Source organism: Channa argus, chromosome 13 (genome assembly GCF_033026475.1).
Source record: "Channa argus isolate prfri chromosome 13, Channa argus male v1.0, whole genome shotgun sequence".
In the NCBI taxonomy this organism is placed as follows: Eukaryota; Metazoa; Chordata; class Actinopteri; order Anabantiformes; family Channidae; genus Channa; species Channa argus.
The window spans coordinates 14,417,309-14,700,679 of record NC_090209.1 but is presented as its reverse complement, the minus strand read 5'-3'; the positions used below and the strand labels follow the sequence as shown (position 1 = coordinate 14,700,679).

At 39.0% G+C, this 283,371-nt stretch overlaps 21 protein-coding genes, 2 long non-coding RNA genes and 1 other non-coding gene across 60 annotated transcripts; 13 read left to right on the top strand and 11 right to left on the bottom strand.

The window, feature by feature from the left end:
- The first annotated feature begins 4,501 nt into the window (after positions 1 to 4,501).
- lhfpl5b (LHFPL tetraspan subfamily member 5b) lies at positions 4,502 to 7,385 on the top strand. Its single transcript, XM_067527762.1, has 2 exons — positions 4,502 to 5,016; positions 7,138 to 7,385. The coding sequence occupies exons 1-2, from the start codon at positions 4,608 to 4,610 to the stop codon at positions 7,383 to 7,385; spliced, it is 657 nt and encodes a 218-aa protein (XP_067383863.1). The 5' UTR covers positions 4,502 to 4,607.
- Positions 7,386 to 9,236: 1,851 nt separating this feature from the next.
- srpk1a (SRSF protein kinase 1a) lies at positions 9,237 to 23,274 on the bottom strand. 8 transcript variants are annotated; one of them, XM_067527519.1, is made up of 17 exons: positions 23,157 to 23,274; positions 22,438 to 22,492; positions 17,178 to 17,305; positions 16,839 to 16,947; positions 16,611 to 16,698; positions 16,141 to 16,228; positions 15,728 to 15,834; positions 15,198 to 15,363; positions 15,087 to 15,112; positions 14,731 to 14,956; positions 14,214 to 14,603; positions 13,951 to 14,051; positions 13,555 to 13,662; positions 13,325 to 13,394; positions 12,182 to 12,274; positions 11,152 to 11,244; positions 9,237 to 10,618 (listed from the first exon to the last, which is right to left on the bottom strand). In XM_067527519.1, exons 1-17 carry the CDS (start codon positions 23,167 to 23,169, stop codon positions 10,434 to 10,436), a joined length of 2,046 nt encoding a protein of 681 aa, XP_067383620.1. In that variant the 5' UTR covers positions 23,170 to 23,274; the 3' UTR covers positions 9,237 to 10,433. The 8 variants fall into 8 exon arrangements, with proteins under 8 accessions (XP_067383620.1, XP_067383619.1, XP_067383626.1 ...); XM_067527518.1 differs by lacking the exon at positions 23,157 to 23,274 and adding an exon at positions 21,677 to 21,849 and having other exon boundaries at positions 22,438 to 22,475; XM_067527525.1 differs by lacking the exon at positions 11,152 to 11,244 and having other exon boundaries at positions 23,157 to 23,272.
- Positions 23,275 to 26,035: 2,761 nt separating this feature from the next.
- Positions 26,036 to 39,091, bottom strand: mapk14a (mitogen-activated protein kinase 14a). 2 transcript variants are annotated; one of them, XM_067526703.1, is made up of 12 exons: positions 38,759 to 39,091; positions 35,237 to 35,366; positions 35,065 to 35,123; positions 32,059 to 32,170; positions 31,906 to 31,935; positions 31,523 to 31,570; positions 31,301 to 31,415; positions 31,125 to 31,196; positions 30,366 to 30,445; positions 28,005 to 28,083; positions 27,674 to 27,847; positions 26,036 to 27,550 (listed from the first exon to the last, which is right to left on the bottom strand). In XM_067526703.1, exons 1-12 carry the CDS (start codon positions 38,875 to 38,877, stop codon positions 27,486 to 27,488), a joined length of 1,083 nt encoding a protein of 360 aa, XP_067382804.1. In that variant the 5' UTR covers positions 38,878 to 39,091; the 3' UTR covers positions 26,036 to 27,485. The 2 variants fall into 2 exon arrangements, with proteins under 2 accessions (XP_067382804.1, XP_067382803.1); XM_067526702.1 differs by lacking the exon at positions 30,366 to 30,445 and adding an exon at positions 29,878 to 29,957 and having other exon boundaries at positions 38,759 to 39,089.
- Positions 39,092 to 39,176: 85 nt separating this feature from the next.
- LOC137139451 (uncharacterized) lies at positions 39,177 to 42,624 on the top strand. Its single transcript, XR_010916326.1, has 3 exons — positions 39,177 to 39,454; positions 40,775 to 40,880; positions 42,499 to 42,624. It is a non-coding gene; the product is annotated as an uncharacterized lncRNA (long non-coding RNA).
- On the bottom strand, positions 39,765 to 51,658 carry elapor1 (endosome-lysosome associated apoptosis and autophagy regulator 1). Of its 2 annotated transcripts, none has more exons than XM_067526700.1 (22): positions 51,522 to 51,658; positions 49,537 to 49,657; positions 49,214 to 49,394; positions 48,941 to 49,088; positions 48,773 to 48,853; positions 48,560 to 48,665; positions 48,296 to 48,445; positions 47,970 to 48,058; positions 47,599 to 47,776; positions 46,742 to 46,870; positions 46,373 to 46,463; positions 46,190 to 46,295; positions 45,971 to 46,108; positions 45,035 to 45,298; positions 44,173 to 44,349; positions 43,937 to 44,087; positions 41,905 to 41,998; positions 41,637 to 41,738; positions 41,326 to 41,452; positions 40,757 to 40,935; positions 40,469 to 40,634; positions 39,765 to 40,383 (listed from the first exon to the last, which is right to left on the bottom strand). In XM_067526700.1, exons 1-22 carry the CDS (start codon positions 51,606 to 51,608, stop codon positions 40,294 to 40,296), a joined length of 2,955 nt encoding a protein of 984 aa, XP_067382801.1. In that variant the 5' UTR covers positions 51,609 to 51,658; the 3' UTR covers positions 39,765 to 40,293. The 2 variants fall into 2 exon arrangements, with proteins under 2 accessions (XP_067382801.1, XP_067382802.1); XM_067526701.1 differs by lacking the exon at positions 51,522 to 51,658 and adding an exon at positions 50,283 to 50,314.
- An 813-nt stretch (positions 51,659 to 52,471) lies between these two features.
- On the top strand, positions 52,472 to 54,409 carry cfap276 (cilia and flagella associated protein 276). The gene is made up of 4 exons (XM_067527959.1): positions 52,472 to 52,647; positions 53,334 to 53,450; positions 53,533 to 53,648; positions 53,742 to 54,409. The coding sequence occupies exons 1-4, from the start codon at positions 52,573 to 52,575 to the stop codon at positions 53,842 to 53,844; spliced, it is 411 nt and encodes a 136-aa protein (XP_067384060.1). The 5' UTR covers positions 52,472 to 52,572; the 3' UTR covers positions 53,845 to 54,409.
- A 1,009-nt stretch (positions 54,410 to 55,418) lies between these two features.
- Positions 55,419 to 68,965, bottom strand: smc5 (structural maintenance of chromosomes 5). The gene is made up of 24 exons (XM_067527958.1): positions 68,284 to 68,965; positions 67,353 to 67,494; positions 66,882 to 66,934; positions 66,486 to 66,648; positions 66,236 to 66,370; positions 65,827 to 65,967; positions 65,552 to 65,713; positions 63,089 to 63,160; positions 61,366 to 61,621; positions 61,018 to 61,172; positions 60,467 to 60,580; positions 60,230 to 60,324; positions 59,979 to 60,111; positions 59,452 to 59,625; positions 59,089 to 59,258; positions 58,831 to 58,954; positions 58,531 to 58,653; positions 58,122 to 58,253; positions 57,868 to 57,963; positions 57,384 to 57,488; positions 56,731 to 56,850; positions 56,455 to 56,634; positions 55,887 to 55,982; positions 55,419 to 55,652 (listed from the first exon to the last, which is right to left on the bottom strand). Exons 1-24 carry the CDS (start codon positions 68,436 to 68,438, stop codon positions 55,518 to 55,520), a joined length of 3,231 nt encoding a protein of 1,076 aa, XP_067384059.1. The 5' UTR covers positions 68,439 to 68,965; the 3' UTR covers positions 55,419 to 55,517.
- A 915-nt stretch (positions 68,966 to 69,880) lies between these two features.
- On the bottom strand, positions 69,881 to 70,284 carry LOC137140347 (small Cajal body-specific RNA 2). Its single transcript, XR_010916446.1, has one exon. It is a non-coding gene; the product is annotated as a small Cajal body-specific RNA 2 (non-coding RNA).
- Positions 70,285 to 71,784: 1,500 nt separating this feature from the next.
- zgc:195245 (uncharacterized protein LOC565483 homolog) lies at positions 71,785 to 75,983 on the top strand. Its single transcript, XM_067527849.1, is given in 5 exon segments — positions 71,785 to 71,864; positions 71,866 to 71,912; positions 74,286 to 74,394; positions 74,493 to 74,637; positions 75,565 to 75,983. Coding segments are annotated over 5 exon segments (483 nt in total). The 3' UTR covers positions 75,667 to 75,983.
- A 1,427-nt stretch (positions 75,984 to 77,410) lies between these two features.
- Positions 77,411 to 86,146, top strand: inavaa (innate immunity activator a; the record flags this gene model as incomplete). The annotated part of the gene is made up of 10 exons (XM_067526286.1): positions 77,411 to 77,519; positions 81,389 to 81,475; positions 82,250 to 82,377; positions 82,544 to 82,666; positions 82,773 to 83,007; positions 83,114 to 83,167; positions 83,504 to 83,729; positions 84,159 to 84,308; positions 84,420 to 85,104; positions 85,446 to 86,146. Coding segments are annotated over 10 exons (1,890 nt in total), but the record flags the coding sequence as incomplete, so codon positions are not given.
- Positions 86,147 to 91,594: 5,448 nt separating this feature from the next.
- rpl10a (ribosomal protein L10a) lies at positions 91,595 to 94,312 on the bottom strand. The gene is made up of 6 exons (XM_067528101.1): positions 94,227 to 94,312; positions 93,711 to 93,782; positions 93,541 to 93,621; positions 92,398 to 92,546; positions 92,145 to 92,317; positions 91,595 to 91,807 (listed from the first exon to the last, which is right to left on the bottom strand). The coding sequence occupies exons 1-6, from the start codon at positions 94,229 to 94,231 to the stop codon at positions 91,637 to 91,639; spliced, it is 651 nt and encodes a 216-aa protein (XP_067384202.1). The 5' UTR covers positions 94,232 to 94,312; the 3' UTR covers positions 91,595 to 91,636.
- A 1,205-nt stretch (positions 94,313 to 95,517) lies between these two features.
- On the bottom strand, positions 95,518 to 100,121 carry fance (FA complementation group E). Its single transcript, XM_067526307.1, has 10 exons — positions 99,838 to 100,121; positions 99,080 to 99,650; positions 98,939 to 98,983; positions 98,774 to 98,830; positions 97,202 to 97,345; positions 96,997 to 97,120; positions 96,673 to 96,748; positions 96,518 to 96,584; positions 96,297 to 96,422; positions 95,518 to 96,206 (listed from the first exon to the last, which is right to left on the bottom strand). The coding sequence occupies exons 1-10, from the start codon at positions 100,035 to 100,037 to the stop codon at positions 96,099 to 96,101; spliced, it is 1,518 nt and encodes a 505-aa protein (XP_067382408.1). The 5' UTR covers positions 100,038 to 100,121; the 3' UTR covers positions 95,518 to 96,098.
- Positions 100,122 to 101,145: 1,024 nt separating this feature from the next.
- Positions 101,146 to 106,693, bottom strand: mkrn4 (makorin, ring finger protein, 4). Its single transcript, XM_067526306.1, has 8 exons — positions 105,999 to 106,693; positions 104,279 to 104,407; positions 103,942 to 104,186; positions 103,758 to 103,843; positions 103,204 to 103,457; positions 103,009 to 103,116; positions 102,052 to 102,151; positions 101,146 to 101,961 (listed from the first exon to the last, which is right to left on the bottom strand). The coding sequence occupies exons 1-8, from the start codon at positions 106,067 to 106,069 to the stop codon at positions 101,806 to 101,808; spliced, it is 1,149 nt and encodes a 382-aa protein (XP_067382407.1). The 5' UTR covers positions 106,070 to 106,693; the 3' UTR covers positions 101,146 to 101,805.
- A 389-nt stretch (positions 106,694 to 107,082) lies between these two features.
- Positions 107,083 to 117,872, bottom strand: ppardb (peroxisome proliferator-activated receptor delta b). Of its 2 annotated transcripts, XM_067526305.1 has the most exons (9): positions 117,498 to 117,872; positions 116,194 to 116,287; positions 115,208 to 115,591; positions 114,935 to 115,086; positions 114,683 to 114,821; positions 114,274 to 114,476; positions 113,478 to 113,684; positions 113,138 to 113,381; positions 107,083 to 108,778 (listed from the first exon to the last, which is right to left on the bottom strand). In XM_067526305.1, the coding sequence occupies exons 3-9, from the start codon at positions 115,530 to 115,532 to the stop codon at positions 108,531 to 108,533; spliced, it is 1,518 nt and encodes a 505-aa protein (XP_067382406.1). In that variant the 5' UTR covers positions 115,533 to 115,591; positions 116,194 to 116,287; positions 117,498 to 117,872; the 3' UTR covers positions 107,083 to 108,530. The 2 variants fall into 2 exon arrangements, with proteins under 2 accessions (XP_067382406.1, XP_067382405.1); XM_067526304.1 differs by lacking the exon at positions 116,194 to 116,287 and having other exon boundaries at positions 117,498 to 117,871.
- A 2,371-nt stretch (positions 117,873 to 120,243) lies between these two features.
- Positions 120,244 to 128,181, bottom strand: LOC137139279 (differentially expressed in FDCP 6 homolog). Of its 3 annotated transcripts, none has more exons than XM_067526300.1 (12): positions 127,998 to 128,179; positions 126,414 to 126,554; positions 126,120 to 126,305; positions 125,117 to 125,344; positions 124,862 to 125,008; positions 123,949 to 124,011; positions 123,717 to 123,825; positions 123,320 to 123,618; positions 123,064 to 123,230; positions 122,379 to 122,577; positions 121,543 to 121,633; positions 120,244 to 121,042 (listed from the first exon to the last, which is right to left on the bottom strand). In XM_067526300.1, exons 1-12 carry the CDS (start codon positions 128,091 to 128,093, stop codon positions 120,852 to 120,854), a joined length of 1,917 nt encoding a protein of 638 aa, XP_067382401.1. In that variant the 5' UTR covers positions 128,094 to 128,179; the 3' UTR covers positions 120,244 to 120,851. The 3 variants fall into 3 exon arrangements, with proteins under 3 accessions (XP_067382401.1, XP_067382402.1, XP_067382404.1); XM_067526303.1 differs by lacking the exon at positions 120,244 to 121,042 and adding an exon at positions 121,087 to 121,148 and having other exon boundaries at positions 127,998 to 128,181; XM_067526301.1 differs by lacking the exon at positions 123,949 to 124,011 and having other exon boundaries at positions 127,998 to 128,178.
- Positions 128,182 to 129,314: 1,133 nt separating this feature from the next.
- Positions 129,315 to 137,774, top strand: troap (trophinin associated protein). 2 transcript variants are annotated; one of them, XM_067528150.1, is made up of 14 exons: positions 129,315 to 129,474; positions 129,930 to 129,992; positions 130,404 to 130,641; positions 130,742 to 131,273; positions 131,636 to 131,748; positions 131,880 to 131,931; positions 132,271 to 132,416; positions 132,519 to 132,573; positions 132,680 to 132,756; positions 134,133 to 134,219; positions 134,538 to 134,648; positions 134,784 to 135,099; positions 136,280 to 136,482; positions 136,949 to 137,774. In XM_067528150.1, the coding sequence occupies exons 2-14, from the start codon at positions 129,931 to 129,933 to the stop codon at positions 137,021 to 137,023; spliced, it is 2,067 nt and encodes a 688-aa protein (XP_067384251.1). In that variant the 5' UTR covers positions 129,315 to 129,474; position 129,930; the 3' UTR covers positions 137,024 to 137,774. The 2 variants fall into 2 exon arrangements, with proteins under 2 accessions (XP_067384251.1, XP_067384250.1); XM_067528149.1 differs by having other exon boundaries at positions 129,885 to 129,992; positions 136,949 to 137,772.
- A 758-nt stretch (positions 137,775 to 138,532) lies between these two features.
- Positions 138,533 to 147,669, top strand: LOC137140067 (ATP-dependent 6-phosphofructokinase, muscle type-like). The gene is given in 23 exon segments (XM_067528148.1): positions 138,533 to 138,783; positions 139,766 to 139,839; positions 140,352 to 140,429; positions 141,848 to 142,037; positions 142,201 to 142,366; positions 142,724 to 142,768; positions 142,941 to 143,049; positions 143,132 to 143,227; positions 143,539 to 143,631; positions 143,720 to 143,845; positions 143,961 to 144,025; positions 144,244 to 144,307; positions 144,417 to 144,563; positions 144,764 to 144,834; positions 144,952 to 145,039; positions 145,147 to 145,158; positions 145,160 to 145,300; positions 145,486 to 145,650; positions 145,818 to 145,879; positions 146,272 to 146,383; positions 146,515 to 146,614; positions 147,048 to 147,153; positions 147,240 to 147,669. Coding segments are annotated over 23 exon segments (2,343 nt in total). The 5' UTR covers positions 138,533 to 138,692; the 3' UTR covers positions 147,382 to 147,669.
- Positions 147,670 to 149,207: 1,538 nt separating this feature from the next.
- larp4aa (La ribonucleoprotein 4Aa) lies at positions 149,208 to 161,029 on the top strand. 4 transcript variants are annotated; one of them, XM_067528144.1, is made up of 17 exons: positions 149,211 to 149,744; positions 152,271 to 152,382; positions 152,718 to 152,876; positions 153,211 to 153,292; positions 153,403 to 153,539; positions 153,626 to 153,729; positions 153,818 to 153,928; positions 154,019 to 154,072; positions 154,161 to 154,370; positions 155,031 to 155,134; positions 155,331 to 155,372; positions 156,785 to 157,012; positions 157,128 to 157,182; positions 157,613 to 157,771; positions 157,884 to 158,020; positions 158,118 to 158,325; positions 158,630 to 161,029. In XM_067528144.1, the coding sequence occupies exons 1-17, from the start codon at positions 149,628 to 149,630 to the stop codon at positions 159,017 to 159,019; spliced, it is 2,409 nt and encodes an 802-aa protein (XP_067384245.1). In that variant the 5' UTR covers positions 149,211 to 149,627; the 3' UTR covers positions 159,020 to 161,029. The 4 variants fall into 4 exon arrangements, with proteins under 4 accessions (XP_067384247.1, XP_067384245.1, XP_067384244.1 ...); XM_067528143.1 differs by having other exon boundaries at positions 153,208 to 153,292; XM_067528146.1 differs by lacking the exon at positions 158,118 to 158,325 and having other exon boundaries at positions 149,208 to 149,744; positions 153,208 to 153,292.
- A 3,417-nt stretch (positions 161,030 to 164,446) lies between these two features.
- asb8 (ankyrin repeat and SOCS box containing 8) lies at positions 164,447 to 169,725 on the top strand. Its single transcript, XM_067528147.1, has 4 exons — positions 164,447 to 164,567; positions 166,157 to 166,333; positions 166,423 to 166,527; positions 167,765 to 169,725. The coding sequence occupies exons 2-4, from the start codon at positions 166,205 to 166,207 to the stop codon at positions 168,398 to 168,400; spliced, it is 870 nt and encodes a 289-aa protein (XP_067384248.1). The 5' UTR covers positions 164,447 to 164,567; positions 166,157 to 166,204; the 3' UTR covers positions 168,401 to 169,725.
- Positions 169,726 to 171,499: 1,774 nt separating this feature from the next.
- On the top strand, positions 171,500 to 187,721 carry atf7a (activating transcription factor 7a). 4 transcript variants are annotated; one of them, XM_067528140.1, is made up of 12 exons: positions 171,500 to 171,566; positions 177,285 to 177,356; positions 179,903 to 179,999; positions 180,239 to 180,351; positions 180,727 to 180,891; positions 181,128 to 181,276; positions 181,661 to 181,754; positions 181,861 to 181,980; positions 183,333 to 183,482; positions 183,766 to 183,954; positions 184,341 to 184,446; positions 184,622 to 187,721. In XM_067528140.1, exons 2-12 carry the CDS (start codon positions 177,309 to 177,311, stop codon positions 184,852 to 184,854), a joined length of 1,464 nt encoding a protein of 487 aa, XP_067384241.1. In that variant the 5' UTR covers positions 171,500 to 171,566; positions 177,285 to 177,308; the 3' UTR covers positions 184,855 to 187,721. The 4 variants fall into 4 exon arrangements, with proteins under 4 accessions (XP_067384241.1, XP_067384242.1, XP_067384240.1 ...); XM_067528141.1 differs by lacking the exons at positions 171,500 to 171,566; positions 179,903 to 179,999 and adding an exon at positions 172,564 to 172,600; XM_067528139.1 differs by lacking the exon at positions 171,500 to 171,566 and having other exon boundaries at positions 177,243 to 177,356.
- Positions 187,722 to 189,167: 1,446 nt separating this feature from the next.
- dip2ba (disco-interacting protein 2 homolog Ba) lies at positions 189,168 to 222,374 on the top strand. Of its 4 annotated transcripts, XM_067526756.1 has the most exons (40): positions 189,168 to 189,439; positions 202,799 to 202,828; positions 203,652 to 203,723; positions 204,515 to 204,670; positions 204,814 to 204,939; positions 205,178 to 205,414; positions 205,503 to 205,631; positions 206,425 to 206,544; positions 206,803 to 207,000; positions 207,313 to 207,404; positions 207,486 to 207,596; positions 208,019 to 208,142; positions 208,399 to 208,508; positions 208,821 to 208,923; positions 209,013 to 209,077; positions 209,585 to 209,678; positions 209,842 to 209,961; positions 210,105 to 210,219; positions 210,946 to 211,085; positions 211,232 to 211,368; positions 211,978 to 212,058; positions 212,158 to 212,285; positions 212,641 to 212,755; positions 212,944 to 213,145; positions 213,350 to 213,462; positions 214,144 to 214,167; positions 215,553 to 215,633; positions 215,783 to 215,906; positions 216,050 to 216,171; positions 216,953 to 217,064; positions 217,346 to 217,455; positions 218,396 to 218,526; positions 218,610 to 218,778; positions 219,177 to 219,347; positions 219,638 to 219,699; positions 219,850 to 219,907; positions 220,038 to 220,112; positions 220,352 to 220,526; positions 220,971 to 221,094; positions 221,193 to 222,374. In XM_067526756.1, exons 1-40 carry the CDS (start codon positions 189,355 to 189,357, stop codon positions 221,443 to 221,445), a joined length of 4,794 nt encoding a protein of 1,597 aa, XP_067382857.1. In that variant the 5' UTR covers positions 189,168 to 189,354; the 3' UTR covers positions 221,446 to 222,374. The 4 variants fall into 4 exon arrangements, with proteins under 4 accessions (XP_067382857.1, XP_067382860.1, XP_067382858.1 ...); XM_067526759.1 differs by lacking the exon at positions 202,799 to 202,828; XM_067526757.1 differs by lacking the exon at positions 214,144 to 214,167.
- Positions 222,375 to 225,363: 2,989 nt separating this feature from the next.
- Positions 225,364 to 229,541, bottom strand: LOC137139271 (transmembrane protease serine 12). The gene is given in 5 exon segments (XM_067526284.1): positions 225,364 to 226,574; positions 226,655 to 226,715; positions 226,717 to 226,789; positions 227,952 to 228,105; positions 228,996 to 229,541. Coding segments are annotated over 5 exon segments (642 nt in total). The 5' UTR covers positions 229,203 to 229,541; the 3' UTR covers positions 225,364 to 226,427.
- Positions 229,542 to 229,840: 299 nt separating this feature from the next.
- Positions 229,841 to 271,789, top strand: scn8aa (sodium channel, voltage gated, type VIII, alpha subunit a). 15 transcript variants are annotated; one of them, XM_067526636.1, is made up of 27 exons: positions 229,841 to 230,005; positions 233,422 to 233,755; positions 238,738 to 238,856; positions 239,846 to 239,935; positions 240,741 to 240,869; positions 241,754 to 241,845; positions 244,727 to 244,948; positions 245,224 to 245,287; positions 245,458 to 245,599; positions 248,103 to 248,309; positions 248,393 to 248,674; positions 249,686 to 249,967; positions 251,477 to 251,612; positions 251,848 to 252,086; positions 252,678 to 252,851; positions 253,071 to 253,427; positions 253,557 to 254,030; positions 254,750 to 254,867; positions 255,188 to 255,342; positions 255,918 to 256,091; positions 260,383 to 260,505; positions 264,642 to 264,926; positions 265,311 to 265,364; positions 265,947 to 266,084; positions 266,185 to 266,289; positions 266,405 to 266,675; positions 266,773 to 271,789. In XM_067526636.1, exons 2-27 carry the CDS (start codon positions 233,477 to 233,479, stop codon positions 267,930 to 267,932), a joined length of 5,871 nt encoding a protein of 1,956 aa, XP_067382737.1. In that variant the 5' UTR covers positions 229,841 to 230,005; positions 233,422 to 233,476; the 3' UTR covers positions 267,933 to 271,789. The 15 variants fall into 15 exon arrangements, with proteins under 15 accessions (XP_067382737.1, XP_067382733.1, XP_067382735.1 ...); XM_067526632.1 differs by having other exon boundaries at positions 249,686 to 250,000; XM_067526634.1 differs by having other exon boundaries at positions 248,390 to 248,674.
- LOC137139426 (uncharacterized) lies at positions 258,424 to 260,376 on the top strand. Its single transcript, XR_010916324.1, has 3 exons — positions 258,424 to 258,796; positions 259,798 to 259,885; positions 260,095 to 260,376. It is a non-coding gene; the product is annotated as an uncharacterized lncRNA (long non-coding RNA).
- Positions 271,790 to 283,371: the final 11,582 nt, after the last annotated feature.

Sequence of the window (283,371 nt, the reverse complement as noted above, 5' to 3'; positions counted from 1 at the left end):
ATATGCCTGTGATGTTCGCATGTTCTGGGAGTTCATGAGGTAACAATTGGTGTCTCCTTCTGAACTCAATTAATTATTTCTTCTTCACACTCCTTTCTCCTTGACACATTAGAATGAAGACAAACAATGACCATATTTAAGTCCAGTTGGTGACCTTTGACACATCTCTCAGGCCACACTCAGTTCATCCATCTCAATTCCTTTAGTTCCAAGCCTTCCCCTGTCACTACCGGTGTGCCCCAGGGCTCTGTCCTGAGGCCCCTTCTCTTCATCACCTACCTCCTTCCCCTTGGCAATATTTTCTGAAAATTCAGTATTCATTCCCACTGCTTCGCTGATGACACCCTGCTCTACCTGTCTACCAAACCAAATTCCACACTCCCACCCTGCTCCCTTACCAACTGTTTATCTGAAATAAAATCCTGGTCCTCACAATCGACAGCTCTTCTTTTTCCTCCTCCTCTCAGGGGGGATCACTGAGCTGAAGAGTTTGGCTTGATTCTGGGTGTCACCCTGAAGAGCTCATTATCATTTAATCCCACATCATGATCACTAGGTCTGCATATTTCCATTCCATTCCATTCCATATCCATTCACAATCTCGCCCCCTCATATCTGTCTGATCTCCTCTACATTGCCACCTCCTCCCGCTCTCTCAGATCTTCCTCTTCCATCCATCTCACTGTGCCCCGCTCACCTTAGCACCATGGTGAGCAGAGCTTACAGCCACTCACTCCAAACTCTGGAACTCCCTCCCACCGGACATTAGAATCATTGACTCTCTTTCGGTCCTCAAATCCAGACTAAAAACTTACCTGTTCAAGATCCACTACTCACTATAATCTGTAAATGCATTGATCTGTCATTATCTTCTGTTTTATTTGTTTGTTGATTGTTTGTACAGTGTCCTTGAGTGACTTAAAAGGCCCTTATAAATAAAATGTATAATTATTATTACATACCATCCATTCTTTCTCCCCTCTCATTTAATTTCACATCTCATGTATCTGCTATTTAGTAAATGCAAATGAATGCACTCACATTATAGAAAACAGTGGACACAGCTGAATGGGCATTTTGATGACAGGAGCTCCGCTTGATTTTCTGCCATCTCATTAGTCACAAGATCCAAGTTTAGACAATAGGGTAGAGGCCCAAATAAGGTGATGGGTAGGACTGGACTGGATTTCAAGCCAGGTAAGGCAGGCAAATGCACAAAGCCTGATAGTCCCCCATAGTGCTGAGAGGCTCAGATGTACTGTCTGTGTTATCTGGGAGTCTATTTTGTAAAACCATATATTATTGTGTATATTTCTTAATAAATTAACATTCAGCAAACTTACTGATATCACAGAAAACCTGAGGCCAGTAGTGTAGGAGTACTGTTTGGTTTCGGGAGCTTCAGACACATTATAAATACAGTGTTTTGGCTCTGTCGGTCCTTATCTTCAGTGAAGACATAACTTTTGGATGAATTGTTGTGAAGTATTCTATAGACATGGGTTCTGCACACATTTACAGTGCCCAGAGGAAGAAATGTACTTTGGCAATCCACTGACTTACCTCAGCATCACAAAACCACCGTAGAACCACAGACTCTAAATCTTGTTCTACTATGTGCATTGAATTTCACTAATTTAATACTTTAAGGAGAGAGATCCATCCCACATCATTTTGTACAAATATTCCATTGCATTTACCGTACTGTTAACATAGATTAAGGAGAATTAATATTCTGTTTCTATTAAGAATGAGGCATAATGTCCATTTTCAGTCTTGGCTGAAATGTCCTGCATTGCTTTGAAGCACAAAGAGAAACAAAGAGAAGGTCCTGCTCTGTTCTCTTTCGGCATTAAAAGGAGCTAAAAACGTTTTCGAGTGACAGATGATAGATTGACGAAGCAGCCAGTGCAAACATTCATTCTTCTCAAGACAAAGGCAGCTTTAGATTGAGGAGACTGTGTGCCACCTCTAAAATAAAATCTGTTACTGCTTCTCAGTTTGTAAGAAGGTGAGAAAATAGTAAGACAGTTAAACACCTTTATCCTTCTGCTAATGTGAACTCCTGTCTGTGTTTTTAAAAGAAAGTTGTAAAAGTAGAAAGTCTTTTATTACCTTATAATAACATAAATCCAGTATATGAACCTTTAAGACATTTTGTTTTTTCTGCATTGGAGAGCTTTAACACAGCAGTATTGCTCTAGGTTAAAGACACATGGATTTATCTTTTTTAATTCATAACCAGGGAGAGTGAATGAAACTGAGGTGGATTTTGGATTTGGCCCATTCTCTCATATCATTGGATGCTTTCATTGTTTTGACTTTCACACAAACACGGCACAAGATTTTACGCCAGAAAACTAATGAAGAGCTTAATTGTTTCTGAAAGTGTAAAATATGTATCTGCGTTTGTGGATGCACAAAGCACTAATAAAGTCCATCTTAAAATCAATCTTTCCACACATCTCCTCTCCTCCTCGGTAGAAATGGGGACCTTGACGAAATCTTGTCAGACACTTCAGAATCTGTCACGTGTATCAGAAATTACGCCTCATTAGAGCAGCACTCAAAAGCAGCTCCCCCACATTTTTCTTCCACACATTGGTTTTGATTCATCTGCTCCCTCGCCCTCCCCATCTGAGCTGGTGATGCTTCCTTCTCTGCTACCCCCTGCCGGCAGCTGATTGTCCCTCCTGAGCCACAGGGAGCCGTCAGGAATCCCCTCGGGGAAGCAGGACATTCTCCACACATGGCATAGTGTCATGTAGGAGGCCCTCAAGCTCCTTGTTACTAACACTGACTGGAGGGTGACGGTCACAGATGGTGGCATGCTCTGTCCGGCTGCCCCTGTCTGCCTCAAGCAATACTTGTCATCTTGAACTGAATATGTCACTAAAAGAAAACAAACAAAACAAAACAATGTGCGTGAGGAGTGAAAGCATATGCAGCAAATAAGACTATGTTCTTGCCCAAAATTTAACTATGGAGTTGATTGCAGTGATTTATCAGCTTAGAGAGAGAGAGAGACAGAGAGCTGGAAATGTTGGACTCACCAGCATTAGATAGATCTTTGCTTTGTTATCGAGCATAACAGACCAGCTGCTTTTGGCAAACATAAGTGGGCTGTGTGATTTGAAGCTGCTCACATGTGTGTAGTGTTAGGTTTTTCACATATGTGCCATTTCTGGGCTAAAACAAGGTTCACTGTTGATGCAGCTGAACTCCCAACACCCAACAGCAACAGCAATCAAAAGCCACAATCTCTCATTGTTTTAAATGTATTTATCAACATACAGTCTTTATTGTGTTCCTGTCACTGGCAGCGCATTTGCAGATAAGCATCGCTCCACTAAGAAGCTTCAGCTGGAACAATATTGAATTTGATATCAGGATACTTTGGTTTTCAGAGCATTGTGCATCAGCCAAAAACTTCACCAAACTCCAGGCAGAATCCACATCTATGGATTTTTGAAGTTTACTAAATATCACATCATGACATTTTCAAAATATTGGAACAAATAAAGTTTGTACCAAATTAAATTAGGTGTTAAAATGCAACGCAGCTACAAAACTAATCATCTGAGTAATGGTTACTAACTTTAATAAGCTACCACCAAGGATATAAACTTAATGCTTTGTTGTCTAAGAAACTAAATACCTATTTTTATCAATAACATTATTTTTACATTCACGTTACATTAATCTTTGTTTTTCTTTTTTTTGTGTGTATCATTATATCATCATTATATTATTTAACTATTACATGTTTTGTATCCTTTCTATTATTGCTAATGTTATTATCAAGCCTATTGGTTAATATTAGTTTCATATTTCACAAGCAAACATAGACTGTACATAGGTTCGCCATATCTCACAATGTTGTTATGATGTTATGTTTTGTATTGTGTGATTCTTACTGTTTTGTTGTTGCTGTTGTTGTTGTTTTGTTGTCTGTTTGTTTGTTTTTGGTGAATTAAAAAAAGATTACAATTTAAAAAAAGACTGACATTAATACCTATAGACATGATGACTTGGAAGACTTATTAACATGTCTATAAGGATTTGTCAATGATTAGTTAACCATATTTATTAGGGCAAAGTTTATAAATGTCATTAAGTGGTAGAAGGACGTGTGTTTCCCCTTGAGGAAACCCAAGGGTTTCTTTGACTGTACAAGAGTAAAGGTGTTCTTTTCAAAACAGTTACAGTTACAGTTTGTTTTATAATACAACATATTTGTGTACTGATCCAATTCTAAGTTAATACTATATTCATGTAGGCCTATAGAGTGTCTTATTAATTTAAAAGACCACACCGTAAATTATAGGATCATTTGCCAAATGCAAAGAGAGCATTTAGTTACTTTCTCCCTTCCAATGTTACTTATGTTTTTAGTTCCTAACTTTATGTCGTTGGTCACCTGGCAGTGTCTGACGTCAGAACAGCGTCATTATTTAGAGAGCTGAGGTGCTGTCCAGGGTGCTGAAAGGAGCCAGTCAAGCAACAGGTGTTCCCGCTGTGGTGTGTAGAAACTCTTGGTGCATTAGTACAGCAACAAAACAATTTACAGAGCACAAAGTGAAAAGTCTTTGTTTTTGCTCGCTAACATGGATCTTCTCCCAGCAAAAGAAGCTGCTAAAATTTATCACACCAACTATGTGAGAAACTCCCGGGCCATCGGTGTGATGTGGGCAGTGTTCACCATCTGCTTCGCCATCATCACCGTGGTGGTCTTCATCCAGCCCTACTGGATCGGGGACAGCGTCAACACCCCGCAGGCAGGCTACTTTGGTCTCTTCTACTACTGCATCGGCAACGCGCTGACTTTAGAGCTCAGCTGTAAGGGCAGTGTGCTAGACTTCGGCTCCATCCCTTCACCGGCCTTCAGGACCGCCATGTTTTTCGTCGGGACCTCCATGCTGCTGATTGTTGGCACTATGGTCTGTTTCAGCTTATTCTTCTTCTGCAACGCCGGGAACGTCTACAGGATCTGTGCATGGATGCAGCTGGCCTCAGGTGAGGAGCACTGTGTAATTTGCTCGAGCATTTCCCATTTAGTTTAAACTCCATTACATTTCAGATGCTAATATTGTTTGTTGTTTAAATTAAGATTTAAAACAAACACGTGTAAAACACTATGAATGGAGTCCTTTGTGCATAATGAATACTTTTTATTCAGAGACAAAGTACACTTAGTAGACTTTTTGGATGTAAAACCCTTTTGGTAAATCAAATGATTCTTCAACCTCATCAAAATGAGCATGAATGTGTTGTGTTTAAAACAACCCACAGTAAATAAGAGCATCATTTTGGGGTTATTTTGTAGGTTTTGGTTACACTTTATTTCATATCCCATTACTGATATTCTGAAATTAAAAGCAAATGTTGTACTTTACTGGAGTATTTTTCTATTTTAGGTCATGTTTATTTTTTTCTCCACTATAATTCAAAGGAAACATTTATTTTGAAGCTTTAGTTGCCAGCTACTTTTTTCAGATGAAGATTTTTAATCTGGCTGCTAAGGTTGCCCTTGGTGGCTGGGTGGGGTGGGGTTTGAGCCTTCTGCATCTACCACTACCACTGAGCCAGCAGTCCCCCCCCAGTAACTTACTTAGGAACAAGGAGTGCAAATTACTTTACATTATTAATATTAAAGTATTCAGTTTTATTCTATTCTGTAAATAGTTTTAAGCAGCACCACAGAGGCAAAGTTAAAAGTCTGACTTTCAAGAGGAGTCTGTTGATGTTTATTTTATTAGTTAGGTCTTAATTAAAATCTTGGTGAGGGTCAAAGGTCACTATCTGCAGAGAGCACTATACAGACCAATGGCTCTATTACTTATTATGTTTAAAAATAATAATATTGGAGCTGTTATATTAACTTGTAACTACTGGATTTAAAAGACTCATGAAACGTTTAACAAAGTTCAGTCTCTGAATGTAAAAACTCGAGTGAGCAAGACTCTATTTAACTCTCCTCTACAATGAGTTTAAGGTGTTAAACGTGCACTGTCATGAGTCCCCTTCTCACCTCTCTAGTTTTAGGCATGACGTGTTTGTTCTGGATGTGTTGTTTTTCACTGTGGTAGCCAATAAAGGATCCAGTTTCAGTCCAGAGTCTGACACATTTGATGGTGGATTGGTTACATGTAACAAGATCAGGTGTTGCTGTGTTGTTAACTAATCTAAACACGCGCCTGAGAAATACCACGGCCTTAGAAACTAGACTTATGATAGACCTACTTAACCAGGGGTGGAAGTATTTAGATCATTTAATTAAATAAAAGCAACAGGAGAACAATATAAAATTATTGCATTAGCAGACTTACTTTAGTAAAAGTAGTGTTGAAGTAGTGTTGGCAACATATTAAATATTATAAAATTATTCTGTGACTGATGAATCATTATGTTTAACATTATTATATGTATCACTGATGCAACAATGTGAAAGCAGTGTTGTACTGATGTAGCTGGTTCTGATGATTCTGATGGGTTATGACATTAGTGTTAAGGTAGGAATTATTAACAATTATTAAAGTGAAGCTTTATGAAATGTCCAGAGGAGAACTTTCCCTCTGACTGAACAGCTGACAGCTCATAGGTACCTGAAACATTTGTAGAATGAGCAAGAGATGCAGGTCTCAAGCCAAAGTTTTTAGAACAACCAGTGTCATCTTAACATTGTGTGGCATTTTTTTAAGCGTATGTTTTTGAATGTACAACTTCAGAGTTAAGTGAGTGGTTCATCCTTCAATTAAATATAAATAAAACAAATAAAATAAAAAGTGTTTTACCAAAGTGCAGCTCATGAGTAAATCTGTTAGTTATTTTAAACCATTATATAAACTGTTTGTAGATTGATTTTGCAAAAACCCAAAGGAAACTTTACCAGATGAAGTGTATTTAACATTTAAGAACTTTCATAACCGTACATCATACAAACAGCACCACTGTGCATCCGTGCCCTGCTGCACCATAAATAAAATAAACCTCTAGCACTTTATAGGGGTACGTCATCCCGTGTATGCTGCATTTGGGGCTTTAAAAAACTCCCTCATAATTATTCATCAAAGTAAGAGCACACAAGAGGCAATTATTGCAAGGCTTTGCCATTTCTGTTCCCTCCACTCTCTGCAGCTGTGTTGATGGTGATGGGCTGCATGATCTACCCAGATGGCTGGGATTCTCCAGAGGTGAAGAGGATGTGTGGTCAGAGGACCGATAAGTACAACCTGGGGAACTGCACTGTGCGCTGGGCCTACATCCTGGCTATCATCAGCATCCTGGACGCCCTCCTGCTGGCATTTCTATCCTTCACCCTTGGAAACCGCCAGGACAAACTGCTGCCAGATGACTTTGAGGTGGAGGGAGCAGGTGAGAGTTAAGGTAAGTAACTCTATCTGGTTTTGAGCCTGACACTGGGAGTCTTAATGCCTTTTTTCAGACATTTTAACTTGTCACAGTAAGAAAAGCATAGTTGTTAATTATATCATTAAATATAATTCTGTAATTTTAACTGGCAAATGCTCTGCAATTATTTAGCCTTATCTACACTCAAAGCACTTTATATGTTCTTCTTGTCTAATCCTTCATATACTCACATTCACACATCAAGCTACCAAGGCATTCTCCTGACCCACAGGGAGCAGCCTGGGCTTCTAAGTGTTGTCCAAATGAGGAGTAAGCCAGTTCACACTACACCATGATCCTAAAACTGAGGCACCTAAATGCAATTCAGTCATCATTTATTCATGTGAATCTTTACCGGCATCTTTTTAAAATAATTAAACAATTGTATTTACTAAATATAATATAATAGATTAATCTACTATCTACCTATAATCAGTTGCCAGTTCTTCAGCTACACCTGACAAAAAGTAGATTATTACAAGATCATGGCACCACATTGATAATGTTTGACATTTGGTCAAACAGGTATAGACAGATGCTGACTTAAATGTGGAGATGGTGTCATTTAGTCTTGTGTCACTGATATAAATAAAGTGGATCATACAGACATATCAAAACTTGTCTAGAACAGGTTGAACAAAAACTCAGTATAATCACATTCAGGAGGGTAGAATTTTTTTGCAGCACAGTTTTACTACAGTGGCTTCAGATAGGTGTACCTAATAAACTTGTAGCTGATATTTGCACTGTACACTCTCATAGCTCACGTGAACATGTTAATGTTGAGATCTTCATACTGATGATGATTTCACAGTAAACTGAATTTCTTTGGTTTTGTTAGCATCCACAAACAGTTTATGGTAAATGTTTTTCGAGAAAGAATAATGCTCCTGTTTGCCCTTTCCTGGTTTTCTGCATAAATTGGTCAAGAAAGGATTTACTGTAGTTGATTAATATTAGTGGTAAATGGATTGAATCAGTCAGCCAATTAATCTGGCGGATCTTTAACATTTTTGAGTGATTTTCTCACACCGGCTGATTAAAAAAAACATTTGCAGACATATCTGCACCCTACACTGGCACCATTTCACTTAAATTTGTGATTGACAATTAGATCATGCTGATGTGACTCAACCTGATGCATTTTATTGGCAATTGAAGAAAGCAGTGAGTGAGATTAGTGGACCTGAAAATATAATTGTTATGTTCATGCAGCAGTCTCTCCTCTCTGTCCAGTCTCTGTGATTATGACAGATTTCAATCTTATTCTTTTCAAACTTAATCCTAAATCTAACATAATGATGCACCCTCCAGCTAGTTCAAAGTTTGGGGGTTTTTTTTTTGGCATTTCAAATTAAAGCAACTGTTTGATGTTATGCAATTTCTTTTCCGATTGAATATTGTTGCCAAAACATAGTCTATTATTCTAAGTGCTCCTGCTTTCTTTGGAAGTTGCTTAACTAGTTTCTTAGTTTGGGTGTCTGCAAATCAATACAGCAGCGCTGGTTATTAGCCAGCACAGGCCCAGTTTCCTCAATCCATTAAAGTATCTCTCCTCTTTTACAGAAAGCACCTGATGAACTCACAGACCTTCATAGTGTGATGCAGATGCTGTTCACAAGACAAGGCAGCCATCTCACAACCTTTTTGTGCGTGTTTTGTTTTCTGCAGTTTATATTAAGTTGTGGTGACACACATCTCTTGGCAACTTAACAATCCTGTCGTTTGTTACTGCTATATAAACCAGAGACTCCTTTCTACTGCAACTTTCTGTAAATTATACCAAAAACCTAAAATATTCAACAGAAACAAACCTGGTACAATCATTTTGTATTGTATGAACATGTTTTATTGTATGGTGTGTTGTACAGTTTTGTAGATTGACACAAAGTTCTTGAATCTGACACGAATGTAAACTTCTTTTTTACCTAGGCCTCAACTGATACATAGGTTACTTTGATATGATGAATTTGGGACACCATTACGCAATATCAAATTTCGCCATCTCTATAGTAAAAACAGTGACATTATTAACAGGTGGCCATACATAAAACTGAGCACATCTTTCATACTCTTTTATTAAAACACAGCTACCCAGCTAAATAATTTTAGCTAAGATATAAGATTTGTTAAAAACTGTACATAACTGTAATATACATAAAGGCAAACTCTTTGGTACAGATATATACAGTTTATTTTCACTTTTTTTCCATTAAATCGGGCTTCCTAACATTTGTTGTTGAAACCTTTATAACATTATATTCCTGAATTGAAATAGATGTATGAGAATACCAGCCTCCCATGAAAGATCTGAATTGACTAACAACACTTAATACCAGGTGACAACAGCTTTGTTATGGATAAATTATATGACCTACTTTATGAGACAGTATATGTCTCAGTAAAAAAACTGAGTCTGTCTGAATAAATGCTGTGAACTTTCCGCCAGTGTAAAGGTCACCAAGTGCAACTTCCTAAGCCTACTTTACAAATACAAATGTATACCTTACATGTGTAAAGAAAAAAAGAACACAGTACAAATGAAAATGGATGACGGGGAAAAAGACAAACAAGTCCTTTCTAAGGGAGTCAAAAATGACCAATAAAGGCTACATATCCTTGATTTGTTTGGGTTTTAGTGCAGGAGTGTAACAAACAAGGATGAGTCACTAGCAGTACAATAACAGGTTTGCTTAGTCAGGTGGGTGAATGAAGCACAGCAGTTGGAGCCAACATGACCACAAAATAAGATAATCCACTGGATTCCTGACGTCATCACACCAAGAGAAGAACCAGTAAATACAATGCATACATACACAGAAGCATCAGCTTAATAACAAGAACATAAGAAATCTAAAACAAAAAAAAATAAATATTCATCTGATAGGCCCAAACTGGAAAGTGATCTGTTGCAGTCTCTGGAGAAAGTGTGTGTGTGTGTGTGTGTGTGTGTGTGTGTGTGTGTGTGTGTGTGTGTGTGTGTGTGTGTGTGTGTGTAGGGGTAGGCGGGCTGGAGATCTCCACTAGAGGGCGAGCCAGGGGTGGCGCAAGCACTCTGCAGCTGTGGCTCTTTTCTCAGGGATCAGCTCCAGCATTGGAAGCAGGAAGTCAGTGAAGCACTCTGCTTCTTCACGGGGCCACTCGTACTTGTCAATCAGCACCTCCAGCAGGCCCCATGGCTTAAGCTTGGTGATGTGTTTCAAATCTCCTGCAGACAACCACACACACAGCGCTGCATCAGAGATCCATGAAGTAATATAACACTTTACAATATGTGCAAAACATTTACATTCTCATCCTATGCACTTAAATCTATTAAATAAAAATAAAAAAAAACACCTTCCTTTCTGCTCTTTCTTGCATCTCGTGAAACGTAAATACTTTTCTGATAGGACTTTGCTTTGATGTTTTTCTCCTTGACTTAGATTTTTGTTGCCTTGTACCTCACGTCTAAGTCGCTTTGGATAAAAGCATCTGCTAAATGACTAAATGTAAATGTAAATAAGGTAGTACAGTCTATTAATACATCAGCAACATTCATTTTCATTATGTGAATACTAAAAACAACAATTCTTGTTAACTGTAAATGTGTTTTTCAAACTATTTGAATGGCTTTATTTAATACTAGCAAAAGGTTTTACTTACAGTTACGTAAGAAAAGACTCAATCATAACTGACATTAAGGCATGATTCAAAGGACGAAAAGAAAACTGCCACTTTAATTTTGACTTCATATTTTACCTTTCTTGGTGAAAAAATCCTTCGAATATTTGCCGCTCATTATGAGTTTGCGTGGGACACTCCCCAGCAGCTCAATGATCAGCGCTATATGGTCTACACAGCAGACAGACGCAAGAGGAAAAGGACAGACAGACAAGACAAATAACAGATTGGTAAGACGGTGTCCCAGTCACAGGCCCACTCTGGGTGTGTGTGGAGGGCTGAGGAAAAAGGGAGGATCAGGCTGACAGCACACTCACAGGCCAGATGGCACCCAGACCAACAGCCAGATATTAAATTTCAAATATGGCCACTAGACATCACAATCTAAAGTATTTCTAAAGTATTAGTTTGTATACCCATGTCACATTTGTCTCCTAATCATAACGTTGTAACCAAGTCACTGTTTCAAAGAAAAAGGAAAAAAATAAATAAATAAAAATAAAACTAGAATTAGAATTTGTGCATTAAAACAACTCTAGGGCACTGCAGCTAATAATCAATTTAAATAATCATAATATCTCAAACGTTTTATGCAATTGTTTTAAACACTAGCACATGCACTTTTGATGTCAATTTAAACATTTTACGTTTAAACTGCATTAAGATAATTAAAGTATCTTAATGTTAGAGCTCTAACAGAAGCTGTTAAAAAACATCTACAATCTCTCTTATTGTTGATGCATTTATTCATAATAAATAAAAGAAAATGCATTTGATCAAATGTGTTCAATCAAGCCACTACTGTGGCTCACCTTACACTGGCTCCCCAACTGAGGGGAAAGTCAAGATGGGAGTCAAAGTATCCAGCCAAGTCCTCTGGCTGCAGCTGAGGAGGTACTGAATGTACCTCTGCCAGACGACTGACACTTAAATCAATGTCCGATGGCACTGTTCAAAGCAAAATGTATTGGTCTGTATTCATTATTATGCACAGTGGAAAACGCACACCGTCAGCTTTGGAAGATCTGAATGTGCTGCCAGTGACCTTTACTCTTCACTAGCCATCCATCACTTTCCAGAGCGGGCCACAGACAAAGGGTTTGCATACCTCTCCTGGTGAAGTATTCCTGTGAGTATTTCCCACTCAGAGCATAGTGACGAGGTATTTTACCAAGCAGTTCAATCACGAGAGCAAGATGGTCTGGATATGAGGCACATTCGGGGAGGAGATGGAAGACAGCAAGTTTTAAAGAGGATGAAATGGCAAATGGGAGAGGGGATAAGAGAAGGACGGCAGTCATGTGGAACAATTTATTAGGAACAATGGATGATGACAGCCTAGTATAAAAACAAGCAGGAATGGGGAGACTGGGAAAAGCTATTACACAGATTTAAACACAAGTAGGTCATTCACTTCTATATATGAAAACAAACTATGAAGATTAAATCATACAAATAATAAGAATAATATATATGGCTTAGAGTACTGCTATCAAACCCATACACAATAAAACAGCAGATAAGGGTGTTTGATTAGTAAAATAAATCCCAATTAATACACTTAAATTCATATATGTGAACAAGCAGATTAGCAGCTGCAGCACGTGCCAGTAAACTAAAGGTTGACTCTTAGCACATACCTGACATGTCTCAGCAGAATCAAATAAGTGAGGTAAACTTCAAGCTAAGCAGCACGCCAACATTAACATAAAAAGAGCATGAGAAGAAACAAGGAAAGGTGGAGCAGAAGTGACGAGGAGGTGAAGAAAGATGAGAAATGAAAGGAAGGCCTCATCTCCAAAAGTGCTTGCACAAATGTGGTTTGAGGTGTTAGATAGGAAATAAACACAGGATTGTTGATACTCTTCACATGATTCACATGACTCACATCATCGTTGTCTCTAAGTCTGAGAGTATTTGAGATAACTTATGTATTTCATCACAGTGAAGTGTTAAGCAAAGTGCACTGCAACTTACTGTGCAATCAGCACAATGACTTGAAGTGAAGGTCACAAATTGCCAAGCTTGCTCTGAAACCCTTATTAAATATGTGGATATTAAAAAAATGCAAGGTGGTAAAGCCCCAGTGAGAGTAAATCTAACAAGAAAAATAAGGCCGTTCACAGTAGCAATAACTGCTAAAAGTTCAATAATGCTATTACCTCCTTCCAGTAAGCATACTTATGAGCAAAGATTTATGCTTAAGTGACAACTGGATAAACCAAGAAAAAACAGGAAGTCCAAACAATACCTTCATCCCTGGAGTAATCTTCGCCAGAATGCGGTTCAAACAAGTAGTCCCCTGTGGCAAGCTCAAAGGCCTGAGGAGACAACACACTCATTAAAAAAGCAAAAGAAATATTTACTCCCACCACTGTATACACTCCCATCATACAAGTTAGGGCTTTTCTAAATACAAGGGACTATGGGACTATGTTTTTTATTTAGGTTGTGTGACTTAGTGTAAAAGCAATCTCTCACCATGCAGGCTGTGCTCCATATATCGGCTGGTGTGCTGTACCCAGCACCAATGAGCACTTCTAAGGACCTGTACTGCCGTGTCTGGATGTCTTCTGTGAAGTGCTTGTGCTAAGAGGAGATGATAAAGGAGAAAGAACAAATCAGACGCTTACGTAGGTAGCAGTGCCCTGATGTACTTGGGGAAATAATTATTCAGAACTTATAAATGGGTGGGGACCCTAGCAAACTGACAAACTGCACCTGCTATTCCACATCTGAACCTCAATAATGGCACAGTGTACAAACAAGGAGCTGGAAGATTTCTATTTTGGTAAGTATATGACACTGCATGTGTCTCTAGCTCCAAAGCCTCATCGCTAATCAGGAAATCCCTGAGGTCATTAGCAGAGTACTCACCACCCAGCAGGCATTTCCTAAGTCTGCAATCTTGACCTTGATATTGTCTGCATTGAGTGGCTCAAGAGGGTTAACTAGCAGGGATCCAGCTGTTAGTTTGCCTACATGAGAGCAAAGAGAGAAAGATAATGATGGTTTAAACATCTAGAGTCAAATTCAATACTTCAAAGATCACATGGCTGAGCCTTTACTAAACTTCCAGAGCCAGAAGAAACAGCAACCACAAAACCTTTTGGCAGATTTACTAAATTTTGCTGACTGACCATTTCCCAGGCTTTCCTGGGTTCTGTATCCGCAATCAGGTTCATCCTCCTCTTCCTCCTGCAATACGCTTTGTTCCAGCTCTCCCTCCTCTAACCCAGCGGGAAGGTTCCTCTCAGTTACTCCACTGCTGTGAGCACACCTGCCTTTAGTTTCAGTGTCCAGATCATTAAGATGTGGAGAGTCTAAACCATTGCACATGGCCTGCACAGGGGGTTGCTTGTATTGCTCCTCCTTACTGGCACATTGCTCTGTGGGGTCTGTGTTGCCATTGTGTTGGTCTTCGTCCCTCCACTGAGACTGCTGTTGCTCAACCTCTACGTGGCCATTATAGCTTAGTTCTGACAAGTCCTGTGGTCCCATCCTCATGATATCTGCATGCACACTGCTCTCTAACAGTAGCAGGAAAGAACAGATAAAATGGTTCCTAACAACAGAACTTTACCAACAGAAGTGGAAAATTGGGAAACAATGGATGTCATCAGTGAGGCAATTACTATTGTGATATTAGCTGCTTACCCCCTGTTTCTTCAGTTCCTAGCTCTTGAAGAGACACCTGTCTGAGAGGAGCACAGACTCGTCCCTTTGGAGATTGTGGATCCTCATCTTCATAATCTTCCTCCTCTCGTGTCTCTGTAGTCTTTTCCATTTCCTCCAGGTCCATTATGCACTTTTCCAGTAGCTCAGCTTGTCGCTTTTGCTTCTTTTTTAACTTCTTCTTCTTGTTCTTGGACATTTTTACTGTCTGTCAAAGATGAATGTAGGGGGGGAAAAAAAGGTGGTTCTCACTAATATCTCATATTTCGGGGACTGCTTTACACGAAAAATGTAGAATGCCCAATGTTCTATACTAAAATTAAATAAAAGGATTGTACCTGTTTTGGAGCAGGTGCTGTGCTTACTGAAAAGAAATTAAAATAAATTAAATAAGAACAAACTGATGGCGTACTGAATGTACACATTAAAAATGTGTGTGTGTGTCATACTTGCTGAACCGGAGGGAGGAGGCGCCCCGGCCCTTTGCCACTCTGTGGCCTCTGCTGCGAGCTTCCGGACATAAGGCTCATCAACACTCATCAGGATATTCTCCGGTTTAATGTCTGTGTGGATGATCTCACACTTTGTGTGCAGGTAGTCCAGGCCTTGGAGTACCTGGAAAATTATTAAATGTCAGACTTAAAGGAACAGAAATGCTGTTGCTTAAAACAAATTTAAACCAAATCCTTGATGCAAATCCTTGTAATAGGTCTTTTTTTATATTGATTTACAATGTAAAATCAATTAACCAAGAGTAAATAAAGACCGATACTTAGTGCTGATGTACATGATACATCAGTACTAAAAAAATCAGTTACTGATTCCCAAAATTCACACACTTCACGTGTTCAGTTATCACAACATGCCCTGCCCTTCCAACCCTCACATGACCTAGAGGATACGTGACGCTTGTCAACTTTAGAAAAGCTATGGCTGATCCTTCAGCACACAAACAATGTGACACTGAGTCTCATGTTACCTGATGTATGATGCTCTTCACACACGGCAGGGGCAGCCCCTGGTAGTTGGACTTTATTATCCACTTTAATAAGTGATGCCCCAACACCTCAAACACCATGCAGACATCTAAAGATCACAGCAGTCAAGGTAGTAACGATGCAACTCAAGAAAATTACCATGTACTAAAGGTGGAGTCCCTGTGCTCTTTCATTAACATGAATAGGAGCATTGTTTAAACTGAAAAGTGCAGATATGTGCATTATTGCAGATGGAGGTACAGCTGTCAGCTGTTGTTTACTGTGTTACTTGAATACTGTTTTCCAGCTAAATGTGACACCAAAGGACAGAATGATATTTTTTCAAAAGAGGGTTTTGTTTTTCTGAAGAATTAAACACAAGAAAGCATTTGCAATATTCTGATCTGAAGGATTCGAGTTCCATTGACGCCAGAGATCTTGAAGTCATCTAGCAGCTGGACTACCATTTCCCGGTTAGGATCATTGGGGTCCGAGTTTCTCACCTGAGGACAAAGAAAGGGTACAACATTATATAAACTATCAGGATATGATTGAGTCAAAACAAAAGCAAATGCCCCCCAGCTATCTGAGCTATTCTCTAAAGCTAACAGCAGAGGAAAAATACATTTGGATCAACTGATCACTCAGTCATATCCTTCCATCAATGCAGAGCATTTTCAGAGGATAAGCAATCTGCTATCCTCTGCTATCTGCTACATCTGTTATTTAATGCTACATCTTGTTTCCCCAAAGATAAAAGTAAAATTAGCACTAGCTATAGAGTCACCAATTTTAAGGAACTAAGTAAATTAAAAAAAACCTAGCATTAAAGTTATCCCTTAATTCTACAGGTGCTACCACCCTGCAATTACCTCAGCTACTTACAGATTTGAGGAGTTTGATCTCATCCACTGCGGTCTCTGTGTAGTGCTCCGCACTCTTCACCACCTTCATTGCAACAAATCTTTTCACTCTGCAACCACAGGGCAAGTAACAATCTCTAACAGGAAGCACAGTACATGATCCTATCACAACAGTCAGCTGCTGCTACTGAATTCGGGGCTCAAAAACAACCCAGTGCAGTGAAAATATGCAGTAAAAATTTTCCCCTACTTGATGTCCCAGGCAAGCCACACAGTGGAGAAGTGTCCCCAGCCAAGTTTTCGGATTACATGGTATTTTTTGTTATACAGGTCTCCCACTTTCACATGGTGATAGCCACCTAGAAAATAATAAAACACACGTTAACTGGACAGTTCCAAAACTAAAGTGCAACCATGTTATAACTAGTTACCAACTAATCAAGGCAGCACTTTTTTTATTGTAAGTGCAAAAGCTAAATGTAGGCATTATATTGGCATAACTTTTTTGTGAAAGTTTGTTTACTCAAGCTTATTTTTGGTTATTTACAATAATCTGATTACAAGTGTGCATCCAAATTGTAAGACTAACCTTTGCAGTAGTCATTAGGGTCCTCCTGCTCTTCATCATCCGAGCCAAGAATCTCCTCAGGTTCCTCAGGTTCTTGGGGCGAGGTTTCTAGGTGGGGCTGCTGTCGAGCTCTGGGATTGGCTGGCTGCCTGATGGACAAACACACCAACCACCAGAGATTTTATTGGGACACTGAACCACAATTTCATTCACTGCTGATCGCAGAGGTCCTATGAGCACTGACCTTCCCAACACTGCTTTCCATTTACCAGTCATTTAATTAGAGAAATAATTTCTATTTAATAAATGGTTCAGGGTAAACTATAAATCTATAGAAAATATGTAAACTTTCATTAGACTCCACCCTATAGATTGTTCCGTTTTAAAGCATACTTGCTTTAAAATGCCCTGGTTTGGTCTTGATGGCCATGCTTCTTCTATCTTAATCAAACTAACTGAATTTAAATTACAATCAATCAGCCTAGCAGATCAATGGTTAGAGCATTGTGTTGGAATGCAGAAAGCTGCGGGATCAAATCTCACCCCACCAGGTGTGGCTCTACCCAGCCATCAAGGGCTATGTTGGTGCCGGTCCTGATCCCGGATAAGCAGGGGCAATCAAATCAATGTGCGCAACACGTTTCGCTCTGGCCTGAAGGGACAAGCCAAAATTGAACTTTTGGTAAAATAATGTTAGTCATCATTCAAGTTTTCCATAGTTCAAAAGACAAACAGTGAAGGATGTCTTACGCTAATCAACAAGACTGGTGCCAAGGAAATTTTATGGATCTATGTCTGCACTAAACAAATAAGCACAAACAGATGGGCATCAGTTTGCAAACTGGCAGTCTATAAACTTGCAAAGCAAGTAAGTACACATTGTGATATGAAAACATTTTTCAGGTGAATCCTGCATGTAACCCTGCCAATTGAAAGAGCATCTGAACTTCTACACTTTGTTAATGCGGGGCACAAAGAGAGCTTACACTGGCAGCACTCACTCCACAGATAACACTACACCTCGGGAGGAGAATCCAAACACAGAAAATATTACATGCAATCTGTACAGCCGGTTATTTTATATAATGCACTGCTAATCAGGCGATAACATATGTCAGAGTAAAAAGACTTCTACTGAGCTCTATATGATCCCTGCAGAATTAGGATATCGGTATTTGATAGCGGTAGAAACTAAAGAAATCACAAGGATCAGAGAGAAGTTGCATTAATGGAGAGAAATGATGTCATTATCAAAAATAACATTACTTACTACAATGATGTGAACTCATTCTAAAAAGAAAACATTAAGAGAACAGTAGAGGAACAAGGTCCAGGGCTTTATTAACTACAATGAGAAAAAGCCACTTCATCTTCAGCATGTAATACAGGAGAACCTTAAAAAAAACGGACAGCTCGGCCTGAAATGCATGTTAAATATCTCGATTATTACTTACAGTTGCCAACTTTTCTGAGGGTTTAATGGCAGTTTAACCTTAACAGCAGCTAAATGAATCAAAACCAGCAGAGTATGGCCTAGGGTTTTACAGCAATCAGGCTTAACATTATAACCACCGGTGCATTTTAATGCAATTCAATACAGTGGCTCTGCGATGAATTCTACTTTTACAAAATTATAATTTCTCAGTTTTTAGGTTTAAACTGTCAGGAGGGCGATAATTCTAGTATTCTAGTGTTTTGCGTATGCGTCTGAATCCACTGTAATGTGTCTTCTTCAGATGTCTCCTTTTCGTCCATGTCCTTTGATCATTTTATTCCTGCTTCTTTTAATATTTTAACTGATATTGTAAAACCTCTGAATCCTACTAATAGCCCTTTGGAACTTAATCTGAGCAGGTTACTGAAAGATGTCTTTAGTGGTGTTGGTCCTCCTTTACAATTTTTTCAAGGAGTGACTTAAACTGGGATTAGTCCCGGATGCTTTTAAATATGCTTTGGTTACCCCTTTGCTTAAAAAAACTCCACCTTGATGCTTCAGTTTAGCTTATTTTATAAAGACCAGTGTCACATTTACCTTTTTTTAACCAATCTTTTAGAGAACATAGTTTTTAATCCATTACAGTTTTTTTTACATTTTAATAGTATTTTTGGGAAACTTCTTTCTAGATTTAGATCTCATGCGAGTACTGAAACTGATTTGGTGAGGGTGCTCAATGACATTTTGCTGGCACAAATTGTGTTGTCTGGCCCAAAAATGTTTTTACTGAACTAGCAAATTATGGCCCATAAAAATATATTAATCATAAGGTTACCTTAGTTCAATGTTGTTTCGTGTTATGTATATACACATTTTGTAAAAAAAAATCCGATCAAATCACTAGTATCAGTTAAGCCAGCATTGCTCCACTAAAAGCAGTGCAGGCAGGGTAGAAAAACTACAGCTAATGTTAGTATATTGTGATTGCAAACAGTAACAGAACTGGAAATTTTAACGATGTTACAGAGGTGCCCCTGTATTTTTACCGTCGATGGTTTACTAGGAACCCAGAAAACCAGACTACCCTTTTGGGGTCTTGAAGGGTTCTCTCATTTCAGAGGGAGAAATTTCTACCACTTCCCCTTATGAATCTGTTTTTGAAGAAGAATAAAAATCAGAGAGAACTTAAAAATGATGAGTAGGGGTATAAACTATGAATTGAAATTGGACTCTTCCAAGAACCTGAAGCACAAAAAAAATAACAGGCACTGGAGCTCTGCATAAGTGATAGGGGGAATCCACCCCAATATAAGAAAAGTTTCTACCATCAGTCAAAATGTAAAAATTAGGAAGCAGTAAATCCTTCAACAAGTCAATGATCCAAAACACAAAGCAAAGTCAGCCCAGGAATGATTTAAAAGAAAGAATGAGGTGAATAGTTTACCATGGCATTCCCAGTCTCCAGACTTAAATATCATTGAAAACCCATGGATAGAAGGCTGTCCATGGCAGACAACCAAGCAAGCTGGTAGATTTGGGACAATTAGGGTATGAAGAATAGGCTATAATTACACCTAAAAAAATAAAACTGCTGCTCAGAGGGTGCCTAAAGATTCAAGATAGATTCAAATACAAACTGTAATTTTATAAAGGAGGATGCAAACTTCTGCTAATGTACAAATTTCATTATTACAATAACTCTTCTAATACACTATTCTTATTGACCAGTTTTGTTACTACTGTGAATGAAACTGAACGTGCATTCAATATTATGCTGATGCAAAGTTTTGCACCTGATAGTATGCAGAAAACGTGAAGTTGACATAAGGTCCCGAAAAGCATTGCCACAGTAGGTCAGTGCTACGGCTATAGTAGGTGCGCAGGAGTGTCGTCTTACCTCTGCATGTATGCAAAACTGCAGTTTGCTTGCTTTTGAATTACCAGAACTTAAAGTGAATCCCTGGATTTAATATCTCCATCTAGGGTTTCTCCCTCTTCAGCTTTTCTTTTACTCATTAAATTTGAGCATTTTAAATAAATTTTTAGCCAAACAAAAGCTATGCAGTTAACCCATTCTAAATGCATGCTCACATGATGGCAGAACCTACTGTATGTCCCCTAAAAGTTCACTTGTTTTGAGCGACGTAATTTCAAATTCTCTAATAAACCTTTTATTAAAGAATTATCTCTCATTGAGCTTTCAGTGATATACACACAACAGTGAAATTAAAATATAGCATATTTGCACTTCAACCATGCACAACAAGGTATTTTTGAGAACTAAAATAGGATGGATCAGGTGTTTAGAGTTCAGGACATCCCTAATCAAAGCACAAGGCGTTTAATAAATTTATGCAGTAATTAAAATACATTTAATGTAATAAGATGTAATAAAAGCACATCATCATTATTTTACTTTGTATTTATCAGTATATATCTGTGTTTGCCAATACTTCAGCTGCTGATATTAACTTGAAAACCTTATGTTACTTCCTCCACAAAGAAGATTAAGGTTGCATCACTATGGGAGCTAAGATAGCTAAGATCGCATTAAAATTAATTCCTCAACTGTAATCTGTAATGTCTCAAAAATGGGCTGGCTTCTACACAAACTGCAAATTCAGGCCTGACATTATTGTTTGAAACACTTAACATAACAAGATTCATTTTATGTTTGTGTTTCTATAACAGAAATATAACAAGAGCATACAGCTGGAATTACTAAATTATTTCAACAGAATTTGGATATTGTAACGATGTTTCCTAATTTTAAATACATTTTCTAGCTCTTTCATTACTAGATTTGTTTATTTTAAGACATTTATAGTAAGAAATCAGACTTAATAGCAATTAACAATCTTGTCAGTTCTTATACTGAGTCACAGCTCTTCGTGACTATGGAATGCTGATCAAATAAGTAATTGTGAGGAAAGGCATTACTTTAATTAGTCATCTTTTTATGAAGAAAACTGTTCTCTCACTGATTGGATCCTCATATTTTTGCTTATTATATTGAGTATTAAGGCTGCAATACTGAAACCAGTGTGCACTGTCTCTGAGAAACGCATATTAAATTGATATTTACCTGACAACTGAGTCCAAATTAGAACCAGATCGAGTCGCTGTCCTTAAGATGACTGACAGTGTTACTGCTCTTCTATACAAAGGGTGCTCAGTATGCGACGATGACGAAGGCATTTAATAGTACTGCTTCAGGCTGTATTGAGCTTCTCAGTATTTAGCAGATGATTTGTAAGCCTAATGCAAGACAACAATGTCAGGAGTAGAGTATATGCAATGCAGTAGTGCTGTTTTCAGTAAAACACCATGCTTCGGTGAGTTGATGTGGGCTTCTTCATTCTCTTGCTTTAAATATAGCACGGGCTGTTATGCAACACTCTGGAGGATGCCACCGATAGCATGATTAGTAGATTGTTAGGTACACCAGAACTATCAGTATGAGAAATCAACGTCCATTTCCAGCATTATTGTAATGGTATCATTTAACAAGTACTTTTACTGTAGCACTTGGCCATTAGGTTTATTTTTTGGCACTACATCTTATTAAAATAAAGTCCAAAGTTTTATGGACAATGCTACTTCTCTTACTTGAACGTCTGTACTGTCCAAAACAGTATTATTATTCTAAGATCTGTCAGTATTTCACCTCTTTATCTGAAGATCATGCAAAGATTAAAAAATGGGAAGCAGGAAGTCAAGGACCTTAAGGTGGTTTTACATTTAAACGTCCAGACCATGTAAAGACAGCATTTCTGTCAATCTACAGCAAATAACCAAAAATGGCTTCAAGTGGTGTAAAAAATAAATAAATAAATAAAAACTTACTTTTTGCTTGTCTTTTTCGCTTTCACCCTCTTCTTCCTCGCCTGAAGCGCCAGAACTGTCGAAAGAAACCAGTGACAAATTATTTTTTCCATTGTTTGGTTGCCGTTTCATCTCCAGCTGACGTTCAAGACAAAAAGGATGATACTGTCTGAGGTAAAGGATGCACCTACCTCGCCTTACAAATCCTTAACTCTATCACAATGCACTGGATTATAAACTTTTACATCTAAATCACAACGAGATCTAGATCACAACTTTACTGCATCTGTCGGTCAGTCACTCAGTTTGACACTGGAAACCATCTAACGTGAAATTACATCATTAATCTATGAACCGATGTAACGTAACGTATGTCTTCTGTAACGTTTGTGTGGCATAAAGTAGTTTTATACCGACTGGCCAGTTAATGCATAAACAGCCGGTAAATGCTGTCGGTGTTTCACCGTGTGTATACAATGGAAACAACTAGAAAGCTAACGGTTGCTAGCTAATCCTGACATGTCCCATTGAAGCTAAAGCTAATGTCTAGAAGGCTAATATAGCTGAACAGTGCGTGACAGACGCGTTCACTTAAACCACCATCTGAATGTATGCAGCTCAGCGGCTAAACTTTACATTCATGCACGCGAAGGAGCATCCATTGCAGTCTCGACACACACAAACACACACGAGATAACAGTACCGTTACAGTACGCCGGAGTGTCGGTGTAAAGATTTACCTTTCCTCTCCATGTTGGCTGCTGCACTCGTAGCTTAGCCGTTAGCCACACCACCAGTGAACGAATGTTCCACGCATACGCATGCGCACTGCCTCGTTTTGCTCTAGAGGCGCTTCCCCGCTGATGGTGTCTCCACCTGAGCATGAACACATTTTTATGGATTTTACTACAGTGAAGCTGCAGGAAACACACTACGTGGCCGGATACTACTATTAGGAGAGGAAATATCTGCAATAATGCATCTATAAACATACCACTTTTTCTGGAAATATGTACATTAAGCATTTCGCTTCTCTGCAAAAAAGAGCTTTGCTTATGTTGCACTTAAGTTCAAATTCCTTTAAATGAGTTAAGGACAAAAATCTGTGTGCTTGCTTTTTTCAGGTACATTAATATTTTTTTAAATGAAATTAAGCATCAGATTTACTCATTAAATAACAGTGATTACAGTCAGTGGCAGACTAAGGCTGTCTAAGGGGCAGGGGCAAAAAATATTTAAAGTGCACCTGTTATCACCAGAAAGCAAAGATGCACAGTTGGATGCACGAAGGGCTGCTTTGCTATATAATGTTTGCTGTATTGTGGGGTCATCTTTATAGCTTTTGCTTAACTGTGGGGATGACATGGGGGGCACCTTATTGTGTTTGCCCTACCGTTAGAGCAACTTAAAGAGCACCTTTTTATTTTTGCTGTAATATGGGGAGACTACACAGGGCACTTATTGTATTTTCTACTATACTATGAAAAGTAACTATAACAATCAAACAAATGCATTGGACAATATACTTCAAGTACACATACTTCAAAAATTTACTCATGTACAGTGCTTAAGTAAAATGTATGTAGTTACTCTCCCCCACTGAATAATATTAATAACAAAGGTGTGAACACACAGTGACAGAGTTAGAAAGTGGACATTGGATTAGATTCAAAACATGGTAGTATACATACACATTACAGAACATACAAGACTAGGTTAGGTTTGGTTAATATTTCTTCTGACCATTTATGGATCATTCTCAAACAAAAGACTACAAGTCAATTTACTTGTACATAAAAACTCTAAACCAAATTTTGAGAATCACTATACTTTAGTAATCCAGTGAACTGCCATATGAAGACATATTTATGTAGGAGGGTACTAATTTAAACTGTGTCCTACTAATTACTGTTAGTTGTACGTGTCAAATAACCGATGAAAGCTGAAGTGATTAAATTGTTTGTTCTCAATCAACACAGCTGAACAACTATATGAATATTAGCTTTACACTGCCTGTATAGAATTTGAATACTGACAATATTAAAGTGATTAGCGCTGCCACCTCACAGCTAGAAGGTTGCGGGTTCGCACTCCTGGACGACCGTGCATTTTCTGTGTGGAGTTTGCATGTTCTCCGTGTTTTTACCTGGGTTTCCTTCGAGTACTTGGCCTTCGACCCACAATCCAAAGATATGCCTGTTCGGTTAATTGGTGATTCTAAATTGCCCCTTTGTGTGAGTGTGAATGGTTGTCAGTATGTGTATGGCTCTCTCTAAGTTGGCCCTGGGATTCAGGGACCTTTCATAGACTGACGAAATGGTCAAGGTGGACCCAGCATCTTGCCCTATGTAAGCTGTTACAGACAATGAATGATGGATGATAGGTCATATCCACATGTGGAAGAAAGGTGGTGTAGAAGTATAAAAGCATTAACATAAACATATTGTTAAAATATCAAAACTAAAAAAACTATTAGAATTATGTAATATTTTACTACGAGATTTTAATATGATTATTATTAGAATTGTATTCATCAATCAATCATCAATCAATTCGTCAATCCTGCAGCTGTTTAAGATGGAGCCAAGTTTAATTTATATACTGCCTTATCTTGTGGAAATGGTTCTTTAATCAAGTCTTAACCAAATAATTTGTTAGTTATATTTCAAATTTGATTATGCAAGGTAGTAACTGAAGAAAATACAGTAAATGCAAGTATTTGCCGCTAACTAGTAAAGGAGAAGAATTTTTAAAGCAGAAAATAGAAATACTCAACTACAGTCGACCGCTTGGGTAAAGTTACTTTACACAACAGCCACTTGAGAGACCGAATCTGTCTCTACAGATGTCCAATGTCCTGTTGGTGGTGAAAGTGTTGTGCACCTGGGAGTTAACACTATGTACTATTTAAATAATGATTTGTCAATTCCTCTATCATAACAAGTGAATGTGAATTTCTCCAAAGTTTCCACCGAAACGGTATCTGCACATCTATCAACAGATCCATCCAACCAGTTTGTAAAAGCACTGAAAGTAGAAGCAACAAGAACCAACTTGCATCTGCACCTGTTGATATTGTATCTAAATACATAATTTAATTACTTGTTTCTTCTGTGCCTGGTGTGCATTGTGTGTCAACAGTGTGTGTTTAGTGGTTGAGTACAGTATGTCTAATATGTACAGTAGAATTGGCAGCAATGTAAGCAACTGTATGACATCAGTTGTCAATGAGTGTGACAGTCTGTGTTACTGCTGAAGACTAAGATGATTTAGGATTCAGCATAAAAATTATTATATAATTGATTATAATTGTATTCAAAGAAAAATGAAAAAAAAAAAGTATGCTCCAGAGATCAATCAGTATTTGTTCCAATAAGAAACTGTTGTGATGTACTAATTATTGTATCATCTATTTTGAATTTGCTTTTGAATCAGCTTACAAGTACTTGACCTCAGTATATCACAAACCACTAACAGCAATTGAAAGCCACTTACTGTATGTACAAAGACAAAACTGCAGTGATTATCACACCTTCGCACACATTTCACAGCGTACTCAAGACTTGTTGAAAAACAATCACTTTTTTTGGTCCACACACAGACACAGACACACATACAGTTGTTTTATTTTTTAAAAATAAGTCTTTATTTGTTAAACAAAGGACTGAAAACGGTAAATATTCTGCTTGACTAAAAATAGTTTTAGGGATCTTTCAATTGTTTATAAATACCACCCCCACAAAGTATAAATACATCAGGAATCCCTTTTTAGACATTAAACCAGTATATCTTTGAGACTTTAGCACTTGACACTTGAAATTTCTCTAAACCAGAAAGAGACTCACACAAACACAAAAAACGTATTTAACCAATATACATGCTATAAGTGATTGCTCCATGACAGCCACAATAAAGTCAAATTTTAAAAATACAGCACAGATATTTACATTTTTTGAGCCAAGCATGTACCCATTAATATGTCTTTCTTATTGAAAAGTACTGTTCTTAAACAGCATAGGCTCAGATTTATCTGTGTAACCAACATGTGCATCAGTGTCTCATAGGGAATTTGAACTATCCAAAACATAAAAATGTAAAATTCAGTTAGTTAAAACTACACAGAATAGGTACGTTCTCAATATGTCAGACTTAAGAATATTAAATCTGTTTCTGTCACTGACATTAAACCCTTTAAAGTCATCAATAACTAAGTCAAACATAATTTTAAAAATACAAATAGGTGTGACAGCATGGCAGGGTGAGTGATAGACCAGCAAATTCATTTATCAACTGACAGACACAGCTTATTCATAAGTTAATGAACAGAATTGTAAAAACACAAAGAAGCACAGCAATAAGTCCAGGCCTTCCATCATCTCACATTCACAGTGATAAACTGAAGTCTGAAAATGTAAAAAAACATCTGAAGATTATAAAATAAATTTAAAATCATTAGAGAAAAGTGACATTTCCCAGCATTGGCGGTTTATAAATAAAAATGACTGTTCTCTCTCCTAATGATCCAATTACAGAAGCTGATCGAGGAGAGTGCTTGCTTGATAATAAACAATGACTGATAAAAGTGGATAGGCACATGTGTGTCTGAGAGTTTACAGGGCAACTTCATCAATGTTCAACTTGCTCCCTATGGCTTTAGTACATTAGTGTAATTGTACATGAATGCTTTTAAACTTCCCTCTGACTTCCCTGCATGAAACTATTTCTCCAGATGACATCACTCGGAGGTGTTTTCCATCATAAGGAGTTCAGCTGATGTCATCTGGAGGAGGTTTGGAAAAGCAGGTTGAGCATGATTACAAACTCCACAGTATAAGCGATAAGATGACATAATCTGAACTGAAGGTTCCTCCAGGAGGTGTTTTTTCAGCTAGGAGTAGAGAGACATTTTAATATAGGGAAGTCAGACTGATGTTTAATGTCATTTACTTATATGTACTACCCAAACTGGAACCAAAAGAACCAGTTTAAATATTGGTGAAGCGTCCTTTAATACGAACGGACATGTTCATTGATGTTAAAATTTAGGTCGATGTGGACACCACGTCTCATCACTCCATGTAATCCTCATCAAAGTTGGGTGTTTCAAAACTGCAAACCTCCTGATAGGTTAATCCTGCAAGAAATGAGAAAATGAAATTGAAATGCATATCAGGTCCCACTACTGTCACTACACCGTATGTTATTTCCGTGTTACAGATATGGGTCATACAGTATGAATAAACTTCTGATGACATACGTTTCCATTCGTCAATTGGCAGGTCACGGCACTCAAAGCTCTGGTCCCATGGCTCAGCCTCAGGCTCGTCATCTGGGTCATGGTACTGAATGAAATATGGGTGAGCCAGAGCCTCGGCTGCTGTTATCCGCTTGTCTGTGTCCAGAACAAGCATTTTCTCCAGGAGGTCTACAGCTTCAAAGTCATTAACAGAACTGAATTTCAAACAGACTCTAAAATCCATCATAGTTATAGTTATTCACAAAGGGGAACTTCAAAACAAAGTAACCACAAGGCGTGCACTGTAACATAATGAAGCAGATGTTGGGCAAAATGTTCTTTCTGGTATTACCTTGTGGGTTGGCACCAATGAACACGTCAGCAAAGTTCCTCTTGGGCATGTGTGGCAAAGAGTTAATGTAGGTCCTGGCCTGGGAAAACCAAACAGTAAATCAAATGTCGGCTCCCACTAGTATCAACAAGTTGCCCACATTTAGTACCACCTGATCTATAACGCTCACATTATCTCATGCTACAGATTCTGTTCAACGTATCCACTTACTTCATGTAATTACTGCTCAGTTGAAACATTTTACTTGCAGCTTTAAGCTGATTTACTAACCGCTTTAGCAGAATTCCACTGAAATAATGTCAGTTGTATTTTTATATCCCCACAAACCCAGAGGTTTTTGTGTTTCCTCATGCATGGGAACACTCATCACTGCAGTTCACAGTCAACAATGTCCCCTTGTGGTGAGTTGAAGTCCTTGTTACTGAGCACCCATGGCAGAAAATACAGCAACGTAAATATAAAACCAGTTCATTACTGTACAGGGACATGAGGTCTCAGTTAAGGTTTCAGATTTGTTAGTTTTTCCCTGAAGTGAGACATGGACAGTCAAAAACACATACACAGCTGCTGTTCATACCTGCACTGCAAGTGCAGCTTGCTGCAAATAAGTCACTGACAGCCCTGATGTGTTGCCAAGCAACATCAAGATGTCTTACTTTGCTCGAAATACAAGCACTAGGAGGAAAATAAAAATCACTCTTATAGATCTCCACTATAAAATCCCTCTCCATCCACTGGCCACTGATCAATGTTTACACAAACTGCTGGTTTTGATGTTGTGGTGGACAGGAGTCATAATGGGAAATGCTGGCCATGATCAACAGGGGTCCGAGTATACAGTAAATGGTATGGGAAGAGTCCATGCTGACTCTTGTCCACTATAAGATATAAAACCACCAAGAGGTAATAATGTTGTGGGTGATTAGTGTACATTTTACTTCACTATGAGTTTTACACTGCAAAACTCAACTTAGGAATCTCTGAGCTTGCATTAGGACTTGAAGACATGCATGTACAAGTATCATTTCTAGTCAATATTTACATATACAAATATCCAGGGTTCTCAGGTAGAGGGGAAAAGGGTGATGTGCTTTTATGATTTTTTTACTAGTTATATTAACTTTCACAATAATTATTTAAAGCAAATGCCCCGATGCATAATTGGACGGGACCTTAAAATGGTAAAACCTGTTTACACTAAAACCATTTTTATTATCCTGCGACCCTTGTCTCCTGTCTGAACAAAGATCATAAACAAAGGTTTAGTTTGCAGATTGACAAGCACAATTACAGCAAACAATGTTGAAAGGAGCAGGATAGCAAGTTTCCATAAATGTGCAACAAAAGCAGAAAGAAAACCAAAGGAGGAGGAAGCAATGAGCCTGGATATTGCGTGTGTGTAGGTTAATTCCTTTAAAGATATTTTAATACTACTTACTTGAAATGAGGAGCACAGAAAAGCTTTTACCACACAGGTTCAAAGTTGCATGTGGCAAACACGACACTTACATGCAATACGCGAATCACACACAAAATCCAAAGCAAATCACACAAATACTGTGATTAGGTGGAAAAATCCCCTGCTTAGAGGGTCCCAGAGGGTGAGCTGCTCCTTGCAGCCCACTTGACCAAAGTCCTTAGAGTCCTCTACTCTTAGTGTGTGTAAATAAAAATGATATATAATTGAATGTACATAAATACAAAACATCATCATACCATTTGAGTGCCAAAGTCCATATAAATACAGTAAACTGAGACAAGAGCTGTGTGCAGCTTTAACAACAAAAGGGTGTGTGTTACAGCAGGTCCGGCTGTCCCCCTACTGCCCCACTCTACGTCTGGTCTAAAGGAGTCATCTGTTGATCCTGCTCACCTCATGGCTGGGCATCCTGTTTATCATAGATGCTGGGGGTGTTCCTGTCAGACGCATTATCTGCTGAAGTTGGTTTATATCTATGAAGCTTGTGTCAAGGGGAGTAAGGCGACAGAGCAGAACTGATCAGAAGATGCATGTCAACCTAACACTGTGTAGCTTAAATCTAGATGCACAACAATGTTACGTTGAGAAACAAACTTCTTGCTTTAAAGCAAAATGTGACAAAAGAAAATTTGAGAAGAGAGTGAAAGAAACAACACGATATTTGGCTTTACAGATAGTCCGTGAAAGCCAGTGCTCAATCACACATGCCACAATAATCTCACAACAAACACCATTTAATCCACCTTGTTAGAGAGGCACAAAGCAAGTCTGAAACCCACAATGGATGAAAAACGTGCTGTCAGTAAGATAGTAGCTACATCAAGTGCTCAGCAGAGTGGCAAGTTTAGAGCAGAAAACCTTGCAAAACTTTGTGAACTCACAGCATCTGAAGATACTTTCATCAAGAGCTCAGGCCCTGGTGTTCCGACGAGCATCAAGATAAGCTTCAACTGATCAATGTCTACCAGCACTCAGTAAAGGAAGACCAGATGCTGGATGGAGGGAAACTTGTAATCTGACCTCCCTGTGAAATTTGTGTCACTTAAAAATGTCACATGATACTCAGTTTATTATATTATGTGTACAATTGGTGTGATTTTTTTAAATAAATAAAAAAAGGTGCACAGATAAGAGCAAGGAAAGCGTCTAAAAAAAAAAATGAAGTAAAATTAATTTTATAATGAATGCTTACAAGACAAAAAGAGTGGAAGCAGGAGACAGCACAGACATACACCCATTTACAAGTTCTGCCAGTGTGTAAAAACGAACAGATTGATAGACTGGCAGTAGTACAGGCAGAAACTGGACTTCAGCCAACAATAGATACCCATGGGTTAAAGAACATTACAGAGATAGAGTTTGTGTCATGCTGAGGAAGTTTGGAACCAGGCAATATGTGTTACATTTCCAATACTAAAATGGCTCAGGCAGCATCAAGTCGAAAGGGAAAAGCAGATCATAAGTGAAGACAACAAAGAAGCATTGTGCAATAGCATCTCATATTGTGCTGATACAAACATCATAAGTCCTCACTTCCAAACCAGTGTTGACAGGTGTAATTTGTTACGCAGATAGTGGGCCTGAACAGTAAGAGCTAGGTGAGCTCTGAATGTACTGGGACTCTCATATGAAAAGGATACGGTCAGTACCAGGAAACAGAGTTCTTCCTGTGAGGAGTTCAGCCATTATACATCCCACTGACCAAATGTCCACTGAAACACAGGCAAACAGGACACAGACATGAGGTTTCTTCTACCATGATCTAGAGAAGTCACCGAGGGAGATAAAGAGAGCTTTTCAAAGTCATCTACTGTACCTGTCATGTTGTAATGCATCCAGTTCAACATGATCTCTGGTGCACGATACCAGCGCGTGGCCACATACCCGGTCATCTCATCATCAGTGTGCCGCGCCAAACCAAAGTCCAAAATCTAATTTAACAGCAAAAAATAAATAAAAAAGCAGCTTTTGGTAGAGTAGTCCCATCTGTCTGCAGATTTAGTACAAATGTTTTCAATGAGAGCAGCAGTTCACTGACCTTTAACTCACAGTCTTCATTCACCGCAAGGTTACTAGGTTTTAAATCCTGAAGCGACAAAAGCCAGAAATGTAAAATCGTGTAATTTACATTTGGGTGAGGAGTATAATTTTGGAGAGAAAGGAATCTTGTTCTGGAGAAATTTTCCTACTTTTTATGAATGGGAATAAATCTGTTTCTACTTTGTTAACATAAAAAACATAACATAAATCCCTTACACCATTTGTACCACACAAAGTAAAGGTCCCGTTTATGACCTGCTTACCCTGCAGTGTTTGCACAGGCTGAACTCTGCCAAACAAGCAATGCCATAAACCTTTTTCCTCTTCAGAGTCAAAGACAAAAATGCATCAGTCACACAAAAAACAAACCAGGGCACTTACTCTATGAATGATGTCTGCTGAGTGAATATACTGGAGAGAGACAGAGGAGAATGTGTAGGTTTAATCACAAAATCAACTCTCAGATGTATTTCCTACTGCAAAAAAACAAACAAAAAAATGTTTCTTTATTTCTTGATTTCTGTATTAACTCACCTTTAACCCTCGCAGGATTTGATATATGAGGAACTGCACGTGGTCATCTGTGAGCTTCTGACATTTCACTATGTTGTTGAGATCTGCCCCCATTAGGTGAGTCACGAGATACCTGCCAGTGACAAAAGACCACAGGTTAAATAGGCACAAACATGAGAAGGCCTATGAATATTTTCCCAATTCACAAAAAAAACAAGCAAATATAAATATATTTGCATTTCCAAAACATTTTCAGAGAGTTGGTTGCAGGCTGAAACTAATTTCCCATATGACCATGTGAGCTTAAACTGGTTTAACTGCTACTTCTTCCCTCTCTCAGTTTAACTCCAGAGGCAGTGAAAGGACAAGCCCTTCACAAGTGGAATGTAATTTCACAACACACCCAGATAAATGGGCTTAATGAGACTGCATCAGCAGATAATTCAAATCTAATCCCACAGCTGTTTAAAATGTCCAAACAGCACGTATGAAAGAAGGAAAGATCAAGATGCTACTGTGGCAGTTTTGCAGCCAAAACACACAGCGCCATGTGCTGCTTGGCCAGCCTGCTGCACAACAGATACCCATTTCATGAACAGTTTTCTATTCTCACACAGCACAGACTGTGAGGCCTTAAATTAGCTCCTGGGTATGCTTGAACACACAGGGACACACACTGTTCAAAGTTCATTCCACCTTGGAAAATAAAAAAGAGATAAAAATAGTGACCTCTGTTTTCCTCTCACATATAGAAACAGGAGCCTTACCTGCTGAAGGTCTTTGTTTCACAGTCTGTATTTCTAAGGCTGAGGGGGACTACGAGCACAGCACCAACATATCTGACATTCATTCTTGGAAATCACGCTGCATGCAGAAACTTCCAATGTTTCCAGATGTGCAGAAACAGAATCTGCATTTCCTTTTAACTACCCGTGGCTCAGCATTTATGCAGTTTAACAGAAACCTCACTGCAAGAGTGTCCACCTCTTTAGCTTTACTTCAAGAGTCTACCATCCAGCACAGACTATATGTTTGACCCTTCATTGCCTTCAGGCCACCGTGACATTACACTAATCTGGGAGGAGGGTGGGGCATCTTTAGAGGACAGCTCTCTATTTCAACAGCAAATAAAAGTCACAGCTGCTTAATGTGTGAGGAAAAAGTTCCGATATATTTAGCAACTAGTGATATAATGTGAAGATGTGAGCAATTAATGTCAAGCATCTAACCTGAAGTTGAGAGACAATTTAACTGACCTGGCAAAGCTCCCTTTAAAACTTTTCTTTAGCATTTACAGTAGTTTTTTTTATTGTCGCATAAGAAACAATACTGCGCTAAAAATATAACTTCGGTGATCTGACCACAGGCAGCTCTCAACCTAAAAGCAGAAAACAAGGTAGCTCCAGAGGCTTCACACTCTTCTCTTGTCATTGTACTTTTGTGCTCTCGACAGTACTTCTGTTAAATTAAGTTCAATAGGCCATACCTCAGCAGAGCATCCTGTCAAAAGATCCATTGACTGTTTGTGCACTTTCCTGTGTAGTATCTTTAATTTTAGTCACTTGGATACATTTTGGAAGTTTCTGCAATTTTAAATTCAATTTGGAAATGTAAAAAAACTGCAATGCAGTGCTGTTTGGAATAAGTGACAGGGTCTACTTCCCAAAGAGACTGTTTGTATAGCAGAAGTGGTTCCACCTCCGCACTTTAAACATTACGAAAAAATATTCTGGATGACCATATAAACACATATCTGAATAATATCTGGTTGCCAGGAAAACTGGAAAACAACAAATACCTTGAGTTAGGAAAAGGTAAGATGCTTTTCACAAAGCAAATACCACCTATTCAATATGTAATGTTTAGAATGTCATTTACAAACTTAATTTATCACAAAATTACAAATGTCAAGATAATAACCTTCTAATTGTCCTGTGCTGTTTAGGGTTTTTGTTATGTGATCAGAGTGTCTAAGGACAGAGGGTGTCATATTGTACAGACTGTATAGCCTCCTGAACCAAATTTATAATTTTGAGCTATATAAATAAATCTTCATTTGATATAAGATATGAGCCTCTTACTCACTTGCATTAGATGTGGTAAACTCTGTAGCATTTATGTGACACAAATAACTCTCTAGGACATGTCATTGTATTTATTTGTACATGCCAAACTATTTAGTAAAGGCCTTGAAATCCCTACTTGATGACATATTAAATAGCTACTGCATATCCTCCTCTGTAATTGTATGACTTAGCTCAAATATGCATCAGTTCTTTTTAGCAATTGCTACAGATTCCCATGGTTCAAAATCAGAGAGTGCTGTTATGTAGCCTTAAATCTAGAGACTGATCTGACTGATCTGATCACTGGAGTTCACGCATTTTCCTAGTTTCATGTGGGTTTCCTCCCACAATAAAACACACGGTAGTTATCGAAAATAATTCTGCCAATGTTGTTGGCATAAGGTTTCAGATATGAGGTAGGTCTCTGACTGGTGCATTGCACACTGCTCCAAAATGGTTAGGATGAGTCAACAGAACAATCTAATCTTGATACAAGTTGCTCAGGGTGTAGAGAAGAGGAAGAGTCTGAAGCGCCACACTGGATTGGGAGGGGGGTAGTGAGTCACCAGCTAGAAGTCCACTTCCTACTTCTAACAACTTTCAACATATACAAACAACAACTACCTGTTTGCCAGCTGCACAGGAGCTACAGTTTGCTTCACAAAGCATAAAACCAGGAAACACTGGAAAGGAAGCTGGTGGTGAAATCACTTCTCTAGTAGCCAAAATAACTAACAGCGTAGACATTTTAAGAAATATTCCAGCCTGTTCAGCCTGTTGGCCTGCCTCCAGGTATTTCCCAGCCAGACACAGGACTGACTACTGCTGAGAAACTAAAGGCTGCTGTTTATTGAATAGTATTGTTAAATTGTGCAAAATTGTTGCTGAGGTGACACCGTGACCGTGAGCCAAAGGGCAGAGAATGGTACACTTGGGATATAGGTAACTAAAACAAACTCACACATCACTGAAATCCTTAAGAGAAGTAGCCGGAGTAAAGACATCTAGGAGGCTAATGACCTGCAAAAAAAAAAACACAGTACACAGTCTATAAGCAAACACAATCACTTTTGTATCCTTTGTTTTTTTGTCATCAAACAAAAAAAAAAGGGAAGAGAAACAAGTTGACTCACATTTTCATGATTCATGTGCTTAAGTAACCGCAGCTCTCTGTATGTTCTCTTGGCGTGAACGATGGACTGAAACGGGCGAGAAAGCTTCTTCACAGCAACCTTCATATCATTCTTCAATACTTTTGCAGAACTGTTGAAAAAGTGAGCAAAGACTTAGACCAATTTCAAGCAGAAACTTCATTCAGCTCAGAATGGGCTGTATTTGCTTCCAAAACCAAGGTGGTGCAGTAAGAGCTGCTGAAGGCTAGAAAAAGGGCAACACCAGCAGAAAATGTTATCTCTCAGCAGATTGGAAGCAGCCCTGCCTACAGGCTGTCCTGCACTCTGAAGACCGACTGTCTCCTGAACCCAACAGTTCCTCCTGCTCGGCTCACCTAACCCTAGTCATGGCGGGTGGATAGCCACCTGTAACTGCTGCATGATGCTGTAAACTGTTGAGGCCAAAATCAACAAGATTCATTATGCAAAAGAGTTAGACATGACATGCAACAAATAAATAAATAAAATAAACAAATGCATAATAAAATTCAAACATATCCTGTTCTAAAACTCTGCAATTATATGTACATGTCCCTTGACCAGACAGTTTATAAATGATGCTTATTTATGAATGTACTTCTAATTAAGAAAGCCAAGTTTTTTAATTTAAAGGACAAATTTCAGGTGGATCCTATCCCAAAAATCCACATTGATTAAGCTGCGCAGTTCCAGTATAAACTAACCGGTAAATGACTCACTGTAAACTTAGGGCAGAGTCCATACTGTATACACTGACAACATAAGCCTAGGGAAAAGAAAAATAAAAAAAATAAAAAGATCACAGTCAATGCCTTGGTGAGCTACCAGTAATCTGACCAGCAGCGGATTATCCTATTGCCCAGCAACAGCACAGCTGTACGCTTCCATTTGCAAAACAAGCATCTGTCCTCTAAATCAAGTGTACCACTGACAATGTGTCCTAGATAGTATCAGCACAACCTATTTAATCAAGACAAAACATTCACAAGGTCCATCTTGTACACATAGACGCTGTATATTTTGCACTGCCTATTGGCATTTTGGCTTAGATACTGAACTGCATTTTGTTCCCTTGTACTTGTAAATGTGTAATAACAATAAAGTTGAACCTAATCTAATCTAATCTAATCTAATGTGAAGATTTTCCCTTCTGGCAAAAAGCAGCATGAAGGAACTGCACCTGACAACCAAGAATCTCGAATATTCAGCACAACCTTTATCTCCAAGATAAATGTACATTTCTCTGTCAGTTAACATTAGTATTGGCAAGCTGAGCAGTGAAGTTTGTGGAGTGTGTGTCAGTCAGGGGGGCAGAGAGTGAACCTTCGAGGCTTGTATCAGTTTGAGTATGCAATGTCATCGATGACATATGAAGCGACATTTGGGGCTACTGTTGATGGGATGTTTGAGATATAAACAACACATACATGGTTATATGCAGTTGGGTTTTCCTGTGGTAACAGAAATCATGGCAGTTTGATTGTTGTTTACTGCATTGTAATGCCATGAGAACTGATTTTCTATGCGATATAGAAATAATGTGCAAAAAAGAATCCGATTGAGCACAAAGACTAAACATTATTTTTAGATAAAAATGTCTTACTGCCCAGTGGCACAAGCATGAAGAATAAGAGTCTTCTCCATTTCCCCACTTCCCATGTCTGCAGAGCATGTTCACTGTCTTCTCACACTTGCATTTTGATGTAATTCTGCATTTTATTTTAACCTGGCACTCAAAGTGCTATAATGAACTGTTCTGATCGCTAGGTGGATTTGTGGTGATTTGAAGTCATCTTTGAATTATCCAAATGGTACATACATGTAAGCACACTGGGTTTTTTCCAAGCCTAATCCGTTAATCAATCTCAATATAATTATATGAGCTTTGTACCGTTAAATTAAGACTATAGTAATAACTATATCTTTTGTGATGAGGTCGATGCATTTCTGTTTGTGTTGAACTGGATAGGGACATGTTAATCTACTCCTGGCCACAGTGGCCAGTACCTAAAATTGATCAGGTGCTAGCAAACCGGTAAATTTAAACAAATGTACAGCCATCGTTTAACATAGTGGGACTGCACCGAAGCTGAGGATGAAGATAATACAGCCATCGGTATGAATGGTCCTGAAATAAAAGCACTCTGTTACCTTAGATCACTATGTCAGCTTCAGTTAATTCAGTTGTCAGTCTGGTTTATTGACAGAACCACAATAATATTGTTTTGGTTAAGATTTTGTGTAAAGAAAAGACAGATTCATTCAATATCTTCGTAGAACAAAGTAGTTATTTGGGGAGACTTGTAATATATGTAGCTACATCAGAAAAAAGACAGAGGTCTGGGCCACAGGGACCTAAATGAGGGGTACAGTAATCACTAATCATCATCAAAGACTCACAGCTCAGATCCTAAAATTATGACTTGTGAGACAACATATTGCTAATTTTCTGATGCTATAGATTTTATGGTTTTTGAAAGACTTTTTGAAAGATTTTTTCTGTTTAGTGGGCATCACAGTTACATCGTAAAGGTTTATTCACTAGGCCTGCAACTAATGATTATACACTATACAACTGCTTTGCCAATAATTTCAACAATTAACAGACTTATCATTGAGTCTATAAAGTGTCAGAAAAAACAAAAGCTATGACATTATCAAATTTCAATTATATAAAACATGACACCAAACAAAATAAAATAGTAAAACCAGGACTCTTTTTGAACTGACAATTAACCAACAAATAAAAAGTCTAATCTAAAAAATGCGTTTTTGCATTTTCTGTGCAAATAATCGTGTTAACAGATCTATATTTACTTCACTATTCAAAAAGTGAAAATAATTCAGAAAACACTGGTCACAACTACTAATAGTTTCAACTCTGCGACTAAGGTTGATGGTCAAATTACTGATAATTTAATTATTAATTAATAAATAAATAAATATTTGATTAGCCAACACATTTTTGGAAATGTAAACAATTCCTGTCCAAATGTTTGTTCTCAGGTTTCTTCCAAAGCAAACCACCACCAGCACCAGCCCACATCTAATAACCTCATCCTAACTCACTCTACTACACATCCTGCTGTTTACACTGATAATGTAAATTCAATCTGTTTCCCCAAAGCAACATTATAATAACTTCTGTAAACAGGACCTGCAGCTCCGGTGTGTGAGTATTAGAAAAGCTGATAGATACTGTAAGTCTGAAAGACTCGCATGCTTTCTGCAGAGTTACGGTAAGTAAGCTGCTTCCTGTACGAAGTAATATGGTTATCCAGGCGAATCTGACTGGTCTTACGAGTAAATAACAGGACACAAATAACGACTCCACATGTTTTGTTGTTCAAAGACTGGGGGAGGGCTCCACCTTGTTAGACAACAATCAGGGCAAGCTAACCTACATTAGCCTCTCCAGCACAGGCCTCGTCCAAATGAATGGAGCGTAAGTTTGGCGACCAGGCTACGCAAAAGCACACACAAACTTCACAAAAAGGGATTTACCACACGGTTCCGTAGGCACCGGAGCCGACCGGGGACAGGTTCTGGTACAAATCCGGGACTTCCCATATCGTCTTGTTGACCTCCTGTCGATAAAACTTGGGTCTCTCTTTCTGCGACATTCCTGCAGAACCAGCAGACACCCGACCACCGACTTCACTTTCTGTTCCGAGAAGCGTTGCCCCCACTAAAAGTTTGTCCAAGTTACGAGAAAACGAGCTAGATCAAAGGTTTTTGTCTTCAGAGAATTTTCTACAATCTGAAGTCACGCGGCCACCTCCTAGTGAAATGTTGCAGAATCACCGTCTGCAGGGTGCACGTTACTTTTTTTTTTTTTTTTTTTTTGGATCTTCACGCTGTTTGTTCCTCTCTCCGCTGCTCGAGCAGACAGCTCCCGAGATTTCACCCCGCTTGCAACACACGTCGGCAGGTCTCGCGAGAAAAGGCACGAGACAACCGAGTTAACGAGAGCAGGACAGAAATCCGTGTTGTTTTCAGGTGCTACTGAAAAAATACGACACGAGAGGACTAAAATCTCATAAAAAGATTGGCCACGGTGGCGGCTGCTTTCTCTAAATGCAGTTGGAGACGTCGATATCTGGCTTTGTGTTCTTCTATGAAAAGGGGCTGGGGAAGAGAGACGTAGGCTCTCTCAACACAATCATTCACAGTAATCCTTCAATAAAACTAATTTATTAGGTAAATCTGTGTCATCTGTCATCTTGCCAACTCTGCATTTTAACTTTCGGTTTGTCATTGTATTGCTGTGCATTGCTCTTCCTGTAACATGCACATTCTTGTTTTTGGACAATGTATTTTTCATAATTAAACCAACAGCTACAAAAAATACTTCATATAGGGTCGTTGTAACTGGAAAACAAAAACATAAAATGCTAATATGAAAAGATTTTAAGGTATTATATAATACATGAAAAGTGTGAATTTATGTATTTGTTTTGTGCATTGCACCTGAAGGCAGCATAAATGTCATTCACATCTTATAGAGGTGCACATTTTGTTGTTTTTATTGTAGAAAATGTCTTCACTTCACAATAAAACAAGGTTATATCTTATTCTTAGTTGCAGCACAAATGGTCAGAAAAAGCTGTAGCAAATATAATTCATATATTGAAAACTGGACTGACTGAACAGTATGGCTGATCAAATAAAAAACAATTAGATAGGTTAATAAAAAGAGAGAAAAAAATGAATACACACTATTTAAAGTTATGTAACATGCGCACAGCCTTACAAATCTTTTAAAAGTGTAACTTCATCCATATTTTGGCTCATCTCAAAGACACACAAAAAATCTTTGAAAATAGAGAATATCCCCAATATGGAGACTTGTACTTCAGTATTAGGTTTGCAAACCTAAAATAATACTAAATAAAACTGTTACTCTATTTTAAATGCCCAGCAGTGAACCTCAAACTTTGTAATAAATAAAATGCATTGTTTTCAAAGACATCTATTGGAACTGGGCTGATTTTAAATCATCTTTGCACTTGGATAGAAGCATCTGTTTGTCCTCTGGTTTAAGCGTCAATGTCAGAGTCTTCCTCGTCTCTCTGCCGGAGTGACGATGATGACTTAAGTGGAACAGAGTCAAAACCATCTGATGATCTCTGAAAACACATCAATAATAACATGAAGCATGGATCGTGATGATAGTCATAGCTCAGTGTGTGACTAGATGGATTGGTTACTGACTTCTCGCGAGAAGGACTTAATTTTGGTGAAGAAAGATTTCTTGCTGAGGTCCATGAGGTCGTCCTCAGCATCCTCCCCCTCCATTATTGCACAGCTGTCTGCAGTGGGCAGCTCACACTCTTTACCCCCCGCAGTCATCTTTAGCTTGGAGTACTTATACTGAAGCCTGTAAATGGAGGAATAACATCCTGTCAACACAGGCTACATCGTTCTTTTTACTTACTACTATAACATGTTAACGCTTTGAGAAAAAACTGATAAAATAAATGTGAAGCTTAGTCATCTCACTTCCGTGTCTTCTTCCAGAAATAGCAGCTGATACCAATGAGCAGCACAGCAGCAGTTGTTCCAGTGGAAACACCAAACTTGAGCCAGAAATCCAGAGTCACGCAAGTGCTGACTTTTTGTGCCGGTAGGGACTCTCCCCCAAAACACTCCATCGGCTGCTGCCACACATAGGTGGTTTTCTGAAACACACATGCACACAGTGAACTGCCTGATCCTTTTGTATCATTTTTCATTAATGAATATTTCAAGTGTTTTGAAATGTATTATTGCTTTCTTGCAGAGGGTGAGAGGATTTATATCGCTCTCATATCTGTATATCAAATATGTAGCAACAGTCAGCAGATGGTCATCTTATAAAGGGACTGGAAATCGGGGAAACAGCCAGCATCACTCAGTGAAATGGCATTAAATGTTTAATTTTATGGGGGGGAGTTGAATATGTCCGAATATTTCTTGTTGTTTCTTACACTTAAACAAAAAACATTTTGTTAATTAACTAAGTTGCCATTAGACTAGATCTGTTACAACTCAAATGTTTTCAGTGTGTCCATGTGCCGCTGCAGCACTACCTGTATTCCCTGGATACAAGCACTGACAATCTCTTTGTAGTGGTCTCTGGTACAAAGGGGGCATGCATGCTGACTCTGCCACAGAAAATGGAAAGTACAGCCATCACATGTCCCTTGTGGACAGTTACTGTGGAGGGAAAACAGGAAGGAAAGTTTTACAAGAAAAAAACTTTATCTCCAAGGAATTACTTTGTCTACAGCTCAGGCTCAGAGAGCTCAATATGTGAGATGTCACTGCTAAAGGTTCCAAATCAAACATCAGGGTTACTACTCTGAGGCCAAAAGTGGAGCTTGTTCATGATGTAGGATACCTGGGCAGGGTTATGTGGTCTTTAGCAGTCACTGTGGAATTGCACCTCAGTCTGATGGAGGCTGACCTGCCTTGTTTACATGCCTGCGTTGTCTCACTGGACCTGGGGATGTCACAAACATTTCAAATATAAAGTTTTTACCTTCCACTGTGTGATATACAGTGTTTTATTTTTACTCTATTATGTTTTCAATCATAATTGAACGCATAATTCTCAGCATTTACTATTAAATATTATAGGTATTAAAAGCATCACAACAGATACATACTTGTAATAGAATATGACATCTGACAGGGTGGACACGGCAGGAAACAACCAGTTTGGAGAAGAGATGCTACCCAGAGTTGTGTCAGCAGTCAAGCCTTCACAAGACACGTAGCATAGTGTTATTAACTGATTAATGACATACATATATTGTAAACCAGATGCTCCAAACTGTTCTTAGAAACCCCAAGCAATGCTCATTCTGACACCTATTCACAGGCTATATGTGTGTAAACTGTGATGAGTTTACACAAAGAGAGATTTGCTTTTCGAACCATTTATCTGGATTGTTTTTAAAGGCCTGGAGTGGTAAAACCACACTATAAAGTATGAAACTACTCAGGTATTAGATTAATTATTAGCCATAGTAGAAGCTCTGTTATTTGGAACAGTGCAGAGCTCTAGATTCCTCTAGACTCCATGTTAACTGCAACCTGCTAACATGCTCAGAATGGCAACCCAAAACTCTAATAGCCCGTGTAACATTTCACATTGTCATCTGTCAGAAGTTAGCTTTTACGTTCCTCTTATCAGTATTAGTTTTTTCATGTGTGTCTTTTGTTTTTTTTTTGTCTTGCGTTTTTATTTGTCCCGGCAGTTCTCCCTTCCACCTGCTAAGGCTCCCCACCACTCTCTTCCACCTCCATCTGCCTCTGACCTCTCATGGCTTTCCATGAGATGTCCTCAGCTGACACCGGTCAATACACCTGATCCACATTCATCCATTCATGTTCATCCTTGTTTTCCCTGTGGTTTGTTGTTACTTATACCTTGTCTTGTTAGTAGCTTGTTTACAGGGATTTTTTGTTAGTAGCTCTCAAGCCTTTGTAGTGATCTTTTTGTTCGAAATTGTCCAGCATATTTATCTACTTCCTACATTTTGTAATGAGCGCTGTTGTTTTCTAGACTGTTAGTAAAGTTATTTACCTACTACCTTTGTAGAGAACTTTTTCCTCAGTTCTTATGTTGTGTTTCTGTCACTTATTGAATAAACCAGTTTGACTGCACTCCTAGTCCTGTTGCTGACTCCTGCTTTTGGATTCCTGTGCGTGTGAGAATCTCATCATTTTACTTGAGTTTCTTAGCAACATTTCCTAGTTATCACTAAACACAATCCATGGCTAATGTTGATGTAAACAAGTATTAATACACTTTTTAGACCTTTAAGTATTACATTTTAAATATAACGTGATGATGGTGTTATATGAAAAGTCAACAGGATTACCAAACTCACTCTGATTTATTCTAAGGAGAATATTTAGGCCTATAAGAGACATTTCACACATAACCACAAATGTCAGCCTCGTGGTGGTATAAGCTGAAAATTTATGTTCACCACAAACATTCATCCTCTGGTGAAAATAAAAATCTGTGCAAAATATCATTGCAATTAAACCCGCTCAGCTAGTGTGACTAAAAGGGAATTCAAAGCAAAAGCATACAAACATTAATATTGTATATTGCTTTCTCTTATTTTGTACATTTAAACAGATGCCCTCTGAATTCAGATAGACAGAACAGCACAGACAGTAGTGTAGAGATAATCATTTCAAAATTTTTTTGAGGCAGATTTGCCCTCCTAATCAACAGTTTCAATTATTGAGTTTTCTTTTTGTTGTTGCTTGTTTATTAAGTTTTGGAGCATTCTCAGTTCTTGCAATTTCATAATGATTGCTACTAGAAGGGCTGGGCAGAGTGTGGCAGATGAAAGAAGAGCACAGCGGAGGAGGAAGAGGGAGGACTAGGTGGCTTTAAGCTTTTCTCAGTTCTATCAAATATTTGTTATTACATTAGCAGTAGTCAGAGTTCATAGTTTGTTTCATTTCCGTTTTTTTGTTTCAGTTTCATTAGGTTTGTGTGTGTGTGGGTGTGTGTGTGTATGTGTGTTTGTGTGTGTTTGTGTGTGTATTTGTGTGCATGTGTGTGTGTGCGTGTGTGTTTGAAAGGCACACACAGTTTAAGTCTGGTGTTAAAAGTCTCTTGAAAAATATATTCCTACATAGCTACATTTTATGGATTCAGTATTTAGCCCATACCAATAAGTGAGTCTCCAATAAGAAAAGGCTGAGAAGACACTATACTCTGGCTCCTGATTTCAGAGGGAACCACAGTGGACTGACAGACGTAGCCTTTGACCTCTCTCCCACTCTCTGTTACATTGTCCACACATGTAGCTGGCACTCTGCCCTGTAGGAGAAACATTGCAGGTTAAAGTGTACATCAAACATAATTTCACAAAAATAAAAAAATACTAGCAGTACAAGTTTATCACCTCTTTCCCACACAGAGCCACATTAAAGTTTTGCAAATATTTCAGGCCTTTGCTGGTAAAGCGGGGGCTGCTGTGGAAGCTGGTAACGTTGGCCAGAGGAGAAAAGTCGTAGCGCAGCAGAGCTCCTTCTCTCGTCTGCACGTCCAGCGTACAGTCATTGACACAAGCTGAGTGGGCCTGCAGGGAGAAGTCAGGGGATTAATACATAAATTTACATGGAAACCATATTTAGTTTACAGTGGGAGGAATAATATTACTTGGATATGCTGACATACAGCATTTTACCTGCCACCTAAACGCAGTAGATGGAATCTCATAAGTGGATATGTTTTATATAATTGTGTGTTTTTGTTTTATTTTAGGTTTGATGTTGTTAGATGTTGTTTTATGGTCCAGGTTGATATGTATGTAATTCAAAATCAAAGAAAAAATGTAAAGTGACTTTCATAATTGAATAAACAAATAAGGAAATAAAGAAATTAGCATTTTGAATTTTGTACATGGAGGTAAGTTTAAGAGAGATAGAACAAGCACTGAATATTGTCAACTGAGATACAGATATAGTTTGTTAAAAAAAAATTCCACATTAATGTTTTTACATACTACATACTCTTACTATATTTAATGTAAAGTATTTTCTCTTTCATTGATTGTGTTTAAAGCCCTCTGCTCTTTGCCAATAAATAATATTTTAATAAAATTTAATTATTTAATTTTAGAAAAGTGTTTTTATTTTTACCTAAATCCGGAGAGGCTGTGTCTGAAAAGCATGAAAATGACTCATTGAAAATACTTCACCTAGTAAATGTTTTAACTCTTCTCATGTTGTTAACACCCTCAGATTCTCTTTTGTTCTCCTTACCTTGTTACTCTTTGTGTTTGGTCCACACAGAATACAAGCAGCCTCTCCAACAGGATGCTCAGCCTTGATGAAGGTGTTTGGTGGGCAGCTCTGGCACTTCCCTGTCCCGTTTACCATGTAGTGTCCCAGCGGGCAGGGGACGCAGGCAGAGCCAGCCTCAGCGGAGCTCAGGGCACAGCGACGACACTGCGAGGCTACACCTCCTACAACGTTGGTGATGTGGATGGAGTAGATCTTTGCAACGTCAGCACTGTATTTCCTCTCCTGAGGGAAGAGAAACACCAGGTGTCACTTCACATACATTGTAGTGGTTTGTGCTGTTTAAAAGGCCACTTAAATCTTTTTTAAGCCTTTTATTTCATACTGAGTGCTTATATATTGCAAATATTTTTTGGTGACACATCAGTGCAATAACTGGGGACAAACCCACTGACTGAAATTCATTTATTCATTTATAGTGTTTATCACTACATTTAGTGCTTCGCACATTCTTGTTCCTCTTGCATCATATTCACTGATCCGTTTAACATTAAAACCACCAAGTGCTGTTAACATTGAAGCTGATCAGTGCTTAAAGTTTATACTACTGTGCTACACCAGAAAATGTGAGTCCTTCTTCAGGTTTGACTGTAATTTTAACTAAAAAAAGCTGAAAAACAGGTTACAAAGTCGAAAGCAAAAGAAAGAGGAAGCAAGAACAAATATACATACACAGTGCACACAACTCGCTATGACTGGCTTCTGTAGTATTGTAGTAATATTCACTGAACAAAAATTTACTTCACATTAATTGAGTCTTAAACCTACAAGCTGAACCAGTCCACTGTTAATGATGTATGACTGTGACCAGTAATAAAAAGTTATGTCCAACACTGACATACCTGGTAAGGTAAAAGTGTAGCTGAAGTCTATAGAGTATTTGTTGCTGTGTCTCACCATGTTAAATGTATCTGTTCGCTGAAATGTCCAGGTGAAGCTGACCGTGCTGTTGCTCTGGATCAGGTAGGAATACGACTGTTTTCCTTTGCTGCCATTCCACTGCTCCACCACATTATTGTTCCACTCGTTATAACCCTGCAGAAACATACACTCACTTCTTAGATTCCATTCATAGTAATACTGAACACGTTCCCATAAAGAGCTCCATCAACTCACCGCCAGGAAGAAAAATTTGCAGTTGGTTGAACAGATGGTCTCAAAGACAAAGGTGATACGAGACAGTTCACTCCTTTCACTGTCTTTAGCCATGGACTGAGGCAGGCTGTGGAGACAAGTGACAATGTATTCAACATTTCCCACACTGTACCTATGTGTGTATTTCCTTCAGTGACTTCAAACCTGTATCCAGGGACGTTGAGTGTGAGCATCAGGTATTCTGTGTCCTGATCCCCGGGGGTTGTGTAAACATACTCTCCAGCCACCTCCCATGCTGTCAAAAAAGGACAGTAACACACTCCTCAGCTGTATCTAGTGAGTTATCTTAACAAGTTTTTTTTATTTGGTCTCTTTTATTTCAAATGAGCGTAATTAGATTTTGTGCTTTCTATCATCCTTGGATTTATGTAAGTTTTTTCTTACCATATTAACAAGCACAGACACATGTGACAGTGCTGATATTCATTCAGCAGTATGTCGAAGCGATTATGAGGATGCTGCAGAGATGTCTAACCTCTCTGACACTGTGTGGCCTGATAATAAGACTCATACCTGTGTTGTGGTTGGAGGTGCTGAACTCTGGTCTGAAGATTGAGCTCCTCATGTTGCTCGGCATCATGTTCCACCATTTGTACTCAAATCCCACCACCGGCTCAGTACCAACAGGGCACTTAGCACAGGCTGTAAATAAGTAAAGTGTTATTATGTTGCTGGAAACATATAGATTGTACTATGTGCTAGTATTTATAATTCAACTGCAGGCAAAATTCCCTCAAGATGGAGAACTATTATATGGAACGGCCAGATGGTCATCACATCACATCACATCACATCACTATAACTGTGTAAGGCCAAGCTCTATGAGCTTAAGAGATAGTTCACATTATACAACTCCCTCTACCAGCTCTGCAATAGCTCTGGTTTACTCTTTCGCTCTGCACAGTCCTTCAGGTAGTCATCCTAATGAACTTATGATAAATAAGAAGCAGTTCTGTACTGTAAGTCTGTGTTGTATACTGTAGTTTTGAGTTCAGAGCTCAAATTCATGACACTAAATTACAAGAGAGACTGGCTTTAATAACGTGATGTAGGGAAAGTCTGGTTTCTGATACTACTGTCTGCACCTTTATTCTAGGATGAGCTACATTGTGTCAGAAACATTTAATTACCTCTGAGAATACAAAACTGTTACTACTTTTACTTTTTCTATGTGATTGTTTTAAATACTATACTGTTGCCAGTGTCCGTATTTGAGTAAATGGATTGTACTGTAAAGATCTTGTATATAAGCAATTTGCTTTCAGGTCTCCCCAGTCAAGGGGTAAATTAGCTTTTAAAGAAATCCAAGCATCAAATTATGAACATCTTAAACAAATTTCCAGTGGACTGTGAGTTTACTGCTTCAGCACCTGTTCCATTTGAGTAGAAACTGTTGGTGCAGGGTTCACAGTTGGAGGAGTTTGTGACAAAGAAACCAGGGTTACATGGTGGACAGGTTTTCTTCTCCCCTGATGCAGGAAGGTTCACAGCTCCTTCAATGGTCTCGTTACAGATCTTGGGTTCAATCCACTTGTACATGAGCTGGGTCTGAGACAAACAACAAGCTCTGCATGAATGCATGATAGAAGCTATCACACAGCCCAGACAATTTATATGTAGGGAAACCTAATAGTTAAACAGATGGTTGTGGCTAGCAGGATACAGACAGTCTTCTCTCTGTGTGTTCATCACTACCAAAGCTGCATAAACTGTGCCACCGCACGTCTTTATTCTACTTTACCTTTCCCTCGGAGTCACAGGGAGTGTGGGTGTAGAAATAATCACTGGTAGTACATGCAGGCCTCGGTGTGCAGCTCCCTGAACCAGCCTCTGGAAAAGTAGAAAGCGAGACATGAGAAACAGCCAGCGGGGAAAAACACACAGCGCACATTAAGATCCTGTGATAAGGCACTCTCAGTAGTATTTGCATACAGATTACCATGTGTGAGCCAGTATGCAAATACATAATGGTTGTAAGGTTAGACACATCTGCCTTGTAATTTAAGGAACTTGATGCTAGGTAATATGACTCTGTGGACAGAACAGTAGAATTGTAAACAGACATACCTGAATATGTGCCCTGTTCACACTGATGGCAAACAGTTGCACCCTTTGTGGAGTAGGTGTCAGCAGGGCAGGGGGCACAACGGGCAGATCCTGGATTTGCACTGTGTGTACCAGGTTTACAGTGGAAACACTCTGATGTGTAGGCCACCCCTGTAAGAAAGCCATCAGTCAGCTTTTAATCATTAACAGGAAAAAAGAGCTGAGGAGTGAACAAATGTTTGAAGCTGCCACACACAGTACAACACAACGCAAGTGTGAAACTACCTGAGACGGCAATGTTCCTTAACAGCACAGGTTTCACAGCACTGCCCATCAGAGTATATGTGGTGGTTCTCCAGTACAGCACGTTGTTGCCTTTGTTCAGCTCAACCTGCACAGAGTCCATTTGAGAAATGACAGAGGATGTTACATGACAAAGAGAAGCAGAGAGAAAAGAAGAGTTGTTGCAAACGAGTGTACAGAAGGGCCCACACAAACCCTGTGTTTACTCCAGTCGCTTTCAGAAATTTTCATCCACCGGCTTATGGAGGCTGTAGACTGACACTGGTCATTCTGAACCTACAAAAAGAGAGTAAGGAGAGAGAGGTTATTAAAAAGTCCCATCTAAAAACAAAATGTCTTTTCAACAACAATTTAAACACTTACAAAGAACTCAAAGTAGATACTGGTGTCTGGGTAGAAATATTCGAAAGTCACAGTCCCAGGTTTCTTCAGACTCACAGCATATGACAGCATTGCAGTGCATTCATCTGTGTTTGAGGCTATGTAATCACCCTTTGGTGTCCAGGTTGAACTAGGGAAAAATCAGCAGCAATGCGGCCTGATGAGCTTCACAAAACCAACATGGTGGACTTGGATAAACAAAGTCAAGACAAAAATACAGTACAAACTCTGAAAATAAAACAAGTCTAAACTAACTTGGAGCAGTCTGTTTGGGCAGCCCCACCATTCACTGTCACTCCATGGGAGACAAAACCTGTTGGCAGGCTGTCCCACTCATCAAAGGCCACGCCAGTGCCCAGAGAGTAGGTGCCTGCAGCACACTTCTGACACTGTTGCGAACGCATGTCAAGGAACTCCCCCTCACTACAGGAGAAGGCTACAAGAGAGAAGAGGCCTCATGGAGAAGTGCATATGGTGATGCGCAGATGCAGTTTCTTATTCACACATTAAAGCTTCCACATGGATTGCCAGCGAACAGAAAATGTATAGAATGAGATGTAGTAGAGTAGAATACTCACTACACTGAGTGCCTTTGACTGGATCTGGAAGGCCTGTGCAAGTGTCAGCTTTGTTGGGCACTGCCACTCTCCACCGTGACCCGAGTACGTCACACTCTGTGTACTCAAAATGATAATCTGACTGCAGGCACAAAACAAAGTGTAAGTTTCGCAAAGCTAGATAAAAAAAGCACCATATCCACAGCATTCATACTCTGAGGTTTTTTTATCTAGATATTGTCTTAAGCGGGTTAAACATTTTCATTTAGTCCGTGGTGATGTTTTCAAATGTTTTTTTGACCAAAAGTCCTAAACAAAAGGATATTTGTTAACTCACATGTACAATAAATAAAAAAGCATCAAAGTTTTTGCCTAAAAATGTTTTGCTTATTAAATATCAGAACTTGCTATGTTAATTATTGTTCCAGAAACCTTGCAGCTCTACAAAGGAAACAGCAAGCCTGTGAAAAGGAAGTAGCACTTTCGAAGAGGCTGTGAGATTGTTTTAAATCGTTCATATCTGGAATTTCTTTCCAACACTAGACCAGCCTTTTTCTCAAATAAAAGCTGAGGCAAATATTTGTGGAGGACTCCGTCTGAACTGCTCTTTTAATCTCACTCATCAAGGATGGGCCACAACTCTGAAACTTAAGGCTTTATTTACTTAGCCAATGACAAACATAAAATGTCAGTGTTGTCACAGGACTTTGGAGACAAAAGGAGCTCAGGTGCAAAGGGGACTATATTTGTCAAGTTTTTGTTTTTACCTTTGTCTTTTTTTTACAGTAGGTGACTGACAAACACTGTCCCACCCCTGATGATCGTCTATGGGATATGACAGAATGTAAGATTACTCTTGTAAATCCCACACTTTTGGAAACACAGACAGACAGTGTAATCTTAAGATTTGGTCCCCAGTCAACAGGTCACTCATCACTAACACAAGCAAACACTGCCCCATGGGATTAATATTTAACAGAAACACAGAAGCAGCAGCTGTTGCAGCACCTTTCTTCTGAGTGTTTTGGGTATCAGATGAACATGAGAGGATCTGGTGTAAAAATGCATCAAGCTGGAGATGTGCTGATGCCTAATTGCCTCCTTTTAAACAAACATGAAGAAACTAAGGTAACGGGACATCATGACCACTGTGTTTCAAGGTCAGTGGACGGGCGAGGAAACATGGAAACAATCTCACCTGGTAAAAGCAGATGCTGCAAGACCTTCTTCTTTCAGTAAAGCTAAAATAAACCCACAAGTCTCTGGTGCCACACACTTTAAAGTAATATACAATGTATGCTGAATAAAAAAAACTTGAATATTATCAAACGTTATTATGTTATGCAAATTGAAAAGAGATAGAGAAGGATGAGAGTGCAGCAGATATGAAGGTTCTAGTAAAACAATTTTGGGATAACCAGTCAGATAACAACACCACAGTGAGTGAAAATGAATGACTAATGTAATTCCAGCACTTGCGAGAGAAACATATGTTCAGTTCCCAACACAGTATGTGAAGGAAGAGCTTCAATGGCTGTGCTTAAACAAGCACTGAGCATCAATTTAAAAGTGCCAGAAAATCCAATTTTCTTTATTGTCTTTTTAAAGTCTATCATCCAACAATACAAGTTGAAAACACTGCCTGAATGGGTTTCATTATAGGACACCTGTAACATGGTGAAACATATAAAGAGGCTGTAGCAAAATATCTTTTACAATGTTCAGAAATTTTGTATGTTGATATTATCTGCATACAAAGCTACAATATTGAGAGGCCATCCACATTGCACAGCGGGCTGAGCTTTCTTTTATCTTTGAATCTTAGAGCAACACGTTTGACTGTGTTTGGATTTTAAATTCATTTTACTTCATTAAATTCATTTTAATTTTGAGTGATGGTTTCCATTTTGAACATGGTAAGACCGATGCACACAGTTTTTTCAATAGTTAGGAGGCTAGTTAAATATATAAATGGCTAACGACAAAAACAAGCTCAAACTCCTCACCTCCTTGCACATGGGTAAATCCGCAGCTGTTTGCGAAAAAAGCAGCCACAGTATGAAGTGGCTCGGGTGAAGCATATGTCGCTGCATCGTCGCCTCCTGTCAGGCCAGAAGTGATGGAGACGCAGGAGCAGCGGGTTGACCTGCGCCCTCAGGTGTTGGAGGCGCGGCTTCTCTCTGAACAAACACTGGGCGGTGACAGGCTCTGCTGCCTGTTGTTGCACTGAGGCGTCATTTAACTACAGACGTCTTGAACCGCACTGACAAGTTTTACCTGCCTCATTATGATTCGATATGTCCATAAAGTGACGATTCGGCCATTTTCACAACTGTTGGCTGGTGCAGGCCCCGAAATTCGTTCCTTTGTAGTAAATTTAATATTTGACGTTTTTGGTTGAATTATTAGTAATTAGTAATTCATGGCGCACATAAATTAATGTTAACAAGGCCTGTTTTAGATGTCTGCAAAAATGAGTCACATGTGGATTCCACATTCATGCACAGATGCATACTTTTAGATAGTTCTTAAACAAATTTTCACAATAGTGCTAAAAAGTGGAAACAAACTTTTAAGAAAGTGAACAACATGGTTACAAATAATTAAACGATATTCATTTAAAAAGAATTATTTTGATTTTGTAGCTAGTAAATGCAGGACTGATTTTAACTACATTATGGCAGCTTGTTTGAGTGATAATAAGTTTTATGTGTTGGTTATACATCTGCAAAGTAATAACTACAACGGTCAAATCTGTGGAGTAAAAAGCACAACATTGCTATTAAACTGTAGTGTGAAATTTAAAAACAGAAATAAAGTAGGCTACGGTAGACGAAAGTAATTTAATACGGTACATACAGTAACGCAGTCAATGTATTTAGTTACATCCGTCTGCTGTTGTAAACGTCTCTAGTTAAATAAATGTGATTGACCCGGAAGTTTGCGGTTGCTTAGAAACTAGGTTGTAAACACTCCAGAGCTAGCGGATACAGCCCGGAGCTATTACAACGACCATCTTCCACAGATTTCGCTTCTGTTGTCGTGGTGCCATTGAAGATGTCAGGCCGGGACCCGTTCCCTTCTCCAAAGTTTGAAGACGGCTTCACTCTCAGCGGCTTAAGGCCGCAGCAGGTCAGTTTGTGGTACTTTGGTGATAATAAACTGTTTTTGGTTTGTTTCTTATGTGACTTAACGTCACTTCATGTACAGAGATTTAAAATACCCTCATATTTTGTGCAGGAGCATATTTATCCTATTTCAATAACACAGAACGGTGCCGGGTGCCTTAATGCATAGCATAATCGCAAAGTATCCTCAAATTGTTTAAGATTTCTTGAAGTTCTTGTTTAAGCAAAATATTACCTACCAACACGATAGAAAATTGTCTCCTTGGCACCAAAAGATAAAATCCACCCTATAGTATTTAAAATCTGACTACAAATAAGACATCATCCATCACTTTTTGGTAACTGATAACTGTTTTGTAGCCATTTGTCTTTTGGGGAATGTTTTGCATATATCTGTATAGTCTTGTCTTTATTATTTAAAAGTACCTTGAGATGGCCATGTTGTGAATTGGTGCTAAATAAATAAAGTTGAATTTATTTGAGTGAGCTCTGTGACTTTTAAACGAGAAATACTAAGTAACATTATCCAGAGCCCCACAGGCCTCTTACGTCCTTGGTCATGTACCTGGTAGGCTGTCATGTAATTTATATTTCCCAGTATTTTGAATGTGGAATACATTTTTCAATTTTAAAATGTGAAAAGATTTTTTTTAATTTGCAGCTAATGTTGTCTTGTTTGCCCCTGTGCAGAGAAGAACATATAATAAACCAACACACATCGCCCAAATGGAGGAACCCTGGAGTCGTCTACATGATAATGCCACTGTGGCTAGCACAAGGCGGAGTGTTATGCATTGTGAGCATGAGGTAATGTTGAGGGAGGGGATTTTGATCTTATATTGTGAGAAAAGATCTATTAATGCACCTTCTGCTCTTTCCTTGACAACAGGTTACACACGACAGGCTCGACTTCCAGCTAAAGGCAGTGTATGATCACCATACCGACCTTTTCAAGGGCAAAAACCAGATTTTATACCAAAAAGAGACGGTCTCTGAGGAACCCAGGTGGGTGTCTGTGATGTTAAGTTTATGAATTGGCAGAACAGCTTCACAGTGTTGACACTGTAGTAGTTTGTAACTTTTTATAATGATTTACAGGAAAGAGGAAATCTTAAACCAAGACAAGCTGGAGAAGGAACAAGAAGAAGAGATCAGAGTGTGGGTTGATCCACAAAGGCGCTCCATCTATAGCATTAAGTGACGCCCAGGTGAACATTAAAAAACCTAATTCTCTGATTCAAATAGCAAAATGGTGTAATCTGACTCCATATTTACGCAGTCTGGGCTAAATCTGACTCCCCTATATTGAAACTTCTCTCTACTTCTAGCTGAAAAATGCCTCCAGATAACATCAATTGGAGTAACCTTCAGTTTAGATTATATCATCTTGTTGCTCACACTATAGATTTTGTAACCATTGTCAACCTGCTTTGCCAGAGCTCCTCCAGATGACATAATCTGAACTCTTAATGATAAAAAACTCCTCCTGCTGATGTCATCTGGAGGAGTTTTTCAGCTACAAGCAGAGAAAGATTTTAGTATAGGAATGTAAGAAGGAAGATCTTAATATACATTTACACCCTAAAATACAGCCATAGAAAGCAAGTTGTAAATTGGTATATTATATATAGCCCCTTTTTTCCCCTCTACAGACATTTTTTTTAAACAAAGTAACACCAGACTGAATAAAGGCATATTCTAATCAACATAAAACACCTACTTCTATTGTCAACACGAGTCCTGTAAATAAAAGTTTATTCTGTGAATTTTTGTTGTTTTGTGTTTTTCAAATGTTATACATATGCTGAATACTCATTGGAAAACTAAGACTTACGAAGGTTCAGATTATATATCTGCACAGCTTGTCTCACTGTTTGGAGGCGCTCTGTTGCATTTCATACAAATTTAAGAATGACAAACAACTGCCTACCTTTTCCTTTGCAGTTTTATCATAAATGTACTGTATTATACGTTTAAAAAGTTATATTCATATATTGTTGCCCATAAAGTCCAAATAAAATGTTTTACCTCATGTCATGAAATTATTGTGACAATGTGATTTATTCTTGATAGTGTATATCTTCTCAGAACCTTAAGGATAAATCTCTTCTAAACATATCAGTGAAAATTAGACCACAATTAACTCTGCAAAAAAGAGGAATGTGTCTGAAAACAAAATTATTCCAACTTTATGGGCAACAGTGTATATGTGTAGATTCTATCATAAAGGTCATGGTTATCGCAGAAGCGCTGTTCAGCAGCATCAACATATGCTTGTACTCTCTGACATTTCACCTCTCTTCCAAAAGGCTTCTTCAGTTCTCATCAGAGAGAGGCCGATAAACTCCGTGGAGTCACGTCTTACAATGTGAATGAAACCGCATTCTAAATGTTTAACTGGTGTCCTAGTCTAGCTCCTCAGTTGGGAAAGGATTCCTTAGCACCTTTTGTGAGCCACTGGTCCTCCCTGTCCAGAATGTGCTCTCCTCGGTGGAGTGACCCTAGTCTTTCGGATACAGATGGACTGCGTAGTCTTGTCCTGAGAGTGGAGGTCTCAACCAAGCTCAGCACTCACTTTAAAATTGGCAATATGATCTATTTATTGAGTCATTTGTTTTTGCCCTCTAGAAAATACTGTATTGCTGTTACAGAGGTGAAACAAACATTTTACAAATGTTTATTCCATAAAAACAAAACAACAAATGAAAGAATATTATTTTTCTGATATACAATCACAATAAATTGTTCATAAAGACTGTTCTATCTGAAATTAAACAGTTTAACAAAAATTCTTTATTACAAGCCCCCATTTCAATTTCAGTGATATATTTTACTATATGCAAAGTGAGGCTAGGCAGGTTAGTTCGACCTGGATCACGCCCGGGCTTTTCTTTGCAGACAATGTCTGGTGAAAGACTTCTCATTCCACTGGTAGGGAGGAAGCATGTAGGGGCCATTATGGACACACAGGACGGTCATCTCATCTGCATACTCAAGATTCTGAAGCAGCTAAGGATAGACACAGCAAGAGAGCAAGTTCAGGATAAAAAGCATAGACATAATACAAACCTGCAACAAATGAGTTTTAACACTTGGGGGCATTGTTGAAAATACAACATTAACATATCACCTTTGCTGTACTGATATTTTTTAAATTCACTCTTATCGGCAGCATATTCGCACACTGTGAGAACATCTTATTTATATATGATGACTTCCTGATTGGAAGGTAAAAATACTCACTTTGGGTGTGATGAAGAAGTACTGTGATGTTGTCTCTTTGCAGGCGGTGCGGACAACAATGTCAAATACTCTTCTTTCATTTACAGGATCCATTCCCTGCACACGGAAGGAAAGAAGATTCCATCACATCCACATAAACAAGCAGTGACTGTTGTTATATTGATTAGATGCATGAAAACCAGTTGAAAGTAAAAATAAAAGCTTAGCTTGTTTTATTAAAACATGGAATTGGAAAAGCACAAACACACCAATATGAAACATGATTTATTCATGTTCCTTGCATTGTTCTCTAAATTTATTGATATGCTAGTTCGCCGTTTTCTCTGTAGTACCTACATTTGGTGAAATATTTCCTAAAGCACTTGTCAGTATGTCGTGATCATTTTGCACCTTTTCGAATCTGAAGTCTTTCAAAGCTTTTCTAACACCTATGAGCTCATTGGTCTTTCGGTTTTAAATAAACTTAAATTATTTTAAACCTAATTGCTCGTCCAGTTGCCCAACATACAACTGGCCCAACATAAAAAAGAAAAGCTGTGGTGACTGTGCGTGTCTGTGTGCACAGTACCTGGTTGATCTCATCCACCACTCTGAAGGGGCAGCGGTTGAGCTCCTGCAGGGACATCAGGTATAGCATTGTGGAGACACTGCGCTCCCCACCACTCTGATGGTAGGCCGTCAGCTCATGAAGCTGAGTGCTGCTGTGAAACTTCACCCGAATACGGATTCCATACTTGTCATACTCTTCCTACAGTGGACAGACAACAGTCATTTATTTGAGTTTTAATGAAATAATGATTAAAATTCTTATATTGTGTGTTGTTATGTATGTGTCTATATTCACCTCATTCTCTGAGTGTAGATCCACCTCTCCTGCACACTGCATAGAGCGGAAGAAATCACTGAACTTGCCATTGATCTGTTCAACCAGCTGCTTCAGAGGGTTTAGCCAGCGTTCCTTAGCCTGTGACATACAACAAAGTGATGTCCATTCTGTCAAATTAGCAATGCAAGAAAAAAAAAAAATAGATAGATAGATAGATAGATAGATAGATAGATAGATAGATAGATAGATAGATAGATAGATAGATAGATAGATAGATAGATAGATAGATAGATAGATAGATAGATAGATAGATAGATAGATAGATAGATAGATAGATAGATAGATAGATAGATAGATAGATAGATAGATAGATAGATAGATAGATAGATAGATAGATAGATAGATAGATAGATAGATAGATAGATAGATAGATAGATAGATAGATAGATAGATAGATAGATAGATAGATAGATAGATAGATAGATAGATAGATAGATAGATAGATAGATAGATAGATAGATAGATAGATAGATAGATAGATAGATAGATAGATAGATAGATAGATAGATAGATAGATAGATAGATAGATAGATAGATAGATAGATAGATAGATAGATAGATAGATAGATAGATAGATAGATAGATAGATAGATAGATAGATAGGCATGCACCTCGGATATGTTCTGTCGATAGGCATTCAGAGCATTACTCTTATCTTCTAGCTCTTTCTCCAGATGTTTGATCTCTTGCTCTCTCCTGTTGTACTCATCAACAACCTTTAAAGCACAGAGATTAAACATGAGATTAAACATTTGAGATGATAACAAAGCTGATAACAAATAAAGTGAAAGTCACTAATTATAAACAATAATATCACAATGGCTTGCTCTTATCAGACTTTTGTTAGAGAATAGTTTAGAGTCTGAATGTCACCACTATCACGCACTGGAGCACTGCAATCGTTTGTGAGCATTTCTCCTAATTATTGGTATCACTATGTTAAAATCCTGAATTTACTGAACAAATGTCGAAACTGCAATCGAATTGCTTCAGGGTCTCTCGAGTACTTATGTTTAAGAGAATATTCTGCCCTCTCAAAATCCAGTCATACTTATGTGTTTTAATTAGACCTCAGTTTTCATTTGCTGTTCTTACACTTTCACTGAGGCCAGTAAAGCACTCGGCTCTGGAGCGCTCTTCATTCAGCATGACATCAATCTCCTCCAGTGTGTTTGGCAGCTTGCTGAAAGCCTGCATTAACCACCCAGCAGAAAGAAAGAAAGAAAGAAAAACAACACACACACACACACACACACACACACACACACACGAGCCATTAACAATAGTAATACTTTGATTTCAAGAGGACTCCACTGTAATATTTAGAGCACACTTTGATATATACTAACATTACGCAGATCTTCAGGTAATGTCTCAGATGTATCAGACTGCATCCTACAGATGGACTTTGCTCTCTTCAACAGGCCTTTGCATTGTTCTGTCAGTTGTCTCCTTTTTTGATCCAGCTGCCTGCATTTTTGCTGCAATCACACAAACAGTTAACTGAACCAGTGAAATTTAGTGAAGACTTAAGACTATTTCACCTGTCATAGGGCAAGATGCAGGGTACACCCTGGACAGGTAATCAGTCTATCTCAGGACCAGCACAGACAAACAACAATTCACACTAACACTTACACCAATGAGCAATTTAGAGTCTTAGATCACAATATACACAAGTTAACTTCACGCTGCAGCAGAGTGGATGCTATCCCACCTATCCTACAAATGATGTTAATGCATGTGTGTACGACATACATCTGTGCTTTTAAGCTCAGAGGCGCCTTCTCTACAGTCATGCTCGAGTTTGGTCTTCTCTGCTGTCAGCCCTGCCATCTCCAAAGCCAAGTACACCTTGTCCATAGTCAGCTTTGCTCTCAGCTACAAAAGGGGAGGACAAGAAAATTAAGGACACAAGTCACATCAAACAAAGACAGAAAGAGGTTTGTATTTTTATACAGAGACAGGAAAAAGAGAAGAGAACATTTTTTTTAATGATTATTATGTCAAAAATGGTCTCGCTTATTAAACAAAAGTTTAAAAAAAATTAATCCACACCTTCATTTGAGTCACGAATGCTGCAACTACAGACACCTTCTGGTGATTGACAGCTGCGATTTTTTCTTTTGTGTCCTCCACAATCATCTTCAAGTCAATAGGATTTTGTTCCATCTGCATCAGACTAAACACATGGACTGATTGTTAAAATCTGCATGAACTAAACTATTAGTAAATAATGATCTAAGCATATAATATGACAGGAAAACCTTCAGTGTATGTTACAGCTGTTCTTTGTTACTATCACAAAAGGCTTACCTGTCCTGCTTGGTGCTGATTTTCTGCTCCAGCTGCCTCTTTTTACCCTTTAGTTCAAAGAGACGTTTCTTCTCTGTTAACAGTTCATTTTCACGGCGATCCATGGCAGTACCTTCCTTCTGCAGGACTTTCATCCGTTCATCGATGTCTCGTAACCTGGTCTGACAGGCCTGGTCATAGTGGGGGTTAAGTGTTAAAGTCTCACCTTGAAGTATTCTCTTAAACAATTAAACTTGACTAAGATATCATGTCTCATATACATTTATAGGTCTACCAAATACAAGATTTATAAAATGCAGAAGTGGAACGAATTAAACGTGTTTGGACTGTGCTGTCAAATGCGTTCCTTTCTCTCTCCCTCACCTTCAACTGCTGCTCCAGCTGACGTTTCGCTTCAGCATCCACAGTGATGGTGAGGTACTGGGAAGCGTGCACTGCAGAGTTACTAGTGCTTATATTTTTGGAGTAGAACGACTTTTTCACCGTGTACCGCTCCTCTGTTGTGTAAAAAACCTTGAGGTAGGGCTCCTCAATTACCTGTGAGACAAAAGACAGAAAGATGGTCAGGTAATTCAGCAAATACATCTTTAAATATGTTTAAGACACACACAATAAATTAAACACCAAGTAATCTTAGCAGGTTGTCATTTTGAATTTTGAAAACTTAATGGCTGTCGGATTTAACTTGCATAACTTGATATTTAAGGTCTTTACATGGTAGAAGCATTGTTGAGCCATTTCACATTAACGACAGATTTTGCTGTGCATTTTTTCACATTGAAAGTAAGCATGCTGTGCATAGTTAAAATTTAGGTTTCAATTTAGTTGAAAATAAGTTTTCACACAGACTGTTCTGTTCTGTGAAAATAAATGAGAGAAGAGGAACCAACCGTTTTAATCATGGCCTTTGTTTGATCATTGCCCACAGGCACATCATGTACCCTGTACTGCTGACAGAGGTAACTCATCACTTCTTCAGGGGCATCAAACATCTCTCGCAGGTAGTTGAAGAAGCCAAAGCGCCTGTATATTCGATTATTATTATTATTACTACAGCTACTATTACACTGATAACACAAACAAATAGAGTTTGGTGTTTCTTTTGTTAATTACACCTTGAGCAAAATTAATTTTCTCCAACCTCAGAGACTCAATATTCCGGGATGGGGAACGTCTAGACCACGATTCCTCTGGGGCACAGATGGAGTTCACCCTTAAGTTCATCTTGTCACGGATCTGAGGGGAAATGACTAGTCAAACTAAAATTTTTATTGGGAGAAGCTGGATCCCCCAGCACAAAATAAGGATTTGACTGTGTTGTGAGCAATATTATAATATGCAGAGACAATGAGGCAATTATTCTCTGTAGCACCCAGACCTCAGTCATGAATTTCTCCATGTCATCTTTCCTCTGGAATACAAATGCCCGGAGGTCATGAAATGGGATGTGGGTCTCCACATATTTAGCAGAGTGATGGTCTCTCATATTGATCTATTGAATGAGCACAGAATTAGCAATTAGTAGATATATAAGTTTCGCCATCACAATATGGACGGCTGTTTTATACACACAAAACAAACAGATATGAACCTATTGTGGTAACACTTTAATTTTTTTTTACACTTTACCTTAACCACCCCATTTAACCTTTATAATGTATTACTAAATCATTCAACAGAAGCTTTATTACACATTCTAATGCAAATAGATAGTGTTTGTTTTTCTGTACAATTTAACAGTATTTGTTAGCATCTGTTACCTATCTTATTATTGCATCTTTAATGTTATTACCATCTTAACTCTTTATATCAACCAGTTTCAACTCATGGCTCCACAAGTAGAACTATAGTTGTTGATAACAGCTTATGAAAGCAAAAATAAAATAAAAAAATAAAAAAGTAACCTAAGTTTTACGAACTCTGACTTACCACCAGCATCATGGGTTCATGAACATTTCCAATAAACTGGTGCCTGTTCTGTCTGAGCCACTGGATGGCAGTATATGTGTCCCTGTGGCGTCCTCGCAGCTTCTCCTCTTTGGCGTTCATCATGTTGTTCATGTCATTGAGCTTTTTCTCTAACACTAGAATTAACAAATAGAGGTAACTAAAATACGATATAAAATATGCTATTCTTTTTGAAGACAAACAATCTTTGTTTTCTTTGACTGACATTGACAGTTAAGATGACCGTGACATTATAGTGTTAAATAAATTTAATAATTAGACCTTTGGTTAAACAACCTAGTCTAAAGAACCACTTTGTTGGAAACTCACTTCTGGACTCGGCAACAAGGTTGTCTTTTTCCCTACGTAGATCAGCCTTCTCTCCTTCAATTTTGGCTCTCTCCTCCTGGATATGTCTCAGCTTAACATTTACATCATTGATTTGTGGCGTCACATCTGGTTTATCACCAACTTTAGCAAGCTCTGCTTTCAAGTCTTCAATTGTTCTCTTGGTGTTGCTAATTCGCTTTTGGTGGTCTTCCTCTTCCGTCTGCTTCAGCGTCAGTGTTTGTTTAATATCATCAATCTGTAGAGAAGAACAGGGAGAACCATCATTTGTTATGAACAATCCAGGGCAGCATAGTGGCAGAGTGGTTAGTGCTGCCACCTCACAGCTAAAAGACTCCCTGTTTTCATTCATTCCTTTTGGGTACTTCAGTTTTCTCACATGGTTCAGTGTCACACATGCAAGTTTAACCGATGGTTCTAAATTGCCTGTAGGTGTGAATGTGAGCGTAAATAGTTGTCTGTATGTGCAGGTCTCTTACTTTACTTCTCTTACTTTAAATTATGGGTGTAAATCCCCGAACATCTGCTGTGACAAAGAATATAATTTTAGAAAAAAAGCTATCATTATCATCTCTTTGTTACCTGTTAAATTAACTGAAAATACAATTTACTGTCATTGGGTAAATCACATGTTAAGTGCACCAACAAAACTACACTACTCACAAAAAGTTATGACCCTGAGGTGAATGTAATTTGATCTTCTCTAAACGTTTTAATGCATATGTCCAGCTGTCAGATCATGAATCTACCACTAAATGATCTGGTTCAATGACGATTTGTATTTAAACAGTCCTCTCTCTCATCATGCTGTTCACATATGGAAATCATGAGACCAAGATGCTCAAAGACACTGAAATTTCTGTTGTGATCTACCCACCACTGTTAGCTTTTGTTTCAATAAATTGTTTGAAATGAAGAAATTACCATTGCATGCTTCTACTTGAATGCACTACTTTCATGATAGAATATCACTACAACATGAAATGTTTACATTTTTCACAAATTTCAACTGAAAGCCAAATATCCCCAACTTTTTGAAGTACTTTATGTAGAGATCAGAGGTGATCTGCTTGTGTTGTAAAAAATTGTCTTCAAGGAGTGGCAATCCAGAGATAAAAAGAACCTGGCAACACTGCTTGACAAATGGAAAATTCTTCTTCTAATATACTTATTTTTTTATATATGTTTAAGAAGAAGATTCTTCCTTTTGTCAACCAGTGTTGCCAAGTTCTTTTTAATCTCTAGATTTGGCTTCAGTACAGTTAGCTCTTCAGCTAGAATTAGGAACAAACTATTTGAGCAGATGTTAAGTAATTAAAGTATTGTGTCATTATCTAAAGCACACTGTTTGTCTATATAGCGATTAGATCCACTTTAATGCAGGAAATCAGGTAATTCTAAAAAGGTTCATATACTTGTTTTGACACTCTAATATTTTGTACCAATTTCAAAGCCCTTTTCATAATAATTGTAAACATTTATAAAAGGCATCACTGGGTGGTAAAAATGACAATAATGCTTCACACTGATTTCGCTTTAGAGTATTTTTTTTTACCAACAAATATGAAGGCCATGTACAATAACATTAGGGTTTATTTTTTGTTCCTTTAATTAACAGTTAAGTACTTAATTAAAACCGGAAAATATAGAGCTTTTTCGAAGATAAAAGACAATATTCAGAGTAAAAAGAAAAGTGCAGTCTCACCTCTTTGTTTTTTCGATCCAACTGATCTTGTTTCTGTTTACACTTCAGAGAGGCATCTTTGATGGCAGCAGTCTGAAAAATGTCAATCTCATTTTTATCGTAATGAAACGATATATTGCAGCATTAATTCTGTAGTAGACAAATATGTTCAGCCTTTCATTTAGTGACAACACTAACCCTACCTTTAAAAATTACATTTTCTGTTGCCTCTGCTTTTTATAAAAGCACTCAACACTTATTGTACAAGATGTACAGTACCTAATTCTGAGGCATCAGTGAGAGATAACCCTTGGTACACTGTCCAAAACAGACTGCATCTAAAAAATAGGGCTAGAGGAAAATATTGACTTTGCTGTGCCTGTTCTCAGTAACAAAACTCTTTTACATCTGAATATTATGTGTATACACTTGTTACTTTATTTGGGCTGAACAGTGTGTAAAATGTCTACTTTGTTACAAAGTGCCCCTAAACATCATTTTGACTTTAAAAGTAAAGCAGATGAAAGCTGACTATAGCAGCCATCTTGATTCACGACAGTGCCGTAAACCATGGTTTAAATCATTGTCTATGCAGACCCTCAGCAGTTTGTGACTCAGGTCAGTAAGCTGCTACAAGAGGAACCGATTGAAAAGAAGACTTTAAACAGCTCAGAGCTTTATTTTTGTTATTGGGGAGATATTATTTCTAATTACGAGACGTGAAGCGAAATGATTTGAGGCAACAGTGCGTGAGTTCATCTTTATTCAGTCTGTCCCTGCTGGGTAGCTAATGCCAGCTAACAAGTTATCAGCTATCTGCAGACATTGGGATGAGGTCCTGTCAACACAAACACTGCAAATAAATTAACATTAGTGAGCAGACTCAGGTTCTTCTTATGCTTAAAGTAATCATAAAAGTGAAAACACTGTAGCTGACAGTACATTTGTTGGTTAGCATTTATTTATATAATGTTTACATTATTCTTGCTTAACATGTAGGCCCCAAAACATTTTTGTTAGTTTAAAGAAATCAAATGAAGGTAAATGATTCATTTTAAGCATAATTTTCAAATCAAATGTGAATGTTCATTAATTAAACAAAATACACAAAACTGCACTTTAGGGCAATAACTGCCTGAGAAATCTACTGATTCTGCATTCTACTGATCAGTTTTGCCAGATATTCAAGTCTGATTTCCCTCAGGGTTTCTGCAAAATTTGTCAAAGGTCTGCTGTGCTGGTTGAGCAGTGGTCCCAAAAACATCAGTCCAGCTTCTCCCACACCAGCACTATGGGGATCAGATAGTGATTGAGCTGGCCAAGCCATAAGCAAGAGTATACCAGCAGTTACGTTCTTCTCTAGATAATTCTTACATAACCAAGAAAAATGCTTTGGGTCATTGTCTTGCTGCAAAATTAAGCTATTTGCAGTCAGTCTTTGCCAAGAGGGAATGAAATGCCTCTTCAGTATAGAGGGGTATCCATACTGATTGAGGAGGATCCCTTGCACATGTTGCAGATCACCCACTCTTCCATGCTTCCAAAGCATCCTCACATAATAATGGTTCCACCTCCATTCTTCACTGGTAGTGTTAAGTAGGTATTTATTATCTTTTCATGAGCTCTGCATCTGACACTGTTTTTGACTGAAACACCTCTGTTGAGGCAGGCTTACTCGTGTCTGGTGGTCCAAAAATTATCCAATATAGAGACTGTAGTATGACAAACACTGAACATTTATTGAGTCCAGGTTCCAACTGTGCAGGTGACAAAGTAATTCCACAAAATAAGTTTCACAAATCAATTCCAGTTAACACGGTAAGAAACCGTGTACCTCCACAGCTATACACACTCAACTTTCCACTGCTACCATATTTCGCTCCCCCACTACCTTGTAGTCCCCATCCATCCCTTAGCTCCAATAGCAGTAAACAAACGTTGTTTCTTTAACAACTGGTTAGGCAAACCTCAAAGGCAGCCATGTGACATCATTGATGATGTCATCAGTACACGTACATACACTTCCTGAACTGACCACAGAAAAACAAAACAGAACAAACACAGCGAAAACCTCTGTTGGCTCCCAAAACTTGGGCCTTAATTGTTCTCTAATAGAAATTATTACTAACTTTATATTAGAAACAACTACTAAATTATATATAAAGAAACAACTAAAATCAAAAACCTATAAACATCATCACCAGTCTCCTATGGTCTTCCCTCTTCTTTTTTCTGGTGTCAGAGGGTACCAGGACTTGACACACCATAGGAGCAGTCCTTATTACTGTCTCATTCTGATTCTTGGCAAAGACAGACCTTGGTTATGGGTAACTGATCTGCACTTATATAGCGCTTTCCTACTGGTTCATGCTACTGGTTCATGCTTTTGGCATGAACAAGATGCCCTTCCTGACACAACCCTCACATTTTTTTTAAATCTGGGTTTGAGACCAAAAAGGCACATGATTGCCCATACTGTCTCACCTTTTCCTTTATTTGTGCCTCCATGGGCTTCAGCTGGTTGTCAATCTCCTGGATTTTCTCCACCATGGGCAACTGGGCCTGCTTTAGGGTAGTAAGATGGTTTTTGGTTTCGTTTAGCTCCCTCTTGACACTCTCTGCCTCCTTACGAGTGGTTTCATACTCCTAGTGCCACAAAGAAACAGAGACAGTGAACACAGCCAAAAGAATTCAGTTTTACTACATTTGCATTTGTTTTTGTCTGTTTTTATACATAGTGTTTCGTTTCGACCACTCACCACCCACGGTTTCTTCTTTTCAAGCATTTCAATCACATCCAGATGCCTCTTCTTTTCATAGTAACGGTTTACATCGTGTTTGTTCCTCTCATTCCTCTGCTTGGCTTTTTCCAGGAAGCTGGCTTTCTCCTTCACAACATTCTACATAGAAACAAATAAACAGCAACAATGAAAGGCTGCATTTACATGTTGCCAATATGAGAAAAGTTCATCTGGGTAATCATCTATGTAATTGTGATTTTGTTTAGTTAATACCTTTGGTGACACCATTACAGTGGCCACAGAAATGTTAATAGAAAAAGTTATAACCTTCTAAAAGTAGAATTCATGACAGAGCCACTGAATTGAATTCTATTATATTGCACAGGTGTATAATGCTGTGGCTGATTGGCGTAAACTTTATGGTTACCTCTAATTCCCGTTCTTTATTGCGGAAGTTTTTGAGCTCACAATGGTACTCATACATCTCTGGTGGTCCTACTGACTTCTCAGTTGCCTCCAGCAACTCTATTTTAGACATCTTTGCAAACTCTCCCACCTTCTCCTGTAGTTATAAATCAACAACATCAAAATGAAAACAGAAATCCGTAAGGCAAGGGTTAATATAACATTAAAAACAAAGCTCCCTATGTGCAGGTTTATAGCGCAGTGACACTTACCTGGGGCAGAAACTGGCAGAGGTTGCTGACTTGGATGCAGAGGGCCTTCACTTCTTCTTCCACTGTTTTCTGGTTACAGTGTCTTCTATTCAGCATCCACAGAGACTGATTGTTCTCCACATGAATCTCCCTGTTAATCACTACATTACCACCACTCTTGTACCTTGAATAAAAATAAGGAGTTTGTTATATGATATTACTATAAATTTACTGCATAGCTACTTAACATGACTTAAGTTACTAATAACTATTACTGTAGTATTATTTTTGGTGGGCCTGTCTGTGTTATAAATTGCTGAGTTGTGTTAACAAGATTACTTTAGGGTTAATTGGGTCTGAAAGCTTAGTCGCTGTTATTACAATGCATGTTTTTGAAATCTCTTTTTCTTAACTCACAGTTCAATCTCAATAGATCCCTTGTGGCACCCACGTTTTACATACAGTCCAACCTAATGAAAAAAATAAATACATCATTTTAAGAATCATCATCATGTTTACAATGAATACACTTGAAAGCTAAAATAAAGCTATAATACTTTGTGGCAATATTTAGTATTTTCTTGCTCCAGTTTTGAAACTTGAACTGGTGACCATGAAACTGTGCACAGACTCATGAGCTTTTGATAATTTGGCTTAACGACACTGATGCAGGGGGACAAACCATCACTTTTGGAACAGGAGTAAAACAAAACACAATCAAATAACAACATGTATGTCAACTACTTCATGCTGTTGCTACCAGTTTAATACCTCTCTATTTATCTTATATTGCACTTTTACATTTATTCGCTGCTCCTCTGGAAAAACATCAATGCCTGGCTAAATAAAAAGTGCATCTACTAGTGGCTGCGTTACACTGCTGTTTACCTTGTCACCTCTGCTCAGTATAGCAGTCTTGCCTGCCAAACCTAGACAGATGGCACAAACAATGCTGGACTTGCCAGTTCCATTGGCTCCGACAATCATGTTCAGGTGAGGTCCAGGGTAAACCTCTGAGAAGTCATACGTCCTGTAAGGGCAAAAGGTAGATATTTGAGATTTTCCTGTAGTGTTGTATACAATACTTTGTCCATAATAAAGGCCACCACAACAAAAGTGATAAACAAATATATGAATTTAAAAAAATCATCAATTCATTAGAATTGACCTTAGACTTACCATACCTCTACTAAACACTGCCTACCATAAAGACATACAGGCCAACAGCAGAATAACAACAAGCTTTGAAATGACTTTGAAGTTAAATGAACAACAAAAGCTCCGCATTTCAAGATTCCTGAAATATAGAATCGCATCAGGACGCCTGTATCAGAGTCATAGTTTTTTTCAAGGTGTGTCTGATGTTTTGGCAAATCAGACAGCACAGTACAAAAGTGTCTAACGTGGATCCTTATCTAGCAAACATCCCAGAGAGGTGTGTGATCGCTCCCACATGCAGAAGCATTTGACACATCCTAAATCCTTGGTCCGATCTCCAAGGATTTCCCAGATGCTTGAAACGACTCATCTGTCATAGACATTTTTAATGCAAATATTTATTCATATTGTTTATTTTTTTCTGTTCTATTGCACTTTATATCGCTACTTAAGCTTTACACCACAGTCGTACAGACACTGACTCAACCCTGTGTTAACCTAGTTGGTTTCGGTACAGCGTGTTGAACGTTAAAGAGCCTTAATATTGTATCAAGTAACTGCGGATAAAATATAACCTGAGGGACTACAATATTGGATTGAGGGAGGTTAACTTTCGGTTGTTCTAGCGCTGCTGACTAAGAGCTGTAGAGCAGTAACTTACAGGAAGTTTTTCATGGCAATGCGAACTATCGAGCCTTCCACAAAACGACCCTCTTCTCTGGTTCCATCGGGCTGACTGGCCCCGAAAATTTTACACGACGACTGAGAGCCAGTATCAATATTAGTAAGCCTCTGTTTTTTGCTAGACCCGGCCATTACTAAGTAAATGGAGGTCAGCCTTCCAAGTTAACTACGGACCGCTACAAGCAAGTTCGGTGGCCCTTGCATCCTAGGCCTGGTCGTTGTTGCAAGGTGGTTGGACAGATTTGGTCACGTGTATACACAAAGTCTGACGTCATTGGCAACTCTAAACTTTATTGTCGCGACGTTTATTGCAAATCACATAATATGAAATTCCTCTTGTATTTAAACAAATGTAGGCAATTCATAAGTGACCAATCAAGTTAAGCCAGGCGTGGCAAGTTAAAAATTATTAAAGACAGATTACTGAAAAGATTGTTTCCGGAGTATTATAAGGTTTTTGCAATTTGGGGAATACAAAGAGGGAATCTAATCATGTCTGATTAAGTTAATGAATTTGGCTTCAGAGGACCCTGTGATCTGTGTCCTTAATTTTCTTAACTACATTGATAGACAGTGTGGAGAGGAATAACCATAACAGCTAGTTGTCACTAAGAGTAAAAACACGTCGCATACAAGTGCTTTGTAAACCAAACTCAAATAGACCTTCTGATGTCCAAAAGTCTCATCAGGAATGCCTCCCCCCACCTATACAACTTTATTCACCTCTTTTTAAATAATAAATGCACATTTACTCAGTCAAAATGTATTTTGTTTCATTCATTTTATTGTGTAAATACAACAAATTCAACTAAATGAAACTTAGGATTTATAACGATGAAAATAGACTTAATACATTTGTCAGGCAAGACAGTTCAACAGCAGAATTTTTTCCTTGTCCTTTTGGCTTATCCTGTGCGTTCAGAGACGCCACAGCGGCTCATGTTGATTGGCACATTATTTTTTATTTTTTTTACGCCGTATGCCCTGCATGACGTTAACCTCCCCAGAGATTGTCCGATCTCTTTCATGGGAATCACCAAATGAATTAAGCCAAGTACTGTACAATTAAAGATAAATTAGATGTTTGCCGCTTTTTCCGCAATAGATACTACGTTACATATATACAGCCACAGCCATCATTGATGGCCCGTTTACCCGAATTGAGACTGTGTGAGGCCGGGGTGTAACAAAGGCCTACTCTGGAGGATTTAACCTGGTTCCCTAGCCACTTTGATAAGTAGCGAAAAGTTTTAACAAAAAAAAAAAAAAAAACGGACATTCAGACGACATGTTTCAATCTTCGTAATAACCAAACATTGCTAACTAAGAATTTCACCGACATGTGATCGGATCAAAACAAAGATGGTTCCCGAGGCTTTAAAATAGGAAGAGGTAATCGGTTGGGGTCAGTTGAACCATCAAAAACGACCGTTTAGGGTAAATGTTAGAAACATAGAAACACATACACTTATGTTCAGGCATATTCTAGGCCCAAGCAATGAAATATAACGCTAATCGATGGCAAAGAGCTTCAAGACGGGAATCAAAAACGCGGAGCTGCCTTTCGGTTGTGGTTAGATCAGAATCGCCTCTTTACTCATTGTCCACGGGAAAGCTTGAGGTGAACCCAAACTCACCCAGAACTAGTATATCTGATCAATTCATCATCTCTGACCACACCGTAAAGCGTGGAGGCCCTGGAGTTGAAAGTCTTGCCTGCTGCTCATCGCCGCGGAGGCTTGCGAGCACTTTTCATATCATCTCCGATCAGAGCAGAGCCAAACTCAGACCAGATCAAATAAGATCAGTGTGTAGGTTTATAAATCTATATAACAAAAATCTCACACTCTCAAACATCCCACATTCACTCATTCAAGCACTATCCAAACACTCACACAGGCACACCGCGCACGCAAACCATTCAAACTAGTAAGGATGTAGAATATCCGGGTTACAAGTCTGAGACCGGATGGAGTCATCGGGCGTAGGAGGTGGATTAGAGATGTATGTCGACCTCATGTGGACGTTAATGTTAAAACAACTAATTATTAATACACTAAAGTAATTGACTATATATATATATATATATATATATATATATATATATATATATATATATATATATATATATATATATATATTGTTTGTTTGTTTGTTTGTTTGGTTTTTACATTAAATGAATACATAAATACAAAAAAACAGAAAAGCAAACATGTAACTGTTACCAACAAAATATTTTATATTTTATTTGTGGAGGTATATACAGTTGTAGATCAAACCTTATAAATTACATTGCATTTGATTTAAGATAAGTTCAAATAGGTTTTGGTTTGAAAAGTACTAGCTATTTGTTTGCAGACTATTGTTTACAGTGTTCTATTGCATTTACAGTTCATATAAAATATAATGGAAAATACAGTCAATTTATTTAGTAATATAGGTTATATAGGTTATTAAAAAAACAATGCCACCGTTACAAACACATACCTTTGACCTTTGTTTTTTTTTCCATAATTACCATTATCAGTATTGTTAAGAAATATTGTAATCATAGTATGTGTAGTGGAGAATTCTTTAGGGCAACACTTCAGCATTTACTTGAGTACTGTGTTTGGGTTTTTCTACCACCTCTGCAGGTGGGGCTGTTTAGCTGCAGACTGCGCAGAGTGTCCATGCTGACCCTTGTCCTACATGATATTATAAAGACTCAATCAACCACAACAATAACACTCGTTGTTATTGTTGTGGTTGATCAGTTATATACATGTACATACATTTAGCCTTGCATATACATAGTGTCAGTGCATACACATGTTCTAATGTTTTATTGTATTTATTTGTATCTATGTGTTGAAACTGGATGAAAAATTTCTTTATTGACACTTTATATCTGTTAAATTTCTTCTCTTACTTTATGTAACATGTATCTGTACTGCATGGTATGTTTTTGGGCTTTACAAATACACATTGTGGAGTACTGGTCAGAAACAATATATGGTACGTAGATAAAACCAAAACTGTTGTGAAACCACTGTAATTTTAAAAAAACTTGTTTTTTCAACAAACAATTAAGATTACTTCCATTTCTTCCTCTTTTCTAGGGCAAGAATTATTAAATATATACTGTAAGGTCATACTTGTAATGCATGTCTCTAAGCAATAACAGCCGATGCACATAAAGTAACAAATCATAACTCCTTCACAGTATATACAATATGTTGGTTTCCCTTAAATCCTTTGTTGTCTGTGTCTTTATTAAAGGTAGAGAGTCAACTTGTAATACTGCCGTGTTAGGTTGGTTTTAAGCAGCATTTGTGTCTGCGGCAATTACCTAATCTATCATCCTATGTCCTGTGGGGGTTGTGAGGTAATCTTGAATAGCGTAATAAGATTTCCGTGTCTACTACCACTACTGACCATTGCTAGGTGGCACATTGAGCCTGAGGATCATTCCTCAGCATCAGTATGTGCGATTTGGATGGAGAAAAGATACAGACAAAAGACAGACTACACAAGAAGTTGAGATTTTTTTAACAATGGACTAAAACAGAAACACTGTTTTGGGACCTCCACCATCCTGCCATGGAGGGGTTAACTGTGAAAAAAGTGAGTTCTTGCATGTTTTCAGAAATCTTTACTCCTGTCTGGTGACTGAGAGGTCAATATCTGGTGATCTGTCTAAGGTTTATCTTAGTCAGTCTGCAATTGTACTGACAGTGAGTTTTTACAGCTATGGTGTATTTTTGGATTCTGTATGTGCATATACTCTTTATCCATCTTTGTTTTATTTAGATTATTAACAAAAGTATAAGCACATGCCTTCTTACAGGATAATGTCACTGGGACAGTCTAGAATGTTCCTGCAAATTACAGTAGGACAATTGATTTAAATCTGATGCCCAGCCGCTTTATTATAGTCCTTTACATTATGAAAACACAGTTAGCTGAGCAGTTTAGTTTGTGTTGGCACCAAAGATTTATATCCATATTTAAAGATATAAAACATATGACTTATTAATGTGTATATTTTGTGTATAAATCTGAGGAGAAGAACATTTACTGAGGCTATCTAATAAACCTCCAACATTTAAGTCACTTTGTGTTTTTAGTTGGTTTTATGATTTGTGTATTACTAATATATTTCATTTAATTAAGCTTTGGATTGTAGACCTCCTGTACTCATTTTTGGCTTTAATTTTACATTAATGTAAATGTGTTGTTTATATATACATTGTTACTGATGTGTTGTACTTAGTGTTTTTATGTCTGTGTTGCACATTGTGTGCACTATGGCAAATTCCTCACATTGTTAGTTGTAATAGTACTAAAGTTATCTTTACATTACCTAAACCTCATGTAACATTGTCTGCTTTTGTGCATACTTAAACACTCACGTCACTTATGAAAACTTACAAAGCAACAACAATATTGTAATAGAGAACGATTTATCCAAGTTTCGTGGTATTGACATGATAGAATAGATTATGTAATAATGTCATGTGAGGGTTGAGATAATTCAGTCAGAAACAATAACCTGAAAAACAAAATGCTTGAGTTGTAGTCAAAAGTTTCTTGATAAATACAGTTATCTTGAAAGCAAATCGACAACACCAACACACAGATTAATGAACTATGGGGCCAAAAATAAATGTTTAATCTAGCTACTATTGCACACTCACTCGAAACACTTAAATCCATCTAGTGATGTGACTGTCTACTTGTAACAAGATTGTTCAACGTGTTTGAGATAGAAAGAAAGAGAGGAGCCAAGGTGAACTGATTTTGCTGGGATCAGACCAGCTCCACAGGCCTTAGCTTGAACAATGGCTTCCATCAGGCCAGACACTCACCAGGTTGTCTCCCAGCTCAACCTCTCTACAGGGACCCAAGGACGAACAGGATCTGAAGGCTTATTTTGATGACAGGAGGAGGAAAAAAAGGCTCAATCCCAAGTACAGACCAAAGTAACTGTACGGTGCCTGGTTGGCTGGTTTCACTGTGGCTGAGGTTTCATTCTGGTTGTGTTTTAAAAGGATGCTGTGTTAAGTTTTTTCCTGTGTGGTAAGCTGTCAGAATAAGAAACATGGATACTTTAGCATGAAAAAGAATTTAACAACTGATCATATTGGCCTTCTAAAATATCTCCTTTGAGAGGGGTGGCTCACATTGACTGATTCTGTTTGAACGCTGTTTAAGTGTTTTTGTAAGTCAAGTTTGTAAGTCAAGTCAAGCACATCTTCAATCTCATTTTATTCATTGGACGCCAGGTTTGCTAACACCTGACTGCAGTCGACATTTAGTGAAACCTGTTTGCTCCAAGTAAACACAGCTAACCTGTTTAAGCAACACAGCAGGCATGATCCTTTACGGCCTTTATTTCATTATACCCTCTGTCCAATCAAGTGAAGATTAAAATGAATTAGATGTTTTGAGCCACAAGTTTCGATACAGCAGAGTGTGACTGTAAAAATGCTCTGTTTGTTTGTCTTCTGTCACACTTGTCTAATTGGACAGAAATCAGCATATGGACCACTCAAGAAAGGTATGACTGACTGATACTACAGTGGATTCTAATTTAATTCATTAATTGATTTGAATTAGTTTTATAGAATTGCATGTACTTATCCATAAACATTAGTTTAATTTTACAGTATTTCACTATTACAGAATGACAGAGTTTTGTGTGATTTATCACAAAGTACTTAGGTAATTGTCTTAACAGTCATAGACAATATATTTTTGTAGTCTTTGATTTATTTGACCTATTGACCTTGTGAATCAAACCACAGATAATATACAAATACTCAATTCCAGTGTAGAGTGTCGAGTGTTTTCTATATTTTGAGATTAGCTTTACTCATGTAATTATAATTGATGAGATTAAATAAGATGATAATGCACGTGAACAGACAGTGATATTAGCTTTGTGTTCCTCAGAGAGCTCTGTTGGCCACTTGCCACTGTCTCGTCAGTCCACAGCTGACTGCAGCAATGATGAAATTGTCCAGCCCAGGAGGCTGAATGGCTCCTCAGTGGAGACACCGAGCTATCAGAACCTGCACCGGGAGCTGCTACTCAGCCATAAACGGTACACTAGATCTTGTCAACATTTGTAACAGAGCAGGAAACGGGGTGGATTTTGTTTTTATATTTTTGTAACTTGTGTGACTATGACTAACTGTGCAGGGGCTTACTGCTGGAGGAGAAGCCGGAGCTGAAGCGAGTGTTGGAACAGCGCAGACTGGAGCTGACCAAGGAGGAGGAAATGGCTCAACGCCGACCCTCAGATCTGGAGACAGAGCTCCGTAAGAGGCAGCAAAAGCTGCAAGAGGTCAGGAGAAGATAAGAAACACCTATGACATTTTTGACAGATTTTATAAAAATGCAAGAAAATTAAAGTATAGGTACATTTAGTACTGTACTTAGGTAAGTGCAATTTTAAAGTACTTTTCTTCTATACTTCCATTTTGCCTTTAAGGGAGGAATATTGCGTTTAATACTTGTACTATGTCACTACCTATGTGTCAGACTATCAATATTAGTGACTTCACTATTAATTACAGTAGAAAGTGGTTAACTTTGAGATTAAAATTTTACGTTATAAAACACAATAAACTTAAAAGAGGCATTTTAAAAGGAAGAATTTAAAAGCTTGTAAACTCTCAAATGTTAGTGAGTTGTTAAAAAAACACTTCTCAGATGGTTTTATGCAAAAACCTCTTCAGGCCTCAGAGCAGTCAAATAGTTATATATTTTATAGCTAAGCAAAGACTAGAGAAAAACACAACTCATTAATTATTTCATGCAACATCATGTTTAACATCTTTAAGAAGAGGCCGTCCTCTACCAACAAGCTGAATATTAAATGGTACTCTTACACTGATGCATGAGTATCTAATTATTATTCATCTAATTATCTGTCACAGGGGCCATTTTAGTAAAAAATTAGTACTTTTGATACTTAAAACACATTTTATTACTTGATAAGGATGTTTCTTTTGTATTTTTACATTTTCAGTTTGTTATTTTTACCTAAGTAAATGATCTAAGTAGTATTTTTTTGCCAATACTGACATTTCTTTTTATGTTTTGCAAGTTTTTAACAGCTCTAAATTATGTTTATGGCCTCAACTCTTCAGGCTAAATAAATTTTTTGAAACAGCATTTCATTATTAAAGGTTCATAGATTTACTTGCTTTTGGTTCTAACTGTGCAGCGGAGGAGTTGTGAATGACTGACTTTTCTTTCATTTTTACAGTATGAACAGGAGGAAATCAGGAGGCGGGAGAACCAGCAGAAGATCCCAGAGTTTGTCCGTGTGAAGGACAACCTGAGGCGCACACAGACATTTGAGCAGTGAAACCCCGTATGGCTCCTATCATCCCCTGCAGCCTCTCACCATAGTGGCCCTATCTTTATGTTCACTGTCTGTTGAGTTACATACCAAAAAATCAACCGATTTTAAACTACATTTTGAAACATAAGAATTTATGTAACGAGTCAATACAGGAAACACATAATCCATATGTAGAAATTCTTTTTAAAACTTTTTTCTTTAAAAGGTTTGTTTCTGAAGGGGGAGCAAAAGTGTTCGTTTTTTTATTCCAACCATTTTAATTACTTTTCGTTAAGGGGAAACTAATACAGTTTCTACTGTATTAGTGGATATTTGGATATTTGTGGATATATATATATATATATATATATATATATATATATATATATATATATATATATATATATATATATATATATATATATATATATATATATATATATATTCTTTTTTTTCCAAATAAATTTTTCATGTTTCTTCCTGTATAAAGCAACCAATGTTAATCATTTATTCACTGGAAGGGCCACATCAGTAAAGGGGTTAGGGTAACAATGACAACAGAAATGTTTTTATTAATTGAAATCACCCAGTGTGCAAATATACAAGTATGTTTATTAGTTTCTGTCATGACTTTTGATTTGTGTCTGTCTCCCATGGAATTAAAGCCTCTATGGTTTGGAGAGATGTGTTGTTTTATTGGATGTATTTCAAAGCACTGGTGATTGATTTGCGTGCAGTTCTTCTACCAGAGGGCTGACACGGTTCTTTCACAAGGCTATGGGACTTTGTTTAATTAGCCGATCTTTTCATTCCATCATGGGTCGAGAGAAAAAAGCACAGGCCATCTGGAGCAGCCTTTTCAGTATACAAAGACTAGGAATAACCACAGGCATGGTTATGGCACTGAGACATTCAGGTACATAGAACCCAAGTGCTACAGACAAACAAGGGTGGAAGAAGAATTCAAATCTCATCTAATTATTAATTAGTGCTTAGAAATACTGTAGTCATCAATATCACAGTGTAGAAATTCACCAGTGGTGAACAGGTTGCTTTGGGAAAGAATAACAGTGAAACTGTGAAACTACACAAAGATCTTATAAAAATGGAACAAAAAAACAGTGGGGATAAGTAAATGGATTATATATATTTTTTTTTAAAAAAGAGGATAATCTTAATTTCTAATCTGTCATTCGGCCTATTTAAATGGGGAAATGTCTTCCCTGATCTCTAATATTACTTTGTGCACAACACTGGAAATTATGTAAAGATACAGAATGTCCAGTTCGACACTTCTGTATTTCATTGAAATTTTTAATCCATTACGAAGACCTCACCAACTGACGTTTTGATCCCAATTAAAGTATATTAAATAGGCTAAGGATGTAAAATTATGCTAATGCAGAAAAGTCTGCTGTGCCATTCGTCCTGGTTCGTTTATTGTATCCCTAACTTGACTCGCCATTCAACTTTTAGGCTACTTTTCAAATTAAAAGCCTCCTCAGCGAGCCGCGTTCTGTGTCAAGATGCAGAGCGTGTCTGGAAAGTCTGCAGCGTTGGACGAAACCATTTCATAAGAGTCCGGGGAGATAACCGACAAATAAAAACGGACCAGTACACTAGCAAACGTAATTTAATAAAACAAATAATTTGTGAGAGATTATTTATTAACATGCATAAATCAGAAGCAAATAAAATGAGAAGTCATCAGCGAGTAATTGGATAGTTTTTAAATTATTACTAAGGTTTTTCCCCCACTCGTCGATAAAATGGATTGACTGCAACAGATGTCCCAAACGCTGCTCTCACATCTTACCAGAGAAAGTTTGAACAACTCAGACAAGGATGCTGTAGTGGAGCAGATAAGACACTGAAAGGTAAGTACCAAAGATTTACTTCAGGTTAAATGTACGATTTTAAGGGAAAATCGAGCAGGGGCTGAGCAGCTTCGTCTGTATTGTTCTAGGATGAAGTGCATGAGGCGGTATTGTTCCGCTTGTAAACGTTAAGAAATCAACTTAAGAAATTCTGCCGTTCCCCTAAAATACAAACACTTCTAAGAAACATGTCTTTATCATAAGCCTTCAAGAATCGTCAGAACTTTAATGTAACTAGTTACTAGGTATAAAGAAGAAATAGTTGGATCATTTTTTTCAGGTACACATATAAATGCCACAGGATAAACCACTGCATTCCAAGTAAAAGTCCTGCATTCCGAAATGTACTTGACTAAACGTACAAATGTTCTGGGTGCAAAGTGAAGAGATACACGTAAAAGTGGTCATCAGTACTCAGGCTAGACTTAGTTACCACTTATAACTAAGTATTATTTATTCTATTTCTTTATTTAACTACAGTCATAAATATTACAACTATAGTTCACATTGAATCATTGTACATTATTATTGTTGTATTATTTTTGTACTTCTTTGCATTTTTTGACAGCTGCACTTACTTGTCGTTTAACAGACTAACTTTAATTTGGTGCATTACTACAATACATTTACTTCAGTAAAAAGTTTTATAGTGTGTTTTTACCTGAGTAAAGTATCTGATTAGCTTTTCCTAACACCCTTATAATGCTTTTGTGTCCGTTACTAAACCGTCAAAGAAGAATAATTAACCCACCCCATATAATCAGTCAATTATCAGTCGCATTGTTATGAAAAATGAACACAACACAGTTTTGGTAGAAGACTGTTTTTAATAACAGTCTGCAGTGTAATCACCTGCTCTGTATTGTACCATGAATATGAATGGGTTGCTTTCACAGATAAACAACACCACAGGATTTGTTTGGGGCACCAAGCTGGTTGGTTGAAAATATTCATGCCCACAGCAGCAGAATAAACACAATATCCTACAGTCCACATGTTGACAGACATGCAGTGCTGTTGGGGTGCTAAAGACAACACCTCTGTGTGTCACTCTGGAGTCCCCCACTCCTTTTGTCTTTGTTTGTGTATAAAGCTGTAACTGCGTACTGCCAATTGGCCTGAGATGAGTGTGAATCTCCATTCAGAGGCCTCAGAGATGATGATTCAGAGGGACAAGGTGTCACGATCCCTGGCCAGCACTTCAGCCTCTGGAGAACAATGGAGCATTTCTTCTGGCCTCCTGTATTTACGTTGTCATTGGGTTGTGACAGAGCTGCTGTGTCTGGCTAACATATGGCCTCCAGTGAAAGGCAGTAGTGCTTATTACCCCTGCATTGTGTTGGCTGAAAAAGTAAGACCCTTTCGTGACTTAACAGTGTTGACCTGACATAACACTGACAAAAGAGTCACATCACACTTCTTGAATCTTTAATAAAGGCTTTGCACAACTAGGGTATTTAAACTTATCAGAGCCTCCTGTCTGCATTTTGCTGCTGTCTATGGAATTTCCTTACTCAGCACAAGACAAGTATCCCACTCCAGTGACGTGTTTCGTAATACAACACTCTCTCCTATCGCTCCCCCACATTGATGCGCTTTTCTTCCAGGAGCCCACATGGTGTATAAAGTGGATCCATTTTGCTGAATGGATTTTGGCTTTTCATCAGACTTTGAAATAAGGCATGCTGCAAAGTCGTTTGGTTTCTTCCATAGTATCAGCATTCAGTGGAGAATCTTAATTACAGGGTTCAGACAGGCCTTGGTCTGGTTCCAGGCATCCCTCACTGTTTCCTCTGCGAGGCTGTTCCCTGTTGGTGATTTCAGTGTCGACCACAGTGGTAATGAGCACGGCAGTGGTGGCGGTGTTCCAGGACATCACAGCTCCAAAGGCTCATGGGAAAGGGTGGCGGGGGAGGTCTGGGAGACAGTGAATCCACATCATAATCTCTTGCCATAAACATTCACTTCTGTAGATGTTACACTGTCACAGTCTAGTGAGCAGCGAGTATGGGATGATCAGCTCCTATCCCTGTTGTTTTCCTAAAGAGTCGCCATTAGCAGTGATCACACACTAGTCTCAATTAAAATGTTCTGACTACTTCAATCAAGTCTGCCCAGTGGAGACTTTCCTATCAGTGGTGGCCCCCCTAAGGAAATGGCCCCCAGTCACCTTTACACAAGATCCAGAGAAGTATTGTTTTTTTTGCTTTCTACACATTAACACATCTGTTCAACACTCCCACATCTTCAGGTTCTTATGAAAGCCTTGACAGATGGCATGTTAGCAATAAGCTGCAACTTTAAGTGAAATGTGCTGTTTTACCCAAACTGACTCACCCACCCACTCAGCCTAGACCTCTGACCACAGATTCTTGTGACAATCTTGAGAGAGTTATGGGGTGTAAGTGGGTAAATCCCGCATTACGCTGCCTGTCTCTCATTACCAGGCTGGATTCCTGTTGACATCATTAGTTTGTGATTGCTGCTGCGTGGAGCCTTGTGCCTGAGACTACTGCGGGCCGGCACAGGGCAAGCCTGATCCTTTTTCCCACTTCTTTCTGCAGCCCTGTCTGGGTATTGGCCCAACAATGCTGCTCAGCTCTGAACCAGAGCTGTCAGCAGATATCGCACCCACAGCAAATTATAGGCTGGTTGGTGGATACAGAGCTTTTGTTGCTGTGTTGTTTTACTGACTCGAGCTGCCTGGCTGTGCCTCATAGTGCTACCGGCTGCTCATAGCTGCGTCATTTCACATGAGTTGCTTTGTTGAATGGGTCAGGCCTATGGGATACAAAATAATATCCTGTTAGAGGAAGCTTTCATCAACATGGACCCTGGGTCTTACTGATCTCTACAGGAAAAGACCTGATACCAATCTTCAAACAAAAAGGATGAGACAGGAGTTAAAGATTATGCACAGCAGCATACTTATTCATGTGTTTGAAGTAAGCAAAACAATTGCATCCTTTAATCGAATTAGTATCTTGGTGATTTTCTGGACTGTTTAAAGAAGTGTGGTGGGAAACATGTGAGATACTGAAAAAAATATTTGACCTAAAATTGGAGAAACTAAAGGCAGCACTTTGTTCTAGGTTCTCTCTTTTCCTGGGGCAATTTACCCGATCTCTTGGCCGGGTTTTGAAAGCCTCAAGTTACTTCTCCAAATGTTATTTCCAGTTAGTTGTCATTGTTTTGCTCTTCTTGCTGTGTTTTTTATTTATTGAAAGTAAAATGTTTGGTGCAAAACAACCCAAGAATAGAGCAGCCCATAAAGATGAATTGTGCTTGCCTGTTCGTGAAAGTGTGTAAGTGAAATGGGCATTGTTGCATAGCAGTCAGCAGGAAACCTGTGATCTAATGCTGTGTGGAAAAGCCCAGCATTGAGGCATTCTTGCACTTCTAAGCCCCAAGAGACACTGGTTGAATTGGAGCTGAGGGAGGGGTGGGTCAAGGGAACAGGTGCAGTCCACGAGTGGGGTAATTCCTTCTGCCATCTGCTTTAGTTTTTGGGTCTAGGCTCTTTAAACGCCCTTTGACACGCCTCATGGTGACACGCTCCCCTAGTCAGCTAAACCGTGCCCCGTCACCATGGCACCATGATTTGGATTAACCCCACACATGTGCCGAGTCAGCCATGGGGGTCTAAATCTTTTGTGATATGGGAGAAGGAAAGGGGTGGAGGAGGAGTGAGATGGAGAGCTGCATGGATAAGTGTGTGAAAGGACACTCGCCAGTCATTCACTTTTGTTAAGTAAAGCAGCAGGAGCAAGCATGAAAGGGGCCATGTGGTAGAAAAACACCAGGAGAATCCGTATTCATCTAAAGAATCTAATTTACCTAATCTAAACAAATTCTCCCTATTTTAACAGGTATTTCAAAACAGAAATTTAAGATGACAACCGTCGAGAGTAAAGAGGACATCAGTGACAATGACAGTGGAATTATCTTGCACTCTGGTAAGAATTATTAGAGGAATATGAAATAAAGTATCAAAACGAAACAGCATCAGATTCCTAAATACTTCATGCAAATGTTGCATAATCAACATTAAATTGAAATGATTTTACCAACTAGTCTATATAAATCAGAAACAAACATTTTCAACGTTAGTTATTTTAAAGATGTACTTAGAGGAACGATGAGTAAAGAAAATAAAAACCAGAAGGATCAAAAAAGTTTACAATAGACAATGATAATAACGAAAATTGAAGACATTAAGAACTGACTTAAGATGAGAAAAAAATTACAGAGAAAGAGAAATACATCAGTATTGAAAAAACAATGTCAGTTTTAACTAGAAAAAGCATTTCGTTTTTTGTTGTGTTGGCTGAAAAAGTAAGACCCTTTCATGACATAACAGTGCTGACGTAATGCTGACAAAAGAGTCACATCACACTTCCCGAATCTTTAATAAAGGCTTGGCTGTTTTTGCTCTGTAAATGCTGGAGTATTCACAGTAGACTATCTGTATTATTCCTAATTCAAAATAATTCACAAGAAAGAATATACACAGTCAAAACAAGTATCAGATAAAGTCTAGACATTACACCTCAGCATGGAGGCAAGTGAAAACAGCACAACAATTAGTTTTACTACTGTGGAACAGTAAAATATAAGGTGCTGTAAAAGACCCAGTGTTTTAAGTGAAGAGTGCACAATAGGCTTATAAACGTACTGAAAAATATTAGATGCTGATAAGTCAAACTTAATTTGATATTCTGTGCCTGCAGGTCCAGATAGCCCCACGTCCCCAGTAAAGGACCTAAACACCAGAGCCCTGAAGCTGAAGCAACAGTCTCTAGAGGAGCGTCTGGAGCTCTGCCTGCTAGAGCTCAGGAAGCTGTGCATCAGAGAGGCGGTATGAACCCTTCTAGATCACAGACTGACATTATATAGGCAAAAAAAAAAAAAATATATATATATATATATATATATATATATATGTGTGTGTGTGTGTGTGTGTTTTTAGTAATAAGGAACATTTTACATTTTTAGTGATAAAGAGTTTTATATTGTATTTACAGGAACTGACTGGCACACTGCCCTCAGACTACCCTCTGATGCCTGATGAGAAACATCCCCGGGTAAGAAGGAGGATTGGCGCCTCCTTCAAGTTGGACCAAGGTTTAATCCAACTGCATAAAGAGGTGCGGGACACAATCAGTGTTTACAATGTTTTGGGGAAAACGAGAGAACTAAATGGACTGTGATTAATCGCCTACAACTAAATGTCAAAAATTTTGTTTGTTGTAGGATTCTGAGCTGCAGGCGCTGGAAACTGACTTGGCTCTACAGCGGCAGATTTATGAGGCAGCCCGCAAGCTGTCTCTGGAGGAGAACCTCAGTAAACCACAGAAGAAGAGCCGCTTACAACAGTGTAAGAGGGAGGAGAAGAAAGTGAAGGATCTGCAGGAAGCTGTGTTCCAGCACAGGATCAAGAGCGAGTGTAACTCACCATGCATCAACATCTCCTCCAGCCAAAACAAAGGTTAGGGACTGTGCTGCTGCTGCCTACTGGCCAGACTGTGCACTACACTCCTGAAGGCAGAGTGGGTTTGATGCTCTCATCTAAAATGTTTGTTTTCTGTATGCAGGTCTTTGCATGTCTGATGATAGCTCCGTGTCTGATGTGGTGGCTCTGGATGATGGTGAGTAAGGAGTACATTTACATATAAGCCTTATCATCTCGAACATGCTTTGATTTTAATATGTAAATAAAAAAACATTTAAAAAATACTCAGCACTTCAGTGAAAGCAGCAAAGCCACTCATTATGGAGAATGTTTACTTGTATTAATATTATGGGATTACATTGTTATATTTCGTGGATACAGGGCTTTTTTATTTCTGATCTCAAACTGCATTTAAGGTATCTTAAGTACAAAATGATGAATCACCCTTTCAATGTCTAAAAAAAACAATAAAACAAAACCAAAGTGGCAGTCCTGTCTCATCTGGAAGTATGAATTCTCTGGCCATTCACAGATTTGGACTCAGCCCGCCCCGTCCCTCCTTCAGTGTTAGGCACTTCCTATTCAGACCCCATACAGCTGTCAGCCAAGACCCTGAATGCATCACAGCCATCATCAAGCCAGCTCAGTGTGGCGTATGAGCGCTCTCCCATCCAGAACTCTCCATGGAAGGAGTCCAATCTGGACCAACCTTACCAGAAAGCCACAAAATCACAGTCTCCTTGCAGCAGCAGGTCCAGGTACAAGTCTGCAAAATGTTAACAGCCTATCAAATACACAACAGTAGTGGATGCTAGAAGTTTACTAGAATAAAGATTTACCATAACAAAAAATAAATATGTACATATAATATTATAACAATGTTACCATGACCATTGGAGACAAAGGAGCGGAAAAAAAACAGTTGGTATGCAAACAAATGACCTGTTTGCTATCTTCAAAAATGTAATCACCGTTTACAAAATCTTTTTTAGGCTAAGCAAAAACAACTCTCTCATACCCAGACGCACAATGCTAACACCCACAGTTATATCGTCCATTGCAATGTGCAGTAATATTAACTTTTTACTTTTCAGTTGTTAATGTTGCTCTCGTTCCTGCCACTGACTTTTTATGAGCTCAGCATGCTGCATGTCTCATGTTGTCCCTCGTTTGTTTGTTGTGTGCAGCAGCCCAACAGGAACTCAGGTGTTTGTTGAGAGCAGCAGAATTCCTCTCACCCAGTTTGTCAGAAACTCGGCTTTGCGTAACAACCACTCCACCAGCGCCCCCTCCACTCCAGAGCTGCACATACGCCGCCAGTACTCTCAGTCCTTCAGGTACACCAAAAATTCATGGCAGCTATATCAACGAAGTAATGTTTAAAAATTCTAAAAACATGTGTGATTTAATTTTATAAGTTGATTGTTTTGTACAATGTTTCCCCTCAGAGTTTCCAAAAGTAAGCCATCTGCTGACATGGAGGGCCTCAACCCAGAGAATAGTCAAGGGCGAGCCAGGCTGCCACAGCGACACATTGTTGCTGACTTTATGATGCATTCTCCAGAGTACTCTCCTCTGCGTCCATACCAGTCCAGTTCTGAGGACAGCAGCTCGGAGCACTCGTCCTCCTCTTACATCAGCTCTCCTGGCAGAGATCTGCCCACTGAAATCCCAAAGCTCTGTCCTCCACCTTACGGATTCCACTTTGGAGCACAGAAGAAAGCATTCTCCAACTTTTCCAGCTCACACAAGAACTCTAGCAAGTCTCAGCCTGACCCAAGCACCAAAGCCACAGCAGAAGACGGCCCCCTCTCCCCTCAAGACTTAGACATGGAGAAGTGCTTCCTGTCCCCTTCTGCTGTGGCACGTGGCCCTCCACAAAGACAGTGGCTGGAGGGAGGATTGTCCCCAAGGAGAATCTTAAAGCCTCCTCCACCTTACACTAGGCTGGTGCGAACACCCTCGCTGAAGGAGTACCCAAATCACGCCATTCGGCTGATGCCCAGAGAGATTGTCTCTGAGGAACTGAAGTCCTGGCACCAGAGGAACCAACTGCAAAAGTTACGGCCAAGCTCTGTGGACCCTCTGAGTGTCAAGACCCCCACATCACGTCACCTGCCTCCATTTAATGAGGTTGGTAACAAGCCAAGTTCAGAGCAATAATCGAAATTGTGAATGACACAGGAGTAATTAAATATATCTTTAAAGTTTTAACACATAATAGGGCTCCAAATAAAGTGTCAACAACAGTTTTCTAGAGTCCAAAGTCATTTTCAGACATCTTGTTTTGTCCAACTGACAGCCCCAAAATATTCAGGTTACAATCATGTAACAGCAAACACTCAAATTACTAATTAATAGGCACAATGAATGTTTTAACTGATTATATATATTATAGCAGAAAGAGTGAGTTGATTAAAGTATATTTATTTAGAATGCACAAGGTGAACACTGATTTCATGATTGTCTTGCAGGGTTCAGGTAACGTGATTCTGCAGAGAGCTGCAGATGGGACTCCAGTCCAGTGGTTTGTTGCAGAGGAAGCTGAAATTGTGAGCCAGGTATAACTGCAGTGTGTGGAGTAGGATGGGTGCTACTCCTCTCTATTTATCTCTGTATTTATTAAGCCTTTGGACTCTGTGAGATTGTATGTTGGCATTATGCAAAAAACACAGACCTATCTGTACCAGATGAGCACATTTCTCGTTCTTCTTTTAATTTAAAACTTAAAATAAGGTGGTTTGCCACTTTAATTTATATTTAATTGTTTTCTAAAAAATGTTTCTAAAAATTCCAAGCTGAGTAGAGCTTCATGCAGTGTCCTAAATGTGTCTAAAAGATCCTAAACATGCTGTGGTCTCTTTGTGGCTGCCACAAATTTTGCACATAAAAATGATCTACGGTAGTTTTCAAATAAGTTTCCCCAATGCTAATACTATATTTATCTATTATTTAAAGTTTTCCTCTTGTATTAGACTTTTTATGAAAACGCTGACATACCCTTTAGTAAAAAACATTAACATCTGTCTCACCAGGTTTGTTATTAACTCTTAATGATTAATCACTGATGTGGTTGAGTGGTTTGACTGCAGTATGGTGTTTTCTTACTAACCAAGTGATTGTATCAGTTAGATTTTTTTTGTATATTTATAATAAAAACATATGTCTCAAATCATGTTTGTTACACTCCTATATCGAAATTGGAGATAATGAACATGAAGTATTTCAAAATATACAGATAGAAAATCCTGTTATTGTTAACATCAACTTGTTTCCAGACCGCTGGTTCAAACACTGCTCACAGTAATAAGATAACATCCTGTGTATATATAAGACCAGGTCACGGATCAAGTGCTCCATCATGACGCTTCCACATTAAGTAGGTCAATGTTACAACACAGAACAGCACAAACAGGTACATGCAGAAGAGCGCCCAGCGACAGTGAAACAACCACTGAACCAGAGGATGGGGTCTCCACAAAGATTTGTACCTGCAGAGAGCAGGTACAGAGGAAATCATCATCAAAACTATGAGTCAAAAGGTCATGACAGGCTCAATCAAATACAACAACTTACATGCCCGCAGAGAACCGTCTATGAATATTCTGCTTGTCTCCCCTTTTTTTCGATAACACAGCTTTGCTCTTGTGTCTTTGTCTTAAAGTATCCAGAGGGGAACTGTAATAAAGACACACAATATAGATTTGATTACAGTTAAACTATGTCTGTATAGTATCATATAACATTACAAAGGGTGGTCAAAATAACAGAAACAGGCCCTCACTAATGGTTTTCTAAACTGATAGCCTGTTTTTCAGTGACACTTCCTTTCATTTCCAGCCCCATGGTTTACAAAGTTAAAAGACATAAGTTAGAGTGTAAAATAGGTAACAAAAAACATTATTTCATGTCTCCTGTACAGGTCAGTAAATTAGGTATTTAGATATCCCAAACCGTACTTTTTGTTCTGTATCTTTCTGGTGACCAGCTGTTTAGATTGGTGCAATTCTGGATTAGGGAGAAGAGAAGTGTCTGAAGGAAGCTGCACAGCTAATGCATCTGATGGAGTTTCCTCTGGATCAAGTGTCCTGAAAATCAAACATTTCAAAAAAGGTTATGAGGTGATGCACACACAAAGCTGCTAATCATAGCGTGGTCCAGATACAGAGCATAAAACTCTTGAGTGTCTAGTTGACCTGTCGTCCACTGAATAGCTCTCCTCTTTGGTCATGGTACAGCAGCTGGACTCAGAGCTTAAAGATGGGGATGGGCAGGCAGGGATGATCTTCTTGCTGGAAGACCCTTCATGACTGGCCCGCTTCTTCAAGTCTTGCTTCTTCTTGTCCTAAAGACATAAAACAACACTGTAATTGTGTGTTTTGGCTGTAACATTTCTAAATAAACTAAAGAAACCTATAGTAAATAAATGAAGGAAACATCTTTACCTGGGTTTGGGTAGAAATCACTGATATGCTGACTCTACGACGGCCGCTGTTCTAATAGAAAGAGATAGAGAAGAGCACAAATAAAATATAAAATCTTGAAGAGGTAATACTATATTTATTGGATGTAATAAACCCCTTTTCTGTAGACCTGCTGAGAGCTTCTCTGTTTGTTGTCACTTTCCTCTGGGTCTACAATGAGAAAACCAGCAGCCAGTCAAATACTGATGCACATCAGCAGAAACACGATGACACATTCAGAAAAAAGTTTCAGAAACCTGGCGATTCCCTGGGATCCATGATATTTCTGTATGCGTCCTGCTGCTGGATCAACTTCTTGGCCTCTTCTAGTGCTGCTATGGTTCTGTCATGTCGCCTCCTTAGATTCTCCACATGAGCCAACATGAGCTCGACTGCCCGACTCACTCGAGCCTCCTGCCAAGGAAGAATAAAGACATGTCTTATAGTAAGTGGTACTGAACCATCCAGAAACAGCATTGTAGCAGCATGCTCTCCATGTACCTGGTGTACAGCCCCAAGCACCTCGGCTGTGCTGGAGATTCGTTCCACGGTTCCACTGAGGATGTCAAGAGACAGCTGCAGCCTCTGCAGGATCTTACTGTGCTTACTATCCAAACACAGACCCCTAAGAGTCTGAAAACACACACGCACACACATACATGTGCTGTCCCTGTACTCTAGCGAGTCATTTGAGATCAGCTGTCATTCAGTGTACCTCCAGGGTCTCCCTGCCTCTGTTCAGCTCCAGCTGGACATTCTCCTCTGCCAGGTTGCGAGCATGCTCCTCTGCCTGCAGCCTCTGCTTCAGGGTGTACTGATCACAGCAGAAAGCCAGGGCGATCTGGGAGAAGGCCGACTGTGAGCAGGAACAGACTCATTTATTTCAATCACGCTTTTAATATTCCATATACTTAATACTTTTGGGATCAGGAGCCTCACTTTAAACCCACAGTAAGGTAAACTGAACAAAGCACATACCACAGGCACAAAGAGAAAATAATGGACACAAGACACATGAAGTGAACTTCAACAGCACCTAGTGGGCAGACTTACCTCCAAATCTTTCTCAGACATCTCACCACTGTCAGAAAAAAGAATTGAAAGTTTAATGAAAAGTATAAAAATCATATTCTTTATGTCTAATATGGTGGTGTGTAGGACAGTGGGATATTGCACCTATTGAGGCCTACACGTTCTATGATGGACAGCTCATTCCAGCTTGTGATTGGTGATTCCTTTTGACTGGTTTCTGTTTTTAAAAGATAATGTAAATTGAATTAAAACAAATTATAACAACTATACTGGTAAATAGTGTTTTCTTAATGCTTCTTAGCTGTTACCTTCTTTACTGTCCTCACTGCCTGGCATGGTGGCCAAGCTGAAACTGTCTGTCTCTTCATCAGGCTGAAAAATGGTCAGAAACATGACCTCTGTTGCTGTTCGATGCAGTCATTAAAGAGCTGGTAGATTATTTGACTCACCTCAGTGTTCATCACTGCATCAGCTGCTGTCTTTTCAGGTATAATCTTAATGTTTTACCCGAGTTAAAACCAGATTAAATCAATAAAAACCTCTTCAGTCACTGTTGCTAAAATATATTCTCTGAGGTCTCACTCAGACATGCTCCTGTACTGAGAATAGATAATCTTATTAAGAGATCCAGTCAGACCAGAGCAGATGCTCATGGGTAGCTGTAGCTCGACCTGCTGCTGTGGTTTTGTATACGATTAATAAATAATATGGTTGTCACAGGTGATGTATCAAATGTGTCACTGTTGTCTCCCTTAAAATATTTTGCTTATTGGATTATTGTCCAAGGTCAGAGGGTGTCATACAGGTGTAATTTCACTACCAACATAAATTGTTAGGTAAAATATGTGATCGAGTAAATGGAGTTACGTGTTATGTTAAAGTACTAAAAATGGAGAAAACAGTATGTGAGTGTTAAATATTAAATATCTATTGAATAAGTTCTTAAATAAAAAAGCATTTGACTTTTATTTGGTCACGATAGAGAGAGAAGAATATCAATGAAATGTTTAGGATCCTAAGATAAATTTACAATTAATATTCTGACAATTGATTTTTTTCAGCTCTAACTGGATAAATTGTTTACTTGTTTGAATTCAACTGTATTTTATGACCACTCCACGTCAAAAACGTAACTAGTAACAAAAGCTGTAAACACACTGTAGTTTCTAAACTCTGAAAACAGTTCAACTATAGTTAGCTAGAGAAATAGGCAATGCAAGAAAAAATCTTCAGAATGGCACATTTACTGCTCACAAAAACTTAGGCATATTTGAGTTGGTGAAATTTCAGAATGCACTATAACCTTTATCGGTGAACTTAATTTGACCTTCTCTAAACTTTTTAATGCACAGGTCCAACTGTTCAATGTTTCAATGCTTACCCCACAACATGCTGTTCTCTAATGAGGTGATTAATTGCAAAAATGATGTGTCTGACCCATGAATCAACCACTAAATGTTCTCCTTTAATGACAGTTTTTAAACAGTCCTCTTCATCATGCTGTTCAATCTTTGACATGAGACCAAGACCAACACCTAATAACTAACAGGTTATAGAGACATTGACATTTTTTGTTGTAGTATACCCACCACTGTTGTTAGCTTGTTTTGAGATGTCAACAACTACTGCATACTTCTACTTAAGTACCCTACTTTCATGATGTATCACTGCAGTATGAGCTTTTTACATTTCCTAGAAATTTCACCCGAAAGTTAAATATTCCTGACTTCTTGTGAGTGGTGCATTTCCCATCCCTTCCAGCCATCATATAACAGCAGGATGGGATGGAGAAATTGCAGGATCAAATCCCAGCCATGTTTATATTACAAAGGTACTGTTCGGGTCAATTTGACCCGGCAGACAAAATAGAAGCTAAAAACAGTCAGAGGGATCAAATACTGTTAGTTTCTTTGCAACTATGAGACATAATACACCCCTGTCTCACACTCACACACCACACACACACACTCTTTCTCTTGACCTCATCTTTGAAGACATTCACGTCAAAAAATGTTTAAAATCAGTGGTCTTCTTCCCCAAATACACATCTGAGTGGCCACTTAATGTGGGTAGAGTTTGAAGGTTCCTGTCAAGTGTCAACACCTGCATTCTCACACTTCAAAGACGAGGTCAAGAGAATACGTTTGTGAGTGTGTGTGTCTGTGTGTGTGAGAGAGAGAGTGTGTGTGTGTATGTTTGTGAGTGTGAGACAGGGGTGTATTATGTCTCATAGTTGCAAAGAAACAAATAGTAGATCTTTCTGACTGTTTTTAGCTTCCATTTTGTCTGCTGGGTCAAATTGACCCAAACAGAAGCTTTGTAATAGAAACATGTAGGGGGGGTTACAAATATGTGAACTGAACCATTTTTATTTTATATGTTGATTACACTAAATAAGCCAAGCAGGAGAAATTTCAAAGTGAAAAAATACTTTAAGTATTTTTTTTTAGATTGTTAACTTTAAAACGGGTCAATTTGACCCTGAACAGAAGGTGTCTCATTTCAATTTATAAACATCACTCCATAAACAAAAATAAAATTCAAAATATAAAATAATTTTTTTTTAAATCAATTGAATATAAAACTATTGTAATTTATATGTAGGTATTTTCAGTTTACATTAAAAAAAGTTTTAACATGATCTTTTTTTTTAATAAACAAGTGACCTATGCTTATTGAACCATGATCTGTGAACAGTAAAGAACATTATTGAACTAAATATTGATTGAAATGTTAGTAATGGAGTTGATGAGATATAGACTTTTTGGTTTCTGACACTTTTGGATAATCAAGTGTCCCCCGGGTCAAATTGACCCGGGAACATCAAGGCTGTTCCTCAGAAACGAACATAACAGGAGGGTTAAAGCAATGGAAGCTGAAACTAGATTTAACATTTTTTTCAGCTGGTATTACATTTCCTTTTGGTGCAATTTTACCTGTATTTTATATCTAATATACAATTTTTTGTGCTGGAGTGACATTGTCATCTTCCCATTTATCCTTATGAAAATGTCTGGCAGTCTTGTACATACTGTAGAGAGACACTAACCTCTAAGCTCTGAGGGTAGGTCTCACACCATGTCAGGTGGGACAACAACAACAACAAAAAAAAAGCAGCACAAAAGCAATTTTGGAGCATTTCCACATTTTATTCATAGGAAAACTGTAATTTAGTACAGACGCTGAGGTTTGCCCATGGTGCTCTTGACATAGAGGGCACGCACATTCTGCCAGTTCTTCTTCAGCAGAGACACCAGGAAGTTGACAGATAGGTGGATGTTGTAGACGAGTTCATCCTCTGTCATCTTCACGTGTCCTACAGCCACAGCCAGACACAGCACCTACAACACAAATCAATATAAAGTAACAAAGTGCCTTGTGTCAATCTGTACATCTGTGCTCAATGTTGGGCGGGTGCAAATAGAGCTTCAAGAGCGGGTGATCCGCTATGCAGGAAGAGAGGTATTAAACATGCACAAGAGAAATTGGTATTTTAAGTTCCACGACAGTCCTGTCAACTGTGACGCGACCAGTTTCCGTCCTTTAGTTTGACTTAAGGACCAGTGAATAATTTAAGAATTTTATACAGTATTGGTAATTATTTGACAATCAAAACTACTGTCGACTCAAACCTGAAGAGATCCCTTAAATAAATTATAATAAAAATTCTGAACATACCTTCTTCATCTGAAATTTGATGGTGGATTTGACCTCGTCCACCTTTGTGTTCAGGTTCTCGTTGTGAGTGAGCAGGGAGGGGAACTTGCCAGCCTTGTTCAGCCCTGGACCCAGGATACGAGGAATCTGCTTGATCAGAGACTCTGAGGCCAGGAAGGCATCATATTTCTTGGCTACAGGAGAACATGAGAATCTATAAGTTTCTTAGAATCAATACCACTGAAGTGTTTTGTGGATCATATTAGCTTCGTACCAAGCTTTTTGACAAGCTTTTTATTCTTGTTGAGCTTCTTGAGAGCCTCAATGTCCATGTGTGGCAGATCAGCAGCTTTGGCCTCATCACAGTGCTGCTGGTCTCCCAGGACACACACTGAGAACTTGGGCCTTGGGAGAGTCTTCAGCCTGTGTATTGAAACAAGTTAGCAGCATGGAACACAGCCCCACTTCAAACCCATGGGTGTCAGTTGGTATGTAGGCAGGGTTTTGTTGAGAGACATCTCGGTTTTGTGTTATAAGACACAGAGAAAGTTGACTTATTTAGTACAATCATCCGTTTTCAGATCATGTTTGTACAACGAGCATGTTAAACATAATTTAACTAGTTTTAATGTAGTTTACTAGCAGCTATGCATGAAACAGTCATCTACCTTACTGCTTCCGGGAAAAAAGAAAAAAAAATACCCTGAATGTATATTTAGTACATTTCTAACTTTAGAAAGGATTCAAATAAAGTTATAATTTAGCTTTCAATAGTAGCCCTATTTCTTGGGTTTCTGGCTCATTGGCTATGACAATTTTATTGTTGAATTTCCCTTGAACTACAGGGGATGTTCACTGCAATGGGGATTTTTTGTTTCCATCCAGACTGATGCTTTTCATTCAGCAGTTATCTTGGTTACTTGGAGAGTTCTTATGTCTCTGTGGCGTTTCAAGGGTTTAAGTGTTTGTATCAATTCATCTTACTAAATTTCAGTGAATCTTAAATACATGGAATCACAATTGATATTTTAAACACTCTGCCATCCCCAAATGACACCTTTCATATCTTACTGCTTAGTAGAAACCTCCTTACCCATACCATTTCTGTGGCTGACGTCCAGCTGACCTCTTTGGTAACAAAAATGTAAATTGGTCGGCTTGAGAACAGGAACTTACCAGCTCATCCTCTCAAAGCCTCCCCTCATGTTTTAAGACCCAGGGTAGGGGTCCGTCTGCTTTGCCAAGGCCGAGTTGGCTCAGTCAGACTACCCAAAGTACTTCTCCATGTCTGCCTCTGGTCTGTCTGGACTCTTAAACCATATAAAGCCTGTACTTGCCATATAAAGGCTACTTAGATCATCAGACAAGACTGGAAGCACACAGGGAAAAGGCTGGGTGAGACAGTAAATGGTCGAACCTGACAGTGCCGGAGAAACGTTTGTCCTTCTGGGGATCATAGTTTTTCAAACTGATCTGCAGCTCTACCGACTCCACAAACCTGCAACAGACAGGTTACACAATAATTACTGGCCTCGAATGATTTTGCTAAACGTGACATTTTTAGCATTTATCTTGATATGAACTTACTTCCTTGGCTTAGCCAAAGAGCCCTGCAGGACCTCCCTCACAGCTTCATACAGTGTATCCCTGGAGACCTTACTGTAATGTGGGATAATTGTGAAAGACAGTTAAACCTACTGAAATTTTAACAACCTTTTATTCCGGGCCATCAAGGGTGCTGTATTGAAGCGACTAATTACTCAATCAAATGACAACAAAGTGCAAATATTTTCATGTTAATATTACCTAGGATAACTGATCTAACCATTTGATACTGGATAATAACCCCAAAATTATTTTAAAACTGTGGATGACAGTGGATGATATCTATGACCTGACGTAGTCCATACAACAGCAGAAGAACGGACCCATGCGCAACATTTAGCTTAGCCTCACGTAATTCTGAAAAAACTAAATTTGTCACATACTGGAACAAGCGCTGACGATAACATAGCAAGCTAAACACAATATGACTTCATACGGCCAAGTTTTGGGTGTCAGAAAGAGTCCATGTCAAACTTTATTAATGAAAGCGACTCCCACCTCATCTTAGCAGCTCTTCCCTCTCGTCGCGCTACACCGAAAAGGAAGTTCTGTGGGAAATGACGCGAAATAAAGGCGACCCTGTGACGTAATCAAACAGCACAAACGTATGTAACTTTACGGTGTATGCAATGTTTTATTACGTATGTTATGATTATTACAATTACTACCTTTGTTTTATACTGTATCTATATTGTAATGTACCTTTGACTATTCAGCTCAGTTTAAAAAGTTATCTATGTGTGGAACTTCAGTTCTTGTACGATCTGTATTTGTATTTGGGAAAAAATAAAGTAATAAAAAGAGTGTATGTAATGCTTTTTTTAAATTTGGACTACATACAAACATGAAACTAGCTTGTTGCTTTGTTAGGATTTCAAACAGTATCTTCTGTCATGAATGAAAACAAAAACAAAACTCTTTAGCCACAAATTCTGTATTAGACGGCACTTAGGTGTTGCCCATTTCATTAACTGCTGCACCACTATCACCAAATGGCTGGACCTCTGTTGGATTAGGTCAGTCATTTTAAAGGAGGCGAATATTTAAACACTTATTTCACCGTACATATTTTTATTTAATTGACATTACGTTGTAGAACCCTGTTTTCACCTCGGCTTTAATGAGCTTTTTTTCTCGTTTTTTTTTTTAAAGTCGCTAACTTTGACCATGACCATAACTAATTTATATTAACAATGAAAGGTTGAATGCTTTTTATAGGCACTGTGTTTGGCACTGGATACATTCTTTCCTGTTTTATTTGAGGGATTGTTACAAAGTAAACAACATCTCAACGCTGACAGAATTATATTTTTTTCACCTTTTATCTAGGTCTACCTAAAAATGTCCTAAAATTTTGTTTGTATGCTCAGTATGTGGTAATAATGCTAATTTCAAATAAATTTCAAATTCATTATCTTCACCCTTTGTATGTAAAATTTGAATATACTTCTAAATTACAATAAGATAAAATCCCTCTGAACTATATTCTCTCTATAGTATAGGTACAACATTTGAAGATTATAGTCATATAATAACTGAAAAGTATAATAAAAGAATACCATAGGCTGCATGTCTTAAAAAGCTGCTCATCCACAGATGAACAATTATGACACATTTAGCCTGACACCAATCTTTTTAATACGTTCTTCATTTTCACAGAGCTGTGCAATTCTTAATGTTAGTAAAAAGAATTCATTCATTTTGGAAACAAAGTCAGAAATGAGTCAAGGAATCAACAAGGGTTTTCAGAGCAAGACATGATAAATATAGTAGCAGAATAAACGGGAAGTACAATGGAACTAATGAATTTATTATGCAATATGTCAAACAAACAAAACAAAAACACTTTACAGGTCCCCATTTGACTTTTATATGCATTGTATAAACATGTAATGTTTATGCGTAATACGGCATTATAATGCCGTTGTACACGGATGTGTTTGTATGGTGAATAACTATAGTTGGTTAGGCAGGCCAAGTGGAGGCTGGTGTAAATGGCCACTAATATAGCTCTTTTATCCAAAGAGCTTTACAATGTTACTTCTCATTCACCGTTTCACACACACAGTCACACACCGATCGCGGTGGTTGCCATGGAAGGTGCTCGACTGACCCACCGGGAGCAACTTGGGGTTCAGTGTCTTGTCCAAGGACACTTCAACACATAGCCAGGAAGGACAGGGACTGTGGGCAACTGCCTTACCAATTGAGCTACAATATAAATATGTCTAAAAAAAAAAAATACTATAAATTACTAAACCATTTTAATACCTATATCTACTTACAATTACACTATAATATTTCATACACCAAGTATGACAATATACTGCGATAAGTAATTTTAGAGTAAAAGTTCACTTTATGCGTAGGTTAGTGGGTAGGTGTGATTCTTTTCAAAGCAGTTTGAAGAGACTTTTTCAGGAAGGTTTCATTTAAGACCAGGCAGCCATTTAAGGAGTGCTTGTGTGCAGCAGTCATCTGGAAAATCAAATCAAAACATAAGAATTGCAAATGATATTTCATCCACTGCTCAGTCATTAAAGTTGATATGAGTATTGAAAGGCTTACATGACTGTTATATTTGGTCAGAACAGTTAGCATCACTTTTGCAAATTTTACAGACTTTGTGAATTGAGGACCCTGGCTGACCAGCTCTTCCGTGAACTGAGTGAAAAGTTCTTCATTCAAGTCAGGCTGATAAAAAGAAAGAAAAAAAGACAGACATCTCAGTAACAACAGTTATTATGACTAAGTGCAGCACTTTTCCCATGAATAAACCTTCTGCTTACCTTGGAGTCAAACAAGCTGTGGATAATGGAGAGAACTGCCTCACTCCATGCAACTTTAAATGTCATTCTGGAAGAGAAATAAGGTAGAGTTTCTCTGCACTTTTTTAACTTGTTACAACAGTTAAACAGAAATACAGAAATTAAACATATCTTACTGAAGCACCAGTAATCTGTAGTGGGAATCCATGCAGTCATTTATCATTCTGTTCAGCAGCTCAGCCTGTGGATTCCCTGAAAACAAATACAAAGATCACAATAAGACTAAATACAAGATTGACTGTTGGAGCCAAAGACTGACCAAAAGGTCCTGGCTTAATCCACTGTAACATCAAAGCATCTGTATTGTTGTGTGTACTTAAAGTAGGACACTGATTCCATGCCAGCACCAGGTCTGCTCATCTGAAACCAACTGTGATTTCCCTGAGACAGACAAGAGTTACAAAAGGATTAATTCACTCATACTGCAGCCTTCTCCTCACCTATGTTTTTCTCCTCTAGAACTGGTCTGATTAGAGCATGGCACATTGGTCTGGGATAGTGGTTGCACAGTGACATCCCCGTAGTGACTAGGCATCTGGAGGCTGACTCTGACAGGGACAGGACCTGCACATGTGGTAGCAGAATATCACATCAGTACCAAACAAAAGGGCACACTTTGTATATTTTGCATATTTTGTGATCCACCTTCTCCAGCAGGAGGCTCTTGATGAGTGTGGCTGCTGTGCTGAAGCTGAGGTCAGGACAGAGAGCCACAATGCTGCTGCACAATTTGGGCAGAGTCTGCTCGGGTAAATCAGGAAGATTCAGTTTGCTACACAACACCTCCACCTACACAGGAAAGGTAGAGATGTACGATTAATCCCATCACAGCTCATTAGAAAGTACCTGTATGAGCAGTTCAGCAAACACTGAGCTGATCGGTCAAATATCACTATGACGAACAATGAGCTACAGTATCATGTATTATGGCACTAAAGAAATGCTGCATTTGATGCTACATCTGGGGATGGATATTTCAAAATTCCTACATGACAAAGTATGATAGAACAGCCCTATAGTTAGAGTCCTGACAGGGAATCTCTGACCAATTCGTGAAGGCACGAGTAGATTTCTTTCTTTAGAATACAACCCAGGTAAATAGTAAAATATGTACACAGTACACAAAAAAAAGCGTCTACAAGCTAAAGTCAAAAGCATTTAGTAAAACTTCCCCCTGCCTTAGCACGGCTGGAGCTCTCATGGGCCAAAAATACGAGTGGCAGCCATTCCAAACTGTCACATTCAGCTTGGGGTGTTTGGGGTGAGGTGGAAGAATGAATGCTTGCAGTTCTCAGTAAAAAAACAAAAACAACAAAGCTGATGTTGTTCGATGACTTTTGCACAGGACTGTACCTTGCCTCCACAATAACAGTAGAAATCTTTCAATAAGTCAACACTCTCTGAAACTTGTTTCGAATCCTATTACATGACTAAAACTCTCAAAACAAAGGCTACTTGCTTTGTAAATTATATGTCCAGTTCTACTATGTGTAGCTTCAGCCTAAATCCATCCATCCATCCATTATCAGTGGCTACTTCTCCAGTTTAGAGTTGTGGAAGGACTGGCGCTTATCCCTGTTGTCATTGGGAGAGAGGCACCTTGGACTGGTCACCAATGTATCTCTGGGCCAACACAGAGACACATACACAGAACTCGACACGCTCAGATTCACAACTACGAGCAATTTAGAGTCATTATTTAACCTAACATGCATGCTTTTGGACTGTGGGAGGAAACCAGAAAGGAGGCCACAGCTGAATTCAATCCAGGGACCTTCTAGCTTGGAGGCATCAGTGTTCACTTCTCCACCACCATGCTGCCGCATAAATTTGTGATTATTGTTAAAGATTGTTTTCCTTATCCTTATATGAATTACTATAAACTTGGAACTCCAATGTGCATCAAATACATCATAAACAGCAGTAACTAGAGGGGTATATAATTATCCTGGTTTCTCTATTTTGTTTCTTATACTGGAGCTGCTATACATCTAGCTACAGCAGAACAATGTAAATACCTTATAACATTATTGTAGGGAATAAAATATTTTATATATATATCTATATCTATATCTATATCTATATATATATATATATCTATATCTCTCTCTCTATATATATAGAGAGAGAGAGAGAGAGAGAGAGAGAGAGAGAGAGAGAGAGAGAGACTAAATGTAAATGGAGAAAGAGAGAGAGAGATGGATTCTGTGGACATACTTGATTGGGGTCACAGTCACTCAGCACTTTGAACACATCTGTAGAGCTCTGGTCCCACTGGAAATAATAAAAACATTTTTTATAGTAATACTGGTTATCACTTTAGGTGTGTGCTATATTTGCTGGCTAGATGAATAACATAAAAATACAAATATTAAATCTTACCTCTGTCTGACTTTCCAGTAATTCTTGTATTTGAAGAATGGTGACCTAAATAAGACAAAATGCAAAGAAATATAATAGGTAAAATAGTGAAAATGCAAGTTCAATTTCTATGTGGACCGACATACAAACCCTAGTCTCTACCTTTATACGTTCAGGCAGAGCATCACACAGACTGTCTGGAGCTTGCTGCATTTCTTCATCAGGAATTTCTCCTGGAGCAGCTCTAGATGTTTCCTTCTGTATGCTCCAATTCTCTGCATCAACATGCTCATTACCACAGACATTCATCTTTATCTTTTTGCTCTGCTGGCCCATTTCTTCCTCATCTGAGTCGACAGTGACAAAACTACCCTTTCTTTTCTTTTGTTTCACAAGATCTGACAAACCAGAACCACTCTGAGATACAGATTCAGCTGATTGCCTGCTCAGGCACTTCCATCCTCTGGTTTCACCAAAGCCAACCAAACGCTGGGACAGGTCCTGGAGTCTCTGGCTGCACAGTGGCGTGTACAGGGGCTCCTCACTGTGGTCGCTCAGGCTTCTCTCCAGCTGTCTACTCAGAGCAGAGACCCAGTGGTTTGGATGAAGGTCCTGGCTGAGGCAGTTTAGCAGCCGGAGGACTGACGTTTGAGGGAGAGCCGAGTGGACCAGATGGATGAAGGACAATAAGTTCTGTTTGAATAATGGTGGAAATAGGCACACCAAGGGTTTACTGGAATAAGTGAAGAAAAAAATGTGTTAGATATATAGACGGAAAGGACGGATATATAGACCGAAAGGACAAAGACAATTAGACAAATACTACATTAACATTAAGGTGACTCGTACAACTACGTGTGTTACAACCGAGTTTACTATACTGACACCCAGTACTACAAGCATTGTGTACTTCTACTCACACATCTACTGGCCGGGCATCAGTGTCTGTACAGTTTATCTCGTCTCCACAGAGTGTTTCTACGAAGTGACACAGCGACATGTCAGGGTTTGCTCGCTGCTGCCTGTGAACGACGCTCAGAGCTCTGTAGGCACCGAATGGGCCGCACATTAGAGACCGGATCAGCAGCTTGGACTGGCCGTCAAACCGGCTCAGAAACATACCCGCTGGTCGGGCTCCAGGCAGCAGTACACAAGGTAGTGGGCTGCCCCGCCGCCAGTTTTGGGGAGAAGTCTTCTTCGTGAGTGTCATTAGAACACATCTGTGCGCAACAGCTCCACCTGGGGGCAGTCAAACGCAACAGTTTAGCCTTTCAAATTAGAGGTGCAAAGTCGGAAAGCTCAAAAAAAAAATTTTTTTCAATTTCTAAATAACCTCACATTACATATTTGATAGCGTTAGAGAGGTTAGTTTTCATTTGTGGATGATTAATAAAAAATACTTTAGACTTAGACATTCAGAACACAAGTTTACACAAAACGAAATTTCATTGCAAGGGCTCAACACAGAATTCAAATATAATAGCGGATCTCAGTAAATTACAATATTGTGAAAACTAATTTTTTATTATTTACTTAGAAAGGTAAACTCGAGTATTCTTGATTTATTACAGTAAAATACTCCAAGCGTTTTTGAAACTTTTAATTATGAAGAAATGAAACCAAAAAGGCGTCTGTGCATCGTGACTCCTGGAGAACTGACTAGTCTCACTCTTTGTAAAGCTCCCAAAGGTTTCATTTGGCTTTGCTTAACCATCTTATTAATGCGTTCATCGCTGTTGCTCAGTAGGATGTCAGTAGGATGCAGAGGTTGGAGCTGCCAGGCAGTAGCTCTGGAGGATGAATGAAGGACATTTATGGATGCAGTGAGAGAGGACATGAAGTTCATTGGTGTGAGAGACGAGAATGCAGACAAGAGTTAGATGGAGGCAAAGATGCTGTGGTGACCTAAAAGGAAAGGATGTACACATTTTTTAACTCCCAATATATTCCATAATTATGCTTCCAAATTTACTGTTGCTGCTCTTTAACTTTTTATATAGTAAAACTTTAATTTGAAAGCTTGAGCAAGAAATGATTGAAGTGTTACTTCTATTTGAAGAGTGCCATCAGGCAAGGGCCTGCACTTTTACTTAAGGGTTGAGTTTTTACATTTCTTCTTGTAGCAATTTATAATTGCAAAACCACCAATGATGAGCACATCTTTTTAGTGAAGCAATGTTTTATTTTCTGTGTACAAGTATGACTTGTTTAAAAAGAAATAAAATCATAACATTCTGTTCTTGCCAAAACTAGGAAAATGTAACATTACCACTTGAGGCAGGTGTCAAGAGTGTACATTAGCAAGAAGAGGATACAATTCAGTTTTTTTATCTTTAGTCAATTAAAACTACAATCCACACAGCACTTAAAATATCAAAACAATGCAAAGTCACATGCAAAGATTCAGAAATTAGCCTTCAATCAGTTCAGGGTTCAAGGAGAAATTTACAGTCTGTAACATGTTTAAAGCACTATGGTCATGAAGGGTAATAAACAGGAACTAGGTCACAGATTAACCACAAAATTGTTAGGATACATTTATGAATTTTATCTAGGGTACAAGCATCTACAACAGGGGCAACAACCTGTATGCCACAGAGAGACAAGTGTACTTGTTCTCTACCAGAATGTTGTAATTAGACTGAAGGTGATCTCACTATTTTCTCCCTGAGGGAAAGGCTGCAAGATAGTAAAACTGCCTGCTGTAGTCCAATGTAAATACACTTGGCACATGGTTGATGTCCCTGATCATGGCTTCTCCAAAAAATTATTTTCAATATTGATACAAATAGGTCAGAAGGTTCAAAATGCAGCCATGTGTTCCCTCAGGCCAATAGATAGTTGATCCTCCATTCAGTGGTTTCTGGCACTGCAAAGAATGAAATGCCTCAGAAACCATATTCCTCAGTTAGATAAAAGGGGAAGTCAAAGTCTTCGTCATCACTGTCACCACTGAGAAGGGTCATTGCTATGAAAAAGTTAAGGAGGTCGACACCGTCATAGTCCTCACCGTCGTCGGTATCGTCATCATCATCTGTAGCGTACTGTGAACAGGGATCAAATGGAAAAACGAACAGATTGAGTCAAAGAGTACTGATTGCTTACAGCATACTTTAGGAACACCATTTATTTACCATATAGGATCTGCCATGTGCAGGTTTGTTATGCCGATACAGGCAGTCTGATTTAAAGGGACACCATCTGTAACGAGCATAGTAACTGCAGCTTTTCTTGCTGCAAAGACAAGAGATGAGACAGAAAGGTCTCTAGTTACATGTGTGCATTTCTCAGGTCAAAAGAATGCAGTTATTGGGTTGAGAGTAAACCTAATAAGAAAATAAAATTTTAAATACTGGATTAAGATTTTTTTTTTTAAACTGACATTTTTACCCTTTGTGTAGTATTGTAGATTTATACTGAACCTATACTATAGTTCAGTACATTAAACACACTAATCTTAACATTTGAACATTCATGGCCTGCCTTAGCATTTGCCTTCATTTCAATTTTCATATCAATAATCAGGTGTTCTGTTTGCAAATTTCACTCAACACAGCACACATCACAGCTAGATACTTAAACTTACCTTAGACCCTGAGTCCACGTTAGGAAAGCTTTTAGATCTTAAGCCATTACAAGAAAACCTAACTTTAGGAATCACCTGATGCTATGATGACTACAATGATATCCCCTTGAAGACTGTAACAGCCAGATTACTAGCTGCTGTTGACACCTTTTAAAATAGCAGATAAGACCTCTTCATCTGTCAGATCCCAAGTCCAGTTACCAAACAGTTAAGATACCATCTAGCAGTTAGGGGGCTTCTGTAATAGAGCCCCTGAAGTTAACCATGGTAACCTTTAGAAATAATAAGTTGCTAAACTATTTAATAATATATTGCCAGATATTGCTCAGAGCAATCATGTGATACTTCACATTCAACTGTATTAAACTGCAGAGCTAACAGATTAACCCCCCCCCCCCAAAAAAAAACGTTGATTTGGACACAATTATGCATTTACACATGTAGGAGTAAACATTTTATAACATTTAGTAGTATTGGAAAAAAAAAAAAAGGTGAAGTCACATACCTGAATTTCTCTTTAAAGGTAGCAACAACACTTTCCTTTGCTTCTCCTTCAACCCAGTATTTGTTTGGCACATAAAAGGCGGACTTCACTCGGCACTGTGGGCAGCTCCTTAAGGAATAGTTATTCAACCATGAAGTCAACTAAAGTCCAGTATGTTGTTTCATGAGATGCAATAATTTGAATACTGACACTTACTTTACTACATCTGGCCCTAGGTCTCTTGTTTTCCTCCAGGTCATAATACATTGTAAACAGAACGAATGATTGCAGTTTGGCAAGATTCCAAAAACATGGTGTCTTGGATCTGTCTTTTCATACACCTTGTCCATGCAGATACCACAGGTCACATTTTTACTCTGAAGGAAGGCCTCCTCTTCCTCAACTCTCCCCAGGGTACTAGAGGCCGCTGCAGCAGCTCCATCCTCTCTGGTCTCAGATGAAGTAGTTTCCTGAACACAAAGTTTGCAATCAGTAGAAGTCTCCTGAGTTTAATCTAGTTCAGCTCACAACTACATGGGGTTGAGCAAGCTGGCTAAAAGCTCACATCAATGAATATGGTTTATGATCCGTTCCCTTTTCATTTTGTCAAAATGGGATGCAAAGTACAACTAGACTAGTTTGCAAAGAGCAGCAGGACGACTTAAAATGACACCATTCATTCAACTGAAATGATAAATTGAACTCTGACTGCCCACTCCTGCCACTAAACTTTGCAAAATGAGCAAACGTAACATAAATTGGATGCAAACCTTGTCATTTCTTCGCTCATATGCACCTGCCTGAGCAACTTCTGAGGATTGGCTCAATTCCTGAGAGGCAGTTTGAGAGTCAGTGTCTGCGAATGAATTAGAGAAACTTTAACCAATTGGAAAAAATAAAAAAAAGAAATGTCCCTATAGTGTGAACATAAGGTCAAACTACAACATCAAATACCTTGTAGTTGTTCCTCAACAATATCTGCTGTCACATGGCTAATGTGTGGTGGTTCTGAGAAGTTAGCCAGCGACTCAGAGCTGTTGAATTGCCGCCTGGATGTTACCTCAGCCTGCAGAAGTGCAGGCTCTGACCCTCTTCTGTCAGGTGGGGCATGACCCACACTGGAGGAAGACACAACCGGTACTGAACTTCTTCTACCTGGAACACCTGTAGCAACCTCTGGTTGACGGACATGGAGATATCTAGTAGAGAGACAATATAATGATCTAATTAATTTTGTGTGCAGGTGTCTTAAGTTATCAGAACATACAAAGAAGAGGGAATAAAAGCTTACCTGCACCTTTCACCATACCAGCATCCACCTTTTTGAAAGTACCTACATATCTGGGATGATTGTGCAACTGGCCATTCATGTCGATAGTTGCATCTTGAGCCAAATCTGCAAAAGCCATTTATAAAATGCCTGTAATGAAAAGGTGAAATTTTGAATAAGTTTATTAGAAGCCAAGACATTGTTTTGGAGCAACTCCCCAACCTTCTCTTCTCTCCATGCATTTATGCTTCACCACTGCATGACATCAACTACTCCCTCTGCAGGTATCCTCGACTCTTGAGCTGAGGGTTTCCTACCAACCTGCAAAATGTTTTGTTGTTGCCCTCTCTACAATTTCCATTCACCCCAATGGGTCAGGGAAGAATGCTGTCCACACCAAGCCTGTTTATTGTTTGTTTTTGTTTTTTTAGAGCCCTCTTCCGTAAAAGGGAGTTCCCCCTCTCCACTGTTGCCTAGGGCTTGCTTAAGGGGATTTTTATAGTTTCCTCTACATGTGTGTAGAGTCTTAACTTTATTATGTAAAATGCCTTGAGATGATAGTGTAGTGAATTGGCACTTTGATTGCTATTATTTGGATCTGACTAAATATTTTTTAATATTGATAGTTTTGAAGTTATTCTGCTTGAAAAAGGCAACAAATAACTTCTCAAACGTAAAAATAAAGTTTCAGTTTTGCAAGTGGATGCTGAATTTTAACTTTTTTTTTTCTGCGGTAAGTTTTAACCACATACATTTGTTGTTCTTCTAGTTTAACCAAGTCAAAATTTAAACTTGTTTTCAATAGATAAGTGATTCAAGTAAGTAATCAAGTCAAAGACCCAACTTTTTGGTCTCACATTACCTTGGGCTAGCCAGTGAGCTGCCATCTTTGTTTTTATACAGTCAAAATCAAAATGTGTTTTACAACTTTTTGGACAAAATGTTTTCACATAGTTAGACAAGTAGTCTGAGGATCAGGTGATACATTTATAACTCAGCGTTTTCAGACATAGTCATGCTTTAACCAAACCAATGGTTAGCTGTGACAGTGCAAAGGTTAATTTTAAACAGTTTTTTTTAATTCACTTTAAACCTTTACAGAAAATTAAGATTTCTACAAGAGTTTTTTTAAAGCTCATTTAAATATGGAAAATTCTTGGAAAGCAGAGTGACCTTTAAAAAGAGGCAGACAAAACATGAAAACAGTAAATTGCAAACTTTCAGGCTCAACTTTTTCGTATGGAAACAAGCAACTGTGCTTAACATTAGATGAATAGGTGGTAGAAATATGTATCTTTAACAAAGAAAGGTTTCATCTAATGCAGGTAGCCGTAAGGGGAGGGGGCATTTTTAGTCACAACAAAAAAAAATAATAATAATAAACACCTTAATCGCGCCCATGATAAACCTGCTTAACGTGCATCATAACGGCCCATAGCTGTCAACTGTAACCATGCGCGGTGCAGCCAATTTTGTTTAATAACTCAAGCACTGATCTAGTCACACAGGGCTACACAATACTCCAAAACCCAGAAATAAAGAATCAAACCTAAACCTAAACCTAAAAATCAAAATTAGTTCATTTATTTCACTTGCAACAGCCACGTTTTTAATCAGCAATCTCATTTTGACATTCGAAAAAGCAAAGTACCGTAACATTTACTAGGCAGCACCAGCTCTTCTGCAAAGCAGGCTTTGACATGTGACTTTCTTCACTTAAATTCAGACAAGTACCGCTTACCTACAGGTAGTTCCGTTACGGAATGAGTCCATCCTCCAAGTATTTTGAGCATGCCGCCAAGCGTCGTCCATCCCACTAGCTAAATAGTTAACAGCCAGTTGGCTTTACTAATTAACTTAGCAACGGACCAATAGAAACGACTCGTTGACGCTTGTGCGTCAGTTCTTCTTCTTTGGTTCGCTGACTAGCTACAAGGGCGTAAAGGTGCAGTCTGCTCATCCACTGCTGAAGCATTCACAGTAATGTTATTCTAATCTATATTATTAATGTTATTATGTTATTATTACTGTTATTATGTTGACTTCTGTACGTTTTTGGCGCCTAACTAGACATACTAGAAACACTGTTCAACTCCAAAACGTTAGGCTTATCAAGGACATTAATGCGTGTATACGGCTTTTAAAATAAATGTTATATTTTTTAAGATAATTATACTTTAAAAACCTGCGAATTATTGACGCCATCGCTGACATCATCGCTGACATCACATAATTGCCTTTGAAGATATTAAGGCTAACTGGCTTTGAAGTTTGCCTAACCAGTATTTATAAGGAAGGGACATTTCATTTCAGCTATTTTAGCAAAAACTGTTCATCTTTTTTCAGCTTTGCTTGAAGAATCCTTTCAGTGCCGTTAAAAGTTATTAAAATTAGATCCAACAATATGCATTTTTATGTAAGTTTATCTTCTCCCAGATAGCATTTGATCCACCTATTAGTCTGAACTCTATAATAATAGTAATATTGTCAGAAAGTAAGTGAAAAACCTGTGCAATACACATGCTACCTCAAATTAAATAATGAAGGAAAATTTGTTAATATTTATACTAAAGTTTATGAGTGAGATGTAGCTAATCCAAATCTGCAGTTACATGTATGTGTAATGATGAAAACAAATGTGTCAATCAAATACACAGGCATAGAGGTAGCTTACATCAACTATTTTTTTTTTTTTGGTGTACTTTCTTGTATTATCCACCCACAACCCTTGCTAACTTTGCACACCACAAATCAACCATATTATCAATCTTGCAATATGTATCAAAAGCAGGAATTAAGGCAAAACAAGTCAGATTGATGAGACAGTGGAATAATGACACAGATTACACAGTAGAGGTAGATAGGGATCAAGACAGAATAAGAGCACAAGAGGACCTTTCTGAAGGTGGACTTTCGCACCAGTGCTAAAATAATGAAGTCCACTTAGAAAAAGCACAATAAAAATAAAAATGACATTCTAAATACTACAGAAAATAAAACAGTTGGGAATTCTGGCTACAGTATTGTAAGGCTGTTACACTCAGTTCCTTTCCACAAAAAAAAAAAAAAAAAAAACACTACAAACATTTGGTGGTAATCTAGGATTGTGGTGATATCTGTGAACACAATGATGACTGGATGCTGATTTATAACCCATCAATTTTCCCAATGATATTATGGTACAGGATGCTGGTTTTTAGAAGTAATCCTGCTAGGGCTTTACATCGAAATTCTTCAAAGGAAGGTTTGTTTGTATGCTTGATGATATATTTGGTACAACCTTAACTAAATAGACATGTCATACAAAACATACACAATACACAAAGCCAGATGAATTCATGTTTGACCCTTAACAAATATGATCAACAATTAGACATAATTAGTAATATAATTACATATAATAACCAATGATTTTCATGTCCCAAAAAAGAAAAAACATTAAAAGAAAAAGAAATACATGCTGTCCCTTGTATTTAAACAGGTCATGTGTTTATAGTGTCAGCTTTAGAAACAAAAACTGTGCAGCATAGTCTGTTAGTTACCACTTGGGGAGATGGCTTTAAGACAAAACCTAAATGAGTTGAATCTCCAAGCTTATTGACAAATGGAAATGGTATTGCACAAACAGCTCTACACTGCTGGAGCCAGCCCAGTTTGTGTTTAATAAACCAAATGGCAAAGGTAGCGGCCTTTGTTGATGATGATGATGTAAACAAATTGCGCATCTTCAGCTTCACCAAAAGTCTTGAAAATAATGACTCCACCAAGGAAATTGGCATCTTCAGAAACTGGCACAGAAAATACTGGCAGCTCAATTCTATGTCAACTTTTCTATTGGTATAGGAACATGAAACGCTTTCCCTTTACAGCAAAACAAGGCTGAGGTGAAGTGCTCTCCAGACATTGCTCTGGGGTCAGCTTTGCTATTATGATGAAATAGGAGCAGCTTTGGTGAGAAAACATATCATTCTCTCAGTTAAGTGACCGTTGTGGGAAACTAGGATTTGCAACAAACGATTCCAGATGCTCATCACACATGCACACAAAACTCACGCACGCAAAACACTCACTCTTTACTGTGCTGAAGGTAATGCTGACATTGTCAAAATGGCTGACATTATTAGCCCTACCATGTGGCTTTGCCTCATGTGCATGTTAAAATCCAGGCCTGTACATGGAACAGTGCTTGTACTGAATGCAGTGTATTATTATTATTATTATTGTATATTCAGTCTGTAACAGTATTGCTGTAAGCAGTCTGTACTGGAGAATACTAATACATGTCTTTATAAATTTCCTGTAGTAGAGGGTGAAGCGAGGTCTCCGATTCAGTTTTTTTAATCTTTTGGACAAGCTGAGCGTTCTCAGTAACCAGTTGACGGAGGTCCGCCATCTTCTGCAGCAGCTTGGGGAAGAGGTAGACAGAGTCAGAGTGGTTTGCTTGGAGGTGGAGGTCCAGGGCCTGGAGGATGTTGTCCTGACTCTGCTCCACCTGCTTTACGTTCATCAGCCCAGGTCGATCTGAGAGAACAAAAAGACAACAAGGGACAGATTATGAGTCATAATTTATTCTGTGAAAGCACGCAGGGATTCTGTATGGTTCAGCATGTTAAACTATCATTCTGTTCTCTACTGACTGCTTTCAAGATTGTTTCTGACAGTATGGTTAAGTACGAAAAGGCTGGTTATAGGTGGCTTTCTCTGGCAAGTAAATTTTTTTTAACTGTCATGGAAGCAAAAAGCTGCTTTCTAAAATCGGGCTTGAGAAGGGGATTAGGGAAATTTGATTTCCCTTTAGTAGATTTCTGTCGGAAAACTGCCATTTCTTTGCCATGTAACCAGGTTTCTAATCTGCTTTCTCTAACTGCATGTGTGTAACAAAAGGCTGCAGACAGAAACATGCAGCTGAGTGAAAGCAATTCCGCCTCATTTTTAAAATAAAGTCTGGTTTAAGACAGAAAATTGTGCCTTGTAGAAGTCTAAATAAGTCACTTTTCCAGTACATTTTAAATATTCAGACAGCTCCCCTTGTGGCTCAACTGCGTCTCCCCCTTCCCCAGGGGCTTTGGTTACTGAGCCCATTTTCCTGTACTACCACAACAGCCTCACTATTATGGACAGAGATGTTAATACCTGAGGAAAGTGCTGTCACTATACAAGAAATACACCAGCCATGCTAGATCATGTTTTCAGAGCCTTCCTCTTCAGGAGGCAGTCACTGGTCACATCAGGAAGTGCACCAATGATGTGGTGCCGAGGAGCACTTTGTGGAAGTTACCAGATCAAAAAACTCTGGATCAAAAGTGAAGTGAGTGTCAGGGTGTGTTCCAAGGATACACAGTTGCTCACAACACTGGATTCTTTGTGAACTATAAAACATACAAATATCAACTTAGGAAGGTAATAAATGATTACTTTGGCCCCAGCTCTCACACAAAGGAAATCTGAAAAGGATTGAGAATCATCACGGACTACATAAGGAGAACCATGGAAGAGGCATATTTAAAATCTTCAGCTCACCCCCCACACATTATCTGGAGGTATGTAAACCACTCAAGGTCAATCCACACAAAGCTCCTGAACCTGATGCTATTCCTGAGCCTGTTTCAGACATGAACTCCGGACAATGTTAGGAGAATTCAGCCTCGGACATTATCCACAGTGTCCTCACAGTAGGAGGTCGCTCGAGTTATAAGTGTCAAAAATGTGAAAACCTGCTTGATTTCCACGCATTTATCACACATAGGAGGCACAGCTTGATATAAAATGTTAAAGTTGGTAAACTGTTTACAGCACATTGGACACATGCAACAAATAATAAAAGGCTTGATTACTCGACTACATTAGTTGAGTGATACTTTTAATCTTCCAAACGATTTGGCAGAGAGCGGTGTGCTCCACCCACGAGCTCACATGATAATAATTCCATCGGATGTCCGAAAGGGCCTGTGGTCGAGCCTTTTAAAGGTAAATGGCTGCTTGTAAAGTGCTTTTTGCTTATCATTCACCCATTTACACACACACACACACACACACACACACACACACACACACACACACACGGCGGTGGCTGCAATGTAAGGTGCTAACCTGACACACCGGGAGCACCTTTGGGTACAATGTCTTGCCCATGGACAAAACTGAGCTACAGCCGGTGGATACAGACAGCGATGCAGCTCACCCTGCAAAGACTAGGCTGACGGATGCGTCTTAGCTCGTCACTGGCTGACTATGATCTTAGTGTCCCGACCATGACTGCAAATCTTTCAGAATATGGGCTGGCAGTATTACAACGGGATATTGGCTTACCCACACCCTTTTTAGACTGAGAGGTAAAGATTTCAGGTTTGCTGAATGTTGGTTCTATTTAGTTCTGCTGTATTCTGAACGAGCTATGGAGGGGGAAGGGGAGGGCTTCTTTCAGATTGTAACCGTTTGTTACTGAAAAACTTAAGACAGGCTGCTGAGTGCTGGGGTCACCGTGGTCTGAGATCTACATCATGACACCTCAATGAATAAATCATTAATTTTAAAAAAATCAGTATAACCTGACCACATCTTTTAATTCTAAATGGGGACTTCAGGCATATACAAAACAACTAAAATATAATAATGCTACAGTGCTAAAACAAAAATGACCACATATTTGAGCTTTGACCACTGAACACCACTGCATGTCTGTGTCAAATTTATAAATGCAGATAAACTGCCCACATCTATATCTAAATAAGGATTTTCTTGTTAAAAATAGCAAAACTTGCTGCTGTACGGCCTTTTCTCACCCTTGGCCTCTCCACAGAAACAAGACTAGAAGGTGGTCTCAAAAGCTTAGACCAGGCTTCTGAGATCATCGCTGTCTCACCTGGCAGTACAAATCTCACGGTGCTCAAAAGTCAGATCAAACTTATAGAGACATGGCATGGATAAACTCACCACATCTTAACTATCAAAATATAAAGCAGCAGCCCTATAGGACAAAAATTACAGCATGGAGCCTCCTCTCTACACTGCATTGGCTTAGTGTTATGTAACAAACATATGACTATGGTTCCTATTCAGCTGAGAAAGAACCTACTCTGCAGTCAAAGAACCTACAGTGCGGCCTGGACACATGAAATAGGGGAAACTTCCAGTTGTAGTTCAAAGGCCTACGAAAGGGTTTCTGCAGGCTTTTGCATTTGAAATGTTGCATAGAATGTGTTAAAGTAATGAGAATGCGGTTCAGCCTGTGGGGGCTGTGGATTGTAGCTCGTTATTATTTTCAGCCCTTCGCAAGCCTAGAAGGGTCATATTATGAATATTTTTGTCTTAATGTGTTTGGATACCTTGAAATCTTTGTTTAGTCTGTATGCCCTTTCACTACTTTTGTAGATATCATCTCTGGCGGAGTGCCGAAAACAGTTTTTAGCTTTTGCCTCTATCAGGGAACAAGCTGCAGAAGAGATTGGTGTGGATGAAGTCACCTAGGCTAATCAACAGGAGGAACAGGAAAATTTCTTTAGATCTCATCAGACTTCCTCTTGTTGCACTGAAACTCTGGTCAGGAAAATTGAAACAAACTGACCAGAGAGTAATACTGCAATTGGCGATTATACATTTCAGCTCTCCTACATCATGTCTGGTTAATAGAGAGGAGGAAAATTCAGACATTGTGCGAAGTGGCGTTTTACACATGACAGCGGGAGATCTGCGGTAAGAACCATCTTAACATTTTAAACTTGGCTCTTTTTTGTGTGCGCAATCAGTGCGTGCACAGGAGGTACAACTTAAAAGAAAATTTAAGCTGTGGGAAAGAGTATTACGTTTGCAGCACATTGGAGCCAGGTATCTAAAAAAAAAAGGTTCTATTCCTCGACCACAATGGCAGTGATAGGAACGTCATCAATATGCCCACTCGCTCGCTTTTAATTCTCTCGACAATTCAGGACAGAGCAGAACTAGAATTTAAAAAAATCTGCAGTGAAAAGTGACTTATTTAGACTTCTAGGGGCACATTACATTTTCTGTTGGACTTTCTGTGTAATGATCTCTCTCTCATTTAGACTTTGGTTTTCTGTGGGTTTTGCTACGTGTGTAAAACAGCAGCTTCGGACAATGTCCCGAGCCAGTTCTCCGGACACTGTCTGAAGTTCAAATGTAAAAGCGCTTCTGTGTGGCAGAGAAATCAGCCTTCTCTGGGAGAATTCTACCTGTGGAAATAAGGTTTCCCTTATCCCCAACACAGAAATACATGACACTTAAGAAATCAGCTTTCCCAAGAAAGCCAACAGTAACCTGGTTACTTAAGGGCATGTAAATGTATTGAATAATTGTTTAGTTCAATTGTAGAATTTGCTCTGGAATAAAAGTGCTCTGGAAAAGTCTGTTCAGTGATAGAGAACATGCTAGATGCGGGAGCTTAGCTCAAACATTAACCATACCACAATTCAGAATGCAAACATAACAAACACAGACGAGACTAAAAGACAGTGGTTTCCTCCCATGGCACCTGTGGATTCTTCCCATTTGTGGATTTTAGTTCCAAATTCAATATCATGATTCCTTCCCTGCTAAAGGACAAGCTCTGTCAGCTGACTGTTCCTGACTCCAACTGCAGGTTCTGCAGGATAGCAGACTTCCTGGCTGACAGGAAGCTGGGCCCCTAACCCTCAGCACTGCCTCCTCCCAAAACTGTCTTTACTTTCAACTCTTGTGGTACACAACCAGCTGCACCAAAGGGCCAAGGTCCCCCAACTTTTACAACTGCCAAGGCCCTTTTTTTTGAAGAGATTGAATTCACTTAAAGATTTTTCAAGATCTGAAAATACCCTGAAGACAACATAAGCAGACAGTATAATATATTGTCCATACTTAAACTAAAACTCTTGTAAACAGTCTTACCTCCACAAAGAATAATGGCAGCGACAAATAGGGCAAGGTCACTGTCATCCAGCTCCAGAGCATTAAACTTAACAGCAAACTCAAACTTGGGCTCCATGATCTCACTGAAGGGCTTTCGTAAGCTGCGCAGGAACTCTCTGGTCACAAAGCCTTTACCATTAGCCACCAACAGTCCATCTTTGTTCATAAGTGATGGCAACATAGCAAAAATAGCCTCATGTACACCATACTTTAGCAAAGTCACCTGCAGAAAGCACATGGACAATGCACAGAATGTCTTCCTAAACAGATATTATGAATCATATTAATGTGTTAGCACCATGAGGACATATTGACTGACCTGGTCATTAAGAAAGAGGTCCACAAACCCTGGAATGCACTTGGCAAACTCAGTAAGCTCTCGCACAGTCTCCACCGTAGTGCACTGGCAGCGGTAGAACACATGGACCCCAATTTCCTTGGTCAAGGGCGCACCTGGAAGTAACTGGCTCCATACCACACCACTTTCAGCTTTCCAGAGTGTGTCCACATCATAGATTACAAATGGCTACAAGATAGACAAAAATTTGTTGTCCTGGTTTTTTTGATGGGTAACATATGGAAGATTAGCATAAAACACAATTTGTGGGTACAGTTGAATCAACCTAATTTGAAATGGCAGAAAAAGTAAGACAAAGATCTATTTCATCACCATATTATTTAATGTACAAGTGCATTATTTTTAATTTATCAAAGGGGATGCAAACTTTGATATAACTGTGTTACATTACATTAGGTTTAGGGATAAGTTTGCACTTATGGGGTGCAAACTTAACTCTAAATGTAGTACCAAAACAAAATGTACATTCTGCTGGAACAAATGATCTTAAATAATATAAAAGATTTAAAAATATACAAAATTCCATCCATCTTGATAAATTGAATAAAATGTAACTTGAAATTATTTTTCTTTAAGATTTTTTACTCATTCTGACATGTCAAAATAGGGGGGTACTACCTTTTACATGAGTGTAAACAAACAGCAATTTAGCCTACTAGTATTCAAGAATCCAAGCCCTTTTTTTGAGAACAGCTGCAAGAATATTTGTGAGCCCTATTTATTACTGATAGGTCAACATATTTAAATAGGAACATACTGAAGTGCTACTGGTTTTGCCCATCAGGATACTGCGGGCTCTCTTCTTGGTCATACTGAGATTTTTCAGGTAGGCTGTGTTGACTTGTTTGGCCAAGGTTTTCAGGTCGGAACCACCTGGTTTTCCAAGTTTCAGTTCTTCTGCAATCAGGCCTGCCACCAGCTTTTTCCTCTCCGCTTCAGGCATACGTCCATATCGGATTGCTAAACAAATATACAATATACAATACACAATATACAAATCCAATTATGTGAATATGTTTTAATGAAAATCATAAAAGATTTAAAATATGTTTTACTCACTTGGGGTTCAATTAAATTCTTCTGCATGATTTCCTATCCATTAAACTAAACCCTAACATGTCACAGGCTCATAAAAATTTACTGTATTAAAACATTTTCCCTCTCACCATCATGGGACATTCCTAAAGACAGGCACTTCTGGAAGCGACAATATTGGCACTTGTTACGATTCTTCTTCTGAATCTTGCAGGAACGCTCACAACGTTCATACTCCAATTTCATTCGCACGGTTCTCCGGAAAAAACCCTGAGTGATAAACATCAGGTTCAGCAACTCACATCAAACTAAGCAAAACGTCCATTATCAAACTTCTGAATCTTACAAAGCATTTCTGATGTCACACATACAAACTGTTTTACCTTGCAGCCCTCACAAGCATGCACACCATAGTGGAAGCCAGAGGCCTTGTCTCCGCAGACTTTGCACTCCATGCTGATTCCAGACCCTGTGTTCTCCTCTCTGCCAAGACGCAGCTGTTCTGACAATGAGGGCGATGAGGTATGGGACAAATCTAGGTAATAAAATAAAAATTTTAAAAATGCAGCAATATCAAAGATCAATGAATAATCTGTTTTCTAAATATGTAACTCTCCTGTCTTCAGGAAGCAAAGCATGTGCTTTTAATGTCTTACCTGTGTAGCTGGATGCTGCACTGCTATTTAGTTTTCTGTGATTGTTCTCCTCCTTATCTGGATTCTCTTTTTTCTGGTCCTCAGTAGGGACTTTAGAGGCAGGCACTACCTCCTTCTCTTCCTTGTCCTCCTCATCCTCACTCTTCCTGGGCTTTAACTCTTGCAGGTCAGACACATTTGTCCCCCCCTCATGGTTGTGCAAACCTCCTGACTCTCCTTCTGGTGGCATCCACCTGACATCAGGTGTGCCCTGGGGAGACTTGGGCTCGCAGTAGCCATTCACCCTGTTATGCTGCTCTTTAGCAGTTTGCTGAAAGTCCTCCATGGTTCCTGTTGAAGCTGACTCAGGGACTCCCCTCCTGTCACGTTGCCATTGTAGCCCCACTATTTAAAAACAGATTTTGTTTAAAAATATGCGTATTTAAATAAACAGTGTGCAATGCATATGCAGATTAGATATAAAGCAAGAATGACCATCTGATTACTTGACTGTTATCTGATCGATTATGCGAGGAGTTTACAGAGTAAATTGATTGACTAGTCACTAGCCAAACTGACAATAAAACTATTATAACAAGTATCACTGAGCTACAGCTTACAACAGCAATGCTGATGATGACTGCCTTATGTTTGTTTAGGTGTCATTCCAGTGTAAGTCCAATACTACTAGTTGTGTTTGCACAGCATCTGCATGACCTTGATAGTGATAGGCTTATAGACTTAGACGGAGGTTTAGTTAAAACTAAAGAAATCTAATACAACAGTCCTCACTTTGCTGATATTTTAAATTTTTTGGATTCAGGTTCATTAGAGTGCTTTTAGAAAAAGTCTGGAGAAATAATGGTATATTGCAGAACAACAACACTGCAAAATGCATCTTCCAAAATATTGAATCAACTGCTGTCTAAGACAGTTTGAAAAACTGAGCATTATTATTTCTAAACAATACACATTTATTCCCTGACTGTGAACCATGCATGGATTACCTGCGAGGCAAGTTGTATAGACAAGGAGGAGTGCCAGATCATTAAAGTCAAATGTTGACACACTGGTCTAATACACCTACAGCTGGACCAGCTGCTGTGGGACAGAGCGCCCCCCCCCAAAAAAAATTAAAAGTCAAAATCACTGATTTAAAATAAATTTAAAAGCAATCACAAGACTACAACTTACAAACACTGCCTTCATGTCAGGAACTTAAGCATCACATCAGGAATTTATCTCTTTTAAACTCTTAATTGCTCTCATGGGTCTTATTTAATCTGCATTTTGAAAGCAAATGCTTAAATATTTGATTTTCAATACTCTTATAAAAATGATAAGACATCTTAAGGGACTTCCCTAATAATAGATAAAAACCAAATCCAAAATATACATAAAATTGATCATAATGATAGCTTGGCAATTCTTAAAACTGAAAGTGAGTTTATGAGGACCCTGCCCCTTGAACATTCAGCGCCCAAACCCACAATCACTGTTGAGGTTAGGGAATGATGTGTCTGAAACACTTGTCTTCACCGCTATACTAAAAAGTAAACTTCGTCTCCACCGGAACTCTGAGACATCTGTATTATTGTTTACCTCAGTCCCATGCTAGGGTGCACAGTGTACTTGGTGGGCGCTTTAAGGGGACAGCGTGCGTGCACTGTGTACACACTGAGTAATGTCGAGGCCTGGTGGAGACTGGGGGGGTTAAATATTTGCCCTGGGGCCCCCTGGTGGATTTACCCACCTTTGAATATGACTATGTCCTGAAAAACACCTCCAGATTCGCCTTATTACAGTTGCAAGCATGTTTTCGGTCACAACTAGTATCGGTGCATGGTGGCCCAATGCGGGACAACGAACAAATTGTGTTTTCATAACACTCGGAGTAACAGACCTGAGGAGAGCCCGCTCGGTCTGTTACGACTTGTCCAGCAGACAACCTGTCACACTGGTTCTCGGGAACATCTGCTAATATTACTGTGAATTGTACGAATCACTGACAGACTTGTAACTTGATACAAGCATCTGAGTATTGGAAGGGCACCTACATTATATGCACATTTACCATTAAACTGTTTTTGGTTTTTTTTTACTTAAAGCGAAACAACACTAGACATGTATCCGAGTAGCTATCCAAGAGTGGGCCGCCGAAGAGTTTCGGCACGGCTAGCTTAACTTAGCTAGTCAGCTAAGGCTACAAGCTAACCTTGAATGTTGACCGAGTACTAGCTGTTAGCGTGGCTGACCCACATTCCCCTGTGTGCCTTTAAATAACGTTACCCACTCCGCCAAGTTAGCTTACCTCTCCCAATAGTGCTGCCGATTCCAATGTGTTCTGTGCTACAAGAAATTGCCCCCAGGTTAAAATAAACACGTAGCGAAAATGGTCCAGTGTCCCGTCAAGGATCGATTGGCTGTTGACAAGTTGTTAGAAGTCGGCAGCAGGAGTTAGCTAGCAGCGGGAGCTAACGTCAGACTACACTAACTTAGACTGATCCAAGCCTTCATGAAGAAACAGAGCTGGCAAACCGCTGAGCCCCGGAGGACAGCCAGTTTGGATACGTTTGCTGGCTACCATATCACATGCTGATAAGCATAGTTAAGTGATAATCCCTCCTCGACTCTCTCCTGGTTGTTTCTAGCTCTGCTTTGCTTTGGCTTTGCTTAACTCCCCCCCCTCTCCGTCACATGCCAGGACACAACCCCCCACCCCCCGCACGCACACACACACACACGCACACAAATACATCACAGTAGATCCCGCAAACAGCTCTATGAAGACTAAAGAGTCAAGGTCTCTGCTAACATTTGCTGCTGTTTTTCTGGATAGTTTTTGTTTTTAAATCAGCTGCCCAGCAAAAAGACAAACAAACCTCTGTTTGTTGCCTTAAGGCACACAATGTTTTGGCTAACCTAGTACCTACAAACTCTTTGCTTAAAAAAATCAAAGTTGTGCAATCATGGTTTTCGAAATGCTTACTAAAAACCAAAACTTGATACTCTTATCTACAACAGGATTCAGACCCTTTATCCAGTACTGTGTACTGTGTAGAGGTAGACATAGATATTCCAGTTTCACACCCTTTTTTTTGGAAGAGTTTATTTTTTTATTTGAAGAGTTTATGTCATTCCTGTTGACAGAGCCTTTCAAGCTCCATATGATTGGAGGAGACCTTTATCTGGACTGTCATGTCCAAGTCTCTCCACAGACGAGCTGGGGCTGTAAGTCCGGTCTACGGCTGTATCAGTGCTATAATCATGATAGCATGATAGCATGCAACATATGTAGCATAAATTGATGTTTGTTTAAAATAATATAGCATAATTTTTTTAGTTCTAAGATTTTTAAATAAATGTTTCTACTTGCTTGGTGTTGATTAAACCACTGTACCATTCTGACCCTGAGCAAAAGTCAACAACAAAAGAGTAGAAGGCAAAGTCTCTTTATTTAGTTCAGGCGGGTTTGTTAACAGTCAGCAAATCCAAACCCAACAAGAAGGAGGTAGGCAGGGAAATGGAGGCAGGCTATGGTTAGCATCAGGCGAACACAATGAGGCTGGAGGGCAATGACTGCAAGACCAAGACAATTTGGCAACTGTCTGCTGTTTACACTATTAAAGGGGTAACTGAGTACACTTATGCAAGTAACATTTTACCGGTACCAGTACTCACTATACTACTCTACAATTTAGAAGAAAAACTGTGAAACTGAGAAAACTCTTACTTCCCTACATGTATCTGGCAGTTCAGTTATTTTGCAGATGCTTCCTAATGCAAAATTTAAGCAACTAATAACTAATGATCTGATTTAAGGATTTACAACACAACAGTGCAGAAAGTGGTTGGAGGAAACCCCACTTTTAACAGCTGCAACATCAGTGATGTTTACAAATACGTCAAGAAATATATTCCAGTAAAACTGACTCATAAAAGTGACACATAAGTGAGGAAGAGTCCAAGCAAAATTAAAGTCAAGGATATGATAATAATAAACAATTATTTCACTAATGCATCATGAGAATGAATTTAGTTGGTATACTGCGATGCTAGCCATCACGAACTGTTAGGTACATTTCTGAATGGAATAAATGAAATTCTCAGATATAAAATTAATTAAGCTGTATATAAATTAAATGTAACGAGGTATGAACATTTTAGATTTCTGTAGTAGTTTATTTATGAGACAGACAATGAACTAATCTGGACTACACTTAATATTCGTGTTCAACAGTGTTTAAAATACTTTTTTATTTAATCAGTAGATGCCAGGAGAAACAAATTTCCTATTGGTAAAGTAAATTAAGTGAATATACTTAGCACTGTGCTTCAGCGTGCTTTATCTGGTAGGATGGGTCTATACAGGTTTTTGTTGAAGAGAAACCCAGTGACAAAATGCAGTTTTAAGACATTCCTTATTTCAGGGTCAAAAATAATAATAAAATGTTTTTCTGTTTAATAAAACTATGACACAGAAAATAAAGAACAGTCCTCTCACAGTCCAAAGACATCCATATTAGAGTAGTTGGTGATTTTAAATTGGCCGTAGATGTGAATGGAAACATTAATGGTTGTCTGTCTGTGTATGTCTCTCTGTGTTGGCATCTAAAAATAGAAACCAAACGGGAATAAATAGACCACAGTGACACTTTTTATAAACAAATTATATAATAAGATTTAATAAACCTGCATGCAGTTCTTGCGGTTTGTCAGGGGATGTCTCTATTCACTCATCTGAGCTAAAGGATTCATCTGTGAGAGGAGGTGTCAAATTAGTCAGTGATGACACATTTCAATAGATGACATATATTCAAACTCTAACTAAAACGGATGTGCAGTTTGCAAATTCATCATTGTGAGTTTTGACTTCTTCTGTTGTGTTTCTTTAATTTTTTATTTTTGTCAGGTGTTTTATAGATAATTTGTCAATAGCTTGTTGGTGTCACATATTGATTGTGTAAAATATCAGTCCCAATTTTCTTGGCTAAAATAAAAATTACTGTGTAATTGAATCACATGTTGGACATAGTGTAACAAAAGCAGAAATCGGGTTATGTAATTAATTCAGTATTTTATTTACAATCACGTTAAGTGACAGCAGAAACAGGAAGTTGAAAAAGGCTGTTTCTCTCTCTCTCTCCTTTCTTTTTTCGCTTTCCTGTTTAGCAGAAGTGTCACTTTTAGACTGAAATTGTGGTAAACTCTAATACCGAACCAACGTTTCATATTAAAAGTCAAGCCACTCCCCACTACCAACAAAATAGATAAACACAATTGAAATAATGTTATCTCTCTATACTACAAGGCTAAACAAATGTGGTCTCTTTATGTATGTAGGTATTACTCTACTGTCAGAACCACCTTTGAACTTTCATCCTCGGAGCTCATTAACTTTGCACCGAGGGATCAATTATGTCAAAAACAGGCCTTGCAGTCAGAGCATTAGTTGAGCCTTGAATCCTTCATATTCAAATGTTTAAGCTGTTTATTTCTGTGAAATGAGGTCAGTAAATTCAACATTTAATAAAAACAGTAGTACTGTAAATTCTGCTTCAGTGCAGATGTCCCACTGTTATATTGTTAAGTCATCTCTTCCCTTACTCCCAAAATCCTCATAGTGACCAGAAATGACTAAGGCAGTCTCTCTGATTCTTGGTTTTTAGGGGATGTCCATGTCTCCATTAGAGGCATTGGAGTGGCGTTTCTCTAAATCAGGTCTGTTGTCAACATTTTCTTTGCTCTCCTCATCCTGATCCTCTGATCCAGATCTCCTTCTGAGACGCAGCCCGGGATCTCTCTGGGTTGGGATCTGGAAGGATGAAAAAGAGCTTCCCAATGATGGTCTCTTCTCTGAAAAAACAAGTACGGTGGCAATTAATCATTTAGGAAAATAAAGTGCATATTTACATTCACATTAGATTTCGATCTTTAATGTAGTAGTTTGAAACTGAAGATGCTGAAAAGGAGAAATAATTCAGGTAAGTAGACTTATGGAACACAGTATGAGATATAAAGAACTTTAACTATTGTGTCTCTCTAGTAAAGAGCAACTGAATATTCACAAGCTCTGATCTAAGGAAATGAGTCACGCTGCTTTTTACTTGTTAAATGTCACCTCACCCACAGTGATTTAAGCGTGGCATTAAGTAACCTTCAGTACATTTTGGGGAAATCATTAAACATTTGGCACAAAACAGAAACAATTATACACCTGTCATTTTTACTGAAATACAGTGTTAGGTTTATATTACACTGAGGTTTGATGACCTCTGCTGGTGTCATGCACTGAATAAAAGTCAAGATTAACATCATGTTTTTTTGTCATCTTCCCGCGCAGATAGGAGACATACCGCCTGGTCCAATTGGTCGCATCAGTCTGTTCATCTGTACGTTCCAGTGTTTTACATTGGTGCTTGCTTGCCGAAGTTTCCTCTGTGCGGCCTGCCAGAGAAAAAAAGCCACACATTAAAACATTTCCTCCGTACAAGGACCTACTGCTGTGGAAATATACAGATGATGGCAACACATGAGGTCATTATTTTGCTGTTGCATATAGCTCACTGCACTTTCATGCTTATGTTAGTCTATATTCACTCTACTCTCAAATTCATACACATGTGAAAATCTCCCATTGTCGCTATTTGTAACTTTCTTTTGTAAATGAATTCTTGTGTATTCCAAGTATGCGTTTCAGATTTTCTTACTAAGTTATTGTTCTCTCTCTCTCTCTCTCTCTCTCTCTCTCTCTCTCTCTCTCTCTCTCTCTCTCTCTCTCTCTCTCTCTCTCTCTCTCTCTCTCTCTCTCTCTCTCTCTCTCTCTCTCTCTCTCTCTCTCTCTCTCTCTCTCTCTCTCTCTCTCTATATATATATATATATATATATATATATATATATAAATCAATAAACTATTTTAAAGGACAGAACATGAAGACTCCTGGATGTTGCCTGATTTACCATTTTAAGTAATTCAACATCCCTCCCCAAAAAATATTTGTTAGGCCTGTAGGCTTAAACTTTTACTTAATCAAGGGGTTTTGGGGTGTGAGTTATAATATGGCAGCAGCCATATTATGCCACAACGCAACATTCCCTCATACAAATAAGATACCAAAAACAAGGATTCAGATAAATGTACTGATGATTATTTTACTTTGAAATGATGATGATTTTATCTTTTAGTTCTTACCACCACATCCTGGTCAACCCTGTGCCTGTTGGCTCGGACTTCCTCTAGTTGCCTCTGAGCCTCATCCAGGGCTCGGGACTTGGCCTCCATTTCCTGTTTTAGCTCCTGCTTCTCCCTTTGTGTCTTTAGGATGTACTCTTCCTGTTCCTCCTGCAGGGACATCAGGGCCTTCATTTTCTCCTCCTCCTCAGCCAGTAACCTGGTAAAGAGAACAATAACTATATTTTAAAAATACTTATATTTTTCAAAATTTGTAATCAGTAACATGCTGTTTAGACTTTGTGTATAACATAATATATATTAGTATTTGCATTCATATTAAAATGTATTATGTCTTTATATAATGATGTGAGGCCTGGTGCAATGTACAGACTTATGCCCACCCATATCAATCCATCAAATATTTTAATTTGACAAGGTTGAGAGAGCACACAGACAGTGACACAATAGATCTGACTGAGCAGCATTAAACAAGTTCCCCTGTTCCTCTGGTAACTTCCTTAGAAACATAATGTAACATGAACTTAATATCTGATGTCTGCACACAAAGGCACACCTAGCTAGTCGCGACCAACTGACAGGCTCAAAACCTACAAAAACAACAACTCCTTATAATGCTGTGGAAATCTCTAAAGTTTGCTAATGGTGTTTTAGTGGAGACAGGTGGCTCCATGTAACACTTTACCCTGCTTGAGCATAACGGAAAGCCTCTTCATCCAGCCTGGCTTTGATCTCCTGCTGCAGTGCCTCCTCCAAACGCTTCTGCATCTCCTCCAGCTCCTGAATCCTCTTCCTTTGTCTCTCTGCTTCCTCCTCCTTCAGAGCCATCTCTGCCTGCATACTGACCCGGGCCTTGCAAAACAAAGCAAAAAGCAAAAATATCAATGCTCAATTATTTCTACTAATAAATATAACTCTTTTTCCTTTACTCGCACACTCACCTCCTCAGCTTCTCGAAGTTGTACCTCCAGTGCCCTCTGGAGCTGCTCATGCTGCTGACGCCTCCTCTGCTCATCCTGTTCCAGGAGGGCTTGAGCCTGCTTCTGTGCCTCTTTAAGGAGCTCCAGCTCTGCCAGCTTACGCTCACGTTCCTCCTGGAGGGCCCGGAGCCTCTGCAGCTCCTCTTCCTTGGCCTGCCTTCTCTTCTCCCTCTGCTCACGTTGTTCACGTCGCTTCAGCTTCAGATCTTTGTGGAGTGATGTTTTCCCCTCCATGTGCAGTCTGATAGCAGTCTGAATAGCTGTGGAGAAGATCATGTTTAATGTGTGATATGTAGACCTGAAGACTGATCCGTGAATTATCCAATATTAGTATCAGTGCATGTCAGTCTTCTCTGACCTGTGGTCCACTCCTGTCTCTGTTTGGTGTCTGAGGCACTCATTTCATAAGTCTTAGACAGGGTTTTTAAACAAAACATGCACCTCTTCCCATCACGGTCTGGCAGCACCTGTTTAACAATGGAAATTCCCTCGATCAATAAATAATCCCTTCATTATCTTTCATTTCAGATTTTTTGTGTGACCATTTCTCAAAAATACAGTGGTGAGGAGAAAAAAAACTGTGAACTCACTGGGAAAAGTAGGTTTTTGATCCATTTTGAATGAGCGAACAATATTTGATCATCGTCTACTTCCTATAATAAAGCATGATTTCAGAATGATGTCTTGAATTTAGGTAAGACATTGTGCAGTGTAGTGTGCTTACTGAAAAGGTAAGAGAACCTGACCAGATAGTCGTTTGTTTAGAGTGGCATTGATGCACTAGTAATTGACTCGGGATTCAGATAAACAGCCACCAATACAGCACAGGTAACAGTCACTTAACTGCAGCAGCACTGTAGACTCTATATTCAGAATCTTATTCGTGTGATTATTTGTACAGATTAATCTTCTATTCAGTTCACTTTAGTTATGTGAGTTTGTGAAAAAATGTGAATGTCAAACTAGGCAACCTTCAGTTTCAATGTTGGTGCTTCATGTGTTGAGTACAAATGTGTTGCTTGGGGTTATGTCACCTGTTGGCTGAGGACTACATGAATACTAATGTTGGGGAAATTTATTTTGTTTTTCTTTTTGCTGGAGAAAGGGTCATTTACATTATTGCAGACTCTTGAAAAGTGTTAGATTACTCTGAGATGTCGAAGGCAGGTAGTGACAAGTCTTCTTCTTTCCTTCTAAGATTTAATGGTTTGCCTTCTAACATGACTGGTTTCACATGTGTATGGGTTTTGTTATATTTGAATCTGTATTCTGAGGATGTGACATGTTCCAATAATTCACAAGAAGAAAAAGATGACAGGGGTTGCATAGCTGTTAACCAGCTTTTGACACTTTTTGCATACTCTTGTAAAACCCTGGGTGTCCCCACCCCCTGGTAGCGAACCACTGACTTAAAGAATTTTGTGCAGTTTGTTTGTCTTTTTTACAGAAACTAACACACTAACTAAGTTTTTCTTTGAGAGATGATCATGTGCACATGCTCACCTCTACACAGCAGTTCCCATCCAAACCTATGTTTCCCTGGCACTCTTTGCGGTCCTCCCCGGTGTAGTAGGACAAGTTGCTCGGCCTTAAAGTGAACCAGCGTTCCTTCCAGTTTCTCCTCAGCTGACCTTTCTTCCACAGATATCCCTGCATGCACCCAAACCAAGATACAAACACACACACACTGTCAGGGACACAAAGAAGAACATGTCAAGAACCGAACAGGGACAGATGGTTGTCAGATGAGTCTCGTACCTCTTTGAGAACATCACCAACTATCTCCCTGTATACTTCTTCTATAGCCATGCTGACAATGCTCTTATCAATTCCTCTGGTTATCTTTCCTGAGTTCATCATCTGCAGAAAGACCCAAACAGTAATTCCACTCTGTTGCACTGAGTCTTGGGAGAAGAAGTCTTCCAGTTCAACACAGTTGAACTCAATGCTCATAGACATGCATATTTTCTTGATGAGGTACTCCACCTGAAAAAAAATTTTTTTTTGAGAGTGAGTATTAATGATTCATTTGAGTTAGCTGTGTTTGGTTATTGATTATTGGTTTTACTACAATCACGTTTTGTGCACTTTGCATTAAAAAATCCATTCCATTAGAAAGTTGAAACCCACTGTAGTATTTGAGCAGTTTATTTTGCATTTGCATAGTTTCATAATCATAATATAACAATGCAGTATCCGTTACACCACAGATTTATTGTACAAAGGTCAACATTTGAAGCGTGTACTGTAATAAAATTGGATAAAAGTTTTTTTTAACCTCAGTATGATAGGAACTATTCTGCCCTTGAAATTTAGGGTTATTTCTTGGTAGCGGCTGAAAACAACACTGAACAGGAAACCAAAATGAGAGTTTGCAAGTGAGAAACAAGCCCACAATGCTGCATGAAAAAGCACCGTGTTCCATGATGGTATGAAACAAAGCTTCAGCCAAGCTGTACCTCAAGGTTGTAGTACATCCACCAATGTTTTTGGGTCAAGTACAGTTGTAGAATTGTGCGCAACAACAATGCTCAATAGCTTCAAACATTACTATGGCTAAATTTGAACACAAGCAACCACCATAAACCCTGGCATCAAGATGTATGACACTGTTCAAATCCCACAATAGAAAACATTTTTTAGCCCAAACAAGTTATGAATATTAAGCAACGGCCCATTGTCCAAATGATAACATATCTATTTCTGAATAGTAACTGTAATGAGATGAAATGAAGTTTAAATATGTTGTAGTTGCACCTACCTCATCAGGGACCATAACTAAAGGATATTTGTCCTCAGACAGAAAATTAAAAAGGCACCAAAGGCGAAAAGCATCTTTCTCTGGCAGGACAGAGGTGCTGTTTTTGTCCGTCTGGTAATTTTTCTTTGCCGTAAGAGTCCAACAAAGCTCATCTACGTTTTCTTTATTAAACGAACCTTCAACAACCTAGAGCAACAAAATGCAGAGAATAAAAATAAATACTGACACCATCATTTAGAGTAATACAGCTGTATGAAACTAACAGAGCACATGATCTAATTTTGTTTTTATCACCTTATCCAGGATGTATTTGTTGAGATAAGGCATATACCCCTGACTGGAAACTGGACCATCATCATCATCCCTGAAGTGCTCCTCTAAAGCAACTGGGTCATGTGGGATACACAAGACTGTGCACAGGTTGTGGGACAATACCTGAAAAGTCGCAATGATAATGTTAAAAACATAAGCTACAGATTTATGTATGTGGAGACCTTACAAAACATAAAATAAGAAACAGAAGCTTTGAATTTCCTCTTCATCATACTTTCTAAAAATAAATTTTAGTTGTACATATCTTAGTTCGAAATACAGAACAAATACCAAGCCAGCAGAATTGCATAGTGGCAAACATTTTCGCATATTTAACACTAAAAATACAGTCAAAAAAAATATTTCTACAGAACAAGTCCTGCAGTGAGTGAAGCTCAAAATGCCTTACAGGAGACTGACAAACACATCTAACAAACTAAATGTTAAAATGTAAAAAAAAAAAAAGGATATGTTAGATTCAGAAATATGAACAAAAAGCATACAAGAGAAAGTATATTACTACAAATAAAATACATTAAATATTTAAAAACACTAGTAGTACTATTATTGTGCTGAAGAGGTTTTTCCACAACAAGGCATTTATTTTTACTGTAACACATTTCTTCCACTGACAGCATGCAACATTTAGAGATATCTGATGCGTGTTATCTGACAACAGGTCTCTGTTTCTTGAGCCATAACCACATCCTGTCTCTAGTCCCCAGTCAAGTACAACATCTGTCAGTGTTGAGGCCATAGCATGCAAGCTGCTTGCCACTAAAGGTATCTTACAAACATGGTGCCTGTACACAGCCCGCATGCATGAGGGGGATAAGCCGAGTCATGAGGATGTCTTGCTCAGAGCCAGAAGTGGTAGGCAGCACATCGCAGGGACGTGGAGGTGGCTGAAAATGCGGTTTAATCCACACCAAGACCATGTGACATAATGATGAGATCAACAAAATTACAGAGGCTTCATTGAAACCCTGTGGCAAGAGACAACAATCACCAACACGTTTCCCCTGTGTCCATGCTCCCACTGTAACAATGTACTTTTGACATACACAGACTCCTGCTGTGAACATACTCTGTTCAACAGGCTGTTCTTTGGGCAGGTCCAGTGCCAGAGGACTCTTTGCACTGCACTACAAGATGGTACATGACGACCAGTGTAAGCACAGCTTAGAGATGAGGGCTCCCTTTTATATCCAGACTGAGAGCAAACTGTTACTCTCGTGCTCTGGCCAGACAGAGGTGCATATTGTGCAGTTTTTCAGCAGAGAAAAGATTTGACTCAGAATGTAGGAAACAAATTTGGTCTTTGTTAGGCAGCAAGTAAATATTAAAGATGATAAGTAATAGCAGACTGCTTACTCCCATATTTACTGAAAGTTAGAATCCAATAAAAAACACACATTTTTGAAAGTTTGCTGAGTTCTTAAAATATGATCATCTCGTGTTCCTTAAGGTGAGCCCACGTCATGAATAATGAACTGAAGTAGGAAATGAGGCCCACAGGTTCAGAATAGTTGATCACATTTTCCAGGTAAAGTACAGATCACTCACCTTCAACTGAGACTTGGACACCTTACCGCTCTTCTCGAGATCCAGAGCTGTGAACCCGTACCAAATGGACTTGAGCAGCTCAGACCGCAGGTCCATGTCTGCAGAAGCGTTACTTGCTGGTTTCCTCCTCTGTGTCTCTTCTTCTTCCCTTTGCTGTTGACACAGGGCCCCTGAGTGTCAGGCTGACACCCACGCTGTGTTGCTGCTGTCAGACAGGCATGGCACTTTATCAGCCTGCTGGCAGTGACACCTGCTGGACGACCTACAAACATGAGCTTTAAAAATGCTTTATAGAACAAATGTATTTAATGAAACATTTGCAAAAATAAATAATAATAATCATATGCCTTGTCAGTAAAATCTCAATAAACAAAGTAGATGAAAACTAGTCATGTAAATACACAGTTGCCTATAAAGTTGGAATAATTTTGTTTTCAGACACATTTTGTTTTTGTAAAGGCTAATTTGGTGTAATTTTCACTGTCTGGAAGAGATTCATCAATAAAGTTTGAGAAGATATACACTTTATCTATAAAGTATAAATCACATTGTCAAAATAATTTGACAATGCAGTAAAAGAGATAAAAAACATTTTATTCCAACCTTGAGAGCCTATGTGTCAATTTTAAATGTTGGAACTTGCCTTTTATTGAAAGTAAGTTATTAATATTCTTATTAATATTATCAGTAGTACTACCAAGTTTCCTGTGTACCGTTTAGGCATAACACTATGACCACCTGTGCAATTTGATGATATACAATACATTGGCTCTGCCATTAATTCTACTTTTACAAGGTTATAATTTCTTTTTTTTCTCAGTTTTTATTCTATTTAAAATGAATGGGGTGGCCAAAACACTCCACTACGACTTCACTACCCACTTTGACCTCAATAATAAACACATAGTACAATTATCACCTATCTGACAGTTTCAACCTAAAAACTGAGACATTATAACCTTGCAAACTTATATCCTGTTTATGTTTTGATGTTGTTGTTTTTTTTTTTTTGAAAATATTTTATTTGTGTTGTAGACTGTAGTGTACTCATCAATTTGCATTATTTTGGGGGCCAAATTAATTAACTTCAATTCAATTCAATTCTATTCTATTCTATTTTACTTGTTAGGGAAGGCCGCGGCAAAAAGCAATCACATGGTTAAACAACTCTCGCGTCGTAACCATAGAGCTGTTTATTTAACTCCGTTGCTCATTGGTCGGTGACGTTGAATGACAAAAGTGCGTTCAGTCATTGGTTGATGCATCTTCCCATTTTAACCAATGGCAACCCTCGCTTTTTACAAACTGCTGCGAGTCCAGGAAGTTGACAGCCCAATTCAGTGCAAAAGGACTTGACAAGGGAACTTTAAATTCGCACAAAAACCCTGGAATAACTCAACAGTTGGAATTATTCGTATTAGAAAGACTTTTTTGGATGTGCAGACGGAGGATACAGTGGTTCTTTTGTGATTTGAATGTATGTAACGTATAACAAATGGGATTAGGTGCCAGTCTGGCACGTTCCAAAGAGAACACATTAAGATGAATTTCTCTGGTTATGATAACTTTCCTTTATGTCTGCTAGTTACTTACTGTGCACAGGTGTAGTTGCATTCGTCTATGTCTTTTAATTGGCCAAATTTATGGCAGTACATAGTTTCCTATACTTATGCAGTGATTGTGGCTTCTGGCTTTATGAAGATTTAAGTACATTTGTGTTTTTGTTGCTTGCTTCCTTTGTAGCAATTGTTGAAGCTGTGGAAGAATTGGTGTTTTTTTGTTTTTGCTGTTTTTTTTTTCTGTGGGTGAATGCTTTTTGCTTATTGTCTTAATTTTCATCTCACCATGGCATTAACCTTCTTGCTGTTATGTGATGATTTTCTTTAGTTGTTCTTCACACTTTCCCCACTCACTTCCTCCTCTTCACATCAGTATGGACTCCTCTCCAGTCCTTCAAAACCAAAGTCAAAACAAAATCCACAGCGGTTTATTGAGGTAAGCCAGTTTCTGTATTGGAAGACACACTTCTTCAATCTTTGTTTTCTGCATGAATACTTTTGTGGTAGAGACTAAAATGTGTTTGTGGCAGAAAGATTGTCAAGTAATTAAAGAAGACTTAAAAGTCCTGTTACATCTGTAATTATCATCAGACAATTTCTAATTTTAATGAAAACCAGCAAAACGTGTTCCTACAAGTTAATTGTGTAAAGCCATCATTTAATATTTTCAAAGCTTTGCCTTCTTTCAAATACAAAACAAGAGAAAGGGCAGAGGAGCATCTTTAAATTCTGTTGGTTTTGGTATTCAAGCTCAGGAAGGTGTATCATTTTTACAGGTTTTTAAAATAGGATTAGTTTAATAATCTCAAATTGCATTATTGTTTTGAAAATAACATTTTCTACACAGAATGAAGAATGAACACAACAGAATCATAGGAGACCCAAAACCTTTCAAACTCCAGTCTGCACCTCCCCTTTCCAAAAAGGATGCTGAGAATAAAGATCCAGGAAACTCTGAAATCACTAGAAAAGCACCTGGGCGACCTATTGTAAGCAGACTTCCAGTGCTTGCAAAGTCAATTCATCTTCAGACTCCCTCTGGCTTCAGTCAGTCCCACTGTAGGTGGGAGGAGAAACCTCTGACAGTAAGTTCTTCATTCCTCTCAAGTAGAGCTGATTTAATTTTTTTCAATGTTTTTAATTGATGATTTCTATGCTTTTTACACATTATTTATTTTATTGCAGGGGAAAACTAAGAAGAAAAAGCCATGCACTAGACCTGTACCTTTTAATCTGTCTCAGCCCAATGGTTCAAAAAAAGCCAGTAAAAATCAACAACCTCCATTTGTATCACAATCACAGACTAGCAATAATGCTCTACAACCTGGAAAAAATATATGCAATAGTAGTCTAAAAACCCAAAACATGAATGCAAAAACTTCTAAACACCCAGCTGTGTTAATCAGCAACGCAAGATCACAAAAATGGACACTAAAGTCTCATGGAAAAGCTAAAAATATTCTAATACATGTGTCAGGACAATGTGGGCCTCCCCACACATTTAGGACTTTAACCACTTTGTCCAATCCTCTGTCATCTATCCCTAATAACATGGTGGATGAGAACAGCGTTCCTCCTTCTTCACAGCCTGCTCTTTGTGCAGAAGCCTTTTTGGCTAACACGAACCAGGCCAGTGTCAAAGACAGAGCAAAGAACTCTAATGATACCCAGATCCCAGAGCTGTCCACACAGGGTGGTTTTTCAAAAGGATCAACTGGTAAGTTACAGATTCATTTCGGTTTTAAACAATATCAATATATCTGTATATGTGGATTAAATGTTTAAAATTATGTTGCTGTTTTCCTTTATATTGAGTAGGAACATTGTGTGCATGAGATTTGTATATAATAGATTATAATTATTATAAATGAATTTTAACTATAAAACAATACAATTTTAAATTTTTATTAATTTGATGGCTTGAATGGTAAGAATGGTCATTTCCTTTTTTTGTTTTGTTTTGTTTTTTTCTTTAGAATTTTTGTTTAGTAGTGACTTTGTTGAAAACATTTGTTACTTATTTGTCCATGTGAATAGTAGGAAACAGTGCTTCAGAGCATTTTTTGCCTTCTGTCAAAGGGGAAAACTTCCAGCCTGACCATGCAGCTTTGCTCAGTATCCTCTGCAACAATGGTGTAAGTGCAACAGGTCAAGGATCTGCAACCCCACAATCCAAACCTTATAACTATCTGGTAAGTTGAGTGGATAAATTATTTAAAGTTGATTAAGAAGTGTTTTTTTGTCACATAAATTATTTCTGTGTCTAACAATTTAATTGTAAGTGCAAAAATTCTCTTTGTTTTCCATGGTCATTTGTTTTCAGCCCCAGCGTGTGTCCATCTTGAAAAGTCGTCAGAAAGCTGGACATACAACAGGTTAGCATAAAACTGTGAACATAATCTGTAATATAGCACGTGGCCATTAATAGGTCTTAAAATTCACCATTCACAATAACATATTTTAACAACTTCCATTTAACTACTTCTGTCAATTAATTTAATTATTTCTCATAATTTGGTTGCATTATTATTGTCACAGAATTAATGCAAAGTAACTTTATGGTGGTTTAACATTCAAGAGTCTGCTTTGACATTTCAGGAAACACATTTAAAAAATAAACAGCATTCAGTTTGTTTTCTAGGAATACTATGTCTATTAATTTGCCTGTCAGCTGCATGTGATTTGAACCTGTGCTCTTTGTGTGCTTCTTACAGGATCAGTGAAGTCAGTGCAGTTTTCACCAGACACAGCGGCCCTGAAGAGTATCCTCCACAATGAGGGAGAGAAGGCTGCTGGGCCTTTGGGTGCTACTCCCAGAAACTCTGTCTGTCCATCAGGAAGAGGCAGTTCAATCATGACAGTATGTATAATTTTTATTTATTTTCAAATTTGCTCTTCTGTCTTCTTGTTCCATTTATTTAATGTAATTTTTTATTTACTGCTGTGCTGCTTCCTTTCTCAGGCTCAGAGGGTGCCAGTTAGAAAAAATCGTGCAGAGCTGAATGGAGAAGCAGTGGGTAAATGCAGCTTTGTTGTTGTTATCCTATGAAATGGATCAAATGGGTCGTTATCTTTTTGTCCTTTTATTGTGATCTAACACAGCTGTTTTATCCTCACCTGTAGCAGTCAAAGGAACTCCTCTGAAAGAGTGGACTCCACAGAGAGTCCGGAACACCAAGCATCAGCCCATGTCCGCTATAGTCAGTATACATGTGTATTTATAGTCTGCTTGGCAAATTACAACCCCAATTCCAAAAAAGTTGGGAGGATGTGTAAACATAAAAAAATAATAATAAAAAAAGAATGCAATGATGTGCAAATCTCATCAACCCATATTTTATTCACAATGGAAAATAAACAAAATATCAGACATTTTAACATTTCATGGAAAATATTAGCTCATTTTGAATCTACCCCCCCCCCATTTCTCTTGGCAACTGTCTGGGAGGTGAGTTTTAGGAGAGGAGCGTTTGTAGCCGGATTTCTTGTTTTATGCCATGCCAAATGTTTTCTGTTGGTGAAAGGTCTGGCTGTTGTGATGGATGCAGTATGTGGTTTAGCATGTTTTGCTTAAATATGCAAGGCCTTCCCTGAAAGAGACGTTGTCTGGATGTACTTTTCAGCGTGGTGGTGTGTAAGCTGCCCACACCAAAGTCATTAATGTATCCTCATACCATTAAAAATACGGGGTTATGAACTGTCCGCTGATAACAAGCTGGAAGGTCTTTCTCCTCTTTAGTCCGCAGAACAGGGCATAGTTTCCAAAAACAATTTGAAATTTTGATTCATCTGACAACAGTCAGAGTTTTCCGTTTTAGGTCAGACTATTTTAAATGAGCTCTGGCCCAGAGATCACAGTGGCAATTCTGGATAGTGTTCACATATGGCTTCTTCTTTGCTTTATAGAAATTTAACTTTGCACGGCAAACTGTGTTCACAGAAGTGTTCCTGAGTCTATGCAGTGATGTCCAGTAGAGAATCATGCCTGTTTATATTTTAGTGCTGCCTCAGGGCCCAAAGATTACGCACATCCAGTTTTACCTTAGGCCTTGTCCCTTGCGCACAGAGATTACTCCTGATTCTTTTGATGATATCATATATTGTAGATGGTGGGATCTTTCAAGTCTTCTACAATGAGGAAATTTTTTCTGAAATTGTGCCACAATTTAATGGCACAGTTTGTCGCAGATTGGTGAACCTTTGCCCATCTTTTCAATTGAGAGGCTCTGACCTGACCTGTTGCCAATGAACCTAATTGGTTTTCAAATGCTCCTCCATTTGTTTTTGATTTGCGGCAATTACTTTTCCAGCCTTTCGTTGCCCCTCTTTCAACTTTGTGTTGGTGCCATAAAATGCAAAATAAGTTAATATTTTTCCATGAAATGGTAAAATTTCTAAGTTTCAACATCTGATATGTTGTTTGTTTTATTGTGAATAAATCATTGGTTTATGAGATTTGCAAATCACTGCATTCTGTTTTTATTTACGTTTTACACATCCTCCCAACTTTTTGTATATTGTTGTTGTTGTTATTATTATTCATTAAATGTTTATGTCAAAATGCTGCTGTCTTCAGAAATGGCATCTGTCGACACAACCGTCACCATGTCCAGGTACTTCTGGGTTAAGACGCTACAAAACCAACCTTGAGCCAAGTCAGGAGGTGAGACCAGCAAATTATCAGTTTAATAATACTTTAAAGCTTTTACTGGAATGTGTTCACAAAACAGTGTAGCAAAAAAACAGGAAGAGAAACATAACTGACAAAGCCAAAGTACCCCGGTGTTGCAATAAAACACATCTTTTAATATGCAGTTTATACATCACATTGCACTCCATTTTAAAAAAAAAAAAAAAAAAAGGCACATACTTTATGGAGTAGTTTACTATTACTGTCACAACTTATACTGTATTTACTGTATATTTATTTATAATTTAGAAAATGAACTTGGCGTTTAAATCACAACTTTTTTTTCCTTAGAGGGAGGTTGTCCAGAGATTATTTGATGATCGAGACGACGAACAGAGGACAAATGTGACAGACAAAGATCCAGAGGCACAAGCAGAGCAGCTCCCAGCTACAGCCTCATCTGTGAGATGTGAAATCCAAAACTTGCAGCCATATAAAGATCCATGCTTATTATGTTATTTTTTTATTATTTTAATTAATGTCTAATAATAATGTAAAATTTCTCTAAGTTAATTTGTTTGCTTCCCCACTCTTTAGACTACAGCTCACTGTGATGAAAACATAGAGATGAGTACGGCTAACATTAGCAAAGATGAGGAGAGTGAGAGCGAGAGGATTGGGGGAGGACAGCCATTTTTCCAAGCACCGCAGAGAGATTCTGTCATTTTTTTCTCAACGGGCAAAAAGTTGTTCAGGGCTCCACGTTTTGAGAAGCGGGAGAGCATTTCCCATCAGGATCAGCATGATGCAGCTTCACCAGAACAGCAAAAAGTGCTGCTGGTACCTGAAAAGATGTCATCTGCGGCTGAACCAAACAGTCAGATCAAACCTTCCATTCAGAGTCTGCACAGAGGTAACACTAACATTTCTTTTATAAGATCCTTGCATCCCATTGCACTTGCTTTCTACCATGCCTTCCTGTTCAAGAGGCATGATACCTTTCCAGCAGGAAGCAGGACAGGCATTGCAGGGTTTGTTTACAGCTCAGTTTGTAAAAGGGGAGAGGCTCAGGGTGCGTTGTTTTAATTACTTTTTTCCCAGATCAGCCACCTGAGGCACCTCTCACACACACACACACACACACACACACACACACACACACACACACACACACACACACACACACACACACACACACACACACTGAAGGAGAAACAATATTTACAAAATAAAAAGTTGTTGTGCATTACAACAACCTTTTTGTACAGCATATGGTGCCTATAAAAATATTCACAACCCTTCAAAATGTTCACTATTTATTACAACATTCATGGTTGCTTTAATTTGGCCTTTTGAAAGGAAATTACAAACAGACTTTCATGTGGTGTAAATCACAAATTTCATCACGATATGATCATGTATCGATTGTCTAAGCTAGCAATATGATGTTTGCCAGTACATTTCAATTCAGTGGCCTGTAATTGATATGAAACAATATCTTGCGCCTATTTCATGCAATTGGTTAAATATTTATTAACATGACTTTCCAACCAAAATAAAAAAAAATCTGTTCTTTTTTACTGTGCTGTTCTTTCTATCGAAAGGGGTATTTAAGTAGAAATCAGCTTTGTCTTTTGAGACGAGAAACATTGACACTGTCGCACCTTTTAACAAAAACCTTGAAAAATAGCACTTACATGTTGCATGTTTCTCTCAGGACTGTGCCAATATTTGCTCCTGTATGTGCTTCACTCAAAACGTGTCTCTGAAGAACATAAAGCTTCACTTCCCAGTCGGTGTCAATAAACAGCAATTTACAGTTATAAAGGCTCCTGTTGTGCACGATTTCCAGGCGTTTGGTGTGATTGCACTACAGGGGCACTACATTGAACAGAATAGTCCAGTTCTTACGGGCATTTTTTGCAAATAACATGGATTTCAGTCTCCCTGACAATTGCAAATCTAGAATGCTTCCACACGCATGACTTGTTTCCTAGGGAGTATACTAACTGCACAGTTTGGTAACTGACTGGTAACAGCTGCTGTGTCACCTTGTATTTTGTCTTTGAAACCTCTGACTATTTATCTTTCAGACGTAATCCTTCAGAAGAGTTGTGCTCCCGGTCCTGCGGTGGCATTGCTGCGTAAACGTTTTCCGCCTCTTGAAGAGTTGCGTATGGACGAAGAGGTAGCCACCTACACCGCAGTGACTATCCCAGCTCCTTCCGAGTTTGTCCCACCTCAACCCCGCTGCGGAAACCCACTGGCCACCGTCCTGCTCTTTGAAGAGTCAACTGTGAGTACATTGCTGTCTGTGCATGAAGTATAGATGGTTATTTGTGTATCAGTTATTTTCTATTTACCAATAAGTTTTCAATTAGTCGATTGAACATTCAATTAATTCAGTGCATTCAAGAAAAAAATGAATGAACTACAATACCACCAATTTAAAGTACAAAAGTGTCATTAAATTGCTCAAATTACATTTTTGAAATTTTAGAAAATATGTTTATTTGCTTCCCTTTTGAGAGTTTGCACGTTGATTTGGCATTTCTTTTTTTAAAACCCTCCCATTTTTTTCCGGGCTTGGGACCAGCACCAAGTTTGACCTTGGTGGCTGGACGGGGCCACACCTGGTGGGGTGGGATTCGAACCCGTGGTCTTCTGCACCCCAACCTAATGCGCTACCACTGAGCAACCAGGCTTCCTATAAACCCCGTATAAATACACACATTAAATAAATATTTTCTTTTTTGTTCCAGACATTTGTTCCAATCGGCTTCGATCTCTCCTCTGCTTATTCTTCTCCACCCAGCTCGGCACTGCAGGAGCGATGATTTGCACTACAAGGACAGTATTTGGTTTTGATGTGAATATACACTTACTCTGGTTTGCTGAAAAGACTTTGTTGAATGGAAGAAATTATGTTAGTCTAACACTGTCCCTACTAGCTCTAATACAAATGTAAAGAACATGACTGGTATTAATTTGTTTTTGTTTGTTTTTTTCTGAAATCATAAATTCTTTTTTATTATTAAGTGTTTCTGGAAAAAGTAGATTACATCTTTTAAATAAAGCTGTTCTATTTGTCACTAATGTAGAGCCCCATCTGTTGGGCACAGTATTTGACATGAATACAACAATGCATATGGGAAAAAGTCAATGCAGAATCTTCATTTGATCAGTGTTACTTCTGTAGTGTACAGTACATATAGAATATTAAAACAGCTTAGAACATTTATATTTTGTTATTTACGTTTTTTTTTTCACACAAACCAGAATCTAATGTTATGTATTACAAACAATAGTTATTATGTACAATGTTTGTAATAAATCTATATATGTTACTGTTTGAACATTGCTTGGACATGAGTCTGAGATTTTAGCACAGAATCAGTTGCAAACTGATGGCATCGATGTAGTATTTATAGTATTTATTTTTACCAGGCAGTGAAGGATAAGTAGCTACATAATGTTGATTGAAATATGAGAAATGTATTTTTGGACCTTCATCAGTACTACAAAATAAAAGCCAGGTTTGGTTCTGACTATTACTTATTGCATTAATTGACAGAAAATGAATGATATAATCATATAAGAAATCTAGGCATACCTATCAGAGTCAAGAGTGCTGTCATGACTCACAGTGTAAGGGATTTTCTTTCTTATTCACTGGCCCCTGGCTTCCATCCTTCCGCTCATGCACTTGCGGCTCATCCTGCAATTACTAGCTGCTCTCTAAGCCTGCTGCTGACTCTGTTTCTGCCAAATTGTCTCATCTCATACTTCATGCGATGTTCTCTCCTCTCGTGTGCGGCGGTTGTCTTGTTTTTCATCAGACTCTACACATGGAATCTAGATAATCTATAGGACTTGGAGCTCTTTGTCTGGTCATGTTAATACATTAAGAATGTGCTATAGTTGTGGTTCTTCCTGAGAAGCCTCCATGTGTTTTCTAATGCAAACTATTACAGTCATTCACTGTAAAAAAATGTAGAGTTGCAAATGAAATGACAGCAAGACAATTAATTAAATCAAGCTGTGAATTTCACTTGCCGTATTAACGAATGATAAGTTTTGTTGATTAACCAATCTATCACTTGACTCTTTGAGCTGCAGGTGTTATATATTGAATAAGCCCCAAAATTTCCGTCAAAAGATTTTTTATTTTGTTTTGGGTTTTTTTGCTTCGGCCACATTAATGGTTTCCTTTCACATTAGAGTCACGTGCATTGTGTTTGCCTCTCTATAGCTAACTCCTGCAGGTGGTAGCATGTATATTTAGTAGAGCTGTGGAATGACTGGAAGGGGGTGTCAGTGGGAGGGGGCTTAGGGCAGGATTTAGAGTTGTAGTCTATAAAGCTTGTCCTTCATTTGTGCCTACCCTTGGAAGCAGAGAGTGGAGAAAGGACAGCTGAACTCCGTTCTTTCTTTTTTTTTTCTTTTCCCCTTTTTTTGCACCCACCTGTCTTTTCCTTTGTTAAAAAAAAAAAAAAAAAAAAAAAAATGTCCAAGGATCTCCACCCAACCATCGACCCCACAAAGATGGGGCTTGGACGCTCCATCGCCGTGCTGACATCAGGAGGGGATGCTCAAGGTAAGCGTGAAGATGACTCTGCAGTTTTATCAGTGGTTGATTTTGAGTTGTTTCCAAAAACTGTGGCACAGCACCTTCCTCATTATATTTTCTGTAAACACAAGAGTCCCAACCTGCTGCAGAACCCATTGCCTCTTCATCGTAAAGTGCCAGTAAAGTATCATATTAAAGCTCTGTGTAACATCAAAAGTAAGAGCTAGCAAACCGAATGGGCAGCAACAGTTTTCCGAGATGTCAGCGTGTCACTGGTGAAAGCCAGCTGTCAGAGAATGATTGATGTTTGTCTGCAAGTGTAATGTGAAGTCATGAGCACGATGAGTGTTAAGTATTGGATTCATAATGATTTGTGTGCGGTGTAAATTCAGCAAAGCTTCTTACAAATGACAGACTAGCCCCAACTGGCTAAAATTTGAAACCTTAGCATTCTTTAGGATGTAATAGCCGCACTGTTTTCCATCTGTTAAAGTTCAAATGTAACATTTAATTTCTAAATGAAATGTTTCCAATAATTATATTTGGCCAATGTTTCATATTTGCCTCCTATTCCTCTGCAGAGTTTCTATCCCAAAACTGACTCTAAGGCTTTTGTGTAGGGGCTTTATCTGGCCAATGTTGCCCTTCTGTTTTCCCTTATTTCACTTCTTTTGGGCTAATTTTAGAGGCAGTGACCTTCTTCTGGTATGGAGGAGAGAAAGCTCTCACTCCACCCAATCCTCAGCTGTTGTCTGGTGAAACAAGAGCTGCAACATGCCAGCCTACCACAACACCGCTTCACACGGTGGCCTTTTTAGTGGGCTGGACATCCAGAGGGGAGACGGTACAGAAGACCTACAGTCCCATAACCTTGGCCTCAGTTTTTTTACTGATAGTTATTTTTGTTCCATCTGTTATCAATGTACAGGTCAACTTTAAAGGTTAAGATGGGTCCTGTGACACGACATGTCAAGTCGGATCTGACGCTGACATTGTCTGTTTGTCTCAGGTATGAACGCTGCCGTCAGAGCCACAGTTAGAGTTGGTCTCTACACTGGAGCCAAAGTCTACTTCGTACATGAGGTACTGACTGTACACACACAGTGGCAGCTACAGAACACTAACATGCCATGTTACCAATCATAAGAGGGACTCATGAGCATTTTATGATTTGTGTATTTTGAGAGCTATGAGAATTGTTTTGCATTTTTTGGAGTTCAGAGTTAATCTGCATGTTATTGTTGTGTGCTGCAGGCAGTGCTACTATTGTTTAAGTAAACATTGATAATAATAAGAGTACAAAGCTCAAAACAAATTAGGTGGCATAATGTAAACTAATTATGCAAAGTGCTTCATATTGGATTTCACTTATTTAAATGATCAATTGCCATTTTTTTTATTGTATTTATTTGACATACTGCTCAGTATCTTCATCTCAACCCTATGTATAATGTACTACCTATAACTATAAAGGAAAAGATGAAACAAAAAAAAAATGAAAAAAGATGAAAATATAATTCCCTTTTAAATCATCAAGAGAAAAATAAAAGCACATGAAAACTTATATTATGTTTATATTTTAATACTGGCTGCAGGGTTACCAGGGTCTGGTGGACGGAGGAGACAACATTCGCCCCGCCACATGGGAGAGTGTGTCCATGATGCTTCAGCTGGTGAGTGAACACATACATAGCACAACACAACCCACAACAACTGTATTGTTTTTGTCAACAGTGGATGATGTGAAATATTTTGATTTGAATGAAGATTTTCATGAAATGCTTTGTAAATTTTAATCTACTTGACACGCACTTGATGGTTAGTGGATGAAGGTGTGGGTTGTTTTGATGTCTTCTGACTGACCAGGATGCACCTGGTAAATTGTTGATGTCACTGATTGTGCATTAAGGTCAGGTGTGACATGTGAGAACACAAAAGGCTGCTTGAAGTTAGTCTGTCACTTACCTTAAGAAAGACCAGTGCCCTGTTCTTCTTACTAGGTATCTGATTTATCCAGATTAAAATGCTGATGATTTGACATAATCCTGGATTATTTATTTTTGGTTATTGCAAGTTTGTTTAAAAATTGACCTGGTGCCATTGTCTTAGCAACAACTTCTTAAGCCAAAACCTGCAACAGGGCCAGTTTATGTACAGTTAGCTGGATTAGAGACCAGCACATAAAATGGTTTTCAGATTCAAATGAAGATAAAAAGGAAAGCCTGTTTTTATATGATGATCACAATTTAAGTCCAATAAAACAGAAAACCCAACAGAGGTTTACACACTAAAAAAATCCAATCAGATTTTCATACTGTGAATAAAGGAAATAAACTTAGTGGAGCCAGAACATATCCCAATCTGTCGTTTAAAGACTAATACTTAAACAATGAGTTCATGTGTATTTAATATTTTTTTAAAAACACATGACTACACATACAATTATGTTTGCGATGTGATAAAGAACCTCATTAGTAATGTACTGACATTCACGGTGAATGTACTCATTCGTGGTCTGAACACGTTCACTGTAAATATCTAATTTATCAGAATGAGTGTAAAGAACACGATGGAACACAATTAGGAACAAAGTAACACTGATAGGTTAATGTGCCTAGGTTTTATTTTACTATTACCCCATTGCATGCTGGGATGGTTTCTGACACTTCTACTTTGTGTACTCAAAGTCAACAAATATCAACATGTTACCCTGAATTACTTGAGCCACATCTGAAGAACAGGTCTTAGTGTTGCTCAAAATTTGAAATAAATTGTAGAACTTTAGTTTTAGTGTGTTTTTAAAGTGAGCACTGGAGTGGGCACGGGCATCATTTAAGGTTTAGGGATCACTTCACATTCCTAACCCATATCCTCACAGAATGATGGAACCTCATGCCACACCTTGATGAGTAGTAGTAAAGCAATGTTTGTTCACCTGTGGATATTAAATCTTAGATGTGTTATGGTGGTGCACGTTATCAATTTGTTAATGCATTCTTTATCTTCTTCACCAGAACGTGTGTGTGTGTGTGTGTGTGTGTGTGTGTAAGCAGCTGTTATTATAAAGAGCTTTTTCCTCTTCATTTATTAGGGAGGTACTGTCATTGGCAGTGCCCGCTGCAAGGACTTCAGAGCCAGGGAGGGTCGAATGAAGGCAGCCTGCAACCTGGTGAAGCTGGGCATCACCAATCTCTGTGTGATCGGAGGCGACGGCAGTCTGACAGGAGCTGACCAGTTCAGGACAGAGTGGAGCGGACTGCTGGTTGACTTGGTCCGAGCTGGTAAAAAAAAAAACAAAGCAGCTCAAATCTGTAACATCATTTAGCTTTATTTCCTCACGTTTGTTTCTCAGAATCTCAATCTGCCCTCCCTTTTTTTTCTTTTTTAATGCAGGCTTTTGGTATCTTATTAATGATTTAAAAACAAGACTTAATTTGTCTGTAGGTAAGATTACAGAGAATGAAGCTAAGAAGTCTTCTCACCTAAACATTGTTGGCATGGTCGGCTCCATCGACAACGACTTCTGTGGCACTGACATGACTATAGGCACTGACTCCGCCCTGCACCGCATCATTGAGGTGGTAGATGCCATCGCTACAACCGCACAGAGGTCAGACATCACAATAAAACCATCAGAGTTAGTATCAAGATTCACAGAAAGGTGAAATTAAAATCTGACAGTAAAGAATAGAAGCTCAAAGCCTCATACAAGCAGAAAATTATTCAATTATGAAGCTATGCATCCCATTTCTGAAGAAAAGTGATGCTCTATCCGACCAGGTTCTTTCAGCACTTCTCACTATATTGAAAATAAACAGCTTGTCAAATTCACAACGGTTTGTGATTGTATACACAGAAAATGCAGATGTGTAAATGTATAGCATTAAACTGTAACTTTGTGAATCTCATCTGAAAGAATTAACTACATCCTGGTTACATCTTAATTTGTACAAATGTTCATCCACAGCCACCAGAGGACATTCATTTTAGAAGTGATGGGCAGACACTGTGGGTCAGTATGTTGTGTGTTTGGATTGTTTTTGTTCAGTTTGTGTTATGCATTGACATCAACCAGTGCACACTATAACTCATCTAAATTTGCATTCATTGAACAAAATTTTCAAATTTACCTGTAAATACAGATGAATGTCATGTGGGTTTATTGGGTGGGTTGGCCTCTGCAGCTACCTGGCCCTGGTGACAGCTCTGGCCTGTGGTGCAGACTGGGTATTTATTCCAGAGATGCCACCAGACGATGGCTGGGAGAATCACTTGTGCAGGAGGCTGACAGATGTACGTATGTCAATCGGCAGATGGAGATGCCTGCTAATGCCATGTCATTACACATAAGATTTTTCCTCTTATTATTTTTTAGCAAAGGGCCAGAGGTTCTCGTCTAAATGTGATCATTGTGGCTGAGGGTGCCATATCAAGAGATGGGAAACTGATTACATCTGACCAGATCAAAAAGGCAAGCCCTCCTTCCTGGTGTCAAGTCAGAGGAAAATGCAAGCAGCAAAGACAAAATATGTGACCAAAAATAGATTTAGGCTGTGTTTGAAATCCCTTACTCATTCACTACTCGCAACATAATGTACACTAAGTATTGTGTAGATTTTGGACACTTACTAACCATTTTCACTGCATTGTGGGATTGTTAACAACAAGTAGTGTTTATTTGTCTCATATAGTGGATAAATGACAAACTACTACAAAATGGCAAACTTGCTATATAGTGAGTAGGGGGTGATTTCAAACACAGCCTTATTTATTCGTCCGTAGCTGGTGACTGACAGGCTCGGCTTCGACACTCGCACCACTGTTCTTGGGCACGTGCAGAGAGGAGGCACACCCTCTGCCTTTGACAGAATCCTGGTGAGTATTTCAGTAAAACTCCAAAAAGGCCAGTGTACTGTGCTTCACCAGTTCCTGTGTGTGTGTGTGTGTGTGTGTGTGTGTGTAGGGCAGCAGGATGGGTGTGGAGGCAGTGATGGCACTGCTGGAGGCTACTCCAGACACCCCAGCCTGTGTGGTCAGTCTGTCTGGGAATCATGCAGTCAGACTCCCCCTCATGGAATGTGTGCAATTGGTATGTTGAGATTTTTTTTCCCCCCCCAGTAGAAAACCCCATTTGCTTCACTTGTTCAGAGGGACATGCACTGAAAATACAGTTGACCCTGTCACACACTCACTTTCCTTTACAGACCAAAGATGTGACCGCTGCCATGGTTGAAGGCAGATTTGAAGATGCTATCAAGCTCAGGGGAAAGTATGTTCCTCTTATATTTGCAAATTAAGGAAATGACATTTAATTAATTGGCAGATTTAATTTGTATCTTTATACTATATTTGTAAACATTTTAAGCTAAAATTATTGTACGTTTTAATTCAATAACAATGTTGAAGAAAAAAAAAGCGTGCAAATATTAATTTAGCTAAAAATGTATCTCTGAACAACCAGCACTCAGCTGTATTTACCATGTACAGGAGTTTTGAGAACAACTGGAATACATACAAGCTGCTGGCTCATATCAACCCACCAGATATCAAGGTGAGGACCTTTCATTAACCATTGTCAGCAATGATTCTTTTACGGTCTTAGAGACATTAACAAGTGGAGAGTCTTTACCGACGTCCTTCTTGCCTTCTCTCACTGCCAGAGTAACATCAATGTGGCTGTCATGAACATTGGCGCTCCCTGTGCTGGTATGAATGCTGCAGTCCGTGCGGCAGTGAGGATGGGCCTCATCCAGGGTCACACCATGCTGGCTGTTCATGACGGCTTTGACGGTCTGGCTCATGGACAGGTATCCAACTTACACGACAGGCAGGAGAAAAACAACAATGAGATTTAATATTTTTTCTGATCATTCTTCATACACACCCAAAAAAAACACTGTAAAATAATGTGTTGCTATATACTTTATTATATGCGTGTGTTTCTATTTCTGTTTGTCAGTAGTTATGTACTGAATGTTTTAGTGTTTTTCACTTTTTCTTTCTGCAGATTGAGCCCATCACTTGGACTTCTGTAAGTGGCTGGACTGGAAAGGGGGGTTCATTATTGGGCACCAAGAGGTAAAACATCAGTGTTTATTTTCCTTGTACTAATACAGATTTATTTTAAGGAAAAACTAGCTTTTGTCATAACGCATGTAAAGGGTTTGTTGTCTTATTTGTCTTCTTGCCCTAAAGAACTTTGCCTGGTAAAATCTTTGAAGAAATTAGTCTGAATATTGCCAAGTTCAACATCCATGCTTTGGTGATCATTGGTGGATTTGAGGTAAGATGTGACTAATCTTTCTTTCAACTTCAATAATGAACAGTAGCAGTAATATCAAAGCTTAACAGTTGCACACAAACTAATGTCCATTTTCTGCCCTGCTACAGGCCTATGTGGGAGGGTCTGGAGCTGGTTCAGGCCAGAGAGAAATACGAGGAGATGTGCATTCCCATAGTGGTAATACCAGCCACAGTCTCCAACAATGTCCCCGGCTCTGACTTCAGCATCGGAGCTGACACTGCCCTCAATGCCATCACCTCAGTCAGTGCCCTAATTGCGCACTTCCATTCATTCACTCACAACACTCCCCCCCCCCCCCCCCCCCCCCCCCCCCCCCCCCCCCCCCCCACATACACACACACACACACACACACACACACACACACACACACACACACAACCAGAGTAAACAATGAGATTTAAACCGTTTGTATGTTTCTCTGCAGACATGTGACAGAATCAAGCAGTCTGCAGCAGGGACCAAGCGCCGTGTTTTCATCGTTGAAACTATGGGTGGATACTGCGGCTACTTAGCTACCATGGCTGGTCTAGCTGCAGGGGCTGATGCTGCCTATATCTTTGAAGAAAAAATCGATATTAAAGACCTGGAGGTGAGAGAGTCATGGAACAGGACCTGTTTTTCCAGTTTTCTTTTTTATGTTGCGATAGCAAAAAAGTAGGACCTGTAATGCACAGTGTGTTTTATTTTCCTGTCACTGCTTTTTGATTGATCTTTTTGATAAGATCTGAGTGTGTAAGTTGTGGATTTGGCCCACAGATGAATGTTGTGCATCTTGTGGAAAAGATGAAGACAACAGTGAAAAGAGGTTTGATTCTCAGGTAAGATTTCTTCATAAGTGAATCAGATTTGCAGGAACATGAGTTGAGTTCCACTGCCCTACAAAGGCAAAAAAATCGGAAACTACATAGTTGGTAGAACAAAGTTAGGATAAGGACTGTAATTTAATTTAACAAATCCAAAAAAGAATAAAACTGGTAATTAACTGCCTCTACTTACCAGAATGTCTTTGAATGCAGAATCTGGTTTAGCTTTTATATATGCTGTAGACCCTCACATTTTTCCAAAAACACACCAGTAAGCCACACACGGGGTGGTATGTTTTTTCATTATGGGTAAAGGAGGACACTGTAGTTTATCAACAGCTCCATATCCTGAGTCCCCGTCCTTCTGGATGGTGACACAACAGTCTCACTGTTCTTCCTTTAAATAGGAATGAAAACTGTAATGCCAACTATACCACTGACTTCATCTTCAACCTGTACTCTGAGGAGGGCAAAGGCATTTTCGACTGCCGTAAGAACGTTCTCGGACACATGCAGCAGGTCAGTGTTTAAAAAAACAAACACAAAAAACCTGTGCAGTTTAGAAAGTAACAGATTTTCTCCTTGTGTGCCTAGATTACAGAGCAATTGCTGAAAAACCTGTTTTGTTTTGGGTTTTTTCTGATTTCCAGGGTGGCACTCCAACACCCTTTGACAGGAATTTTGGGACAAAGATGGGTGCCAAGTCTGTTCTGTGGCTGACTGAGAAACTCAAGCAGTGCCACAGACATGGTTTGAAACAAAATCCTAACTGCATTAATTCATACTGTACCTGTTATTGAGGTACTTGTACCTATTGGAACTGCAACTGTATGTTACTTTTCATTTAATTTCAACTACATTTCAGAGGGGGAAAAACATCCTTAGCCCACTGAATTTGTTTACAGCTGTTAAGTAAACGCAAAGACAACATGTGATCAACTTATAAAATAAGATGAACTGTTGTGTAAAACTACTTAGGAGCATTAGTAATGATAATTGAACAGTACAATATAATATAGAAAGTACTTTAAATCACCTGAATACATTGATTTTTTATTTATTTATTTTTTTTTTTACATGGTGAATTTACTACTTTTACCATCAGTCTTGACAATAATGAATATAAATATCCAGTGGTCTCTGTGGTTTATAGCACCATGTTAACTTTAACTTTGTCCTGTAGGTCGCATCTTTGCTAACACACCAGACTCTGCCTGTGTGCTAGGAATGAAGAAGAGGGCACTCACCTTCCAGCCTCTTGCTGACTTAAAGGAAGACACAGATTTTGAGTGAGTTACACATCTTTTCATGTGCTACTGTAGTGTGCTACAGTATCAAGTGCAATGGTGAACTTAAGTTATACGTGTATCTGCAGACATCGCATACCAAAGACACAGTGGTGGCTAAAGATCCGGCCTATCATGAAAATCTTGGCCAAGTATGACATCAAACTAGACACGTCCGAACATACAGGCATGGAGCATGTGATCAAGAAGAGGAGTGCTTTTGGGAAATAGAACAACCTGCTGCTACAGGAGACTTGGAGCAGTGATATTTTTCTTTTCCATTACAAAGTATTTTTGTTCAACTACCTGTCCACATACATTGGTAAAGAGCTGCTGTCATCCTGTCTCTCTCCTAATGTTTGCTTTATTTTATTGCTTGTTCAACCCTTAAGACCTCTGAATCAATTTTGCAGACGGTACAAACAAGATTTCAAGAAATTAAACAATCTATTAAATGACTTGTGTTGGTGATTTGTGTTAAATGGAGATAAACAAAGCAGAATGTAAACTTTCCTGAAAAATTATACTCAAGTAAAAGTGTGCCTTGCCTCAAAGTACTTCAAGCAGAAGTACCACTTCAGATTCTTTACTCAAATTGAAGTACTAAACATGTTCTAAAAACATTGTACAAAACCTCTTAAACCTGATGCTAAAAACAAATGTATATGTAAAACAGATTTATTTCACCTGCCTCTATAAAGAGATTTCTGCCAAGTTTTATTTATGTACAGTTTTGAAGGAGAGAACCTCCAATGCCCTTTGGTTATAAACTGCAAAAAAACTTTTAAAAGGTGAAAAATATGGTTAAAAAGGCTCCTAGAGCTTAATTTAAAAAGGGGCCAAATACTGTAGCTTTTACTATATGCCTTTATCTATATAGCAGCTTAACATAAAAATGAAGAAAACAAACTAGTACCCAGTAAAGGTGGGGATCTTTGAGTATAAAACTGGACACCAAATTGCATCATATGTCTGGGAAGACTCTTGGTCATCCAGGTCACAGGACGTCTGTCTGGATCTGGAAGTTTTAGTTTGATTATAAATAAAAAACCCTCAGTCTCTGAATCAGACGCAAATGTGTTGAATATTTTAAAGAGATTAACTGTAAAACCATTTTTATCTATACACAAATAATCCAATAAGACTTGCTAATACAATGTTTGACCTTCCTTTAAACAATCTTTTTAGGTTAAAGTGTTTTCATATCCTTATCACTTGGTCCTGATTACATCTCACAAGGCAAAAGTGATTAAATCAAAGCTCTATGTTTCATTTGATGCTAAACAAGGGGTCATTAAGTCTTTCAGTAATCACTTTAGTCTTACCATGCTGGTACTGCTGTCACAGTTAAGCACTTCTTCCACCACTAATAACACCACATACAGTATAGTGAGCAAAAGTTTGGTTTATCATCTATTGCACAGTATCAGGGAGGTGTCTGAGTAATTCTGTAGAAGGTAAACCTCAAACATGCAATCAAGTCATAAAGAACAATCTTCAGAAAAAAGAACAAGCAGTCCTGCAACACACGGCATGCACTCACCCCCAGAGCCCTGATCTCAACATGTTAGAAACTGCGTTAAACTATAGTAAAAAACAGCCAAATCTATAGCGAAACTGAGACCAGTTCTACAAATTTTCTTGGAACAACCTATTCGACAATTATCCACAAGGATAATTGGTTTGGCACACTTTTATACTATTCGTGGAATAATTTTTTCAAAGCATCCCCATTTACCTTTGTTTCCACATTTTTACACAGTAGTGAACATTTTATTTATCTAGTATTTTTTTTTACTAATACTGTTTGGATCAAGAACGGTAAGTGTTGTCTTGTTCTTCCAAACTATGTTTGGATTTCATCAGTCTATAAAAAGTAGATAAATTGGCCTTTAATATTTCTAATTACAAATACAAAAGATTAGTCAGAATACATGTACTTTTATATTTATGACTGACGACATTCCCGGCACATAATTATTAGGTTAAGGATTTCAGAAGAAAAAAAAATACTGTAGAGAGGATCCGGAAAAGGAAACTGTGTAGAGGTCACTGAGAACTCGCGGTGGCAGCCGGGACGTCGGCGGACTGTTTGCTTGAGCTGAGAAGGTGCGTGTCCCCAGTGTCCGCTTCGGTCGCCTGGTTAGGAATGCACTCTCCTGAACCCCGTTTGTTTGGGAATATATGTTTGACCAGCAACGGAGACTGACAAACAGTGATGGTTTGGCATCGCATGAACCATTAGTATCTTCAGCGTGCAGGTTTTATTCATTGAGCTAGCTGTCGTTAGCCTGCATAGCACAGCTGCTAGCCGGCTAGCTGCTAGTAAGCTAGTTTCAGTGAGCTGCTGACCAATCCAGTAAAACAGGAGCGAACCAGACTGACTGCTGAGCCCAGCCGGTATTTCTCAAAAAGGAGGTGGTGGCAGGCGGGGGCCGGGAGAACGCGACGGGGTGTAAGTGAGTCAGGAGCGGCTGATGAGTTCAGACCAGAGCGAAGAGCCGCCGCTGCTGCAGGAGGAGGCTGATCCGGGACCGAAGACCGGTGGGAAGGACGAGGCTTCGCTGTGGAGCGAAGGAGGGACGGGCGGCATGGTGAGTGAGGCCTTCCTTAGCTGGCATGCTAACTTGCTATGCGACTGCTGTTAGCACAGTACGCCCCTCTCTCTGTGAGCAGCGATAGGTATTCAACTACTTTAACACAAACCAGGCACGTTTTAAACTACAGTTACAATCTGGCTTTTACTATATGGCGAGTTACGTTATTGCTTTTATATAGTCTTTAATGTACGATCATACCCTGAAAAAAAACAGTCAGGAACCGCACTACTGACAACACTTGGATGACTATTAAGTTACAGCCAGTAACGTTACAGGCAGTCATTTTATACACACATCTCTACCGCAGCTCTTCGCGCAGCTAGTCGACGGTAGCTTAGCCACTGTCGCAAGCAAGCTCATTAAGTAGTTTGCTGAGTAATCATTAGCTTCTAACTTAAGTTATGACATAGTTGTGGGTTGGCTGCAGTGTTATGTAGAGCGCAGAATTATTGATTGATTCGTTTTCAGTCAGTAGATGATTAGTGTTTCGATTATTGGTCGACAGATGGACGTTCATTCACTGTTATCTGGTAGCTAATCGCGATGCTAGCTAACCTAGCAGGCGCCGTGACATGCGTTGCAAATACCTGGCCTGTGCTGCGCAGTCAGCTGATATTTAGGGCCTGTAATACAGAAGCATGCACTGTAGCCATGTGTTAAGTTGTCCAACCCATAAATGTCAATGCTGTTTTGAATGACACTGAGGCCTAACCGTGTGGCACATCCATTCTATTGTAATTGTAGGGTCATAGTGTCTTGAGGCAAGTTTTGATCTGCAGCTCTAATTGACTAGGCCAGTTCTTTTGCTAAATAAATAAAGGGGGTGGAGGGTCTATTAGCAGGTGGAGAGTTACAATGTCAAATTAAGAAGTTGGTGAGTTTGACTGTTTTAAAGCTAATGTACAGCTGCCTCTGTTCCTCTTTGGATAAATGCTCACAGTTTGTTCAGTGTCTGTATGCCTTAATAAGAACAGTATGTGGTCTATTCTTGGCCACACATCTTTGCAGGGTCAGGGCTTCTTCTGCCAGCCCACAGCCCTTTTTAATACAAAGAATCTGATGTAGCCTTTTTATAACAGACACTAAAAATATAACTGTTAGTGAAAGTGCTAAACTCAAGATAATCTTGTTTTTTTTTTTAATTTAGTAACATTTCTTATCTTGGACAGTTTAAAGACTGCAGAACCTATGCTTCTTTGGGGTTAACATTGTAATAGTTTATATGGTTGGTAAGTGATCTCAGGCCCTATGTGGTCATGTGATCTATTGTGCTTGTCTGGTTTCTAATTACAAGCCATTGAGGCCCAGTGGTATGCAGGTGCTCCCGCCATTCTATGATTGCACTAGTTTATATCATTGGTCCTCTGTCATGTAAAGCTAAAGAGATTAGTTAAATCATCACGTGTAGTGATAATTGGCTGTAACTTGCATGATTGCAGTCCTCCATACTGCACTGAGAGCTCATGTAACAGTCATTTAGATTATTTACATCAAACAAGCTTGTTGCACTATTGAATGTAAATAAATACACACACATTCTGTGTGTAATCGAATGCATTAATTGTTTTCTTTTACCTTTTTTAGAATGGTCTTTTTTTCCTGACTATCTGGAACAATATAGAAATGGGGCAGAGCCCCAAGCTGTATTTCAGTGTGGGAGAAGTGCACCTGTTCCCTCTTGATTAACTAATAATTTGTCAAAAGCTTATCACCTTGGATTTTAGTTATTTAAAAAAAAAATTTTACTGTATAGTTTGCTCTTGGAGCATTATGGCATAAGCATAATGTTAATTGCTGGTTGGGGTGAATAAAGTATCTATCTTGTAAAATGTTGGTGCTTGCATTATAAAGATGTATTATTGTCTGTTATTTATCTATTTATGCTCAGGTTCACTGTTGTAATTGCATTAGGTCATGTCACACTCAGGTTTCCAACTTGATAGTGATAGATTTTCCTAAGGTTGCTAGACCTCAACATTTCTCTTAATAATTAATTTTTAATTCATTTTGCGTCCATTAATGGATACAAAAATGACTTGGTGGTGGTGTAGATTACCAATTAAGTACTGTTGTTTGACTGGATAGTTGCCAATTAGTGTCAGTCTACTGCTGTTTAAAGTTTGATCAGCTTTCAGCAAATTTGTTTGAGGGGCTCAGATTTATCAATTCCCATTAATTTAGAGAAGAAATTGGGAACAAGGTTTCATAGCAGTGAGATGGCAACTTTCAGGTCCATCTGTAAATAAATACATGATACTCAGCGAAGTGTAAACTTTCATTTAAATAGATGCAGCACGTCATTCCCATTTAGATGTATTTATTCTGTCAGGTTGCAGCAGTTTAATTTAACAGTTTTATATGCACAATATTATCCACGTTGTTTTCTTGTTTTTTTTTCTTTGTTTTTTTTTTTCCTTCAATTGTATGTTTGAAATATTTGGTTTCGCTAAAATACAATCATTATTCTGCTTTAAATGTTGATATGAACTGAACTCTTGACCATTCTGTTTGTTTTTTAAGGTCACCTCTAAGGGCGCCGGTTTGAACCCAAATGCCAAGGTATGGCAGGAGATGCCAGTGGCCCCCAGTGAGGCTGTTACTAATAGCCTCACAGCCTCGCAATTTTTGGCAGGTGACGTACCATTTATATGAAAAGAATTTCCATTCAGTTGTTTATCTATGCTGTTGTATTTCTATTAATATAAAAACAGTCTTTCTTTCTTTTTCTTTTTTTCTTCTTAAGTAACTTGTGATATCAGTTCCAATTATGTTTAAACTTAAGTTCTGGCTTTTTAATTATCTTATGCAGATTTTGTCAAGGAAAGTGTATGTATAAACTTTATTCATCTACGTGCAGAGTACTAATGCAAATACTGACAGATTAATCGACTTTCAAAATGGATCATCGATAGCAGAACTGAGTTATCTGCTGTTGACTTGGAATGAGAAGGTTTACCTTATTTGCAGGTTATTCTGAGCCATCATCTGTTGGGTGCAAACAGTACACTGTGGGATTCACAGCCCTGGATGACAGCAGCCCCACAGCAACAGCTGAGATAGCAGTAAATGGAATGGACCCTCCAGAGCTGGGCTTTTCCCCTGCTGAGTCCACCACAAAGACCTCAGGTCAGTCATCTTTCATGGAGTTAATTCTTTGTAATTAAAAAAATAATAATCTGTGGCATATAACATTTGAAAAGTCCTGAGTCCGTAAACTCAATGATCTACAGTTGCATTGCTTTAGCGTCTCTAGGTATACCTAATAAAGTAGCCACTAAGTGTGTGTGCTCACCCTTTTATATCCAATCTGTGTAGTGGCAAGAGGAACAGGTGATAAGCACTAGATATGGGTTTAATCCCCCAATTACAGCATTTAAAAGATGTATGTTACAGGTACTGTTATTATAACAGCATGTTGTCACTGTTCTTGCAGCTGATGTTGTTTCTTCTTTCACAGTAGATTCCAAAACAGAAGATCAGCTGATTTCCACTGAAAATTTACGAGAGTCTCTTAAGAAAGAGCTGGAGTTTTATTTTTCTAGGTAAGACCAAGAATGGAAACCACCTTTTTACAGGATAATTAAAAAAGTAAACTTATCTTAAAAGTCAAGAAATGGCTCATCTAGCTGGATTTCTCTTTTTTGTGATTCAGGGAAAACCTCTCCAAGGATTTGTACCTGATGTCCCAGATGGACAGTGACCAGTTTGTTCCTATTTGGACCATAGCCAGTATGGAGGGCATCAAGGTTCTCACCACTGACATAGACCTCATCCTGGATGTGTTGAGATGTAAGTGAAACTTTGAGAATGAACGTTAAAGCAATCTTTATACCTCTGCAATGTGTCTATATGTAAATGCGTTGAATTTTATTTAGCCTGTCCGATGGTAGAAGTGGATGAAAAAGGGGAGAAGGTGCGTCCTAATCACAAGCGGTGCATTATTATCCTGAGGGAGGTCCCTGAAACTACACCAATTGAGGTAAATGATGACTTAAAATAAAAGCCCGTTTAGAACTATCACACTGTTGATGTTCATCTCAGGTGCAAGACTGTTCTGTCATTTCCAGGAAGTTGAGTCACTGTTCAAAAATGACAACTGTCCAAAGGTGATAAGTGTTGAGTTTGCCCACAACAACAACTGGTACATCACATTCCAATCAGACACAGATGCTCAGCAGGTACTGTTGGTTAAACTTCACTTGTCATACTGTTAGGAGTTAAAATGTTGCTGCATGAGTTTTCCTGTGATTTTCTGCTATTCCCTCTAGGCATACAAGTACTTGAGAGAGGAAGTCAAAACCTTTCAGGGAAAACCCATTATGGTGAGCCAAATAAAAACTCATTTTGAAAAGACCAGTATTGTAAAATACTAGTCTTGATTTGACACGTTTTTCCCTCTTTTGCTAACAGGCCAGAATAAAGGCCATCAACACGTTCTTTGCAAAGAATGGCTACCGTAGCATGGACAGCAGCCTGTATGCTCAGCAGTCACAGAACCAGTCCCAGTACAGCTCTCCACTCTACATGCAGCATGTCTACCCACAACAGCAGTACCCAGTCTACGGCATTGTACCTCCAACCTGGACGCCTTCGCCCACACCATATTTTGAAACTCCTCTGGTGAGACACATAATATTTGTATTGATATTATATATTTGTACTATTGATTATACAGTTCACTAACAAAAACCTACTCTGGAATCTACCCATAATGCTCCTTAATCAATTCTGTTTCTGAGCTCAATCAGCATTTAATCTGTAAATCTAAACCAAGAAATTAACCTTGTCCCCGACCCAAAATAACCTGTAGAATCACTGCAGGCAGCAAATTTTTATTTATTTTTGAAAGTACAAGTGCCATGAACAGTGAAAATTATAGCCAGACATCAAAAAGTAATTTATTGTAAAGGTATACTGTGTAAAGGGTCAAAAGATCCACGACTTTCAGCTTGAAAGTCGCCACAGCGAAACGCACGTTGATTTGGCATGAGTTTCACGCCAGATGCCCTTATAGCCACAACCTTTTTACATTTCCTTTTCAATCGACACAACACCAGAAAGTATGGGTGCTATACTGTAGCATGTCCCTGCTGTAAAGACCCCTACGCTATTCCACCATTGCCTCCCTGTAGTTCTACTCTACCAAATGATTTGTATAACAACTTTAGTTGTTTTTGTTTTTTTTGTAAACATACAATGCATACATTATGTTTTGGGAGCTTGTGAGTAAATGCTTACATAAAATTTGTTTATACTGTCTTTTACTTTTTCCAATTGCAGGCGCCATTTCCTAACGGTAGCTTTGTGAATGGATTTGGCTCCGCTGGACACTACAAAACTGGTTCAAGTTCTCTTAATATCACTCGCCCTTTCAACAGAAACCGGTAAGGACTTTTCCAGCTACTGTTAAATCTGCTATTTGTGTAAACATATTCAAATTGGAATATTTTAACACTTGTTCACTGTTTAACTTCATGCAAACAATGACACATCATATCATCAGCAGAAACATTGTCTAAATATGATGTAACTTAACCAGGGAACTGTTCCTGACCCCCTGTCTTCTTACTGTCCCCACAGTGTCCCACTCTATTCAAGAAAGAATGTAATAAATGCCTTCAGGTACCACTGCTATAATGTGCAATAAGCTTCATCACTACCTCATCTTACCATATTTCAGTAGCAAATGACTAAATCTATAATGGGGCCCTTGCCTTCTGCCAATCAGTTTTCTATGGCTATAGACATTTTGTCAGTTTGATAAATGTTTGTTGCCAGGTAATGGACATCCTGGATTTGTCATGCCATTTGATAAATGTAGGCTTCCAAGTTATAATCCACCTTGGCTTTAAAATATCAACTTTGCATTTACATTATTTCATGTAACAGTTTTTGTCCATCACTACCATCATTTTTTTTCAACTGCTGCTTTCATTGTCCGTGATCGCACAACCATATGTGATGTGTTTGCTATAACATAAAAATGCTGACATTTAGACATTAGTCTGGTCAGCATTGCAGTTAAGATTTAATCTGTATGCTTTAGTTTTTTTTTGTGAAGAGATGAAAAATTGGCAAGTTTCTGTATATGGTGAAAGGTAACTTTGCAAGGAAGATTACTTCACTCCTCTCTTCCCAAGTCAGACCCGGTGATGAGATCAAGATGCGCATAGAGGGAGACTAGGGTGCGGAGTAACTGGCTTTGGTTCTCTCTTTATCCCTATATATCCTTTTTTTCCCCCTCTCTCTACCCATCCCTTTCAAAGTCAGGTGCTTCACTCCCATCCCAATGAGCATTCAGATTATGAGATCTGAGGGTCAAAGACTAATGGGAAGATTTGTCATTGTAAAATGTGTTGCAAGGTTTTTGAAAATTAGTTTTTGTGTTGAAGTCATTTATGGTGGATTAAGGTATAGCCGTCTGTTGATGGGCATTTTCAGCTCTACTAAAAGAGTTCATGATTTGTGGCAGATTGCTAAACATACTGTACATTAAAAACTTCAACCAATCATGAGCACCAATATAGTCCAAACACCCCTTGCATGTCTGCAGTTATCCTGGGGACAAAGCATGCTGTCTTATTCCTCCAGCAAACAGTCAAGTTTCAGTTGGTGCCACCAGTGTTTCATTTTAGCTGATTTGGTTCTTAGCCTGTGTTATCTAAAAATTGTTGATGGACCTTAGACAAATATGAATTATTATTATTTCTACAGGCCACATGCAGTCTGTTACATACAGTTCAGGTTTCTTTATGCAAACACGTACTCCTCATATTGGTCCATTATTGGAATATTAAGAGTGTCATTGTGTCTGTATTTTTCATGCTTGTAAATGCACAACTACCTGATGAGCATAGTTTCACTAGTAATTTTCACTAAAAAGGTAGCATGTTAAGAGAGATGAGAACAGAATGATCCCCACCAATATGCCTCTACAGGAAACACTGGTTGCTAGTATGTCATTTGCTTCGTTTTGTTTTTTTTTTTATTAACTGATTTTTACCGTGCTCCTCTCACTGTTACCATTGCTCTAGAAACCATGTGAAGCCCTCTGTGAGGACAAACGAGATGACACCAGCGGCAGCAACTCCTGTCCCACTGGAGAGTCTAACTGGACTGCATAGCCACCAGCCTCCTGCCCCTGTTGCTGCCGCCACAACCACTAACCCAGTTCAGATGGCCTCTGACCTGAGCACAGCCTTTTCACATCTCTCTTCTTCTTCGGAACCCAGTGATGACAATGGGGTGGCTGGACGTGGAAGGTATACCTGTTTGACCTGTTACTGTATGTTTTTTGCTGATGCTCAGAGGCTTTGATTTTTATCAGACACTTGATTGATGAGTCACCTTTTAAAAGATCATTTATATGTATTTTAGACGGAGCACAACCTACAGAGGAACACGAAGGAGGCGAGAAGATGAACGGATCATGGTAAATGGCAATTTCCTTTGTACTATACTGTAAAATCTAAGTATATAATAGGTTTACTGGTCGGCACTGTCTCAGGTTTTGTGTCCTGACCTGTGTTATTTTGTGTTGTCTGTCTTCACTGTCTGTACTGTTTTTCATCTGCACTGTTTGCACTAGGTTGCACTTGATGCACTTAACATAGCTTGTGTACTGTTTTTCATCTGCACTGTTTGCACTAGGTTGCACTTGATGCACTTTACATAGCTTGTGTTGTTTTGTAGCACCTTTGTTCTGGAGGAATGTTATCTCGTTTCCACTGTGTACCACTGTGTATAGTAGAAATGACAATAAAAGCCACTTGACTTGACCTTTGTCCTAAAACTTGTGTGTTGTACCATAAACCACCCTGTGATTATTCTTTCTTGGATACATTTCCAATTTCCCCTTTCAGAGGCCTGTACCATTAGCAGAAGTTAAAGTTTCTCCACCCAAGTTTGACTTGGCTGCCACCAATTTCCCACCTCTCCCTGGCTGCGTGGTCAGTACGCAAGGAGAGCCAGTTCTAGAAAACCGAATGTCCGATGTGGTACGTGGCTTGTACAGGGACAAGGTAAGAAAGTGAGGCCGTAACAGTTTGTAAATCTTGTAAAAATATTGCATTGAAAGGATTGTTGGTAGGTGACATCAGAGGTTTGAAGTGCACGCCTCCTTCATTTTTACAGACAGAAAACATCAAAGAAGTCACTGTGAGTCCAGGTTCAGGCCAAGCCCCAGTCACAGAGGAGGCTGTAGCTGTCTCAAGTCCTGCTCTGGCAATAGTGAAATCTGCTACGCAACCACTTGGACCCTCTGCCCCTAGGTACAGTTACCTTAATAATTATAAATTTAGTATTTTTGGTACTAAAGTAGCTATGTCAAAATGTTAACTTCATCTTGGTGAATGCTTGGTGTGGCAGTATCACTCGTCAGGAGAAAAGGATTGAACGAGCAGAAATTCCAGCGCCAAAAGCAGCTTCACGCGCACCTGTTCAAACTACTGCAAACCCCTCCTCCTCATCCTCCACACAGCCTATACCAAGCTCTAGGCCTCAGACCTCTGCGTCCATGCCAGCAACAGCGACCACACCAGCCTCTGCTACAGCCACTATTTCTACCCCTGCACAGGTAAGAGTGTGGTTGTTGGCAATGCCAGCTATCACTTCGCCATATTTATCATTCTTAGGATGAGATCTTTAGAGCATAGAGGGAAGTGAGGTAATGGACGTTATGGCTTTGGTTCCTCTTTGTCACTCTATAACATCCCCCTCCCTCCCTCTTTTCCGGCCCTTTCAAACCATATGTTCAGAAAGTTCACTCCTACCCCAGTAAGCATCTAGATTATGAGATCTGGGGGTTTGGGAAGCAGGAAATACACAATTATTTTACGAAGGCTAAAGTTCATCTTTTTTTTTTTCCTGTTTTGATTCAGGAGCCACGTAAGCTCAGCTATGCTGAGGTGTGCCAACGGCCACCTAAGGATCCTCCACCCGCACCACTTAGTCTGGCTTCCACTGGACCCGCATCAGGCCAACCTTTGCGCGAGTTACGTGCGAACAAGGCGGAGGAACCAGGCTCTAGCAGCGGACCAGGAGACAAGCATGAGAAAGGCCACGACAGAGAGAGTGGCTGGGATCACAAGGAAAGCCGGCAACCACGTGAACGTGACTCTCAAGGCTACCGCAGCAATGGCCCCAGAGGAACTGCAGGCCTTAAGTTCCGGGACCAGAGGCGCCCTGCTCCAGCCCGACGCAGCTCCCCACAGGGAGGCTACAGGCACACTGGCAAAGAGCAGAATATTCCACCAGTATCGCCAAAGTAAAACTTTGATATGAATAGAAGAAAGATGTATGAATATATACATGGATATATATAATTATATAAAAATGATTAACATAAAAGCAACAACATTATGGTAGCCACCTTCTCCTCTGGAACTTGTCCAGTAAAAAGCTTTTAAAATGACAATGAGACTGGGACATCAAGGACTAATGGGTAAAGTGACACTGAAGAACTTTGGCAAGTGATTTTTGAAAAGGAAAGGGAAAAAAAATCTTGTTTTGACCTCCAGTCTTCAGCTTCAAAGAATTCAAGTGTGATTTATCTGGATGTCATTTCATTTATGCTCTGGTAGGGAGAGGTGGGATGCTGGGCCCTGTAAATGGCCCTCTACCAACTTCGTTTTTGTTTTTTTGATTAAAAGAATAGGTGTTGGTCTTCAAGAACAATATGCACTAAGAAGAAAAGAACATGCATAAATGTCATGTACATATACAAAGATATCACTAACACGCAATGAGACATCAGGTTTTTTTCCTTGTGTGCTTAGGATTGCAAGTTTGACTCAAGGGTTTGACTGTCGGTTTATGCATTGATTGTTCAAACAATATGCAGTGTACTGATGCACTGCAATGGATTACTCATGATTTTTACATCAAAAATTCTGAATCATTGTCCTGGAACTAGACAGTGTGGTCTTCTAATGTATATTAATGAAGTGTTCTATGATGGTATTTTGATCCTGGTCCATGATTGGCTTAAATGGTATTAGACAGATATCAGAAACTGTTGATGTACACCACAGTCAGATGTGTGGTTTTGTTTGAAGCCCTAACTCACTTTGGGGTGTTCACTGGCCAGTTAGCCATGGTGAACCTACTAGCCTGGTCCAAAGTTTTTCATGTGGAGTTTTATTTCAGATCAAGCATTTGAGTGTACCCACTCTAACCGATTCAGACTATTGTTTTGTTGATAATCAGTCATGTTCTGTTTACAGGTTTGTTTTTGGTAATAGGATTTAAGTAAATGGTGGGACTGTTCAGTGCGCCTAATGATTTAGGTGGTTTGTCTTTTCTACATCACAGGATATCCAGGTTAACCTTATATCTGTGAATTGTTCTTAACAAAGACATAGTGTCAAACAGACTGATGAGTAATGATAGCTACACGATAATTGGCAGCAAAGTCACGGGTAAAAAGAATTTAAACATTATCATGCTACGTGCCAGCTGCCTATGATTATAGTATGCTAGGGTAACATTTTAAATATTTTTATTTTATTTTTAATTGTCTTGGAAACTTGTGAAACTGGATTTTGAAGAACCTGTAGAGGGGTAGTTGCCTATGCTATATTTTAATAACCATTCACTAGAAATGTGTGTGGGAGAATGTCATTGTTCTAGTACGGTAATTACAAAAGGCGGCTTTTGACAAAAGGTATCACAACCAGATTGTTTTGTGCTTTTAGGGTGAGTTTGCTTTCTTTTTTTCTAAGTTTTGAAAAACAGTCTAACTTAGAATCTTGAAGTTTGACGCACTGTATGTATTGCTTTTTAATTTATTTATTTTCATTCTGATGCGTAATGCATCTTGTTAGGCTGGTTTCCCCAAAGTTGTGTGAAAACGCATTGGCAAAATAAAGTCACGCATATGATGTTAATATACTGTTAGAGATGTCAGCTGAGAGAAAAATACTTGATGCATTGGCTTTGGGTTTAGTTATACAGTAAATGAGTAACCAATCACTGGGGCTGTGTTTTTCCTTTTTTCATTGAGTAAGAGCAGCTAGTGATTTAATATAATTAAATAAATGCACTAACTTGTTTTTAAAAAGAATCTTATGAATAATGTGAAATCAACTAAAAGCATTAGGTTGTTGACAGGCTTGCAAATATCTACAAGAACTGCTTCCCCTTGCCATATGTTTGGGTTATTTTCTGTTAATTTGGGTTAGGGTGGCAAAAGGAAAATCTAGTTATGGATTAACAAAGTGTTTGAGACACAATCCTAGAACTGTATGAGATGTCACCAAAAATAAATTATTTTGATTTGGCTTTAGTGTCACATCCTTTTCTTCTATATTTTGCAAACACGACACACGTCAACAGCATAATGTACATTAATCACTGATATTTTTTTAAGGCATTACATAACCAGATCCATGCCTTACACAGTTTAAAGATGTAAAAGATAAAGTTTTGCTACATCATGGATAATTGTTTTGGGGTGAAGATTGACCTCTTAAAGCCTAAAACTGATGTCAGATTGGATGCTTCATTTTTTAAAATCCTTAATTTCTGTTTTATACATTGTTTGTTAACAATTGAATTCCCTTTTCCCCCAAGATACAGTCTAGTCATGGAACTTTTTGCCCCCAAAAATGACTGTTTATAAAGTTGTATATAATACCACACTATGCCAAAGAAACTGAAGTTTTTATACTTGTATACCAGATGTTATCCAGTTACTGTTCCCTTCCCCTATATTCCCTAATTCTGAATGGTTTAACTATAAATACACGTTAGACTTGAGCAGCCAAATGACATTGTGCATTATACATAAAAGCCAAAACACTCACATAGAATTTCATGATGTTACATTTGGAATATACAGTGAATTCACAAAGTTTCCAGACCCTCTTCACTTTTCCAATTTTATTATTTTGCAGCCTGATACTACAGCTTTTTTTTCTTCTCAGTATTAAAATGAAAAACGTGAAACATCTCATGTATGTATGTTTGTATGTATTCAGACTCTTTACTCAGTTCTTTGTTGAAGCCCTTTTGACAGCAATTATAGCCTTGAGTCTTTTTGGGTATGATGCATCAAGCTTTGCACACATGGATTCGGGGATTTTCTGCCTTTCTTTACAAATCCTTTCAAGCTCAGTCAGGTTGGATGGGGACCTTTGGTGGACAGCCATACTCTCTCTCCACAAATGTTTAATATAGGGTTCAAGTCAGGGCTCTGGCTGGGCTGCTCTAGGACATTTACTGCGTTGTCCCTAAGCCACTCCTGTGTTTTCTTGGCCATGTGCTTAGGATTGTTGTCATGTTGGAAGTTGAACCCTCGGGCCAGTCCGAGGTCCTGAGCACTGTGGAACAGGCTTTCATTGAGGATATCTTTGTACTTTCCTCCATTCAGCTTTCTCTCTACCCTCTCTCCCAGTCTGCTGCTAAATAACACCTCCACATTATTTTGCTGCCACCACCATGTCTCAATTTAGGGATACTATTTGGCAGGTGATGAGAGGTGCCCATCCAGACATATGTAGAAGCAAGGCCAAACAGTTTCATCAGACCTGAGGATCTTGTTTGTCACGGTCTGAGAATCCTTTGGGTGCTTTTTTTGCAAACAGCAAGTGGGATTTCATTTGCTTGGACTGAGAGAAACCTCCATCTAACCCTTCCATAAAGCCCAGATCAGTAGAGGGCTGCAGTAATGGTGTTCTTGTGGTGGTGGTGGATGGTTGTTCTTCTGGAATATTGACCATCGGGTTCTTGGTAACCTCTCTTACTAAGGCCATGATTGGTTAGATTGGCCAGATAACAGGCTCTTGGAAGAGTCCTGGTTGTCCCAAACATACTCCATTTGAGAATTTTGAACACCACTCCACTCTTGGGAAGTTTTTTCATAGCCTTCCCAATATCAAGAAAACGGACCACCATGGCAGGCCTATTTTACACCTAGAGTCAGAATGGATTGGCTACATCAGCTGTCTGTCTGCAATACCTGAAAACACATTACCAAATGAAGACACAAGACACGTGATGCAGAAGCAACACGATGGATCGGACAGTAAGTGATGGGGTGGGTTTTGACATATCAATTAAAAGAAAAGTGTATGAGTAAGGTTAATCATTAAGAACGTATCCATAAAGATGTATCATTACTACTGAATGCATTATTATTGCAATTGGTGTTTATAGTTATAATCTAAATGAATCACATATGTAGAGAATTAAGAAATGTAATTTATAATCAGTCTTTGGCCTACTGCTGTACTGTATGTTATGCTGTAATGAGGAAGTACCAAGGAGGCTGTGCAGGCCCAGACAACTGGAGAAAAGGGAATTACCTTGACCAAAATAGAATGATGGGATCATCATTGGGAGACGACCTAATGTTGCTAGGATTGAATAAAGTTATAGAAACATAGGTTTCAGCTCTCAGTCTTCATCAAGAATTCCAACACAACCAGAAGTGCATTGAGATGGGTAGAAGATAACCAAATAACCCAGAATCCATCTGACCTGGCGAGACTGCCACGGGCAGATAAGAAGAAGGCAACCAGATTACTTTAACATGCCGAAGCTAGAGAATTTGTCAACAATCTGTTTTTTTTTTTTCACTCTCCAGCCAGCCTTATTCTTCTACCAGCAAGGAGTTTCTGAGTAGAATGTAAGCTAATATAGGAAAATAATAGTTACATCGAATTGATTGCTGTATTGTTGTTTTTAACACTTTTGTTGTTGCTTTTTCATTTGCTAAATAAACAACATCTGCAGTTAAAGTAAAGGTTTCTGTGGTTTAATTTTAACTTCATATGGGTTTTCTTAAAGTGTCCGTAACCTCTCCTCATAAAAGATATAGATTGTGTGTGACTAAGCCAGGTTTACTAGATTAAGGCTCAGTCAAGTTCTTTCTATAGCTTTGACGTTGTAGTTATTTATCTAAACTAAGTTGTTTCTCTGGCCATTAGTACTCTTAGTCACTCGCCTTAGTTTTTTCCCAGTAACTGTTTTTTGCCATTGCTTGTAGTTTTGTGTTTGCCTGAATGCCTTCTTAATATTATAATTTCAAAATCATTATTAAACTATGTTTGATAATAACTGCTTAATTTTGGTGTTCTCTTGTCTTTGGCACTTTGGTCGCTATGCGCTAAATTGTCATCTCAGATCTTTACGTCATTCTTTAGGACAAATTACGTCACTATTGCCATTTATTGTATATGCACTATATACACTCCCAATAGAATGCGATATGTATCGAGATTAGCTATCGAATATTAAATCGGCCATTTATCGGTGTTTTATACATTTTAAATGTAGTTTTGACTAGGGCAGATTCAAATACAAGTACAATGTTGAAGATGTTAATATGGATCTTTTACATTTAATTACAAATCGGATTTTTGTGCAAGTCCTCACACTTTTACTTAAGTACGTTTTTCAGGTTGTTTGCCTTCTTTTTCCACCTCTTGCAGTCTGTGCTCGAGCAGTCGTGAAGCTAATTGTTCGGTGGCGCTTTACTGCTAGGCAACGGTCCTCAACATGGCCGTGAGCTCAAGGCATTCCTGGCATGCTGGGTGGATGCCACAGCCATACCGGTCTATATTGGGAAATATTAAGTGCACTTGTTAAACACGAACCTCCCAGTCAGATATTGTAAAAGCCTGTATTTACACAAAATATCGACTTACTTAACATTAGCGAAGTAATAAGCGGCAGCCAGCGCAAAATCCTCTCGGTCCTGTTTAAATACAGGGGCTCGAGGCAGAGGGCGTGGTTGAAGCCGTGACGTTCTGTTTGTGTCGAACCGCAGTCCGTATATTAACCCGACAGACCTTCAAACCGTGGACCGAAAAAACGGTACGTTATAACCCATTAGCATCAGTGATTTATTTTAAAGCGTGCGCACAAGTGTTTGACTGGAGTGTCATTCCTTTTTTTCTTCGTCTACGAGTGAAGCTTGTCCCTCGCATCCAGAAGCTAACGTTAGCTTGCTCGCTAGCTGACTTGGTGCTATTAGCTGGTAAAAAATCTAGCCGTAGCCACTGAACTAGCCCATCAGATAATGCTTTTTAACCCGGGTTTACGATTAGTATTGGTATCCTAAAACCTGGCAGATTGTGTAAAATCAAGTGAGTTACAACATTGTTTTAAACTGCCTTTACTATTCCTTTGTTTTCAAGCTTGTGCTTGCCCTATGAGCTAACGTTAGACGTAAACGTCGTTTGTTTACGTTTAGAGTTAGGAGTTGCAAGGCTAATTTTGCCTACAAGAGACGTAAAATTAAGTTGCAACAGCAGAAAAACTTGAGACATCGACTGCCAGAGTAGGCATAGTACAAGCATACAGCATCAGGATAGCACGGTGTTCTGACAGTAGCCAAAAATGATCAACTTATTCATAGAAAATGGGGGTGAATGGTTCATTTGTCATCACTCCACAACTCCATTATTTTTTTAAGTTATTTTGAAATAATTTTTGGACATTAATAATATATAAATATATTCAAACAAGTTCTACTAATAATAATCTTAGGGCTGGGCCATATGGGGAAAAAAATTATATTGACAGACACATTTAAACTGCCCTAATAAATACTATGGAACAATTTGCAAATCACAAATTTCTGAATTTTGCCATGCCATTTTCATTTTCATATGGTAGAGCATTGGGTTTAGATCCAGAAGGCCTTGGGTTTGAATCCCACCTCGCCCAGCCACCAAGGGCCACCGTTGTGCCATTCCCGAGCCCTGATAAAAATGAAGGGTTCCGACAGGAAGCGCATCCAGTGTAAAAAAAAATAAAAAAACTGTGCCAAATCAACATGCAGAACTTGTTCCTCTAAATGGGACAAGCCAAAAGTCATTGATCTGTTTTCATATTTGAGGAGTAGCTATTTTTCCAGAATTACCTTTTTGTCAGACCCTTCCAAGGTGTGAGCTTGGATATCGTCTACACTAGGTCTGTTTTCAGGCTCATTTGAGATGCCCACATGAATGATACATGCAAACTATATAATCATTGTCTGCTATGACAGGCATGTGTGAGGGGAGAAACTATAGATGATAGTTACAATATAGTATGTGTCAATTCGATAGAGCACGAACTGTAATAGTTAATGTTATATTAAATCTGGATTCAATATGTGTGTCGATTAATTTTACAGAAAAGACAAATATTTCTATGTTTATATCTGTCTTTTGTCAAAATGGAATAAAAATTTAGTAGAAGTTATTGTCCATTCATAAAGCCGCTTATGTTTCAGTCCTTTGGTGTTGGAATGTAATTATGTGAATTTAATTATGTGACACATGCCGCTGCCAGTACCTAAGAAGCTAAAAAAACTGAGGTGCCTTCTAAAATTCATTGTATTTTAAGTTTCTAATGCTTACGGATCTTAGTTATGCTTTTAAGTTTCTAACTCCAGAATCTTGAAAAATGTATTTCAGTGTGCTGTAGTGTCACCCTCGCCTGGGTGCCATGGTCCTGTGTTACACATGAGCTCTACTATGTGGTACATCATGCAAAGCATTCAAAGTAAATATTCCTTGTCTGAGCGGCTCATCCGCACCATTGCAGCTATCCGCTCATTCCCACACGACAATGTGGAGGATCTCATTCGTAAGGTAAGCATGCTCATTTTCCAGTTAAACTTGGAATAATATTTCTCAGTGCCACCAGCTGTATTGACTTTATTATGTTCTGTGTGTCAAAGGGAGCTGATGTGAACCGGATGCATGGCACACTTAAGCCCCTGCACTGTGCTTGTATGGTTGCTGATGCTGACTGTGTAGAGCTCTTGTTGGAGAAGGGGGCTGAGGTATGTCATAGGTGTCTCCTACACACTTGTTAAAGCATATAACAAAATTTCTTATTGAATTGTGATCTTTCACACAGACACAGTACTACAGACTTAGTACTACACAGAACAGCCATAACTAACCACCAACCTAACATTTAGTAGGTCCCTCTTTTACAACACCTCAAACTTCTTCTGTAATGCAACCCATTCTTGAACCATTTTTGCAGTGTGGCAGGGTCCATTTTACTGTCAAAAGAGGTCACTGCCGTTAGGGAGTACTATTTGTATGAAAGGGTGAATTTGGTAAGCAACATTTAGGTTGGTGGGACATGTCAAAGTAACAGCCACGTGATGTGAAGGAGCACACGATTAATTAGAACAGCAACCTTTTTTCATTGCTCCAGCTTCCAGTTCTGATGTTCAGTTTTGGTCGTTGCCCGTTATGTAACAACTTGCAGTCCAATTTGTGTTCTGACCCCTTTTTTATCAGAACCAGCATGAGCATTTTCAGCAATTTAAACTACAGGATCTTTTCTACTGGATCAGACTATACGGCCCAGTCTTTGCTCCTCATGCGCATCCTGGCCGCCCATGACCCTTTCACTGGTTCACCTGCTTTCCTTTCTTGGGACGACTTTTAGTGGGTCCTGACTACTGTAGACCGAGAACACCCCACAAGAGCTGTAGTTTTGGAGTTGCTCTGATCCAGTTGATTTGCCATCACATTTGGTCCCTGTCAAAGTCACTCAAATCCTTACATATACCTGTGTTTTCGACTTTCAACACATTAACTTCAGGGACAAAATATTCACTTGATGCCTAATATATCCATATAAGTATATGGTTTTGTGCAGTCTCTGCTTCTGCTGCATGCATAGCAGACCCCCCCTGGCCCTATGGAGAATAGAATGCAGAGAAACAAACAGGTGAGGGTGGGTGGGGTACGAAAAAACAAGAATTGCAGGAGAGTATTTATAGACTGTAAACATCGATGGGAGTGTTTTAAGTGTCATCCCGGTTCTGAGATTAAGATATTACTCTCCATATAGTGCAACGTTAAAACTGAGCATGATGTTCACTGAAGGAATCATGCATCGGTGCTTGTTCAGCATGTGTTTTGTAGCTACTGTAGTTTGTGGAGAAATTTTATTTAATAAAAGGTCAAACAACCCCAACTTTACAGGCTCACTTTGACACAGTGAAGAGTTCCCATGCCATGGATTCAACTGCTAATTGTATTGAATATCCTCATCAGGTGAATGCTTTGGATGGATATAACCGCACTGCACTTCACTATGCAGCAGAGAAGGATGAGAGTTGCGTGGAGCTGCTGTTGGAATATGGGGCCCAGACAAATGCCCTAGACGGCAACAAAGACACGCCACTTCACTGGGCTGCCTTCAAAGATAACCCAGATTGTGTGAGAGCCCTGCTGGAAAGTGGGGCTTGTCCCAATGCCCGAGACTACAACAATGACACTCCTTTGAGCTGGGCAGCAATGAAGGGTAATTTAGAGAGTGTAAAAGTGCTATTGGACTACGGAGCCCAGGTCCATGTGACCAACCTGAAAGGCCAGACCCCTATCTCCCGACTGGTAGCCCTATTAGCCCGGGGCCTGGGCACTGAACAGGAGGAGGAGTGCCTGGAGCTGTTGTGCCGGGCTGCAGGGCATTTTGAGATTAGACTGGCTGATGGTACCCTTCCCAGGGAGCTGAGTAAGGATCCCCAGCTGCTGGCGAGGCTGACCAGCATGGTGGCTCAGGCTCCCACACTGCGCTCTCTAGCACGCTGTGCTGTCCGGCAGAGTCTCGGAGTGCAGTTCCTTCCCACTGCTGTAAAAGACCTTCCTTTACCAGAGGCTATCAAAGACTATCTACTCCTAAGAGACTGAGATGATAAAACTAATGGGGGGCTCTCAGACCTCATTGCCTAAATAAACAGCTCATCACATTGCATTTATTTACAAGAAAAAAACCCTTTTGAATTATAGGATATTGTTTGGCAGTGGCCCTCATTTACCAAACCTTATTGCAAATTAATAGATTTTTTCACTAAGAAAGATAAACAACACTCTTAAGTTTCTTCCTTCTTAATTTGTTATGTGGTGGTTGCACGACTTTGAAGCGAGCAGTTATTTATGTACATGTTGATAGGTTTGATTGGTTTCATCTGTAGGAGAAAGTCTGATCCAGAACACTATGCTTACACTGTTACATAATTCCTTGCAGCTAAAAGGAAGTCTTTGGTGCAACAAAATTTTCTAAGCCCAGTTTGTTTGCAGTACAGAAAGATCTATAACGTCACTTTTTTAAAGTTTTATCATAAAAATCAACCTAATGATGTGTATCCAGTTGTCCAATTGTTCTCATTATGTTCACAAAACCAGTACATCCTTAGAAATTTAAGTAGGGTTGGTTTAAGTAGGTAAGTGTTTTTTTGTTTTGTGTGTGTGTGGAAATTTCAGTTGAATAATAACTATGACTTTTTAAACCTGAAGGTGGACTTGAGCATGACTTTAAAGTAGTTTGTATGACATTTGGAATGGCCAGCCTTCTCTCAGTGACCTCCCAGTGAACTCACAATGCAATCAATTTTTGCAAATCCAAGGGAAAATCAAACGTTGACCAGATTAGAAAACATTGTGCCAGATAGGAACATTTTTATTTGTTATGTAGACGCAACAAAATGTTGCAGAATATTATCATTGGTTTTAGTAAATGTGCCAGACAAACATGCCTCCATCTCATTTCCCAAACTTGGTCAGTGCTGATAAAAGTGATGTCTGTTATATGTAATTTATTATTTGAATTTTATGTTTAATTAAGGGTGCAGTTGCCAAGGACAAATAAAATGTTATGTTTTTTTATAGTTTATATTTCTAGTCTTAACTTGCAAAATTTCGGTTTTCAAGCACTCGCTAGTCTACCATTTTACTGCATATTTTTAAAGAATATGTTATTTAAATTAGATGTTTGTTAAAACCACGAAATGGCATGATTACTAAGTTTTGTCTTAGAAAAATTCACTAAGAAGCTTGCAAAATGTACTTAATTTTGTTATGGCATCTGTCTAAAATCTGACCACTCATATGCATAGTTTTGTTTGCCTGTTCTGCAGATGTATAACAACTAACCTCTTAAATTTAGTCTTGTGTACACCTGAAAAGTGCTTTTTTTTCTTTGTCAATTTGATGAAAGTAAACGCCTTTATAATCTATTTGTTGTTTACTCTTCATTGTTTTTTAAGTGTGAACCCTTCAAGTTGTATCAAGACATGGCTAGAATACATTTAATATATTACAAATAAATACTTTATTCAAATTCAGCTATGAAACCCTACTGAAACCAAGCAGACAAATTTAATTTATCCATTATTAATTTTGTAATTTTCATCTGTTCTTTTTCAATGACATCAAAATGTCTTCCCTGAAAAGACCGACTACCAGCACCTTGATGAAATACCTTGATGAAATACTGTAATCAGTGTGCAAATTAATTTATGCATATGCATATGCATATGCATGTAAGGGATGTCTTGGCAATATTTGTATACACCCAAAGTTAATCTGTGATATCATAATCACACTGAAAATACACCGAATATAGACATTTTCAGTTATTCACATTATCTGCTGGGTTAAAAATATGTACAACAGACAATTATTACGCTTTATTTAGTATAGGAAAAGCTAGATTAATTTTGAACTTTATGAAACAGGACCTTTTTGTTAGTAATTAAGATTGAATACATCTGTGATCTCTTCATGTCTGTGTAATTACTGTTTACTGCACTCATTACTAATTAAAATAAAAGGGCTCAAATATGAGAAGCCACACCATAACTTTACACTAAGGACTGTAATTTAGAGCTGAATCCAAGCATTTTTATTCTTAAGCTAACATAATTTCATGGTACAAAGGCCAGTATATAGTAGTAAACAGTTATTATGAGATGAAATCACAGACTGTGCCTTCTGACTCTTGAAAGGAGATACAGGAGATGATGATGATAAATTCACTTCTCAAGTAATCCATTGGGGGGCTCTCCATACTTGCCTCTGAATTCATTGGCCTCTGAATGAAATGTGTCAGTCAATGCCATTTCATTTTGGAAGAAAATTCAAATGTAACAGTAGCTGTGGATTACATCAGCTGGCTCATCATTAAAACTTGAGGTATTTACAAATATATAACATCAGTTGTACTAGCATTCTTTTTTGGTTAATGAACCAAATTTATTAATTATATTTTACAATTTAAATTATTTTGACCCATTATTGTTTTATGTTTTAGATGTCCATTCAGTAGTTTTAAAATTTTGCTTTTTCATGTCTTGATTAGGAATTTAACATTTTCATAATATTTTATTCTTATGGCTGTTACCAAATACTGTGCCTCCAGTATTTAGAGGGCAGGGGTGTAGTTGTCAGGGGATAATGGAATTAAGTACCCATATTTATGTCCTCAAAAAGACTGCGATATAAGCTGTTATTATAAAGAAACTACTATTATTCGCTATAAAGGGAAACATTGATGCAAAATATCTTCAACAGCATCAGAGAAGTTTGTAATCTTTTATTGCATATTATTACAGTTTTGTTTAACCTTACTTGCTGCATTAAGAACAGCCTGTCAAGTTTCCCATGTTAATTATCCAACTTATCTATTGCTGCAAGAACAGGCCGACAGATGTTTGAACACATACAGGATACAATAGTTGAAAACGAGCAGTGCAAGCAGACTTGGGAACCCCTATATTAAAGGAGTTTGGGGATCAGATTTTGTGCTAAGTGACACTTTATTTATTCATATATTTATTGCAGTCTGTGTTAACAGAAGCATAATTTCTTGTGTATACATGTAGGTTTACCTTCTGCATCATTAAATATACAAACAAACAATACACACAGACCTAAAAAAGAAACATGTTAAAATTGCCTAAAACCAGGAATCTCCAAAACTTTGGAGCCCTGTGTGAACTATCGCGATAGTTCGACGTCAAGGGGAGTGTCAAATTCCAAGAGAGAGGAGAGGGGAGTCAAATAGAGGGGCGCAAGGGTGAGTTTGTAAACACTTTATTAACCTTTAAATTCACCGTAGAAGTGTCAATTTTAGTAAACTTTGACACGATAGTTCTCGACGTGATTTTTTTTAGTGCTTGTTACTCTTAAAAACACGCGTCTATTCAATTGTCAAACTATTTCAACGTTTCATTCGGACTGTCTCGTTTTGCAGTGAAGTGTCAGTCCGCTAACCAGCCAACTGCTAGCTTTTTATCTGTATGTGTTATTTGGACTCGTCGTAAAGTCTTTGAATACACAGCTCACTTCGAATATAATAAAATAGGTGTTGATGTGTGTTTGTTGTCATGGCTGAAAGGGGAAGTAATACTGTTATAATATTTTTAAATGTGCCTTCGGCCTGTTGTTAACGCTAGCCACTGCAGTTAGCCATTAGTTTTGTGTGGATACAAAAAGTTGATTTCGGGTTTTTGACCAATAAGATTGAGCTTGTCGGTGTTATTGACAGGGTCTAAAGCTTTGGATGCGTCAGATACAGTTGACTGACGTGCGTTTAGCCAATTGCTGTAAAGAATAGGCGGTCTTGTTACGGGAAAAGGCAGGGCTTCTGTCCGTACGTAGCCAGAAGGTAATGGAGGCTAAAAAAGACTTTTTCAACTTTTTCAAGTCAGTTCTGTAAGAAGGAACTTGAGTTTGTAGGACTTCGGGATTTCATTTGCTGTTTTTTACATGCTTGGAAATGCTTGAAAAATATTTGATCTGTCTGTTTTGTTGGTAGAGTATTATGTGATGATAATCTGGGACTGCAAGGAGAGCCTCAAAACCTGCGAGTCTTATGTAGTAGTGATATCCATAGTATTGCAATTTGAGCTGAACGCCCCAGGATCCACATCCCCATGCGTGTCAACACCTTCATTAGGAATGTAGGTCATGTTTTTGGCAGAGTTGTACCTCATTCTATCACAGAGAAGTGTTAAAAATGCAGTCTGTTTGCCCCAACCAATGTATTGACATATATCTGAATTTAATGCATTTTTGCTGTAACTGGAATGTCATCACATTACGCAGACGGTGAGTGTGTGAAAATTATAAGCTGTAAAAGCATGCTTTTGAATGAGATGTCACTTTTGCAAAGTCTGCCTGCCCGTTGTCCTAATGGTTAGTAAAACAATTGGTTTGATAATACTTTACAGCATAAATTATTTGGCAAAACTGTTGTTTGCACAGTGTTCCTGATTTAATTTTAGAAAACTGCTTGGGGTCCATCTTGTATTGTCCTAGATTGTATGTTAGCTGTGCATGGATTTAGCATTTAGCCCTTGTTAGTTATGCAGACATGGATATAGGATTTCATTTGTTCCATTTACCAAATCTCGGGTTCACTTTGCTTACATAAATCCACGTTGGCTGTCACTTACACCCAGATCTCTGGTCACTAAAGCTCATAGCCCACATTTACAAGACCTTACTTCTGTTTCAGCAAATACCCACGGTCATTCACACTTGACCAATCGCTGATCTTTCTTTATTTCACTATTTTAATCTCTCCTCCTCCCTTTACTTTTTTTTAGGGGGGGGGGGGGGGGTCTCCCCTACCCACTGGCAATTCAAGCCTCAGATTCCAGAGACCGGGCTGCAGAGCGAGCTATTAATACAGTTTGTTTAGTCAGTTTCCTAGCAGGCTGCATCAAACACTGGATGGCTGTGTCTGATTATAGCTGGGACACGGTCCCCCACACCTGCTGAGTCTGAGAAATCCTAGTTAATGGTGGGACTTTGGCAGTAGCTTAATGAGAAAGACACGAATTAGGGCACTTTAAGTGGTTCCATGAAACCCTGGATGAAATGAGGCAAATAAGTGAACTTGACATCCATTCCTGTCATGAATGTCAGTGATATGCATCAGGATTTAAGTAACTCTTAAACTGATCTACTGTCTGTGAGAGCTTTGTCTGAAGCAGAGCATTCCATAGTGAGGATTTTTCACAGTCAACATTAATTATTCTGCTCATTCTCACTTAGACATATCTGAGAGAAGTAAATAAACAGCATCTCATTTTCCCTTTTACAAGGCAGTCTAGCAGAGGCTTTGAGATAGGATAGGAAGTCAAGCACTAGAATAAAAGGCCTTAACACATCTGTTTTAATCAGGTTAAGATATTGGTTCAGGCTGCTTTAAAAACAAATGCTATTTCCAAGCCATGTAATTTGGAATTCATGTGAGACTTCCCACATAATCAAATCCCACATTTTATATTTGTACCAGCCAGCCAAGTTAATGTCTAGCACATCTTTAGTAAGATGTAAACTCTGAGATCTGTTCCCACTCCTAACGCCAGATGCGTTCATTTCTCCACATAGTCCACACCCTTGGTATAACGAGCTACACAGAGTATCTTGCTTGCTGACACATCTCTGCTCAAATAGACTTAGAAGATTGGAAGCACTTTGTGAGGGCTCTCGCACTTACCTGTTGTCTCTCTCCAGAGGATGGGAGGTCTGCAAAACATCAGACTGCTCTGCTTAATCATCAGTTTGATCTGCACAAGGAGGAAAGGGGCTTTTGCAGACCTCTTTGCCGTAAAGACGTAGACCTGAAAGGGAACAGTTAGGCCAGTTACAGGCCCAGTGTCACGGGAGCATGTTGTATTCCAGCGCAAGGCTTCAGTAATCATGTGTTGGCTCACAGGCAGCTGTCTTCTGTAGAGGGAGGAAAATATACTGACTTCAGCATTGGGAAGAGTTTCAGACATTTATGCCTTGCCAACTTAATGAATAATCTGTCCCACTCATAATGTTAGCCTACATGCTCAACCTGTGTAGGTACAACAGAGGTTAATGGGACCAGTAACATTGTAATATTGATATACTAAACAGGTTTAACTTCTTTTACAGCTTGTGTAATAGTTGTGCATTTTAAGTTGGATAACGGAGCAGCAGATGTTAACAAATGTGAATAAACAACAAAATCAACACAGTTAAAATCACCACAGAAGTACAGAGGCTCTTATGGTACATTGTTTTAGTCAAAGTAAAAGTTCATGAGCATAACAAAAGACACTGTCAATTTTAAAGGTTAGTTTTAAATCATTAAGGCTGCATGGCATTATTTGAGGAACCTTATTGAATAATACACTTGTCAGTAGCTTTTGTTCATTGAAAGGAGTCTTATCTGTTTTTATAGCATGATTTTAATGCATGTTACTTACTGCTGCACTTTCAGTGGGAAATTGTTGTGTAATAGTTGCCAGACGTCACTTTGGAACGGTTGTGAATGTTAAAACATTATTGTGATTGTTCATCGCCAACCCTCCAGTTCCCTGATTTAAATTTAACGACTAAGTTATTTTTCTAAACTTCTCGGTTTCTCTCAAGATGAAGCGCTGTTCACCTGCTCAGAGCAGTGCATGGTGAGGTGGTTTTGTAGAGTTGGGAATGAGGTTGAGGCAAGGGGGGGTATGTCAGGAGTTATTCTCCTCTGCAGAGACAATTGATAATGTTCCATTAGCTTCAGGCACAACAGGAGAAGAAGCCAAACAGAAGCATGTGCACATTTAACTCTTGACAATGGCATTACTCAAGAAGAGAGGGATGCAGTATTTGTTTGGTAGTCTCTGTGTTTACAAATATTTACCAAATACTTTAGTTGTGTTAATAGTACACCAACAAAATTATCCATATTATGTAATTAGAACATAGGATGGACATAATTTAAAATATGTTTATTTGATTGCCGTTTTCGGTGAGTAAATTGTGACTTCTACATACATATTGTCCATCCATTCATTATCTCTAACTGCTTATCCTGTTCAGGGTCAGGGGGGAGATTATCCCAGCTGTTGTTGGGCAAAAGGCAGGGTACACCCGGGACAGGTCACATTCTATCTCAGGGCCAACACAGACAGCCAAGCATACTCTCAGCCAAGTTCATTATTACTCTTTTGGGCAAATTAAAGTAATCAGTTAACTTAACATGCTCATCTTTGGACTGTGTAAGGAACCCTTAATACCCAGAGACCCAGAGAAACCCACACAAACATGCTGAGAACATCCAAACTCCACACAGAAATGCAGAAGCCAGCTGGGGATTTGAACCAGGGATCTTCTAGCTGTGAGGCGACAGCACAAACTACTTTACTACCACTGGGCTTTCTACAATACAATAGTTTCAATTATAGTTTAAGTCTCATTGTGGCTTTAGTCTGAAGTGAAATGCCTCCCCATATGTATTTTTTCGGTCTTCTAATTGTTTCATCCAATAACATCTCTAAAAATCTTCTTTTTTCAAATGAAGAGTCCAAAACCTAAATATAATCAATTTAATATGACAATTTTATGTTCGTAGTTTCCCCCAATAGTTTTTTATACCATTGATTAATTGATTACCTGATGATTAAGTGCGGCTCTCCATGTCAGCCACCTTAGTAAAAACGTTATTTGATTTTTTTTTTATTAGAAGTATTTGGTGATCATTAATCACTCCACTAGTCACCTAAGGATACAATATGCTACTAAGGCTAGCAAGACACTTAAAATCTATCCTCTCCACCCAGCCCTCACTTTCAGTGTTTATTGTTAGTTCTATAAAAATCATTCATATCATTAGTTTTATGAAATTGTATTAAATGAGAAGCAAGCATCGTCAATCAGGCTGAAATTGTTAACATTCTAAGGTTGGCCACAGTGGCAATCCTTGCTTGAAAACCTGCAGAAGTGAGTATCTCTGCAATGCTGGCAGTGCTGTTCAATAATTCTGCGACACAACAGGCTTCAACGGCACTAATTTGTCAGTCGGAAGTATGGATTATCTTCTGTGCTACAGACCAACATTTTTGTTGTCAGTTAGACGCATGTCTTTACATAATGACATGAAATACTGTTTAAACTGTGTCTCCATAATTCCACCATTAATGTCACACTTGCACATTGACTGGTTGTGTTACACAGAAATGCTAATTTTGAGCATATGGGGCAAGGCTTGTAAATATAAAGTCATTGGTTTTCAGAATGAAGATGTATGTCCCCCAGTGGCGCAGTGTGTCTTGCTAATATGTTCTTATTTGTTAACTAAACATTAATAGAGAAGATTAGATGATTTAGCACCTGTATGGTGCCTGTGGACAATACAGTAATTTAGATAATGACAGAAGTTATTCTTTGAGATAGGTTTTAGAACATATTTATACTAAAATACTAGGGGAAAAGTGACATAATATATCTTTAGAAAAGACATCTCAGGTATATGTAAATGATACCATTTAGAGATATGTATGTGGAAAAAGTTCTCAGAAAGTTGATGGCAATGAAACAGACTGTGCACAGAGAAACAGCTGCACTACGAAGGGGGATTGACTGAATGAGGGGTACATGAAGGGAAAAGGCTGGGTGGTGCTGGAGAGGTGAAGAGAGGGAGTGGTAAAAAGAGAAGGAGGGCTTGGAAGTGAGGGATATTGAGACAGAGGCAGAAGGAGAGTGAGATGTCTTTGTGTAAATGGTAGCTGTCATCCTCTCTTGTAAGCAGTTCCTCATTGGCCAACAGAAAGCCCCCCTGTGTGAAGGAAGTATCACCAGGGAAACTTCGTCTCGCTGCCTCTGTGCGTGTTTTCCTCTTTGCCAGGGTTATTTTTAAATAGAATTTGCCTTCCTGCTCAGACTAAAGACTATAAGCCACAGCATCCCTGTTTTGTTGCTTTCAGGATTTGCAAGTAGACAAACCAAGACAGAAGCAATGTTCACTTCTTCTCCTCTCCCACAGTTACATTGCAAGCTCTTTGCAAAAATGGGGGACGACCGACCTTTTGTGTGCAGTGCTCCTGGCTGTGGACAGGTAAGTTTTCTCCTTCCTTTCAATCTTATGATCCTTATGATTAAACGTATTTCATTTCTAAAAGAAAAAAGGTCTTGTACTTGTGTAAAATAAGAGAACTTACCCTTCAGCCTTAAATCCCTGCCAACACACTTATTCCCATTGCTAGAGTGAGTTGACCTACGGTGATTTATGCAATACTCACGGTCATTACACTGGTACTGGCATTCTAGCTAGCATGCTGCCATGTTAGACAATGCTATGTCTCCTCTAGCAATGACTCACTTGAAGCTCCAGTGAGTAATCGGAGCACAGTTATTGTTTCAACCTGTCACTGTTGACTTCTAGCGCCTGCAGACACAGGTTTGAACTGTAGCAGTGACTCAGCTGAGCGCCAATAGTGCACTCACATGTCTGTAACATGGTGATTGTCTGGGCTTGGGCTGATAAAACAGCAAACTGAAAGAAGTGAATTCTAGGGTTCATGACTATTTAACGCAGGAAATAGGATGTCTGATATTGTACTCAATTAGCTGTCTGATGCTGCATTCAGTTGGGTGTGATATCTTTAAAACGAGTGGTGGATTATCAATCCTGGGGTCTAAAGGAAGGAAGTGTTTATGTGGTTAGGTGATTGTGATTCATAAACTCGTGTCTGTTCTCTGATCAGTAGTGATCTGTTGTTCACAGGGCTTGTGGTTTGAACAACAGTCATGAAAAGTAGTTAAACATGCTTGCAAGATAAATAAAAGATGATTTGTTTGGTTATTTTCATCTCAGAACATTATGGACAGCTGGGGACCTGTTTTCTGATAGAAAAAACATTTAAATTTTCCGCTGTGATGTAAATACTGCATATTTCATTATAATGTATTATGTAGTTGACATTCAAAGCAACAAAATCATATGAAAACTTTTTCAGGCAAAGCTATGGTAGGTAACTGTGTAGATCTACAGCTGTGGTATACTCTCCAGCTTTGTTTGAGTGCGAAACTGTTGTATAAACAGAACTCCGATCGTAGAACAGTGTGACAGTGCTACATGTTTGGGAGTATTTTTGGCATCAAAGCACCACTTTATCATGAGGAATAGAAATAGTTTGTTTCTAAATTTTCTGATATTGAATATATTGATTTGGACTCATGTTTCTGACCCTTTCTGTTTTAGCTCTTCTTTGGGCTCTGTTACAACAACCAAAAACAAAACAATAAAGATCTCTGCAGGTTTGTCATTTTAGGCTACTGCTTTCACGTTAGAGGCACAAATGGGTCATTTGTAAATGGGTCATTTTGACCCATTTGTAATGTCAAAATAAAGCTAGCAAAATAAGAAGTAAAATATGGGTAAAATTGTAAATAACAGTAAATTTGACCATTTGATAACACGCTTTTTGTACTCAACTTAAATAAACTGTGCTATAAATACACTTTAGTTTCTTAGGTGTCATTATACAAAATTGTTATTAAATCTAGATTTGTGCTGTCATTTATAAAAGTTTTACTGGCCTTTAATAAAGTCTATGATGGTATTTATTTGTGCAGAACATCTTTTATGTCACAAGTATGCTATGTCCAAATGCAGTTTTACTGCTGCCCTTTATAAACAACAGTCACCTACCAGGACAATCTGAATCATGCCCATAATAAAACAAGGATGATTGACTTCTGGGTTTGCTCAGAGTTTTACCTTTTACCACCACTACCAAAAACAACAACAACAACAACAACAACAACAACATTAATAATAACAAGATTTTATGGTGCCCAGTATTTACTTTGTGTGGTGGGGTAATCCTAGCTGCCAGTATCTTATACAGGGATATAAGGTGTAGGTAGTTTCGTCTACAAGGCCCAGCCACCTTGTTCAGAGGAAAGAGACAAATGAGACATGTATTGGTGATGCTGCTGGTTAGGGCTAAAAATAAGTCTCCTGACACTTGACTGTGTTTCCACTTCACTCTCACGACTGAACTTGCAACTGCAACGCAGCACTCTAAAATAAGCTGCAACGAATGGTGAATAGGCTTGTGCCAGGGCCCAGATGATTCCTCCCACATCTCTGAATGATTCTCCTTGCCACTTCTCCAAAGAAGTGCTCTTTCTCAGAGCATGGCTGTTGGTGCTCTTTTCTAAAGGCCAGATCTCCTATAGCCTGGGAGCCTGGTACAAAATTCAGAATAATGTAGAGCTATACTGAAATACAATTTATAATATTAACATGTTTACACGCCAACATACCTAACAACATTTAGCTCTCCTCTGTAAAACACATTGCAGCATCTATTTTGAACTTGATATAAAATGATTTAGATATAATACCTTCTGGTCAGTGGTCATTGGCTTTTACACCTCCATTTGATATCCACAACACCACATAGACTACAGTTTTCTTTGTGTGTGTACGGTGTGTTGGGCTGTCTGTAATTACTACACTATGATATCTAGGTTGTTGTACTACAGAACATTTCTTAAGGTCACCAGGACAAATAGACAAATACTGACTGGTCAATTCATATTGTATCGTTCCTTCCTATTTTTTTTTTTGTTGTTGTTGTTCACTTATTCCAGAGGTTTACCAATGAGGACCATTTGGCTGTACACAAACACAAGCATGAAATGACACTGAAATTTGGACCACCAAGGACCGACTCTGTCATTATTGCAGGTAGTGTTTTTCTACAAGACAAACACTTAGCTTTGCTCTTCTTTTTTGAATGATCAGAGAATATGTAACAGATGAAGATTTTATAGCACAACTCTGCGTGAACATGTTCCAACACCATCTCAAGAAAGGCAGCTTTAAACACACACTTATAACATTGGTTTCTATATTCAATGCTGACTGTGAACTATGTGTGAAAGCATTACTTTGAATAGTTATCTCATTTCATTCCTTTTTGCCAGACCAGACACCTACTCCCACCCGTTTCCTAAAGAACTGTGAGGAGGTTGGTCTGTTTAATGAGCTGGCCAGCTCCTTCGAACAAGATGATGATGAAAAACGGGCCAAGAACTCTGTAAGGAAAGCGTGTGGTAGATGACATTTTCTCTGTGTTTGTGTGTATAGCCACAAGTAAGAAACAAAGAAAACAGACTCCCATGAAGAGAAAAATTATTTTCTACTTCCTGCTTCAAGTTTTCACGTAGTGCCGAAATGCCTGCAATGTGCCCCTGGTGTATCATTATACTGTAAACTATTGCAACAGTTTGTTTAGATGATATTATTGTGTTTTATTGCACTTAAAATGCTGTGTCTGGTAAGGTTGTTTGGTTAGTATAGTAAATACCAACTTCTTTCTTTTAAGGCACTGTAGTCTTTGAGAACATCATCTTTTGTTAATACTTTAAACCTACTCTCTATTTCTATTACTCAATGCCTCTTTCCTTGTCAGCTCCCAGCTCCCAACTCTGTGGCTTTGGACATGAGTCTGCAGACGCCATCAGATGTGAAGGTGAAAGAGGAGGCACCTGTAGAGGTTGACTCCTCACCACCAGGCAGCCCAGAATCTATTTCTGGAAGGTCGGACAGCAACGGAGAGCCACTGGTTAAAGGAAAGGTAGGAAACAAATAGAGGGAGGTGGATGATTGCATGTGTATAGAGAATAGGGTGGTTTATGATACATGTAAATATGACTCTTACAGTATGACATAAATACTTAAATATTGAGGAAGAGATTTACTTGTTTGTTTTTTGAGATGTAATTAAAAAAAAAACAAAAAACAATATTATGTCTTTATTTAGAATAACTCTGTTTTAACTGTGTATCTAAACTTCCCACATCATTAAAATAGGACACACCACCCAGGAGTTCAGCTCCCACCCCAACTATCGTGCGTCCAGGTTCCCTGCCACTGCACCTGGGCTTTGATGCCCTTCAACCCACCATGCCATCACCAACCTCCGTTATCACACAGGCACCACCTTCCAATCGCACTCTAGGGTGAGTCAGAAGCAACCTTATTCTTTTGCTGGCTTCCTCTCACTCTTACCACTGATCGGACTCTTTCAATAAAGTACAATTTAAGCTCTTAACTCATATTCTTTACATGCTACAGTAAGAGAAGTATGTTCTCGATAAACTTGGTCTAGTCATGCTTTTGGTGGGGGGGGGGTTATGTTTTAAATATTTTTTTATTATCATCTTGTGTTTATGACTTGCATTATATAAATATTTCAGCTCGGACTAGTAATGACAAATGTAGGTGTGGTTTTTTTTTTCCTGTATCATGCTAATTGTTATATCACATAATCTTCTTAGTTGTCATTTTTTCTAACATGGCTGAACCTCCTACTTTTGTTATCTCTCTGCCTTCTGTTTTTCTAGTTCACCAACCAGCCATTACCCTATGATGATGCTTTCCTCTGGTCAGGCAGTGCCCGTGCTCCCTGGTCCCCTACAGATGCCCTCTGTAATTAATGTAAGACAGACCAGTAGTGTTATTATATTGTATTTCAGTTTTATAGCCGGGAAGTTTGTTCACGTTATCAATACATGTGTATATGTATATTTTCTCTGGGCTCCAGCTGGCTCGACCTGTGTGCATGGTACCCAACATTCCTGGGATCCCTGGTCCTCCTCTGGGAGGCAGCAGCAGCGGCTCTAACTCCCCCTCTGGCTACAGCATCCACTCAGAGGCCAAGATGGTCAGCACTAGATTAGATCTCTATTTTTATCTCTGTTCTTTTTGTCTCCATCTTCACCCTGCAGCCTTCATCTGCACTGGCTGAGTTTGTTCATCATATGACTTTTTATTTATAATAATCAGCTGTCACTTGATTATTTAACCCTTTCAGTACAAAAATATAACACATTACCGAATTTGCAGTAGTTTACTGTAAAGTAAACACATAGAACTATGTAAGGACTAGACATTTCAAGCATATTTTAGTTTAAGTGAAAAACGAATGAATTGAGTTTGGTTAGTGTTTTATTGTATTGCACAGTATCAACATTAGCGGATTTCACCATTGGCACAAACAGCTTGTTCTTTCAGTCACAAGTGGAAGATCATTGGTATAAATGTAGTCAGGGGCATTTTGGTGGTTTTCATATCTTTTCTAAGCGTAGGAACATGCAAGAGATTTATAGTAACATATCATCTTCAAAAAAATAATTCTTACCTGAATCTGTTCTTGAGTAGTTGTATGTCTTCAGGGCCACTCTGTTATTTTCAAATTATTATTCTCAGTTGGATAATGCACCAAATCAAAAAGCGACATCCTCAGCAGCACCTGAAAACTGTTCTAGTATTTAAGGCTCAAGTTTCTAGAGGTGAATGCAGCACAAAAGAGTTGAGACAGAACAAGCTGAAACTTTGTGATATTCTCTTGTCAGCAGTTCTTTAGTTATCAAATATTTATATGTTGTGTTATCACCTTCGGTTCTGCTGTTATAACATTGCTGCGTAAGGTTGGAGATAGCTCATCTCTAATTGACCATGAATGCTTTACCTACATGATTTAATCTGAACAATTCAGCATTTGGAGAATATTTGTTCTATCTCTCTGTCCTTTGCCATTTTGTTCTCTGTTTAGGCAACTCTTGAGCTGCTTAAAAGTCCTCTTCCCTACTCTTAACAGTTTTTACCTGAGAAGGTGTCTCACTATAAAGGGAAATTCTCAATTCTGAGACTTTTCTTAGTGTTTTGTCAGTAGGAGAAACTCTTTGACTTAGAAATCTTTGTGAATACAGCCCCCAAAGTGTGAACGGCATTGTTGAAAATTAGTACAAAAACATTTAGGCTACGTTATCTAGACTGAAACTAAATAAGTGGATATACAGTATTAACCTGGAGTTTACTGTTTATATAGTAAAGGTTTGCTATTATTTTGGAAGTTTAAATGATATTAAAAAAATTACATAAAAAAATACACATGTATACACATTCCTGTATTGTGTGTCCAATAAGACAATATTTTTAAATATTTACACTCTCCACACTGTTATTTTTAAGTTACTGTGCTGGTTATTGATGCATTTCGTTGTTCTCCTGTAGCGTTTAAAGGCTGCGCTGTCCCATCAGAGCCCATCAGGACAGAGTATGGGGATCATGGCCATGGGCAGCAGCCCCATGGTACCTCAGAAGGCAGAGCAGAACCAGCTGCTAGTCCAACAGTCAGATGCTCCATCACCTGCACAACCTCAGGTATGCAGTGTTGTCTGTAGTCCATGACTTACCTGTAACACAACGTTCAGATCTTATAACAATGTTATTTAAACTTGGATCTAAAGCTTTTTCATATATTTTGTATCACATCAGTTGTCTTAGTTACATAAAATTGGGGTTTTACTTCATGTATTGAGATGACTATGATGTACTCTGAGTAAAATAATGAAACTATGACTCACACTTCCCTTTTCTTTCTCATCTTTCTTCTGCACCCCTCCCATGTCTTGTCTGCTTCCTTGTAACCCTTTCCCCCCTCTAGGTATCTCCAGCACAGCCTACAGGTGGGCGTCGGCGGCGAACGCTAGACGATGACCCAGATGAACGGAGGCAGCGCTTCCTTGAGAGAAACCGGGCCGCTGCATCACGCTGCAGACAGAAACGCAAACTGTGGGTCAGCTCCTTAGAAAAGAAGGCAGAGGAGCTCAGCACCCTGAACGTCTCGCTCTCGGTGAGTGGGCCTGGAGTGGGTGGGTGGGGTGGAAATGTGTCTTGTGGGAGTGCTGTGTAAGTATGTACATTGTCACACTGTGCACAGTTAACAACTACTCAATGAAGTTTGAGATGTTTTTTCCTGATAGCTTAAATCAATTTCAGGGAATACTTGGTAATTATAGACAGCATTATGCAATAATTTGTTTCACATCTTTGTTGTGTTATTTAGTGGTTTGAGGTCTATTTTTCTCTAATATGCTCACTTCTCTACTGTTCTTAGCCTTAAATTAAGGGGAAAAGTATGAAAGCTTGGACTCTTTTAATTATGTGAACCAGCATTAATAATGACTGGAAATATGAATTGTTGGAAGTACTGAGGAGCCTAGTTTCCTTTGCTTGCAGAATGAAGTCTCTCTGTTGCGGAATGAGGTTGCTCATTTGAAGCAGCTGCTGTTGGCCCACAAGGACTGTCCTGTTACCACCTTACAGAAGAAGACTGCCTACTTAGGTGAGCCCTGCATATTTATCTAATGTTTCACCCCTGATAAAATAATGATAGTTTTTGCGTTAGAGTCATGTTTCTTCAATATATGCAGCAATAGAGATGAAGTTCTGTGCAAAGCGTTTAAAGTTACAGTTACAGAATACATTACAAATCTTTACTGTTGTTTTTTTGTGTGTAGCTGCAGAAGAGAGCATGAAAGACACCTCAGAGCCTACAGGATCCCCTGCCCCCGTGATCCAGCACAGCTCATTGGCGCACAGCCCCTCCGCAGGGCAAAACGGCCTGAGCTCAAGGGCAGCAGCTGAAGCCATGGCCATGTCTGTGTTGGCAGGAATGGGCCAGCAGCAGCGAGCGGAGAGTGGACCCTCTCACATTATCATGGCCGTACAGTCTCAATCTGCCGCCAGATGATGAGCGATGCCACCACGGCCCAGACCTGGCTCCATCTCCCTAGAGGTTCAAACTTCCAAGCTTCCCCTTCCCCCATCCTCCTCTCTTTTACCCTTCTGTGGAGCCATCATGCTGTGGCCTGGAGCTCAGCAGCAGCCTTCTGGGAATGGACTGAGACTTTTGAGAGAGCTTCCTGTTCACTTTTCCATAGACTACAGGGGCTGGACTCCAAATTGCTCCCCTCATTTCTAACTCTGCCTCCCCGCTCATCTCACCTTACCCTCAGTAAAAATGCATCTTCACTGTACTGAGTGTACTGCCATGAAGAACTTCTTATGTAGACACATGACACATGTATGCACACTTTGGAAGACACAGGTGTTACATAAATGTTCTTGATCAAATCAGATACCACAGAACACACACAGCTTTACACAGTTTTCAGCAGGGAATAGTGCCTTGTGCTCCTTGAACTTTTAGCCATGAACACAATCACACATGCTATCACACTATATGTCCCTGCATAGGTTTGGCTCCAAAGATGCAGTTGTTAACATCAGTAACAGTGTATTCACCAAAATGTTCTGTAAATGTTCCACCTTAAGGTGATGGACCCAAAATCTTACCTCATTTACACCCCTTTATGACAGAAATTGTGAACTGTGTGAGAATTTCTGTATGTGTTTATGTACATCAGAGCATGGCATTTGTCTACTCCTGATCTGATACATTAACAATTTGTTAGCATGTGACTTTTATGTTGTGTTTTTTACAGTATGAGCAGGTATACAGCATTCAGCCACAACATTCAGGCACCCTGGTGGTTTTAATGTTGTGGTGGATAGAGGTCAGCATGAGCATTCTGGTCTGCAGATACACAGCCTGATGCAAAGCTGGCTGTGATGCACTGTGTGTCCTGAAACCTGTTGATCTTTGCCATCATTAAATATTTCCTGTTCTGACCCTCGTTCAGCACAATATTAATGACCCCAAATGGTAAGATTGGTCCAGAGAACCAAAATACATAGATTTTTTTTCTGGGACGATCTGCTATTGCAAAATTATCTTTTTTTTCCTTCTCACCTGCAAGAAATTTAAGCCCTCTTCTTTTCATATTTCTGCAGACAGGTAGAAAACAGTCATTTTATCTGATAATTTGTTTTTTAAGTTCATATCTTTTCTCATTCTCACATTCTCTGAAACTATTTGTGTGACAGTGTTTCTCTGTGTGGGCCTGGACTTACTGTAGCTGTTATTTTCACACTTCTCAGGATGGTTGAACATCCTTGCTGCTCATTGGAAGTGCGTTGAACCTAGCCTCTTTGCTCTTTACCAAACATAAATTAAGCCATAATACCAACAAATCAGATCTCTGAATCTCCAAAGAGCACTTGGTACCTACATTGGAGTAGGCAGTAAAAAGCCTGTTAGTTTTTGATTCAGACTCCACAATGACACAATCAAGAGTAGTATATAGCTGCTTGTTACTTGCACTTAAACACAGTCTCAGTCAGTGTCTTGTAATTTTGCCTTATGATCACAGTGGTGCCTCCCACATTAATACTAGCAGAGTTGCTGAAGTGAAAAACAGCTGAGCCTTAGAAAAAACATTTTACAACATGTGAGAAACAAACAATTCAATAACTCATTAACGCTTCCTAAAGCCCTTTTAAAGTGAAGAGTGAATTTAACCAATTGTCTCTCTTCATTGACATATAATGATGCAATACTTGTCTGTCATCTGGTGGAGAAACAGCAGATATTTGTTCACTAGTAAAAGTGTTAGAAGGACAACAATTTCAGATAACTTGTCATGGTTTCTGAATAGTTCCAGTTCTTTAGAAAACCCAACCCAAGATATCATTATATTTTACACCAAAATCTAAACAAAAAATTGGGTTTTGTTTACTTTTTTCTTTTTTTTTTTTTTTTGTTTGGTCCTGTAGACTTTTGGTTGTTAAGATCATATATTTCCAAGTTGTGATATTTCATAAATAAGATATGTCCATTAACATAAAGGCGTGTCTTTATGCACTAAAATGATGCAAGTTTATTGTTGCTTTGCATTCTATGGTTCTCTCTATGGTTTCTTTAGATACATTTTTAAAAATGATATCTTTCTATTATTTGTACTGTATACATGAATGGGAGTTTGCTCAGCAACTTTAATACCTTCCACCTTTCTACCTAACACCTTTTGACTGAGCCTATTGTCCTGCAGTCCCAGTGGTGACCCTGGCATTTTGTTGTACTTTGGAGCTGGCACTATATTTGGCTGGTAGTCCCTTATAGACTGTTATAGATTGTTTATATGAAATGAAAATTCAAGTGATATTTAGCCTTTTTTTCATTTAACACATGTCATTGGCACCTTTTCTTTCTTCTCATGTTTTCTTTTGCTGTATGCTGTTTTCAGGACACTACAGTACAACTTTTGTATTGTGCTGAAAATAGCTAAAATGTATTGCTTCTGTTTGTACTCATCAATATACAAACTTCTTTAACAAATTGATTTTTTTTGTTTTCTTTAATGTCATTAGTCCTTTTTCAAAAAGAGATTGTTATCCCTTTTGTTATATGGAAGATGAATTTGATCATGTGTCCCTTTCTAACTTATTTTTTTAATTGGTCAAACAACTACCATTGAGGTCTTTAGCATATTAATGTGACCTAGATTTTTTTTTTAAAAGCGATGTAATGTAAAATGCAACATTGTGAAAGTTGCACAAATTGAATTAATGTTTGTTCACACTCCCATTGTCGGACTGATGATATCAAATTGTACATATCTGTACTATATGAATATATTTACTTTTCCATGCATGTCCAAGTGGAATACTATGAACACTTACAATGCTGCAGTTTTAATTAAAGAAACTACATCCTAATGAAGATTATGTTTTTTTTATTCTGTCTAGTCACCTCTATAAAAGTTAGTGCTTCAATATAATTTGTTATAATTGGCAGTGTTTGCCAATGTTGCACGTCAAGACACTGTACTGCCAGCCTTCTTTATAATTATCTTTGCCCTGTGTTCTCTGTCTCTTTCTGTCATCAACTGCATGTCTGCATTTGTGTTAAAAAATACTTTGTAGAGAGCAAAATACCAATTTTTGTGCTTAAATTTGCTCATGTAAAGTAAATTCTCAATTCTAAAGTCCTGCTTTGAAGAATGCAGAATCATCTCCAATGTATTTTCTGAGAATGTTGGACATATAGAAACCTGAGGTTTTATTCTACAATTAAAAAGTAAAATATTGTTTTTCATAGGTGGATTTTAGTTTTTTATAAATAAGTAATGTTGAATTATTTAATTTATTAAAATATAAAAAATTTAAGTACCTTTTCTATAATGTCAGATCCCCTTGTTTTTCTAAGGAGGTCAGGGATGTATTGCCATGGGCTGGGTATTTCTATGCTACAGCCCTACTTTTAAGCTGATGTCTTTGTGCTGTACTCAAGTACTTTTGTAAAAGTGGCAAAGTGGCCGGAAATAATCCTGTTTCGTTCATTTTTGCTTAGACTTTTATTTTCATGTTTATAAGATAAACATGATCATAACATTTTGAAAGCAGCCCTTAATGGCAGGGGGAGTGGAGTAAGGGATTCATTTCATGCACCGGTTACAGTCAGTAGACAGCATGACTCATAAGCAACTAACTCAGATTAGTATGCTAAACTTGTTTAGCTTTCTATGTCATTATAACATTTGCATGTTTTCAGTCATTTCGTGTCTCTTTGTGGTTTATTTGCTTCTGTTATTGGTCATATTGCACTTCTTGGTCGTTTTTCCTCATTTTGCATATTTCAGTCTATTTTGTCTGTTTGTGGTTGTTTGCATCCTGTTGTTTTGCATCCCTAATTCCCAACCGATTTTAGCCAGACACACTCACTTTTGTGTGTCTGTGATTTGTTTATGTGTATTTGTGGTTGCTTTACAAATTTTGTTATGTTGCTCTTGTTATGCTCTTGTTGTCTTTTTCATTTTACTAGTTTTTGCTGTGATGTTGCATGCTTGTAGTCATTATGCAATTCTTTTGAGTCTTTTTGTGGTCTTGTTTAGAGTCTTTTTTTTCTTAATTTTGCCAGATATTTTTCATCTCAGTGAAGGGGCCCCTGACTCCTTTTATGGCATATACAAAATTGTTAACGTCTGTGTGTTTGCAGGAGACAGGCAGGATGAAAATACAAGATTTCACATGCCGCACCCCTTAGTTGAGAGTAGATGGTGTGTGTTTTGGCCAGAAGACCGCTAGAGGGAGCCGCAGTGCCAGTGACTGTCGGTTGGGACGCAGCGAATTAACACCCAAGGCAGTCACGTGACAGCCCGTTGCCGTTAGTGAGTTTCCCCATTATGGCGGAGGGGCCAGCCGTGCTGATGGACTGTCTCTACCACTCTGCTTGTTTTGTGTCCTGAGAAAGGGCGTTTTGTTTCTAGTTTTATTTTATTTTTTTTCACATATCTCCACTGTTGACTGGCTTCTTTTTAACCAGAATATACTCGTGTTTATTGGCGAAGTCATGGCAGACCGCGGCGGGGATTTGTCCGCCCTGCCAAAAGAGGTTAGAGACCAGTTGGCGGAGTTGGATCTGGAGCTGTCTGAAGGTAAAGGAGGGGAGGGGGCTGCTGGGGATAATGGGGGATGCTAAAGCAGATTTTCGAGGTTGATGCGTAAGTCAGCTGTCTAGGCTAACCGGCACCAAATAAACCCGTGTTTATTTCCTCTTGTTTTTTAGTTAAATGAATGAGGGCGCACGTCACGATGTGCCACCTAGCTTATTGTGTGCTAGCTAATACAGGATGTGGTTTTTCTAGCTAGCAGTGCATGACAAGCAGCATTGTAGCGGAGGCTTTCGTCATCCATTGTGTTTCCTGTGTCTTAAACCACTCGGCAGCTCCTTTAAATCCATTTAAATTTGTGTGTTTATAGCAAATCTCCTAATTTGCTGTGTGTTTGAATGTCAAAGCCTCCCCGTGTAGCCGTATGACAGACTGGGATAGCATAGGTGATCAGAGGCAAGGTCTGGCAGTCAGGGCTTGACTGTTCTCCCGTTATATCTTCATTAAATATAAATTATATTGTGTATTGTATTATCTGTCACGTCCTGTTTGACACCAAAAACGCATTTCTACTTAAAATTTCTAGTCAGGTTTAGCGTAACGACCTTTTAATCGCAGTAAAAATGAGTCACTATGGCTAGTGTTTAGATATGATGACTACGCCTGTAGTCATGATCTGCTCTGGTGTCATAGAAAGATACAGACTGTTATGAATTACCAGACATAGTGTATGACCTCAGTCTCACGACGTTCATTTAGGTGAACAACAAGATGTTTACAAAGCCTTATATACCTCTGTAAACCTGCTATTACTGGAATTATAGGTTTACCTACCTGCACTGCTCATCATGTGTTACGCTAGATCAGTGTTGGGTGTACACACCTGGTCCAGAGGGTGGGTGATGAATGTGTCCGTTTGCTGTATTTTGAACACATTTATTCATTTATTCATCAAAAGCATATTCAATCAATCACTCCCCCAGAGCAGCTATCAGCCCTTGTTTTGCCTTATGTCTGTAGACACCTACTGTCACACATCCCTGGCATAATTCATGTTGCCCTGCTATTTGGCACCTAAGAAATACAACAACATATTGGAAAATGAATATATGAGCAGGTCATATCAGCTGATGGTGAACTTATGGTTTTATTAGTGTATGTGCAGGTATTTAACGATGTCATTCAGATGTAGATCAACCAGTATTTAGTGTGTTGGTTTAATCTGTTAGAGTTAAACTGGCATTTTTAGTAATGTAAAGCATTTACTTTAGCATCTCTGATTGTAGTTTGAGCAGGGACAATTGCAGTTATTTTATGGCAGTATTCAATTTTCATACAACTTTTACATCACTGGAATAAAGTATATTAACACATTTTCTAGCCCTTTTACAGAAAAATGATTATAATACAATTTACACTGAAACTTTGATTTAAAAGTAATATTAGGACTATTCCTTGTTGGTCCTCAAGTACTCTTGAGAAGTACTGTATGTTAGCCTTGGCATTTGGTGCAGAACACTACAGTTGTTAATTGTAGCTTAAACATTGAGTGTGATGGGAAAAAGGAGTTAATATTCTCAATATCCCAAACAGCCTAGACTGTTAATGATATTTTGAAATGCACTATTTTCCATTGGTGTGCATGTAAGCCATCTAGTCCTATTATGTCTGGATGTGTGCAGTTTGTCCCGCCTCTATAGACTATTTTTCTTAAATCCACAGCAAACCAACTTCTAAACCAAATGGAAATGCCTGTTTCGTCGTTGCTTGGATAAGAACACAGGCTTGCCAAATGGCCTCTTAAAAAACAGCCCAGTTCTGCAAGCCCCCTGTGACTAAGGGGGGCACAATGAGGACCATTCAGCTGGTCTGAGCCACCGTGGCTAGGAGCTCTGCTGCCATTTAGGCCATTCAGCTGGTCCCACTCTTTGTGTGCACGTTAAAACAGGCTGCCTCTAAAGGAAGAGTAGGGAGGAACAGGAAACTGGTCATAGTTTGTACTTCTACTAGGAATGGTTGCCCCCCTCTCACCCTTATGTCAGCTGGGCTTGGGGTAAAAGATCATGTCTGGTTCTTCTTTCCCTTAACCAGCCTACCTTGTTGAAACCTCCCATCATCTGTCAAATCTATTTTTACCCAAAATATGATGTTGCTCGCTAAAGCAGAATTTTTTTTTTTAAATCTGTGAATCAATAGTTGGTGGTTTGGGCATTTCAGTACTTAACTGCCAGTTTGTATCTCTGGTCAGTATGTGGTGACTAGGATTCCAGATTAATGCCTATTGTTTTTTTGGTTTATTTTTTCTAGACAGACAGATGTCAGATGCAGGAGAAGCAGGCAGGCTCATTAATGCATAAAGCAAAGGGTCTCTGTAGAGCATGACAGCATTGCTTTGGCCCCTCTTATGAAAAAACTATGCATCCTTATTACCCCTTATCATCATGGCAATGGATAGGTACAGTTCAGTAGAGTCTGGGAGGAGAACTGTAAAAACATCCTTTTCTATCTGCATTAATAATTACTTACGTTTTGTTGATGATTTAGTAAGCACCCAGACAGTTTTTTGAGAAACATTACAGACGTGTGATGGCTACTTCCTCAATCTCAAACTTATGTGGTGTAGAGCTCTTGTTAGGTCGAGATCTGCACTGGCAGTAAAAAAGACAAACAAAGATCCCTTACACTAATTGCAACAATCATTTTTTTTACTTAAATGAAAATTATTTCACAACTTGTATACACAGCTTCAACAAATGACACTGTGACAATATGTACAGAAGTGTTAAACACAACATATTAAATAGTTCAACTTATATTTATCCCTTTGAGCCAAATGGTTTTGTTGTGGTTTTGTTGCTTTTCAAAAAATGTATATTCCTCAATTTCATGCTGTGACAGATTTTGTTCAAATGTACTTCTTATTTGGACATAAAATCCTGATTCAGATTACACTTACATGAGAGTTTTGTAATTATTTAATTATAAACAGAACAGATTTATTACACAACCATGCCTGCAAAAGAACTATTATTTTTCTTAGTGCATTTGCATGAGCTTTGAGTAGTCTTGAGTTGAGTAAGTCCTGTTTTTCTGTTTAGAAATATTAATAATATATGCGTGTGTTAGATCTGTTTAAAAAAGCCTTCAGGTCAGAATCCAAAAGGCACAAACTATCTCCCTTGTAGGGTCAGAACCAAAGCTTTAGACCCAAGCGGGATGGTTTGGCATTCTTGGCAAATGTGCGTTTGTGTCTATACAGTATGTTTGAACAAGCAAATGTGTGTGTACATAATATTGTTTCTGTGAATATTTAATGACTGATGGAGTCCCCTTTTCTCCTTTAGGCCTATAGTAGAGTGATTTATTCACATGCTTCTATTAAATACCATGACACCCTAACAGAGAGGTGTGGGTTTGGGTAGGTGTGTTGATGTGTGTGGTTAGTGAGCATGACTTATTTATGCTCCCTATGTAGAAGGCATGAACAGAGGGGAAAAAAGCTAACTGGACTCCTTTGAGTTATTTCCAGGAGATATATTGACATCCCACTCATCAGCACTTAAGACTTGCAGATTTCTGATGTGGGAAACTCACTTTTAAAAGTAGAAGTTGTTTAACTTGTTGAACAAGCTCACTTGTTATGTCTGGTAATCCTGGACAATAACACACAATTACTGTATTAGTAAGAGTAGTCTGAAGCTGATTATTTTATAGTAAAGGGAAATGTATGCAGTGTAACATAAAATATTCTAATGGGTGTTAACCATCTTCCACTGCTATGCATTTTGGTATAAAAACCAAAAATCTTTTTTCAGTCATTTTGTGCTGTAATTTGCTTAGAATATTGAATACAGACAAAATTATGTTAAACACATTATAGTTGTTATGTCACAATTGACGTGACATACTGGTAGATGATGTATAGTATAGAGTAATTATATTAAAATAGTGCCTGTCCAGTCCCAGGACTCGGGTGTTACTTTGCTGTGAAAGTCTGAGATGACAGTGCCTGTGTGTGCAAGCATACACTCATCTTTTCACAATTTCACATAACATTAACATTCACTCATTGATGTGATATGATGAGTCTATTAATGTGTCTCAAGCTGAACTAACAGTCTTTAGAAATTGGAAATGTTTAGAGTCAAGGCAAGCCTATCTCCTGTCCTGTTGCAGAGCCATGAGTCATTGCAGTTAGGCGTGTCTTCTTCTCCAGGGCACATTCAGCCACCACAAGGTGAAAGAACCAGTTTTAGCCTCCTGTCTCACTGAGCTGTTGACTGACGGTATCAGCGTGATGCAAAGTGTGATTCATAAGAAAAATATGAATGGAAATTATGTGAAATAGACCCTTTCCCCCAGTCTCCACAACACCTATCTTCATTCACCATTTGAGCAACCTGTAATCTCATCTGGACAATGAAGTGCCTCTCTGGTGTGGCATTGCGCTACCTTCCTACTCAGTGCTTTTGTGGCCTGCAGCCGTCATTTACTGAGCAGAAGCTGATTCACACCTGACAATACACACTGTGATTTATGCCTCATAGGTTAAATAATGAAATTATTTGTTGCAAAACAGAAATGAAGTTTGTCTTTGGTATTATCAAATGTGGGAGCCAATGCAGAGCCCCTCTAATCTATTGCTAGTCTATATCCACTGCCTGGCAGACCATGTGACTGCTAATGCTGAAGAATGCTCTTGTGAATATAAATAGACCTGGCTGCTAAGACAAATTCGCTTTCATGCCCGAGGAGGAGAAAACAAGCATCTCTTTGACACAAAAGCCCCACCATTATTGCAGTGGAGGCCAACCTCTCAAAGTCCCAAGGAGTCAGTCCTATTTATGTGTCTTTCTTTCTCACTGAGGCTAATCTTCCTGGTTAGTAGCAGCCAGTAGCAGCTCCACATCCAACCATCTGGCTGGGTGGCTGCTACATTTGGGTCACTATTGTGCCCATGGGTTGTGTATGAAATATGATGGCCGGTTGGGAACTGCCCTGACCTGTGCAGAAGGTTGGTATAGGTGTGCTAATTGCTAAAGCATCATACCAATTGTTTTAGATATTTTTAAACATTAACATTATTGCTGAGTAAATGTAATCATTTTAGTACACATCCATGGAAGGCAAGTGTTTATTTCTTTTTGCTAGTTAGTTGGCTCATTGGTTAAAAGGATTATCTGTACATTTTCTATGCATTGTTTCATCCTTTCTTGAGACAGACCCTCAATGCTGATATTTGTATCTTTTAGGACATTGTTTCTTATTTGAATAATTAAAAATGATTAACCTTGCATTTAAAAAGGGCTTCCTCGTGATATGCAATTAAAAAATGAATGAATGAAAAATGATTTTAGGGTATTCATGTTTGCAGTGACCATAGCATTATGACCACATTGTCGACTGTGTGTAAATTGTCTCTCTCATTTTCTCTGTCTCTTCTGTTGATCAGCCACAGCTGATCATTACAGTCTTTAAAGAGGGTGTGGAGAACACGGGCTAATTTCTCAGCAGCTGGTCAGTCTCTATATATGAAAGCCCAGGCCTGCGTCACAGGAAGGCTGGTGGGAAACCAGAGCTCGGGTAAAGCAGTCCTGCTGTATATGTACAATAAAAGTTTCCAAAAGGTCAAAAGTTTTCTCTGTCAGTCACTCATTGGCTAATTTTTTTATTTGTATTGTTATTTTCCCTTCTGGACATGTGCCTGGTATTTCAGTAGTTCTCTTCCTAAGTTTAGTGTGGAGCCAAAGGTTTACCAAAAATTCCCAGTAAGTAGAAGCCCTCAGGAAACCTGTCTTGGCCCCTCTGTACACATTGTGCTATTGCTTGGCTTGCAGTCATGGACCCCTTTAACTCAACTCCCAAGAGAAAGAGGTAAAACAAAGGCCATGAGAACACAAGGATTAGGTGTGGCTTCAGATAACTGCGACTAACACTAGGTTCAAGCCAGGTGCAAGTCCACATGTTGGATGTTTATTACCTTCAACGGAAGCATTAGGTTAATACTGACACTTCATAGCTACAGGTCTGGTCATGCTAGCCTTAGTCATTTCCTGGAGAATGAGCTAAAATTGGTTGTCTAGTCACAATTGGTGTCTAGTTTAGTTTCGGACAAGATTGTATAATGTTACCACTGAATGGGATGGAATGGGTATGTGGAGCAAGTAGTGACAATGCATCAACTTACAGTATTTCTCACACTCTCTAGGTTTTTGTTGTGTTACATGCTCCCCCAGACAGTGATTACACACTGGTGATTGTTTTGCTGTCTGGATGTTATTTGGCTGGGATTGTATTGAGTTAAACTTCTTTCCCAAGCTTATCCAGCGAAACTTTCTCTTGAGACTTGAGACACATGCACACCGGTTCCCATATACACCTTAACACGCCTAAGGGTGATATTGCCACAAGCTGGAAAATTAAGTGGTTGCCAGATGTGTTATTCAGTAGAATTCCAGACTGGTGTTATGATGTTTTTGTTTTTTTTGTTTTTGTTTTTTTTTTTAAACAATTTGAGAATTCAGTTTGTCTCAAGGATACTGTAATATGAATTTTCCCATTTATTTTAAATGGATATTTAAAAAATTAAATAGCAGTAGCCCAACATGACAGCAAACTCAATGTTTAGGTTTTGTATTTCACTTTTTTATACAATACATTAATAGTTTCTATGAGGTCACACTCACTGCATACCCTACCTGCCTGTGCTGTAGAGATAAGCTTGTTGCTAACATGGTCTCAATGCTTTTCCCTTGTGATGTTTCGCTCCCATGTGAAGTAAAAATGCTTTTGCTGACATGTGTTTATACATTGTGTGTTTCACCACTGTGCATTCCTTTTCTTCATATTTGTCTAGTGTTTCACATTGTTGAACATCATTTTTAGAGCAGTAATAAATTCCTGATGACAAGCTGCTTATCAGCTGTAAGATGTGTGAGGTCAGGACCATGAGATGTACTGAGTGAATAAAACATGGGCAGTATGGTTTTAATGTCAACTCTAGCCTCAACACTTTGGATTTAAGTGTTTCTCAAAGTAATATTGACTTAACCAGTCAGCTACCTGGCTAAAATCTATCTTTCTACATTGGTGTCTTCTTTGAACACTTCATCCAATAGCAATGAATAGTCAAGTAACATCAATTGTATATGTTTCTTCTAGCTGTAGATGCAACATGAGAGGATATTTCTAAGCTCAAACTCACTGACCAAATGATTTGCTTGTTGTAACTGAAAGATAAGGAAGCAGACATAACACTTAAGGGGTTGTACAGAGCTTGGTGAACCTCAGGTCAGATGTGTTTCACACTGACTCCTATATCTCTTTACGTCAACACCACTGCCTTGAAACTTGACATTTCTCTGTCACTACTCAGTGAACTCTGAGTACCCAGCAATGCTGTCTGTCATGTGGTATGCTGCCCAAGATGCCTTATTCTAAATACGTCTCCGCTCCTCTTTTCTTTCCAGTGTGCTCAATTAAGTCAAAATCAACCTACTGACCTACTTACAATAAATGAGCTAGAGGACCTAGTGTTAAAATGGGTCACAGTGGTTGGGTTATTCTGTGAATAATTTTTAACAATAGTATTATGACCCCTCCTAGGAAAACTTAAGTGGTACCTAAACATAAATAATGACGTGGAGCAAGCAGTGAGAAGGTCTGAACTGTCACTCAGACCAGGTTGAAGCATATATGTAGTTGTGTCAGTTTAGGTGCATTGTAGATATTGTGATTGTAAATCTTGTATGTATTTATAAATACTCTATGCACTGTTAGCTGCTGCTGCTTATGCATCTGTCTTTTTGTGTCTAGGCTCCTGTTCTCTAGCTGCTGTTTTTCCAATAACACTTTTAAGTTACAGTACTTAAAACTTTGTTCATTTGAAACTATCTGTGCTAATATGCAGATCTAAGACTCTTTTAAACTCTTTTAGACTCTGCTCTTTTAAATTCTTAAGCTTTACAAAATAAATTAGAGAAGCTGTAATATGAATTATCTAACTAAACCAAAGTAGAAATGATAAATAATGATAGTTATACAATGTATTACATCCTACTTCTTATTTTGTAACACAAAACCAAAAGGCAATTATCAGACATCAGTATATTTCACATCGTAAGATAGTGATGAAGAAATTGTTTATGTACCTCATAAACATATATATTATGGATGGTAGTGGTAAATAGGTTTGGGCTGACACTGCCAAAAACATACATTATCTGGTCCTTACTGTAAAAAGTAGACCTATTCAGTGCAAAGCTGTATTCTGACTTCATTCCCCTTTGTTAGATTCCTTATTCTTAAAATTTTAATATATTTTCTAATGTAATTATAAAGATATCTCATTATTTGTTCTGTGTGATTGAATTACTACTGTATCCTGTGACTGCTACTATAGTTGAATTACTATACTTTTATGGTTGTATACCTCAATATCAAATGGCAAAGTCTAAAAATATCCTGTGTTATTTATTATATACTCCGAGTTGCTATTCCATTAAGTAAATTTAAGCTAAATTAGTCTAGTGCACTGTTCCTGCAATAAATCCCTCTATTTTGAAGGTAAATATGTTCAGTTTTGTTAAAAATGTTTTAGATAAGTGTGGATACAACTTTGTTTTGCAGTGTTAATGAACTGTACTGTGTTATACTAATTTATATTTCTAATACTTGCCCCTATTTTAAATTTTTTTTAATGAGTGCTCTTGCATTAGACCCTGTTTATTTTAGGTTGGTTTACATAATGCACTTAAATTCAGGTGTCATTTTTTTCAAACTGCCAGATTTTAACTAAAGAGCTTAAAGAAAAAAGTTGGGATTTATTAACCTGTTAAAGGGTCTTGTTGAGGAGGAGTGACAAAAAAACCCTTAGATGATTACAGTGATAAATGATAATTCATAATGTTTACCCCAGCACTACTCAGACATAATTTCACAGGGCACTTAACTGTCTAGAGATGCTAGATCCACCCTTTGAGCACCAGACCTCTGTTTCCAATAAAGATATTGTCAAGAGAAATTACACTCCCCCAGCCTTTTTCTCAGCTCGCTGGCAGATTTGTTCAGCCATCCAAAGATCACCTCATCCTCTCTGTCTGCCTTAAAACCCCCTCATGGAGTCAGTGTGTCCAACAGGAATTGTAGGCCTGCTTTCGGAGGGTAAAAAATTGGTCTTGGAGGTGGGAGGCCTTTTTACAAATGTTTGAATCATTTCCCAGACATGACCAAAATACCCCCTGAGAAAGAAATGATAGCTTGTGATATTTAATAGCTGCACAGCTGCTGATACAATGAAAATGAAACACCTGCAAACTTACATCTGAGATTTTCAATCTGTCTTACTATATGTGTCCTTATTCTGTTTTCTTTAATGGTCAAGCTCTAATACCAACCAATCTTAAACTGACTGGCGTTTCCCATCATCTTTTTCTATATTATGCTAAAAAGATGTAAAAGATACATTGCATACATAAATGTTTTACAGGTTTTAGGTAAAAAAAAAATAAGGATGAACTAGAAAGTACCCTGGAAAACCACCATTTGAAGATAACATTTAATCAAACAAGGTTTATAAAACGTGGACAACATAACCAAGACCATCTGGTTTTCTGATGATTATCTTTAACCATCAGATTGTCATGTGGTATTTCAATGTTGAGAAAATGATGAAATTGCAGCATTTGGCCGAGATCTTAAAACCCAAGATATATATTTTACTATCAAATGAGACCAAGAAACATTGGAAAACCTCACACTCTGTTTACATGTTTAAATTTTCTTGAAAATTATTAAAATAATATTAAAGTATTTTAAATTCATTTATTTTTGTCAGTTATTTGATTTATAGTCTATTTCTGATTTAGTTCACAGAAACAAAAAAGAGAAAAAAGAAAAAGAAATCAGTCTTGAGAATACAAACTATGAAAATAGGAATTTAAGTGTTTTTTTTATTTCTGTTTCCATTTTTAAGCTTGGACTATGGTAATAAGCCTTTAACAACCAAGTGCTATGAAATGGCCTCGGTGTCAGACTCAGTCATTTGCACTTCCTTCCAAGTGCTGTTAAGCCATGTTTTCAACACAGTCTGCTCGTTGTTTTTGTGTTTCTGCTCAGAGTATCTATAAATAAGATTCTGTGGGTGACATTAGTTGCTCTCATCTCATCCTCTGTACTTATATGTTCGTACTATAGTGGTTTCATGAGAGTATTTTGTTTTGTGGTTGAGCCCTGTGTCTTTTCACTGTTATCTGTTCACCAAGACCCTATGGGAGAGTAGCCTTCTTGTGTCTCGTTAGATGTAGTTATAACAATGTTTTATGTTAGCATCACGAGTGTCACAGCGATTGTCACTATAAACCACTCATAAACAAAGACAGCTTTTAAACCATGAATGACTCTGGCTAGAAGCCTAAGCATGACTACATAGGGTTAGAAGGTAGTTCTACATTACAGGATTGGATGCCAATCACAGTTCAGAGATTTCTGTCATCTATCCTTTGTAACAAATCCACACTAATATCCAGATGGAGAGGTGTAATCTGCAGGTTAGGTGTAATCTCGGATTACAGATTATTATAGAGGCCAGAATGTGAATGAGATTTATTCATTTACTGTTACCAATTTAATCTGTTAAGTTATCATTACTAGTTGGTGTGTTCGTGTATAATCGTGTTTGTAAATAACCTATGACATGCAGGGGCCTGTGTGCCTGCAGAAGCAGGAACCGATACTGTAAGGCAAGGAAAATGTGGGTGCTTCAAACAGTAGTGTCACTTCCTCCCGGGCTAATCTGCTCACAGTAATTATAGAACTGTCTCAGTTGGGGGGTTAAATACATGTGTATATCAGGTCTGCACAAGGATGTGTTCTGTATTAGCAGCCCTAACTTTAAATGACACAAACTATCAGGGCTGTTGTCACATACTTAAAAATGTAAGAACTGACTCACTGGCTTGAGTTCACAAAAAGGGGTATAGCTTGTTCATACATGATTGTAATGTTGTAATAAACCATTCAGCAGCCCCTTACCAGCTCATATAAACACACAATCCAGATCTTGTACTTCTGCTCTTTAATGTTTTCACCCGCTTTTATTTGATTGCCCCTTCACGTGTGAGTGTGTGTATGTGTATGGGGACTGAGGTTGGAGGATGATAATTTTACTTGAGAAGAAGGAACGTCACATTATAAAAGGTGGCAGCATGTTACTCCAATGTTGAAGTTTTATGTAAATGTTTGATTTGCATGGAAGTGTTGTTTGCTGATAGTGGCCGCTTTTATTAATCTGCCTCTTCAGATTATTAGCACAAACCCAAAATCCTTTCATGACTTTTTCCTACTCCAACGTTAATTTCACCAATCAGTGAATGACCTGGAGTCTTGCTTGAGGTTTTTTGTGTTTGCAGTTAGTATTTGTTTCAGTTTATGTCATTGTAATTTCCCACCACACAACCATAACCTCAGGCTTTCCTTCCTAGCCCACTTTGTGTGCTGTTTTCATACCACTATTCATACTCATGATTTTTTCACCATAAATGTGGTATAAGTGTTCCTCTTTAGGTTTGATTGAGAGCGTCAAATATAGACCCAAGTAACAAAATTAATACAGTAATATGGCTTTGCATTTTTCTTTGTTTACTTTACTGTAGGCTATAATCTGTAGGTAGTGACTTACTGGACTGTAGATGGAGGGTCTTTGTCCTTGATTTATGTAGGTAGAAATCTACTACTACTACACATATTGTTTGTTGGTGATTTCACTTACCACACTCAACAAACACTGCAAAATAGTAATTTATTTGTATAACTCTCTGTTTTTTTTTTTTTTTTAACAACACTAAACATCCTATACCCAACCATATTGGTTTCCTTGTTTATGCAGCCATCTTTATAAAGCCAAACTTAAAAAAAAAAACTGGATGATAGGAGAAAGGATTGTTGTGGCTATGGTATTGTCCTTTAGAAATCAGATGCCCTTTATCACTGGATTAAGGAATCAAAGGTTTATACGCATACATTTTTATAAACACCCCAGCTCTATCACGTTATGTTAAGGAGAACCAGCATGTGTCAGGACAAAAACACGCATGGTCGTGATTTGACAGAACAGGCCTGTAATGCCACTCTTCTACTTGCCTAGTCAGCGTTCATTGCCATGTGTATCCAAGCACCCTTTAACCTGCCCCAGCTGTGCATACACACAGATACATTTGCTTCCTGCACCTCAAGGGAGTTTTTGGCCAATGAACTAGCTTTGCTGGCCAGTTGGCCCTCTCTTCGAGTTTGGTGTTCTCCAATCAGCAAATTCCCCTTTCTCTAGACAGAAACAGGGAGATGATTTTGGCAGTGTACACACAGGGTGGGGTAATGCTCATATCCTGTCACCTGACCTCGTATTATAGATATACACACAGTTACTGTACTGTTTTGCACTCAAAGCGCCACATTCCTGCTCTTAAACATACAGCTTTTCCAGTGTTTTGAAACAGCTGTCACAGTCAGTCTTTCAACCCAAAGCCCCTCAGTGTCTCTCTGCCCACTGCCAGCCACAGAGCCAGTGTAGTCGTGCCAGTCCGCGGCTGTTTTGCCCCACACCAATACAGACCTTCCTCTGTCTGTGTTAATGACCTTCCTCAAGCCATCTTTCTATCCCCTCTTCCTCCCTCCCGACACCACTTGGACTGGGCTTGACAGAACCCAGTCTTTAACAACAATGACGCTCCAGATTCGTTTGCTAGTGATTGCTGTGCTTGCATATCTGTCTGTGAGTGTTTTCCTCTACATAGACAAGCTTGAAGCGTGCCTGAGAGGACGAGAAACAAAGAAAAGAAAACATTAAAATACTCATTTGTTGTTGGATTTTTATTACGGGAAGATTTCTGGCCTGTGTGTGCATTCAGGCATGAACTCAAGTTGAATGCTGGCCCCTCCATTTGAACTTTTTTTATACAGAGAATGACAAAGCACTCAGTAGTCAATCACACACTCTTTCTCACTCTATAAACTGTCGGACTTTACTCCACTTACTCATTCTCTGGGGATGTTCTACATTGCCCGTGCTCTCTCTTTCTTCCCGTTTCTCATGATTTCAGTGTTGTGAAACCTCAAGAGTTTTCTGCTCGGCAAGTATCACATATAAAGTCTGGCAGCTCCTACTCCTAATCTACATATTCAATCCCAAGGGTAAATTATTTTCTGTCTGTTTATTTGGGCAAACACTGCACATCAGTGACCAGTGTGAAAGAATGCCTTGATACACAACACACAGCATCTAAGTTGGTCCTGTCTGGGGACATGGAACTCCCTGCCCAGTGTCACCTTATCCCCCCCATAACTACCCTTCCCTTTTACACTTACTCTCTCTTATCTTTGATTTTCTCCCTTTTCTCCTCCTTTCAATAGGTTGGACAAGGATTTCCTTGTTGTCACACAGTAAGTGTGGAAGATGTGTTAGGTTATTGAGGCTAAGCAGCCCACTGGCACGTTGCACTTGACATAGCATACAATGTTATCACTGGACAGAGAAGAAGGGGAATAACTGGGAGCATGAGGACATTGTAGCAGTGGGTTTGTTTGTGTGTTAAAGGGGAGTGTGTGTGTACATTGGTTTGGGTATGTCTCTCATGCATGGGTGCTGCACAAACCACGCTGTGTGTATTGGGGTCCCAGTTTATTGGACATAGTCAACACACTTTGTTAGTGGTGGGACTCTTGACAGTTGAAGGCCACATGAGTAAGGGGTGGTGCTGGTTGTACAGCGGGAAAAAGAGGGGGAGGTAAAGGAGATAAATGGTTGAGTCCCATGTGAACACGGCTCACATGGCTTTCTTTTTGCTCTGCTTAATGTCCAAATGTTCCTGACCGTCTTCACTTTAGCCATTGTTCTCTGCTAGTTGTAATCATATTTGGGTTTCATAGCCAAGCACTCACCATGTTTGTTCACTGGGGCTAACGTAAGGCCAAATAGTGGCATTATCTCCTTGTCTTGTTGTAAATAGACTCAGCCGTTAACATGCAGAGTTCAGTACATCTATTTAGAGAGAACAAAGAGGATTGATATTATTATTATTATTATTATTATTATCATTATGACTTAACCTCTGCAAATGTTATTAGCTGAAGCAGAGGCTGTTTGTTTGTATGTCAGGGAACGTTGTGTGCTCCTAATCTGGTTTATATGTGTGTTTAGTTAGTTGGTGTTTGTATGCTAATTATGACTAATGTAACAATGTGGTGTCGCTGTCCTCTCTCCTAGGTGACATCACGCAGAAGGGCTATGAAAAGAAAAGAGCCAAACTGTTGACCTCTTACATCCCCCATTTGCCAAGTAAGATGGGCTCTGCAATGTACTTTTCCTAATTTCCTTTTTAACTCGTCTTTCTGTAATTCTTACGGTATTTTCACCTCTGTAAACATTCACTTTGAGATGTGGGAAGTTAAGTAATTGCATCAGAAGAACTTTGAGTGAGCTGGAAGTCACATCTGATCTGATGGTTTATCCTCATATGCTGGGAGAACTGCATTGATAAACAAAACATCTCTGTATTGTTTTAAGGGGTTACTATCAACTTCTTTCAAAGTTGGCAACTAGAATAGCTGGCTTTCTGTGGCTCTCTGGTGGCTAAAATGGGAACTGCACATACAAATTAAACCCACAGTAAAATTGATAAACTTCTTTAGTAATAGCACCAGTGTACCAAATCCCCAAAATAACAAAACCACGGAACACATCAGAGTTTGAGTGTTTTCTTAAAATAGTATTGATTTACAAGCAGTCATGCAGTAGGGAAGTAACAGAGTTTCCCTGTAGTACTATGAAGTAGTTACCTCTGTCCTCGTTGGTAAGCAGATCTGTTTTTCTCAGTCAGCTGCCTTACATGAGGGTGTGGTATTTCCTTAGGAAAACTTGCATTACATTAGCATTGGCTTAAATACTGAACTTTCTTTCCTGCTAGTTCAAACTTGACTTGTTTTGGCTTGAGCATGATGTATGTTTTCTGGAGGACTGAATAATCCAAATCTTATTAGGATAATTTTCACATTTAATATTTAAATCCCATTGTTGTTAGTGCCATATGTCTGATTTTGACTTTGCACATAACTGCTTTTGTTGTGTAGATGTGGATCTGTCACCATCAGATGTACAACTTTCACCAGGCCACAGTGCTGACCCTAGCCCCAGTCCCGAGGCCCCCGGCCCCTCCACCTCTTCAGCCTCCAGACACCACCGTGGACATCGCAGTGGAGGGGCCAGGGATGAGCGCTACCGATCAGGTAGAACACCCTCTTAAACACCTACACTGTAGATTACAAATTGACAATCTGTCCAGTATTTATGAAATTATCCTGTCAGCCTACTTTTAAATCAGTTTTTTCATGTTTGTCTCAACCTACTTATTTTTTTTATTTTTTGGTAGATATCCACACAGAAGCTGTGCAGGCAGCACTGGCCAAACACAAAGAAGAGAAGATGGCGCTTCCCATGCCAACAAAGAGACGCTCAGCTTTTGTCCAGTCTCCCATAGATAACTGCACACCTCCAGGTAAATTAAAGTTCTCACACTTAGTAGATAATTTGGTAGTGTATGCATTATGGACTTGCTGTTAATTCAAAAAATCTGGCTTCATCTCTCAGTACATTAAGTTTTTACACTGCTGAAGTCCTATGGAACAATAGAGTATCCCACCTGCTAGGCAATATCAGAAGTCTCTCATATAAGGATGAACAGTTAACCCTCTCCCCCCACTCCATTTATGGATGGTTCTTCCTTTTTCTGTCAGACACATCTTCTGCATCAGAGGATGAGGGCTCACTGCGTAGAAAGGCAGCTTTCAGTGCAGTGTTAGCCCAAACCCTACAGAGCCCTGATTACTGGATAAACCGGTCTGTCCAAAGCTCCTCCACATCCTCATCTGCTTCCTCCACCCTTTCCCATGGAGAGCCCAAGACTCAGCCACAACCCCAGCTTCAGCCTGCTGTTTCTCTTTTGGCAGATGTACTGGCCCACACACGCATAGGTAAACTTCATGTATAACAAAGTGATATTAATAAGTAATGGTTAGCTGTTTTGCTCCTTCATGATCCCCCTTCTCTGTTCTTGTCCAGAAAACAGTATCCCCCCGGATGTGACCTCCTCCACCCCCCAGGAGAGAGGGACCAGGGTGGACCTGCCTCCGGCAGTCAGGGGCATGAGCCGTGGACAGAGTCGCTCCAGCATGCTGGATACTGCTGATGGTACACCCACACTCACACAAGCCAGGATGTCTATAAATGTCTGTCGGTAGTGTAAATATATAGAAATATACAATAGCGTTTAAATGTGGGAAGAAAAATCTAGTCATTTTCTGTTTCTGAAAATTAAACTTGATTATTGACATCTGGTTCTTTCTTCAGATTCTGAGGTTAAAACAGTGGCATGTTCTAATTTTCAGTTTTCTGTTTGCTCTTACTGTCTGACTCACAGCCTTGTGGTGACAAAGCTGATTGAATCATGTTCACATCAATGAGCAATTTACTCATGTTCATCTAGAATTGTCTTCAACCTCATCCTCATTTCACTGTGTGGTGAATGCTGCTAATGACAGATATTTTGTGTTCTTTCTTTTGGGTCCATTAATCCTGTCCCTGTCTTGCCTTTCATTTAAAAAAAGGAAAAAGAAAAGGTAATATAAATTAAAACCTGGGAAGGGGAGGTATGCTGAAGAAGCCCAAATGAGTTTGCTTTCCAGCTTGGTGTCTTTCTATCTTTCTTTGTTTGTCTCATGTCATAGTATTACACGTAGAGAACCTCCTGTCTGATTTTCCAATCCAGTCCAATCTATGTCTCTTGAAGTACAAATTACCGTTTCAAATCCTTCCTGCTTATGATTATGATCCTGACTGCTTGTGCGTAGAGTTCTGCTTGTGTGAGAATGTGTCATAAAGTATTTTTGTTAGAATAAAATTGCATGTGTGGGTGTGTGTGTATCTATTTGGATTGTTTGTTTGCATATATTTGGAGCAATGGCTCTTCTTGGTGTTTGTCCAGGCGTGCCTGTCAATAGTAGGGTGTCCACCAAGATCCAGCAGCTGTTGAACACACTCAAACGACCCAAAAGACCACCACTCAGCGAATTCTTCTTGGATGACTCTGAAGAAATTGTAGAAGGTGAGATATGTGTTGTGCATACATGTATGTATAATTGATAGAAGTTGAACAGAAAGTAATCGATCTTACATATCTACCATTTGCAGTAGCCAGGGATGGTGCAGTCATTGTCCACCCACATTTTTATTGTCACTCAATTTTGCTGGATGTTACCCACATTCCTGTGACATATAATTTGTGTTGATCGAAGTAATAATTCAGGGTTACAAACATATTCTTAGGTTTTTCTAATTTGTCTTTGCCTTTTTTGATATCCAGTTCCCCAGCCAGACCCTAACACCCCAAAGCCTGAAGGACGCCAAATTATCCCAGTTAAGGGGGAGCCCCTAGGCGTGGTCAGCAACTGGCCTCCTGCCCTGCAAGCTGCCCTTGCCCGCTGGGGGGCCACCCAAGCCAAGAGCCCTGCTCTCACTGCTCTGGATATCACTGGCAAACCCCTCTACACACTAACATATGGTGAGCACAATCTTGACTTGGAAAGATGTGTAATGTCGACATGTCGTAAATATACATCTCAGTTTATAAAGCCCAAAAGCAGGTGCTCCCTTGTTCAAGTAATTTCTTTCATCCCCTGTATACTGTATGTGAAAGATATTTCTTGTTTACAGAATGAGGTGAATTAAATATTTGTTGGTCTGAGCAGATTAACCAACATTATCTCAAGTGTTGTGATACAGTCCGTTGTGAAGTTAATATTTGATTGGCTATTACATTAATTCATGGTCAATAACAAATAGGACAATTTAAAATCTTTGTTCACTTTTTCAGGCAAACTATGGAGTCGCAGTCTGAAGCTGGCCTATACCCTACTGAACAAACTGGGAACCAAGACTGAGCCTGTCCTACAACCTGGAGACCGGGTTAGAGTCTGAGATATGTTGCTCTCAGAATTAGGTTTCAAAAGAAACATGAGATGGAAAATAAGTTTTTCTGTTTAATAGGTGGCGCTGGTGTATCCCAACAGTGACCCTGGCATGTTCTGGGTGGCTTTCTATGGCTGTTTGTTGGCTGAGGTCATCCCTGTACCCATTGAGGTCCCACTGTCACAACAGGTAAATATGTGACTGTCGTGTTGTAATAGCAGAGAACAATGAAAAGATGAGAATAATGGAAGCAAACACTTAATACTTCTCTCAGCTCTGAAATTTATGCCTAGATGTTGTTACTTGCTACACTGGCTACTACACTTTTAGTACTCTCAGGTATCATAACTGACAAATGGCTTATTGTGAATGAGTGGCCATTTTATAAAGGCACTGAGCTATTTAATGCCTTGTTTTGTTATCCTAATCATCCCTGAGTATATGTTGTACAGTATATAATGCTTCATCGCTCACTTGACTCTAAGACATTAATTCATCATATGGCCAAATTTATGACAACTGGAATGCATGCACGCCTTTAAATTGTCACAGTTTTACATACTAGCTTCTCTATGTGTTTCACCAGTCTCTTGATTCTTGTCTTTCTGTAGGATGCAGGCAGCCAGCAAATTGGCTTCCTGTTGGGCAGCTGTGGTGTCAGTCTGGCATTGACCAGTGAGGTGTGCCTCAAAGGGCTCCCTAAGACACCAAATGGAGAGATCATCCAGTTCAAAGGTCAGCCAATGCTTTTGGCTCAGCAGGAGCTGTCTCTGTCGCATTGCATTTGCGAAACAGATAGATAAAAGATAAAAGAAACACTGTATAATTGCATGAACCTCACTGAGGGTGGATGGCTTTGTAATAATTCTGTTTTGTTAGCATTCCCCTTTGCCCTTGGACCTTGGAGGTTTTTAAGTGAACACTGTCAATTTATCGCAGCTCCATATCAGTGTAACCCAGTCCTTGTTGTGTTGTGATCATGCTTCCCCAGGATGGCCAAGGATGAAATGGGTAGTGACAGACACAAAGTACCTGACCAAACCATCCAAAGACTGGCAGCCTCACATCCCCACCGCCAACACGGACACAGCTTATATAGAGGTACTCTTCAAAACATTAAATATTTATGGAGTTGTGGTATTTATATTTTGCTTATTATTTTAGTTTTTTTGCATTACAGAAAACTATTTACATCCTATTTCAACTTCATGAATCATCTGAAACCTCAGTCCTGACTTCTCTGACTTATTTTAAAATTTGGCTGTCGCTATGTCTGTCGTAAAACTTTGAAACATCCTATATTAAAATTAATTTAACATTTGATATACATTTACTGCACAACTCTGCGTTGCTTATGTTCTAATTTAACTTGATTAATGAAAAATGTTTGTGTGTCCAACTTTCCTACTAAAGTACAAAGCAAGCAAGGAGGGAACCGTGATGGGAGTTGCTGTATCAAAGATCTCTATGTTGACCCACTGTCAAGCCCTGACCCAGGCCTGTAACTACTGTGAAGGTCAGAGCTGTGTACTTTATGTAAATTATACATACTGAGCTGTTGGTCGCATGTATGTTCACTGATTTGTTTTTATATTTCTGTCTTAGGGGAGACACTGGTCAATGTGTTGGACTGCAAGAAAGATATGGGCTTGTGGCATGGTGTCTTAACAGTGAGCTTTATACTGTTTATTGAGAGTAGTTGATATTTTTTAAATTTGTTTTAAGCACAGTACAGTGTATCTAAAGGTTGATTCATGTCCACTGGACTTTTGATTTTCTCACTCATCCAAGCAGCTTCTCCAGTTTGAGGGAAAGTTGGTGAGGGCGCCCAGTTGTACCCTCCAGAGTAGGCCTTGTTTCACTGGCCTGGATAGGCTTGATAGGTAGTTGATAGGCCTCTTTGGTGGATTTCTGAAGTGGTCTTGAGCTTCCAGGGTGGATGATAGTGCAGGATGGAAAATTTGAGACAGAAGCCCCTTTTCCACATGAACTAAAATCCTGAGGCTGGAATCTCCATGTAGCCAGCCTTCCCGTAGACTGAAGAAGGTCTTTGGATGAATAGCAAAACGTTTCCTGCCAGTCCCGTTGACATGACTTAGTCATCCAGGTTCGATTATCTAAAGGTTGTCAACTTTCAAATACAAAGACAAAGGACTGTGTGTATGTGTTTCTTGCAGAGTGTCATGAACAGAATTCACACCATCACAGTGCCATATGCTGTCATGAAAGCCTGTCCGATGTCCTGGGTGCAGAGGGTGCATATCCATAAAGGTTCGACCACTACCCAATCTTACTTTAATATTTCATATATATCGTTTAATCATGTTATTGCCTGTGTAATTTTATGCACGTATTTATCTGAATGCAGTATATTTTTAAAATGGATTTTGTTTTGAGTGATTAAAGTAGTAAAATGTTAACTTTCCTTTTAAAGCACGTGTGGCCTTGGTGAAGTGCCGTGACCTCCACTGGGCCATGATGGCCCACAAAGACCACAGAGACATCAATTTGTCCTCTATACGTATGCTTATTGTGGCAGATGGAGCAAACCCATGTGAGTCACTTCTCCTGGACAAAAGTAGTCTTTTTACACTGAAGATGTACTATGTACATTTTATTTGTTGGACTGTAACCTTTAAATATTTCTATCCTGTGTTAGTAATGGTATTAATCAGTTTTTTGTTGTTGTTTTATCAGGGTCTGTGTCGTCATGTGATGCTTTCCTAAACGTGTTCCAGTCTCATGGTTTGAAGCCTGAAGTCATTTGTCCATGTGCAACCTCACCTGAGGCCCTGACTGTGGCCATACGAAGGTACCATGTCTGTATACACTATATATATAATGGCTACTATCAAAGTGTAGTCTTGCCAGAATCCAGCAAGAGGTACTTTGCATTTAAAAATCATAATAACAAGGCAATTAAGTGTGCTAAAATGAGTTTATTAGTTTAAAATTACTTTAGTTTTTTCATTCTTTACAACCATCATAAGTCTAGCTACCTGACTAGGAGACAGAACAAATTAGAGTAACAAAGAGAGATAAAGAGAGAGACTTGTGGTTTTGATGCTATTATTGCACCATCTAACTTCTGTGCATACACAGTCAGTTGCTTACAAAGTCTCAATGTCTGTTAAATGCCGAACATTTCTTAGAGCAAGTCATTGTAAGAAATTATGCTAAAATGATTCCCTTACTTTAAAGGTAACGTAATTGTGTTATAAGGACTATTTTTAACAAAATATAATGTTTCTTTGAACATGTGGTTTAAGTTTATTTTGTCTTGCGAAAGATAGAGGAGACACTTCTTGTAAATTTGTAAAATTGCTGGACTTGTTACTTATCTGGCATCTTCCTGTCTGGTCGTTTTTTTTGCATTTTACCATGACTTCTCTATTTTAACTTCAAGTATTTCTGTCATCTGTAGAAATTCAACAGTATACAGTATATAAAAATACCATATCACAGTGTATCTCCTTAATAAACTGAAAATATATACAGTTAAGAAAATATTTAAATACTTTTTTTTTGTTTTCTGCAGGCCCGGTGCACGAGGAGCTCCACTACCAGCCAGGGCAATCTTGTCCATGGGTGGGCTAAGCCATGGTGTGATCAGGGTGAACACAGAGGACAAGAACTCTGCCCTCACTGTTCAGGATGTGGGCCACATTATGCCTGGAGGTTAGCTTATACATTTGGTTTCAGTTGGCACTGCAGAGGTGTAGCAGCTGCGACGTATACTGGGCATTACTTCCTTTTCTGACATTAGAATACAGGTCATTAAACCTGCGTAATCTTAATGTTCTGACCTGTTTTTTGTGTTTCAGCATTGATGTGCATTGTGAAACCAGATGGGCCACCTCTGCTGTGTAAAACAGATGAAATTGGAGAGATTGTGATCAACTCTCGGGCGGGAGGAACCATGTACTACGGTCTGCCTGGTGTCACCAAGAACACATTTGAGGTCAATAATACTTACTTGATCTGTTCCTACTAAAAGTTTTTTCCACAATAGTGAAGAAAGATATAAAAATATGCATCATGCTGTGGTTAACATTTAGTATCAAACGAGAAACAGCGTTTCAAGCGACACAAAAAGTCTCATCCCTACTTAAGAGTAAATTTAATATTTGATAGTGAGTATTCACACGGCCTGACCAGGTTGTCCCCTACCTGTTGTCATACGTGTTGCCCCAGTCCAACCTGCTCAAAACTTGCTGATTCAGAAAATGGATGGATGGATTGAAAAGGAAATAGATTTAAATGCTACACTAGATGGAGCCACAGACAACATGCAGTAGTTGAATAGTGTTTATTCTCTTTTTCCTGATAAGAGGTGTTAGAACAATTTATAATCCTTAATGCTACAAGTTATCCTTATAAGCCTTTAGCTGTCTTCTGTCTTGTACTTTATGTATTTTTAGGCAATAAACCAGCTTTAAAATAAGCTGTCTTTACTGCAGTCTCTCGTTAATCTGTCATACATTTGAAATCCCACATGAGGGTAAGTTTTGCAGTCTCTTTGAATTTTTTTAATCCAATCTTTGACGTCCAATACAATCTTAATTTGTAGGTGATCCCTGTCAACCAAGCTGGAGCTCCCATTGGAGAAATTCCCTTCACTCGGACTGGTCTGCTTGGATTTGTAGGACCGGTGAGACACATGTAGAAAGAACTTTGATTTAACTTAGATTTAAAATGTAAAATAATGATTTAGTATAACTTCCTTGCTAAGTTAAGTCTGTCTCCACAGGGCAGCTTGGTGTTTGTTGTGGGAAAGATAGAAGGGCTGCTGACGGTGAGCAGGCGGCGTCACAATGCAGATGACTTAGTGGCCACTGCACTTGCAGTGGAGCCTGTCAAAACAGTTTACAGGGGAAGGTGAGACTGTGACTGCATTTACATGCATTTAAGTAATCGGAGAAATCCGCTTCTTTCTTTTTCTTGGCCTGGCACACAGATTTTGTTTTCATTTGTTTTATTTTGCCCTTTTGTAAAATATACAGTATAAAGTGAACACAATGGGATGTATATGTCAATAAATACATGTACTTGATAATTGGAGGCCTTATTTTTTGGTTTCTATCATTCTTCAACTGGTATGACAGTAGTCTTAGATTTTAAGGAGATTTTAAGTTTTCATTTCATTGAGTTGCAAAAACCCTGAAATTCCTTCTTTTAATTTGCATGTTGCATGTATATGATGATGCTAACTCCTCTGTTGTCATGCATGCAGGATTGCTGTGTTCTCAGTAACAGTGTTTTACGATGAGAGGATAGTGATTGTGGCAGAGCAGAGGCCAGATGCCAGTGAAGAGGACAGCTTCCAGTGGATGAGCCGAGTACTGCAGGTAAATCGTTCATGTCATTCTCATGTCACACTTATCACACCCTAGTAATTTTCCTCTCCGTTTTATGCCTTTAATTATGTATATAGGAAGGTAGAAAATACAGCCTCTTCTCAGAAAGAAAATTGTTTATATTGGTCAACTGTATTTCTGTTGCATTCTCTAAAACATATTACATATGTTCTGCACAGGCCATTGACAGTATCCACCAGGTTGGCCTGTACTGCCTTGCGCTTGTCCCAGCCAACACCCTTCCAAAGACTCCGCTCGGAGGCATCCACATCTGTGAGACCAAGCAGAACTTTTTGGAAGGAAACCTGCATCCCTGTAATATCCTCATGTGCCCTCACACCTGTGTTACAAACATGCCCAAACCACGACAAAAACAGCCAGGTAGGCCACTGTGGACTGTGGTTACTTTTGAGTAACATCACAGCAAGAAGACTAAGAGGCTTTAAGTAATAAAATTACAGTTAAAACTTTCACAATAAACAAATCCAAGAGTCTGGATTTTTGCCCCATGTTTCGTTTTTAAAAAATGTAATAATGTAAATATGAGTCTGACTGGTGATCGATCTATGTTTCTGATTTGTCCAGTTGATGTTGGTCCAGCTTCTATGCTGGTTGGCAACTTGGTGGCGGGGAAACGGATCGCTCAGGCTATGGGGAGAGAGCTGGGTGTGGTGGAGGACCAAGATCTAATCCGAAAGGTAAACCCAACCCAAAATACTTTTACCGCACCAACCCTTGAATAGATTCACGGTGTTGAAAAATAGATTTAGCATCTTTAGACATAGTGCCAGGAAAACGCCCCGCCGATCATTAGTGATTGTGTTTCAAAGGTGTAATTTGTAAGACTTTTGATTGTCAGTGGCTAAAGAAATGATTTGTGTAAATAAGAATGTATACTAGTAAAGGTTATAATTTGCACTTCTTATTAAATTTGTAGCATTGAGTATAGTGGAGTAGCTATAATTTATTTTTATAGCAATATTACGTTTTCTAATTGAGTAATTGTTAAAGTAATTTATACAGCAAAAATGTCACACATGAGGGTTCCAGCTTCTCTATTAGTAAATAATTTTCAATTTTGGATTGTTGTTCAATCAAAGTGAAATATTTAATGGCATAAACTTGAGCAGCAGGAAATTGTGATTAGTATTTTATTATGTTTGTTTGATGTTTATTATACTAATCAATCACTGCCTAAACCGAAATAATTATAAAATGAATGGATTATGAAATTATTTTTTTGTTGTAGATTTTCACTATATGAAACATATGCATATACAATTAACCTGCAGTATAAACTGAAATTGCTCTAAATAGATGCTGATGTCTTCTTACATCTCTGTTATTCTGCCTTTAATTTTGCTTGGGTTGGGCTTTAGCTCTGTATGTGGCCCAACATGATGGTAAGGCTCTAGTCTGGACCACACTTCTGTTTGCTTCTGCTGCTTCTGTCAGCCAGATATGCTTTTTGGCCATCACAGCCCAATGGCCTCCAGCAACAGCTTTGGTTAGATGCACAGAGATGGCTGTCCAGGCTGGCTCCTTGGCCAGCAGGGGTCCACACACCCAAATTAATATAATATATTAAAGTGAGTTCAAATTAAATTATTAATTTATCAGTAGTCCATAAAAGATTCTCTGTGCCATCACCTTTTTAAATGGGAGTTGACGAGCAGCCTAGTAACTTTTCCAAACCAAAAGCTCAGCAGTGAATAAATGTTCATTTACTGTAAATGATTGAAATGTGAAAGTTCAGACTTATTAGGCTTTAAGGAGGTAATGTAGAGGTATTGTAAAAGAATTAAGAAACCCCTAGCATATGTAACAGATGCAAACCATGTAATTATACACTGTGTGCACCTCTGCTTGCTGTGTTCATTGTGATGCTTCCCTTGTCCAGCATGGCTTGATGAGTGGCAGGGGCAGCCGTCTGCATGATGTGACTCCTGAATCGTTGTTGACCAGAGAACAACCTGTCTGACTAAGAAAGTGGGTGGCACGATAGAGAAGTCCAGCCAGTGGTTCTAATATGGCTAAATGTAACACTGCTGAACATCAGTGTTAATTAAATAATTTTTTATATGCAGCCTAATGTTCACCTGGCTTTTACTTTTTAAAGGACTTCTATTCTTTTACACCCTGTCTGTGTTCTGTCTTGTGCAATGGGTACGACCTCAGCTTACTGACACTACGGATCAGGAGGTTAATAATGGATATTTTATTAATTTAATTGAAAATAAAGCCAGTGTAAATTTCCCTTTAATCCGTTTTGGAATCTTTTCTCAAAGGCCAGTGAGACCCTATGTTAGAAAAATATAGCTTGTTAGTTTTCGTGGCTCCAAGCAGCTCCACGTGGTTCCAAAGTACCTACCAGGTGTATATGGTGCCAGCCTGCACTTGGTAACAAAAATATTCTTTGGACACTCCTGTACCTTTTGTTGTGCGCTTGTCTGTCTCTGTTTGAGAGTTTAAAAATGTCACAGAATATCTTCGACAAACCTAAAAACGTTTTCTGTCTCCTTTTCCCCCACAAAGCTTGTTTGAATGTAAAATAAATGTATCTGTTGTCACTGAGAAAACTGTTTATTTGGGCTGTTGGTTGGTTGATATCTTGACTGTTTTCTGGAAATATTTTATGTGTTGCTATCTTTTCATTATTTTATATGGCTTATTATTTGCCACCAGTGCGGATTTCTTTGATTTTTAATTCTATTAATTGATAATGATTGTATAAAACAATTCATTGTCCTGTTCTTTAATTTACTCATTCCTCTTGGTGTCCTTTTAGCACCAGTTCTTGTCTGAGGCCCTGCAATGGAGAGCCCAAACCGACCCAGACCATGTTCTATATGTGCTGCTCAATGCCAAGGTAAATCACTTAATAGTAGGAATCAGTGCTTCTGATGTTCATAGTAAATAAAACAGTTGTCTTTTACCTTGGAAATAGTTGTATGGTACTCGTGGTGATCCATTTTGTTGTTTTTATGTTCAGCTGAACTTGCTGTGTTTATGCACTAGGGGGTGGCAGTGTGCACGGCAACTTGTGCTCAGTTGCACAAGAGAGCAGAGAAAATCACAGCCACCCTTATGGAGAGAGGAGGCCTCAACACAGGAGACAATGTGGTGCTGCTTTATCCCCCAGGTAAACACATGCTCACACACAATCATAGATAACTACTTATTATTATTATTATTTCTCAAATTTTATACAGTGAAAAGAATCGAACTGTTCAATTTATCCGTATTTTGGTTCTCAAGGTTCTTGTCTGTCTCTGACTTCTGCAGGTATTGACTTGATAGCTGCCTTCTACGGCTGCCTTTATGCGGGGGTCATCCCTGTGACTGTAAGGCCCCCTCACCCACAGAACCTGGCTGCTACCCTCCCAACTGTCCGCATGATTATCGATGTAAGTGCACGCCCACCTGTGATATGAAAGTTAAAGAAATAAATAAAAGCATTACCAGTGCATGAAGGATTAATTGTAGTTATTCAGCACAGTAACTAGGATAGTCGTGTATTTATTTTGCCCTTTTTGGTTCAGTGCACACAAAGCACAAAGCAAACATGTTTTTTATACTATCCCCTAGCCTTGCAGGAAGATCATTTTATTCAACAGAAAGAATAAAAAAAAATAATAGTTTTCCCATTATATCTCCAACTTACATTACATCTTGTACTAACAACTAACATGTACTATTAACAAAACAATAAAATTAGCTTAAGTTTGTTACCAGACATTCTAACAATGCTCTCATTTGTTAACATTAGATCTCTTTCCAGTAAAAAAATACTGTATGTATCATACATCAAACAGGTACAACATTAAAACCACCAGATAGTGTTAATATTGTGGTGGACCAATGGGAGAAAATATAATGCTGGGCATGATCAATGGGTGTGAGGACACACTGTACATTGCAGCTTGTTGTAAATAGGGCTGTGTGGGCAGAACAGTCAGAGGCTCCATGCAAGTAATTTAATACCACCTAGACTCAGTGAAGTTCTTTTCACATTGACACTGGGCAGGATTTCCCTGAATAAAAAAAAATAAAGTGATTCTTGCAATTATTATTATACTAATAATAATTTTAAAAAAAAGTTTTTGATTTGACATTTTGAATGAAGACATTTTAACAGAGGTTTTTATCCTTGACAAAACATCTGTATGTGTTTGCTGTGTGTTGCAGGTGAGCAAAGCAGCATGCATCCTCACCACCCAGCCTCTCATGAGGATCCTCAGGTCCAGGGAGGCTGCTGCAAGTGTCAACGTGAAGACATGGCCCACAATTATTGATACAGGTACCTGTTTCTCTTGAAATTTGTTTAAATTAAAACACCTTCAGAGGCTTCTGGCATTATATGCAGCAACTAAAACCACTTTTTATACCCATAGCTTATGTATTTTACTGTGCTCAGTGGATACATATGGCCACAAAATTGAGCACTAAATTGTGACACTAAATAAATGGGCTCCCACTTAAAATAAACGCTGAACAGTTATCAAGTCATAGCTCATTTTTGAAAGCAAACAGTTGCACTGACTTTAGACAGTGAACGTGTTTGGTTTATTTTCCTCGTAGATGATCTCCCCAGAAAGCGGCCACCACAGATTTACAAACCTCCTACAGCTGAAATGCTGGCCTATCTGGACTTCAGTGTGTCCACTACTGGCATGTTGACTGGAGTCAAGGTATCTCTTCTCATCTCATCTCATCTCATCTGCACTGATCAAGCATATCATTATGACCACCCGTGCAATTTAATGTAACAGTGGTCTGTTATGAATTCTACTGTGTTTAATATTGTTGTCAAAGTGGGTAGTGGATACGTACTGGGATGCATTATACAGTAGGAAGAGGCCAACTCATCCATTTTAAATAGGGGAGCCAGAACATAGAACTGCCTCTTCTTATAATGCACTTCAGTGCCACTCCACTACCCACTTATCACCTTCCTGACTGTTTCACTTGTAAAAGTAGAATTCATGGCAGAGCCACTGTATTTGATTACATTAAATTGCACTGGGGGTCAAAATACTATGCCTGATCAGTGTATATAGCAAATCAGTGTCGTGTATTCAAAATCTAATGAGCATGAATTTCCAGTATAGTGTGTGTGTGTGTGTGTGTGTGTGTGTGTGTATATATATATATATATATATATATATATATATATATATATATATATATATATATATATATATATATATATATATATCTCAGTTTAGTAGCTAAACCTTAGAATGTTTTTTAATTGCATGTTTATGGATTTAGACTTTTTTTAACATGGGAGAAGGAGTTGGTGTAATTTTAATGATTGATTTTCAAGTTTTTATGTAAACTTGCAGGAAAGTTTTTTTTTTTAATCTTTCTATAAACTTGCAGGGGACCTTTTGTTAAATTTCCTTTGTTGAATTTTAGTTATATGCTAGATACCTGGTCAGCATATAGGGGTTTAAACATAAATAATCATCGCTTTAATTTACTAGGCTGTATTAACTTAATGTTTATAGCATTATTACATATTACTAGTAACATGAAGTTATTTATCTGCAGCACAGTGAATTTCTGTTTTAAGTTTAGTGACACCTTACAAAATTTAAAATTGTTTTTATTTACATTTCTCGTCAGATGTCTCATGCTGCAGTGAGTACTTTGTGCCGCTCTATTAAGCTGCAATGTGAGCTCTACTCGTCACGCCAAATAGCCATCTGTCTGGACCCATATTGTGGCCTGGGCTTTGTACTGTGGTGCCTCTCCAGGTAACACACACACTTAGAATTTCCTATAATTGTCACCTAGAAATGTGGCAGGGTTGCTATAGTGAATTATGTTTTTGGTTCAGTGTTTACTCAGGTCACCAGTCCATTCTTATCCCGCCTTTGGAACTGGAGAGCTCGCTGCCTGTGTGGCTGAGCACACTCAGTCAGTACAAGATCCGAGACACCTTCTGCTCCTACTCTGTCATGGAGCTCTGCACCAAAGGCCTGGGCACCCAGACAGAAATGCTGAAGGTCAGAATCCCACTCACATGGCCTGCCACGTGTTGTTGGCCTTTACAATTCCTGTTTTGTCATTTCTGTCATCATTCTAAAAGAGGACATTTTTAAGAATTTAAAATAATTGTTTTTTTAACAGCATTAGGCCATGACCATAGGCAGTAAGTGCCGTGTCCTTCTCAATATTTTGCATTTCAGTATGCAACAGGGACAATGGAAAGAGAAAGTAAACATTTCCAGAATTTAAAAACAATTTAGAATTTAAGTTACAGTGGATAGTTACTGTACAGATACATAGTGTATTTTTGAAATGAACTGTAAGTATTTGCAGAATAGTCTATTTTAAAGTAATAACTCTGGTTCATATAGTTCTTTTATGTGAATTACCTTTGAATAACCAAGCCTGTCTCCAGGCGCGGGGTCTGAATCTGTCGTGCGTGCGGAGCTGTGTGGTGATAGCAGAAGAGCGACCTCGTCTTTCTCTCACGCAGTCCTTCTCCAAGCTCTTCAAAGACATCGGCCTTTCTCCACGTGCTGTCAGCACTGCCTTTGGCTCCAGGGTCAACCTGGCCATCTGCCTGCAGGTTGGTTTCATATGAACGCACACATATTGTTGAGTTCACTATAAACATTTATCTTTTTCCTAATTCATTATGTTCTTATGTGTCATATTAAATGTTTTTGAGTCTACTAGATATACCTGGTAAACTGCAGTTACTTTTGAGAAATTACTCTTACTCACCACATGCATTTCTTTTTTTTATTTGACAGATATGATTTTATATGCCAGCCTTTACAGAATGATAATGAGCCATTAATGGTCTCAAAAAGCTTCAGTTTCAGGGTGTTGTATTTTCCATCTCTATGTTCTCAGGGCACTTCTGGGCCAGACCCCTCAACTGTCTATGTTGATATGAAGTCTCTACGCCATGACAGGTAAAAATGTACTCCTTCAAACTGTAAAAGGCCAACTGCAATGATGCAAAATGTGACGACAAACACTGTGAGAAGAATAAGACACTTATAAGAATAAAGATAGGAATAAACAGAATGACTGACAGGCCATCATTTTTCTTCACCCATCAGGGTGAGGCTGGTGGAGCGTGGAGCACCACAGAGTCTTCCACTCATGGAGTCAGGAACCGTAAGTATTGATTTTGTGGCTTATAAAAGTATTTTGTTTGATGGTCAAACTGGTCACTCTGAGAGATAATTGAAAATGTGTTTGTGTTGCGCCTAAAGCTAAAGCTAAAGTTACGTTCTTATGTTCTAAGATCCTACCAGGAGTGAGGGTCATCATAGTCAACCCAGAGACAAGAGGCCCCCTGGGAGACTCACACCTTGGAGAGGTGAGTGGGCAGAGAGGTCCATGGATTAATTATGTTTATATTTTCACTCTTTCATTGTCCTCTTTAGATTCTTAAGCCAAAAGCTGAAGTACTAGTTTTTCTACTAGCAAGTTAGTTAGTTATTTTTTCTAAATAAGTCTCAAAGCTGCATTTGTTAGCTCTTAATTTACACTAGATGTCACAAAGTATATAAATTGTCCAGGAATAATTAGTCAATGTCTCTCTTTTTTTTCCTAAAGATCTGGCTAAATAGCGCTCATAGTGCTAGTGGCTACTACACCATCTATGGGGAGGAGAGCCTGCAGGCAGATCATTTTAACACCAGGCTCAGCTTTGGGGAGCCCCACACTCTGTGGGCCAGAACAGGCTACCTGGGCTTTATCAAGAGGACTGAGCTACTGGATGCGAGTGGAGGTTAGTAAACATTTCATAAAAGCTCACCTCATTTAGTGCCTTCACCGATTTTCTTTTTATTTGAATGTATTAACATTGTAATTATTATTAAGATAAAGCATTGTTTTGTGGCACTTTACAACATTTTGTAGGTAACACACAGTAAATATATTGTAGAACCACAATGATCTACCACACATTAAGTTATAGCTTTATTCCAGTTATCTACATACCAGAAAAATAAAGGTCGCACATTGATGCAAAATTCATTATTTCTATAAAGCAGGTTTACTCAGTGTTATTCAAAATACACCCACACAAATGCATAAATACCTCAATGTTTATGGTGTGGCACAATTATCTCATTTATTATCACAGCTATATTAGAGTCCCTTCCTAAAAAGAATCCTCAACTATAAATAAATTTATAGTTATATATATAATTTTTTTTCTTTTCTGCATCAGATCGTCATGATGCTTTGTTTGTGGTGGGCTCCCTTGACGAAACATTGGAGTTGAGGGGCTTACGCTATCACCCAATTGACATTGAGACATCTGTGTCCCGATCGCACCGCAGCATTGCAGAAAGGTAAGGTTCAGCTTATTCTTATCTTGACTAGACAGGAACTCAGAACATGTAACGGAAAATGAGTAGTGCCCATGCTCTTCACACTTTTCGCTCCTCAGTGCTGTGTTTACATGGACCAACCTGCTGGTGGTGGTGGCAGAGCTGAGCGGCTCAGAGCAGGAGGCCTTGGACCTGGTGCCCCTGGTTACTAATGTTGTCCTGGAGGAGCACCACCTCATTGTTGGGGTGGTTGTCATCGTGGACCCTGGAGTGATCCCCATCAACTCCAGAGGAGAGAAGCAGAGGATGCACTTGCGAGACTCCTTCCTGGCAGACCAACTGGACCCCATCTATGTGGCCTACAACATGTGAACACCCTTTACCTAGTGATGCAGAAAAACTGAGCCGGGCTCTGAGAACAGACATGAGGGAGAAGGAGTTTGAGGTGTATCAGTAGCAACCCTGATGTTAAACCTCACATCTGCAACACCAAACAATGTGGGAATACGAGGACAGTATGATTACCATAATGAGAACGTGCTTCCCTCTCAGAAACTGTTCTGTCTTTGCTTCCAGCTGCTCAATTGCTGCAGTCCAGATGCGTTGATAGTAGAGTCATCAGTCAACTCTCTGCATCATACTTCTCCCTCATCATGCCACTTGTTTTTTATAAGACATTTTTATTTCCATGCTTTCAGCAAAGAAAGAAATCCGCCCCTCCTTCCTTCCTTTGTTTTTATCATGGACCATTCATCCCTGTTTGTTTTGTTTTTTAAACTCTGGGTTCTTGAAGGTAGGATGGAGCACTGGAACTGCTGAGAGGAGCTGGAACTTTCCCTCCTTGCACTTTAAGTCCCTGCACCTCTGAGTCCACTTCCTGTCTCACCTGCCCCAAGGGGACACCCCCTCCCATGTCTCCTGCTATCATGGGAGCAAATCCTCATCAGTATTAAAAAGTGCCACCAGCAAATGCAGCCCTCAGGGGTGATCCTGACATACTACCTTCCCACCAGGTGCATTGTGGCTTTGTCCTCACGCATTCAGATACTGTATTTCTGAGCTTGCATCCTGTTGTCACTCAGAAATGTAAAAATTCTGAAGTCATAAAAATACAGTTGGTGGGGGGGGAAAAGAAAGACTTACTTCAGTAAAGAAACAGGTTTGTGAATAGAAGTTGATCCATTAGATAGTTCTTGCGATTGTAATAGTGCTAGTTAAGCACAATTTTTGGAAGTTTAGCTATGCCTGGTATTTAGGTGTGCATGCTAATTAAGAGTGCAATTCGTGTCAACTTATGCCCCACCCCCAAAAAAGGAGAAAAAACACGGGAGTCACAGCAGTGGATTGGTTGCATCATATCCTGACGCAGAACTGTTTATTAGAGTCTGTTTATTCCTCTCATTTATAAAATAACAGCTAAGTGTCTGAGTTTCCTAAAAAATACATAAACACTTAGGGATATTTTTAACACCCAGGATGTCACTGAAAAGCTTTTACCATTTACCAACCATCTGTAAGAATAAATACTGTTGCACATTTTTAGCCCATCTGCACAAAGTGATTGTATCTCCTAATTCAGCAAGCTGGAAATGACACTGTAAGTGCTTACTCTTTTTGTAAAATATTAATACATTGTTTGTATGAAAACATAAAATACCAATAAGCATTCATATATTTCAATATAACAGAGGTTGCTTAATGTTTTACTATTGAGTGAGATCATTTTGGCTGCCACCTTTGGTTTTGGAGTAGGAAATACAGTCACAACATGGGCATTTTCTAATCAAACTGAATATTTTTCAGCCCTTCAGAACTACAGTAAATGTTAATACTTTAGATTGGTCAAAGGTAATCAGCTCTTTATATTCAGAAAATCAGATGCTTGAATCTGAAACACTGGAGAGGCACATTTTGGTTAGATTTACAGCAGGTTTATTCTTGACTTTGAAAACTACAGTTGACCAAAATAAAAAACCTCAAGGTCAACTTACTTTCTCGTTCCAAAGCTTTTCACCATACATAATGATCTTCATGTTTACTATCTACATTTTTTCATCTGTCATGAACATCTCTCAAACTGCTCAGAATCAAGGAAAGATTGAAAATGTGCTGCTCCATGACAACCTACCAAACTATCTGCTGATGAGGACTAAGTGAAACAGTCGAAAGCTCACACTGAGTTGAGACCTTTTTTTTTTTTTTTGTCAGTGGCTGAGTGACTAAGTTTCACAGTGTAATTTACTATTTCCTGGCTTTAACTGTGTGAGCATCTTTCATTTAGTATTAGTGTCACAGTCAATGAGAATAAGGTATCAGAATGCAGATCAGTGCCTTTTAATTGCACCATTGTCACATTTATGGTTATGGACTGTTCTGCAACAAAAAACAAAAGGACACAACTTTGCCTTAGTAAACCTGTGGCGCTTCATTAGTTTTTATTTTTAATCCTGCATTTCTGGCTGTAATAGTGTATTTGAATTAACCGCTCCAGCATTTTCACATGTGAAGCCACTTTATTACTTCCATCACGTTTTTATAACGAGGGGTGTCTTGTTCTTTTTACGTTTGCAAGAAATGTAATGCCTTTCTCATTTCATCATTACCATTTAAAACCATTCTCTCTGAATGTCTGTAACAATAAAATTAGAAATTAGAAATGAACAGCAATCAGTAAGCAACCTGTGATTTTAAAATGGCAGAAACTTCCTTTAAAAGAAAAAGGGAGGTAATAAATGAGGGTAAGGATGTCTGCATACTGTATTTTAGAGTCAAATACTGTATTACTGGTGTTATTGTGCACATGGAAATGAACTTTGTCGATAAAAACTTGACTGATCTTTCATACTTGACAGCATTTTTCTGCATAGTTAATTTAACAGTATCACATTACAAAAGAGAAGAGTTTCAGATTATTTTGGCAGTAACAATGTGCACTTTCCCAATATCGTGTGTGTGTGTGTGTGTGTGCGTGCGTGCGTGTGTGTCTATCTCTATGAGGGAGTGAGCGTGTTTCCAATTTGATATTGTGTGTGCAACAAGGTTTGTCTTTTGTAAGAAAATATACCAGAATATTGAATCATTTTTGCTTCTTTTTTAAATGTCGAATCCACTGTATTTTAATTCTTTCCATTCAGACTTGGAATTTAATATATTTTATAGGGGTTCCATCATTGTTTTTCAGATGTAATCTTTCTTTAAAACTGTACAACTTCTGCAAACAGCTGGTTAGATCTGGAAGCAGCTCAGTGTAACGCATCAATAAACCACTTTTCATTCAGTGACAGACACTGACGCGAGCCAGTATCTCAGAAAAGTTCGAGCTACACATGAATAACAGAGCTTCTTAGCTATTGTGATATATTTGCTGTGTTGCTACTGTCTCACTCCGGCAAGTTTTAATACAATTTTATAATTTCATGGCCTTCAAGCCTTTCCAGTGGACATTGGTGCTATTCAGTAAGGAGAAAGTTGACAGACATTTGTCCTCCAATGTCATTACAAAGAAGGCTTTTTCCCGGATGCCCTTTTTGTGTGAAAATAGGTCATTTTTTTCAGTGAATGAACAAGTTTTCGCTCCCTGCTCGGTTCTAAAATTGTTTTTTTTACCAGATTTCATCAGATCTCTCAAAAGCCAACTCCCCTAGGACAATTGCAAGTTGATAGATTATCATTTGAATATTTGTAAGATTTCAGGCTGTCGTGTTGGCGTACATTTTACACCTCCAAACATATACTAAGCACAAAATGTAAATGTACATGTGAGGTAATGAAATTTGGATTTTCACACAAAAAACAAAACTCAAGGGCCCACAATGTATACCTCAACAACTGTCTGTTCACTATGCATTGTCAAGCTGCAGCAAAGACATTCTGAACTAGTCAATGGTGCGATAACTTCTAACATGTCTTACTTGACAAAAGCACTGTCACACTGTCATTGGATGTGATTCCTGTCAAATAAAAATGCTTTGTCAAATAAAAATGCTTTGTCAGAGTTCGTTGTACTTGTATTTCTGGAAGATTCGTCAAATCAGCTGCTGCATTACAGAAAAACAGCATCTCTTAACCACCAGGTGTCAGTCTACACTCACTTGGAGAAAAGGAAATGTGCTCCCTTTGAGATGCCTTAAAGCTCATTTCAAAGTTTCCCTTTTGCTGTTATTAAAATTTCCTACAAATATTCACATCTTGAACAAAATCTTCACTAAGACCTGTTATGTCTGTTTTATTTAATAAAGCTAATCTACCAACTGTCTGACAGGTTCTTTGGAAAGTATTTTAAGACATATACAGATTTTGCAGTTTTATTTATATGTGCAACAAATATACACTTTCCATCACAAGTTTTATGAAGTTTATGATCTGTTTGTTAATTGGCATAACAAAATACTCATATGCTTCTTACTTACTTACTTACTTAATCATTATTATTATAGGAACAATAAAATCTGTAAAAGACATGCTGGGGCAGAGCATTAATCACAACTTTCAAAATGATCACAACGATCTGAAAGTTATTAATTGTGTTGATAAACCGTAACTGATTGATAAAGTAATACCTTATCATTCAATAACTTATTATTATTAAACCATTATTAACAATTAATACAGCAATCAAACAAAAATAATGAATTCTCTATACTACTAATAGTACTATCCTTTAATACATGTACTTTTACATCTTCTACATGTAATTTTCTTAATCTGGAGAAATATAGCCTTTAATAATAAGTTTTTACACAGATCTTATTCTACTTTGTAAACATTTGTAAATATTCTACCATAATACAACTGCTAAAAAAATAAAACTCAAATGAATTGTCGGTAGATGTCAAATGACCACAAAGGCACAAGATGTACTGTTACACAATCACAATCACAATCACACATGATTATTTGTTAATAGTTTAACAGTCAAAAACACAACTTCATCAGTTCTGTGTGTTTTGCATCTTTTTGGCAACACAAACATAAAAATGTCATCACACCGTGATTCAGATTCTTAAATTGCTATGAAAAGAAAGAAAAATGTGACCTCACCACTTTTAAACCAATGAGAACGCAGAATGAATATAGGTTAATGAAATTTTGAATTCAAACACTCAACTGACATCAGTTTCCAGCATTACTACTCGCAACATTAACTTCAAAAATGTGAAAACATGTTATATCTTTATTCTAAAATGTTTCTGACCTTCTGCTCTATTTTTAACTGGCTTGAACGCACCTTAATTTTCTTTCAGTTGAAAAAATAATGCTAAAAAAAAATCCTACTTAAGCGTTACGGTACTTAAACGATCCATGTGGTGTAGAAGTAGAAAGTAGCCTACAATGGAGATTGTAATTTACTCAGGTTATCTCATCAGTATTATAGCTGCTGGATTGTCGTACACCCCCAGCTTGTAAGGAAGTCCACGGTCTTTCCTGAAGCTTGTCACTCCAACAACATAAAACCTCTCCTCATCCACACTGAAGCACTGCAGAGGACCTCCGCTGTCACCCTGAACCATACAGCTGACAGCTTTTTTTGAAACGATACCTGCAGCGTGTGGTTAGTCTATAAACGTACAAGAATCCTCACCTGACAGGTATCGGCCGCTATGATCTCCAGTCTAGTACATATCATGTTTTCTGCGATGAGGCCATCTGATCAGGTTACATGTTGTCCTGTCAATGAGCTCCACCTCAGCTTCCTGCAAACTGTTCATCATCCGGCCTGCAGCACACGCAGACACACACACACACACACACACCAACATTGAAAAAACAGAAGGCTTTTAAATGGTCTCTAATAACTTTGAAACATGCATTATATATGAGAGCAACCTTTAACAGAAGGAATAGAAGGAAATGGCAACACTTTATGTCCCACTATTTACTGTAGCATTCACAAGCAGTAGATAAACTATTATTAATAAACAACACTGTAGTTGTAAGCAAGATGAGTCTATATGAATGTATTTGTCAACAACAATCACACTATTAATTAAATGTCTTTATAGCTGTATACATCTATATTACAGTCTATTATGTACTATTTCTTAAATGCTTATGTGGAAGTAATAAATGCTGAGGAGTTAAAGATGAGGGAAAAACAAATGCACTCATTTTTATTTTGTATGTCCACATCTCCTCTCACATTATTGGTCTCTGGGTACAACCAAAACAATTAAATGGTAAATGTTGTGCACTCATATAGTGCATTTCTAGCTAGTGGCACTCAAAGTGCTTTACACTGCTTCTCATTCATCATTCGAACTCACAATCACACACACTGATGGGGCCAACACTCATCAGGAGCAACTAAGTTGGGGTTCAGTGTCTTGCTCAAGGAAACTTCAAAATGTGACCAGAGGAGCCAGGGATCAAACCAGCAACTGTGGGATTGATGGACGACCGCTCTACCTCCTTCCCCACAGTTGCCCCAAATTGAGCTTGTTTTGTTCAATGTACTTATTTTCCTTTTCATTAATTAAATCCTTTTTACACCACTGCAAGACGTGCAGTGGAAATATTTGTAGTTTCAACTTTGTCCTACTATGCAGCTGCAGATGTTGCTATATGTCATCATTAAACATTTGTTTCTAGAACAATCCATGATGGCTGCAGCTTTTAAATGTTATTTAATCATTAATACATTATTTTTGGATCACATGGTCAGCAACCTTAATTAAGCAAGATTACTCATTTTTGAAATTGTCCATAAATTATTAAAAGCATTAAAGCCTCAATAAAACGCTTCAGACTGCAGAATAAGAAGTTGTAACACTGAATGTTTGCTTAGGGAATGATTATATCAATGTTCAAACCTTCTTGTCAGATCTGCCCTAAAGACAGTGATTCCAAAAGACTTCCTGGTTAAGTAGATGTTGATGTTTACCACATCAGGATGTGGCTCCCCCATCCTGAGATGGAACAGTGGATGAAGCTTAGAATGAACTCAAGGGTAACATGATGAGGGGTGCAGATGGGTTGGACGTGGTCAGTTAAATTAAAGGGAGAGCTGAGAATCATCAGTGTCACATCATTGTCCTAGTCCTCATCCATTCTGACCTCTCACACTGATGGCAGATAACACATTAAGTCCTGCCACCATCTGGACAGAAAAAAAGCACAGACATTTATGACTTTCTCCTATTTTGTTTCTTGTCCATTCTCAGAACCCAAATTCACTCACAAACAAATAATATTTGATTATTCATGTTAAACTACTTACACAGTAATGTACATGTACACATATTTAAGGGGTGGGGGGTGGGGCTCAGTAGACTGTCGGTTTGGGAAACCCCACCAGGTGTGGCCACACGCAGCCACCAAGGGCCACCCTGGTGCCGAGCCCGGACAAAATGAGAGGGTTGCTGTGGGAAGGGCATCCGATGTAAGACCTCATGCCGAATCAACGTGTGGAACATGTTCTGCTGTGGCGACCACTAAAGGGAGGGGCCAAAGCCGTTGATCACATGCATTTAGGAGGAGGACGCAACAACATTAGGTTACAAATGTTGGATTACAGCATCATCAATCAGTAAACATTCTTAATTTCATTTTCAAAGGTCAAATGCTACTATTGGTCCTGAGACCCTGAGAATCAGATAAAGGAAACTCCCTCAAAATAAAGCCTTTAACTGAAGAAAAAGGAGAACCCGGGTCACTCACTGTCATCCAGAACACCCTGAGGATAAAACCAGGCGCAGCTTCATTTGTCATTTAGTGAATGTGCCACAACTCTTACCTGTGAATTCTCACCAACTTTTCCTTGTAGAATTGTATGTGTTGAGCATTTTTTGGACAGTTTGGCCCCTTTGTAACTCATCTAACATGTCGTACCGGCTGGAAAATACCAGCTGGAAAATACTTTTAACTGAATAAACCTATACTTTAAATCTGGTTTTGCACATTGTTGATTCACTTCAGAATCAAACGTTGACATGTGTTTGTGATTCTCACATGTTTTTGTAGAAACAGTGTGCAGCAGTGAGCACCCATAGACTCTGTGGATTAACCCACTGCAATGGTCCCTGGATCTGGAGGCTGACCTGACAAGGCCAGGACCCGTCAGGAGCATCCTGACCCCCTACTATCTGGGATCCTCCTGGGGGCTGAACAGGAATGGCTGCCAACAGTCTCATAAACAAACACAATCAACATTGTGAAAGAACATCTCGTTTTTACACACCTGGAGGCTGTGACAACAGCTGCATTTGATGTGTGTGTTTGCTGTGTGTTTCACAAGATAAATCTAAGAAAAAGTCAGCAACTTAGCAGCTTATTTTCCTAAAGGATGACCAGTGAGACCTATTTGCCTGTTAATAACTTATAACAAATACAGAAAAATCGCCTTTCTGTCACTGGCTTTACTCACTGTCCTGTTGTGAAGACAGTGCAGTCAAACACAACAGAAGTCCAATCAGTTGAAGGACATTTGATCAAAAAGTCCTTCCGCCCAATGACATCACTTGTACATGTATCTCGTTTACACTGCGTCCCATAAGTGTGTTTATTGTTTGTACAACATATTAAAATACATGGTTTCTTCTTTCTGTGTGAGACGAGCAGTGGCTTCCTGCAAGATGTCTCTGATGGACGTTGGACCATTCCTGCTCCACACACACACACACGCTCACAGAAAACAGGGGGGTCAGTGCGTTTTGCCGAAAAAAACTTGGGCAATGTTTTCCATGCATAGCCTCATCCTGTGCATCACACAGCGGGGTTTAGAGGCTGCAGGCCTAAATGACCTTTACTATTTTACGAAACACACTTGCCGACACTCCCTCACATTCTGCTGAGAGTCATCAATTATGCAGGGAAACTGCTCGCATCGAGGGGGGAGATAGCAGCAACAATATGGCGACAACTGCAGTTTCTACTCAGTCTTTTCCACACCTGCAGCCCTGCAACGGCTTTCTGGGTTCATTGTAACGCTTACAAAGTGAGTATCCTGCATTTATTAACGTTGGGGAAAAAAAACGTGCATTTGGTTGACGGTGGGGGTGAATGTTCTGTGTTGGTATCCTTGCGTAAATGTCGCAGAGCTGCACGCTGCCCCGCATTTTATTTTTTTGGAGCGGGATGGAAGAGCGTGTCTGCGTTGCTGAGCATCTGTCAGCTGGACCACAACAGGGGACAATGTATTTATCAATCGGTTGATGTCTATTGTGTAGATTATATCAGATGAAAGATTTTGTAGACCATCCGATGCACCGATTAGACATTTGCGAGAGAAATTGCCTCGTAGGTAGGGCACCATAGGAGAGCTCCGTACTCCGCCCCCCATCCCCCGAAACAAAGCCAAAACACTAAAGATTTTTTTTTTTAATACCTGCTCTTCATTGTTGGGTTTAACACTCTCCGGATGTCAGAATGGTTCGTTTAATTCATCACAAGGCTTCGGAAAAGGGGCTGATGCTATGTGAGTAGCCTGATCCTTCCACCATCAATAGCCAAGACATTTACATTCCTCCAGGTGATTTTGGTGTGTGGCAACAGCATGTCTGTTCTCTGGTTGTTGTGTTTGTTCAGTCTTCACCTCACGTTGCAGAATGTGTGTCGTTTTTCTGCTTCCTATTCTGGGATATCTTGGGCACAGATAGAGCCCCTATTGATTTGGCAGTCGACATGGCTTCACGGGTGTGGTGCAGATCTTTTAAGGGAACGCGCAAAAACGCACAGAATGCCCAACCCCCCTAAAAAAGAAGAAAAGCATCGTGTTTGCCGTTTTGCTCACTAACAAAATTGACACATTACACAGATTTATTATGATATATCGCCATTGTTCTCGCGTTTGGACAAGACTACGTTTACGTTTGCCACAGCATGACATTTTCAATGTACCAACCACCCACTGCAGCAGTATTGCTTTGGCCAGTTTGGTTGCAGCGGGCCACTTCTCTGCGCATCATAACCTCCAGCCTGTCTCTGTCTGAAAAGGACTTTTATATTCAAAGAAATAAATTAGAAGAATGCACATAAGGTGCAGGCCTTCTTAAATGGCATCTGTGTTAGTCTCAATGTTAAACTGCCTCGCCGAAAAAAAATACCGAGAAGATGGTAGAATGTGCATGTTTTCTCTGTAAAAAAATATTGCAATACCAAACCTGGATGTAAATGAAACCCACGAGGCTGAGACACAACGAGACGAGCATTGTCATCATGATTTTGTAACATTGGAGAGAAGTGAGGGATAAACTGTGGGACTCTAGGCCTCGAGAATGAAGGCCTGCTGTACCACAAAGACACATCTGATTTTTCCTCGCTATGAAATCTGCATGTATGCATTCTTCTATATGTGTATGCGTGTGTTTGTGTGCGTGCACGTGTGCGTCTACATGTGCACGTCTGGTGTGGTGGTGAAGCGGACAGCGCCAGCAGAGCAGCAGAAGGCTCAGTGGCTGCGAGGTTCCGGGGTCCATTTTAAAACAGACGTCTTGGCCCCTAGACGGAATGTTTTCTCTGATGATGCTTCCTTCCCATATCGGGACAGAGAGAGTGCAGCCTTTCCTGTGTTCCCTGTGTCAGCCTTGCAGGTCGAGCATTTTTTATTAGATTGCGTTATGCAAGAGAGCGGAGCAGGCTGGTGACAGGCCCTGTGATTCAGATATGGTTGCATCCAGATATCTCTCCACTACAACAGGCTGGAAGACAGAGGTGTGTGTATGTCATAAAAATGGAAGGTATACGAGAAAAGCAATGCAACCTCTGCTGAAAATCAACTATTCCTGTCCTTTGTCTCAGATTTAAGTGTGTGTCCTCTTCTTTTTTCCTTCAGCACTGCCTCACATTGACCCTGAAATGCACCTTAACTCCAACAGTCTTACTCCATTGCAGCCTTTTTACTTCTATTTGAATTGAAAAAAGACTCTACTGAGTGATGCAGCCAAAACTCAAAGAGTAAAATCTTAACTAATGGGTCGGTTTTCTTCATTGTCAGTGGTTTAATGTAGGATTGTGGAAAAACTTAAGAAACAACAACAAGACTACACTATGTGTCTATTATATCTCTTTTGGACACTAAAATCCCAATATTTTGAGTTTTATTTTGTCTTTGCACAACTGTAATAATCAGACAAAACAAAATATTCAACAAATAGGAAAATAAGAAACATGAAATAACTTAATGAAAATATGCCAAAATCCATGATTAAATCTAGTAATATTAGTATAAAAAAGTTGATTATTGCTCTAAGAATTACATCCATGGTTTCTAATGTGACTCATTCATCAAACATCAAATATGCAGATTGTCAGAAAAAACACATCATATAAAAACACTAAATATAATAAAATGTACCATCACATATTTTCACCCTTAAATTGGAATTAACAACACACTAGGTGAGAAAATACAAAGTTTGTTTATCTGTTATTTGACACCCTAGGACCCAACATCTATTCCCTCGGGTCAAACTAAACGTATTTCTTCATACATATTTTAAGCCGCCATTGAACTAGGTTCAAGTAATTATTAAAAAACCATGTAGAAAATATGAATGCATGTCTGTTCTTAATTTTCTTCTGTTGTGCCAAAAGGCCATTTAACAAAAGTCTGTTTATGTTTCTTTTCAACTTATCTCCTTAACTACAATAAAAGCAAAAGCAAAGAGAAGGGACAAGCTCTCAGCTTGAATTTTTTACAGTAAACTTTACATTAATATAATCGGTTGTTTTGAGTTTTTTTTTTGCTGCCATCTGTCTTTACAAGTATAAGAACCTTCAGAATTCTTGATGTAATTTGTAAAATTTTATTACAGTTTTGAATGTGTATGTGACTATGTGTAGAAAATATAAGATAAGTGTTGTTTCATGGCTATAGATATCATCCAAAGTGAGGAAAATATTGTGCACTGTTACCTTTGAACAGAATTAATGCTTCAAGTAAACACTTCTGCATCTCATCACGTGCTGATGTTGCACGTGAGTTCATCTGCACTCTCCCTAAGTGTGGATGAACACATGTTCAGTTTTATGTTACCTATAAATGCAAAACTCAGGCAGGCATTTTTATTGTGTGATAGATATGGTTTTTTTTTTCTATTCTTGATGTTGTGGAATCAAATATTTTACATTTGGTAAAAGGATCATTTTATTTTTCCACCTTTGTGTACTTCTAGTAACATTATGTTTGTAATTGTGGAAATATGTGTGCATTTTTCTATGCCCTATTATACATTTTATCACATACCAAACCTAATGAAGAAAAGGATGAGGATTATTGCTGGAAAGTTCCTGTTTATAAAAGATTCCCAAAAAAGAATAAATATTCTTGAGAAAATAATTTTGGACGTCATAAACTCCACGCAGAAAACCCTGTTAGTTGACCTGTCTTCTTTGTGTCTGCACCCCTTGCAGAACTGCTAATGTGGATGGTACAAACCTAAAGACCAAGTAGCTGCAGGATGAAAACATGGCTGCACCCCTTCTTGCACCGCCGGGACCTGATAGCTTCAAGAAGTTTACTGTGGAATCTTTGGCGGCCCTCGAGCAGCGGATCAAAGAGGAGAAGAACAAGAAGCCACCCAAGCAGGACAGCAGCTACCGTGACGACGATGACGAGAACAAGCCCAAGCCCAACAGTGACCTGGAGGCTGGGAAGAGCCTGCCCTACATCTATGGGGACATCCCTCGAGGAATGGTGGCGATACCACTGGAGGACCTGGACCCATTCTACGTAAATACTCAAAAAGTGAGTTTAACCCCCCCCCCCCCCCCCCCACACACACACACACACACACACACACACACACACATTCACACACACACACACACACACACCCACAAACACACACACACACACACACATAAACACACACACCCACATACCCACACACACACTCACAAACACACACACACAGGAATACTGTGATTTGGAAGACAAAGGACAATAACATTACATCAGTCTCACTATTCTGCTCATTTTTGTGTTTTATCCTTTTTGAGTTTTGGTTTTGAATTTTGTCCTGTTAAGAGTCTTGGGGGGCTGGAGCTAATCCCAGCTGTCATTGGCTAAGAGGTGGGCTGAAAAGGAAATATTTTTACAACCGTTTTATCCAAAGCACTTCACATTGTTCAGGTGCACCCAGGGTAGGCTACCTTTCTATCATAGTGCTGACACTTACAGAGACAGAGACCCATTCACAGCTGTAGGTACCACCCCCAGCCCCCAGTTAACTTAATCTGTGTATCTGTTGAATGAGGGAGCAAATTCATGCAGGCAAAGGGAGAACATGCAAACTCCGCACAGAAAAGCCCAATATGCTTGCAGTTGGATATATAATAGAAGGTTGGAAACACTATTTAATGTCATGTTTTTGTACGTCTTTTAAATCCGTCCTGACAAGTAGTTATGGTGAATTGTTCCCTTCAATTGTTCCACAGACACTGATCATTTAGTTCAGTAGACAGGCGTTTTAGTTGAATCACACTCAAGCGTTTCTTATAATGGCCGGTTGATAAGGAGGCTAAAAGTTACCCAGACAAAACAGACATTGTGTGTGATGGTTGGCTTCCAGGTGTGCTGTGTTTACGGTTATTTAAATTTCATGATTAGGTTGCAGAATATAATTTTGTTTTCTTCCTTGAAGACCTTAGGGGAGAGTGGAGCACTTGAGCTGTTGAGTGGGATGTCGCATATCTCTGTTGTGCTCACAGGGCTTTGGGGAAAAGGTCAAAAGCAGTGACTGTTGAGAGACTGTTGTTCCACATGACAGACTTTTATAATTGTTCAAAAATTAATCTGTGGCAGGAAAGAAAAGCAGCAGCAGCAGCAGCCTGAGAGCACCAGTTGTCTTGGATGAGACACGTGTCTCTCTGGGGTTTCTGTCATGTCTCACGCTCAGTGTGAGAACAGCTGGGTGACCTTGAGAGTCTCTGAATATCACCATCATGTGCACCTGTCTGTAGCTGTGTGTAAACTGCTAAATGAGACTGCATAAATATCACATGACTGGTTCTGGCTCTTGTTGGATCAACTGATCCAGACAAGGATCCAGGAAAACAAAAAAAAATCCTTGAAATGCATCTTTGCACTGTTGTGCTCCTGTAAACAGTGTTTTGCAATGTGAACCTATTCAATAATTTGAAGAAACAGTTTCAAGAATAACGTATCATAAAATTGCAGCCATTTGCTTATCCATTAGTCAAAATATAAAGTGCAGTGAGGTCAGTTTGATGCTGGTGGGATTATTACAGGACTGAAGAGCGAGGTTGAAATTTTCTACCATGGTAACGTCCTTTGTTGTCTATATTTAACTAAGAATTACATAATAAAATTGGCATTTTTATTCGAAATGATCTCCACCAATCACATATTATGTTAAATACTGTTGCACCTCCGACTACATTGTTGTATAACCCTCTGCCTGTCCACACACACTGTGTACCACCTGAAAAACAGGAGTTTGTAATAATCTATTTAGTCATCATCATTAGCTGATGGGATTTGTTTAGATGTTTTGAGTGTGAATGCTTTCAGGTGCACAGTTTCTGTCTCTGCGTTCCTCTCTCTCCATCTGTCTGTCTTCACACAGTGCAAGCTGACTGTTATGTAACACACCAGTCCAGCACACAAGGAGGAGACACGACTCAGATGACACGTGGCAAACATGTTCAGCCGTACGTGGGACTGTTGATAAACTCACAGCTTGCTTGTCTTTCGTTTTCCCCACCTATTTCCATGTGTTACTGATACAGATGCACGAAAGTCATGCAAGCCTTTTTGTGCTTCACCAGCAGCCCTGTCAGCTCTCAGATCTAATTACGGCCCTGAATCTAGTCTAATGCTGAGGGGAGCTGATGCTGCTTTGCTTGTGACGTCAGATGGGGTAGTGACCTTGATGGGAGAAAGCTGCTCTGTTTGTCTTTGACTGAGAAGCAGCAGGCTGGTGCTGGTTTCTTGCAATGCTGAGAGGGACAAAAAAAATGGAGAAATTATATTAAAGGAAAGCTTCTTCCTTCCTCTTCCTCATCACAAATCTTTGGTTGTGGCTCTTTTAGGTTGTGTCATAGCGGAGACAGTAGGTCGGCAGACTGTTTGGGTGCTGACGCAGCACCCAGCCCTCCCTGCCCAGGCCAGGTTGTCTTTGGGATCAACGTGCAAGGCCAGTAAAACAGATTGTTTTCAAGGAGAAGGGGAAAAGAGAGAGTGGGAGGGAGTTGGGGAGGAGAGATGAGGTGAGGACAGAGAGGAAATGGACGACATGTGCAAGGATGCCATCACACTTAGTCTCCTTCTCAATACAACAAGGCTAACTAAATGTATGGGAAGCTCTGAAAGTGCAAAATTAGCCATTATAATACAGAGCCTTCTTGTGATGGTCTAATATGTTTATTCTTGAACTTAAATCTAAATAAATGTTGTATCCCACCAGAGCTGTGTGCACATTTCAGAGGACAGGCAACACCTCCTTATCTGTCTGGCTTTGCTTTGCATTAGGGATGAATATTTACACTGACATTATCTCAACAATAGCTTGTGTCAGACCACGGTGTTAAGTACATTAAACCATAAAACACGATAGACCAGAGTGTGCAAACATCTGGTCTCAGCTGGTCTCCAGATCACTGGAACATTTAGAGAAAATCTTATTTTCACAAGAATAATACAAGATAATGGTGCAAACTATTTGTGGCTGATAGATGAGGAATATGTGAGCACATAGCAGGGCAGCTCAGTCCTACATGACTGTATTAATGTGCGCATGTGTTAGTGTGAGTGTGATGGGCTGAAGGTGCCATACAACACAAGCTGTGCACTGTTGGCCACAGAAAGTTGAAAGACAGGGACTGCTCGGACAGCTGCCGCAGCCCGCGTGGATAAAGATGCTGCAGCTTTGCCTGGTGGCTGGAGCTTCTGTGTTGACAGTGCTCTGTCTCCTCACATCCCATCCCCCCTCCTCTCCTGTTCTCCGTCTTCTGCCCAGCTCCCTCACTCCGGCTCCCTCCGCCCTGCTTCTCCAGCTCAGCCTGCTGCTGCTACAGTTGCTGCCTGCCTGCCTGCTTCACTTGCTCTACATATTCTTCTTTTTCTGCCTCTGCTCTCCCCTGTTCTCCTCTTTGCTCTGCTCTGAATTATGAAATTTTCAGTAGCTTTGCAGTAGTTTAGTCATGCGTTATAAAAAAAGACTCATACAGACTCATACAGACTGAGCATACACTCAGCGGACACTTTATAAGGTATACTTTGCAAGTACTGGTCAGACCCCCTTTTGCCTTCAGAACTGCCCTAGTTCTTCATAGCACACATTTAACAAGATGCTTTAAACATTCTTCAGAGATTTTTGTCCATATTGACATGACAGCATCTGGCAGTTCCTGCAGATTTGTTGGCTGCACATCCATGATGTGTATCTCCCGTTCAACCACATCTTGAAGGTGCTCTATTGGGTTGAGAAATGTTGACTGAGGAGGCCATTTGAGTTCAGTGAATAATTGTTTCAAGAACCCAATTTGACATGGTTTTAGCTTTGTAATGTGCTGTGTTATTCTGCTGGAAGTAGCCATCAGAAGATAGATAAACTGGTCATAAAGAGATGGACATGGTCAGTACAAATACTCAGGTAGGCTGTTGCTTTTAAATAATGGTCAGTTAGTACTAAGGGGTCCAAAGTGTGCCCAAAATATATGCCCCAGACTATTACACCAGCACCAGCAGCCTGAACCATTAAAAAACGTCAGGATGGTGAGTTTTTGGTGAGTCCCCATAAACTGTAGCCTCAGATTCCTGTTTCCAGTTGACAGGAGTGGCACCCAGTGTGGTCTTCTGCTGCTGTAGCTCATCTGCTTTAAGTTTTTATGAGATGTCCATTCAGAGATGCTCTGCTGCAGATCTTGGTTGTAGCAAGTGGTAATTTGAGTTGGTGGTAATTTTCTTTCTATCAGCTTGAACCAGTCTGGTGTTTCTTCTCTGAGCTGTGGCAACAGGAAAGAAGGTTCCTCATTTTGTTTCTGATTATCATTTCTCTGAGATGTTTGTTTTCCTTGTTAACAAAAATTTTAGACATGCACCACATTTAAAATGCAAGTGCACAAGCAGTCATGTGACATCACCATGAGGCCTCAACCTGTACATCTCGTTTTTCCTCTTCCTGTGTTCCTCCTCTCCCTCTCCCCTGACTTTAGTGTCTCCAGGCCTGCAGGGCTTAATGTAGTGAGGGATGCCTTGTTAAAAGCTCAGGGCCCATATCACTTCTGCAAATGCATTTCCATTAATGTTTCATGCAAATCGCTATCTTTTATTTAAACAATTATGAGGTTATCCAAAGAAGGGCTTTGCAGGCTCCTCTTGATTTTTGCTAATTTCCTTCTCTTGATACCACCAAAGTCAGGATGATCAGGACAGCACTGACTGACAGGGACAACACACCATCATTAGAAACATGCTGGCAGACACTGACCTGTCTGTTCAAATGTCTTAAACTGGCTCAAAATGCACAACTTACTACTTTATGCGTAAATGCACGTTATCTGCTATCAGTAATCTCATATTGTGTCCATGCGAGCATGTATGTAAAGAACATGGTATATGTACATGAAATAGGATGACATATTAGTTTTTGTATCAAAAATCCCTTGCTTTTGGTTAATGTTTCCTTTTGGTAAATTTGTACGAAATGTATTTTATCAGATTGTTAACTGATTAATTCTCTTTGTCTCTTTTTCTCTCCACAGACATTTATAGTACTAAATAAAGGGAAGACAATCTTCCGTTTTAGTGCCACACCTGCCTTGTACTTCATAAGTCCTTTTAATCCGGTTAGGCGATTAGCTATTAAAATTTTGATACATTCATATCCTTTGAAATGGTGTCTTAACAGCAGAGACAAAACGGTTTCCTGTTCATGTGTGTTATTCATGATGGTATGTGCTGTCTTTCTGTTCACACTGCTTTTGATGTTTCCTGTGATGAAGTCAGAAGACTATCTTTCAGGGAAGAGCATACAGGGAGCCATGCAGTAGCCATTTTATCATTAAAAGAAAAGGCCGGCACAACTGATGAGTCATCCCTTACAGTAAACCTAGTAGGCCTCTCAATAAGCACATTATGATTTAACACTGGATCCATCACATGGCCAAACTTCTTTGTACAGAGACCTGTGAAATGAAATTGTTTTTGAAAAACAACTGAACAAAGAAACATTTCCATGAAAGTAAAATGAAAAATTTGGACATTATTTATGTCCAAATTTTTCATTTTACTTTACTTGTTCAGTTGTTCAAATTGCAAATAAAGCCTCTTTACTAATGGTGAGAATGGCATTGAAACCTATCCCTAGTTCGGTATTAGCTCAGATGTAGCTCTGACATAGCCTATGTTGTATTTATTATTTTTTTCTATAAGCTACCTACTTGTGTCATCAAAAACATGTTACAATATACAGGAAGACATCAGGGTTTCTAATATAAAAACATTCATCCACATATCCATTATCTGTAACCTTTCAGCGTAAACCTCTCTGCACTGAAAGCCTAAAAATTATTGTGTAGCTTTTGTCATGCCATGTCATGGATTTTCCACTAAATATTTACAATTTAAATATTTAATGGGTGAAATAATGGCCTTTGTGGTAGTGGGTACACATGACCATCTTAAGTTAAGTGCTATGAGTACTGCAGTTTTTATGACATTAACCCTTGACATGTTCAGGGATATAAGGGCACATTGTTGCCAATTTAGTTAAATTATTGCTGTGTTCTGTATTTTCAGTGAGGTTTGATGATTCTTATAATGTTCTTTATTTGCCTCTATGATTCATATTTTCCTTGACCTGCTCCTCACTCTTTTCAGCATGATCATTATGTGTACTATTTTGACCAACTGTATATTCATGACCTTTAGTGATCCTCCTGAGTGGTCAAAACAAGTAGAGTAAGTACACATTTTGTATTTTTACTCAGTTGACTGAATGCATGCTAGGAGCGAACTCCACTTTGAGTCTACTATCCTAATTGAATCAGAAAAATTGATACTCAGCAATCTTTGCAAAACCAAAGCTGCTACTGCTGTTCTGAAGGTGTTTCCAGAATCTCTAAAATACTTTCTAAATAAAAAATGTTTGCTGAATGATAAATAGCATTTTTGATCAATTTCCCAAGTAGTGACTCCTAATGCAGCTGAAATCTACAATTCATTTATACTATTTTGTAAAACACAAAGAAAATATTAGTTTTAATCAAAACGTAATTAATTGAAAGGCGTATGTAATTTTATAGCTAATTTGATAAAAGTTTTGAATTACGATACAATGTGTAAGTGCATTCAGCAACTTAAACAATGATTAGTGAAATCAAATAACAATTCTTTCACCACACGATGGACAGGTGCAGTATGACTGACACATTCCTCACCACCTCCTAAGCTGTATTTTGTGGTTGGCTTGCTAAAGACTGCTGAGTATTTATTTTTGGGTAAATCTTGTACTTTCTGCTACACATGAGCAACCAACTTGAAATAGCTACCAGCTAACTCTCCATAATAATTCATAGTTTCTGTAAAAACATACTTGCATAGTAAAAAACTAATCTAATCTGAGATTTCCAAATTTATCCCGTGCCCTGCACTTAGCTTAGTCATTTCCTGCTTGTTTCAATTGCTAATTAGGGTGCAGAAATTCAAACGAGTGAGCTTTTATCCAGCCCGGTGAACTGATTCTGTCAACGCTTTTGTTTTTCAGGTACACATTCACAGGAATTTATACCTTTGAGTCTCTTGTAAAAATCACCGCACGAGGATTCTGTATAGATGGGTTTACATTCCTAAGAGATCCATGGAACTGGCTGGATTTCATGGTCATTTCGATGGCGTAAGTATTTTTCTTGGGATCAGTCACTGTCAGTGGGTGATGAAATTAAGTCATGTGCAAAAATATTATAGATAATGGGTAAAGAAAGTGAGCTTTTAGTGCTACAGATAATTGTTCATCTCTCTTTCTCTCTTTCTTTTTTCTTCCTTCCTGTCTGATAACCCATCTTCTGTGTTTCCTTCATTGATCTGAGACTTCTCTGGTCTTTCTCTTGGGAGATTGAAGGTTTCCATCTGACACGCTGCAGCCTCCCTGACAACACCAACACCTCATTTGACTTATCCCCCGCTTGCCATCCAACTCTGTCTCTTATTCACCTTTTCTTTCAAAATCTGCCGGAGTCTTCAGCATCCAAATTAAGGCCCAGTATCTCCCCAGTCAACAATATGTCACCTAGTAGTTTACACTGCAGTTTCAGCTGCCTCCAATTGTGCAAATACATACCTCAAATCATCAGCCTCATGTAAATACGGCATCTTCGCAGTTTGCAGAGCAGTCGCATTTCCCGTCTGTGTTTGTAATTTAACTTTTCACCTCATATCTGCATGTAAATAATGAGCTGTTGTAACTGTGGTTTGATCCTGCAGGTATATAACAGAGTTTGTAAACCTAGGCAATGTCTCAGCTCTGCGCACGTTCAGGGTGTTGAGGGCATTGAAAACTATTTCTGTAATTCCAGGTAAGACAGGATGGGGCGGGGGACGGTGGGGCGGGGTCGGTGTTAGGTGTATGTGTCTTTCTTTCCTTTTACCTTCCACCCTTCTCCTCAGTGGACAGGCTCTGTGAGTGGCGTCGTTTCCTCCTGGTTCGATGGTGTTGTGCTCTTGGCGTGTGTGGTTTTTGTCATCGTGTTTGTTCTGTGTGTGATCCTTCCCCTATTTCAGATATATAACAGAGTTTGTGGACCTGGGCAATGTATCTGCGCTGAGAACGTTCAGAGTTCTCCGAGCATTGAAAACTATCTCTGTCATTCCAGGTGAGACTCAGTTTAAACACTAAGGCTGATCCTCTCACCCTTTCCTTTCTACTCACTATTATTATGATTACAGTTATGATTTAAACAACAAAAAAATTGGAGACAACCATTTTTTGATTTATTTTTACTCCAAAATGATCAAAAATGGTACTAATACATTTTTGATAGGCTTTGCAGTCTCCTCTAGGGCCCTCCATAGTGTCTCTTCTGCCTCAGTAGCACTCTCATTATCAGGCTCCTTTCCAAGGCAGCTGTGGTACTCTACTGTATACACCCCCTTTTACAAGTTTCGGAATAGCTGAAGCTGAACTCTTGCCCTAACCCAGCAAATAAAGTTACTGATAGAATATACCTCTTCCTAAGGATAAAAAACTGCCAATTATATTTAATACTGATCAGCAAAGAACAGATAATAGACTGCCTGAATTTGCCAGCAATCCTGGTAGTGATTGAATTGGATTTAGTATCAGATTCCATATTTTTGGGATCAAAAACAAATCTCATATATGTTTATATGAGAAATGGCATAGCTTGAAGAGAGAATGCACCTATTATTAACGTATGAAGACTGCCAAGCCTAGTTTGTGAACATATCTCTTATGCTGCATGATGCTTTTCAGTCACTTGCTTTTATAATAATAGCCTAAAAAGAGCTTGGCTGACAAATGGCATTGACAGTTTGATTTGCCCTCCTTTGTTTTTTAGTTTGTTCTTTTTTTACAACTTTCTTGAATGATATATACCACACTGCAAAACAGACAGTGTGTTCACATTGTAGAGGTTGGGGGGGCAGATGGGATGCTTGAATGAACTATCAATGTATCTACTGATAAAGGACGGTGAACAGATCTTGTTCGTACCCAAAAGAACCAGCAAGGATTGTTTTTTTGTGAAGTGGTCATTCACTGTGAAATCACATTAAGGGTATCCTGTTAAAGTGCTGATTAAAAGGCATCATGATTTGATCTGAGCTGTAAAGTTTATAGTTTGACATTTTTGTAAATATGCCTTTTTACTAAGTGGCAGACAGTTGACTGAGAACACTGATATCCATTTTATGTCTGTATGTTACATATGAAACTGTTGGGGGCAGCTGGTTAGCTTAGCTTGGTTCAAAGACTTTTAATAGGAGCAGTGAGCCATATAATAAGTATATGTATACTATTGTTTTTGGGGTTTTTTTGCTCAGGAAAGTGGATTTGATATTAATACCAATTAATGGGAATTCAAATAAATATACACATAAATAAATACATAAATACCGGAGAGAATATAAAATCACTAGAGTTGTTACTAGACTGTTTATATTTTGGGGTGATGGTGGGGGTTGGTAAAGGTGCCACAAAAGTTGCTTAGTTGCCGGCACTAGTTTCCAGACAACCAGGCGAAACTCTGCTATGTTACTGTAATTCTTGGAGCCAAGAAATCATCCACCTGTAAAAATCTTTAGCTGTGTTACATTTTTATTTTTACACAAATAAATGAAACAGATGTAACATGTTGGTGTCTGTAAATGTGATAGCCAGAGACAGTCTTTGTGCCAAACTAAGCTAACCAGCCTCTTGAACAGACAGTAGAGTGTTTTTTAAAAAAACTTGCTGCCAAAAAACAAAACTGTTAAGCCAACCCTTAACAATAAGTCATCAAGGCCTGCAGGAGCAAGGATGTAGCTTTAATAGTATAGTGCTACTTCTGCTAACACCATTTCATGTACATTGAAGGGCATCATATCATAAGATGGGAGCAAGTGTGAAGGTATCTTAATGTAACACCTTAATGCAATTAATACTTTACATGTAGTGTAAATTTAATATAAAATATATAAATATTAAATATATAAATCAGAAAAGTTGTTAACAGCTCAGGGGCTTTAACTTAAACTGTCTGAATGTGTAAGTCTTAATCTAGGAAACATTTTATAAGAAGATATTGTATGTATAGCTGGCAAAGCCCACTGTGCCAGTATAGACCAAACAGAAAGGGGGTGTGTATCATCCTGCATCCGTGTTTGAGTTCCTTATGGATCCATGTGAACACTGCCAGAGGATGCCTGTCCGGAAGGTAAACTGATTTTGTCTTTAGTGAAACTGTGGATGAGACAGACTGCAGGGTCACAGAGTCACAGAGAGGGGAGTCAGTGCTTTCCTAATGACACCTTATACATGACAGTTCAAGAAAGTGCCCACACTGGCACTGGCATTGAATTGTTCCTGTTCAGCCTTGGAGTTTAAATGACCTGCATGTGGTTTCCAGACCCCCTGCCTGTGCCTGTGTCCCTCTCATGGCCCCCTGTTGTGCTGCTGTGCTCTCTTCCTTATGGACTTCCTCTAACGTTTCCATGGTTTTCCCCCTCTTTTCACTGTGTCCATCTTTGGCAGTGAAATGCTAATTTCTTCTCTTAAAAGCTGCTTTAGAGTTGAATTCTCTATTTTTGTTTGGATACGCCTGAAAAGAGTGGGAAGGCTCCTGAATATTCTGTGTTTGTTTTGTTTCTAGATACAGTATGTTATGTATGTAATCTGTGAGTTTTGTCTAAAGTGTATTACTGCTATATTTAAAATGTATGCATCTGCTCCAGTTTATCTTTATGTCATCCCCTTTATTGGGATTTTCTCTTGCTAAAGCAGTCATTAGAATATCATATATGACTTATATATATGTGCATATATGCACATATATATAGTATATAAGCTAAACTACAGCATATTCTTCTATATAGCAATAGAATTTAATTTAATTTTGTATTAAGGCAGAGTAACTAGCTAATAAATTGTACCATCAAGTAGAATTCTAGTATACTCCAGTAAATTATATCTGGGGCGGCAGCAGCTTCTGCATCACCTGCTTGGTTTGTGTACGTGTGTGCATGGCTGCCCTTCAGGCCTCAAGACCATTGTGGGCGCCCTGATCCAGTCAGTGAAGAAGCTTTCAGATGTGATGATCCTGACCGTCTTCTGCTTGAGCGTCTTTGCCCTCATTGGTCTCCAGCTCTTCATGGGTAACCTGCGCCACAAATGTGTGATCTGGCCAATCAACACCACTGAGACCTACCTTGCCAATGGTAGCAAGGGCTTTGACTGGGATGAGTACATCACTAACGATAGTAAGTAGAGGCAAGACTTCACCAACGGTGAGCTGGCAGCAATATAGGAGTATGAGTCAGCCCATATGCTGGCACGAGAAAACAATATGTCAATTTGGCACAGGATAAACAGGAAGGAATTGGTTTGAAATTAACCATACTCAATAGAAAAAGCATGAGGAATCTGAGGTCAAAAAATTGGTCTGAATGAATTTGAAGACCCTAAAATAAATCTGTGTGGCTGTGACAGAATGTGTCAGAAATGACTCATTATGACTGTTTGTTCTTGACTTCAGCCAATTTCTACTTCCTGCCTGGCCAGTTGGACGCACTTCTCTGTGGGAACAGCTCAGACTCCGGGTGAGTTGTCTTCTCTGCCTTCTGCGAATGCTGCTGGTCCAAGTCCTGCTGTAGCTCTTTTATCTCCCTGTATTCAGATTATATTGTAAGTAAAAAGTGTTGAGTCATTTTTGGGCTGGGTGCCCTGTACTCTCTCCCTGTCTGTTTGTCTGTCTTTCTCCACTCCTCAGCCGCTGCCCAGAGGGCTACACATGCATGAAAGCTGGGAGGAATCCAAACTATGGCTACACCAGCTTTGACAGCTTCGGCTGGGCTTTCCTGGCTCTTTTCCGACTCATGACACAGGACTTCTGGGAAAACCTTTACATGCTGGTAAATCTGATGTGTCAACAAGTTCAGTTTGTTTCAAACCGAAGAGGCTTATATGATACTTTATCAGTCACTTTTACGCAGACCGCTTCACTTACCTGCACGCTTGACTGTGGTATTTTATTTTAAAATGGAAAAAAATCATATTAATCAAACAATGAGGATTTGTGTTCAGGTCAACAGTTGCTTTCATTTATCTTGTAATGAGACTAGAACTTGACTGGAATCCCCACTTTTGTCACAATTCCACTGCATGTCAGGACAAACTCCGAGCTACGAGGTCAAACAAATTTTCTGTAGCCCTCAACAAAAACACTTAGCGATAAGCCACAAATCAGGATAAGTGTATGAAACTATGTATAAAACCAAAAACTGTCAAATGGAAGATTCACCAGGACTCTGTCCAGCCAAACTGAGTAACCGCACAAAAAGGATCTGGGTCAAAGAGGGGACCAGGTGCAGACCTTTATGGTAGAGGACTTTGTTGAGCAACGTTTGAGGATTCTTAGAGCTTGTGAAAAAAGATTGTTTGATCCGATGACCCAAAATAAACTTTGGGCAGAACCTCAAGCTCTATGTCTGATGAACAGGAGCTCCTCATCATCTGGTAACAGGGTCTCATAGGGGGCTTTTCAGCAGCAGGGATAGGAAGACTGTTCAGAGTTCAGAGGATGAATGCAGCTAAATACACAAAGCCTGCTCCACAGTGCATGAGACCTGTGACTGGGGCGATTGTTTACCTTTCACTATCACTGTGATCAAAAACAAATAGATAAGACAAAGCTCGAGTGGCTTCAGGACAAGTCTCTGATGATCCTTGAGCAGCCCAATCTTAAACCTCACAGAACATCTGGAGATGACAGTCACAGATATGTCCTGTCACATCTGATGACAGATGGATCTGTCAGGTAGGCTGAGATGAGTGCTCAAATTCAGGTTTTAGAAGCTTGTAGAGACTGTAGACCCAAAGAAATTCAGATCTCTAGTTAATGTTAATATGTATCACATTTATTTGAAATCCTGAATATGTAAAAGAGAGATATCCTATCTCTCTTTTTGCTCAGATTAATGTCTTCACACAGCTTAACACACAGCATTTACAGAGACCGGTCATTTATTGATTTGAAAACGTCACAGTGGACTATCAAAGTCGAAATGAATAATCAATACATAAAATAAATAGTAACAAAAATAATCATCATTGCTTAGTCAGTATCACAGCCCTGCTGCATTATGAATGCTAAACAGTTCTATATAGAAGATATGTCATCATTTCTTGCACACTGGAGGGCAAATATCAAGTCAAAAAGGACATTACAGCATCTTGGCTATTCACCTGCCGATTTATCGAAACTATGTAATACATTAAGAGAGCAGTGTCTCAGTTTTCTCATTTGTTCTGCTGTGTCCCTGCAGCGCAGGCTCCTCACTTCCCATGATATAGTGTGCAAGGAAAAGTAGGTCAAAATGCATTTCTCATGGCTGTCCCTCGTGTGCAACACAACCTGGGGATCCTGCTGAGATCCTTAATAAGCTCAGGATATAAGATTTTGCTGTGCAGACCAAGAATAGATGGTTGCAGAGCTAATTCTTAGGAAACACCAGTTTCTTCCACATGTTGAGGCCTTTTGTTTAGAAAGATTGAGATTTTTTTGGTTGCTACAGATGCAGTTGTACTTGATTAAGCTTATTTCTAAAAATGCTAAACTAATGAACTAAAATAATGACTTGCGGTTTAAAAGCTATAACCTATTAAGAGTTTGACTATTTGGTAGAAGTCATCTAGGGAAGAAGCATGGCTCAACAGAACCACTTTTATGTTGTCAACAGGTGTTTACAGATCCCAGATTAATTAAGATATTAAATACTGAAGGGTGTACACATACCATGTTCTTTTTAAATCTGCAGTGTCCATGCCAACATGTTGAATTATTACGTTGACCTGAGAGGCCAGTTTGATTACTGAGCAGGCTTAGGGAACTTGTATTGCCGTATTTAGAACTTCTATTTTAACGGGTAGATTGCAAGCTCTGATCCACACTCCAAAGCAGCAGTGGACAGTAATGCTTCGTTTATAGTGCTTGCAGGTCACAGGATGTTTATTAGGAACAGTCTCTGCACTGCCTATTTTACCTGCATATGCCAGCATTCATATGCTTCAGCATGTTTCATGATAACTTACCTTACAACACTGATTTCCATGTTTCAGTGTTAAAATACATATTAAGTGTAGGACTGTAGGACCTTATTATTCAGAGGAAGCCACAGACTTTTGACACTGAGTGCCACAGACCCTGAGTGGATTCTTTCATCCAGAAATGCCCTATCAGGCCAATCTGCCTGTCCTCTTTTCCCCACTCACAGCAGACTTTGTTTATTTCAGATGAATCATTGTGAGCACTGAGGTTAACACTGAGCTTGACAGAAGAGATTCATCAGATGTAATGATGATCTGTGATCCCCCCATCCCCTCTATCCCTAACTTGGCTGTTCTGTCTTTCAACAGACCCTTAGGGCAGCAGGGAAGACCTACATGATCTTCTTTGTGCTGGTGATCTTTGTGGGCTCTTTCTACTTGGTAAATCTGATACTTGCTGTGGTGGCCATGGCTTATGAGGAGCAGAACCAGGCCACTATGGAAGAGGCCCAGCAGAAAGAGGAAGAATTTAAAGCCATGCTTGAGCAGCTCAAGAAACAGCAGGAAGAAGCCCAGGTTAGTCTTCTGCAGGATGGAAACCAAAATATTAGTCATTTTATATAACTGTTTTGATTTATTCACATTATGTTTTTTAGCAGACTGCTGCGATGGCGACCTCGGCGGGCACAGTGTCAGAGGATGCGGTAGAGGATGATGGAGGAGGGCGTCTGTCATGCAGTTCCTCTGAGATGTCAAAGCTCAGCTCCAAGAGTGCCAAAGAGCGCCGGAACCGTAAGAAGAAGTGGCGGCAGAAAGAACAGGAAAAGGAGAAAGGCGACAGTGAGAAGTTTGTCAAGTCAGAGTCAGATGACGGCAGCAAGAGGAGCCGCTTCCGTTTTCCTGATAACCGACTGGGTCGAAAGTCTTCCATCATGAACCAGGTGAGGAAAATAAGGATTCTTTAGTATTTCTTAGTATTATATAGTTTTTCTTTTGTTGTAAATACATTATAAACAAAATATTTTTATTGTGCAAAGAATTGAAAAATTCTTTTTCTTTTCATTGTTCAAGTTCTGAATCCAGTTCAATTGTGGTACTGTAGCATCACAGAAGCAGAAACTATTTTCGTCCTGGATTCTACGCACTTTCCCCCCTCTGTTCAGAACCAGCTGTGTGGTATCTCTCCGAAATCCTGCTTACTTAATGCACTGGAATAGTGCATTATTTATTTTAAATGAGAACTATATTAAATGTTTTAAAATTTTGACCTACAAATAAAGGCTGAAGTTTTAAGATAGACTTTAAAATCTGTTGATTTTAAATACATAATGTTTTGAGATATTGATTGTAGAAGATGAGGAGTGTAATTTACCTGTAATGTAACTGGTTGCGTATACAGTAAAGTTTGAACAACCTACAATTTTTGTATCAACGGCTGCACAAAAGTACAACAGCTGCTTGTTGTGGGTAGTGGCCAGCGATCTAAAAGCAAATGTCCAGACCCTGAATTATTCACGAAAGACATATTGATGTACGCATTTGTGAAAATTCCTCATGTGACACGCATTAGGTACTTTCTTCTTTGCTTTTACCATTTGCAAAGACAGCGACATGTTGTCAGAGATGAGATTTGATGTTCAGATCGATACCAGCTGCAGCTCAGATTAATGTCGTTGTGACTAATGTTGCTCTCTGCCCTGTGTGTGACCTTGGCAGTGTAGGATATCACTGACCTAACTATGTGATTCCCTCTTGTTGACTACGTCATATGATTGCTGCAGTAGTGTATGGCTCCTGAGGGAAAAGCAACCTGCTTGTATCAAATGTCTCACAGATATTGTCTTTCATCCTGACCACTGTAACTGATGACAAACAGCTTAAAGAAGATGATGCCATTGTAATTCAGAAATTTCTTGGGCTACATCCATCTTACAATGTCTCCTCTCCTCCAGTCCCTCCTCAGTATACCGGGCTCACCTTTCCTGTCCCGCCACAACAGTAAGAGCAGCATCTTCAGTTTCAAGGGCCGCAGTAAGGACGTGGGCTCTGAGAATGAGTTTGCAGATGACGAGCACAGCACAGTCGAGGAGTGTGAGGAGCGGCGGGGCTCCCTTTTTAGCCCGTACAGACGGAGCAGCTATAGTGGCTTCCACGGGAAGAGGAACAGCACGGTGGACTGCAACGGTGTGGTGTCGCTCATTGGCCCTGGGCCCGGTGGACGGCTTCTGCCTGAGGTGAAAATAGATAAGGCAGATTCTGACGACAGTGTAAGGAAGTCAATGAATAGACCTATCTAGGCATGGCCCCCTCTCGTCCGTTCCCTCTTTCTGGCTTTCTATCCTCTATTCTGTCATCTTTGGAAGTTCGTATGTATCTCTTGGCTAAGCGCTCGCGCCTCCCCTCCCCCAGCCCCTGCAGAGTATGCTGCCCTCCAACAGTAGGCAAAGGATGGAGAAATAGCCAACCCTTAGTTTCATAGGATAGTGGAACTGGGTCTATCAGTGACTTCCAGGCAATTTTGTGGTTTAACTTAAACAATAAATGTCAATGTTTTGCATATGTTTATATCAAATTTATTTGCATATGCATATGACTCACACTAGATAACCACTAATCAAACAGACATAATTTTATAACTCTACTGCTTTTCTATTTGACCAGTAGATTTTAGTAAATAGCTTGAACCCATGTTTAAGATATAAAACACAATTTTTGTTAGCAAACGGCATGAAATGATGAGTTAACATGCTCCAGTGTGTTGATGTGTTCCTCCTCCAGGCATCCAAGTCTTCTGCTATTCTGTGTGGGTAGATCTACAGTAGGAGGTGGAGGAAACAGAGGGGACCAGCACTGTAGAGACATTTTTATCTGCTTCCCTAATACACCCTTACTATCCCAAAGCAGATATATAAGTAACACATACCATAATATCCAGCTTTAGTGACATACTTTAAGTAACAAAGGAGGGCTGCTGTCCTTGTCTGTCTTTACCTTTCTCTGTTTTCCAAACTCTCCCTGGTCAACATTAGTGAATTAGTTGTGTCAGTTTTTACCTAGCATGGTAGATTTAGATCTCAAATTAGAACAAGCATGACTTAGACAATTGGAACTTTGGCTACGGTGTCTGTAATTTCCTCTCCCTCTCTTTGACTTGGAGCATGCTCATGCATGACAACTGGATGGACCTGAACTACCTGCCTCCATATGATCTCTTTACAATGCTCTTGACTTGATGGTTGCAATATAAGTTGTATGGTTTCAAAGTAGAATGATACTATAATGTCAATTTGCAAGTAACATTATAATGGCCAGATTTGGGAGACATTTTGTAAAATAACCTAATGATTATATTGCAATGGCAGCAAAGCCTCAGTTATTGCATGACAGGACTGAAAATGCATTCATGCAGAAGCAGTTCTCCTTGCACAATAGCTCATAATCCATTTATTATTTAATTGGATGAGCTAATTACATTGAAACACAATTAGGTCAAGTAGCCCTGGACCACAGCTCCCACTTTGGCTGAGACCTGCATGCATTTACAGCATACACACATCTCTCCTAAAACCACCATTGAGATAGAGAAGAATGAAACATGGCCTGCCCCTCTCCAAAATCTGATGCTCTACCTCTTACTCCTGCCAATGCTGTTGTGCACTTCCCTCCGCCGGCCACCGGTGGTGATGTGGGATGGTGTTCATGTCCTCTCCATGGGTGCTTGATTCTTCCTCTCCTCCTGACAGCCGACTACTGAGGTTGAGGTGAAGAAGAAGCTGTCGGGCTCCCTGATGGTGTCTGTGGACCAGCTCAATACCTCCTTTGGGCGGAAAGAGCGGGCCAACAGTGTCATGAGCGTCATTACCAACACACTAGTGGAGGGTACTGCCAATTTAACCCAGCTATTTAACCTGCTCTCTCATTATTCTTTAACTAGGGCTGCTCTCATTCGTTGATTAGTTTGACATGAATTTCCTGCTTATCTGCTTTGCATATCCAACAGTACCAGATACATACAATGCATTCAATTTTTCTATCATTTGATACCATTGCATGCGGTATGCTTAAGCATGCCAATATGTTTGTTTTTGATTTGTGATCAACGCTATGTCTTCAGAACTGGAGGAGTCCCAGCGCAAGTGTCCACCATGCTGGTATAAGTTTTCTAACACATTCCTGATATGGGAGTGCAGCCCCATCTGGATTAGGATCAAGGAGATTGTGAACCTGATAGTCATGGACCCTTTTGTGGACTTAGCCATCACCATCTGCATCGTCCTCAACACTCTCTTCATGGCCATGGAGCACTACCCCATGACCACCGACTTTGAGGACATGCTGTCTGTCGGGAATCTGGTGAGTGCCAGTCTTTTTGTTCTTTTATTTTTATCCTAATCCCCTGTGAAGGTTCTCCTCAGCTTTGTCTCTGCAGTGCACAGAGGGATGTTATTTTTGGGACTGTAATTGGCAGCTCTTTCTCAACCCCCCTGCTGCGTTCTTGTATTTCTCACACACGTACATGCCCGCACCTTTTTTTCTCCTTTTACCACTCTTTCTCTTTACCTTCTCTGATCGAGTGGAGCTGATCTTTGGCTCAGTGGGACCAGCCAATGGTGGGATGTCTGCATTAATATTTCATGGAGCCTGATCGATGAGCTGCTCTAAAATGAGAGTACTGCATTTAAATGTGGAAAAGCCTTAATTTACAGTTGACATGGCACAGAAATGTGTTATTTGCCAGTTTTTCACTATGATAATTTAGCAGAAAAGGCTCATGGGTGGTACGGTGAACATTTCTAGGTGACCTTGATACAGAATGAGTCACACACATATCATATACACTCAAAGACACACACATGCACACCCACACTGTGACCTGCCCAGTCTTGCCTCTTCTTTGAAACATGTTGTTGATCTTTGTGTTCGATTTTGTTTCCAACCTGCCAGGTTTTCACTGGGATATTTGCAGGGGAGATGCTTTTCAAGCTGGTGGCGATGGATCCGTACTACTACTTCCAGGAAGCCTGGAACTGTTTTGATGGTTTCATTGTGACACTGAGTTTGGTGGAGCTGGCTCTGGCGGATGTAGAGGGCCTGTCTGTGCTGCGGTCATTCCGTTTGGTAAGTGTTCACTTTAGCTCCTCTCTTAACAAAAGCAAGACAGATAGCTTGTGTTGTTAGTGTCGTGAATGCGGAGTAAACAAATTTTGAAGCTGAAAATATAAATGTTTACCGATAACATACGTACATTCATTCAGTTTTTACCCCACTGAAAGAGTTAACAAAGCAAGAAATTACATAACTAAATCATACCTACTCTTTCCCATTACTTTACTTCAGCTGAGAGTTTTTAAGCTGGCCAAGTCATGGCCCACCCTCAACATGCTGATCAAGATCATTGGTAACTCAGTGGGTGCTCTGGGGAACCTGACTCTGGTGCTGGCCATCATCGTCTTCATCTTCGCTGTAGTCGGCATGCAGTTGTTTGGCAAGAGCTACAAAGACTGTGTGTGTAAGATTGCTACTGACTGTGAGCTGCCCCGCTGGCACATGAATGACTTCTTCCATTCCTTCCTGATTGTATTCCGGGTGCTGTGTGGTGAGTGGATTGAGACCATGTGGGACTGCATGGAGGTGGCAGGCCAAGCCATGTGTCTCGTTGTCTTCATGATGGTCATGGTCATCGGTAATCTGGTGGTGAGTGTCCACACTGCAAGGGTGTCCAGGATGTGTCAGAGAAACTGTTGACTCGGAAAGTCAGTTTTGAAGAATTACAATGTGGTTAATATTGACATCATTTACTGATTTCTTATTCTGTGTCCAAAGGTGTTGAACCTGTTTCTTGCCTTGCTGCTGAGCTCATTCAGTGCTGACAACTTGGCTGCTACAGATGACGATGGTGAGCCCAACAACCTGCAGATTTCAGTGATGCGAATCAAGAAAGGCATTGCGTGGATAAAAGCCAAAATGCGGATACTTGTGGCCAGTCTGATGAGGAAACCACCTATGGAGGATGAGCAGAAGCCTTTGGATGACATGTATGACAAGAAGCTGAACTGCATTGCTAATCACACTGGGGTGGACATAAACCGTGATCTGGACTATGCAAAAAATGGTAACGGTACCACCAGCGGTATCGGCAGCAGTGTGGGCAAATATATGATCGATGAGGACCACATGTCATTTATCCACAACCCTAATCTGACCGTCTGCGTGCCCATTGCTGTGGGAGAGTCAGACTTTGAGAACCTTAACACAGAGGACTTCAGCAGCGAGTCGGACAATGAGAATAGCAAAGAGGTCAGTGAAAGGAGTACATTGATGTTAATAATATGTACCACAAAGTATTTAGGCTAGAAATGACAAAAAAACAACTGGAATCTAGATAACAGAATCTACATAACAATCTTACATAACAATAACATATTTTCCACAATCATTTTCTAAATGTCCACAGATGTCTGTCCAAGATGCCATTTGCTGTTGTTTATGTTACTCCACATTGTGCCAGTTCCACTCTCAGTACATTAATACCATGGGTGAAGCTGGCTACCGTGCACAGCTCAGACACTAACTAACTAAATAACTCCATTACACAATAGAGTAAACCAGAGTGGTTGGAGCATGTGGCCATTGAGGATGAAATGGATATCTGCTGACCTATGTCTTTTGACGAAATGCATTTAGAAAACTCCCAGGGCAGATGGTCTGCCATTTGATCTTCCATTTCAGTGGGTATGATTTGTGATGTCCATGATTGATATGGTGTCCTTCTCAATATGAAAAAAACATACTTGAGATGTTTTTTTCCATTTGGAGGTTGAGCCAACACAATTTGGAAAAAACATTATATTCTGATATTCTTCTGACAAGATCCAGCAAGTTTCATGAGCGATTCTTAGCAGAGCAATATAAACTGAATGATCCTTAATTGCTGTGTTTGTCTGTATGTTTTTTGTCTGTGGATTCATACGTGCATGTTTGTTTGTGTATGTGCTCACACATCTGCTTCCCTGCAGCTGGATGACACCAGTTCATCAGAAGGCAGCACCATCGACATCAAGCCAGATGTTGAAGAGGTGGTGGTGGTGGAGACAGTGGAGGAATATATGGAACCAGAGCCGTGTTGGACAGATGGTGAGAGCACTATCTTCACTGCACAACATCCAGACCCCCTGTGCTCAGCAGGGTGAAAGACCGTACTTTCATCAAATACATAATTGCAGCTACTTATTTATTTTTGAAGTCAGTTTGTGAATTAAGTAATGGAAATTGTGAACACTAAATATAAAAAAATCAGGATTTGAGGGAAGCTTGGTTATAGCTACTATCACACATTCAAAAACAAGTGGGAATAGTTTAAAAAAGGAACCGAATCAAACACCGGACTGAAATCTGCTATTGATACCTTCATCTATCCCTTTGTATCAAGTTTAATCTCTGCTATGTGTCTTCAGCTTGTGTGGCCAAGTATAAGTGCTGCGATGTTGACATCACTATGGGATGGGGGAAGAGTTGGTGGTTCCTGAGAAAAACCTGCTACCTGATTGTGGAGCATAACTGGTTTGAGACCCTCATCATCTTCATGATCCTCCTTAGCAGTGGTGCCCTGGTAAGGAGGCTTGTATTTTCTTTGCATCTTTTGCAATTACAAAAACAGACTTTACAGCCATATAATAAAATAAGCAGAGAGTAATAAAAAAAAAAAAAAAAAAATATATATATATATATATATATATATATATATATATATATATATATATACACACACACACACACACACACACACACACACTCACACAGTATATTGACCAGGGCAAACTGTAATGAATAAAGGTTGCTTCGTAAAAACAAAGGTGCTTTATAGAGATCAAGGTGTTTGTCTATGGCAATGAGGAGGTAAAACAGCCTGCTGCTCAGTGGTGGAGTCAGTTTGGCTGTTCAGTCTCAGAACTACTTGGGTGGGAGGGGGGACTGTGATTAATTACCTTTACCATTTATCAATCAGTGAATCTATTTCTGGGGTTGAATGAAGCCTTGCTTATGCTGTAAATTACTGTTCTGTTATCTGCCATGAGTGGATTGCAGCTCTGCATACAAATTCCCTAGCAGACTCATAAATCATGAGGTGTAATAATACCATGGTCGTTTTTGCCCTGGCTTACCATGTTTCTTGTTTTTCTACAGGCCTTTGAAGATGTGTACATTGAGCAGAGGAAAACCGTTCGGATCATATTGGAGTACGCCGACAGGGTTTTCACCTATATCTTCATCCTGGAGATGTTGCTAAAATGGGTCGCCTATGGATTTGTCAAGTACTTCACAAATGCCTGGTGCTGGCTGGACTTCTTTATTGTGGATGTAAGTCCAGCTCTTGTTTCTTCCATTGTGTGTAGTAGACTAGTGCAGAAGGGCAATTACTTGGTCCTCAACCACACCCTGGTCCAACAGCAACACACTAGTAGAAAGATGTTAAAACAGAAGTGCTAATGCTAATTTCTGCTTTATACACTTTATGTATTCCACATAGACACAAGATCTGTAGTTTCTAAAACTCTGTATTACTCATATTGTTGTCTGTTGGGTGTGGTTAGGTTTACAAAAACAAGTTATAATTTGAATATCTGCTCCATGGTATGCAATAGGTGAGAGGGCATGTTGTGTACAATAAAGAAGCCTCTTATTTCATTACTCATACTAGAGGACAGTGTTTTACAAGACTGTTCTGCAGTCTGTCTACATCAAGTAAACACAGCCTTTGTTACCCTTTGCAACTCCATCAAGCTAAACAGTCCTTATATATTTTTTAGTTTATCACTCAGATATGTTTGAATATGTACAGCTATCTGCTTGGGGATAACACACAACACAAAACAAGCAATGAATTCATTCTGCTTTTTTAATTCCCAATTTATTTGTCTTGTATCAAAATGAACAGAAATAATTTCAAATCAAATACAACCCCTTTTAAGCAGATTATGGATTACAAACCTTATTCAAGTCATACTCAGGGCAATGGTAATGTGTCAAAGATGTGTCTATGTAAAGCTGTCTTTGCCTGTGTTTCTAACCTGTAAGATGTTTGATATGTGCCTTTGTCCTTTCTCTCTCTGTGTACTTCTCTGCTCCTCGTGTCAGTCAAGTCTGAAAGACCAGAACAGGGATAATTCTTTATTCTATCCTTTGCAGTTACACAAACTACATTACTAGCATCTTTTTTGTGCACTTCCAAGACAAAACACACTTTATGTTTGAGTCTTTGGGGGAATTAAATGAGAGATTCACGGAAACATTTGTCATGGCAAAAAGCCTAAAACAATTGAATTCGACAAATGTGCTAGCTCGGGGGTGGGGTGGGGGGAGCGCGCTGAGATGGATAGAATAATAATTTCTCTGACTTCTGACTTTCTCCTTGAACTAACCACCTCTCCGCAGTGTCCAACACCCATAAGTGGACTCCTATCAGTGACAAGAAGTTACCATGTTGATCCATTAGAAGTTCCTGTAATCCAGAGCACCTCATCAAACACATCTTTTACATATCAAAATGTACACTTCATTTTTTTCAAACCTTGCATTTTACTTCAGTGCATTTTGACATTTTACCATTTGTATAGTGTACAATTACACTCAAGTACCGAAGAAGATACTATACATACACAAACGGACATATATAGCACACACTTGTAGCAGTATCTTACCTTACTGGACTGATTCTGGTTATTGCCATTGTAGACTCCCTCTCTGTAGGTGTGTTGTCAAGCCCACACTTGGGACAGTGCAGGGCGCTACGTTTTCCCAAGTTGTAAAAATGTTACAAAAAGAGAAGTTCGTCCTTCTCCTTACCTCTTTCCCTGTCCTCCTTTTCGTTCCTTCTTGGAAGTGTAACCTCAGGAATGTGGTGATATTGTGCTGAGATGTAATGATGGTGGGTGACAGGCAGCCGGCGGTAAGTTTGGTCTTCCCAAGCGCTCCCCGTCCATTAAAAAAAAAAGAAAGAAAAAAAAAGAAATGCTTGGTGAGTGTGCCTGAATGTGCCTCTACCATCCTATGTTGTGGGGTGACACCATTGCCATTGAAAAGGGGGGGCACCATCATTAGACCGGCCTATATTTTCCTCTGAGTGTGTTCCTCCTCATTTCCCCTGTGTTATCTTTTTGTTATCCATTTGATTTTTGTTTGTATAATGTGTTGGGTAAAATGTTAGGGGAAAGAAACTAATTGTAAGAGAGTTAATGATTATGTCAAACTATTGCTGGAAAACAAATACATATTTTCAAAGTAAATTAGTATAGTATAACGCTTATATTGTAAGAATAAAAATCCATATATGTCCTACATTAGCTGTTTAATAATGGCTATGTACAACAGGGAAATCCTGATTAGAAGTAATATAGAATTGTGAACCTGAGGTTGATGTGGGCCATATTCCATTCATCTTTCTTTTTCACTCAGAGTATTATCATTGGTTTGTTGTGTTTTTCCCTTTGTTTTTAGTTTTCTTTATTTCTGTTTGGTTTGTGCTGTCGTCATCATGGGATCACAGCCCCAGATGTCATTGGCCTTGCCTTGCAGAGCTCTGTGAGAAGAACCCTGAGGCACTGAGGCTGCTACTGCACAGCTGGCACAGCTGGGGGGCCACATGCCAGGCACCCCAAAGTGGGGTCTCCAAGGGGTCAGGCTGAAGGTGACAATTACCCCAAACACTGTAGTGTAGATAAAGGCAAAATCTTTATTTTACTCTCTCCCCACCACAACAACTGCAAACCTATGAAAGAAGCAAGACTATTGATGTAAACAGGGGCTTCGTGCCAAAGAGTAAGTAGACATCACATCAGAATCCAATTAAAGGCCTGACATGCATGACATTCTGGAGCCAATTTTTGAACTTTTTCCAACCATTACATTAAAAAGTGGGAATCCGTGCTGACATCTTTCCCGCTGCTCTTTCTGTAGCTGCGATAGACACCACCTTGTAATGACTGAAGAGTTTCCGTCTGTGTTGATGATGGCGCCTAAGTTAAAATGAAGATTTTGCCTGTTAAAATCCTCCCTCCGTGACCTTGGTAAGCTTTGGATGTTGTGTACTTCTTGCGGTGAGTTTGACCGGTTGGTGTCGATGGCTGGTTGGAGGTGCTTCCACATGTGTTCACTGTTGATATTTTTCCTTATTTATAAGGAACTGGTACTCCCCCTGTTTCAGTCTCTCCAGCATCCAGAGGGATTACTGTACTATTCCTAAGGATGAATACTTAAAAATACTTACAAATTTGAGAACAAAGAAATGTATCATTAGTTGACTGAAATCAATTGCAAAGACTTTGAGCCTCATTCTAATCCAACTACCCACCTGCATCCTGCATTTGCATCTCAAATAATCTGCATTCAACCAAAGAATACTTCCCTATGCTGCAGATAGCTTGTGATGCCCATCTTGGTACACTTGAGGTGACTTCATCAAGGCTAAATCGTTCTTCCACTACATAAATTAGTGCAGCTTATCGACTGTACTCCATCCATTTCACCCCCTGGGGATCCAATACTGCATATGTGTTCAGTTTAGATCAGCTGTATGGGGGAGTTCACAGTTACAAAACCTACGACCACTTTGCATGAACTTACATTGATTTTTTACCAAATTCCTTACATTTTCAGAAGTGGTGCTAATGGGTGTTTATACAGTTATGTGAAATAATGACTTAGTGAATGTTTCCAACCAGTGATCACACACTATGAAGCTCTCTTTGGCTGCATCAGTACCTTGCTGGCTGCTGCTGGACGTGAGAGGGGCTGCACCAGTTTCTTTGTGTTTTGTTATTGTTAACCGTTGTTAACCGTGTGTAACTCGACTGTATTCTGTGTATTTTTGTCCTTTCAGTGCCATCCAGTGCTAATAACTATATCTGGTCTGCCCTTAACCTCCATCCCTGTTACTTGTGTGTGGTTCATGTGACTGTGCCTCTCCTATTTGACTCTAAATGCTGTATGACACATTTGATTTGATGTCTGAGAACGAAAATGGTGAAATGACACACTTGTACATGTTTACTTGTATTCTTTCTCTTAGGTTCCGTTAGTTTGTCTGTCTTAAATTGTATGGGATTTTATGCCTCAGCCCAAGAGCGACATGGAGAGACAATGTTAGAGGGGCAAGGGTAAGGCTCTCAAGTCTGTTGGGTTTTTATCAGCTTCTACAGGGTAACCTCTCTCCTTCCCTCCCTCCCCAACTCCTCTTCCTCTCCCAGTCCCTTCGCTTGTATCTTTACTAAACCATGTAGCACTCTTTTCTGGCTTATTTACCCTCTATTTGAGTCTTATGTCTCTATCTCCTCTCTTTCTCTCTCAACCAAAAATTTCTTTGCAGGTACAAAGGACTATTCACACCTCGTCAACTGCCCCCAAATAACAAACAATCCCACTGGCCTACTGCTCATAAAAATTCTACGCACATAAAACCTATACTAAATATTGACCTTCTCTCTCAGTGTATTTACATGTATAAATGCCATATTATACATGCATATACATGCATAGATTTATGTGTGTGTGTGTTAAGCAACTCTCCGCCTATACCAGGGCCATCTCTCTTCCCTAGTGAATATTCTTACTTCTAACAGTTTGGAACCTCTTTTGCTTCTCTGTTTTTGTGTAGGTGTCTATAGTCAGCCTTGTAGCTAATGCGCTGGGCTACTCCGATCTAGGGCCCATTAAATCACTCAGGACACTAAGGGCCTTGAGACCCCTCAGAGCCTTGTCACGTTTTGAAGGGATGAGGGTAAGATCCAAAGCTAAGCAGCTGATCCTTCCGCATGCCCATTCAACAGTTTAAAGCATGCTAGAACTGATCTAAAAACAAACAAAGAGGGCAAAAAAAAAAAGTCCATAATATTGGGGGATTGTTTTTAAAACCAGGAAATGAAAGCCAAGAAGTCACCTTTCCATGCGCAATCCTGTACCATGCCTTTGTTAGAGCGAAAGAACAAGTCATGATGCAGCTGGGAGACTGAGTAAAGTAACAGTGAAGTAAATAACCAGCAGAACAACATGCATTTCAATTGAATACATTAAACAAACAAAAATCTACAGAAAAAATTTATTTGTTTTATATGAAAAATTACCCAAAGAGCAACAGAAATATCTTTTACAAAGCTGCCTCATCACATAAGTAACAAACTAGAAATTTTGATTACTTTGTTTCTTTTTGATTGGCCAAAGTGAATGTGAAATTGTTCAAGCTAACCAAACTTACATGCCATCTCATAGAACATTCAAATCAACTATTAGCTCTTCATTTGGCCTGATTTTCAACCACTGCTTTCAATTGAGACCCCCCCCCATGCCCCCCCCCCCCCCCCATGCCCCCCCCCCCCCCCCGCTCCCATAACCTCCGCCCTCCCCAGATCACACCATTCCTCAATGCATTTGGTATCGAGAACAACCAGCAGGAACCGGGGAGCTGCAAGACACCAAAACCTCTGCCTAACCAGTCACACAAAAACTCTGCATGCAGGACAGCTGCCAAACAACCACTCTGAGGAATCTGTCTAATTTGTAAATTAAGATTTAGAGATCACTCGCTGTGACAGGACCTCTGGTTGTTTGAGCTGTCTCGTGTCTAAAATATATAGATTTGATTGGTTGTCACGGTGACTAGTGGTAGCGATAGGTTGCACCTGGTTGTTGTCACCCGTAGTCCCTCCTGTCTGTCTTTTTCTCTCTCTTATTCTCTTGTGATCTCATTCTCTTTTACCTCTCACTATTCTTGGACTGGTTGCATTGTCTTCTAGTTTGAGCTTCTCCTCTTCACCTCAGACCTTTTTCCCACCTCTTCCTCTAACTCAGCCCTACATGTGCAGCACTGTGCAGCACCCACCCCATCCTTCTCCCTCCTCTTCCTCTGCAAACCCTTATCCCTCCACTTATCACTCCACCTCGACCCGGTTTGGCTGGGCCGGACTGCTGAAGGGTCACCACACTCTCTCCTGCTTGTCCAGGATCTTTCTGCATCAGGAACTGAGACAGAAACCACACACGCACTGTGTTGTGGCTCTGGGAGGAATGTATTTGTTAAGCTTCTGCAAGTACCAGCACCTTGGGTCGTTCCATCCGACCATCTGATCTGCTGACAATCTATTCGGGCAGCAGATTATTACTGCAAACGTCTCAACATTGCCCATATTATATGTTTATTATAATTTTTAGTGGCTTCCTTTTGGAATGCAGGCAGAAGCTTAGCAAATATGCCAGGCTGCCATTTTGCACAAGGCATAACTGCTGTCATGTCATGGCACAACATACTGTAGCGCATACAGCAGGCCCTGGCTTCCTGTTGCCTTCCACTCCCACAGGAAGTGAAACTGGGAGGCAACAATAGCCCAGTTAAACTCTTTGAATTCTGGGTCTGGGTGGGTGGTGGCCCATATAGGTTGACAAGCACTACAGTGTTCGGACAACACTCTCAAACCTAGAGAGACAATGTGTCGCCCCTCTTTGGTATGTCCCAAAAATGACAGAGCAGCAGGAGAAGGCCGCCTGTGTGATAATTTAGTGGGTGGATTGATTGTAAACAAATTTTATTTTAAAATTTGACTCACAGTGAAGTCTCATTCATATTAGATATCCAGTGACTAAAATGTGATGCTGTTGCGTATGGGCAGACATCAGTGCTTTTAGGCCCTGGATAGGCTTTATGGATGTGGTTGTGAATGTTTCTGTGAAACTTAATAGGTTTAATTTTAATTTGAGGATGGGTAGTAGCCCTGTAAATAAGATCATGTCATTTTTGGGGTTGGAAATCATGGCACATTTGCTTTAATAGGGTCTATTAAAGAAATACCTGTGCCCCTGAGAATGAACTCATTCAGTGTGTATATGTGATAAAAGAGGTGAGGATGGCCCAGTAACACAAAGGGAAACAAACAGAGGAATTTGATCCTGCTGTATCAATTTTAACTATAATGTATATGTTCATCAATTGAATTACCATTTTGTTTGAACTGAAATGGAAAATTTAAGGTGAAAGCAATAAATAAATGAATTGGGAAGTACATGAATGGAGAGATGACACCGTACGAAAGAGATTGCGATGATTAGAATGATGAAAATGAACACAACCCCGCTGCTTGATGTCACAACACGATGCAACACAGCTCAACAGCGCAGAGGGTTGGACACGTTGCACTGCTTAACATGCAATGATCATGGGCTGTTCTGAGGTTCTCTTTCTCTTAAGGCAGCTCTCTAATCCAGGTTTGTTTGGAGCAATGCATTGTACAGGAATGACGCTATATCTAGTCGTCTTTTACCCCAGTTTCAGTAAATCCCTCACTTGCTGAGGTTTAAGTTACCCCAACAGATTTTAAAATGTCATCTGGTGATTGTAACTTTACCAGCTATTAAAAGCGTCACCAATTGTGGGATCTTTATAGGGATTTAATTTCTGAACCCCAATCACTTCCATGGCCGGTCTTCACTATGAGCAGGCCAAAACAGTCTACATTACAGACCCATGTTGTTTAACTAACAAATGCCCTGCAGATATTTTTTAGACACCCATATAATTCATGTAAATATCAGAATGGCTCATTAGACACACAAAGCTTCAACCATGATCTTTTTACAAGCTATCTCTCTTTCCACACATTTCTCTATTTATGTATTTATTGATTCAAGCGGTTCTTGGGATTGCACAATGCCATGTAACATGCATGTACTATAACTGCAGATGCACATTATGCATTTTTGAAAGCCATTTTCCCTCTTTCTGAGAATGCTTTCCACACAGCATGGCCTAATTCTTTTACACTGAATTTTCTGAAAGTGGTTGAACTATGGATCAGAATTAGCAAAGAGCCATTCTCTCAGTGAGTGCAATACCAACACACATGTGGGAAAGACTGACTGTATTTGGCAAATAACCAAAAGTCCCTTTGGACTTTACACAATAACTTACCATTGTTTCTTCTGTACACCACATGTGAAATTTATGATTCCACATTCAGCATGAAAATCTTGTACACACAGAGAGAATCCTGCTCTAGAGCTCCTCCCTATCTGTCAGTAATGAGGAGGGAATATGGCTCTAAAAAACTCTGACTCTGCCAAAGACATGCATGCTCAGCTGTCTGCCTTAGAGCTGCTGGTCTGCCTGCCTAACACTGGTAGTGAGCGGTTCACTCTGTGCTGAGCTTATCACTGGCTATGATAAATCTACAGGGAATTTGATTTAACTACTAGAAAAGACTAGATTTTGGGTCTTGATTTTTTGTTTTTTACTGCCATTATGTTACATTGTTAAATGAGTTTAAGAGTGTAGGCTGTCTAAGGTTGGGGTGGTTATAGTGGACACTTCATAGTGGTATGGCAAACACTAACTGTTTACTGCTGTCGTAGCTTTTATAGAGTAATCATTTAGAAAAATACGCACATCTACACTGTTTTGTATAACATTACAATGTTAAATATTGTAATACCTATACAAAATTATACTAGGAGCATTAATTGGTTTTGTCAGAGATAAACACAGAGAAGCTGTGTATGTGTGGATGAACAGCATGTATTTAATATATGTGTGTGCTTGACTATCCCTTAAACAGTTCAGTATATTTCAACAGATAAAAGAGCATCTTATAGTCACATTAGCACTGCTCTAATTAGAACAGGACTGATACAGCTCTCATTCCTATTAGTTCCCTACGGTTCAGTAGGCACATAACAGTGGTATGCCCTGCTTATTTATGGTTATGTCAAAGTGTAATGAACTACAGTTTTTGTACCTGTAACATATAGTGAATTTAAATACCAAGTGTAACGCCATAACAGTATGTAGTGTCTTGTTGAAGGGGTTGAATGAACTGCTTTTATTTCCTGGTTCTCACACTGTCATGTCTTGTCTTCCTTGGTCTGGTCTAGGTGGTAGTCAACGCCTTGGTGGGTGCCATCCCTTCCATTATGAATGTGTTGCTGGTTTGCCTCATCTTTTGGCTGATTTTCAGTATCATGGGGGTCAACCTGTTTGCGGGCAAGTACTACTACTGCTTCAATGAGACATCAGAGGAATACTTCCCTGTCGATGTGGTCAACAACAAGACCCAGTGTGAGGCCCTCATTAAACAAAATTTCACTGAAGTCAGGTGGAAGAATGTCAAGATCAACTTTGACAATGTGGGCGCTGGCTACCTTGCACTGCTGCAAGTGGTGAGAATGTCCCTCCTCCTCTCCTCTGTAACTCCATTTCTTGTTTCATGCTAACTTGGATTTCTTTTCCAATTTTCTGAGTTTTTCCTTTTATTATTTCTTAACTTACTTATTTAATCTGAGAGTCTTTTTTTGCCTTCAAATTCCATTTACTTTCACATCAGTCTGAGGCTGTGTAATGTTAATACTCATTGCATATTATTGTATGTTTCTTCATGCTCTTTTCTTCATCTACTTGTTTCTTTCCATGCACAAGCTATACCACAGGACATGCATCACTTTCGGTTTGAGTTCGAGTATTCTTTGATTTCAATTTGGAATTTGCTTAGTATTTTTTGTTGTTTGTTTCTACAAATGTATTCAGTCGTGTGTCTCTTTTAAAAGGCCACATTCAAAGGCTGGATGGACATCATGTACGCAGCTGTGGATTCCAGAGAGGTACACACATTTCTTTTTCAATAAATGCTGTAATGCTTATACATGCATACAGTATTTTACTGTTTGCCAGGTTTTTTGCATGCATGTCTTAAGGCAATAGTTGACTATATAATGACTGAGAACTCATATCTTGTAGAAAGTTACAGCAGATGAGAAGATTAAACACTTTTGCTTATGCCAAAAAAATTGTTTTGCATAATGACTGACCTCTCAGTCATTGCACACCTCTGGAAGTAACAAGCACCAATATAATTGCACATTGTGATCTTTGTACTTTGCTTTTTGAACAAACAAATTTTTGTTACCTTTGGTTTCTCCAGTTTTCAGTCTTTGTGCTAAGCCATATATATAGCTATATAATTATCTTACAGATATGAGAATGGTATATATATATATATATATATATATATATATATATATATATATATATATATATATATATATATATATATATATATATATATATATATATATATATATATATATATGTATGTATGTATGTATGTATGTATGTAAATAAATGTTTTAGCCAAATGACTGTACTAGTAAAATGCTATTTTTATCACCGTGCTTTCCTCCAAGGTGGAGGACCAACCCGACTATGAAGTCAACATCTACATGTACATCTACTTCGTGGTTTTCATCATATTCGGCTCCTTCTTCACCCTTAACCTCTTCATTGGTGTGATCATCGACAACTTCAACCAGCAGAAGAAAAAGATAAGACCCCTTTTCTTATTACATCTCCTATTTTGCTCAAGTGTTTGCAATTTCAAGTGTTAGAATATGGTTATAACCAAATTTTTGCTTGTCCCTTTACTTTGGGGGTCAGGATATCTTTATGACGGAGGAACAGAAGAAGTACTACAATGCAATGAAAAAACTGGGATCCAAAAAACCACAAAAGCCTATTCCTCGACCAACAGTATGTTTTTTAAACTGGCCAGCTGCTTTTGAATAAGTGCTCCGATTATACAATTTACATTCTGTGTTAATGAAAATGTATAATTCAAACAATCTTTGTTGCTTTCACTTTGTAGAACAAGATCCAGGGTATGGTGTTTGACTTTGTGACACAGCAAGTTTTTGACATCTCCATCATGATACTCATCTGCCTCAACATGGTCACAATGATGGTGGAAACAGACGATCAGTCGAATGAAACAGAGGTTGTCCTCTACTGGGTCAACTTCATATTTATTGTAGTCTTTACCACGGAATTCTTGTTGAAGCTCTTTGCCCTGCGCCACTATTACTTCACCAATGGCTGGAATATCTTTGATGTGGTAGTGGTCATCCTCTCTATTGTTGGTAAGTAAAGGTGGCAGAGAGCAGAGAGGGAGTAGTAAGAGAGCCTGACTAGTTCTAGTCACTCATATTCTCACTGTATTATCTTCCTTTCTTTCAGGTATGTTCTTGGCTGACCTAATTGAGAAGTACTTTGTGTCGCCGACCCTGTTCAGGGTGATCAGGTTGGCTCGCATTGGCCGTATCCTCCGTCTGATCAAAGGAGCCAAAGGCATCCGGACATTGCTCTTTGCTTTGATGATGTCACTGCCAGCCCTGTTCAACATTGGCCTATTGCTCTTCCTGGTCATGTTTATCTTCTCCATCTTCGGCATGTCTAACTTTGGCTATGTCAAACACGGAGCAGGCATTGATGACCTGTACAACTTTGAGACATTTGGCAATAGTATGATCATCCTCTTCATGATCACCACATCAGCTGGATGGGACGGCTTGCTGCTGCCGATTCTCAACTACCCACCGGACTGCGATCCTCACCTGGAAAACCCCGGTACATCAGTTAAGGGCGACTGTGGTAATCCCTCCGTAGGAATCTTCTTTTTTGTCATGTACATTATCATTTCTTTCCTGATTGTGGTCAACATGTACATTGCCATTATCTTGGAGAACTTCAGTGTGGCTACAGAGGAAAGTGCTGATCCACTCAGTGAGGATGACTTTGAGACCTTCTATGAAATCTGGGAAAAGTTTGACCCCACTGCCTCTCAGTTTATTACTTTTGCCAAGCTGTCTGACTTTGCTGATGCATTGGAGCACCCACTTCGTGTGCCAAAGCCCAACACTATAGAGCTAATTGCTATGGACATGCCTATGGTGAGTGGCGATCGCATTCACTGCTTGGACATCCTGTTTGCCTTCACAAAGCGTGTGCTGGGTGACAGTGGTGAATTGGACATGCTGAGGCAGCAGATGGAGGAGCGTTTTGTGGCAGCCAACCCCTCTAAGGTGTCGTATGAACCCATCACCACCACCCTCCGCCGCAAACAGGAGGATGTCTCTGCCAGAATTATCCAGAACGCCTACCGAGCTCACCTCATCAGACGTGGCATCATTTTTAAGCGCCACGCTTTTGCTAACAACAAGCTTGAGAATGGTGGGACCAACCAGGAGAAAAAAGAGAGTACACCATCCACAGCCTCTCTCCCCTCGTACGACAGCGTGACCAAACCTGACAAGGAAAAGCAAGATGACAACAAGGAGGAGTGGGCCAGGAAAGAGAAGGGTAAAAACCAAAAAGATGAGTGGGAATCCAAGTGTTAGGGTTCAGTGATTCTACAAATCCAATAAAACACAGGGAGATGAGACTCTGAGCCCAAACCCAACAAATGTAGAAAATGTGATCATTTGCAAGTAAGAAAAAAACAACAAAACATTTAAAAAAATGTTTACAGACTCAAATATTACCAAGGCAGTGTGGTTTCTTATCTCATAAAAGACAGCTGAACCAAACACAATCAGTTTACCGCGGAACATTTGCTGCATAGTGACCAAGTTCATAAAATGAGGAACAAATACAAAATGAAATACAGTGACTCAAGGAGTGCTGGCCAGTGAGACATATTTCTTTGGGGACCAACTGCCAAGGCAAAGAAATCTCTGCTAGATAATTGGAAACTTGCAAAATCCCTGCCACCACGCCACCAAATGTGGACCCCTCTGCAGCAAAGCTCCAATGCTACGGGACTGGAACTTACAGCTCTCACTAGAACTGTGTTAGCAGTCTAAAAGGAGTGTCTGTAATACTGAGCTTACTTCCTTATCAATAAGAAAACAATAATCAACAAAGCAAGATTATCTAGGAAGGAAACACTAGCTAGGGAGGGGGAAACCCAAAAACATAAACAAGGATTATTATTATTTTTTTTTTTGTGCTGATTATACTTACATCTTTGTATTATTTGAGCAGCAAAAAAGATAACATTTGGCCCATGTCACTAGTCTTTTCATCTCCTCTTTGTTATACTGACACTTAAAAAGACATTTTCTACATGGGATTTCACACTGACCGTGTAAGGGTCATTAGTCATTGTTTTGACTTGGGCAGAAGGAGACTTGCTCAGGCCGAGTTCCAGATAAATAATAATAATTGTACTCGTTCAATGCATAGAAATGACTTGCATGAAGGCATGTTTTGATCAGGAATCATGCATGAGTAATCATAGTCCACAAGACACTAATTCTCAGACCACTGCAGTGGCTTGACTGTTTGTTTGAGGCCGTCCACTGGAATATTTAGGAGAACTATAAATGGAAAATGATGAAGATTATGAATACTGACATATAGAATATTTGGGGGAATGATTTTTGTATGATCCCAGCCCTCTCTCTCTACCTTTAATTCATCCAAAGTGAGTATTACGAAACAAGATATCCTCATGTTGAGGATATTCAGACTTGAGGAATGTGTCAGTAGTTTTAAACCAAATCTGGGACTTAGATCTCTGTGTACTTACTGTACTTTACATCCATCCTACAGTTACTTTACTTGTGGTCCCTGTTATGGCAATGAGAGCAGTTAATTTCTCATGCCAAGATCATGGGGAAGGGAAAGAAAGGTTGAGTTACTTTTAGTTTAGTTTTGGGCTAGTGGAAGAATAAAAAAACCTTTAGGTAGAAACAGTAGACAGTAGTTTTACTGGTCAATTTTATTACAGGTCCTGTTTTACACTCTTTCAAATCTGCATAGGAGTTTTCCAGCAAGTCTTACTATCAGTAATGCTTTTGAGACAGTTTGGGTTGCTATCTTAGGAATCAAATCCTCTTCTTATGTCCTTGTGATGAAGTCATTATTATAAAAAGCATTGATCAGTGAGAGCAACACTGACCATCTGAAACAGCAGAGTTAGTGGAAATTATCACAAGGACATGCATGCCTTATTGTGCCTAGCATGTATGGAAGGTGGATGGCCATGAAGGGCTTGTGCTTGGAACTCTCGAATAGAAATGATTTTGTGTGATATTACAGGGAGGTGGAGGATTGATAATGAAAAGAATAACGTGGACCAATAAATATGTAGAGCCTCTCCCTTCAGTGTTTTAGACTGACTGCCACGAGAATAAGAAGAAAAGCAAGAGCAGAGGAAGCAAATTGTGCTCTGGTCTGAGTCGGAGTGCTGAAAGTCCCATGTTTGTCAGTGTATCATTGTGCTTTTGTGGGACCTCTTAAACACTGTGTGGTGTTGGACCCAGGCTCGCACCATCTTTTCACATACTGGCAGGCTTTCAAACGGTATCACCCGCTTAAAAAATAATTAGCCAGAGATGGAGTTAGAAACATAACACTTACTGAGATTAACATCAGCAGGCCTCACATTGACACAACTATGTTGTATAATAAGCTTTGTGGATGTTTTTCATAAAAAAAAAAATACTGAGGCTTTATCAAGTGGTAGACAAGACACAGCTGCCTCTTTAGGTGTTCCTGCCATTTCTTTTCTACACAGGAGTAATTGTCCTATTAAAAAGCGGATGACTGGATGTGAATCCGGCATCCATGGTCACACCACTAATGCCATTTGGTGTGTTTAACACTGCCTGTTTCAGAACCCCCTGTCTGTAAAAATAACTGAGCTCTGTTTACAATATGAGGTCTCCGAATCAGTTTGGCTGCTGCACAGTAAAACCAAATACATTCCCAATGAGAACCACAGGATAAGTGAGTATTGCCATCCAATATACCCATGTCCGTCTTGGATGCAATGTTTTAGAATGATACATTCACACATAAAAAAAACAAGAGAAAAAAAGAAAAAAAAAAAGAAAATACAAAAACATATATGTACAGTGCAGGCTATGATGTAAATGGCACAATCGCTGAAAAAGAATGACCTTTTTGAAAGAAAATATAAATATTGTATTATATTCTTTTATTTTATTGGCATGCTTTGTTGTGTTTTTTGTAAATATGGAATTTTAAAAATGTTACTACTAATAATCAAAAAAATGAATAATAACAATAATATAGAATGGCTTCCAGCTATGCCCTTTGTCACATTTGTTACCTTTTGGATTTTTTGAGACACTTTTCACTTTGTTGACGGAAATTGAATGAAATATAGATATTATATAATACAAAAGATATATACATGTATACATATATGTCTATATGTATATACATAAAACAGAAGAACACTGTTTTTCACATTTGATTTATGTGCAACACGTTCAGTGGATGTCTAAAACTGGTTGTTTCCAGCACCTTTCTATGTTGGGAAATAGCTCATATGCGATGTTACTGGAACTGCTTGCCATGGATTGTAGCCTGATCATGATGAAAGGATAATGTTACCAGCACATTTCTCACTTCTTACAGTCATATCTCTCACCTTCACTGAGTATACAGGACACACCCATAGTCACGCACACAAACACACACAGGTGACTCTCCTCACTGCCTACCAACTTTTCCAGTGATTTCTTCCTGGAGGACGTCAGCTGGTGTGACTGACTGCCTCATTTGCCCTGAGATGGTATCTCCCCAGGGCCTTATTTCCCCTAGACACACATCAGTGCCATTACGACTCAACATACATACATCATGTACTTGCTTCTCATCCTCACCTTTCTTTTGTTGAATAGTTTGTTTCTAGTGTTCCACTCAATGGCATGTGCCTTTTTTCTGCTTTTTCTGCAATTTTGGATGTTGATGCCACACTAAAAAACTAATAGAACAAAACAGAAAAAAAGACAACGAAACATGTTTCCAAACTGCAGAGGGTGGGGGTTCGAAGGTGAGCACAACATTAATCAGGGATGTTGAGTCAGAAATACTGCCGGAGGATCATCCAGACACCCCACTTCATCTTTATATTCAACAGTGTGTGATGTTAACAGAGAAACAGCTAACTCAAAAATGTCCTGTTCTTAGTGCTATGTGTGTCACCCACTAGGCTTGTGAAAAAGCAGCTTGCCTTCTATATTTGTTTTATTTCTTCTATATTTCTGTTTCCATCTGAAATTTATTTTTGTATCAATATTTGACTATAGGACTCATTCTTTTTTAGCATGGTTTATTATGGGCGTTTTTTCTTTTATGCTGAAAAATTAAAAAGTGCTTTTCAACTGTTGTTATCATTTGACACCGTGATAAAAGAGGATATACAATAGTACAATATGATGGTGTGTTGCACAACCACTTGGGCTCTTGGTAAGAATATATGAAAGATTGTCTTCATTTGAGCACGAACCTTTTTATTACCAATAAAGCAGCCTTCCAGTTAAAACTTGTGTCTGTTTCTTAATGAAATCTTCCATTCTAATACTTTGCATTGCTATTATAAAATGGCAATATGGTATGGCATAGCCACTTGATTTCCTCTATTTTCCATAAAGTTTGTTTGATATTCATAGTGACTACTTTAGATAGTGGTCACCATTTTGTGCGGCTTATTTTCCTTTTGTAATGCTTTATGTGGATGCGAGTGGATTAAAAAACATCCTGTGAAATGGAGCTGGGCAGTGCTGTGTTAACAAGGTTGTGAAAGGCAGCCTTTCAAATGTAATGGACTTATTGAATTTGTTAAAAGCCCCGTGTTAATGTCCCCTTCACAGGCAGAAGATGGACTACAGCCCCCTTATTATGCAGGCCAGCTGTACTGTAATGCTTGTGGCCCACCATAAAGTAAATAGCTCAGAGGTATGATATTACAGTCATTGTACCCATAACCTTAAAACCTCATGTGAACAGGACTGGCGTGGTCATGCGGGGGGGCTATTGATCTGTTTGTGGTTTTTCCCAATGGTTTCTTTAAATGGGAGGATGTGGAATTGTATATAAAACATGACTGGAGTTACTATTTTGTCTCCCTGGCTCAATTTCCTCTCTTAAACCACTTTCCTTTCAACCAAAAGTCTCCCTGCTCCTCTTGTCCTTCTTCTTCTTCTTAGTGTCAATGGATTTTTTTGTATATTTTCAAGCCTCTGTGTCATCAGTCATCAACACATGTAGGCAATATGTAGCCCCTTCATGACTAGCGGCCCTCTCTGTCTTCTCTTTGCTCCAGTGCCATGCTCCAGGATGGCTGTGTGTGAGTGCAATGAGGTGGAGAGAAGAGAGAGTGAGAGATGGAGTGCGAAAGGGAGGGGGAGGTAAGGAAAAAAAGGGAAAGGGAGGTGGTGGAGTACTGCAGTGCAGATAAATTAATGCAGCAGTCAAGGCTGAGTCAGCAGCACACTCCCAGTTTGGCTGAGTGCCTCCATCAGCTTGTACCCATACAAAGCTGCCCTGGATACCTGCCCCCCCCCGAAACCTTACCAAATTAAAGAAATGTGATCCTAAAATTAGACTTGTTAATAATATTTACGGACCGTAAGAGCAGCCAGTGGCAGCCAGTGGCAGCCAGTGTTGCTGTGCGCTATGCGGAGGAGCTGTTCTTGGTGCTTGTGGTGCTACCGGGAGAATGATCATCCCCTGCCTGGCTCTGATTGGAGAAGGGCAGGGCTGACTGGCGTGGAGCTATAAAAATATGTTTAGTGTGTAGAGGACTGCGATCTAATTCATAGACTGCCACACCTACCGTCCCCCTCTCTCTTCCTCCTTTGCTGGCTTTCCCCTCACCCCACCTCCCCTCCTCTAAATCATGTTCCTACATAGCATGTGGTTTTTCTGTGGGTAGAGCTGAGCACGGTTAAATATAATGATGAAGAAGCTATTTATACACATCATAGTGACACTGAATATTATTATCGACCTTTATCACAAGTGATAGTTATAAATTATTATAAAAGAGCTGGTCATCCATTGCAGTCCGGTGAGTCTTCATTTCTGTCTAACGATAATACTCTTTCTCTGTACCGTTTTGCTGCAGTCTTGCTGAAAATAGGCAAATAGGCAGTATCTGCAAATAGCCAGCAGTTGAAGAGGGGTTTTCCTTACTATCTGATCCACTTTCAACTCTTGACTGAGATCAGAGGGTTGTGTTTTTGCTCTGCTGGTGTTCCCTCCCTTTCTGCTACCCTCCCTCCCACTTCCTCTTCCCCTGATCTCTCCCTATAGAGTAAGAGTAAGGAGCTAGGATGGAGCCCAAAGAGGGAGCTCTCCATCATGACGATGGCCAGAAGCACTCACCCAAGCCACATCCTCACATTATACTCTTATACTCACGTTATATCTTAAAGGTCTCTCTCCACCTGCCCAAAATCCAACAGCCCCTCCCCTTTTTCACTGAACATTAACTAATTTCTTACAGCATATCCTAACTGCCACATTGCATAAGCCTATTGTGTAACAATATACATTTGTGTGAACAAAGTTTGCGCTATTTACAGTCCGAACTGCAAAAGGAAACAAACAGATGCCTTTCCACTCACACACTCTTTTTAAAAAGATTGCCCACATCAGCCAAAGTGCTGCCTACTTCTTCCAATTTGTTGCACAACAGCACCCACTTATGGTCAGCCCAGTGTAAGTTGGAAATGTATCCTTTTGTTACTCACTAAATATTGCCTTATCTTTTGATTTCCTTTCGATAACATAGGCAGTAACCATCATAACTCTCCAACTCTGCAAATTTGTCTTTGTTGTAATAATAAATACAGTTCTGTCCTTCATCAAAGGTGAGTGCAGAATGCATCCAGAAACTACGGAAATTATATTAATATATTTTTAATATTGCATCTTGGTTTATTTGCATAAAAATAAAAACATAAGCTGTCAAAAAGAAATAAGGCTACATTCTTTGTTAGATGAGGGTAAGTGAACAGGACTGGGTTTGAGGGGGGTCTGGAGCCCATCCCAGCTGTCGTTGGGCAAGAGGTGGGGTACACCCTGGACAGGTCGCAAGTCTATCTTTCACACATGTCTTTGGATTGTGGTAAGAAACTGGGGTACCTGGAGGAAACCCACGGAAGCACACGGAGAACATGCAGGAAGACCACAGCCGGCCAGGGAATCAAACTGGGGGCTTCCTAGCTGTGAGGCATGCTGCCCTCAGTAAATCTAAGCCGAATACATAAAGATATAATGAAGCTATTATTTTCTGTCAGATATTGCTTTCACAGAATATTTTTTGCTCCTTAAAATAAATTGTAAATGTGCTGCGTAATGTCAAATGCCATCCAAATAAATATTTTCAAGAGAATTAATACATGGCCACAGCCTAATACCATACACTACATATGTAGGGACATTGTAGGGTCACCAAAACCATACATGCAATGCTTATCCCGCTATTGTAGAAAAAACATTACTGAAGAATATTTTTGGTTTACACTTTTTGTATTAGGAAACTTTGGCTCCAGGAATATAGTCAATTAAATGAGTTGTCTGTTGACACAGAACAGCAAAAGCCAAAGGGTTCCAGTCTATTCTTTTACCACATAAGGAATAGTTTAGAATGGTTTGTGTGATAAGAGGGAAAAAGCTAATAGACCGATGACATTATGATAACTTCCACTGAAACGTCATTGAGGCAAACCAAAAACCTTATAAAGCCAGAATATATTTATAAACCCTCAAATGAGCCAAATGTACATATTATTTACACAGTCCAAATTAAAAGATGAAGCATCCATATGAGGTAGGCCAGCTTCTTTATTCAAAAGAGATGGCCACATATGAGCCAATTTGCCCATCTAATGTGCATGCAGCGAACCCCACTACTATCCCACTGTGGCATATATGTCACCTTCCACAGCTGGTGACAGTCCTTCTCATTATGGTGGTCTGCATAATAATATTAGATCACTCTGACCTCAGATCACTCTCACTATTCAAACCGCAGCAGGTGTAAAGAAATATTTTAATGGCAAGAACATGATATTGATTGTTTCAGTTCATTTAGGTTTTTGGGCATTCCCTTATGCACAGCTCTCTGAAGGTCCTGCCAAAGCATTTCATTTGGGTTGAGGTCTGGACTTTGACTAGGCCAATCTAAAATATTGCATCTTGAATATTTCTGCCATTCTGATGTAGATATTCTAGGTTAGGGTCATGAACGAATTTCAACTAGGCTTTAACTTTTTGACAGATGGCCTCAAATGTGCTTTTAGAATACTCAGTTATAGAGAGGAGTTTGTGGTCAACTAAATGAAAAGGCAAGGTGCCAAAATCATGTTGCTGCAAAACACGCTCAAATCAACACCGTTCCAGCAATGCGTGACAGTTTCTACTGAAATCCAGATAGGTGTTTGCCAAACATGATGCTGGCCATTAATTCTACTTTGGTCTCATCTGTCTATAGAACACTTTTCTAGAAGTTTGGGGTTTATTCAGATGCAGTTTTGCAAACCTCAGTCATCCCTTTATGTTCTGTTTGTGCTGTGTTTTTGTTCTGTTTAGACAGGAGATGCTATCACCTGGCAACCCTTCCAAACAAACCGTACTTGTTCAGCCTTCTTCTTATCATGAGGCTTCATTGTGTCAACTCTTGATTCCATTTCATTATACATAATGAAAAAAATATTTAGTTATTTACTGAACAAAATCACAACAATGGAAGCATAAAAACAGCTTTTATACAAAATAACTTTTTCATCATTTATTTTGCCCACTCACGTGTTATATCGATGATCTGGCAGCAGATGTCGCCATTTTTAACTGTGTCAAATGCTTGAAAAACGCTGAAACCCTTTTCAGCACAATTTCTTAATATTGATTCATCGTTCTCGAGAACGTCTGTGTGGACTTTACATGTTTTTCCCCGTTTCCTCCGGAAACTCCAGTTTACCACCGTCTAAAGACATGCACGTTAGGTTTATTAGTAAATCTATATTGCCCGTAGGTCTTGTCTAGTGTTGAAGGGCTGATGATGAGCAGCAGCTGTCAGCAACTCACTATCTTAAATGCAATAAAAGCAGTAACGGGGATCAAGTGCGTTCAATCAGTAAGAAGATGGAGGATATCATCTTACATGAGGGAGAAGTGGGAGAAGACAAAGTAAATTGGTATCATCCAGCTTCTAATTGAATGAACACACCTGATGTGGCTAGTGCAGGGATGGTAAAGGACCAAGAATGAGAACCACTGTCCTACATGCATCCATCAGTATGTTCAGGATAAACTGGTGTTTAAATCTGTTTTCATTGCTCTCTAATGTTTTTATTGTTGATAATTATTGTGTGCTGCATGCCCACTGTATGAGCTGATCCAAGCAAAAGGATTAATCTTCTGTTGCTCAGATTAAAATTATGTGTGTTTTTTCTGCAACTGTATTATTTATTTATTTGCAGTTTTTGAACATTAAACATCAACAGCAAAATCAGTGCAACAAAGACAGGACCTTGGACTGTCACTGAGTACTTACACATTATGTAGCTTAATGTTAGACAGTGTACAAACTTGAAGAGTTACTTTAAAAGTCATTATGAATCCACTTTATTGTCCTCCTGAAGAAAACCAAGACAGTTATGTGGTACGTTTTAAAAAATCTGGGTTATTTAAATGCAAATTAAAGTTACTACATTAGTTTACAAAAAGTCTAGCATTATAAACTAGCCTAGCCAACTACGTTAATAACCTCCTAGCTGAAATTGCTAAAGACCAACTTTGGTATGTAAATTCTACATAGAGTTAAATTGTGTTACCTAAGATTGAGATATTTGTGTAATAATCTACAGGTTGTTTTGCAAGTGACTGTGAGAATGAGGACAATATGGCCTGAATGCGAATGATGTAATGATTTGTATAATTTTTACTTATGGTACTGTAAGTATATTTTGCTTATATTATTTTTGTGTAAAAGTAATTTAAATACAGGAGTTATAACAATATTTCTACACTGTAGTTTTTGCTACATTAACTTAGGTAAAAGATCCAAGCAGATTGTGATTATAAAACTTATTCACATTAATTTTTTACACACAATCAAATATAAACCTAATTAAACTAGAACAATAGAATTGATCAAATGTCAATTACTTAATCCTAATTCACTGTATAGACATACACACACACACTCACTGACCAATACATTAGGTACAACGATACAACCTAATGCTCTGCAAAGCATTCCACTTTTACATATTATATTTTTCAGTATTTAAGTCAAACTGTCAGATAATTATTCTACTGTGTGTTTGGCTCCAGATAACTTAACCTTGTGTTTATTTTAGCGTGCACACTAAACTCTTGGGAATGGACCTGTATGAATGAGAACGTTGATGAAATCGACCCTCTACCCTCCAAAATTTCTTTCAGCCCAATGTAAAATTGTGAAGTTTCTTTATGTTGCATACTTGAAGGCTCTGGCCACCAGGTGTCAGCAGATCACAACACTGCGGTATGATGCCTCATTCACTACATGGAGGCGCCTGTCACTGTATAACCCCCAATGTAGCATGTCTCCACCTTTTCTAGACCAACCCTTTTTTAAAATTTAAACAAAATGTAGGAAAAGTACTGAATCAGGCACACACTGACAGTTCTGCATTGCAGAATTTTATTCCTAAAGCTGACTTCATCTATTTATGTGCCTTCCTCAAAATGTAAAATACAAAGAAGTAACCCGTCCTTTTCATTCATTGCTTCAATGAACATCCTTTTTTTAATGTATAAAGATGTTTTGCGCAGTTGAGCACATCTTCCTGCAATTGGAGCACGATTTTTATGTCTCTATTTTAGTTTACCAACTTCACAAGTATTTTTCTTTAATTTCAAAACCTTCCAAAGCCTTATTTCAAAGTCTTCTTTCACACATTTTCAACATTTAATTTACTTTTTTATTGAAATGAAAAAAAATTTCCAATGAGGAAATTTCCTGCAGTCTTTTCCACCTTTTCACAACAACAACTCAGTGTGAATCCCGAAACCTAAGCATAAGTAGCTCTGCTTTTGTATTTGCAACCGCCGAGGCACCTTGATTTTGGGATTTGGAAAAAAGACAGATATTAGAACAGAAAAACTGGTTCTGTTAAAGAAGCTTTGGTGGCATGTTGGGATGGTGCAGTAATAAAGTATTCTTAAGGAATAGGCTGGATCCTTGTAGAAATGTACACATACATGCATTTACTTCACAACTCATACTCTCTATTATCGTCTGAAATTACTCCTGTGATGGGAGGGTATAAATGATTGAGTCTGTATTTTATATGTATTATCACTAAGAGAAGAGAGAGAGTTCAGTGCAGGGATCATATACTGTAGCTGAAGGTCATGTTTACAGGGCCATGATGCTGTTCTCTCTGCTGCTGCTTGATAACTTGGTGCTGATTGATTCATTAATATTGCATTGATCTGCTCCTTTTCTTACACACAAGGGCACTCTTTACAAAGCATCATGTGAAAACTAGATAAGGTGGAGGTTTTTCATTCAGCATCAAATTTCACTGTAAGTTTACTGTTATTTGGTACATGGTTCTACATATTTATGTATATTTCCTGTCTGTTGCTATGTATCAGTTTCAGACAGTGTTGGCAGTTAAGAGACAGAAAAACATAAAGAAAGTGGAGGCAGTCATGAAAGATAAAGATTTTCTCATATAAAAAGAGATTATACCAAGTATCAGGTTGGACGTTACATAAGGAGTAATTGGTTTACATTATTGCTGAAAAACTCAGACACAGTGCTCTTTTACATGACATGTCACAATTGGGGTTTGCGGGCAATGTCTGTGAATCACAGTTGACAGTAGACAATTTATCTATAACAACAAACATCTTCTCTGGTGAAGCATAACAGGTCTTTGAAATTCCGCAAGAGACAAAACAAGGTGATCACCAATAGACAGCACGACTGAGGGCAATGGTTTAAGCCTGAGAGTTTTCCTTCAATTTATTTGGGCTGTTAATGATAGGCTATCAGATTCCTATCTTCCTTTCCTGCTCTCCCCTCTTTTGCTCCCTGATGTAGCCTGGAGGACTGTTTTTTTTTTTTTTGGTGAGCATCTGGAGACAGTCTGTTGAATAGGCTTCATTCTTGCAGGGCCCTGTGCTCCAGTGAGCACACTCAGGGAATGGTCGCTCGGCCATGGGCCACAGAGGAGACAGAGTTGTTTGTGGGGGCGGGAGGAGGGTGAAATGAAAGAAAGCCTGCAAGAACACAGCAGCTATGCTAATCATGAATTTTACCTCTGTACATTATTTGCTTACATGCACTATGTTCACACAAAAATGCTGAGGAGTTTGATTCTTTTCTGCTTTATGACAGGACTTTAATTACAGCACTGAACAGTGCTCTGCAGCAGTCCCAGGAAGAGCTTCCATTTGCAGAATTGGTGGAAGGGATGGTTTTGCACTCAATCTGGATGACTGTGGTTGTGGAGCAGTCTATTTTCAGCTGATTTTAGAGGATGCTTGTGGACAACCGTGGTCATTGCCTTTTACCCTTTCATAGCGTCATATATAATTTCCATGGAGTAAAGACAGCAAGAGATAGGTATTTCAGAGCAGTGTTAGGGTTTATAATGTTTACAGCAATTTTAAAAGATTATTTTTGTTATTTGGTCTTTGTAGTTTGAGGATTTAAAAAAAACATCTGCCTGGCATGATACATTTAGAGATTTAGAAAGAGTTTATTCTGTGTCATTCATCTTCATGCACACACTAAATATATTTTGGTAATCTCTTCTTTCCTTTGAAAGCAGTCAATCAAAAGTGAAATCCCCTTTCAATCTGTAACGACAAAATTTGACTGATAAAAGATTTGCTATGAAGACTTTAATAATTCCTTGACTGTTGCTTGTCTGACTGTGGAACTCTGGGAATTCTTGTATCTGCCCTTGCTATTTTATGGTTAAGATGTTGGATCAATGTGTTTGTGTCTATGTTAGGCAGCAGTGGCTTGAGCTGGATCGGATCTGTAGAAGCTAATGGGATTGTAAGTGTCTGGCAGAAAGGTGGAGCAGTAATGAAATGAGGGACCTGGACTGTCAGAGATTTTGACTGACAGCCACCCGCATCAGAGGATACGCTAATCGTGTAGCATGTTGTTTGTGTTTGTTTTTTTGCACATGTTGGAACGCGTGCATATAATTATATGTTTATGCCCACGGAGACACAATGCTTTCACTTGCTGCTCCCACTGACCATCATTGAGACCGGATCACTTGAGTCAGTGTTGCTAACTGTCATTAGCTCAGAAGGTTTGGAGCGCAACAGGAGTGAAGTGATAGACAGAAACCCTAAAGACAACTGCAACATGTTACAGGCGGGAAGGCGTTGCTAACTCCTGCATTTCCTACTCTACTGATAATTCTTATCTCAGAAAGCAGAGAAATTGAGTAATGCTGTCCCTGTAGCTGTCAAAACATCCATTCCCTGTTTACTCGATGCATCTTGTTGGAAGAGCTGAGCAGAGCTGTAGGAACAAGTTTAATAGTACAATTTGTTCAGGAAGCTTGTAAAAACTGGTGACAATTTGGGCTCTCTAAACTGAACCAAAAAAGCATTTCATCTTGTTGTTATATCATATTCCCTCCAAATACTCCCCTGGCCATTCTGTGGATCACCTCCCTGTTTTTTGTGCTTTGAAATTGTCATATCAGTGGATAAGCCCTATATGTATCCAATTGTGATTTTATTTGGAGAGCAGCAATGCCAGATTAGTCTTAAATCCGCCCAAGTAGATTATCCACTCATCTCTCAAGCTCATGCATTGAGGGTTCCTCATAATTGCTGCTTGCGGTTCAGGGGGTAGGAGTGCCCAGCTTGCCCATGGCCAGGAAAAGAGGACCGATCTGTTTTCACAATGCCATCCATGTCTGTTTATTATAAGTGTGGTTGACCCCAGTTTTTCCCCCATGTGCCTCATCCTATTGTGTTCTGTCTGATTGATGTTCACTGGGGTCACCTAAGCCCATGCTGCACAGTGCGCAGGGAGCTAAATGTTTACATGCATTCATTTGACTTTACCCAGGGGTCTGCAGGCCCAATCCAAGGTCGTGGATGGGCGGACTGAGCCATATGTCATGCTTTTCTCCACCACAGGACTGAAGGTCAAACCCACCAGGTTATGGAGAAGAATAAATAGTCTTTGGAGGCGGATCTTAACTTGTGTTCTCGGTCTGAGACACAGCTTTTAACATGAGTCAGTTGAGGAACATGTATGACACTAATGCTGCTTCTTCTCTGAGATTAACGTGACAGACATGACAGGAAAACAAGCCAGTGTATTGCTTTTGGTGTCTCAGTTATGCACTTATCTGGAGCCAAATATGACAGTGAAGAACAGAGATGAACAATTGGTAAATAGTTGAATGGGGAAATTTCAAAACAAAGAGCTCCAGGGTTAAAAGTTAGACTATGAAGCAACACGACTGACACAAGTAAATCTGTTTTCAGCAGTGAGGGCAGAGGTGAAAAGTCGGTAGACAATCCTGCTCAAGTATCTCAACGTGTACAAATACATAAATAAAAGCTAGACAACCAGCACAGCTTTAATGTTTAATTGTTTAATAAATCATATAAATACACAATTATCTTGCATAAAGTTATACAAAGTGACAGTACTGTGGCTTATACACATTTGGACAAACACAATCAAATAAATGCAACAAATGTGTTTTCAAAGTTGTGAAGAATTGTTTTTTCATGGACTTGTTTCTCCTAGAAGCCTTTCTCATTCATTCCTTTGTATTTCATCACCTTCATCAAAGATCACAAAGTGGGGTAAGTGTGGTCTTGCTTTCTAAAAGTGTTAGATTTTAGGCTGTACTCAATATGGACAAAGTGTTAAGAAGCTACTCCTTAAGTATTACAGGGGAACACCGATCCTAGAGATTAGTTTAATAAGTTGCATTCTGTCCACGAGAAGAGTTGGACATTTGTATTCTATAATGTGGTGTTCTGCTGTATTACTATAACAGTATCTGGGTTAAAAGGCATTAAAAATATATATATTATGCTTATGTGAAAGTTGCATTTAGTTTATTAAACTTAATCCACCAGAAGTTTATACCACTGATGGCATAGTTGGTGTTTATTTTGTTGATGCGGTTTTCAGTTTGGGGTCAAGGTCGCATGACTTTGGAGAGTACATCTAAGAGTTTTACAGCAGCAAGTCGGCCTCACACCGGTTATAATTCATTAAATGATTGTCCACCAGCCATTAATCCACTTGGTAAACATTCATGGCTTTCAAACTAATGTTCTACAGGTTTTAGATATCTCTCTCTTCCTCAGTCCCTCATGCTTATGCATTGGAATGTGAGTCTGTGTGGGGTATGTGTTTGAAATAAATGTTAACAGGTGACGGGGGTGGGGTAACTGATTGGAGTCTGAGCGAGCGAGCGTTGGTAGAATGTGGTTAAGGCCAAGAGAAGAATAGGGCCGAGAACAGACAGTGTAGTACTAAGGCATAGAAATGAAGGATTGTCTGCTATTTCTTTCACCCATTAACCAGACAGGCCCATTGTTGTGCTCACTTCCCACTGGCACACTGTTGCTGTGACTGACAGCTCGACAAGCCGCCTCTGTAGGTCTGCCACATGGTGGGCCGATGAATGGGCAATGCAAAACGTCACTGCTTTGTATATAAAGCTTACCTTAGCTCTTTACGTTGCAAAAAGCTTTCACCTGCGCTTTTCTTAACACTTTACTAACTAATAATAATAATAGCTTTTTCTGCACAGCCTGAGGTAAAAAAATATAAGTGCCATCTTTTTGATGCTATCTAGATTATTACATATGCAGTTGATCTTCATTTTATCGATTTCTGAGTTGGTGAATATCATGTTGTGGTCTTGGTGGCTGATGTAGTACTAGAGTATTTTTTGTGGTCACACATACAGCTGCTCTGTTTCTAGTATCGGGTATAGATTTATACAC

Excerpts from the sequence above, each read along its gene's own strand:
- lhfpl5b (XM_067527762.1), top strand. The coding sequence starts at position 4,608 with ATGGATCTTCTCCCAGCAAAAGAAGCTGCTAAAATTTATCACACCAAC. Across the intron at positions 5,017-7,137 it reads ATGGATGCAGCTGGCCTCAG|CTGTGTTGATGGTGATGGGC; the intron begins GTGAGGAGCACT and ends CACTCTCTGCAG.
- srpk1a (XM_067527518.1), bottom strand. The coding sequence starts at position 21,789 with ATGCCTTCGTCATCGTCGCATACTGAGCACCCTTTGTATAGAAGAGCA. Across the intron at positions 17,306-21,676 it reads AATTTGGACTCAGTTGTCAG|GCAGCCAGCCAATCCCAGAG; the intron begins GTAAATATCAAT and ends TTTGTCCATCAG. Across the intron at positions 16,229-16,610 it reads AGATCAAACTCCTCAAATCT|GTGAGAAACTCGGACCCCAA; the intron begins GTAAGTAGCTGA and ends CTTTGTCCTCAG.
- mapk14a (XM_067526703.1), bottom strand. The coding sequence starts at position 38,877 with ATGTCGCAGAAAGAGAGACCCAAGTTTTATCGACAGGAGGTCAACAAG. Across the intron at positions 31,936-32,058 it reads AAATCCTGCGAGGGTTAAAG|TATATTCACTCAGCAGACAT; the intron begins GTGAGTTAATAC and ends GTCTCTCTCCAG. Across the intron at positions 31,571-31,905 it reads CAGCAGACATCATTCATAGA|GATTTAAAACCTAGTAACCT; the intron begins GTAAGTGCCCTG and ends TTGTCGCTTCAG.
- elapor1 (XM_067526700.1), bottom strand. The coding sequence starts at position 51,608 with ATGCAGCGACATATGCTTCACCCGAGCCACTTCATACTGTGGCTGCTT. Across the intron at positions 48,059-48,295 it reads TGAACAGGGCACATATTCAG|AGGCTGGTTCAGGGAGCTGC; the intron begins GTATGTCTGTTT and ends CTACTTTTCCAG. Across the intron at positions 41,999-43,936 it reads TATTGGAGACTCACTTATTG|GCTTGACTGCTGACACAACT; the intron begins GTATGGGCTAAA and ends TGTCTTGTGAAG.
- cfap276 (XM_067527959.1), top strand. The coding sequence starts at position 52,573 with ATGTCAGGCCGGGACCCGTTCCCTTCTCCAAAGTTTGAAGACGGCTTC. Across the intron at positions 52,648-53,333 it reads GCGGCTTAAGGCCGCAGCAG|AGAAGAACATATAATAAACC; the intron begins GTCAGTTTGTGG and ends GCCCCTGTGCAG. Across the intron at positions 53,451-53,532 it reads TTATGCATTGTGAGCATGAG|GTTACACACGACAGGCTCGA; the intron begins GTAATGTTGAGG and ends CCTTGACAACAG.
- smc5 (XM_067527958.1), bottom strand. The coding sequence starts at position 68,438 with ATGGCCGGGTCTAGCAAAAAACAGAGGCTTACTAATATTGATACTGGC. Across the intron at positions 63,161-65,551 it reads AGGCACAAATAAAGGAAAAG|ACTGCTGCCATCAAAGATGC; the intron begins GTGAGACAGTAT and ends GACATTTTTCAG. Across the intron at positions 55,653-55,886 it reads ACTTCTTCATCACACCCAAA|CTGCTTCAGAATCTTGAGTA; the intron begins GTGAGTATTTTT and ends GTCTATCCTTAG.
- rpl10a (XM_067528101.1), bottom strand. Across the intron at positions 93,622-93,710 it reads TCTTTGGCTAAGCCAAGGAA|GTTTGTGGAGTCGGTAGAGC; the intron begins GTAAGTTCATAT and ends TGTCTGTTGCAG. Across the intron at positions 92,318-92,397 it reads AAAGCTTGTCAAAAAGCTTG|CCAAGAAATATGATGCCTTC; the intron begins GTACGAAGCTAA and ends GTTCTCCTGTAG.
- fance (XM_067526307.1), bottom strand. The coding sequence starts at position 100,037 with ATGTTTCTGAGCCGGTTTGACGGCCAGTCCAAGCTGCTGATCCGGTCT. Across the intron at positions 96,585-96,672 it reads TACAGATTACTGGTGCTTCA|AATGACATTTAAAGTTGCAT; the intron begins GTAAGATATGTT and ends TTTCTCTTCCAG. Across the intron at positions 96,423-96,517 it reads ACAGCTTGTTTGACTCCAAG|CCTGACTTGAATGAAGAACT; the intron begins GTAAGCAGAAGG and ends TCTTTTTATCAG.
- mkrn4 (XM_067526306.1), bottom strand. The coding sequence starts at position 106,069 with ATGGACGACGCTTGGCGGCATGCTCAAAATACTTGGAGGATGGACTCA. Across the intron at positions 104,187-104,278 it reads TGGTATGGTGAAAGGTGCAG|ATATCTCCATGTCCGTCAAC; the intron begins GTAAGCTTTTAT and ends TCTCTCTACTAG. Across the intron at positions 101,962-102,051 it reads CACATGGCAGATCCTATATG|TACGCTACAGATGATGATGA; the intron begins GTAAATAAATGG and ends CCCTGTTCACAG.
- ppardb (XM_067526305.1), bottom strand. The coding sequence starts at position 115,532 with ATGGAGGACTTTCAGCAAACTGCTAAAGAGCAGCATAACAGGGTGAAT. Across the intron at positions 114,822-114,934 it reads ATGCTTGTGAGGGCTGCAAG|GGTTTTTTCCGGAGAACCGT; the intron begins GTAAAACAGTTT and ends TTTATCACTCAG. Across the intron at positions 114,477-114,682 it reads TTTAGGAATGTCCCATGATG|CAATCCGATATGGACGTATG; the intron begins GTGAGAGGGAAA and ends ATATTTGTTTAG.
- LOC137139279 (XM_067526300.1), bottom strand. The coding sequence starts at position 128,093 with ATGGACCTGCGGTCTGAGCTGCTCAAGTCCATTTGGTACGGGTTCACA. Across the intron at positions 125,345-126,119 it reads TAGTTATGGTCCCTGATGAG|GTGGAGTACCTCATCAAGAA; the intron begins GTAGGTGCAACT and ends ATTTTTTTTCAG. Across the intron at positions 123,619-123,716 it reads GAGACAGGAGTGGACCACAG|CTATTCAGACTGCTATCAGA; the intron begins GTCAGAGAAGAC and ends TCTTCTCCACAG.
- troap (XM_067528150.1), top strand. The coding sequence starts at position 129,931 with ATGGACTCCTCTCCAGTCCTTCAAAACCAAAGTCAAAACAAAATCCAC. Across the intron at positions 131,749-131,879 it reads CCAAACCTTATAACTATCTG|CCCCAGCGTGTGTCCATCTT; the intron begins GTAAGTTGAGTG and ends ATTTGTTTTCAG. Across the intron at positions 132,757-134,132 it reads ATCAGCCCATGTCCGCTATA|AAATGGCATCTGTCGACACA; the intron begins GTCAGTATACAT and ends TGCTGTCTTCAG.
- larp4aa (XM_067528143.1), top strand. The coding sequence starts at position 149,628 with ATGAGTTCAGACCAGAGCGAAGAGCCGCCGCTGCTGCAGGAGGAGGCT. Across the intron at positions 153,730-153,817 it reads CTGAAACTACACCAATTGAG|GAAGTTGAGTCACTGTTCAA; the intron begins GTAAATGATGAC and ends TGTCATTTCCAG. Across the intron at positions 157,013-157,127 it reads GGGGTGGCTGGACGTGGAAG|ACGGAGCACAACCTACAGAG; the intron begins GTATACCTGTTT and ends TATGTATTTTAG.
- asb8 (XM_067528147.1), top strand. The coding sequence starts at position 166,205 with ATGAGCTCTACTATGTGGTACATCATGCAAAGCATTCAAAGTAAATAT. Across the intron at positions 166,334-166,422 it reads TGGAGGATCTCATTCGTAAG|GGAGCTGATGTGAACCGGAT; the intron begins GTAAGCATGCTC and ends TGTGTGTCAAAG. Across the intron at positions 166,528-167,764 it reads TGTTGGAGAAGGGGGCTGAG|GTGAATGCTTTGGATGGATA; the intron begins GTATGTCATAGG and ends TATCCTCATCAG.
- atf7a (XM_067528139.1), top strand. The coding sequence starts at position 177,258 with ATGTTCACTTCTTCTCCTCTCCCACAGTTACATTGCAAGCTCTTTGCA. Across the intron at positions 181,981-183,332 it reads TCCACTCAGAGGCCAAGATG|CGTTTAAAGGCTGCGCTGTC; the intron begins GTCAGCACTAGA and ends GTTCTCCTGTAG. Across the intron at positions 184,447-184,621 it reads GAAGAAGACTGCCTACTTAG|CTGCAGAAGAGAGCATGAAA; the intron begins GTGAGCCCTGCA and ends TTTTGTGTGTAG.
- dip2ba (XM_067526756.1), top strand. The coding sequence starts at position 189,355 with ATGGCAGACCGCGGCGGGGATTTGTCCGCCCTGCCAAAAGAGGTTAGA. Across the intron at positions 207,405-207,485 it reads TCCTACAACCTGGAGACCGG|GTGGCGCTGGTGTATCCCAA; the intron begins GTTAGAGTCTGA and ends TCTGTTTAATAG. Across the intron at positions 211,369-211,977 it reads TCACCAAGAACACATTTGAG|GTGATCCCTGTCAACCAAGC; the intron begins GTCAATAATACT and ends CTTAATTTGTAG.
- scn8aa (XM_067526628.1), top strand. The coding sequence starts at position 233,477 with ATGGCTGCACCCCTTCTTGCACCGCCGGGACCTGATAGCTTCAAGAAG. Across the intron at positions 240,870-241,753 it reads TTCATGGTCATTTCGATGGC|ATATATAACAGAGTTTGTGG; the intron begins GTAAGTATTTTT and ends CCCCTATTTCAG. Across the intron at positions 248,310-248,389 it reads AACAGCAGGAAGAAGCCCAG|CAGACTGCTGCGATGGCGAC; the intron begins GTTAGTCTTCTG and ends TATGTTTTTTAG.